Below are 288,358 nucleotides of genomic sequence, written 5' to 3'. Positions count from 1 at the left end.
CAAGCCCGCCATAGTAAGTTGCCTATAGGTCCATTGTTATATAAGCGACCGTACTATAGGCCTATATTTCCGCCGAGTAGAGACTGTCTACATGGAAAATGTTGTAACAGCCCTAATCTTTGCTGTAGCCTTATTGGCCTAGTTTAATTATTGCTCCGGTCTTTTGAATTGCAGTACACAATCTGAACTCGTGATGACGCTACTGCTGTCTCTGCTCAAATGTTAGACCCATAGCGGCCAGCGACTCACTTTGCTCACTTCTCAGTGAGCAAAGTGAGTATGTTCCCTTTCGCTTCTGTTCAAGATTTTTTTTGCTGTCATTCACTTTTGAACAAGACAAGAAATAAAGGCAAAAACAATAATGTTAACACAGCTCATAGTACTTTTCCATTAAAGTGTATTTATTCTAATTGGTTATAATGTTTAAAATATAGACCATTGCTGTAGGTCAAATCGGACCTAATGTTGTTTTTGCATTTGACCATAGATAGCCAAACGGTTTCATTGAATAGGCTACATTTCAACTGATTGAAATGATAAATAGCAATGCTTTGTACATATGCCTGCTAAATGTCAGTCAGACACGGAATAACATGCATATGTTAAAATCGTTTTTTAGTTATAGCATCAAAAAGAAGAAAGGCTCTAGGTTTATAGGCCTAAAATATTATTATTTGTTTATTTTAAATCTATTTTAAATAACTTTTACTCCTTGCGTGCATATTTCACATAAATATGAGTAACATTTTATTTTGGAAATGAATTCACGAATACAGATAGACCTATGTAAATGCCATAATAGAATGGAGAGAAAAACATTGTAGACTAGGCATATACTGTCAATTTATTTGTGTGAATTGAAAAAGAGGAAACCTTCGTGATCATTTAAAATGGTGTGCTACGGCTAAACAAAATATGTTTTGTATTAAAAATTCGCGCATAACATAGATTTTGGTGCAAATCTCTATTCGACATCAATGCATGATTTATGCAACAGTTAGAGCTGCACGCACGCTAGTAAGTATTCCGGCCCTGCATTGATAGGCCTAATATCCCTTAAATTAACCTCTCTTATAAAATAATATGTTAGACATAATATGTTAGACATATTATTTTATGGCAACAGTTTCTGTCTTGTTTGTGGGTAATTTGTGGCCGTATTAAACCCATCAGTTAGGCATACAATAAGATGTATTTAATATAGGACATAGCCTATAACCTTCTCTTCATAGTTCATGCTTTGAGACGTTAGATGTGATAGGCCTATGACATGGAGTAATAATGAAAATAATTTACATCCGATAATATGCTATTGTGTCCTGTGTTACGTTTAATTTTGTTATTAAATGTATGTGAACATTAAACTAACAACTCTAGTCCATTGATTGATTTAAATCAAAACTAAACATTACCCTATTTACAATAGGCATACTAATATAATATGCTTAATTAATACAGTATAATATGCTACGGTGTTTTTGAATTTTGAATTTCAATATTTTCATTACCCATGCTCCTCGGGTTAAACATGCCAGGTGTTAACGACACACATTCACAGTTATCTTGGCAAAATAATAGATTAAATGATGAAACATGTTTTGTATAAATAGTCATAGTCATTTATTTATAATAACATCGAAAGCCTTTCACTCATTTTAAGATGTATAAATATAAAGTTAAACATTTCTCAGAACAAACAAACCAAGCCCTCAGGCTACATTAAATACATAAAACACTTTTTGTTATTTTTTTCTTCTTTTTTTTAACAAATCACCTCTTATTTACACATATACAAAAATGGTCCTCTATTGTCATAAACAATAAAAATGGCAAGGAAAGAACAAAAGATGACGATGACAACACACACACAAGTTTAAGAAAGTAGTCAAATATTTCATATACGATTACACTCAGGCCTACATAAATACGTCGTAAATTATATCTCATAAAACGTGATCAATGGGAAGCAAATGACTGATCTTCAAGGAATTGAAACCTTTCTATTAGAAGGAATGACAGCTTTGCCATCCTATTCTTCTACTACAGCAACATTCTGCAACTCTGTCCGTTTGTTGTTTTCTTCATTTATAGGAATCGATTCGTTTTCATGAATGTAGCCATACTATCACTGTGTTCATAGCACTTGGTAGATGGGGTCATGGGACGGCTGTGGGCAGTTGGTCGGTGACGGCACGGGTGCCCCCGTTTCGCTCAGGATAGATCCCTCTTGTGGAGAGTAGGGGCTACCCTCGGAACCCTCCTGGCCTGATAACACAGTGGACGCGGACGTGTCTGTAGAGATTCTCTCCACGATGTTGGAAAGACAATCCAGGCTGGAGATGACTGCTGCGTTCTTGTTGCTTCTGGCATCAGCTGTAACAGAGGTGAAGGAAACATCAGTCAGAGACAATATAAACTAATAACATTATCTACATTTGTGTCAAAAAATGTCTGTCTTGGGTCTTGTGCATTAGGCTACTGAAGGAGAGCTGCTGAATAAAACGTAACCGTATAATAAAGGTCTAGGCCTAACAAGTCACAATAATATAACACTTGAAAATAATAACTTACCATTTGGAGTTTCGGCGAAATAAGAGCTGTCATAGTTGCTTCGTGTTGCGGACGTGCACGTTGGGGTATTATAGTCCATCTGGATAAAACATTAATAAATGCAATCTAAGAATTCGATCAATAAAATAACACATTGTGTGTTTTGACAGCTTTTGGAATGATATTGAATGACATTAATATCTCAAACTATATACCTATATCCCACCTTTTTGTGTACTTAGTGTGTACATTTTTTTTGTTGTTGTACTATTTACCCCTTTTTCTCCACAATTTCGTGATATCCGATTGGTAGTTCCAAAATAATATAAGAAAATAAAATCGAATAGGCCTACTAAATGTATTTATATAAACTTGCAAATAGGTTTAATTGAATAAAAACGACCGAATTCCAGTGGGGTCATGCCCATACACTGATGTCAAGACTCACCATTCCATCAGAGCAGTTGGACTGTGGACTGGATGCGTCAGAGTCCCCGCTATAGTGTTCCAACACAGGGTAGTAGTTCTCGCCGCCCTGGCCCCTGAGCAGAGATTGCAGAGACTCGATGTAGCTGATGGCATTTCTCAAGATCTCCACCTTGGGAAGCCTCTGATTGGGGTTGTTCGACGTGCATCTCTTCAGGTTCTCGAAGGCGTCGTTGACCTTGCCCAGCCTCCTCCTCTCCCGCATGGTAGCAGCCTTCCTCCGGTCAGAGTTTGTGGTTTTCCTCTTGCAAGCTTTACATGCCCAGAGGAGGCACCTGCCGGCTTGATGGTGCCCGCTCGGTGCCCTGATGTGTTCGTCTTCGTTGTAATGGTGGTCGTCTGGCTTGAGGAGTCCCACGTGGACTAACCGGGGGTCCAGGTCCTCGAAGAAATGCATGTCGCTGGTGTTGAAGCACGGGTCGTCATAAAAGTCATCAGCAGAGGTGACAGGGAACGAAATATCCGACAACTCCATCTCACTGTCAAATTCTAAGACCAGCCCTGTAACGAGTGTAATCCTGGCTCTGTATTTGTCACAAACGTTAGAGGTTACCAGAAACTTTGGGCAAAAAGTTGAACTGTAAAGGTATCCTTAAAGCAACCAAAAACCTTGCAATTAGTATTAGTTTTTAGTGTAGGAATTTGGTTGTCTTTCCCAACCTGTATCCTAGTGCACCCCTTGGGTACCTGTTGCTGATGCTGTGGCTCAAACAAGCTTTTATCCCTGGCGTGAGAGTTAGGGGCGTGCTCTGCATTTCTGACAGCTCCCTGGATTGGCCAATGGTCGCGCGGAGTGTGTGCGCAGGGAGGGGTTTATAACTTCATGCTACTTAGTGTACAATTTCTCGTAACTGTCTCTATAATAACATGGAATAGGATTACTTTATTTTTCCAGAAGGAACTTCAGTAACAGCATAATATTCTAGTAATAGGACTACATCAAAGTATAATAATAATACTGCTATGCACCAACATATTAAAATTGAATCTGTAAATTACATTTATGAAAGTGAATTGATTGTAATTCATTGTTCATTAATATTAGAGCTTCTTAAAATATCCGTATGACTGTATTCCAAGGAATAATACGTCTCGAACTCTCTTTTAAAGTCATATAGCCCATAAACTGTCTTAATCTTTAATTATGTTATTCACAAGTTTATCTAGTGTCCCTATACAATTTGTTTCGAAGATGGAAGTTGGCCTAATGATATCACTAATTGTCGTCTCGCACACAGTATTATTATAATTTATAGCCCTCGAATATATTCATTATCCAATGTGCAGGCTGCTTTATAATTAATCAGACAGACCTGTTTGTTTTAAATAAAATATACTTTTCTAAATACGAAATGGTCTCATGGCTGTAACTTCTGTTATGATCTGAAGGGATTTTTTTATTTTTATAGACAGGCCTACTGGAGAATAATAGGCCACGATAAGCCTTCTACTTGAAAACCTCAATGTATTGGTATTTATTAGGATCCCCATTAGCATCTGCAAAAGCCTCATCTACTCTTCCTGGGTTCCACATGAAACATGACATAATACATAGGACATAACATGATCAGTGAAGGAGTGAAATACATACATTTAAAACGTCACACAAAGCCGACAGTACATATCAGTGCATACACACTATCTAGGTCTGGGTTAGGATCGCTAGATGGCGATAGTGAGTTGATTAAGCCAGTGTTGACATCCCTTGCAAAACTCCTGCAAAAATCCAGAATCCTTTGACAGTCAGGAAATTGAAGTCACTACGAACACTTATATTACATTAAACACTATATGAGCCATATAGAACAAAGAGAGCTTAGAATTTTTTTTCAAAACTTTATTTCAAAAGGAAGACATTGTTGTAACATTGTACTGTATGTGATGAAGAGGGATAGTGAATATTTCAACAGTATATTTAAAAGCAACGTTTTGTGGACACAAAGTGTATGGATGAGACCATTCCCAAACAATATCCCTTAATCATCAACCCAGAATTTCTAACGAATCAGTGATCTCTTTGTAACATAGTGAATACAGAAATACTTCACATTATAAGCCACTTAACATAGTATATTGTGAGGATTGTCAATGCAGGTGTCATCCTGAAAAAATACCAGATATTACAGTATTTGAAGTGCTTTGCCTTCAACTTTGATTGTCGCATTGGTACCTCTCAATTCATCCAACAGTGCCTTTAAGACATCAAGGCTCAACTTTGCTTATGGAATACATACATGATACACTGAGGCTGTGCCCTTTTAAAAGCCCAGATCAAGTACATAATACATGTATTCTTCCTTTTTGGTAGTCTCTAGAACTTAAAATACTGGATTCAAGACCTTCCACCCTCTGTAACATAACGCAACACCCCCATCAATATGTTGAACCAAACATTTACAAAATAGGGCAGATATTCAAGCTTAGGAATTTGGAAGAAGTGCTATAGCTTGGTTCAGTTTACATTCAAGAATGTAGCAAGTTGTAACTAAGCCATCCCCCCTTGTTTGCTCGGTTCAGAAATCATTTCCATAGAGGACTTTGGAGTGTCTTCTACAATACATTGGTCTTACTGACTAGCAATAACACAATATAGGTGCCCAGACAAAAAAAAAACACAGACATGACAGGAAAGGCTTGTTTTGTGAGTCTAAGTCACCAAGTAGGCTTCTTTAATGAAACACACACTAGTGAGTGGTTCATCCACTGGAGACGTTGGTCAACTCCTCCTGCAGCTGGTTGATTAGGTACTCCCCAAAGCCCCCCGAGCGGTCAATGGTGCAGCCCACTCTACGGGCGTTGGTCAGGAGGTCTCCCAGCAGTTTGACGCGGGGCACCAGTGGCCCCAGGAAGCGGCTCTTGACCACGCTGGCGGAGTGCGGGTCGCTGTGCTCATTGGACAGCTGGCTGAGCTCCACCATCACAGACATCTCCTCCTTCCACTGGCCCAGCATTAGCTCGAGGGCTGGGATCACCGCACACACCTCCTCACAGCCTGGCCTCTGGGGGAAAATGACAGCACACACACATACAGAGACGGCCATTAGAATGGGCTAAATCAGGGTTTCCCAAAGCCGGTCCTGGTGCCCCACCGGGTGCACATTCTGTTTTTTGCCCTAGCACTACACAGCTGATTCAAATAATCAAAGCTTGATGATGAGTTGGTTATTTGAATCAGCTGTGTAGTGCTAGGGCAAAAACTAAAACGTGCACCCAGGGGGGGCCCCAGGACCGACTTTGGGAAACCTTGTGCTAATAACCAAAATGTAGATGTTAGAACAGAACAGCTCACTTAATTGTCCCCCTTACTGAAGGATAACTATATATTTTTACTTTAATTCATTATTACACTACTTTAGTTTCTTAAAATCTGAAAACACTTGTATTTATCTCTCCTACTTTAACTATGATGTTTATGAAAATGAATCCATCCAAACTGTTTTATAAACAAAACAACAAAAAGCCTTTCAGACAACTTCTTTCCAAACTTCAACCAAAGTTGAAGAATTGGTTGCAGAATTGAATACAAATTGTAATAATATCAGAACTGATGAATAGACTTATTCAGGACACATCATTTGCCCTCACAGATCAATGGCTAACAAGGTGTCCCAAATTGCTGATGATGGACCCCTTAGCGGTCCCACTTGGGATCGATTTGACATGACTCGTAAAACTGGAGGAGGCAGAAAGAGGACACGGCACTAAAGTGTCAACGCCACCCCGTACATCTGGAAACACAATTAATGCCTCGTCCTTCCGCCTGCACATTAATCTCCCCAATTTTCCGGAACTCAGGGGAAATGTACACCCTGACAGGCAATAGGCCTGAGCCCCAGGAAAAGCTCCAGGGTTAGGGTTTAACCCCCCATCCCCCTTGGCCTCAGACGTCCCTATTCTGTCCACTCACAACCCCTTATCCCTAGCACCAAGCATAGACAGTAACCAGATTTCCACACAACCATTTAATGCAAAATAATTGCCTTACGCATAAAAAACAGTCACGACAGGGCTTATGGAAACAGCAAATGTTGGTACAATTTCATAAATGTCCACAGACAATTTGTTCGTTCGACATGGTGGGACCTTTTTGTGTCTGTAAAATTAATTATGCAAGAAATGGCGGTGGAAATGCCTTTATGCGCAAATATCGATATAATAAAGTAAACTTGGAGTCACATGATGATATGGGCCTACCACCACGACGTGGAAAAGCATGAGACGTTTATAGGAGGTTAAATAAATTATGATGAACTTCACATGGTGGGTAAATGCACTGTGATCATGCAAATTTCCAATAGTCCAAATATTGAGGGTAAGCTATTAGTGGAATGCTGGTGACCGGTGCTTGGCTGCCAATGATCAAATAAAATGATCTTGCCCTTATTCATATCTCATCATATAACTAACCCCCTGTCCACTATCAGTGAGGGATATCTTGTCTTGACAGCATGTGTCAAAACAAGATTGTGCAAGTTTGCTATTTATCACAACAGTTTGTTGTGAAAACCATCGGTAAAGTTGAAATTGAGATGACCATCGAACTTATGTTTTTTATTCCGTACATGGGAACTTAACCGCAAAAGTAATTTATGTGCACTACTTCATCACGCACAGCCTTTTATCTGCAACAAGTCAGTTTGATGGAAACTCACATCTGGTGGGAAAATGCGCTTATTGTTTTTATGCAGATTTTAGAATATCCGCATGAAAATCTGTGGCCAATTGAATGGAAACCGAGCTAGTGTGCCAATTTATTTAGCCAGAAGGAAGACAGCATGCATGCATGACCCATGCCCTACTTCACTGCCTAAAGTTAGGAGGAACCCATCCCCTCTCCCCCGGTAGTGGGCACACAGAATTAGAATGAGTAGAACAGGCATCGTTTACAGTACCATTTTCCTTACTGTAAAAATTATTACAGCATTCTTGCTGTAAATTTACAGCAAGGATGCTGTAATACAGTATGTCACATATTACAGCATCCATGCAGTACATTTACAGCAGGGATGATGTAATATGTTTTACAGTAAGGAAAATCATACTGTAAACTATATTACAGCATCACTGCTGTAAAGCAAAATTACAGTATTAAACTGGCAACTGTGGTGCCAGTATAATGCTGTAAATTTACAGGGAAATACCTACAGTAATATACAATTATTTTACAGTACTAAGCAGCATTGCAGGTTGTCTTTAGAAGACAGCTCCCTGAAATGTAATATTGTAAGAAAAACAATGTGTACAAATATATATATTTATTCAAATTCAAAACATGAATTTCACATTAATTGCACTTTAACCACAAAGAACAACATTTGAAAAGAGCAACATTACAACTCCAGATAGTAGGGGAGAGAAAGACAGAGAGATACAGTGATAAGAACATTGACAAATACTGGCCAATAATGTACTTCACCATACACAAACCAAGACATCAGAATAGGTCATTCTTGAAAATACAGGATTATGTAAGAAACATTTTTTTTCTAAAAAAACTTTTAAAAAATAGGAAAACAGTTGAACATGGAGAAATTTTTACAAAAAACTATAACAAGAATGGCTTGCCTGCCTGTCTTTGAGAGAGAAATGAGAGAGAGAGCGAGAGAGAAAGGGGCTGAGAGAGGATGATAGAGAGGAGGGAGCAGAGCTAGACTGGAGCCAGAGAAGCATGCTACCGCAAGCCAACACAGGCTCCGGGATGGCGCAAGCAGATCATTTGCTGACCCAACCCGGATGGCAGGATTTCTGAGAGAATGAGAGATGCAAACAAGTCTCAAATAAATCTCGTTGGCGTGCAGATTATCACCCCAATCTTTGAAACTCTGATCCTCCTGAACTCTTATACATCAACTAGGACAAACATGGAAATAGAAAGAGAGAGATTGCTATTACTATCACTACTACTATTACTATCACTATCACCACTATTACTATCACTACTACTATTACTATCACTACTACTATCACCACTACTACTATTACTATCACCACTACTACTATTACTATCACCACTACTATCTCTACTACTATTACTATTACTATCACTATCACCACTACTACTATCACTACTACTATTACTATCACTACTACTACTATTACTATCACCACTACTACTATTACTATCATCACGACTACTATTACTATCATCACTACTACTACTACTACTACTACTACTACTACTACTATCACTACTACTATTACCACTACTATCACCACTACTACTACTATCACTACTACTACTACTATTACTATCACTACTACTACTACTACTACTACTATTACTATCACTAGTATTACTATCACTACTATCACTACTACTACTACTATCACTAGCTGGGTAAAAAAGCAGATGACAACTGAAAAATAAAGTTTGTGTTCATCAGGTGTATGTGTTTGTGTACTTACATGTTGGAGTTTTTCCACTCAAACTTCTTCAGGTCTGCGAGAAAGTGTGTAACATGTGGGTCAATTGGCAATGGCTTCCTCTGAACGACCTTTCCGGTCTTGCAGCTCACTCTTTCTTTCGCGGTGCATTTGGTTCCTTCAGGGTTTATTCGAACCAGGAACCTGCACAACCCAACATAAACTATATTAAATCAGTTGAGGCATTGAAAAAATAACAATAAGAAATATCATTGCAATGTAACTAACAAATGCTAAATGTAAGTGTTGGATCAATGAATGTTCAATGCTCACCTCTGTATTAGCTCCAAGGTTGCAGAGGCCGACCCCTGGTATTCTATGTTAAAAACATAGAACATGCTGAAGAGCACAGAGAGGGCAGCAGCAAAGTTGGACTCACTGTCCAAAACACAGACCACTCTCCTCTCGATCGACACCATCCATTTTGAGGAACCCAATAGAGTATTTCCTGAAATACACAAAAGTAAGGGTGTTAGTGTATACTTACTAGACATCTCCAGATAGCTACCAGAATACTATATACACACATATATATATATATATATATATATATATATATATATATATATATATATATTTATTTATATTCCACCTTAAATCAAATAAATGTATTACCAAGCATGATCAGCCTTCATGTGTCTGGCAAAGAAATATGCGCCTTGACATCAACCCAAGTTGCAGTGACCTAAAAATCACAAAACATACATATAAAAATATTAAAATCATGTATAATAGTACAGTATAAACACCATTAACCAGATACACTTTCTAGGTCTAAAAACACTACTCCTTACATCTGCCAAGAGGAACAGAGATTCGTCCTTCTCTTTGAAGTGTGTCATCAACAAAAGAATGGCAGCGGTGGCTGTTAGATGTAACCGTCAATTTCATTCAGCAGGCACAGGTTCTGTCTCCTCAACTTGGTCGCTTGGCTTTTAAAAAAGTTGACAATTCTCTTACCCTTGTTCAGGAGAGCTTGAGTCAGGCAACTGTCAATCACGATGCCATTGAGGGTATTGAAGTGGTCACAGAGCCATAACTTGGTGAAAAAGGAAAGGCCACTGATGCTTGGAGGAGGACAAGTGTCCTATCCATTGTTACAGATCCTATCCATTCTTCATTTTCTTCTTCTTCTTCAAAAAAAGAAAAAGCTCTGTTAGGCTATGCTCTGCACTCCATACCAGCACAAGAGGACAAACAAACAATTTACAGAAACATTTGTATATTTTTGTACTTTATATGTATTTTTGTCATTTCCATCCCTTTTATTGCATATGCTTCGCATCATCTTAGCATAAACCATTTATTTTGAGGGCAAACATATTAACTATTTACAGAACCTTTTTAACCTTGTGTGCGTTTACACTCTTAGAAAAAGGGGTTCCGAAAGGGTTCTTTGGCTGTCCCCATAGGAGAACCCTTTGAAGATCCCTTTTTGATTCCAGGTACATGTATAACCTTTTTTTGGTTCCAGGTAGAACCCCTTTGGGTACCATGTAGAACCATCTGTGGAATGGGTGTTCTACATGGAACCCAGAAGAGTTCTACCTGGAACCAAACGGGTTATACATGAACCTGGAATCAAAAAGGGATCTTCAAAGGGTTCTCTTATGGGGACAGCCAAATAACCATTTTAGGTTCTAGATAGCACCTTTTTTCATAACAATTACATAAATATGTTACATTTATCAAATCAAGAGCTCACCTCTTTGGTTGAAGAACTGAAGCAATTCCCGGCACTATATTGGCGTCAAATCAAGATCATTAATATTCTCCATTAATATGCTCCAACAAAGAGCTCACCATCTCGGTCTCCAACTCGGTCAATTGGTGTTTAATTGCATCTTGAAGACCCTCCATGCCTACACTGGTTTAAGGAGAACACACTAAATGATGCAGGGAAACAACTGCGAAACCTGACACTTTATAAACTGGTAGTGGGTAATAATTACTCAGACGATCTTCACACACATATACAGTTGAAGTCGGAAGTTTACATACACCTTAACCAGATACATTTAAACTCATTTTTTCACAATTCCTTACATTTAATCCAAGTTAAAATTCCCTGTCTTAGGTCAGTTAGGATCAACACTTTATTTTAAGAATGTGAAATGTCAGAATAATAGCTGAGAGAATAAATTATTTCAGCTTTAATTTCTTTCATCACATTCCCAGTGGGTCAGAAGTTTACATACACTCAATTAGTATTTGGTAGTATTGCCTTTAAATTGTTTAACTTGGGTCAAACGTTTTGTGCAGCCTTCCACAAGCTTCCCACAATAAGTTGGGTGAATTTTGGCCCATTCCTCCAGACAGAGCTGGTGTAACTGAGTCAGGTTTGTAGGCCTTCTTGCTTGCGCACACTTTTTCAGTTCTGCCCACAAATTTTCTATAGGATTGAGGTCAGGGCCTTGTGATTGCCACTCCAATACCTTGACTTTGTTGTCCTTAAGCCATTTTGCCACAACTTTGGAAGTATGCTTGGGGTCACTGTCCATTTGGAAGACCCATTTGCGACCAAGCTTTAACTTCCTGACTGATGTCTTGAGATGTTGCTTTAATATATCCACATCATTTTCCTTCCTCATGATGTTAACTATTTTGTGAAGTGCACCAGTCCTTCCTGCAGCAAAATACCCCCACAACATGATGCTGCCACCCCTGTGCTTCATGGTTGGGATGGTGTTCTTTGGCTTGCAAGCCTCCCCCTTTTTCCTCCAAACATAACGATGGTCATTATGGCCAAACAGTTATATTTTTGTTTCATCAGACCAGAGGACATTTCTCCAAAAAGTACAATCTTTGTCCCCATGTGCAGTTGCAAACCATAGTCGGCCTTTTTTATGGTGGTTTTGGAGCAGTGACTTCTTCCTTGCTGAGCAGCCTTTCAGGTTATGTCGATATAGGACTCGTTTTATTGTGGATATAGATACTTTTGTACCCGTTTCCTCCAGCATCTTCACAAGGTCCTTTGCTGTTGTTCTGGGATTGATTTGCACTTTTCGCACCAAAGTATGTTCATCTCTAGGAGACAGAATGCGTCTCCTTCTTGAGCAGTATGACGGCTACGTCATCCCATGGTGTTTATACTTGCGTACTATTGTTTGTACAGATGAACATGGTACCTTCAGGCATTTGGAAATTGCTCCCAAGGATGAACCAGACTTGTGGAGGTCTACAATCTTTTTTCTGAGGTCTTGGCTGATTTCTTTTGATTTTCCCATGATGTCAAGCAAAGAGGCAAACTGTCAACTTAGTGTATGTAAACTTCTGACCCACTGGAATTGTAATACAGTGAATTATAAGTGAAAAAATCTGTCTGTAAACAATTGTTGGAAAAATTACTTGTGTCATGCACATAGTAGATGCCCTAACCGACTTGCCAAAACTATAGTTTGTTAACAAGAAATTTGTGGAGTGGTTGAAAAAACAGTTTTAATGACTCCAAACTAAGTGTATGTAAACTTCCGACTTCAACTGTAATTAATCAGAGAATCTGGTATAAAATGAACCCTGAGGTCGACCAGTGACACAGACTGATACACCCCAACAATTAAATGGACCTGTGATTCTGTGACCAGAATCAGTGAGATCTTTCCAAATGTGTATCCGTCATCATATTTTCCCATTACAACAAGGCCTTTAGTGTATGTTTTTACTTTGTATACAATTTTAGACCTCTGCAATGCTTTGCTTTGTGAACCCTTTTGACTGTCCAGGACCCTGAATGGTGTTGTTACATAATCGCTCCTCAAATTAATTCATGACACCAACAATGTTAATGCTATGTGGAAACAATTGGCCACTGCATAAGTAATATTGGAGAAACTTGTGGCTCTCAGACACGTTTCTGGCACACTCCTTGAAGTAGGAGTGCTTGCTCTCAAACCTCAGTGTCCACAAACGAATGAGTCACCCAAATTGCAGGATGAGGTCAGGGTAGCGTAACAAGTAGTGATGCTTCGGTGCAAGGGCACCCCACAAGCAAAACTGTAGTTCACAACATTTCTATGTTTTTTTTTTGTTGCATGCGTTACGAATGCTTTAAAATTTAGGAAACAGAAATTACAGGATTTACACCTGTACATTCCCAATAAAGCTACTTCCAGCTATGAGCCATCCTGCAATATGAAAATTACACTACCCCCAGCCATCAAATGCCATTCACACACCAAGAGCTATCAAGCTATACGTTACTATGTAACTCATGCCAACCACACAATCTAAACAAAATAATTATACACTACAAGGCTAAATAAAATATCAGTCTGTGCCTGATGTTTCAGATATCATTAATTTAATGTTGCCTAATTAATGGTTGGATAAGGATCACTTCTGAAAGATTAGCAAAAGCACAAGGAAAATTCAACTCAAGCAGAAAATGACACTACCATCGCCCTGAATAATTCTAGCAAGCTAACCACACAATCTGAAGGAAATGAAAATAAAAGCTAACTTTAATATCCTGCAGGGTAAAATTTCAGTCTGTGCCTGTTGTTGCTGAATTTATTAATTTAATGGACTAATAAGGATAACAAAAGCATAGGGGGAATATTCGACTACACTTTTGCTAAATCACATGCACCCCGAGACTGAAAAGAGCTAACATTAAGCAGAGATATTTAGAGAAAGGTGTCCAATGGAGTTCGCTATAGCTAACATTAGCAAGCACCATTCCCCTTTCATCTGAGAGCTTCCATTCTTCTCATTCCAACTGCAGAATCACCCAAAAAGTATACATCCCAAGGCAAAATGTCAGTCCGTGCCTGTTGACAAACTAAAGGTGTATTCGACATAGCTAAACTCTCGCTCCCTCCCTAGACGAACTGTATTTTTGCCTGGTGAAGCCTATGAACACTTTCCCACTAATAATACCATAGCGTTAGCACCATGTCATGCACCCACAGGTTAAGTAGCCTATCCAAAGAAACACACATATGGATTTCTGCACGTTGTTAATACTAAAATGATTTGCTCTATAGCTACAATATCACTGATTATTTTACCAGCAAGAAAGATCAACGCAACAGACCGACATGTCAACTTGGCTATACTGTTAGCTAACACAATCCAAACAAGCTAACGTTAGCTAGATAGTTAGTAGCTTAGTTAAGAAAACCTTCAGGTATATAGAAATATATAGTACAGTCGTGGCCAAAAGTTTTGAGAATGACACAAATATTAATTTCCACAAAGTTTGCTGCTTCAGTGTCTTTAGATATTATTGTCAGATGTTACTATGGAATACTGAAGTATAATTACAAGCATTTAATAAGTGTCAAATGCTTTTATTGACAATTACATGAAGTTGATGCAAAGAGTCAATATTTGCAGTGTTGACCCTTCTTTTTCAAGACCTCTGCAATCCGCCCTGGCATGCTGTCAATTAACTTCTGGGCCACATCCTGACTGATGGCAGCCCATTCTTGCATAATCAATGCTTGGAGTTTGTCAGAATCTGTGGGTTTTTGTTTGTCCACCCGCCTCTTGAGGATTGACCACAAGTTCTCAATGGGATTAAGGTCTGGGGAGTTTCCTGGCCATGGACCCAAAATATCTATGTTTTGTTCCCCCGAGCCACTTAGTTATCACTTTTTCCTTATGGCAAGGTGCTCCATCATGCTGGAAAAGGCATTGTTCATCACCAAACTGTTCCTGTATGGTTGGGAGAAGTTGCTCTCAGAGGATGTGTTGGTACCATTCTTTATTCATGGCTGTGTTCTTAGGCAAAATTGTGAGTGAGCCCACTCCCTTGGCTGAGAAGCAACCCCACACATGAATGGTCTCAGGATGCTTTACTGTTGGCATGACACAGGACTGATGGTAGTGCTCATCTTGTCTTCTCCGGACAAGATTTTTTCCGGATTCCCCAAACAATTGGAAAGGGGATTCATCAGAGAAAATGACTTTACCCCAGTCCTCAGCAGTCCAATCCCTGTACCTTTTGCAGAATATCAGTCTGTCCCTGATGTTTCTCCTGGAGAGAAGTGGCTTCTTCGCTGCCCTTCTTGACACCAGACCATCCTCCAAATGTGTTCGCCTCACTGTGCGTGCAGATGCACTCACACCTGCCTGAGCAAGCTCTGTACTGGTGGTGCCCCGATCCCACAGCTGAATCAACTTTAGGAGCGCCAGCGGCCCTGGCGCTTGCTGGACTTTCTTGGGCGCCCTGAAGCCTTCTTCACAACAATTGAACCGCTCTCCTTGAAGTTCTTGATGATCCGATAAATGGTTGATTTAGGTGCAATCATACTGGCAGCAATATCCTTGCCTGTGAAGCCCTTTTTGGGCAAAGCAATGATGACGGCACGTGTTTCCTTGCAGGTAACCATGGTTGACAGAGGAAGAACAATGATTCCAAGCACCACCCTCCTTTTGAAGCTTCCAGTCTGTTATTCGAACTCAGTCAGCATGACAGAGTGATCTCCAGCCTTGTCCTCGTCCACACTCACACCCGTGTTAACGAGAGAATCACTGACATGATGTCAGCTGGTCCTTTTGTGGCAGGGCTGAAATGCGGTGGAAATGTTTTTGGGGGATTCAGTTCATTTGCATTGCAAAGAGGGACTTTGCAATTAATTCCAATTCATCTGATCACTCTTCATAACATTCTGGAGTATATGCAAATTGCCATCATACAAACTGAGGCAGCAGACTTTGTGAAAATTAATATTTGTGTAATTCTCAAAACTTTTGGCCACAACTGTATATGGAATTAGTACATACGTAGCAGCTGCTCAAAAATATTTAGGCGACTTTTCCACGAAAATACAAAATAAAATAGCTTGAGTAGAACAGAAAGCTAATTTTCTCATGAGTCTTCCCTCACAGACCGTTTGGCGCAGAGCATCGCATTAGTGGAAATCAAGTCTGTTCTCAGGGCAGGCCTGATTGTAGAAAGGTTTGAGTCGCGTCCAGGACATTGATAGCATTTTAGCTTTCCTAACCTTTACCTAATTATCATAACATGCTGCATTAATTCTCGTAACCTGCTAAGAAAAGTAACTTATGCTAGTCAAAACCGGCAGACCTGCCCTGAGAACAGTCTTGGTTTCAAATATGAGATTACAGCTCTCTTTCTCTCTCTCTCACACACCGCAGACAGTTTGGCACCGCCAACTACAGCAGTGTTCAGGTACTACTGTAAAGAAATACAGTAAGTTAGAGTAATTTTTACAGGAGGCTTACACTTACAGTTAATAACAGTATTTTTCAGCATTTTACCCATGATGTAGTACAATCTACAGCATTAATGCTGTAAAACACATTTAAGGTATTTTACTGTGCATTCTACAGTGTTTTACTGTTGAAATGACAGAAAAGTCTTACAGTGTACCTGTATGTCTTTATTACAGTACTGTCCCCCTCTGTCTGACAGGTAGTCCAGCATGGCCTCAGCCTGCGCCCGTTCCTGCTCAGAGTGCTCATGGAAGAACGCTGCCACTCTTGGCAAGGAAATGTCATCCTGCTCAAATATCTTGGCCTGGAAGAGTGAATCATATAGAGTAACTCCAGTGAGAATGATCCATTTACAAGTGGGTTATTGACATATATTGCTGTATTGGATGGCATACAGCTTAATTCATATTTTGACTAACTTTCATCAACTCATCAAAGGCCTGTGCAAATATGACTAAGTATGGAAATGGGAATAAATTATAAGATGAAGACTTGTAAGATTCATTGCTTATACACATTAGTTATGCAATGTTGTGGAATGACAGTCACGATTAGCTCTAAATTAAGCAAAAAGGCACGCATTCAGGGCTCGAACCACTCAGTTTATAATTAAGCAATAAGGCCCGAGGAGATGTGGTATATGGCAAATATACCACGGCTAAGGGCTGTTCTCAGGCGACTCAACACGAAGTGGTATATTGGCCATATATCACAAACCCCCGAGGTGCCTTACTGCTATTATAAACTGGTTACCAACGTAATTAGAGCAGTAAAAATACATGTTTTGTCATACCCGTGGTATGGTGTCAGCCAATCAGCATTCAGGGATCGAACCACCTAATATAGTTCATAATGTAGACCACACTTCCTCGTGCCTTATTGATAAATATATGACAGAGGGTTGAAAACCTTCTTTCAGTGATTCAGGCCATAAATTATTTTATAAAAAAATGCATGCAATTTCAAATAGCCTTTATTTATAAACATCCAATTTTCCCATAGAACATTTTGTAAACAAGTAACTTGCACTTATTGCTGGATGGTTAGGTCGCCCTTACCAGTGAATCAAGTCTGTAAGCAAACTCCATAAGCATTGTAGATACTCCGCACAAACTCTCCTCAACGACCGCCGGGAGGTTCTGTTTCACCCTGCTCCCGACAAATGGTCGGTGAATTTTACAGATAGGCAGGTTGGTCTTTAATCTCTTGACACTTGGTTCAGCCATGTTTAAAAATTCCCGACGGTGGTTAGATTGTAACAACAACCGTTATTACACAACTGATGAAGTCTAAAGTGGGCCAGCTCACAACTGATCTCGATTGAACGACACTATCTCCTTCCCATAAACTTGTGATAATATTTATCCTTTAATACTAAATGATTAGCCTAATATAAACAACTACATACACTATAAGTTTTGTTTGCAGTCTTTGGTTGCGAGAGTGTAGGATAATTTAGAAATGGAGAAATCGTTTCCAGTTCAGATTCTCAAGTTCATCCGGTGCGTGTGCTCGACACTGCCCTAAATGAGAGTGAAGCGCGACGTCAATTACAAATAGTAAAATTAAACAACGATTAGTGAAAATTGTGTAATTAAAAAGTGAGCATGAACAGTGGCTAAAGCATGCGAATTATGCTGGGATGGGATGTTGCGCGTCAGAAAATAAGTTCGGTTAGTGAAAATAAAATAGAATAGAATCACTTTATTTTTGAAAGCGGGGTATTTGCTTGAATAAGCACAGTTCTTGTATATTTTATTTTAAGTGCTGAATGTAACGTCTGCTTCCAACTCCCACTCTCAAACACGTAGATCCCCTGAACGCAGCCCACTTTCCAGCTCAAACTCTCAAACACATAGATCCCCTGAACGCAGCTCACTCTCCAGATCCCAATCACCTGAATTCTGATCACCTGTTCACACACCTGTATGTCATTATCACACACTATTTAGTTCAGGTTTTGCACCCCATCATTGTGATGTATTGTTTGTTTTGTGACACACTGTGATTAGGAGCTCTGGATTTCCCCATAATTTGCACCTCCCGTGCCTATTCCCTGCCTGTATTTTAGCCTATCGGATTTCCTGTTATCAATTTATTACCTGGTCTCTCGGATGACGTTACTAGCCTTTTCCCTGCGTGTACTGTTGGCTTTTTGGACCCCCTGTGTATGACCTTCTGCCTACCCCTGGACCCAGCTACCTGCCTCCTCCTGTGGCCCTTTACAATAAACACCTGCTGTGCCCTGTGCTTGAAACCAGCTCTCTGTCTCCCATCGTGTTCATTACAAGGTATTGTTCCTGGCTTTTAGAACAATGGCATACGCATCCCATAATCAGCCAGACATGTCAGGAACACTTTTAGACCAACAGTGCAGAATTGGACTTCCCCATAGGTCAGTGGTCCCTACCCCCTGGACCCTGGCCAAATTGTAATTTTATCATCATACTAAACAGGATGCTATCATGTGAACTCAGGAAAAAAAATGTCCCTTTTTCAGGACACTGTCTTTCAAAGATAATCTGTAAAAATCCTAATAACTTCACAGATCTTCATTGTAAAGGGTTTAAACACTGTTTCTATGCTTGTTCAATGAACCATAAACAATTAATGAACATGCACCTGTGGAACGATCGTTAAGACACTAACAGCTTACAGACAGTAGGCAATTAAGGTCACACATGAAAACGTAGGACACTAAAGAGGGCTTTCTACTGACTCTGAAAAACACCAAAAGAAAGATGCCCAGGGTCCTAGCTCATCTGCGTGAACGTGCCTTAGGCATGCTGCAAGGAGTTATGAGGAAGGCAGATGTGGCCAGGGCAATAAATTGCAATGTCGGTACTGTGAGACGCCTAAGACAAAGCTACAGGGAGACAGGACAGACAGCTGATCATCCTCGCAGTGGCAAACCACATGTAACAACACCTGCACAGGATTGGTACATCCGAACATCACACCAGCGGGACAGGTACTGCCCGAGTTACACCAGGAACGCACAATCCTTCCATCAGTGCTCAGACTGTCTGCAATAGGCTGAGAGAGGCTGGACTGAGGGCTTGTAGGCAGGTCCTCACCAGACATCACTGGCAACAATGTCACCTATGGGCACAAACCCACTGTTGCTGGACCATACAGGACTGGCAAAAGTGCTCTTCACTGACGAGTGTGGAGGGTACGTCATGGTCTGGGGCGGTGTGTCACAGCATCATCGGACTGAGCTTCTTTTCATTGCAGGCAATCTCAACGCTGTGCGTTACAGGGAAGACATCCTCCTCACTCATGTGGTACCCTTCCTGCAGGCTCATCCTGACATGACCCTCCAGCATGACAATACCACCAGCCATACTGCTCGTTCTGTGCATGATTTCCTGCAAGACAGGAATGTCAGTGTTCTGCCATGGCCAGCGAAGAGCCCGTATCTCAATCCCATTGAGCACGTCTGGGACCTGTTGGATCGGAAGATGAGGGCTAGGGCCATTCCCCCCAGAAATGTCCGGGAACTTGCAGGTGCCTTGGTGGAAGAGTGGGTAACCTCTCACAGCAAGAACTGGCAAATCTGGTGCAGTCCATGAGGAGGAGATGCACTGCAGTACTTTATGCAGCTGGTGGCCACACCAGATACTGACTGTTACTTTTGATTTTGACCCCCCCCCCCCCTTTGTTCAGGGATACATTATTCAATTTCTGTTAGTCACATGTCTGTGGAACTTGTTCAGTTTATGTCTCAGTTGTTGAATCTTGTTATGTTCATCCAAATATTTACACATGTTAAGTTTGCTGAAAATAAACGTAGTTGACAGTGAAAGGACGTTTCTTTTTTTGCTGAGTTTATGTTCGTCCACAAGTAGTGTCAGTGACGGCATTCATATCTTCCGGTGTTAGAGACTATTTTCTGTCTTGGACCTCCCCTGCCCCGCGCCACTCCTCTCTAACACCCCTCACTCTCCTCTCCTTCCCTCTTCTCTCCCTTTCTCAATTTCAATTTAAGGGTCTTTATTAGCATGGGAAACATATGTTTACATTGCCAAACCAAGTGAAATAGATAATAAGCAAAAGTGAAATAAACTATATTTTTTACAGTAAACATAACACCCACAAAAGTTCCAAAGATTAAAGTCATGTCAAATGTCATATTATGTTCACTAGTTTAAGTACAAAAGGGAAAATAAATAAACATAAATATGGGTTGTATTTACAATGGTGTTTGTTCTTCACTGGTTGCCCTTGTGGCAATAGGTCACAAATCCTGCTGCTGTGATAGCACGCTGGTATTTCACCCAATAGTTATGGGAGTTTATCAAAATTGGGTTTCTTTTCTAATTATTTGTGGTTCTGTGTAATCTTACTGAAATATTTGTCTCTAATATGGTTATACATTTGGCAGGAGGTTAGGAAGTGCAGCTAACTTTCCACCTCATTTTGTGGGCAGTGTGCACATAGCCTGTTTTCTCTTGAGAGGCAGGTCTGCCTACTGCGGCCTTTCTCAATAGCAAGGCTGTGCTCACTGAGACTGTACATAGTCAAAGCTTTCCTTAATTTTGGGTCAGTCACAGTGGTCAGGTATTCTGCCACTGTGTACTCTCTGTTTAGGACTAAATAGCATTATAATTTGCTGTTTTGTTTGTTAATTCTTTCAATGTGTCAAGTAATTAGGGCTCATAATTGCGCAGCTGTCATTGGCACTGCATCTCAGTGCAAGAGGCGTCACTACAGTCCATGGTTTGAATCCAGGCTGTATTACATCTGGCTGTGATTGGGAGTCCAATAGGGTGGCGCACAATTGGTCCAGTGTCACCGGGGTAGGCCGTCATTGATAAATAAGAATTTGTTCTTAACTGACTTGCCTAGTTAAATTAAAGTGTATCTTTTTGTTTTCTCATGATTTGGTTGGGTCTAATTATGTTGCTGTCCTGGGGCTCTGTGGGGTCTTGTTTGCATTTGTGAACAGAGCCCCAGGACCAGCTTGCTTAGGTGTCACACTCTTCTTCGTCTGAAGATATAGAGAAATCATCGTCGGAGAAAGTGGACCAATACGCAGCGGGGTTATGTGTACTCATCTTTTTATTATGGATAAGAAGGTAAACCGAAAACAAAACACGTACACAGGAAAAAAAACACCACCACCACCACCACCACCAGGCTTGTAAGGCACAAAGCTATACACAGCAATTAATCTCCCACAACTCACAAACCCAAACCTAAACATAGAAAACTAAACTAGACAGAACGTAGAAATACAAACCTAGAACATACCCAAAACCCAGAACTAACAAATCAAACACCCTAATACACAACCAACCACCCCAAACCACATAAAACAAATACCCTCTGCCACGTCCTGACCAAACTACAATTACAAATAATCCCTAACACTGGTCAGGACGTGACATTAGGGGACTCTTCTCCAGGTTAATCTCTCTGTAGGTGATGGCTTTGTTATGGCATATTTGGGAATCGTTTCCTTTTAGGCGGTTGAAGAATTTTACTCCTCTTTTCTGGATTGTGATAATTAGTGGGTATCGGCCTAATTCTGTTCTGCATGCATTATTTGGTGTTTTACGTTGTACAAGGAGGATGTACACACAGGTTGTACATGGAGGTTGTACACAGAGGATGTACCCTTTATTTCTTCTCCTCTCTGACTACTCCTTCTCTCCCCTCCCCCTCGTCAACTTCCCCTCTTCTCCTCCCCCCTCTTCTCCTCCCCCCTCTCGTGTTTCAGCAGGTCCCCGTGCCACCGCTGCCTCTCGGGGGCAGATGAGTGACGTGTGGGGCTGGCCGCTCCTCAGGGGCCTGCTCGGCCAGTAGGGAAGAAAGAAATGGCACTATGGAATTAGATCTTCTTTTGTTTGCTCAAACAGTTGGTTGTCAAGGAGGGCGGTCACGTGTGTTAGCGAGCAGAGGATCACAGGTTCGAGCCCGATATGGATACAGGGACACTGGGACAGTGGAGGAAACTGTTAGCAGCATACCGACGTCCGTTATCAAATAGAGTGACATTTTGGACATATCCAAGGCCTCCAGGAAACACTTTCAATCAGTGTAAATGATATCAGTCTGACAAGATTAGCATGATTTGGATTAAAGGGTACATTATGCTTCACAGTATGTCCTGATATACTGACTTATAATGAGAAAACAACATCAAATAAACTGTTTTAATTGCTGCTTTAATCATGCCTGTGGAAATGTGCTATTGTTACAGACCCCCCTGGGGATTGTCCTAGGAACTCAACCCAGGCAGGGTCCCCCTACCCCCTTTGTTACTTTTAGTTTGGTCTGCTCACACACAGTGGCTTGGAACACAGCTGTGGACAGACACTCAAGGGCACTACGTGGACACACGTGTCATCACTCATGTCCAGCTGAACTCTGTGTACAAACACAAGGCGGTACTCAAACATAGTGACACATCTCATACGTGACCAGATTGACTATTTGTAGTTATCTATCTATTAGCTGTTTGGGTATTCTGATTCATCATTCTATTTGTAATCTGTCATTCATCTCTGCTTGTTCTAATTTAAATGTTTCTTATTGATTGTTTTAAGTTGGTAACTCTAAGATCAAAGTATTGTTACAAAAATAGTAATATTGTACATTGTTTTTGTGCACATTGTCGTAGTTATGTAGCCACACACACACACACACACACACACACACACACACACCCCCCCTATAAACAGTCACACTATAAACAGTGTTTGGCTAGACTGACAGTCAAGGTGTCTGTCCTCACACCTGCTGCCTGCCGTAAACACTGCTGGGTGAGGGGCGGGGTTACCCTGTCAGGCCACCACTACAACAGCAGCATTGTGCCTGGACAGCCCTGGCCACAGATTACATTACACACAGATTACCATTAGGTTACAGACAGGGCACCCAACCCAGGACCCCCCCAGCTTGGACAATGCTGGTGTGGGGGATGCACACACACACACACACACACACACACACACACACACACACACACACACACACACACACACACACACACACACACACGGGCACAAAGTATGTGAGGATGGCTGCAGTGTCGTTCTTAAATATGCTTCTCTCTTATTCAGTACATTTCCTTTTTGCTTGCTTTTCTAAAGTCTACCAACCTTGCCAGAAGGCATGCCAGCTAAGATAGTTAGACAAGCTACTCTAACTAGCCTGAAAATAGCTTATTGGCAGCTAGTTGGGAGATTAGGAACCTATCTGGGCTAGCTAAAGCCTATTCCATAAAATTGCTAGGTGGCATAGTAAAATTGAAGAGAAACAAACAAACAAAAAATGTATGGGGGGACGTGCCCCCTCCCCTGTGCCCCCTATGGGCATGACAATTCTGACACGTCCCAGACTAAGGTAAGTAAGGACAAACCAGTTATTCTTTGTGAAGGATGCTTCAAAGACCAGGGATGGGACACTAATACATAAGCATTGTGTGGAGCAAGTCACCCAAACCAAACAATGGACGGAGGTAAAAGAAAATGTTCAAAGAATTTCAGTGACTTTGAAAAAACCCTCTTGAAGCGAATTGTGTCAAACTAGCCAATTATTGAGAACAAACAGCATGATTCCTCAACAGAAACAAGAAAGAGAATGCCTGGATACCATTTCTGATGAATTCAACTCAAATGAAAAAGTAAACAAAAGGACGATACAACAACTTCATGTAAGATACTGTATTTATTGTTGGCCCACTTTTACAAATCAGAGTCACTTTTAAATGTTAGTTTTCTTGTGTAACACAACACAGTGGGGCCTAAATGTATTTGTGTGACAGAAATGCAACACAAACAATATCATACATACTTATTAATATCATTTATATATTGTCTTGTCTTTCTAAGGTCCTGTGGAAAAACATAAAAACCTACTTAAAGAAGACAAATGCTGTTGCTGGTAGGGAGCATTTCAAGACTGGTGGAGGACCCCCAGTAAGACCACAGACAGATGAGCTGGGGTACTTTTAGCCGGAATCATTAATAGCCAGCAACCCCTGGAAGATATCCCAGATGTTGACCATTTGGACAGTTCAGATGGGGGACTGTTCCAATCCTCATTAGATAGGACACATTCATTCAACATGTGTCATCCCTGGACTGCAGGGAATAAGTCATGTTGTCAGTTATCTCTTGCACTCCCTTAATAACAATTATATAATGAACTCTTGAACTCTAAGGAGTTCTCTAATGCAGCAATGTAATAATTTTCTAGAGGCAGATGATCACCATAGCTTGGTGGGGATAAGACAGGATGAAGGTCAGCCTGCTACATCTGCAGCAGCCAGGAGGGAAGATTGTGTCACTAACCCGAGCCAGAGGATAAAGAGAAAGAGTCTGAGCATGCATGACAAACTGGCCATGGAATTTCATGAGCGGAAAATAATGTATTTAAAAAAAGAGCATGATATGAAGATGTGAATCCTTCCTGTTGAGTTGGCTATTATTAAAACCTCTTACATCTAGACGTTCCGCTAGTGGAACGCCTCACCAATATCCAATGGTATAGCGTGGCGCGAATTACAAATACCTCAAAAATGCAAAAACGTCAATTTTTCAAACATATGACTATTTTACACCATTTTAAAGACAAGACTCTCCTTTATCTAACCACATTGTCCGATTTCAAAAAGGCTTTACAACGAAAGCAAAACATTAGATTATGTCAGGAGAGTACCCTCCCAAAAATAATCACACAATATTCTGAGTAGATAGCCCGGCTATCATGGCTAGCTAATTTGACACCCACCAAGTTTGGCCCTCACCAAACTCAGATTTACTATAAGAAACATTGGATTACTTTTGCTGTTCTTCGTCAGAATGCACTCCCGGGACTTCTACTTCAACAACAAATGTTGTTTTGGTTCGAAATAATCCATAGTTATATCCAAATAGCTCCGTTTTGTTCGTGCGTTCAAGTCACTATCCGAATGGTGACGCGCCGGCGCATTTTGTGACAAAAAATGTCAAAATATTCCATTACCGTACTTCGAAGCATGTCAAACGCTGTTTAAAATAAATGTTTATGCTATTTTTCTCGTAAAATAGCAATAATATTCCAACCGGGCGACGTTGTATTCGTTCAAACACTGAAAGAAAAAAATGGAGTCGTCTCGTGGACGCGCGCTCTCAGAAGGACCACTCACAAAAACCCCTGCTGTTTTTCGCCCAGAGACTGGAGAGCTCTCATTCCACTTTCTGGCGCCTTCCTAGAGCCAATGAAAGCCTTAGAAAATGTCACGTTACAGCAGAGATGCTGTATTTTTGATAAAGATGCCCTAGAAGGAGAACAAATTGTCAGACAGGGCACTTCCTGTATAGAATCTTCTCAGGTTTTGGCCTGCCATATGAGTTCTGTTATACTCACAGACACCATTCAAACAGTTTTAGAAACTTTAGAGTGTTTTCTATCCAAATCTACTAATTATATGCATATTCTAGTTTCTGGGCAGGAGTAGTAACTAGATTAAATCGGGTATGTTTTTTTATCCAGACGTGAAAATACTGCCCCCTATCCCAAACAGGTTAAGGGCTTGTAAGTAAGCATTTCATGGTAAGGTCTACACCTGTTGTATTCGGCGCATGTGACAAATATTTGATTTGATTTGAGATTGCACAGAACTGCACCATTTGGTCTATCCCTATTAGTAATAAAGGAAGGAGTAGAGATTGTAATTACCTTTCCAAGGTTAGCACCATAGGGCATGAGGCCGCAGCCAACATCAATATGAGGAACTCCAGAGTAACCAATGATGGAATGTTATAAATTGACTTACATGGGCTTTGGTTGCTATTGTGCAACAGCCGAAACCCTCTACGTGATTTGAAAACCGAGGGGGTATTCAAGTTTAGGAAATTCAAACTAAAAAGCACTGGGTGATCAGACCACAGTTGGATTCTCTTTTGAGCTAACAATAGCAGATCTAAGAGTGGAGTTCAAACTAATGGGTACAAAGATTATAACTGACTACACCCCTGTCCACATAGGCAACATTACAACAATCATTTTCATTTAACTAGGCAAGTCAGTTAAGAACAAATTCTTATTTACAATGATGGCCTACCGCAGCCAAACCCTAACCCGGACGAAGCTGGGCCAATTGTGTGTCGCCCTATGGGACTCCCAATCACGGCTGGTTGTGATACAGCCTGGAATCGAATCAGGGTCTGTAGTCATGCCTCCAGCACTGAGATGCAGTGCTTTAGACCGCTGCGCCACTCAGGAGCGCATTAATGATGGGATGGGAGGTATCACCTGAGCGGGGCTTGGTCTTTCTCTGAGTTAATATCTTAACGCGGCCTTGAAATGTGAAGAGAGGGTCCAGGTATTAACCTTGCTGTCTGTCTCTCCGACATTTGCAACATTGTTTCCAGCCTGCCCCATAGTAATGAACGTGTCGGGAGTCGGGGCCAGACAAACAGCCTGAAAACATTTTCTCAGACAGTCGAAATCATGAATCAGCATAATTTTTATGGATATATACAAAGAAATGTCGATAGAAAAACACAAAATGCAGCTAGCGTGTTATTCCAGCTTCAGTTTGAAGTGATTGTGTTAGCTGTGTAGTTGGCTAAATTCTCTGAACAGTGTCCTGGCGAGAGAGCAAATGTTTTATGCCAGGTGAAATCGCACATCATTATCTCATTGTTATGAATTTATCCCCCAAAACATCACTAGAAAACAACTTAAACAAACTCAAATGCAGCCCTTTTTCTGTTATTCTGGCTGCACTGTTTAAAGTGACTGTGACTCGGTCTGTAAAAAAGTGGTCAGATGAAGCAGATGCTAAGCTACAGGACTGTTTTGCTAGCACAGACAGGAATATGTTCCGGGATTCTTCCGATGGCATTGAGGAGTACACCACATCAGTCATTGGCTTTATCAATCAGTGCATCGAGGACGCCCTCAAAGCTCATCACTAATCTAAGGACCCTGGGACTAAACATCTCCCAGGACAACAACCTCTCCCTCAACGTGATCAAGACAAAGGAGATGATTGTGGACTACATGGAAAGGAGGACTGAGCACACACCCATTTTCATCGACGGGGCTGCAGTGGAGCAGGTTGAGAGCTTCAAGATCCTTGGCGTCCACATCACCAACAAACTAACATGGTCCAAGCACACCAAGACATTCATGAAGAGGGCACAAAAAAACCTATTCACCCACAGGAGACTGAAAAGATTTGGCATGGGTTCTCAGATCCTCAAAAGGTTTTACAGCTGCACCTACGAGAGCATCCTGACTGGTTGCATCACTGTCTGGTATGGCAACTGCTCGGCCTCCGACCGCAAGGCACTACAGAGGGTAGTGCGTACAGCCCAGTACATCACTTGGGCCAAGCTTCCTGCCATCCAGGACCTCTATACAAGGCCGTGTCAGAGGAAGGCCCTAAAAATGGTCAAAGACTCCAGCCACCTTAGTCATGGACTGTTTTCTCTGCGACAGCACAGAAAACGGTACCAGAGCGCCAAGTCTAGGTCCAAGAGGCTCCTAAATAGCTTCTAACCCCAAGCCATAAGACTCCTGAACAGCTAATCATTGCCCCTCTCCCCCCCTCTCTGGAACGCTGCTGCTACTCTCTGTTATTATCTATGCATAGTCACTTTAATAACTCTACCTACATGTACATATTACCTCAATTGCCCTCACACATTGACATTGACCCTGTACCGGTACCCCCTGTATATAACCCCACTATTGTTATTTACTGCTGCTCTTTAATTATTTGTTACTCTTATCTCTTACTTTTTTGTTGTTGTTGGTATTTTCTTAAAACTGCATTGTTGGTTAAGGTCTTGTAAGTAAGCATTTCACTGTAAGGTCTACACCTGTTGTATTCGGTGCATGTGTCAAATAACATTTGATTTGATTTGATTTGAAGTTGGCTAGCTAGCAAGCAAGGGATAAGAAAGTTGCCAACCATCATGGCAACGGAATATTTAGAACGAACGACTGGGGTTTAGATTTAGAACAAAAAGACAACAACCGAAAAAACGTACAAGTTTAAGCTTGTTCCACCTGATTGAGTCCGACCACAAGTCAGAGAACACTATGATGACACACCAAATGAGTTTGATGGATCCTTTTAGTCTTCTTAAAACGTATGACTGCAATTCTCTTTGGATAAAAGCTCCAGCTAAACGGCATTATATTATATATTCTTCTTATGCCTCTTAAGGGAAAAGTAATCCAAAAGTAACTGAAAGTAGTAAGATTATATTATTGAATTGGGGTAATCCATAAGTGACATACTGATTACAATTTTGGATAGATAACTAGTAACTGTAACAGATTACATTCAGAAAGTAACCTACCCAACCCTGTCGACATGAGTGGCCAAATGATCAGGAGATGCCTACTTGATCAAAGGAGACATATCAAGAACCCTCCTTTAGCCATTTGTTGTAACGATGTGCATGATCATCACCTGATGAGGCCTGAAGTAAGCTTTAAAGTGATGGTATTTTATTTGGCAGACCCCATCTGTAGATCAAAGTAGATTGGTGGCACCTTAATTGGGGAGGACGGGGTCGTGGTAATGGCTGGAGCGGAATGAGTGTAATGGTATCAAATACATCAAACACATGGTTTCCATGTTTTTGATTCCATTCCATTTACTCCGTTCCAGACATTATTATGAGCCATCCTCCCCTCAGCAGCCTCCACTGCTGTAAATTGTTTCATGTCTCTCTCTCTAACAATTCAATTCAAAGGGCTTTATAAGCATGGGAAACATATGTTGACATTGCCTAAGCAAGTTAAATAGATAATAAACAAAAGTGAAATAAACAATAAAAAATGAACAGTAAACATAATACTCACAAGCTTCAAAGGAATAGACACATTTCAAATGTCATATTATGGCTATATACAGTGTTATAATGATGTGCAAATAGTTTAAGTACAAAAAGGCAAATAAATAAACATAAATATGGGTTGTATTTACAATGGTGTTTGTTCTTCACTGGTTGCCTTTTTCTTGTAGCAATAGACCACAAATCTTGCTGCTGTGATGGCACACTTGTCACGAGCGGAATGAACAGTTTAAGGAGTGAGTCAAGCGCAGGAGACTGAGGTCCGTTGGAACAAACTTAATTTAATAAATCCACCGGCAAGATTCATATACGGCTGAGAGCATAACAGTCAAAAACAATGACTAAAAGAAGCTCCGCTCAAAAGGCAGATGGGGCGCAGCCCGGCAACCCTAATGCCTAATAGAAGTAACACCACACGTAACAACGAACAATCCCGCACAAATCCTAGCTAAACACAGACAGACTAAATACCCCCCCACTAATGACAAACACAAAACAGGTGCAATCAAAAAAACAGACATAACTAACAGACACTGAAACACAGATCGGTGGCAGCTAGTAGGCCGGCGACGACGACCGCCGAGCGCCGCTCGACCGAGGAGAGGCGCCACCTTCTGTGGATGTTGTGACAACACTGGCATTTCACCCAGTAGATATGGCAGTTTATCAAAATTTGATTTGTTTTGGAATTCTTTGTGGGTCTGTGTAATCTGAGGGAAATATGTGTCTCTAACATGGTCATACATTTGGCAGGAGGTTAGGAAGTGCACATAACCTGTCTTCTCTTGAGAGCTAGGTGTGCCTACATAGGCCTCTCTCAATAGCAAGGCCATACTCTCTGAGTCTGTACATAGTCAAAGCTTTCCTTAATTTTGGGTCAGTCACAGGGGTCAGGTATTCTGCCACTGTGTACTCTCTATTTAGGGCCAAATAGCATTCCAATTTGCTCTGCTTTTTGGTAAATTCTTTCCAATGTGTCAAGTAATTATTTTGTTGTTTTCTCATTATTTGGTTGGGTCTAATTACAGTTGAAGTCGAAAGATGACATACAGTTAGGTTGGAGTCATTAAAACTCATTTTTCAACCACTCCACACATTTCTTGTTAACAAACTATAGTTTTGGCAAGTCGGTTAGGACATCTACTTTGTGCATGACACAAGTAATTTTTCCAACAATTGTTTACAGACAGATTATTTCACTTATAATTCACTGTATTACAATTCCAGTGGGTCAGAAGTTTACATACACTAAGTTTACATAGACTAAGTACATACACTAAGTGCCTTTAAACAGCTTGGAAAATTCCAGGAAATTATGTCATGGCTTTAGAAGCTTCTGATAGGCTAATTGACATAATTTGACCCTGTGGATGTATTTCAAGGCCTACCTTCAAACTCAGTGCCTCTTTGCTTGACATCATGGGAAAATCAAAAGAAATCAGCCAAAACCTCCACAAGTCTGGTTCATCCTTGGGATGAACAATTTCCAAATGCCTGAAGGTACCATGTTCATCTGTACAAACAATAGTACGCAAATATAAACACCATGGGACCACGCAGCAGTCATACCGCTCAGGAAGGAGACACATTCTGTCTCCTAGAGATGAATGTACTTTGGAGTGAAAAGTGCAAATCAATCCCAGAACAACAGCAAAGGACTTTGTGAAGATGCTGGAGGAAACAGGTACAAAATGATTTATATCCACAGTAAAACGAGTTCTATATCGACATAACCTGAAAGGCCACTCAGCAAGGAAGAAGCCACTGCTCCAAAACCGCCATAAAAAAGCCAGACTACGGTTAGCAACCGCACATGGGGACAAAGATCGTACTTTTTGGAGAAATGTCCTCGGGTCTGATGAAACAAAAATAGAACTGTTTGGCCAGAATGACCATCGTTATGTTTGGAGGGAAAAGGGGGAGGCTTGCAAGCCAAAGAACACCAACCCAACCGTGAAGCACGGGGTGGCATCATCATGTTGTGGGGGTGCTTTGCTGCAGGAGGTACTGGTGCACTTCACAAAATAGATGGCATCATGGGGAAGGAAAATGATGTGGATATATTGAAGCAACATCTCAAGACATCAGTCAGGAAGTTAAAGCTTGGTCGCAGGAAGTTAAAGCTTGGTTGTCCCCGAGCTGACAAGGTACAAATCTGTCGTTCTGCCCCTGAACAAGGCAGTTAACCCACTGTTCCTAGACAATGATCCCAAGCATACTTCCAAAGTTGTGGCAAAATGGCATAAGGACAACAAAGTCAAGGTATTGGAGTGGCCAGTACAAAGCCCTGACCTCAATCCCATAGAAAATTTGTGGGCAGAACTGAAAAAGCGTGTGCAAGCAAGGAGGCCTACAAACCTGACTCAGTTACACCAGCTCTGTCAGGAGAAATGGGCCAAAATTCACCCAACTTATTGTGGGAAGCTTGTGGAAGGCTACCCGAAACGTTTGACCGAAGTTAAACAATTTAAAGGCAATGCTACCAAATACTAATTGAGTGTATGTAAACTTCTGACCCACTGGGAATGTGATGAAAGAAATTAAAGCTGAAATAAATCATTCTCTCTACTATTATTCTGATATTTCACATTCTTAAAATAAAGTGGTGATCCTAACTGACCTAAAACAGAATTTTTAATCCAAGAATTTTACTTGGATTAAATGTCAGGAATTGTGAAAAACTGAGTTTAAATGTATTTGGCTAAGGTATATGTAAACATCCGACTTCAACTGTATGTTGCTTTTGGTGTCTCTCTTTCTCTCTCTCTCGCTCTTTTTCACTCGCTCTCTCCGCCTCTCTTGCAGTGTCTCTCTCGCTTTCTCTCTCTCTTGCTTTCTCGCTGTCTTGCTTTCTCGCTCTCTTGCTCTCGCTCTTTCTCTCACTCTCTCTTACTTTCTCTTTCTTTCAATCTCTCTCACTTTCTCTCACTCTTTCTTTCACTTTCTCTCTCGCTCTCTCTCTTTCTCTCTAACTATTTATTTCTCTCTCTCGCTCTCTTTCTCTCTCATTCTCTCGCTCTCTCTCTCTTTCAACCTCTTTCTCTCGTTCTCTCTCTGTCTCTGTCTCTCTCTCTCTCTCACACAAACATTCTGTGGATAGTGATAATGATCTAGGTGTCTTGTGTGAAGGTTATCAGATGGCCTGCGTCGCTCCGTGTACCAGTGATTTATTAGGTCTTCTACATCCACACCCTTCATCACTGGTACATCAAAGGACTGTTTGATTCATACCTGCCATCGAATGATAAGGGGTTCGATCATATATCAACCAGGGGGGACTTTTCCAAAAATACAAAGATCGTCTTTAGCATTAAGATCAATGTGCCTTCAAATAGCCTTCCAATAGACTCAACCCAAAATCAATGATCTTAGTGCTGACGATGATATTTATGTTTTGGGGAATACACACCAGGTCTCTACTGTGGCTTGAGACACATAGACACAATTTGTGAGGAACACATCATTGATTTGTCCTAGAGGGGAATTGTGTATTTTCAAACCTTGCCAAAGCTCAGAAAGGACATGAATATGTCCTGTGAGACAAGGGAACCACAGTGACAACATGTGATATTGGGATAGCTCACCGTATCCTGGCTCGTGTCTGTGGGAGTGGTGTCAGTGGAGTCAGGGGGTGGGCATTTAGCCATTTAAAGGACAGTGTAACTCTATGAGATACCATGGTGAAACCAAACCCTCCTCTCTCAGTGGTGGGCGGCTGTCTCATTGGACTCTGAGCACCGTCCAAACCCCCAGCTTGACTGTCTGTGTGTGTGTGTGCAGGTGTGTGAGTATGTGTGTGTGTGTGTGTGTGTGTGTCTGTGTGTGTTTGCGTGTGAGTGCACGTGCACGTGCACGACTGTGTGTGTTCTCTAGGCCCTGGGGTGTCATGTGCCACACCCACTGTAAACACCTTCTTTGAAGAGGAGCCCTCTAAAAACAGGACGTTACGACAGTTTACCTTTTGTAGCAGCAGCCCACACAGACATGACCTCCAGAGGCTGCTACTGTCTCTCTCTCTCTCTCTGTGTGTGTGTGTGTGTGTGTGTGTGTGTGTGTGTGTGTGTGTGTGGTGTGTGTGTGTGTGTGTGTGTGTGTGTGTGTGTGTGTGTGTGTGTGTGTGTGTGTGTGTGTGCTTGCAGTTAATGACATGGTAATATGACCACATTCTGTACATTAACTCATAAACACTCAGAACTCATTCCCTACCAGCCCTAAAGTTCTCTGTGTGACTGACTGCATCATCAGTCCTAATGAGGGTCATATTACCCCACAGCTCAGGGACATGGTCATGTAAGTGTGTGTGTGTGTGTGTGTGTGTGTGTGTGTGTGTGTGTGTGTGTGTGTGTGTGTGTGTGTGTGTGTGTGTGTGTGTGTGTGTGTGTGTGCGTGCATGTTTGTGCCTGTGTGAGTGTGTGTGTGTGTGTGTGTGTGTGTGATGATAATGATGAGCTGTGTGTGGTCCTACCGTGCTAACCCCTTTAGCCAGAGAATCAGGGTAGCCCCAACACCAACACCCTCCTTCACCACAACGGGTGAGTCAACAGTTCCTAAAGCTCTGATGGAACAGAACAGAAGATGTACGCTAACTGTTATTCTCTAACAGTGGTGGCCCTGTTCTCATCAGGCCCTGGGTGAGCAGACGGAGAGGTAGACACAGGCAGACAGACAGACAGACAGATATATAGACAGACAGACAGGCAGACAGCTAGACTGACAGACAGGCAGACAGGTAAACAGACAAGCAGACAGGCAGGCAGGCAGACCTCAGCTAAGATCACAGCATTAGAATATTTACCCAAGACGCTCTGGTGTTTGATCCTCCTGTGTCACAATTCATCCTCGTCAGGGCTCTGATGGGGAAACACACAGAGCAGAGGGACGCACCAGCCGGAGTGACAAGACAAGAGGACACTTAAAACGGCCCAGTGGCACCCGGTGCCTCGTCGGGCTGACAAGGCCGGCAGGTGAGAACAGCACTACAAGGACACAAACCCATAACCCCAAACCTCTAGAGCCAAATATAGTCTAAGAGACATACATTTTTTGTTTGGGAAAGCCGGCGGCTACTAACGATATGCATGGTAGTGGGTGGTAGTGGCAGTTACTGTCCCTTTTTGTCTCTCTCCTTGCTTTATTTTTCTGTCCTTGTGGTCCACTCCACTTTGCTACATTTCTGTTTAATGAAAATAGTGAAATCATCCAATAGGTTGGTTTTCAGTGCCAAGAAAATTGCCTCTCTGTACCAACACATAAATGGGTTCCATTTGACACAAAGTTCTCGTTCTTCGTCAATATTGTGAAAGAGAGGCTCATGGGATAACATGCCATGACCTCTTTACTTTTCCTGAAGACATTCATTCTGTCCACGGTATCCCATCAGAGAAATTTGCATATGTTGGATCTTAATTTGAGCTAGTTTGCTACAGCAGGGTATGAATCCTGGAGCAATAGGATATGTGAATTATTATGTGGATTATAATTAACGGATATTGTTGTAGGGGTTGATACACTTTTCATAAGGGAAAATCAAGTTTGACATTTCGAAATGGAAATTATAATTACAAGCCTTTTTAAACCTCCAAATTCACTACTGCATTGCAACTGGTAATCAAAGTAAGAGCCTACATCTCTATGATAATCGTGTAGAGTACTGTGGCTTGCGAAAGTATTCACCCCCCTTGGCATTTTTCCTCTTTTATTGCCCTACAACCTGGAATTAAAATACATTTTTTGGGGGGGGTTGTATCATTTGATTTACACAACATGCCTATCACTTTGAAGATGCAAAATCTTTTTTATTGTGAAATAAACAAGAAATAAGACAAAAAAACAGAAAACCTGAACGTGGTGAAGTCAATACTTTTGTAGATGTCACGTCCTGACCAGTAAAAGAGGTTGTTTGTTATTGTAGTTTGGTCAGGGCGTGGCAGGGGGTGTTTGTTTAGAGTGTTTCGGGGTTTGTTGGGCTATGTTCTTGTTAGTCTATTTCTATGTTAGTTCTAGTATGTCTATTTCTATGTGGTGTTTATTGGGTTGACCTTCAATTGGAAGCAGCTGCTCCTCGTTGCTTCTAATTGAAGGTCCTATTTAAGAGGGGTGTTTTTTCTGTGGGATTTGTGGGTAGTTGTTTCCTGTTTAGTGTTTGTTGCACCTGACAGGACTGTTTCTCGTCGATGTTTGTTGTTTTGTTAAGTGTTTACGTTTTCCTTCATTAAAGAAGATGAGTATTCACATTCCCGCTGCGTTTTGGTCCAATCCTTACGACACCCGTGACAGAACTACCAAGCAGCGGAGGACGGAGCAGCAGCAGAGCTATAAGGAGTTTTGGACTTGGGAGAAGGATCATGGAGGAAGGCTGGAGAGGACAGAGAATGCTATGCTGGGACACGGCTAGCAAGGAAGCCTGAGAGGCACCCCCAATAAAAAGAATTGGGGGGCACACGGGTAGTTTGGCTGGGCCAAGGGTGAGCCCTAAGCCAACTCCCCGTGCTTATTATGGGGAGCGTGTGGAGAGGAGAGCGCCGGTGTATGCGGAAGTGCGTACGATCTCGCCCATGCGCACGCACAGTCCGGTGCGAGCGATCCCAGCCCCTCGCAAGTGCCGTGCTAGAGTGGGCACCCAGCCTGGAAGGAGGATGCCTGCGCAGCACATCTGGCCACCAGTGCGCCTCCTAGGCCCAGGCTACCCTACGCCTGCTCTACGCACGGCAGCCATCAGGCCTCTGCACAGCCCAGTTCGCCCTGTGCCAGCACTCCGCTCATGCAGGACTACTATTACCATCCAGCCAGGACGGGTTGTGCAGGCGGTGCGCTCCAGACCTCCAATGCCTACTCATGGCCCGGTGTATCCAGTTCCTGCTCCTCGCACTAGCCCTGAGGTGCGTATCTGTAGTCTGGCGCCTCCAAAGCCAGCACCACGCACCAGGCCTCCAGTGCGTCAGCCCAGTCTAGTACGTCCTGTTCCCGTTCCTCGCACTAGCCTTGGGGTGCGTGTCTCCAGCCTGGTACCTCCAGTACCAGCCCCACGCACCAGGCCTCCAGTGCGTCAGCCCAGTCCAGCTCGTCCTGCTCCTGCTCCTCGCACTAGCCCTGTGGTGCTTGTCCCTGGTCTGGCGCCTCCTAAGCCAGCCCCACGCATCAGGCCTTCAGTGCACAGTCCCCGTCCAGAGCTTCCGACGACAGTGCCCCGTCCAGAGTGTCCGGCAACAGTGCCCCGTCCAGAGTGTCCGGCAACAGTGCCCCGTCCAGAGTGTCCGGCAACAGTGCCCCGTCCAAAGTGTCCGGCGACAGTGCCCCGTCCAGAGTGTCCGGCGACAGTGCCCCGTCCAGAGCGTCCAGCGACAGTGCCCCGTCCAGAGCTTCCGGCGACAGTGCCCCGTCCAGAGATGGCCCACAGTTCGGAGCTTGCAGAGACGGCCCACAGTTCAGAGCTTGCAGAGACGGCCCACAGTTCGGAACTTGCAGAGACGGCCCACAGTCCGGAACCGTCAGAGACGGCCCACAGTCCGGAACCGGCGCAGCCAGAGTCGCCCTACAGTCCGGAACCGGCGCAGCCAGAGTGGCCCTCCAGTCCGGAGCTCCCAGAGTGGCCCTCCAGTCCGGAGCTCCCAGAGTGGCCCTCCAGTCCGGAGCTCCCAGAGTGGCCCTCCAGTCCGGAGCTCCCAGAGTGGCCCTCCAGTCCGGAGCTCCCAGAGTGGCCCTCCAGTCTGAGGTCTCTAGCGACGCGCATCAGCCCGAGGTCTCTAGCGACGCGCATCAGCCCGAGGTCTCCAGCGACGCGCATCAGCCCGAGGTCTCCAGCGACGCGCATCAGCCCGAGGTCTCCAGGGACGCGCATCAGCCCGAGGTCTCCAGCGACGCGCATCAGCCCGAGGTCTCCAGCGACGCGCATCAGCCCGAGGTCTCCAGCGACGCGCATCAGCCCGAGGTCTCCAGCGACGCGCATCAGCCCGAGGTCTTCAGCGATGCGCCTTAGTCCAGAGACTTCGGGAGGGGTAAAATATAATAAGCAGTTAGCGGGGGTGGACAGGTTAGGTTGGGGAGTAAGGCCGGAGCCTGAGCCACCTCCGTAGTAGGAGGTTGGGGAGGGGGGGTGTAGCACAAGAACCGTCTGTGACGGTGGCCACCCTCCCTTCCCTCCCTTTAGTTAGGATACTTATTTGTTTTGGGGTTTATTTTTTTTGTGTTTATTTTTGTGTGAGGTGCTTCCGGGGTCTGCACCTTTGGGGGGGGGGTACTGTCACGTCCTGACCAGTAAGAGAGGTTTTTTGTTATTGTAGTTTGGTCAGGGCGTGGCAGGAGGTGTTTAAGAGTGTTTCGGGGTTTGTTGGGCTATGTTCTTGTTAGTCTTTCTATGTTAGTTCTAGTATGTCTATTTCTATGTGGTGTTTATTGGGTTGACCTTCAATTGGAAGCAGCTGCTCCTCGTTGCTTCTAATTGAAGGTCCTATTTAAGAGGGGTGTTTTTTCTATGGGATTTGTGGGTAGTTGTTTCCTGTTTAGTGTTTGTTGCACCTGACAGGACTGTTTCTTGTCGATGTTTGTTGTTTTGTTAAGTGTTTACGTTTTCCTTCATTAAAGAAGATGAGTATTCACATTCCCGCTGCGTTTTGGTCCAATCCTTACGACACCCGTGACAGTAGAGCCACCTTTTGCAGAAATTACAGCTGCAAGTCTCTTTGGGTATGTCTCTATAAGCTTGGCAAATCTACCCACTGGGATCTTTGCCCATTCTTCAAGGCAAAACTGCTCCAGCTCCTTCAAGATGGATGGGTTCCACTGGTGTACAGCAATCTTTAAGTTATACCACAAATTCTCAATTGGATTGAGGTCTGGGCTTTGACTAGGCCATTCCAAGATATTTAAATGTTTCCCCTTAAACCACTCGAGTGTGTTGCTTCAGCAGTATGCTTACGGTCATTGTCCTGCTGGAAGGTAAACCACTGTCCTAGTCTCAAATCTCTTGAAGACTGAAACAGGTTTCCTTTAAGAATTTTCCTGTATTTAGCGCCATCCATCATTCCTTCAATTATGACCTGTTTCCCAATCCCTGCCAATGGAAAAACATCCCCACGGTGAAGCATGGTAGTGGCAGCATTATGCTGTGGGATGGTGTTTTCGGGGTGATGAGAGGTGTTGGGTTTGCGCCAGACATAGCGTTTTCCTTGATGGCCAAAAAGCTTAATTTTAGTCTCATCTAACCAGAGTACCTTCTTTCATATGTTTGGGGAGTCTCCCACATGCCTTTTGGTGAACACCAAACGTGTTTGCTTATTGTTTTCTTTAAGCAATGGCTTTTATCTGGCCACTCTTCCGTAAAGCCCAGCTCTGTGGAATGTACGGCTTCAAGTGGTCCTATGCACAGGTACTCCAATCTCCGCTGTGGAGCTTTGCAGCTCCTTCAGGGTTGTCTTTGGTCTCTTTGTTGCCTCTCTGATTAATGCCCTCCTTGCCTGGTCTGTGAGTTTTGGTGGGCGGCCCTCTCTTGGCACGTCTGTTGTGGTGCCATATTCTTTCAATTTTTTATAATGGATTCAACGGTGCTCCGTGGGATGTTCAAATATTTTTTCATAACCCAACACTGATCTGTACTTCTACACAACTTTGTCCCTGACCTGTTTGGAGAGCTCCTTGGTCTTCATGGTGCCGCTTGCTTGGTGGTGCCCCTTGCTTAGTGATGTTGCAGACTCTGGGGCCTTTCAGAACAGGTGTATATATACTGAGATCATGTGACAGATCATGTGATACTTAGATTGCACACAGGTGGACTTTATTTACCTAATTATGTGACTTCTGAAGGTAATTGGTTGCACCAGATCTTATTTAGGGGCTTCAAAGCAAAGGGGGTGAATACATATGCACTCACCACTTTTCCGTTTAAAATTTTGTTGAATTTTTTTAAACAAGTTCTTTTTTTCATTTCACTTCACCAATTTGGACTATTTTGTGTTTGTCCATTACATGAAATCCAAATAAAAATCTATTTTAATTACAGGTTGTAATGCAACAAAATAGGAAAAATGCCAAGGGGGTGAATACTTAAAAAATTTTTTTTATTTATTTTACCTTTTATTTAACTAGGCAAGTCAGTTAAGAACAAATTCTTGTTTTCAATGACGGCCTAGGAATAGTGGGTCAACTGCCTTGTTCAGGGGCAGAACGAAAATGTTTACCTTTGTCAGCTCAGGGATTCAATCTTGCAACCTTTTGGTTACTAGTCCAACGCTCTAACCACTAGGTTACTTGCCGTTTAAGGCACTGTAGGTGCAAGGCACTGTAGGTACTGTATTGACACAGAATTGTGAACAAGTTACTTCACTTGACCACAACCTAACAGCACCGCCAGTGTGCTAATGTGGTGGTAATGAAGAAAGGAGAGTTGGTGAAGGAGGTATGTGGTGTTGATTATTCTCGATTGTAGCAATTAGCGTTGGTAGAAAAGACCTCCTCCCTTGGCCAATGTAGAGGTATGTTTGGAGACAGCAGGGCTGTACATGTGTTGGTAGTTCAGTGAAGACTTTGAGGGCAACAACCGAAATGATCTGGTTTAAAAAGCAAGCAGATGGTGTGTGTGTCTTCCACATTAGGATGACCATTTGGTTATGCATATCACATGATGTAGTTTGTTATGCATATCACATGTTGTAGTTTGTTATGCACGTCACATGCTGTAGTTTGTTATGCATGTCACATGTTGTAGTTTGTTAAGCATGTCACATGTTGTAGTTTGTTATGCATATCACATGTTGTAGTTTGTTATGCACGTCACATGTTGTAGTTTGTTACGCATGTCACATGTTGTAGTTTGTTATGCACTTCACATGTTGTAGTTTGTTATGCATGTCACATGTTGTAGTTTGTTATACATGTCACATGTTGTAGTTTGTTATGCATGTCACATGTTGTAGTTTGTTATGCATGTCACATGTTGTAGTTTGTTATGCATGTCACATGTTGTAGTTTGTTATGCATGTCACATGTTGTAGTTTGTTATGCATGTCACATGTTGTAGTTTGTTATGCATGTCACATGTTGTAGTTTGTTATGCATGTCACATGTTGTAGTTTGTTATGCATGTCACATGTTGTAGTTTGTTATGCATGTCACGTGTTGTAGTTTGTTACGCACTTCACATGTTGTAGTTTGTTATGCACGTCACATGTAGTTTGTTATGCTCTTCACATCTTGTAGTGAAGCATGTGAGAGTGTTTATTACCTTTAATTTAAAATATATGTATATATATTCTGTCATGGAAACCTAAACAACATCTTCTTTATCTCTGCATTTCTCCAGTTCCTGCTTTAGCCTTTTCTTACCCTCTTTTCTCTCAATTACTACCCAGAGTTCCTAAAAGTAATATCAAGCATGGCTGTGACGAAATCAGTGGAATGCACTTGCTGTCGACAGTAAAGAGCCTTACCTTGGAGTAACAGTGGAATTGTAGCACCCTGGCTATAAACACGGGGTGCCAGGGGCCCCTGTAACTCCCAAGGATTGGGTTACCTGGATGACCAGGACGAATTATACATCCTGTCTGTCTCTCCGGGTGTGAGGACTGAGTAGAGGCACCCCATAATAATCACTGACTGGATAGATTTGTTTGCAACCAAAGAGAGTAACGTTATGTTGGCTTAACACAACGGCACAAACATGTTGTGAATCTTTCACAGTAACATTTTAGCGATATGGCAATACAGTTGATGACTAAGAGACTTATGAGAGCATTACATGGTGCTGAAAAATGCCATCTCACTATAATCACGGGCATATGTAGCACAACCAGTTTTTATACAATGATCATATTCCCCAGAAAAGCCACTGTTCATCATTCTTCCTCAGAAAAATATCACATCCTTGAGGTCTTTCCTCCTGGCAAACTCAACAGAAGTGAAGCAACTTCTCCTCTCTCTCTCTTTCTCTCTTTCTCTTTTTCTCTCTGTGTTTTCAGGCTGCCATTAGTGCAGTCTTTCGCATGCATGCTCAACATTATGGACTATGTCCCTATCAGCACCTGCCAAAGCTGCCAAATGTCCCTCAGCCCGCAGCAGTCAAACAACAGTCTTTAAGTAGCAGTAGCCTGAAACTCTCCACACACATACATGTAGACAGTGGACTTTAAAAGCACTGGTGGTACACGGAGAGGGGAAATACGATCCATTGTTTTTCAAAACAAAATTATGGAAGAAAAAGAGAATAAAAATGACGTGATTAGGCCCCAGTGTTCTCTGACTGGGAACATTCAACAGTAGATGGGGAAGGTGTGTGTGTGTGTGTGTGTGTGTATGTGTGTGTGTGTGTGTGTGTGTGTGTGTGTGTGTGTGTGTGTGTGTGTGTGTGTGTGTGTGTGTGTGTGTGTGTGTGTGTGTGTGTGTGTGTGTGTAAGAACACATCCCTGTTTGGTCCTAAGTAGTAGAGGAGGAAGTGAGGGCCCTTGGCTGACCCATGGCTCCCCATGACAGCCCCATTTGGGCTGTGTCACGCTCTCTCTATTTCTCATTCAGGTCCATACGAAAGGCTTCATCAGACTTTTTCACACACAGGGACTTCCCAGAGCTCCACTGATTCCCAATACCTAGAGCTAGACTGGACTCAGTGTCCTCTTTTACTATCCCTCCACCAAAGTGATGGATCAAATGTCCCCATGATACATAGAGGTATGAGCCCTCTCTGGTTTGCAGTGGTCATTTGATGCTTGTCAGGTGTGGAGTTGTATAGTGAGCCAGCAGGTCAGGGTTAATGTATATTTTATTGTGTTTCACCCTGTAATCGGCCATGCCAGTGGGCCGCTTCAGAAAACCCACAGGCTGAGCTTTTTTCCTTCTCCAGGCAGATTTAGTGATGTGAAACATAAAAATGTTGACCCTAAGTACCGGAGGCGCCGTCCTGCCCCACTCCACACTTAGCATGGGCACACTGCCAGGGCGGCCAGGTGGGTGGGTATGGGGGGTCTCTGTTGGTACCAACCTTGGAACATAGGGAACATGCCCATTGAGAGAGAAAGAGAGCAAGAGAGAGAGGGGGGGGGGGACTGGATCAGTCTGGGGTCCTCATGATGAAAGACACAGAGGAGCTGTGACTGTAGGAACACTAACCACCTCCCCCCACTGTCCTAAAATTCCCCTCCCAAGGGGGGACAAGAACAGGAGTCACCTCATTCACTATCATCATCATCTTCCTCATCATCATCTTCTTCTTCCTCATCAACATCACAATATACCTCATCAACATCATCTTCCTCATTTTTTATATATCCTTTTTTTTAACTAGGCAAGTCAGTTAAGAACAAATTCTTATTTACAATGACGGCCTAGGAACAGTGGGTTAACTGCCTTGTTCAGGGGCAGAACGACAGATTTTTACCTTGTTAGCTCAGGGATTCGATCTAGCAACCTTTCGGTTACTAGCCTAATGCTCGAACCACTAGGCTACCTGCTGCCTCGTTAACATCATCATCTCCCTAATCATTTTCCGCATCATCATCTTTCCTCATTATTATCATCATCGTCCTCATTATTATTATCATCATCATCATAATCCTCATCACCATCATCTTCCTCATCAATATCATCTTCCTCATCATCATCTTCCTCATCCTCATCTTCCTCATTATTATCATAATCTTTCTCATATCATCATCATCTTCCTCATCAACATCATCATCTTCATAATCTTCCTCATCATCATCTTCCTCATTATTGTCATCATCTTCCTCATTATTATCATAATCTTTCTCACCATTGTCATCATCTTCCTCATCAACATTATCTTCCTCATCATAATCTTCCTCCCCAACATAATCATCTTCTTCATCATCATCATCATCTTCTTCCTCATCAACATAATCATCTTCCTCCTCATCATCATCTTCCTCATCAACATCATCATCTTCCTCATCATCCACCTCATCATCATCTTCCTCCTCAACATAATCATCTTCCTCGTCATCATCTCCCTCATCATCTTCAAATAAAATCAAAATGAAATCAAATGAAATCAAATGTTATTTGTCACATCCGCCGAATACAACAGGTGTAGACCTTACAGTGCAACACTTACTTACAAGCCCTTAATTAAAAAAATAAAACAACTAAGAAATAAAAGTAACAAATAATTAAAGAGCAGCAGCAAAATAACAATAGCGAGGCTATATACAGGGGGTATCGGTACAGAGTCAATATGCTGGGGTACCAGTTAGTCGAGGTAATTGAGGTAATATGTACATGTACAGTTGAAGTTGGAAGTTTACATACACTTAGGTTGGAGTCATTAAAACTAGTTTTTCAACCAATCCACACATTTCTTGTTAACAAACTATAGTTTTGGCAAGTCGGTTTGTGCATGACACAAGTCATTTTTCCAACAATTTTTTGCAGACAGATTACTTCACTTATAATTCACTGTATCATAATTCCAGTGGGTCAGAAGTTTACATACACTAAGTTGACTGTGCCTTTAAACAGCTTGGAAAATTCCAGAAAATTATGTCATGGCTTTAGAAGCTTTTGATAGGCTAATTGACATCATTTGAGTCAATTGGAGGTGTCTCTGTTGATGTATTTCAACGCCTACCTTCAAACTCAGTGCCTCTTTGCTTGACATCATGGGAAAATCAAAAGAAATCAGCCAAGATCTCAGAAAATCAATCCCAGAACAACAGCAAAGGACCTTGTGAAGATGCTGGAGGAAACAGGTACAAAGTATCTATATCCACAGTAAAATGAGTCATATATCTACTTTGGGCATGACACAAGTAATTTTTCCAACAATTGTTTACAGACAGATTATTTCACTTATAATTCACTGTATCGTCATAACCTGAAAGGCCGCTCAGCAAGGAAGAAGCCACTGCTCCAAAACCACCATAAAAAAGCCAGACTACGGTTTACAACTGCACATGGGGTCTGATGAAACAAACCTAGAACTGTTTGGCCATAATGACCATAGTTATGTTTGGAGGAAAACGGGGGAGGCTTGCAATTTGAAGAACACCATCCCAACCGTGAAGCATGAGGGTGGCAGCATCATGTTGTGGGGGTGCTTTGCTGCAGGAGGGACTGGTGCACTTCACAAAATAGATGGCATATTGAGGAAGGAAAACTATGTGGATATATTGAAGCAACATCTCAAGACATCAGTCAGGAAGTTAAAGCTTGGTCGCAAATGGGTCTTCCAAATGGACAATGACCCCAAGCATACTTCCAAAGTTGTGGCAAAATGGCGTAAGGACAACAAAGTCAAGGTATTGGAGTGGCCATCACAAAGCCCTGACATCAATCCTATAGACAATTTGTGGGCAGAACTGAAAAAGTGTATGCGAGCAAGGAGGCCTACAAACCTGACTCATTTAAATCAATGCTACCAAATACTAATTGAGTGTATGTAAACTTCTGACCCACTGGGAATGTGATGAAAGAAATAAAAGCTGAAATAAATCATACTCTCTACTATTATTTTGACATTTCACATTCTTAAAATAAAGTGGTGATCCTAACTGACCTAAAACAGGGAATTTTTACTTGGATTAAATGTCAGGAATTGTGAAAACTGAGTTTAAATGTATTTGACTAAGGTGTATGTAAACTTCTGACTTCAACTGTAGGTAGAGTTATTAGTGACTATGCATAGATAATAGAGAGTAGCAGCAGCGTAAAAGAGGGGGGTAGCCATTTGATTAGATTAAGCTGTTTAGAAGCCTACTGGACCTAGATTTGGCGCTCCGGTACCGCTTGCCATGCGGTAGCAGAGAGAACAGTCTATGACTGGTGCAACTGAAGAACCTTTTGAGGATCTGAGGACCCATGCCAAATCTTTTCAGTCTCCTGAGAAGGAATAGGTTTGGTTGTGGCCTCTTTACGACTGTCTTGGTGTGCTTGGACCATGTTAGTTTGTTGGTGATGTGGATGTAAAGGAACTTGAAGCTCTCAACCTGCTCCACTACAGCCCCGTCGATGAGAATGGGTGTGTGCTCAGTCCTCCTTTTCCTGTAGTCCACAATCATCTTGTTTGTCTTGATCATGTTGAGGGAGAGGTTGTTGTCCTGGCACAACACTGTCAGGTCTCTGACCTCCTCCCTATAGGCTGTTTCATCGCTGTCGGTGATCAGGCCTACCATTGTTGTGTCATTGGCAAACTTAATGATGCTGTTGGAGTCCTGCCTGGCTGTGAAGTCATGAGTGAACAGGGAGTACAGGAGGGGACTGAGCACGCACCCCTGAGGGGCCCCCGTGTTGAAGATTAGCATGGTGGATGTGCTGTTGCCTACCCTTAACACCTGGGGGCGGCCGTAAGGAAGTCCAGGATCCAGCTGCAGAGGGAGGTGTTTAGTCCCAGGGTCCTTAGCTTAGTGATGAGCTTTGAGTGCACTATGGTGTTGAATGCTGAACTGTAGTCAATGAATAGCATTCTCACATAGGTGTTCCTTTTGTCCAGGTAGGAAAGGGCAGTGTGGAATGCAATAGAGATTGCATCATCTGTGGATCTGTTGGGGCAGTACACAAATTGAAGTAGGTTTAGGGATTCTGGAATAATGGTGTTGATGTGAGCCATGACCAGCCTTTCAAAGCACTTCATGGCTACAGACGTGAGTGCTATAGGTTGGTAGTCATTTAGGCAGGTTACCTTAGTGTTCTTGGGCACAGGGACTATGGTGGTCTGCTTGAAACATGTTGGTATTACAGACTCAGACAGGGAGAGGTGGAAAATGTCAGTGAAGACACTTGCCAGTTGGTCAGTGCATGCTCGGAGTACACGTCCTGGTAATCTGTCTGGCCTTGCGACCTTGTGAATGTTGACCTGTTTAAAGGTCTTACTCACATCGGCTGCAGAGCGCGTGATCACACAGTCATCCGGAACAGCTGATGCTCTCATGCATGTTTCAGTGTTACTTGCCTCGAAGCGAGCATAGAAGTAGTTTAGCTCATCTGGTAGGCTTGTGTCACTGGGCAGCTCTCGGGTGTGCTTCCCTTTGTAGTCTGTAATAGTTTGCAAGCCCTGCCATATCTGACGTGCGTCGGAGCCGATGTAGTACGATTCGATCTTAGTCCTGTATTGATGGTTTGCCTGTTTGATGGTTCGTCGGAGGGCATAGCAGAATTTCTTATAAGCTTCTGGGTTAGAGTCCCGCTCCTTGAAAGCAGTAGCTCTAGCCTTTAGCTCAGTGCGAGTGTTGTCTGTAATCCATGGCTTCTGGTTGGGGTATGTACGTACAGTCACTGTGGGGCCAATGTCATCGATGCAATTATTGATGAAGCCAATGACTGATGTGGTGTACTCCTCAATGCCATCAGAGGAATCCCGGAACATATTCCACTCTGTGCTAGCAAAACAGTCCTGTAGCTTAGCATCTGCTTCATCTGACCACTTTTTTATTGATCTAGTCACTGGTGCTTCCTGCTTTAATTTTTGCTTGTAAGCAGGAATCAGGAGGATAGAATTATGGTCAGATTTGCCAAATGGAGGGCGAGGGAGAGCTTTGTACACGTCTCTGTGTGTGGAGTAAAGGTGGTCTAGAGTTTTTTTTCCCTCTGATTGCACATTTAACATGCTATTGGAAATTTGGTAAAACGGATTTAAGTTTCCCTGTATTAAAGTCCACGGCCACTAGGAGTGTTGCCTCTGGATGAGCGTTTTCCTGTTTGCTTATGGCAGTATACAGCTCATTGAGTGCGGTCTTAGTGCCAGCATCGGTCTGTGGTGGTATGTAGACAGCTATGAAAAATACAGATAAAAACTCTCTAAGTAGATAGTGTGGTCTACAGCTTATCATGAGATACTCTACCTTAGACGAGCAAAACCTTGAGACTTCCTTAGATATCGTGCACCAGCTGTTGTTTACAAATATACATAGACCCTCACCCCTTGTCTTACCAGAGGCTGCTGTTCTATCCTGCCTATACAGTGTAAAACCCGCCAGCTGTATGTTATTCATGGTGTCGTTCAGACACGACATGGTGAAACATAAGATATTACAGTTTTTAATGTCCAGTTGGTAGTTTAATCTTGCTTGTAGGTCATCTATTTTATTTTCCAATGATTGCACAATGGCCAATAGAACAGATGGCAGTGGGGGTTTACTCGCTCACCTACAAATTAACAGAAGGCAGCCCGAACTCCACCCCCTTTTTCTCCATCTTCTCTTCACTCAAATTACAGGGATTTGGGCCTGTTCCCGGGAAAGCAGTATATCCTTCACGTCAGACTCATTAAAAGAAAAAGCTTTTACCAGTTCGTGGTGAGTAATTGCTGTTCTGATGTCCAGAAGTTATTTTCGGTCATAATAGATGGTAGCAGCATCATTATAAACAAAATAATAATAAAAAATAAGTCACAAACAACACAAAAAACCAACTAAATAACACAGTTGGTTAGGAATACGCAAAACATCAGCCATCCTCTTCGGCGCCATTCTACACATCTTCCTCATCATCACCATCATCTTCCTCATCTTCCTCATCATCATCTTCCTCAACATGATCTTCATCATCATCTCCATTTCCATCATCACTGTCATCACTATAATCACCATTGTGATCATTCGGTATGAATGGCTGCATTACCCCACATTAATGTCCCCTCTACTATAGAAACATTGGGCTTATGGCTGGAGGTGTGGGTCAGTGGTGTGTCTCCCTGTGTGGGGTCGATTGGAAGGGTGGTGGAGAGCAGGGAGTGTTACGGTTAGGGTCTCCCTGTGAGGGATACTCTTAGGGTTAGGGTCTCCCTGTAAGGGGTGGAGGGGATACTGTTAGGGGCTGCCTGTGAGGGGTGGAGGGGATACTGTTAGGGTCTCCCTGTAAGGGGTGGAGGGGATACTGTTAGGGTCTCCCTGTAAGGGGTGGAGGGGATACTGTTAGGGTCTCCCTGTAAGGGGTGGAGGGGATACTGTTAGGGTCTCCCTGTAAGGGGTGGAGGGGATACTGTTAGGGTCTCCCTGTGAGGGGTGGAGGGGATACTGTTAGGGTCTCCCTGTAAGGGGTGGAGGGGATACTGTTAGGGGTCTCCCTGTGAGGGGTGGAGGGGATACTGTTAGGGTCTCCCTGTGAGGGGTGGAGGGGATACTGTTAGGGTCTCCCTGTGAGGGGTGGAGGGGATACTGTTAGGGTCTCCCTGTGAGGGGTGGAGGGGATAGTGTTAGGGTCTCCCTGTGAGGGGTGGAGGGGATACTGTTAGGGTCTCCCTGTGAGGGGTGGAGGGGATACTGTTAGGGGCTCCCTGTGAGGGGTGGAGGGGATACTGTTAGGGTCTCCCTGTGAGGGGTGGAGGGGATAGTGTTAGGGGCTCCCTGTGAGGGGTGGAGGGGATAGTGTTAGGGGCTCCCTGTGAGGGGTGGAGGGGATAGTGTTAGGGGCTCCCTGTGAGGGGTGGAGGGGATACTGTTAGGGTCTCCCTGTGAGGGGTGGAGGGGATACTGTTAGGGTCTCCCTGCGAGGGGTGGAGGGGATACTGTTAGGGTCTCCCTGTGAGGGGTGGAGGGGATAGTGTTAGGGGCTCCCTGTGAGGGGTGGAGGGGATAGTGTTAGGGGCTCCCTGTGAGGGGTGGAGGGGATACTGTTAGGGTCTCCCTGTGAGGGGTGGAGGGGATACTGTTAGGGTCTCCCTGTGAGGGGTGGAGGGGATACTGTTAGGGGCTCCCTGTGAGGGGTGGAGGGGATACTGTTAGGGGCTCCCTGTGAGGGGTGGAGGGGATACTGTTAGGGTCTCCCTGTAAGGGGTGGAGGGGATACTGTTAGGGTCTCCCTGTGAGGGGTGGAGGGGATACTGTTAGGGTCTCCCTGTGAGGGCGGGAGGGGATACTGTTAGGGTCTCCCTGTGAGGGGTGGAGGGGATACTGTTCGGGTTAGAGTCTCCCTGTAAGGGGTGGAGGGGATACTGTTCGGGTTAGAGTCTCCCTGTAAGGGGTGGAGGGGATACTGTTCGGGTTAGAGTCTCCCTGTAAGGGGTGGAGGGGATACTGTTCGGGTTCGAGTCTCCTGGTGAGGGGTGGAGGGGATAGTGTTAGGGGCTCCCTGTGAGGGGTGGAGGGGATACTGTTAGGTGCTCTCTGTGAGGGGTGGAGGGGATACTGTTAGGGTTAGGGTCTCCCTTTGCAGTATGAGGGAGAGGATATTTTGGTATTTTATTAGTAATCCCCATTAGCTGTTGCAAAAGCAGAAGCTACTCTTCCTGGGGTCCACACAAAACATGAAACATGACAAAATACAGAACATTAATATACAGAACAGCTCAAGGACAGAACTACATTTAAAAAAAAAGTAAAGTCACATGTAGCCTACGTATCAATGCATACACACAAACTATCTAGGTCAAATAGGAGAGGCGTTGTGCCGTGAGGTGTTGCTTTATCTGTTTTTTTAAACCAGGTTTGTTTTATTTTACCAATATGAGATGGAACGGAGTTCCATGCAATAATGGTCTATATAATATTGTACGCTTACTTGAATTTGTTCTGTATTTGGGGACTGTGAAAAGACCCCTGGTGGCATGTCTGGTGGGGTAAGTGTGTGTGTCAGAGCTGTGTGTAAGTTGACTATGCAAACAATTTGGGATTTTCAACACATTCATGTTTCTTATAAAAAGAAGAAGTGATGCAGTCAGTCACTCCTCAACTCTTAGCCAAGAGAGACTGGCATGCATAGTATTTATATCAGCTCTCTGATTACAATGAAGAGCAAGACATGCTGTTCTATTCTGGGCCAGCTGCTGCTTAACTTTGATACAAATCATTAAAATCCAGACGGAAAATATTTACACAAGAAGCAACCTAATATCACACAGTCTCAAACTCAGTCATTTAGTAAGTTCACCATTCTGCCATTCTCACTGTTTCCTTGCAGCACTGGACCGAACAGCTGGACAATATTCAAGATTAGACAAAACTAGAGCGTGGTGTCAAAAAATCAGATCATCTCTTTATTACGGTTAGACCTCTCCCCAAATTTACAACCATTGAATCTATATGTTTTGATCATGGCAGTTTACAATCTAAGGAAATGCCAAGTAATTTAGTCTCCTCAACTTGTTCAATAGCCACAACATTCATTACCAGATTCAGTTGAGGTCTAGAACTTAGAGAATTATATGTACCAAATACAATTCTCTTAGTTTTAGAGCTGGTCAGGACCAGTTTATTGCTGGCCACCCTTTCCAAAACAGACTGCAACTCTTTGTTAAGGGTTTCAGTGACTTCATTAGCTGTGGTTGCGGATGCATATATGGTTGAATCACTAGCATACATGGACACACATGCTTTGTTTAAACTCTGTAACTGTTTTAAAGTCACAATTGGCCTCATGCTGAAATTCCTGAACTGTTTCCTTCCTCTCTGGCAACTGAGTTAGGAAGGATACCTGTATCTTTGTAGTGATTGGGTGTATTGATACACCATCCAAAGTGTAATTAATAACTTCACCATGCTCAAAGAAATATTCAATGTTTAGGTTTTAGATTTTTACCCATCTACCAATAGGTGCCCTTTGCAAGTCTTTGGAAAACCTCCCTGGTCTTTGTGGTTGAATCTGTTTGAAATTCACTGCTCAACTGAGGGACCTTACAGATACACTAATTATAGTCATTCAAAACGATGAGGTAGTTATTCAAAAATCATGTTAGAAACTATTATTGCACAGAGAGTGAGTCCATCCAATTTATTATGTAACTTGTTAAAACCTGTTTGGGATAGGGGTTCCGCTAGCGGAACGTTTCGACAACATCCAGTGAAACTGCAGAGCGCGAAATTCAAAATAAATTATTAAAAATATTTAACTTTCATACATTCACAAGTGCAATACACCAAAATAAAGCTGAACTTCTTGTTAATCTAGCCACCGTGTCAGATTTCAAAAAGGCTTTACGGCGAAAGCAAACCATGCGATTTATCTGAGGACAGTACCCCATCAAACAAGCGTCCCACCTAGCCCATAGAGGTTAATGCCAGTGGCAGGTCAATGGTAAAAATCTAAAAGAGTAGAGGGCCTAGAGAGCTGCCCTGCGATACACCACACTTGACATGTTTTACACTAGAGAAGCTTCCATTAAAGAAAACCCTTTGAGTTATATTAGATATATACTGTAGCTCTGAATCAACAATATGGCAGAGGTTGAAAAGCCATAATACATAAATTTTTTTCAACAACAGGTTTTGGTCAATAATATCAAAGGCTGCACTGAAATCTAACAGTACAGCTCCCACAATCTTCTTATTATCAATTTCTTTCAACCAATCATCAGTAATTTGTGTCAGTGTAGTACATGTTGAGTGCTCTTCTCTATAAGCATGCTGAAAGTCTGTCGTTAATTTGTTTACAGAGAAATAGCATTGTATTTGGTCACGCAACATTTTTTTCAGCAGTTTGCTAAGAGCTGGCAGCAAGCTTATAGGTCTGCTGTTAGAACTAGTAAAGGCTGCTTTACCACTCTTGGGTAGAGGAATTACTTTGGCTTCCCTCCAGGCCTAAGGACAAAGACTTTCCTCTAGGCTCAGATTAACCCTTTGACGCATACGATAACGTATTTGGGATCATTGTTGAGTCATCCCTGCACCGCACAATCTCATATGTGATTGGAACAGAAGCAACAGAACGTATGTGACAACAAACACGTCTAAACAGCATTGTTGACTGAACAGCCTGAACAGCCTCATACTGATGGAAAATAAAGGTCTTAAACTTTATTCCTCAATTTTAACTTTTATTGTAAAAGATAAATGCAAACTTCATGATCCAAGCATCACACGGAACACATCCACAGCCAACTCATTCCATAAACCAGTCTAAATAACAGGTTGCGCAGACAAAAAAACAAAACAGTTTGTTTTGGAAAAGTGAATGACGTAATAGCTAGACTAGTTTATAATGTACCACATCTCTGGTGAGCACAAGAGACTAATGTAATGTTGTTTAGTAAATAAAGGTGTGTCAGCTAAGACAACAGCAGCAAAACATTTTGTGATGGCAGCTATATTTGTTAATGTTTTACTTGGCGAAAACTCCCTTATCCCAAAATGCCATTCACTGTAAGACTGCAAATAAACCGTAGTGCATAAGCTAAACAGGGATGAATCCATTTTAGGTGGGTTTGTGGGGGGTTCATTTCATTTGTGGGGGGTTTTCAAGTCCATGGGGGGTAGAAATGGGGGAAGGTATCGTGGGGGGATATGATGCAGGAAATATTACTATGATGGGGGATTTATCAATAAATGGGGAGAAAACAGAAGGGAAGTTTATATGCTAAATACAAATAAAACCCCTGGAAAGGGGGGTCTGAGCTGGCAACCCTACCAAAGTTCAAAACAACTGGGAACTGGGAAGTCTCGACTTCCAACTTCAGTGAGTTCAAGACAACTGCAAACTCCGACTGGGAAAATTTGTTTTGAACAGTCATCCAACTTGGATTTCCAACTCATGAACTCGGGCCTCTTTCTAGAGCTCCGACTTTCCGACCTGAAGATCATTGACGCCATGATTTTACCTAGTGTTTTTCCGAATTCACAGTTGTCTTGAAAGCACCATAAGTCAGTCAAGTGAACTATCCCTTGTTATAACATCTTTGGTCTGACAGACGCTTACATGACAACCAGAATGCATTGTATGATGTCAACAAACATGGCACCACACATTGCCAGCAAATAGCTTAGCATTAGCTCATCATAATCAGTACAACATTCAAATAAGTATTTTACACACATCATATGTGTACTTTACAATCTATGCAAGAATCGGGAATGCATGATTTGTCACCAGTACTTGAAAACATGTGAATAAAACAGTAACTACATTATGATCCATACATACATATGGTGTGCTACAGCAGAACCAACAACATGATATACAGAAAATAAGCCACTTACTTTGATAGGAATGCACACATGTCCAAAGTCCAATTTGTAAGGAAAACAACCATGAAGGCAATTAGGGTGCCAGCCAGAAAATGAGCTGTGAGAAAACTTTTGTGAAATGGGCAACTGCTTATGTGAATTAACAAGGAGGCAGAACACACCTCAATTCAAACTGTTGTTAGAAAAAAAAACTTATTAGAAAATAATTTGAAATTGACAAGTCAAAACATAGCCTATAGATAATTAGCAGGCAGTGTGCCTTGGTTTGAGGGCAGTGCGGGTAACTGTCCTGTTGTGTAACAATCACATTTTGGAACAGTGAGAGCATTCTGACATCAAGCACATGAAAAAACTCACACAGGGGCAACAGTTGGAAATATTTGGAACCCACACATAAAAAGGTTAAAGATATGACAGATAGGAGTTGCAATAGAGTCAATTACCATCCTCAGTAGCTTTCCATCTAAGTTGTCAATGCCAGGAGGTTTGTCATTATTGATCAATAACAATAATTTTTCTACCTCTCCCACACTAACTTTACAAAATTCTAACTTGCAATTATTTTCTTTCATTATTTGTTTTTTTATGCACGATGGCTCACTGTTAGTTGTTGGCATTTCCTGCCTAAGTTTGCCCACTTTGCCAATGAAGTAATCATTAAAATAATTGGCAACACCAAATGTTTTTTTTAATGAATAAGCCATCTGATTCGATAAAAAATGCAGGTGAATTTGTCTTTCTGCCCATAATTTAATTTAAAGTACTCCAAAGTTTTTTCCATCATTCTTTATATCATTGATCTTGGGTTCATAATATAGTTTCTTCTTATTTTTGTTGAGCTTAATCACATAATTTCTCAATTTGCAGTAAGTCAGCCAGTCAGATGTGCAGCCAGACGTATTAGCCACTCCTTTTGCCCCATCTCTTTCAACCATACAGTTTTTCAATTCCTCATCAATCCATGGAGCCTTAACAGTTCTAACAGTCAGTTTCTTAACAGGTGCACGTTTATCAATAATTGGAAGAAGCAATTTCATACATCCATCAAGTGCAGTGTCTGTATGCTCCTCATTAATCACATCAGACCAACAAATATTTTTTAATATCATCCACATAAGAGTCACAGCAAAATATTTTGTATGATCTCTTATATGCTATTTTAGGCCCAGCTGTTGGAACTTTGGCTTTGCTGAATATAGCCACTATATTGGGATCACTGCATCCAATGGGTAAGGTAACAGCTTTAGAACAAAGTTCTACGGTACTAGTAAAAATGTGATCGATACATGTGGATGATCTTGTTCCTCTTGGTGTCTTGGAGACACCAATAGGAGCTGTGAGGCGTTGACAGTGGAAGTAGTCCTCAGAGGGCCCTGTCCAACGTGTCCATGCCAAATCCCATCGGCCACGCTGCCTTCACATGCTCCATTAACATGTGTGATCATCACCACACTCCACTGTGGAGGCACCACCCAACTATGATCTGCTGTCTTTCTGGGGTCTTTCTGGGTACTGCTGACGGAAGTTATGGTATCACTTACTCACTTAATCATCCCCATTGCATAGAGCAGCAAAAAAAACTCTCCACTTCTGTTAGTCTCTGTCTTCTCCCCTATGAATGGTTGCGTTATAGTATGCATTGTGTTAACTTGTGAATGTCCAGTGTTATTCTGATACATTGTGCACACACACATTTCCATGTAGACGATGGTGGTAAAAGTACAGCTAAAGTTCAACAGTGTCAACAGTGGATTGGCTGGAGGAATGGAAAGATAGATGGCAAAGTACTGTACTACAAACACACACATTTCAAAGATACCCATGTAAACAGGTGGATGTTGGAAAACAATGGATACTCGTATTTAAACCCCACAATGGATTTTTCAGGTCTGGATAGCCTTGTCATGCTTGGTAAACACTGTTTGTCCATCCAGTGGGTATCATGTTTAATATCGACCTGCAGAAGTGCACGTTCATAGCACCTAGGGGGCTTAGTAAGCCAGCCTTCAGACCAGGCCAGAGGGAACCTGAGTGACTGTGAATAATCGCCTCACACCCAGGCATGTTTAGTCTGGGTGGCAGGCTGGGCTAGGCAGGGTCGTAAATATGGCTGCTTGAAGAGGTTTGGCTTTACAATTCTGTGGCCACGTAGTGTACTGTTGGCACCAGTAATTTCCGACTGTTGGGATAATCTTGATTAGGTAAAGTTAAATAGCATAAACAAGCTAAACATCTGCGTATTCTTTTTTTCTTGTAATATTTTTTTTTAGCAACACGTATCTCACATTTGTAATGTTTTCTTGAAGGAATTCTATTATTTTGTACTGAATAATTACCTCGATACCGGTGCCACCGCACATTGACTCAGTACCGGTACCCCCTGTATATAGCCCCGCTATTGTTATTTACTGCTGCTCTTTAATCATTTGTTATTCTTATCTCTTACTTTTTGGGGGGTATTTTCCTAAAACTGCATTGTTGGTTAATGGCTTGTAAGTAAGCATTTACACCTGTTGTATTCGGCGCATGTGACAAATACAATTTGATTTGATTTGAGTGTGGTTTGAAGTGTGAATTGAGTCAAATGTATTAAGTACTTTCCAGATTTTTCTAAAAGATTATCATGTCTCTGTTTATTTTCTTATGTTTCGTAACATCTCAGTCAAAATTGCTTCTCCTTACTGAACCAACACTCTAAGAGCCCTTTTTCTAGTCTTATTTTCCCATGAAATCACACAGAAAGGTTTGACTGAATTTAGTCTAACCTACAGTGGCTTGTGAAAGTATTCACCCCCTTGGCATTTTTCATAATTTGTTGCCTTACAACCTGGAATTAAAATACATTTTTGGGGGGGTTGTATAATTAGATTTAAACAACATGCCTACCACTTTGAAGATGCAAAATATTTTTTATTGTGAAACAAACAAGATATAAGACAAAAAACAGAACTTGAGCTTACATAACTATTCACCCCACCAAAGTCAATACTTTGTAGAGCCACCTTTTGCAGCAATTACAGCTGCAAGTCTCTTGGGGTATGTCTCTATAAGCTTGGCACATCTAGCCCATTCTTCAAGGCAAAACTGATCCAGCTCCTTCAAGTTGGATGGGTTCCACTGGTGTACAGCAATCTTTAAGTCATACCACAGATTCTCAATTGGATTGAGGTCTGGCCTTTGACTAGGCCATTCCAAGACATTTAAATGTTTCCCCTTAAACCACTCGAGTGTTGCTTGAGCAGTATGCTTAGGGTCATTGTCCTGCTGGAAGGTGAACCTCCGACCCAGTCTTAAATCTCTTGAAGACTGAAACAGGTTTCCCTCAAGAATTTCCCTGTATTTAGTGCCATCCCTCATTCCTTCAATTCTGACCAGTTTCCCAGTCCCTGCCGATGGAAAAACATCCCCACAGCATGATACGTTTTGGTGGGGGGCCCTCTCTTGGCAGGTTTGTTGTGGTGCCATATTCTTTCAATTTTTTTAATAATGCATTTAATGGTGCTCCGTGGGATGTTCAAAGTTTCTGATATTTTTTATAACTCAACCCTGATCTGTACTTCTGCACAACTTTGTCCCTGACCTGTTTGGAGTGCTCCTTGGTCTTCATAGTGCCGCTTGCTTGGTGGTGCCCCTTGCTTATTGGTGTTGCAGACTCTGGGGCCTTTCAGAACAGGTGTATTTATACTGAGATCATGTGACAGATCATGTGACACTTAGATTGTACACGGATGGACTTTATTTAACTAATTATGTGACTTCTGAAGGTAATTGGTTGCATCAGATCTTATTTAGGGGCTTCATAGCAAAGGGGGTGAATACATATGCACGCACCACTTTTCCGTGTTGATTTATTTTATTTTTTTCTGAAACAAGTTTCATTTCACTTCACCAATTTGGACTATTTTATGTATGTCCATTACATGAAATCCAAATAAAAATCTCTTTAAATTACAGGTTGTAATGAAACAAAATAGGAAAAACGCCAAGGGGGTGAATACTTTTGCAAACCACCCATCCAGGCCACCTCCAGGTGGTAGCATGGTGGCTCATTTAAGCTGTCAGTAGCTTCTTCCCAATGACAACAGTAGGGAAGGGACAGAGGAGCGGAGCGGGTATGTACTGACATGCTGTTCTCGATCGTACTGACTGTCCCACCCTGGCCATTCACACCAATAGGTAGTGGGTTAGGGGAGGGTGTGGTGGGTTAGGGGAGGGGGCAGGGGGTAGGGGAGGGGGTAGTGGGTTAGGAGTTAGTGGTGGGGTTAGTGGGTTAGGGGAGGGGGTTTAGGGGTGGTATAGTAGTGGATGTGGTTTCCAGATGAGTTTGGGGATACCCCCCTCTCTTTCCTTCTTTCCCTCTCTCTCTCTCTCTCTCTCTCTCTCGCCATCGCTTTTCAACGTGTGTTGACACTGTCGTAATATACATTTTTATTCAGGGTTTTTTCATATTTCGGATTAGTTTAGATTTTTCTTCGGATGGATTCTCACAATGCCTCACAGTCCATTACGGCTAATCGTTTCACCCTTGACCTGCTGACAGTGGTCTTTGTCCCAGTTAGCCCGGTAGCACAGTGACCTTCCTGGACAGGCCTTTCCAAGGCCAGGGGAGAGAGACAAGACAGGTGTCCGCCCTGCTGATGGCCCATCTGGGAAGCTCATACTGCATGAGCAGTGATGGTACACTGTAGTGGAATGGAGAGAGGCCAACCCACAGAAGACCTTTTATTAATGGGATAAGAACGGGAAGGGGTCCCCTAGAGGTTAAAGGGCTAGTTCACTCTCAAATAACAAAATTACACTGAACAAAAATATAAACACAACGTGCAACAATTTCAAAGATTTCACTGAGTTACAGTTCATATAAGGACATCAGTAAATTGAAATCAATTCATTAGGCCATGATCTACTGATTTCACAAGACTGGGAATACAGATATGCATCTGTTGGTCACAACCCACAACTGCAGTGTATTTCATGTGACTAACAGCTGTAATTCCCCAATTATCACGCTGCCCCATCCAACTGCACCACAGGTTTTGTTACCAGGGCTCTGTTCAGGGGGGTGAACCATTCAGACAGAAATACATTTTATAGAACAGGTATGATTTTCTGTCATGTAGAATTGGGCATTGTGTCAGCTCTATTCATTACATTTCTATCTATAACGTTCGGAAGGTTTCACCTCACTGAATACAAGCCAGGGGACCCTGAAGCTCTACCACTCTTACAGTAGCTCCATGTTGAGGTCCTAACACTAGAGTTTATGTACAATGACTCTTACCCACAGAAATTATATTTTGCACTAGCTTTAGTCTTATGGTGTAACAGCCCCCTCCATAATGATGTAACAGCCCCCTCCATAATGTTGTAACAGCCCCCTCCATAACGATGTAACAGCCCCCTCCATAACGATGTAACAGCCCCCTCCCTAACGATGTAACAGCCCCCTCCCTAATGATGTAACAGCCCCCTCCATAATGATGTAACTGCCCCCTCCATAATGTTGTAACAGCCCCCTCCATAATGATGTAACAGCCCCCTCCATAATGTTGTAACAGCCCCCTCCATAATGTTGTAACAGCCCCCTCCATAATGTTGTAACAGCCCCCTCCATAATGTTGTAACAGCCCCCTCCATAACGATGTAACAGCCCACTCCATAACGATGTAACAGCCCCCTCCATAATGTTGTAACAGCCCCCTCCATAATGTTGTAACAGCCCCCTCCATAATGTTGTAACAGCCCCCTCCATAATGTTGTAACAGCCCCCTCCATAATGTTGTAACAACCCCCTCCATAATGTTGTAACAGCCCCGTTCATAATGTTGAACAGCCCCCTCCATAACGATGTAACAGCCCCCTCCATAATGTTGTAACAGCCCCCTCCATAATGTTGTAACAGCCCCCTCCATAATGTTGTAACAGCCCCCTCCATAATGTTGTAACAGCCCCCTCCATAATGTTGTAACAGCCCCCTCCATAATGTTGTAACAGCCCCCTCCATAACGATGTAACAGCCCCCTCCATAACGATGTAACAGCCCCCTCCATAACGATGTAACAGCCCCCTCCATAACGATGTAACAGCCCCCTCCATAATGTTGTAACAGCCCCCTCCATAATGTTGTAACAGCCCCCTCCATAATGTTGTAACAGCCCCGTTCATAATGTTGAACAGCCCCCTCCATAACGATGTAACAGCCCCCTCCATAATGTTGTAACAGCCCCCTCCATAATGTTGTAACAGCCCCCTCCATAATGTTGTAACAGCCCCCTCCATAATGTTGTAACAGCCCCCTCCATAATGTTGTAACAGCCCCCTCCATAACGATGTAACAGCCCCCTCCATAACGATGTAACAGCCCCCTCCATAACGATGTAACAGCCCCCTCCATAACGATGTAACAGCCCCCTCCATAATGTTGTAACAGCCCCCTCCATAATGTTGTAACAGCCCCCTCCATAATGTTGTAACAGCCCCCTCCATAATGTTGTAACAGCCCCCTCCATAACGTTGTTACAGCCTCCTCCATAACGTTGTAACAGCCCCCTCCATAACGATGTAACAGCCCCCTCCATAACGATGTAACAGCCCCCTCCATAACGTTGTAACAGCCCCCTCCATAACGATGTAACAGCCCCCTCCATAACGTTGTAACAGCCCCCTCCATAACGTTGTAACAGCCCCCTCCATAATGTTGTAACAGCCCCCTCCATAATGTTGTAACAGCCCCCTCCCTAATGTTGTAACAGCCCCCTCCCTCATGATGTAACAGCCCCCTCAATAATGTTGTAACAGCCCCCTCCATAATATTGTAACAGCCCCCTCCATAATGTTGTATCAGCCCCCTCCATAATGATGTAACAGCCCCCTCCATAATGTTGTAACAGCCCCCTCCATAATGTTGTAACAGCCCCCTCCATAATGATGTAACAGCCCCCTCCATAATGATGTAACAGCCCCCTCCATAATGATGTAACAGCCCCCTCCATAATGTTGTAACAGCCCCCTCCATAATGTTGTAACAGCCCCCTCCATAATGTTGTAACAGCCCCCTCCATAACGATGTAACAGCCCCGTTCATAATATTGTAACAGCCCCCTCCATAATGTTGTAACAGCCCACTCCATAATGATGTAACAGCCCCCTCCATAATGATGTAACAGCCCCCTCCATAATGATGTAACAGCCCCCTCCATAATGTTGTAACAGCCCCCTCCATAATGATGTAACAGCCCCCTCCATAATGTTGTAACAGCCCCCTCCATAACGATGTAACAGCCCCCTCCATAACGTTGTAACAGCCCCCTCCATAACGATGTAACAGCCCCCTCCATAACGATGTAACAGCCCCCTCCATAATGATGTAACAGCCCCCTCCATAATGTTGTAACAGCCCCCTCCATAATGTTGTAACAGCCCCCTCCATAACGTTGTAACAGCCCCCTCCATAACGTTGTAACAGCCTCCTCCATAACGTTGTAACAGCCCCCTCCATAACGATGTAACAGCCCCCTCCATAACGATGTAACAGCCCCCTCCATAACGATGTAACAGCCCCCTCCATAACGTTGTAACAGCCCCCTCCATAACGTTGTAACAGCCCCCTCCATAATGTTGTAACAGCCCCGTTCATAATGCTTTCGTAATGTGTTCACCATGTCAGGAAAGATGAGTCATTCTCTTCGGCTGTGCTCTCATGAAGTAGTCATGCTATTGTCATCATAGAAATAGATTATAGACAATTAATAAACAAATACTGATATATACTAGTCTAATATACTATTTTATTTGATTATATTTCTATGATCTTAATGAACCTGCACATGATACAGTGATAGGTGATCATGGATCCGCTGTGAATTAAAACACACCTGAGATTAGAGCTCTCCTCTCTAGATACTAGGGCCGGGACAATGCCAGTATGAAATAAATTAAAAGAAAATTGGTCACGTTAGTATCGTGGCAAGAAAACAAAACACGAAGCAGATTAAACTTCTTTAGTCACATGTATTTATTTTCCAAGCTATAGCACCCAATATTTTACATACAGCAGGTTTTTATGGGACCCAAGAGTTCTGCTTCGTGTTTTCTCTTTTTGCTATGGAGAAAATATTGTGATACTGGTATTGTCCCGGCCCTATTAGATACCAACCGGAGCTTAGACCTTTCAGCAGCTTCTCTCTTAGCCTGGCTCCCTATTTTGGACTACGTATTGTTTATGATGTGTCCATAGCAGAGACCCCCAACAGTGTCTCTGGCATTTAAGTCTTTAGTTGAGGGATTTTGGACCCGGCTCTGGTGGACCTGTGGCTGACATCCCAAAGGGTTAGATCATACCTAACTAAACCAAAGCAGTGGGTAAATCAAATCAAGACAACATATTTGTGAAATCATTTTGAAATGTACACCCTTAGAAAAATGTGCTACTTAGTATCAAGAACAGGTTGTCCCTGCTGTTTCACCAAACACACTGCTGCTTAGGACAAGACAACACTAGAATTTGTATTTATTTAACTAGGAAAGTCATTTAAGAACAAATACTTATTTACAATGACAGCCTACCGGGGAACAGTGAGTTAACTGCCTTGTTCAGGGGAAGAACGACAGATTTTTACCTTGTCAGCTGTCACAACTTCCGCCGAAGTCGGTCCCTCTCCTAGTTCGGGTGGCGTTAAGCAGTCAACGTCACCGGCCTTCTAGCCATCGCCAATCCACCTTTCATTTTCCATTGGTTTTGTCTTGTCTTCCCTCACACCTGGTTTCAATTCCATGTTGTGTATTTAACCCTCTGTTCTCCCCCATGTCCTTGTCCAGAATTGTTTCTTGTAGTGATTGTGTACATTATGCTGGTGGATACCGGGTTTTGTTTGACCCATTCATTGATTGTTCTGTTTAAGGTGGTTTTTATGTTTATTAAACGACACCATTTTTGCTCTCCTGCACCTGACTTCTCTGCCGCCAGTATGCACCCTGTTACATCAGCACGGGATTTGATCCAGCAACCTTTCAATTACTGGCCCAATGCTCTAACCACTAGGCTACCTGCGTCCCCAAGAATTGGGTCACACCTCTTCACCTTTGTCCAACATCCTCTCCTGTCCGGACACTAACTATGGTTTATGGTTTATGAGTGTGTTCAGGGGATAGTTGGCATTGGCCTCATAAGTAGAACATGGGGTTGGGTTCATATTAGGTACAGCCTTTTAGCTGGTGAAGATCAAAGGATGACAGTAGAGAGAAAGAAAATCAGCAGTAATCTGTAATAATATGACCAGTTAATACAGAAACAGAATAAAAGTCCACATGACTGAATGCCTGATTAATTCTCATCCAGTACATATTGAAATTAGATCATTAGCATTATTGATAAGCTTTGAAGAAGCACTTTTATTTTCAAGTATGTATGTATATACCAGATTACCTCTACACCAGATGAATCCATGAACCCTGTTACCTTCAGCATCCGCCCAACCCCCAACACATGGCCCATCAGATCATCCTCTCTTTCTTTAAGTGCTCCTAGGTCTGTGATATTACCCCGCCTTCAGTCTAATTTACCAGACTTTCCCCAGCCAGAACATTCCTCCAAGTCCTCTCAACCTCCAAACCCACTAAAACACTTCCCCAAAGATGGCAGAGCTTTCAACAGAGGACCTGTCCTTGGTTCTGAGTGTGCCCTGGCTGTAAGAGGAGTAAAATACACTGGCACTTGATGGAAAGCCCATTTGAAACCGCCAGCCCGGTACATATGGCAACTCCCATTTTGAAGATGCACTCTTTTAACACTTGGGGCAGAGAGGTGTCAAAGAAACGTTACCTTCAGAGTGTAGGCGACATGTTCTAAATAGGTCCCAAGGGCACACTCAGGGGTGATTAAGTCCAAACTGGAACTACCAAAAGGGATCGGGCCCCTATGGGGGTAAACCCAGGGGGTAAGTAAGAGTGTGAGTCACAGGATACAGGTTCTCTAGAGGGTGGAAGGGGGAGCTGTAACCCAATCATCATTGCACATTTTATCAGCCACACAGCAAGTCACAATTGTTTGAGAAAGCATAGCTAAGTTTCCAACTGTTAACTACACTCTTAGAAAAAGGGTTCCAAAAGGGGTTTTCAGCTGTCCCCATAGGAGAACCCTAGGAGAACCCTATTGGTTCCTTTTTGGTTACAGGTAGAACTCTTTTGGGTTCCATGTAGAAACCTCTGTGGAAAGGGTTTTACATGAAAGCCAAAAGGGTTCTACCTGGAACAAAAAGGGTTCTACCTGCAACCAAAAATAGTCATTCAAAGGGTTCTCCTTTGGGAACAGCTGAAGAACTGTTTTAGGTTCTAGACAGAACCTTTTTTTTGTAAGAGTGTAGCCTACGGTCAGTATCATTGTCTTGGTTTGGTTTATTCCCCATTTCATCTTATAATCTTTAAGTCACTCACTTTGAGATAGCTAGGTCAAATCTAAATATACATCCATAGCACACGTTTGATCGAACCTACATTCAGCCAACTAAGATATTGGAGAGCCTCCTTAGATCTGAGTTCTGACCAGCCATCATCACTGTTAAGTAAAATGATCTCTTTAGATTTGGAGGAACTGAGCAGGGAGCCTAGAAGAAAAAACATTCCAGTTGTTCACCAGTATCTCCTAGAGACCAGTTCATGATCATCTCAGTGCATGTGTGTGTTTTCAGTTGGTTAGAGATGGTGGAGGTAATATGACTTCAGGTTACTTGTCCTGCCACGCTGCAAGGTTCAGGTCAACCCTCCCATCCATAGGTTTGATTAATAGTGATGCGCTAAAAAAACAATGGTACCTAACAGTCATCCTGAGAGTCCTCACATAACACAGATATCAGTAAGCAGAGGAGCGTTTGACTGTGAAGGCTGAGATCAAGGAGGTGAGATCAGGGATCCACTGAGAGGTCAGGTTGTCCATCAGGCTGGAGACAGGGGTGAAGGCCGACTATCCCCATAATCTGTCGGTAAATAGCTCCGTATCAAAAACCTCCCAAGTCCAAGGTCGGCCAGGGTATGCCTGCACTGAGAGAAGGAATAGGATAGGACAGCATTATTAACCCAGTGTGAAGGGAGAAAGAGGACCAGGGCATCCCTGACCTATCAATGCATTAGGATTCCCTGCTGTTCAAATGCATCAGCTTGTCACTCTCACAGCACAATACATGTACTAGGTATATACTTCATAAGTATGATCCAGGGGCGGACCCAGTAGAAATGAGAATGGCCGGTCTGACACCTGAGTGTCTGTCTGGTCTGTATGTGGACACTGAATGTTTACCCTGAGGTAAGGGTAGTAGCCCGCCCGGTGACTTAAGCATGAAACCGATACCCCAGGAGGATTGGGACCACTATTTACTCAACTGCTGTGCCCTAACCTTAGTACCTATTGGTGGCTCTCTACATGATCCAAGTTAATACTGACAAATGACTTTCTGACCAGGAAGTGGGAGACACAGCAGGGAGGCCTCTGGGGGCAGAGGGATGTGTGTAATCGTACCGTGAAGGAAAGAAAAGCCTGCTGTCCGTGGGTGAAGAAAATATGAAGACATTTATGATCAGTTCTTAAGTTGGGCAGGTGCTCACCAGCAGTGAGAAACGACACCTCAAATGTTCTACTGCTTGAGAACATTTCTGTCCACTTTGAACACTGTGTATGATAGACGTTGGGGCTGGGTTTTTTGCAACGTATGAGTATAGGTACAGGTAGGTTAATCTGTCAGTAGTCGACTTCCTCAAATTTTTCAAATGTTTGGTTTTTGCTGAGTCTATCAATACAAATCTAACCCTCAGCTAGTTAAAATTCCACTGCTTCAGAAAAATAAAATCTCAGATCTGCCAAAGAGGTGTTTTGACAAATGCTTTCTAAACATTTCATTCACATGTTAGTGTTATGCTCAATCATCATTCTCCACTTTAGTAAAACTCATACGCTAAAAGGATTTGTTTTCTAATGTTTTGAAGTAAATATCCTTAGCCAAGGGCTACTATCCATCAGTAGATTTGTCTGAGACACAACTATGGCTGGCATTATGGAAAAAGCATATGATTTCTATTGTGGAAAATCACATGGTTTCACATATCACATTTCCACGTTTTGCACATGTGACATAATGTGAAACCAAGTGTTTTTGGAACACTTCCCATGTGATTATATTTCCCGTGATCGCGTAACCTTTCACATGTGGATTCAGATATTCACCTGATAATTCACATGTGATGCCCTGCAAAAAAAAAATGTGTCTCCATAATATACACACAGTGCATTTAACATAATGTTCTCAACTTACATATCTAACACACCTGACTACATTGTGTGTTTATACAGTAATTATTATTCAACATGTCATTACCTGGGATTTGAAATCACAACCTCTTGATTCACTGCATTCCAGTCATCCTGCTACACCACCACTGATTACACTTGTACATCTACACTTTGGATGTCAAAGTAAATTTCAGCTTTGTTAGAAAAACACTCAAGAAAAATGATTATATTCATCATAGTGATTCAGGAGTAACATTCAAACAGAATAATATGCTGCAAAAATATTAGACAACTACACTTTAGTTGATATGGGCAGGTATAAGTCAAGGACAATGAACATAATTGCATATTAGCGATGGCAATCTGAATGCACAGAAACACCATGATGAGATCCAGAGACCCATTGTGAGACCCATTGTGAGAACCATTGTGAGGCCCATTGTGAGGACCATTGTGAGGACCATTTTCTATAATGTATCTGGACTCCTGGACTCTATCCACGCATTTCAAGGCTGCATTGAGACAATGACTTATCAATGGCCCAAGACCAGCTCAGTTAATCCCTACAATTGTGATGCTGAGTTGTCATAATGCTGCATCAAATGTACATTATCACATGGGAGTTGGGAGACACAATGTAATTAACTTAATGTATGTCCCCCTAACTGCCCTGAATACCTCTGCTGATCCTACAGCTATTGTGTGCAGTAATCATGTGATTATGAACCTGAGTTATACTGTTAGTACTGAGGCGGTGTAACGTAGTAGGAAGTCCACTGTGTGCAGTTCACTATTATCTCCAATATAAATAACATGAGAAAGTCTACTTCTGATAGGTTTCCCAGTAAAGCATTTAAAACAATCAAGCAACCCAGAAAATGCTAAAAATTGCCCATATTAACATATGCAACATAAGAAACAAGGTTCATGAAGTCAATAACTTGCTTGTAACAGATGTCATTCATATTCTGACTATCTCTGAAACTCACTTAGATAATACCTTTGATAATACAGTGGTAGCAATACGTGGTTATAACATCCACCAAAAATACAGAAATGCCAATGTGGCCAGTGTTGCAGTCTATATTCAGAACCACATTCCTGTAAAGCTTAGAGAGTAGCTCATGTTAAATACTGTTGAAGTGATATGGCTACAGGTTCATTAGCCTCACCTAAAGCCCTTCTTGTGGGAAGCTGCTATAGACCACCAAGTGATAACAGTCAGTATCTGGATAATATGTGTGAAATGCTTGATAATGTATGTGATAACAACAGAGAACTATATTTTCTGGGTGATTTAACTATTAACTGGCTTTCATCAAGCTGCCCACTCAAGAAAAAACTTCAAACTGTAACCAGTGCCCGCAACCTGGTTCAGATTGTCAGTCAACCTACCAGGGTAGTTACAAACAGCACAGGAATGAAATCATCAACATGTATTGATCACATCTTTCCTAAAGCTGCAGAAATATGCTTTAAAGCAGTATCCAAATCCATAAGATGTAGTGATCGCAATATAGAAGCCATATCTAGGAAACCAAAGTTCCAAAGGCTGGGCTTAATATAGTGTATAAGAGGTCATACAGGAAGTTTTATAGTGATTCTTATGTTGATGATGTAAATAATATTTGCTGGTCTGTGGTGTGTAATGAGGAGCAACCAGACGCTGCAGTTGACAAATTTATGAAATTGCTTATTCCAATTACTAATAAGCATGCAGCCATTAAGAAAATGACTGCAAAAACTGTTAAATCCCCTTGAATTGAAACATTTTATGGTTGAGAGGGATGAGGCAAAAGGAATGGCAAATAAGTCGCTGCACAACCGATTGACAAACGTACTGCAAATTGAGAAATCATGTGAATAAACTGAATAAGAAGAAGAAGAAACTATAATATGAAACAAAAATAAATGATATAAAGAGTGATAGTGAAAAGTTTTGGAGCACCTTAAATACAATTTTTGTGCAAAAAGGCAAATTCGGCACCATCATTTATTGATCAGATGGCTCATTCATCACAAAGCCCACTGATATTGCCACATACTTTAATACTTTTTTATTGGTAAGATTAGCAAACTTAGGCATGACATGCCAGCAACAAAGTCTGACAGTACACATTCAAGTATATCTGACCAAATTATGAAAGACAAGCATTGTACTTTTGAATTCTGTAAAGTGAGTGTGGAAGAGGTGAAATGTTTTGTTGTTGTCTATCAACAATGACAAACCACTGGGGTCTGACAACCTGGATGGAAAATGACTGAGGATAATAGCGGATGATATTGCCACTCTTATTTGCCATATCTTCAATTTAAGCCTACTTGAAAGTGTGTGCCCTCAGACCTGGAAGCTGTTTTGTTAGACTTCAGTGTGGCTTTTGACATTATCGATCATATACTGCTGCTGGAAAAGCGTATGTGTTATGGCTTTACACCCACTGCTATATTGTGGATAAAGAGTTACCTGTCTAACAGAACACAGAGGGTGTTCTTTAATGGAAGCCTCTCCAAAGTAATCCAGGTAGAATCAGGAATTCCCCAGGGCAGCAGTTTTAGGTCCTTTACTTTTTTCAATCATTACTAACGACATGCCAATGGTTGGAGTAAAGCCAGTGTGTCTACGTATGCGGATGACTCAACACTATACATGTCAGCTACTACAGTAACTGAAATGACTGCAACACTTAACAAAGAGCTGCAGTTAGTTTCAGAATGGGTGGCAAGGAATAAGTTAGTCCTAAATATTTCAAAAACTAAAAGCATTATATTTGGGACAAATCATTCACTAAATCCTTAACCTCAACTAAATCTTGTAATGAATAATGTGGAAATTGAACATGTTGAGGTGACTAAACTGCTTGAAGTAACCCTGGATTGTAAACTGTCATGGTATTGTAACGCTTGGGCGTAGTGGGTGTGGAGTCAGGAGCAGGAAGCAGAGAATGCAGGGTAGTGTTTTTAATAACACAAAATGGCAAAACACAAGCCGCCCCAACAGAGAACGAGGGCGCACACAAAACTAAAGTGCCCAAACACATGGGACAGAACAGGTCGGCGCAAAATACGCACTCGCACCTCAAAATACAAATGAGCGTGCAATCCCAAGCTACACACAGATCAAATAATCCCGCACACAGAGCAGGCGGGCCTCCTGGCTAAAATAACCCGGCTAATCAGCCCAAACCAAAAACAGGTGCACACAATAAACGGAAAGGGGGGAAAGGGAATCAGTGGCAGCTAGTAGGCCGGCGACGACGACTGCCGACCGCCACCCGAACAGGAGGGGGAGCTACCTACGGTAGGAGTCGTGACAGGTATAAACATATTGATACAACAGTAGCTAAGATGGTGAGAAGTCTGTCTGTAAGAAAGTGCTGCTCTGCCTTCTCAACAACACTATCAACAAGGCAGGTCCTACAGGCCCTAGTATTGTCGCACCTGGACTACTGTTCACAAAGATGGACTTGGCTCAGAACAGGACAGCACGGCTGGCCCTTAAAAGTACATGGGGAGCTAACATTAATGATATGCATGTCAATCTCTCATGGCTCAAAGTAGAGGAGAGATTGACTTCATCACTACTTTTTTTGTAAGATGTGTTGACAAACTGAATGTACCGAGCTGTCTGTTTAAACTACTAGCACACAGCCCAGAGACATGCCACAAGACATGCCACCAGCATACCCCATAAGACATGCCACCAGAGGTCTCTTTACAATCCCCAGAACAGACTATGGGAGGTGCACAGTACTACATAGAGCAATGATTACATAGAACTCTATTCCACATCAGGTAACTGATGCAAGCAGTAGAATCATGTTTAATACACAGGTAAAAATGCTACTTATGGAACAGCGTGGATTGTGAAGAGACAGACACACGCATGCCCACACAAGAACTAGCACACGCACTCTGCACACATGTGAAATGTCTGTGTACCTGTGAGTTCAAATCACATATTGGGTTATAGTTTAGCTGAACTGTGGTAACACATGCAATTGCACATGTGAAAATATGTTCACATGGGAAATTTCAAAACACATGTTTTCACATGTGAAATGTCACAGGTGTATTGTGTATTTACATGATTTCGTGTTCCAAAAACACTTTTTCACGTTGTGTGAAATCATGTTCTTTTTCCCATGTGAAATCATGTGGTTCAAGATGTGATAACATGAAACTACACTGTTAGTCATTGCTGTTCATTTAGCAGTATGTTTTTTTTCTTCAGTTTACGGTACATTTCCACATCCAGCAATTTAACTTGGCATGCCTCACTTGCAATTTCATTTCAACTTATATGATACTTGTTTAGATGTGCTTATGAAACAAACACTTTTTTTCATCCTGTCATATTGTCGCCCGTAAATTGTCGGCTACTGAGTTGAGGTGAAAATAGTGGAAACAACTTTTTAATGTAATGCTACAGCTGAACTATATTTTTACATTAAATATACAGTACAGTATATATTCAGGCAGTACACAAAAATTCCAATTATTTTCAATACTGGAAAATGTGGAATTAGGTTCACTTTTTGAATTGCCTAGAACTTAAATGGAATTAACTCAACATTGGTCAGTACACTTGAGACACAACCACACCTAGGATTTGAACTCACAGCCTTTTAGATGCCAGCAACCTGAATTTCCTGCTTCACCACTAGGTCTGTGACCATGATAGAGATCGGTGACAGATTTATTTGCAATAATACATTTCTGCACTTTTCTAAAAGTTGCCCGGAATCAAGTAAACAATTGTGCAGTTATCAGTCAACACTGACAAAAAAAATCAGCTATGCTCAGGGACACTTGACATTAAGCCTAATATTCAATCAGATCAAGCATAAACAAGTGATTGCCGACACCCGGATAGCTGGTGCAGATCCAACAGAATTTTGCCCTAAGTGTGCATAAATGTTCTAGGGATTTGAACTTGCAACCTTTTGGTCTGGAGTGCATTAATGTCTCAGCCGTGCCACAAGATGGTTATTTATTACCAAGAACATACAGTAACACACTTTGAAATATAAGAGTACAGTTACAGTACAGTGTTGTTCCCTGGTGTACAAGAAGGTCAAAGGTGCACATGGTGAGGTACAGAGGCCTTCAGAGGTACAAATAGGAACTCACATGGTTCTGGTCCGTAACTTTTAGGATACTTGTGTGGATTGTTAGTACAGTGGTTCTCAAACTTTTTATAGTCCAGTACCCCTTCAAACGTTCAACCTCCAGCTGCGTACACCCTTTAGCACCAGGGTCAGCGCACTCTCAAATGTTGTTTTCTGCCATCATTGTAAGCCTGCCACACACACTATACGATACATTTATTAAACATAAGAATGTGAATAACTCACCACAGGTTAATGAGAAGGGTGTGCTTGAAAGGATGCACATAACTCTGCAATGTCGGGTTGTATTGGAGAGAGTCTCAGTCTTAAATCATTTTCCACACACAGTCTGTGCTTGTTCAGATAACGGTAAGGGGACTGGAGGCAGGGCATGAAACGGATAATGAATCCAGTTGTTTGTGTCATTGGTTTCGGGAAAGTACCTGTGTAATTGCGCACCCAACTCACTCAGGTGCTTCGCTATATTGTAAGCTTGAGTTCATTTCCACACAAAAAAATCATACAGTGATGGAAAGACCTGTGTGTTGTCCTTGTTAATGCAGACAGAGAAGAGCTCCAACTTCTTAATCATTGAATATAGTTGCGGAGAGTCCCTGTAATCCTAGATTCAGATCATTCAGGCGAGAAATAACATCACTCAGATAGGCCAGTCGTGTGAGAAACTCGTCATCATGCAAGCGGTCAGACAAATTATGGTCAGTAAAGAAAACTTTAAGCTCGTCTCTCAATTAAAAGAAATGTGTCAATTCTTGGCCCCTTGATTACCAGCTCACTTCAGTATGTTGTAAAAGCGTTACATGGTCGCTGCCCATATCATTGCATATGGCAGAAAATACACGAGAGTTCAGGGGCCTTGCTTTAAAAAAGTTAACCATTTTTACTGTAGTGCCCAAAACATCTTTCAAGCTGTCAGGCATTCCCTTGGCAGCAAGAGCCTCTCGGTGGATGCTGCAGTGTACCCAAGTGGCGTCGGGAGCAACTGCTTGCACGAGCGTTACCACTCCACTATGTCTCCCTGTCATGGCTTTTGCGCCATCAGTACAGATACCAACACATCTTGACCTCCAAAGTCCATTTGATGTCACAAAGCTGTCCAGTACTTTAAAAATATCTTCTCATGTTGTCCTGGTTTCCAGTAGTTTGCAGAATAGGATGTCTTCCTTAATTGACCCCCCCATAATCGCAACAGACATATTCTAGGAACTGTGCCAGGCCGGCCACGTCTGTTGACTCATCCAGCTGTAACGCATAGTATTCACTGGCTTGTATGCGAAGCAGTAATTGTTTCAAACATCTCCAGCCATGTCCCTGGTGAAACAGTGTTGTTTGATGAGGAGATTTTCTGTATAGTTTTTTCTTCCTTTTCCCCCAGCATTGTCCCAGCCGTATTCGCGGCAGCAGGAAAAATTAAGTCCTCCGCAATATTATGAGGCTTGCCTGTCCTAGCCACTTGGTAGCTCACCATATAAGACACTTCTAGCCCCTTCTTATTAATGGTATCTGTTGCTTTTATACATGTCTTACTAGTCAAAAGTTGTCTTAATTCTTGCTCCAAAAACTCCCGTGGCTTATTTTTCAAATTGGCATGTTTTGTTTCTAAATGTCTGCACAAGAGTGAAGGATTCATCGAGTTGTGAGATATATGTGCAAAAGTACTAACACACTGTGGCTGAGGAAAGGCACTACTCCCCATATACGTGAACCCCAAATTAATGTAGTTCTCATCATATTTGCGCCTCTTCGATGGTCCGACGTCCCTGTCTGTTATTCGGTGCTTTCCCAGGTAAGGGGGCAGTAGCTCTTCGGCAGCATCAGATTCACAACTGTCAGTGTCCATGCTAGCTGGGCTAACAACAAATGTAGAATTACTGATGCTAGCATTGGATGTGCTCGTGGAAGCACAACAACTTGTGTCATCGACAGGTGTAGGTGTAGTACTGCTGGTAGTAGCAGTACTACCAGTAGAGCTGGTATGTGTCTCTATCGACGCAGGCCTTACTTTTTTAACCATTTATCAATTTTCAAGCAAACGGAATGAGCAGCAGCTACGTTTGGCTACATACGGACTGTTAGTGGAATTCCCGCGAGAGAGTAACGGTTAATGTAATTGGACGTTAATTATTTGACTAGGCCATTTGTGTTGTTTTTTCAATGAACACTAGATGATTTAATTTAATTTTTGCCAGTGAAACGAGGCTACTCAGCGAGAAACAAAACTCACCCAAATGTATAGCCCCGTTGGAAAATATAAATGAACTGTTTGAAAATGTGAAGAAAAAAATAAATATATATACATATATTTACATTTTTTATCTTTACCCAGTTTGGGAATACCTGCTCGAGTGGAAAGCCTTCCCAGAAGAGTGGAGGCTGTTTTGGCAGCAAAGGGGGGACCATCTCCATATTAATGCCTATGATTTTTGGAATGAGATGTTACACGAGCAGGTGTCCACATACTTTTGGTTATGTAGGCAGGTCCAATATCTTGCTGATGTACACGAAACAACTTAAGACTTCTTTGGCAACCAAAAGTCTCCTTCTTGCCGTCTTACTTCTTGCTCAGTGATGATGATGATGGTATATTGTTAGACATTCATAGGACAGCTTTTACATTGTTGGCCTCTGCTCCTCGTAGTAGTCCTTATAGTTTCTGACAGTGACAACACAATGGCAGCTTCCTGTGTAATCCTAGCCCAGATTGAAACAACCCCATGGCGATTGCTTGTTGATCTGTCTTGGCAAAGGTCAGTTAGAGTTGTGAATTTATGGGACAACAGTTTGAAGGTGACTGGCACAGGGAGATATGCTGCTGTCGGAGGCCCAAGTTGTTCAGCTGCCCATCGTATAACACCTAACAACCTGATTTAAGGAGCTTGTCAATTCAAACCAGTGTCCAAAACAGTATTCCTCTCAAGTATCCATTATGTGAAGAAAACTAAGAATACTAGTGTTCTTTGGGTTAGTAGTGTGCTTGCACTCTTAGAGAAACACAGAAATAGGGCAGCATCAGGATTGTTCATTCTCAGTCCCATCGGTTTGGTGGTGCATTTTCCAGTGGCAGTAGTATATGATACTTATTTCTGCCGGGTCATGCACTTATCCTACAACACCTCTTTGACGGTGATCATTTGTTTCTGGTGTATTTGGACATTGGCCTTGACCTATGCCTAGACTTCTCTTCCTGGTTCGTGGGTTTTTAGTGTTGGGTTTCTGTGTTTGGCTCCTGTAATGGAGGTGTGATGTCACAATGGATGCTGGGATGGTGGAGGAGTACCAGCTGTTTACAGGGTTAGAGTATGTCCCAAATGGCACCCTATTCCTCCACAGGGCACTGGTCAAAAGTAGTGCACTATATAGGGAATAGGGTGCCATTTGGGACACATTCTTTTTAGAGGTTTAGAGGACATCAGAGGGAAGTTTCTCAGCTCCTTGCTCCCTCCACATCCAGCTAGCACTGACAGACTCTTTCATAGGCCCGCCAGACTGAGGTCTGGATTCAGGTTGGGGTCCTCCAGTCCTCCGGGTTGCACTGAAAGTGGTCTAATTGCACACATCATCAGACATCAGAGAGAGAATTGTGTTTCGGGGAGGGGGGCACAATATGCATATTTGACAACCCTCAAATACTAGTACGATTAATATTTTCAACATATCAATGTAGCGTCATATGATGATCCAGTACTGATACGAGACAATCCAGGACTGTCACCGTCATATGACAATCCAGGACTGTCACCGTCATATGACAATCCAGAACAGTCAGTCCTGAATCTCTATATCAGGGATCATCAGCTAGATTCAGGAGCGTGTTGTTTTTTTCTTGAGCGGATGGTAAGGGGGTTGAAACATAATCACAAATCATTTGTACACTGCAAATTGAATCCCAAACATCTATAATATAAAAAAAACACAATAATTTCAAACCTTGCTTACATTTGTATACGATCACATATCTCTCTATTATCTGTGGGAATACTTGGGAACAGATTTCCAGAATTAAAATCACTTGGAACTGATTTGCTGGTGTTTTTACAGTCTTTATTGTGAAACAGTAAAAATGAAAAATTACATATTTCTTGGGCTCAGAAAACTTGGGGGGGAGGTGAGTAAATAAAATTGGGAACCTTGCCAGCCGCCAGTTGGGAACCCTGCTCTATTTGGTTCAAAATAAACATGGCCATTTCTGTATCCATGACAACCAGTGAATTTATTGCATTTATCCTCCCACCAATTTCAAAGTCAGAGGCCTGTAAGGGATCTTGAGAACACTATCAGATCATTATCTGTTCTCCGCACACTTGTAGCAGAGATCAGCGTTTTCCCGCTGTCCCAGCGTACAGTGGTTAAGTTGAGGAGAACCGGCCAAAACAAAGGATCTTGTTCTCCTAATTGCTTGATACAAGCTGTCGCTATACTGTAGGTCTCACCCTGTAATGGTGGGCAGGGGACAAATGTAACACACTTTCTCACTGATATGATGTCACATGGCCAGTCACTTTGTTGCTGCCACCCTGCGTCAATGACAAACACACTCATGCTGACTCACATTCTCACACACACACACACACACACACACACACACACACACACACACACACACACACACACACACACACACACCCCAGGAGGACGGCTCATAATAAATGGTCGGAACGGAGCGAGGGGAATGGCATGGAAGCCATGTGTTTGATGTATTTGAGCCCATTCCATTTGTTCCGCTCCAGTCATTACCATGAACCCGTTCTCCCCAGTTAAGGTGCCACCAACTTCCTGTGATGTACACACACGTACACACACACGTACACACACACGTACACACAAACGTACACAAACATACTCTCAGTGGTTCCTGACGTAGTTAAAGTCTGAGGTCGTCATATGTTTACATCATTAGGATGGTTTCCCACACTTTGACCACCACCATCTTCTTCCAGATGTAAATTACACCGATCAGCCGTTCTAAGGTTTACAAACAAGGTTGTGACAGTTGGGTTGTAGTTGATGTGCCTCTGTTGTGAATGTTTGAAAGAGTAACTAATTAAGATTGTTGCAATAATATTATGGGATGGCTAAACTACAGTGTAGATATACACTGAACAAAAATATAAATGCAACATGCAATAATTTCAAAGATTTTACTAAATGACAGTTCATATAAAGAAATCAGTCAATTGAAATAAATTCATCAGGCCCTAATCTATGGATTTCACATGACTGGGAATACAGATATGCATCTGTTGGTCACACCTAGATACCTAGATAGGGGTGCATGGATCAGAAAACCAGTCAGTATCTGGTGTGACCACGATTTGCCTCATGCAGCGTGACACATCTCCTTCGCAATTGTGTTTGTTGTCCGTAGCTTATGCCTGCCCATACCACAACCCCACAGCCACCATGGGGCTCTCTGTTCACAACGTTGACATCAGAAAACCACTCGCCCACACACCGCCATACATACGCCTGCCATCTGCCCGGTACAGTTGAAACCGGGATTAATCCGTGAAGAGCACACCTCTCCAGCGATGTGGCCATCGAAGGTGAGCATTTGCCCACTGAAGTCGGTTACGACACCAAACTGCAGTCAGGTCAAGACCCTTGTGAGGACGACGGCCACGCAGATGAGCTTCCCTGAGAAGGTTTCTGACAGTTTGTGCAGAAAAACTTGCAAACCCACAGTTTCATCAGTTGTCCGGGTGGCTGGTCTCAGACGATCCTGCAGGTGAAAAAGCTGGATGTGGAGGTCCTGGGCTGGCGTGGTTACATGTGGTCTGCGGTTGTGAGGCCGGTTGGACGTACTGACAAATTCTTTAAAACAATGTTGGAGGCAGCTCATGGTAGAGAAAATAACATTAAATTATCTGGCAACAGCTCTGGTGGACATTCCTGCAGTCAGCATGCCAATTGAATGCTCCCTCAAAACTTGAGACGTCTGTACCATTATGACAAAATTGCACATTTTAGAGTGGCCTTTTATTATCCCCAGCACAATGTACACCTGCGTAATGTTCATGCTGTTTAATCAGCTTCTTGATATGCCACATCTGCCGGATGGATGGATTGTTTTGGCAAAGGAGAACTTCTCACTGACAGGAATGTAAACAAATTTATGCACATCATTTTATAGAAATAAACTTTTTGTGCATATAGATTTCTGGGATCTTTTATATTTTATGTTACATTTATATTTTTGCTCAGTGTACATGTGATCTTAGCCTTAATTGATGTGCAGTCAGGCTTATTTTTATTTTGATCATAATACAGTAAGCATTCAATCAGTACTATTGATTTTTTTCATAAAATACTCTTTCAAGAAAAAACTTTGAAAAAGTGAAATGTCTCTACCCCTAGCAAACAGACAGTAGGATATTGTTGTGTTAGTTAGTTAGGTAGGTATATTAGTAGATGGGCCCTGTTCTTGGTGCTGATAAGATTTATGGGTGTTTTAGTGGCAGCAGGCCTGTTCCAGCTGCCTCGGGAGTCACGGGAATCAGGGCCAGACCAGAGCTCTCCTCAGCCCTGAACAATGTGGCTCTGAGAGCCAGGGAGAGAAGAAGAGCACCACCATGGGGGAGCAGAGCACTGGGGGTGAGCCTGGCTGGGTGGTGGTAGGGGGCTGGGGTGGTCTAAGGATCTGCAGACTGCATCAGGTCCAGGGGTCCTGGGTTCCAGCTCACTACACAATGGGGCTCATTGATGTGAGCCATGCCGTGCCCTCCTCCTCATACAGGTGCGGACCTTGACATTTGTGGAAATGTCTTTCAGAAATGCTTAATCTAAATGTATCTGAAGTAATCAAGGCCTTAGCCTTATTCCAAGAAAATAAAATACCCTCCAAGGACATTAGATTTATTTCCATTTTGAACTGTCCAAATTGTTTAAGCCTATTAAGAATAAATGGCCTACAGAGCTGTCCTCACAGCTCTTGTAAGTGAAAGGTGAGTGTCTATGGAGCTCTGTAACTGCCCTCCTCACCACCTTTAGTTAACATCACCTGTCCATGGTTGTGCCTCCATCTCCGACCAACTGACATCCATGGAATAATTAATTCATCACCAGAAACGATCTGTCATTAACAGCTGTCCTCAGGACTGTCAATGGGCAAAAATATCATGCTGCTTTCTTCCTCTGACCTCTCTTTACACACAGAGTAAAAGCCTGAATACCCCTTTTCACTTCCACCTTCTGCCTCCTGTCGTGGCTTTTTGAGTTTTTCCTTGTTAGGGGTAAATGCTGTATGTGCAAGTGTTGTCAAAGTCATTAGCACTGAGTTGCTTACAGTGTCTGTATAAAGCTTGCATACTAGTATATTTCTAGTATAGCAGATTGGTCTAAATAATTAATGGTTTCCATCTAGACAACAGCTGAAGTGGTATCTTTGCATTATCTTCAGATCAGGTTGTGCAGGATGAACAGTGAAAACAGGCCTACACTCCACACAGTGTGTGTTCCTGTGAGGTGGAGGTGTCACAATGTATAACGTGTTATTGTTTGAACACCAGGCTGCCTTTCTCCCTCCACAGCTAGCCGGGCTGTAGTACAGGAATGGTGTTTACTGTCCCAAGCCAACTGGACCCAGTAACACTGCTGGTGCCCGGCCTCGCAAACTCTCGCCACACACACACACGTACGCCACCCCCGCCCCCGTATCTTCGGCCTCGCTCCCCATTGGCTGCTCGTGTCGTCACGGAGACAACAGCTGTGTTCAGGATGAAGAAGCTTCTTTTGGGGTGCCAGCCAGTCTGCTGGCCTGCAACTGGAGAGTCCCAGAGTCCCTCATGGCCTTCAAAACACACATACACAGACGGACAGACGGATACATAAAGAGCCAGCACACACACACACATGGACGGATAGATGGATACATGAAGAGCCAGCACACTCACACACGGACGAACAGACAAATACATGAAGAGCAGGCACACACACGGACGGACAGACGGATACATGAAAAGCCAGCACACACACACACACAGCCGGGACAGGGCCCTCTAGAGGCTGTTAGGACATTCTCTCCAATTCACCCTTGACTTAATACAAGCAATAAGCTTGTAGATTTGCCTTTTACATTGCCCTTGAGCGGAATCTTTTTCCTAATAAAGGAATGGGATTGAGGTAGAGAAGATGATGATGAATTTGAATTAACATAGCATCATTAATCTGCATACCAACCATATTATAATTTCCCCCACTGTTGTCATGACCTATTGACCAGGAACAAAAACAGTTTGTCTTATCGATAGCACACATTAGATATTCATCCTGCCTGAGATTGCTGATTCACTGACGTGTGTATACACAGTGAGGGTTTGTGTGTGTGTGTATGTGGTGTGTGTGTGTGTGTTGTGGTGGACAGTGGAGACATTTCCAACTGTGGCAGACCGTCCTCCTGTCAGGACCCCACTAATCTGCACCTGCTGCTTACACACACACACACACACACACACACACACACACACACACACACACACACACACGCACGCACGCACACGCACACGCACATGTGCGCACACACACACAAACACACTCAGCAGCCGACATGGAGATCTGAGCGGCTTCTTAAGAGCCGGAGCCGCTGCGACTGAACGCCACACTGACCGCATGACTACCAAAGGCTCACCCCCAGAGTGGCCTTGAGCCCCTGTAGCACGCTCCTATTCTGTAGCACGCTCCTGTTCTGTAGCACGCTCCTGTTCTGTAGCACGCTCCTGTTCTGTAGCACGCTCCTGTCCTGTAGCACGCTCCTGTCCTGTAGCACGCTCCTGTACTGTAGCACGCTCCTGTTCTGTAGTACGCTCCTGTACTGTAGCACACTCTTTACTGTAGCACACTCTTTACTGTAGCACGCTCCTGTTCTGTAGCACGCTCCTGTTCTGTAGCACGCTCCTGTACTGTAGCACGCTCCTGTACTGTAGCACGCTCCTTTACTGTAGCACACTCTTTACTGTAGCACGCTCCTGTTCTGTAGCACGCTCCTGTACTGTAGCACGCTCCTGTTCTGAAGCACGCTCCTGTTCTGTAGCACGCTCCTGTTCTGTAGCACGCTCCTGTACTGTAGCACGCTACCGTTCTGTAGTACGCTCCTGTCCTGTAGCACGCTCCTGTTCTGTAGCACGCTCCTGTTCTGTAGCACGCTCCTGTTCTGTAGCACGCTCTTTACTGTAGCACGCTCTTGTCCTGTAGCACGTTTCTGTTCTGTAGCACGCTTCTGTCCTGTAGCACGCTCCTGTTCTGTAGCACGCTCCTGTACTGTAGCACGCTCCTGTTCTGTAGCACGCTCCTGTACTGTAGCACGCTCCTGTTCTGTAGCACGCTCCTGTTCTGTAGCACGCTCCTGTCCTGTAGCACGCTCCTGTTCTGTAGCACGCTCCTGTTCTGTAGCACGCTCCTGTCCTGTAGCACGCTCCTGTCCTGTAGCACGCTCCTGTTCTGTAGCACGCTCCTGTTCTGTAGCACACTCTTTACTGTAGCACGCTCCTGTTCTGTAGCACGCTCCTGTCCTGTAGCACGCTCCTGTCCTGTAGCACGCTCCTGTTCTGTAGCAGGCTCTTGTACTGTAGCACGCTCCTGTCCTGTAGCACGCTCCTGTTCTGTAGCACGCTCCTGTTCTGTAGCACGCGCCTGTTCTGTAGCACGCTCCTGTTCTGTAGCACGCTCCTGTTCTGTAGCACGCGCCTGTTCTGTAGCACGCTCCTGTTCTGTAGCATGCGCCTGTACTGTAGCACGCTCCCGTTCTGTAGCACGCTCCCGTTCTGTAGCACGCTCCCGTTCTGTAGCACGCTCCTGTCCTGTAGCACGCTCCTGTCCTGTAGCACGCTCCTGTACTGTAGCACGCTCCTGTTCTGTAGTACGCTCCTGTACTGTAGCACACTCTTTACTGTAGCACACTCTTTACTGTAGCACGCTCCTGTTCTGTAGCACGCTCCTGTTCTGTAGCACGCTCCTGTACTGTAGCACGCTCCTGTACTGTAGCACGCTCCTGTACTGTAGCACACTCTTTACTGTAGCACGCTCCTGTTCTGTAGCACGCTCCTGTACTGTAGCACGCTCCTGTTCTGAAGCACGCTCCTGTTCTGTAGCACGCTCCTGTTCTGTAGCACTCTCCTGTACTGTAGCACGCTACCGTTCTGTAGTACGCTCCTGTCCTGTAGCACGCTCCTGTCCTGTAGCACGCTCCTGTTCTGTAGCACGCTCCTGTTCTGTAGCACGCTCTTTACTGTAGCACGCTCTTGTCCTGTAGCACGTTTCTGTTCTGTAGCACGCTTCTGTCCTGTAGCACGCTCCTGTTCTGTAGCACGCTCCTGTACTGTAGCACGCTCCTGTTCTGTAGCACGCTCCTGTACTGTAGCACGCTCCTGTTCTGTAGCACGCTCCTGTACTGTAGCACGCTCCTGTACTGTAGCACGCTCCTGTTCTGTAGCACGCTCCTGTCCTGTAGCACGCTCCTGTTCTGTAGCACGCTCCTGTCCTGTAGCACGCTCCTGTTCTGTAGCACGCTCCTGTCCTGTAGCACGCTCCTGTCCTGTAGCACGCTCCTGTTCTGTAGCACGCTCTTGTACTGTAGCACACTCTTTACTGTAGCACGCTCCTGTTCTGTAGCACGCTCCTGTTCTGTAGCACGCTCTTGTACTGTAGCACGCTCTTGTACTGTAGCACGCTCCTGTTCTGTAGCACGCTCCTGTTCTGTAGCACGCTCCTGTTCTGTAGCATGCTCCTGTACTGTAGCACGCTCCTGTCCTGTAGCCCGCTCCTGTTCTGTAGCACGCTCCTGTACTGTATCACGCTCCTGTTCTGTAGCACGCTCCTGTGAGTTTTAATAGTTACTGGGGACGGTCCACTGACAGATGGACAGGCAGACAATTGGAAGGACACCTCGTTTTTCTCTGTCTGTCTCATTCCATCTCTGTGTCCCTCTATCTAATGTGTTTCTCTCTGTCTGTCTCATTCTGTCTCTGTGTCCCTCTATCTAATGTGTCCCTACTGACTCACAGACCTCTGTAGACGAACACGAGGGGCTGTGTGTTGATTGACGGGCTGGGCAGGTGTGGCCAGTTTCCAGAAGCCCCCGCACAGCCCACCTGTTCTTTCAGCGCTCCCCTCGGCCCTTGACCCCATGACCAGCTTCTCTATCCCCCTGGGTACTGCAAAGACTCTGTCGTCCCAGACAACCACTGCGACCCAGGGAGCCACGGCACAGCACGGCTGCTATTCATAAATAAGCCCTCGTCCAAACACAGCTTGTTTCTAGCCTATAGTCAGCCTACCTAAATTTGGGCTGATTTGTCTACAACCTTCCATCCCCTTTAACCTTTCCCCTCTATTCCCCAGGTCCTGGCCAGAGTGCTGTGAGTCAGAGACACTGATACATCGCCACTAGTCATTCAGTTGCTTACTTACAGTGAGGGAATAAAGTATTTGATCCCCTGCTGATTTTGTACATTTGCCCACTGACAAAGAAATGATCAGTCTATAATGTTAATGGTAGATTTATTTGAACAGTGAGAGACAGAAGAACAACAAAAAAATCCAGAAAAACGCATGTCAAAAATGTTAGAAATTGATTTGCATTTTAATGAGGGAAATAAGTATTTGACCCCTCTGCAAAACATTACTTAGTACTTGGTGGCAAAACCCTTGTTGGCAATAACAGAGGTCAGACGTTTCTTGTAGTTGGCTGTGTGTTTTGGGTCATTGTCATGCTGGAATACCCATCCACGACTAATTTTCAATGCCCTGGCTGAGGGAAGAAGGTTCTCACCCAAGATTTGACGGTACATGGCCCCGTCCATTGTCCCTTTGATGAGGTGAAGTTGTCCTGTCCCCTTAGCAGAAAAATACCCCCAAAGCATAATGTTTCCACCTCCATGTTTGACGATGGGGATGGTGTTCTTGGGGTCATAGGCAGCATTCCTCATCCTCCAAACACGGCGAGTTGAGTTGATGCCAAATAGCTCCATTTTGGTCTCATCTGACCACAACACTTTCACCCAGTTGTCCTCTGAATCATTCAGATGTTCATTGGCAAACTTCAGACGGGCATGTATATGTGCTTTCTTGAGCAGGGGGATCTTGCGGGCGCTGCAGGATTTCAGTCCTTCACGGCGTAGTGAGTTACCAATTGTTTTCTTGGTGACTATGGTCCCAGCTGCCTTGAGATCATTGACAAGATCCTCCCGTATAGTTCTGGGCTGATTCCTCACTGTCCTCATGATCATTGCAACTCCACGAGGTGAGATCTTGCATGGAGCCCCAGGCCGAGGGAGAATGACAGTTCTTTTGTGTTTCTTCCATTTGCGAATAATCGCACCAACTGTTGTCACCTTCTCACCAAGCTGCTTGGCAATGGTCTTGTTGCCCATTCCAGCCTTGTGTAGGTCTACAATCTTGTCCCTGACATCCTTGGAGAGCTCTTTCGTCTTGGCTATGGTGGAGAGTTTGAAATATGATTGATTGATTGCTTCTGTGGACAGATGTCTTTTATACATGTCACGTCCTGACCATAGAAAGATGTTATTTTCTATGGTAGAGTAGGTCAGGGCGTCACAGGGTTTTTTTCTTCTATGTTTTCTATTTCTATGTTCAGGTTTTAGTTTTGTATTTCTATGTTGGGGTTTTGTTTGGGATGATCTCCAATTAGAGGCAGCTGGTCCTCGTTGTCTCTAATTGGAGATCATACTTAAGTATTTTTTTTCCACCTACGTTTGTGGGAGATTATCTTTGAGTCAGTGTATGTTTCACCTCTGCATCACGGTTTGTTGTTTTTGTCATTCAGTTTATTTATGTATTGCATAGTTTCACAATGTAAATAAAATGTCGAACGACACACACGCTGCACTTTGGTCCGCTCCTCCTTACGACAGCCGTGACAATACAGGTAACAAGCTGAGAATAGGAGCACTTCCTTTAAGAGTGTGCTCCTAATCTCAGCTCATTACCTGTATAAAAGACACCTGGGAGCCAGGAATCTTTCTGATTGAGAGTGGGTGAAATACTTATTTCCCTCATTAAAATGCAAATCAATTTATAACATTTTTGTGTTTTTCTGGATTTTTTTGTTATTTTGTCTCTCACTGTTCAAATAAACCTACCATTAAAATTATAGACTGATCATTTCTTTGTCAGTGGGCAAATGTACAAAATCAGCAGGGGATCAAATACTTTGTTCCCTCACTGTACAGTAACGGCAGTCATCTAAAAACATGTTTTTCCCAGCATCTCAGTCCCATCATAAGAAATCTGGGAATCATGTCATGATGATACAGTATCTATAAGCCAGGAATCAGGATTACTGTGGTGTCAGTCCCAGGACACTGCTCTACAATTCCCAGCTAATATTGACTCTGAGTCTGTTAACAGCTATATCATAGGGTTTGTCATGTTGTGGTTTAGTAGTCTGTGAATGAGAGTGAGGGAGTGAGTGAGTGAGTAAGAAAGAGTAAGAAAGAGAGGAGGTGTGAAGAAAGTGTTCCCATCTGGAGCTAGGCTGGACTGTTTGGTTGCTCATGGTGGCCTAATTACCATCTTCCAGAGAGGAAAGAATGTCTCTCCCTGTGGAGCAGGCCATTCGCCTCTCCTCTCTCCATCTCTCTCCTCTCTCCTCTCACCTCTCCCCTTTCCTCACCATCCGTGGATAATGGGGTGGGGTAATCACTGCTTCAACAAGCTATGACTCTACTCTCAAAGTATGACAACGTCATCGTGATGGCTGCTGGAGATAAAACAGCAAGTAGAAATGCAGTACATGACCAAAAGTATGTGGACATATGCTCATCAAACATCTCATTCCAAAATCATGGGCAATAATATGGAGTTGGTCCCCCGCTTGCTGCTATAACAGCCAACACTCTTCTTTGATGTTGGAACATAAACTACATGGCTAAGTTAGTGGATTCGGCTATTTCAGCCACACCCGTTGCTGACAGGTGTATACAATTGAACACACAGCCATGCAATATTCATAGACAAACATTGGCAGTTTAGTGGCCTGTACTGAAGAGCTCAGTGACTTTCAACGTGGCACCGTCATAGGATTCCACCTTTCCAACAAGTCAGTTTGTCAAATTCCTGCCCTGCTAGAGCTGCCCCGGTCAACTGTAAGTGCTGTTATTGTGAAGTGGAAACGTCTAAGAGCAACAACGGCTCAGTCGAGAAGTGGTAGGTAACACAAGCTCACAGAACGGTACCGCCGAAGCGCGTAAAAATCGTCAGTCCTCAGTTACAACACTCACTACTGAGTTCCAAACTGCCTCTGGAAGCAACTTCAGCACAATAACGTCTCATCTGGAGCTTGATGAAATGGGTTTCCATGACTGAGCAGCCGCACAAAAGCCTAAGATCACCATGCGCAATACCAAGCGTCAGCTGGAGTGGTGTAAAGCTCGTCGCCATTGGACTCTGGAGCAGTGGAAACGCGTTCTCTGGTGTGATGAATCACGCTTCACTGTCTGGCAGTCCGACTGACAAATCTGGGTTTGGCGGATGCCAGGAGAGCGATATCAGTCCGAATTCATAGTGCCAACTGTAAAATTTGGTGGAGGAGGAATAATGGTCTAGGGCTGTTTTTCAAGGTTCGGACTATGCCCCTTGGTTACAATGAAAGGAAATCTTAACTCTACAGCATACAATGACATTCTATACGATTCAGTGCTACCAACATTGTGGCAACAGTTTGGGGAAGGCTCTTTCCTGTTACAGTATGACAATGCCCCTGTGCTCAAAGCGAGGTCCATATAGAAATGTTTTGTCGAGAATGGTGTGGAAGAACTTGACTGGCCTGCACAGAGCCCTAACCTCAACCCCATCGAACACCTTTGGGATGAATTGGAATGCTGACTGCGAGCCAGGCCTAATCGCCCAACATCCGTGCCTGACCTCACTAATGCTCTTGTGGCTGAATGGAAGCATGTCCCCGCAGCAATGTTCCAACATCTAGTGGAATGCCTTCCCAGAAGAGTAGAGGTTGTTATAGCAGTAAAGGGGGGACCAATTTTGATGAGAGCAGGTGACCACATACTTTGTAGTATAGCTGCGGGGACTTGCTTCCATTCAGCCACAAGAGCATTAGTGAGGTTGGGCACTGATGTTGGTAGATTAGGCCTGGTTTGCAGTCGGCGTTTCAATTCATCCCAAAGGTGTTTTTTGGGCTTATACTGTGGGTTGCATTCATAAATTTCATCCCGTGTGTCAGTGTGCTCTGCGAGAGTGTTGTCAGATTGGCCATTTGTAAATTCAGAGTGTTTCGCTCTCGGAGGGTTCAGAGCCCACACTGGACACTCTGGTCTGACCTCACAACGGCAGTCAAGTACCCAAGCTAACTGGTTAAAGTTGGCTAGCTTGCTAGCTACTTCCAGGCACAAGTGAGGGAACACCACACTCTGACCATTTAACTGACTGTTTTAAATATCATCAAGAGGGTTAGTGACTAACTGTGTCACTGACATCAATTTAATATTTTTTTATAGCCAATGTTTACTGACACCTGTCATAATAACTGGGTTTAGGGCGTTCGTAAATTCATCAATTATTCTGCACTCTGGCACTCGCAAATCGGAGTAGATTGCCTGTGTGAATTTCACGCACACAACCTGTATGACAATGTAACGGGCATCGTAAGGATTGGACCAAGGTGCAGCGGGAACGTGTATACTCATCTTCTTTATTAAATCAAAAGAAGGAAAAAAAATATATAAATCACGTATACAAAACAACGAACGACACTAAAACAGTCCTGTCAGGTGCACAGACACAAAACAGGAAACAACTACCCACAAATCCCATTACAAAAACACCCCTATACATAGGACCTTCAATCAGAGGCAACGAGGAACAGCTGCCTCCAATTGAAGGTCAATCCAATGAACTAAACATAGAAATACACTAACATAGAACATAGAACATAGACCAAAAACCCCGGAACACTCTAAACAAACACCCCTCATAAGCACATAGCCCAACAAACCCCGAACCACATAACACAAACACCCCCTGCCACGTCCTGACCAAACTACAATAACAAATAACCCCTTTACTGGTCAGGACGTGACAGTACCACCCCCCCCCCCCCCCCCTCCCCCAAAGGTGCAGACCCCGGATGAACCTAAAACAACAAAAAAACTTAATCCAATAACTCTAAACACAAACAAAAAATAATCCCCAACTAAAGGGAGGGAAGGGAGGGTGGCCACCGTCACCGACGGTTCTTGTGCTACACCCCCCCTCCCCAACCCACCTACTATGGAGGTGGATCAGGCTCCGGCCTTACTCCCCAACCTAACCTGTCCACCCCCGCTAAATACTTATTAAACTTTACCCCTCCCGAAGTCTCTGGGCTGTGGCGCATCGCTGAAGACCTCGGGCTGAAGGGCGACTCTCGCTGCGCCGATTCCGGACTGTAGGGCGACTCTCGCTGCGCCGGCTCCGGACTGTAGGGCCGTCTCTCTCTCTACGAGGCACTGTCGCCGGAAGCTCTGGACGAGGCACTGTCGCCGGAAGCTCTGGACGAGGCACTGTCGCCGGAAGCTCTGGACGAGGCACTGTCGCCGGAAGCTCTGGACGGGGACTGCGCACTGAAGACCTGATGCGTGGAGCTGGCTTAGGACGTGCCAGACTAAGGACATGCACCACAGGGCTAGTGCGAGGAGCAGGAGTAGGACGAGCTGGACTGGGCTGACGCACTGGAGGCCTGGTGCGTGGGGCTGGTAGTGGAGGTACCAGACTGGAGACACGCACCCCAAGGCTAGTGCGAGGAGCGGGAACAGGACATCCTGGACTGGGCTGATGCACTGGAGGCCTGGTGCGTGGTGCTGGCTTAGGAGATGCCAGACTGGAGACGCACCTCAGGGCTAGTGCGGGGAGCGGGAACAGGATACACTGGGCCGTGAAGGCGCACTGGCGGTCTCGAGTGCAGGACTGGCACCACCCTTACTGGCTGGGTGCCCGCTTCCCCCCGGCAAATGCGGGACGCTGGCACCGAGCATACCGGCCTGTGGATGCTTGGCCTCAACGCCGTGCGCATCACCCCATAGCACGGGGCCTGACCAGTACCACGCTGCCTCTGGTAAGCACGGGGAGTTGGCTTAGGGCTCAACCCTGGCCCAGCCAAACTACCCGTGGGCCCCCTCCCAATTTTTTGGGGGGGGGCTGCCTCTCAGGTTTCCATGCCAACCGTGTTCCAACAAAACACTCCCGGTCATCTCCAGCCTTCCTCCATGGTCCCTCTCCGGCTAGGACCTCTTCCCAGGTCCACAACTCCCGATAGCTCCTCTCCAGCTCCTTACCCCGCTGCTTGGTCCGTTGGTGGTGAGTAGTTCTGTAACGGGCGTCGTAAGGATTGGACCAAGGTGCAGCGGGAATGTGTATACTCATCTTCTTTATTAAATCAAGAAAAGGAAAAACAAACAAATCACGTATACAAAACAACGAACACCACTAAAACAGTCCTGTCAGGTGCACAGACACAAAACAGGAAACAACTACCCACAAATCCCATTACAAAAACACCCCTATACATAGGACCTTCAATCAGAGGCAACGAGGAACAGCTGCCTCCAATTGAAGGTCAATCCAATGAACTAAACATAGAAATGGATATACTAGACTGAACATAGAAATACACTAACATAGAACATAGACCAAAAACCCCGGAACACTCTAAACAAACACCCCTCTTACATAAGCACATAGCCCAACAAACCCCGAACCACATAAAACAAACACCCCCTGCCACGTCCTGACCAAACTACAATAACAAATAACCCCTTTACTGGTCAGGACGTGACACACAATGGTAATGAATGTGTCACAAATAACAATATAATCCACACAGTCTGTGAAAACATATTCCTTTTCTCAACTTGAGTACTAGATACAATACCATTTAGAGACTTGTTCTTAGCCTCGTTCTGTGTTGATTTGTATCACATAGTAAGACTCATGTTCCTTTTCTGAGAGAAGCACTCCTAGAATCCAGATGAAGTCATGTCAGAGTCCGAGCAGATAGAACTCAACAACATGCCGACTGTTCCACACCTCTGCTCCCAGGTCCTAGTTTGGGTCTATGAGTAGTGCTGCCGGTACGTTGAAGCTTTGCCAGCCCACAGACACTCACCCTCCTGGATTAGCCGCCGGCCACGCCGGAAAAGATGTGTGAAATTTTGACGGGCATGAAAATAAAATGACAAACTTTGTGAGGGTGTGTGTGGAAGAGCGTGTTAGGCGTTGGCATACACAGCGGCCTGTAAGCTGATATATAGGCGTGTGTGTGGGATGTCGGTGTCTCAGGCTCATGTGTTGAAATCAGCTTGCCTGTTGTCCAATGCTGGCCACTATGAGTCAGTAAGTCAGGGCCAGTCAGAGCCGGGAGGACAATAAAACTTTGATCAGTCACAGATTGGCAGGTGCTGTAAAGGGAAATGTCATCACTCCCACAGACAAGTGCTGTATTTATGCTTTAATTGATTAGACTTTAGTTTTATCACAGCGAGTCCTCTCAATACATTATTACATAATGAGATATCCCTCTCATCTGCCCTTCTCTCTCTCTTTCTCTCTCTCTATTCTTTCTTTCTTTATTTCTTAAAACCCCTTACACTCGTGGCAATTGGCCTATATGGATAGGGCTAAATTGAAATGTTTCTTACAGAAGAAAATGGAAAGCATATGCATAACCATGATAGCAATTTAAAGGGAACCGTTCACCTGACACAAGACTGAATCCAAATATTACACTGTTGATTTTATGTGGATTTTACATTTACTGTACTTTTCACCGCATTTGTTGATAACAAAATATGGAAATGTTCTGAATACATTCAGTAACATGATAAGAATATTCATGGAAAATGTTTGAGTGAGAGGACTAACTGGTGACTCCAAGTGGACACACACCTCTACAAAGTGTACACAGTTCCTAAGTCATTTCAATGTACTTTTATGACTCAAAGAAGAGTCTTCAACTATAAGGTGTTTTTTTGCTATCTTACCTGTTCATTTGAGGAACTAGAGCAAGCACACTTGTAGTTGTTTTCTTTAGAACACAACCCTGCATCACCGCTTACTCACACAATTACTGTTGTTGTTTACGCATTCCAAAAATAGTCCATTAGAATTCGCAATCTGTGTCAGGTGGGCATAACTTCAAAGCTTGTTCTATTGCCAACATGACTTGCTAAATTATAAAATACGACCTTACAGTGTTAGACTTTCACTAGGCAATTCAGAGAAACAGATGGTCATTTTGGTGCGCATAGAATGGAGTCACGAGGGGATTCAGATGCGTGGTCCCCAGCAAACTTTCTTCTCAATACAACAAACATAGGCTCAGTCTGTTCAGGAAAACCGAGCTTATAACGCCATGTCATCGACGTTTTCCGCATTCTTCCCTCCGGTGTTAGCTATGGTGATGGTGATGCTGGTTGTAGTTTAGCGAAAGGTCTCCCACCTCAGGGTATGAAGGGAATCATCTGCTGTAATCACGACCCCTCATGTCAGAGCCAATGACCTGGAGGCGTCTGATGTATCACCATGACAAGCTTAAAGTGGCCTTTGAGCTCCGAATCGTCTTCATCACCTCCTCATCACTGTTTCCTTACCGTCACCTCAGTATCCTGACTGGGAGGCCTGAACAGGGGTTGGTTATTCCCCTATGCCTTCATCTCACCTCTCCTGGCTCCTGTCCTGAGCATGTTTAAAGTGTCTCCATTGAAACCATGGCCTCTTTTGATGTGACACTAAAGTGTGTCTGAAATGGCACCCTATTCCCTTTGTAGTGTACTACTTTTGACCAGAGACCATGGGCCCTAGTCAAAAGTAGTGTACTTCATAAGGAAAAGGGTGCCATTTCAGACGTACCGTATTCACATAGTTCTAGAAGCGAGAAAGTGCTCCCGTACTGCTGTAGCAGGACCTTAGCAGTACTCTCTCATGTCAGTAACGCTAACCAGGGCTCAACCTCACCAGTGAAATGCAAATAGCATAAATGGACGCCATTGCTTTTAGCCACCAACTGTGGTGTCATTGCAGTGGCAGCAGCATCCCAAGGGAAATAGGAATCACAGAAATTACAGACCTCAACTAGTGACAGATTTTGACCTAGTTTTGTTATGGTACATAATGACTGTTTTACTGTTCAAACTGTGTGCGTGTGTCCGAATGTGTGTGTGCGTGCGTTGTGTGCATGTTTGAAGGTAGTGTCTGTGGAGTTGACAGGTGACCCTGCTGCCCAACACATCTCTGACCTCTGACCTCCACTCAGCAATCTTGACTGTGTTTAGTCCTGCGTAATGAAACCCTACTGGTCAGGGTCAACTACATTCATTACAAATAAACATAGGCCTGTGGGTTAGTCGGTTCTGTCAATGTGAGATATGCTTTCAACATCCTCTCTCCATTAATATCCATATGACAAGTTGCCAATTTAAGGAACACCTTGCGGTAAACGTGGAAATACGTGAACAAGTGTTTTGGTTTTGTGAACTTGTCAACAGGACTGTTTTGATCAGGGGATGAGGAAGTCTTGCCTGGTGAGATTAAAGGATTGGTCAAGAATGTCAATTATCCCCGGCTGGCCGGCAGCACTGGTGTGGTGTTAGTGAGGAAAGAGGGGGCAGGGAGAAGGAAGGAAGGAAGGGTCTTGGGTTACTGAGGAGAAATACATAGCAGAATAAGGCGCAGGGCATTGTGAATGGTGACACTTATACCTATACTAGTTGAAATGATAAATCAATGTTCCAGAAAAGCAAGACATTAATTCACATGCACGTACACACACACACACACACACACACACACACACACACACACACACACACACACACATACACACACACACATACACACAGCCTCACCGACCACCAGAGTATCTGTTGCTTATCAAACATGGTAGTTCTACTGTCTTTGTCTTTCCTCCCCCTCCTCTCTTAGCCTTTCTCAACTTTGCTCAACATTGGCTGACTAGCTAGCTGGCCTAAGCTGTATGGCTGACTAGCTAGCTGGCTTAGGCCTGTGTGGCTGACTAGCAGACCTAGGCCTGTATGGCTGACTAGCAGACCTAGGCCTGTATGGCTGACTAGCAGACCTAGGCCTGTATGGCTGACTAGCAGACCTAGGCCTGTATGGCTGACTAGCTGGCCTAGGCCTGTATGGCTGACTAGCAGACCTAGGCCTGTATGGCTGACTAGCAGACCTAGGCCTGTATGGCTGACTAGCAGACCTAGGCCTGTATGGCTGACTAGCTGGCCTAGGCCTGTATGGCTGACTAGCTGGCCTAGGCCTGTATGGCTGACTAGCTGGCCTAGGCCTGTATGGCTGACTAGCTGGCCTAGGCCTGTATGGCTGACTAGCTGGCCTAGGCCTGTATGGCTGACTAGCTGGCCTAGGCCTGTATGGCTGACTAGCAGACCTAGGCCTGTATGGCTGACTAGCTGGCCTAGGCCTGTATGGCTGACTAGCTGGCCTAGGCCTGTATGGCTGACTAGCTGGCCTAGGCCTGTATGGCTGACTAGCTGGCCTAGGCCTGTATGGCTGACTAGCTGGCCTAGGCCTGTATGGCTGACTAGCAGACCTAGGCCTGTATGGCTGACTAGCTGGCCTAGGCCTGTATGGCTGACTAGCTGGCCTAGGCCTGTATGGCTGACTAGCTGGCCTAGGCCTGTATGACTGACTAGCTGGCCTAGGCCTGTATGGCTGACTAGCTGGCCTTGGCCTGTATGACTGACTAGCTGGCCTAGGCCTGTATGGCTGACTAGCTGGCCTTGGCCTGTATGACTGACTAGCTGGCCTAGGCCTGTATGGCTGACTAGCTGGCCTAGGCCTGTATGGCTGACTAGCTGGCCTAGGCCTGTATGACTGACTAGCTGGCCTAGGCCTGTATGGCTGACTAGCTGGCCTTGGCCTGTATGACTGACTAGCTGGCCTAGGCCTGTATGACTGGCAGCTTTCATTTCAAAACCCTCCACAGCATTAGATTGTGAGAAATGTGACTTGGTATACAGCTGGTGGCTGAGGACTTGACTTTGAAATGGGATACGGCTACAGAGTTGTTTGCATACCGTTTGCGAGCAGCGAGTGGGTTCCGAGGGACAAGCTTAATTAATGGACAGCACTGTGTCCCTGGAGACCATACTTCCCATTTCATCTGGCTTCGCCACTCTTATGAACATTTTAAGAGAACTTTCAAAGTGACTCGTAATTGGCCTTCGGTCTTCTTTGTTGCAAGACACGTGTGTCAAACCAAACGACCTCTGTGTCACTAGTATCATCATTCATGTGTTGTGTGACTGTATACTGATGAAAAGTACCCCCTTAAATGTGTATTATTCCACCAATTGAAAATAACGTTTGTCGATTGTTGTCATTTAGGTGTTTTTTCCCAATCTAAACGCATGGCCTCGTGGTCGAGACCATGCCTGACTGCCTGATCGTGTCTACTCTAGTAGCTACTGTTGATGTTTTGTGCTGTCATGTGTGCGTGGCAGTTTCTGCCGTACAGTGACAGAGTGGATGTTAATGACACACAGCTGCTGTTGCTGGGGCCGTGGTGATTGGGCCACGGCTCTCAGTTACGAGAGAGAGAGCAGGAGAGAGCGGGAGAGAGAGAGAGAGAGAGAGAGAGAGAGCAGGAGAGAGAGAGAGAGCAGGAGAGAGAGAGAGAGCAGGAGAGAGAGAGAGAGCAGGAGAGAGAGAGAGAGCGAGAGAGCAGGAGAGAGAGAGAGAGAGAGAGCGGGAGAGAGAGAGAGCAGGAGAGAGCGAGAGAGAGACAGAGAGAGAGAGAGAGAGAGAGAGAGAGAGAGAGAGAGAGAGAGAGAGAGAGAGAGCGGGAGAGAGAGAGAAACCCTCATATTTCTATGTCTTCTATCAGTTTTCAGTAAACGTATGGCAATGTATGGGATTTCATTTTAGAGATGTTTCTAGCTAGGCTGTTGCTTTCTCTGTCTTTGTAGTTCATCCTGCCCCAAGCAGTTAGTGAGATTGGGGGTGTTGGTGGATTGGAGGAGAGGAGGGGGTTGGCACAGAGTGAGGTGACACAGCGAGCAGCGCCGGGCTGGGCCGCTCTCTCATTATCCAGGGCAGATGTTCACCGCGGCCCGACGGTATCAGGTGGCCTCAAATCTAATCGATATCAAAACTTCAGCAGGGGAACCGTAAGCCCCTCTGACGGCTCGGGTTACTCCCTGTTATAAGACCAGGCGACTTCTGACCAGCATCGCGGGATGCAACACACACACTGTCTTCTCATCAAAGCAGGTGGGCATCAGAGAGAATGTCTCGATCCTCCCCAGCCCATCACCACCTAGGAAGATCCACCGTTCCTGTTTTCTCTGTTTCATCTGTATTAGATCCCTCTAGTTATACGACTGACTTGTGACTTAACCACATAATCACATTAATCATGCTGGGGCTTTCATCTCCTTGGTGGGGGCATTTGTTTTGGCACGGCTGAAACACAAGCATTAATTAAGTCCCCTATTGGCACAATACTAACAGTGAGTTTAATATGGAAAAGTGATCCCTGTCTGGTGTTACAATGGGTCTGGGAGAGGGGAATTGAAAGCTTAAGGAGAGGATGTGAGCGTAATGACTTTAAGGCAGATAATCCACCCCATCTGGGGCCGATCACAGTTTGATGTGTATGGTTGACCATCAGACACTAATAGGGTTGTTATTCTTATTATGAGCAGAATATCAATAGGTTGGGGCCCGATTTGATTTGTTTTCATTTGGGTGCTTTGTGTAAGCCTTGGTGATCAGTTTCAGAATGAGGATTGCCAGCTTTTCTTTTCTCTGTGTTTTGTGGTGTGAATGGAACATGGAGGTACCACTGAGAGACCAGAGTGAAGAGAGGCAGGCCCTTAAACTGAAGGAAAAGCACCAGACCCTATTCTCCATGTCTGAGACTAAAATAAGATTAGAGAGATTGAGGTTGTGGGAGTTTCTCACACCAATCATAACTATACTGAACAAAAATATAAACGCAACATGCAGCAATTTCGAAGATTTTACAGTTCATAAGGAAATCAGTCAATTGAAATAAATAAATTAGGATCTAATTTATGGATTTCACATGACTGGGAAAACAGATATGCCTTAAAAAAAAAGTAGGGGCGTAGATCAGAAAAGCAGTCAGTATCTGGTGTGAGCCCCCTTTGCCTTATGCAACGCAACACATCTCCTTTGCATAGAGTTGATCAGGCTGTTGATTGTTGCCTGTGGAATGTTGTCCCACTCCTCTTCAATGGCTGTGCGAAGTCACTGGATATTGGCAGGAACTGGAACACGCTGTCATACACGTCGATCCACTGCATCCCAAACATGCTCAGTGGGTGACGTCTGGTGAGTATGCAGGCCATGGAAGAACTAGGAAATTGTATACAGAACCTTGCGACATGGGGCCGTGCATTATAATGCTAAGACATGAGGTGATGGCGGTGGATGAATGGCACGACAATGGGCCTCAGGACCTCGTCACGGTAACTCTGTGCATTCAAATTGCCGTCAATAAAATGATATTATTTTCGTTGTCCGTAGCTTGTGCCTGCCCATACCATAACCCCACCACCACCATGGGGCACTCCGCTCGCCCACACAACGCCATACACGTGGTCTGCAGTTGTGAGGCCGGTTGTACGTACTGCCAAATTCTCTAAAAAGATGTTGGAGGCGGCTTATGGTAGAGAAATTAACATTCGATTCTCTGGCAACAACTCTGGTGGACATTCCTGCAGTCAATTAGTGCATAAAACTTGAGCTAAATAACTTTTTGTGCTTATGGAACATTTCTGTGATCTTTTATTTCAGCTCATGAAACATGGGACCAACACTTTACACTTTGTTGTGTTTATATTTTTGTTCAGTGTAGAAGCAGATGGTGCTTTGTTTTTTTCTTTCTATAATGTTTTTAGCTTCGTCTGTGTTTTCACATCAGTTACTATCTATTAGACAACAGTTAGAGGCCTATTATGTCTAAATTGTAAGAGTGTATAGTTATGGATGCTGTTGACTTGTCAACTACCTCAACTTACAAAGCATTTATACAGATGACATAAGACACATTACATTATCATGACAAACAGTGGAGCCTTAACGTCAGCAACATAGCAGATAGGGTAACAGGGCAGATAGGGTTACCTGTCAATATTATCTATGCTTGTATTGGATGCATCATTTTACCCTCTACTTTTATGATCTCTCCATACATTTGCCCATTGTACACTCTTACATTGACATTTATTTGGGGACTTTATAGGGACATTTGTTAGTTAAGTGTAGTGATTCAATATGTCTGACAGTGTGTAGGGTTCCAAGATGGCTGCCCTGTCCCAAGGTTCAACTGCCTGTGTGTGCCTGACCCTTGACCTTTTCGTTTGATGGATGACTTTATGACACTATTTTGGTACTCCGCGTCACAGCGTGCCCAACCACAGAGAGAGACCTTTCTCTTGCTGCATCTTTCCTGGATACGATGACAGCAGAGGACGAGTTAGTGCTTAGTGAATCACGTTGAGCATGCCTGGCACCATAGGGAGTTCCACTAGAAAGTTCCACTCTTCAGCCCGGAAAAATTCCACTCCACTATGGCCGCCCATGAAGGTTGAAACGGGAGAAACCTGGGAGTAGAGTTTTCACATGAATTCAGATCCCCTTAGACATGGCTTTCATGATTTGGCTTCACTTAAAAGCAGTTGGGGGAAAAAAATACTTGAAGAACTTTGAAGATAAACATTTTAGACATACATTTGTGTAGGAGACATTCTTTTTTATTTTTACCTGAACAAGAGGGATATTTTGTGCACATTCTCCATCTATCTCTGAAATCCTTATTACTTTGTACCACTAGATGGCACACCTCCTTATTTAGAAACTATGAATGAATTAGTGTAAGCGCCCCCATTCTCTGTTGCCTCAAAGACCTCATAATAACAGTGGAATTAACATTACCATGAAATTCAATGTTCTATTTAACTTTCCAATAGATTTCCATTTGAGCTAATATATTATGGTTGTGAATCTTATCTCTAGTATATTAAATGTCATGCAACAGACTATGCTGAATGACTTAAACTCTACATCTAGCTGCTGATGAAATCCCCACCAGGAAACATGTTAGGCTGCAGTCCTATGGAGTGACAGACAGACAGACAGACAGACAGACAGACAGACAGACAGACAGACAGACAGACAGACAGACAGACAGACAGACAGACAGACAGACAGACAGACAGACAGACAGACAGACAGACAGACAGACAGACAGACAGACAGACAGACAGACAGACAGACAGGTCCTTGTCCTTCAACAGACATGTGTTTCCCCCATGAGGCTGGTGACGGCCACTGCAGTGTGTTTGTCGGGTGTGGCCTCTGACTGGCATGGCATCAGTGGCATGTCTCTAAATGTGCCCATTTAATACCCTCTGAGAATGGAATGTCTGGTGGAGGAGCGCCAAAATGCCACCTTACAAACAGACTCATGCCTCTCGGTCCACTCTCTGATGTACGAAAAAAATTATGCACTCTCTACTGCAGGGTTCCCCAACTGACGGGCCATGGGTGATTTTATTTGGCCCCCAAATAAATACAAAAATTGGGGTGGGGAGACATTGAAGGCTGTAACACCAGATAATCAGCTCCAAGTGATTTTAGTTTGGGAAATCTGTTCTAAAGTATTCCCATGCATAATAGAGAGATTGCATTTGGAAAGTATTCAGACCCCTTGACTTTTTCCACATTTTGTTACATTACAGCCTTATTCTAAAATGGATGAAAACTGTTTTTTTCTCATCAATCCAAATACAATACCCCATAATATATTATATATTTTTTTTGTTTTGCTAATTTATTACAAATTAAAAACTGAAATAACAAATTTAAATAAGTATTCAGACACGTTACTCTGTACTTTGATGAAGCGCCTATGGCAGTGATTACAGCCTCGGGTCTTCTTAGGTATGACGCTACAAGCTTGGCACACCTGTATTTGGGGAGTTTCTCCTAGTCTTCTCTGCAGATCCTCTCAAGCTCTGTCATGTTGGATGGGGAGCATTGCTGCACAGCTATTTTCAGATCTCTCCAGAGATGTTTGATTGGATTAAAGTCTGGGCTCTGGCTGGGCCACTCAAGGTAATTCAGAGACTTGTCCCGAGGCAACTCCTGCATCGTCTTGGCTGTGTGCTTAGGGTCGTTGTCCTGATGGAAGGTGAACCTTCGCCCCCGCTCTGGAGCAGGTTTTCATCAAGGAACTCTCTGTACTTTGCTCCATTCATCTTTCTCCCATTCCCTGCTGCCGAAAAACATCCCCACAGCATGATGCTTCACCGTAGGGATGGTGCCAGGTTTCTTCCAGATGCGACACTTGGCATTCAGGCCAAATAGTTCAATCTTGGTTTCATCAGACCAGAGAATCTTCTTTCTCATGGTCTGAGTCCTTTAAGTGCCTTTTGCTAAACTTCAAGCTAGTTGTCATGAGACTTTTACTGAGGAGTGCCTTCCATCTGACCACTCTACCATAATGGCCTGATTGGTGGAGTGCTGCAGAGACAGTTGTCCTTCTGGAAGGATGTCCCATCTCCACAGAGGAACTATGGAGCTCTGCCAGAGTGACCATCGGGTTCTTGGTCACCTCCCTGAACAAGGCCCTTCTCCCCCGATTGCTCAGATTGGCTGGGAAGCCAGCTCTAGGAAGAGTCTTGGTGGTTCCTAACTTCTTCCATTTAAGAACTATGGACCCCAACGTGTTCTTGGGGACCTTCAATGATGCAGAAATGTTTTGGTACCCTTCGCCAGATCTGTGCCTCAACACAATCCTGTCTCGGAGCTCTACGGACAATTTCTTTGACCTCATGGCTTGGTTTTTGTTCTGACATGCACTGTCAACTGTGGGATGTTATATAGACAGGTGCGTGCCTTCCCAAATCATGTCCAATTAATTGAATTTACCACAGGTGGACTCCAATCACGTTGTAGAAACATCTCAAGGATGATAAATGGAAACAGGCTGCACTTGAACTCAATGTCGAGTCTCATAGCAAAGGGTCTGAATACTTATGTAAATAATGTATTTCAGATGTATTTATTTTTTACACTTGCAAAACAATCTGAACATCGGTTTTTGATTTGTCATTATGGGGTATTGTTTGTAGGTTGATGAGGAAAAAAATGATTTAATCAATTTTAGAATAAGGCTGTAACGTAACAAAATGTGGAAAAAGTCAAGGGATCTGAATACTTTCTGAATGCACTGTATGTGATCATATACAAACGTAAGCAAGGTTTGAATTTATTATGATTTAGTCAAATATTGTTGTTTGTTATTTGTTTTGGCTTCTTGCGGTCAAATTATTTGTAGTTATGTTCCGGCCCTGTGACCATCCGTTCAATAAAAAAATTGTCCCACGGCTGAATCTAGTTGACGATAACTGATCTACTATAAGTCTGCAAAATGACTAAAATGTCAATGTAAATGATGTGGTCTCCCCCGTCATGTGTTGACTGGTCAAACCTCAACAAAGACAACAAACTTTGTTTTTACATTTTGATGAGAGACAGTTGGACAAAACAGTCAGACATGAATATGTAATCTGGACAAGATTCTACTTTATGATGTGGACTGGAGTTGTTATCATTCATAAAAGACAATAAAGGGGATATCAACTCAAGAGATTTATATTTAATTTACACCTATACATGAAGTCAGTACATGTCATTCACTTGAAATTGTTATATCGTTTCCGAATTTAGAGTAGAGAAAATAATGTATTATCTTAACGATGCCACTGTTGTGCATTGCAGCAGACGGCAGGTGAATGAACAGTGTTATGCTTCGTTTGATCCATATTGAGGAAGTATGGAAGTTGTGAATTGTGATGGAGTTTGATCCTGTCACATTTAGGCTCTGCCATGTCTAGGGAAACTCTCGTGGGATTTGGCCTGTGGTTGGGTGGGAGTGCAGCATGTAATTCTGCTCAAACATGGCCCGGCACCCTGCTGGGTGCTACGCAGCATTAGGTTCTCCATGCATGTTTGGTTCCTGCTACAGCCTTTCATGGAACAGATCTTGAGTTCAGGGTGAGGAATATCGTGTCTCCCCCTCCCTCATTCTCTCTCCCCCTCCTTCCCTCCAGCTCTCCCTCTCACCCTCTGTGCCTCCCTCCCTCCCTCTCTCTCTCTCCCTCCCTCCCTCTCTCTCTCCCTTTCCTTCTCTCTTCCCCTCCCTCCCTCCCAGCCTCCCTCCCTCCCTCTCTCCCTCTCTCTCCCCCTCCCTCCCTCTATCCCTCTCTCCCTCCCTGTCTCCTCATGCCAAGTGGCTGAGTGCAGTGATTCGCTTGCACACTGAGCAGATTCATTGCGGGCTTTAGACCCACATTGTAGAAAATGTTTTCTTTGACACAGCTGCTCTGTAGCTGCCTTACTTTACAATATTTGGGAGAGCTAGGCTACTCACTTTTACTCTCCATCGTCAAGAAGACATGGAGAGTAGTTCCAATGGGAGCAGTTCCAACAACATGGTGCAAGTCACGAGTAACAAATTTCTAGATGGATTAAAGAAAGGATTTCGGCAGTCATTATAAAACCAAACTGAGTAAGGAAATGAGCTAAAATAGATATCCTCAAATACTCATGTGCTCAATTTTAGAATAAGGGATAATTTGAGCCTCATTCATGACCTGAACACGAAAATGCCATCAACCTCAGGGCAGTTAGGAGAATTTCTCTCCCTATCAACACCAGATGTACAGAAACAAGCTGTTAGGGTTTATATCGTACAATGTACAATCCCTTTACTCCTTTACACTCTGTACTGATGTATAAAAGCTATCCTAGAATATCAAATCTAAAGTTTTAGAACTGAACTGTGGTCAAATATAACTTTGGTCAAACAGAACTGTTGGCAGTTACATGAATCAAAGGTTTATAATCAGTAATTCACGTCAAGGCATGTGAATTAGGATGGATATACATTATATTGCTTTCATCTCAGCTTGCTTTTATCTTGCTTTTAACTTTTAATTAGCGTTTAATGCTTAGAGAGGCATTCCCAGAGCCTCAGTGTGCCAACGTTCTGATGATGCGTGACCTGGCTGGCGATAAGCGTGCCAACTCTTCGTCTCGTTTTCATTCTGTCTGCTTTCAGCACCTGTAGCCCCTCTATCCCCCCAGGACAGATGAGGAGGCTAAAGATGGTTTAGTCTGCCTCTCTCTCTCTCTATCCCTCTCCATCTATCAGAAGGGCACACTGCACTGTCTGCAGTCCACCACTAACCCCTCTAACTCCTCTAGCCCTCATGTCTCCTGCCTCCCTCCTGATCTCCTGCCTCTACTTGGCGGTAATCCTTCACTGTCAAGTCACTTGACTTAGACCATTCACACAAGCCCAGACAGCTGCGGCACAAATTACACTAAAGCCGTTGCTTTGGGGGGATTAGGGTGGTGCAATGTGTGCATGTGTAAGCATGCAGGGGTCCAGGGAGCACCCCCATGATGCCCGTTAACCCTGTGCTGCCAAAGGTCCTCCTGTCCTCATGTGTAATGTACTGTACTGTTCATCACACTGCCTCTGTATAGAGATAGAGCCCTGATGTAGGCTGCTGGTGATACGTAGATGTAGCTGTAAGGTATGTAGCCTATTCTCATTGTAACAGAGGATGTATGCTCCTTGTTTTTTTAGACCTGCTGGACTCTATGTTGAAATTGGATTGGGTTGGAGCCAATTCCATTTGAATTCAGTCTGTTCGAGGGATGAATTTGAATTAATTTAATGAATTGAAAATTGCTCACTATGAGGCTTCTTGAACATATAATACAGATCAGGGGCGGAAATCCCGGGGGGGACGGGGGGACACGACCCCCCCATCCTGGGAAAAATATGATTTGTCCCCCCCAATATATCACTGAAACATAACTATGTGATTTAAATAATATTAATAATACGCAATGAAAGCAATTGTGCTGATTATAGACACTTAATAGCTCGTTTTTACGTTTCAAAAGATTGCGACCCCCCCACCCTTTGCCTCACAATGGTTTGATCCACTGCCAGTTCCTTAGCTTGCGAGGTAACGTAGAGGTCGTATCTACTGTCTGAAAGGCACTCAATGCACGTAACTGACGTGAGGTTAATCCAGTCAATCGCGCACACACACTAGCTGAATATGTAGAGCTAGCGCGCAAATATTAACTATTAAGCTAGCTAGTACCTATTCCATTTATGTGGCGTCGTCAAAGATGGAATCTTTGCTATCGTCAATTTATTCCAAGATCAGCATGCATGTAAGTTAGTGCTTCAAAGTCCCTGTGATAAGGTTAGCGATAAACTGAACAGAACTACACTCTCTTCTACCATTGTTTTAAATATATTTGGTCTCGTTGCAAAAGCTAAATTGTCGCAAGGGAACTTTTATTTATATATTTTATTTCACCTTTATTTAACCCGGGTAGCAAAGATTATAGCAAACACCACTGAATTGGTGCTCGCTAGCTTTGCAAATTCAGCTATTGTTAGAAGCCAGCCAATATGAAACAAACGATTAAAATTACAAAAGGTTGCAGCATATGTTGTGTAAATGGTGAACTCATACAGCTGTCAACTCTTGTCACTGCAATCCGTTTCACATTTGCTAGCTACCTTTTAGATCGAAGCCCATATAGAATGATAGAAGATAAGATGATAGAAGCCCATCTCCTACTGTAAATAACCTACATACTGTGTGTGTGTAGCCAACCAGGTAGAAAAATGGCAGAAAAATGGCAGAAAAAAGACGGACATCAGAGTATTTTTCAGTACACCAAAACGCAAAGTAAGAACCCTAGGAGCCTAATATCTCAAAGACTAGTTGATAAAATGTTCATAAGAAAGAAATGAAATTCTAATGGAAATGTTTCACAATGATGTCATTAGGCAGAGCTGGCAACAGATGGCACACAGACAGCAGAGTTGGGGACAGATATGCAGGGACAGACTGGCAGAGACAGGGAGTCTCAGGTAAGTTTGTTGAGTCTTTGTTTGGCAACATTATGAAAGGTTCTCATTTTTTTTAACTTGTAAAATAGGAACATAATTGGAAAATGCCATGGATACCCCCACTCTCAACTTAAACTGGTGACTGAACTAAGATTTGTTAAAGGCAATGGTATTGCTGTTGTGATTAGTTGTGTAGTTTTGGGTACCGGTAGTTAGGAGTACGGCAAACACCTTATTTCTTTGGTTCCTCAATATACATTTACCATATTAAACGTAGGCTATGTGTTACAGCACTACTTTTGGTGTCCCCCTCAGGAATTGCTCTTGAGAAAATGTAATGTAATTGTCCCCTCCAAAGTTGATATCAGATTTTCGCCCCTGATACAGATTTGTTGGATTCATATACTTTTCAACCAACTGAGGTACTCAAAGCACTTTACATAGTAGGGGGAAACTCACCTCATCCACCACCAATCTGTGTCACATACCTGGGTGATACACGGTGACCAACGCTCACCACACATCAGCTATAGAGGTGAGGAGTGATATATGCAAATTAGGAATGAGATTAGGTGGCCATGATGGGAATTTATCCATGGGTTAACACCCCTAATCTTATGATAAATGCCATGGTATTTTAAAGTGGAACTGGCAGCGTTTTAACTACTTTACAGATATGAAACAAACAGACAATCATAATATCAGTAAAAAATATCAAAGTCCCAGTTTATGCTACAAAACCAACTTTTTAAGAGGTTGTCAAAATATGTTCTATTTGACTCAACATTCCATGACGTATGCTAAGGCATGGTTGGTAGAATAGATGGATTCAGCGCAATGCATGATTCATATAATTCACCAAAACATTTATTGGTAGTTCAAAAAGTATTGCTATCAGGTTGTAAGTCACAGCTGGCCTGGTACATTCCCTGCTGCCTCCATTCAAGATGTACTGTTTCAGTTTCAATGACTTAATATTTTGTACAAAAACTGACACATGTAATTAAGGCTGGGAATGTCAATACAGTCAAACTAGCAAAGGCAATGATCACAAGTCAGTCATAACGTGCGTGGCTAATATGATAGCGTATCAGTTTATGTAGCAAGCTAAAAGCACAGAGCCTAAAGTTAGCTAGCTAGCTAGCTGCTAGGTCGTCATGTCATTATTATTGGAGTGGGTGAGTGACTGGCTGACTTCCCCTCGTATCATTTTTCAGTGGCCACACAGCTAGAGATGCATGTGTCATTTGGTAAACTAGCAAGAAATGTGAATCGCTTTGCTAGCTAGTGAGCTATGCTGAACGACTGTTATCTTGTTAGCATATCACTGGCGTTCGCAAATTCACTCTGGCTAGCTATCCACTCAGTTTTTTATTGTCTGAGTGTGCCAAATCGCATGCAGTGGCAGGCAAGCTGCAGAAGAACGAGCAGGCTATTCCCCTTCATTTATCAGTGAAATTTTGACTGCCAACTAGCTGAAAACGTTTGAGAGGCTTTATCTAATCTTCCTTCGTTAGATGTTTGCTCATCTTGCTCTGGCTAGCATTAGTTGTTGATGTTGTTGTTGTTGATGATGTACATATAGGGAAAGAAAGCCTTTTAACGTTGTTTGATCAATAGGACTGTAAAGTTCCCAAAGGACTCTGGCGGTATTTATCTACATATTTACAGGAATCTATTCAAGTGTATTTTGTGGCTTTTGCCGAATGCATTCTAATGATCTAAAGTTGCGCTGTTGCATCTGCCTATAAACACACAGTCCAATTCAAAGTGAATGATGGCAGGCCCTTTTGGCAAATGGCTGGTTTGCATATACAGTAGACCTACTGTACCTCTGATTGGCTATGGCTTAACAGTCTGTGTAGACTCCGGTCCTGGACGAGACACTCCGGTCCTGGACGAGACAGATGTTTTTATTCGGTTTTATTTACTGCAGTGTCCATTAACTGTCCAAACACATGGCCGACTTCCCACTCTATATTGCTATAGAATTTTCACAAATGCCTTAGTGTACGTAATTCCCAAACATTCTAAGAATTTCTGAAAATGACCATATCTGTGCTCACTTGTCAGAAAATGAAAAAGTGTCATATTCTTCCTGGGGGTGTATATGAACAGATTTGAATAAGATTTCATGTTGCTAAAATGCTGTCAGTTCCACATAAGAACAAATTATTACTTACAATGACGGCCTACCCGGGATTCACTTCCAGGAAATGACCCCAACCAAGAATATGATAATTCCCTCAAAGGGTGGCACTATAAATTTCAAAAAAGTATTAGAAAAATAACATTAAAACACAGCAAACCATTTAAAACTTTGACACAAAAAGTAACTGAGTGAGACAAGTGTGACAAGTTCTGTTCCCAAAGGCTGTTCTCTATGCTTAAGCCGAATGTCAGAGAAGGATGAGCACTTTGAAGTATGGACATTCAGCGGCAACAGGCTGCAGCCCCGCCAGGGAGGTAAGCATTTGCTTTGGTCAATCTTTCGACGTGAATCATTTTACCACAGAGAATATATTGATTTCCACAGGAAGTCGTTAAACCCCCTGAAAATTGTCAGAGTAACTGGACACCGTGTGGCAGAACAGGGGATTTCTGCAGCACTGTGGGCCTCTTGTGTGTGTTAATAGTCCTCTCAATCTTCAGAATCTGTACATCTTGCCAAGTTGGAAATCTTTTATTGATAGCTTTTTGGGGGCGAGGGAGAGAGAGGTTGATGCTGTGCCAGGGGTATAAAGCGTGAGTTTGTCTGATGCTGAGTTGAGTTCACCGCGCTCCTACTGACCCCTGACTATCAGAAGGGAGGAGGGGTGGTAGGCTATGGCCCTCTAGGTTGGGGTTTCTTACCCCTCTGTGTGAGTGCTCTTCTGCTTTCACCAGTTTATTATGGCCAGCTTATGGTTAGTGCTTATAGATGATAGCATAAACGTAATAAATATGTCCTGTATATTATATACCTTTACATATGGTTTATATGGCCTTTATCAACATAAAAAAAATCTATATTGAACCATTATCATTGATTGACTCATTTACTGGTACAGTACAGTAGAGTGCATTCGGAAAGTATTCAGACCGCTTGACTTTTTCCACATTTTGTTACGTTACAGTCTTATTCTAAAATTGATGAAATCGTTTTGTCCCTCATCAATCTACACACAATACTCCATAGTAACAAAGCAAAAACAGTTTATATTTTTATTTGATCAAATTTATATAAAAAAAAACTGAAATATCACATTTACATAAGTATTCAGACCCTTTACTCAGTACTTTGTTGAAGCACCTTTGACTGTGATTACAGCCTTGAGTCTTCTTGGGTATGACGCTACAAGCTTGGCACACCTGTATTTGGGGAGTTTCTCCCATTCTTCTCTGCAGATCTTGTCAAGCTCTGTTAGGTTGGACGGGGAGCTTAGCTGCACATCTATTTTCAGGTCTCTGCAGAGATGTTTGATCAGGTTCAAGTCCGGGCTCTAGCTGGGCCACTCAAGGACATTCAGAGACTTGTCCCGAAGCCACTCCTGTTGAACCTTCGCCCCAGTCTGAGTTCCTGAGCGCTCTGGAGCAGGTTTTCATCAATGATCTCTCTGTGCTTTGCTCTGTTCATATATCCCTCAATCCTGACTAGTCTCCCAGTCCCTGCCGTCCACAGCATGATGCTGCCACCACCATGCTTCACCGTAGGGATGGTGCCGGGTTTCCTCCAGATGTGACGCTTGGCATTCAGGCCAAATACTTCAATATTGGTTTCATTAGACCAGAGAATCTTGTTTCTCATGGTCTGAGAGTCCTTTAAGTGCCTTTTGGCAAACTCCAAGTTGGCTCTCATGTGCCTTTTACTGAGGAGTGTCTTCTGTCTGGCCACTCTTCCATTAAGGCCTGATTGGTGGAGTGCTGCAGAGATGGTTGTCCTTCTGGAAGGTTCTCTCATCTCCACAGAGGAACGCTGGTGCTCTGTCTGAGTGAGCATCAGGTTCATGGTCACCACCCTGACCAAGGCCCTTCTCCCCCGATTGCTCAGGTTTGGCCGGGGAGCCAGCTCTAGGAATAGTCTTGGTGGTTCCAATCTTCTTCCATTTAAAAAATTATGGAGGCCACTGTGTTCTTGGGGACCAATCAAGCCAATCAAGTTGTAGAAACACCTCAAGGATGATCAATGGAAACAGGATGCACCTGAGCTCAATTTCGAGTCTCATAACAAGGGTCTGAATACATATGTAAATAAGGTATTTTATGTTTTTATGTTTAATCCATTTGCAAAAGTTTCTAAAAACCTGTTTTCGCTTTGTCATTATGGGGTATTGTGTGTAACAAAATGTGGAAAAAGTCAAGAGATCTGAATACTTTCAGAATGCTCTGTATATTGGAGGAACATTCTTGCCATCTAGTTAACTCCATTTGATAACATTCAGTAAATCTGATTTAAACATCCAGGGAGTTTTACACAGTAAGTCCAGAAGTATTCTAACAGTGAAACTATATCATTTGGGGTTTTTAACTTACATGTAGTGAAAACCATAAACCCAGAGGTTAGAGGTCAAAGTGCCCATAGTTTGTGGTGGGCTAAATGGATGGACACCATGTGGCCAGAGCAGCACTCTCACTGAGGCAGCATAACATTTAATCCTGGAGGGATTAAAGGGATACTTCAGGATTTTGGCAATGGAGCCCTTTATCTACTTCTCCAGAGTCTCTCTATAGAGATGACCTCATGGATACCATTTTTATTTCCGCATCCAGTATGAAGGAAATTAGAGATAGTTACGCATGCCACTGCTAACTAGCGTTACCGCAATGGCTGGAAGTCTATGGTATCTACTAACATACTAGCTGTTACCATAGACTTTCAGTCATTGTGCTAACGCTAGTTAGCAATTGCACTTATGCTAGTTAGCAACTTTAAGCAGAGACATAAAAATGTATCCTCGAGTTCATCTGACTCTGGGGAACTAGATAAAGGGCTTCATTGCCAAAATCTCGAAGTATCACTATCTCTTTTGACTCCACACTCCACAAAGCAAGTCCTGCAGACTCTAGGTTTATCTTATCTTGATTATTGTCCAGTCATGTGGTCAAGTGCTGCAAAGAATGACCTAGTTAATTAAGCTGCCCAGGCTCAAAACAGAGCGGCACGTTCTGCTCTTCATTGTAATCAGAGGGCTGATATAAATACTATGCATGCCAGTCTCTCTTGGCTAAGAGTTGAGGAGAGATTGACTGCATCTCTTCTTCTTTTTATAAGAAACATTAATGTGTTGAAAATCCCAAATTGTTTGCATAGTCAACGTACACACAGCTCTGACAAACACACTTACCCCACCAGACATGCCACCAGGGGTCTTTTCACAGTTCCCAGGTCCAGAACAATTCAAGGAAGCGTACAGTATTATACACAGCCATGAGTGCATGGAACTCTCTTCCATCTTATATAGCACAAGTGAACAGCAAACCTGGTTTCAAAGATAAATAAAGGAACACCTCTCCTCCATGTGACCTAGTGGTTGTATGTGTGTACTGACATGTGTCACTACACACACACACACACACACACATACACACACACACACACACACACCACACACACACACACACACACACACACTACATGTTAATGTTTTTAAATGTATGGAAATTGTGAAGTCTTTTATCTGTAATGTCTTTTCATTATTTGTCGGACTCCAGTAAGACTAGGTTTCGCCATTGGTGTCGGCTAATGGGGATCCTAATAAATCAAATCTCTACAGAAGGAGGTCTCTACTCTCTACAGACCAGGATTCTCTTCTGTCTACAGGAGGTCTCCGCTCTCACAGACCAGGAGTCTCTTCTCTCTACAGAAGGAGGTCTGTACTCTCTATAGACTAGGGGTCTCTACAGAAGGAGGTCTCTACTCTCTATAGACTAGTGGTCTTTACAGAAGGAGGTCTCTACTCTCTATAGACTAGTGGTCTCTACAGAAGGAGGTCTCTTCTCGCTACAGAAGGAGGTCTCTTCTCTCTATAGAAGGAGGTCTCTACTCTCTATAGACTAGTGGTCTCTACAGAAGGAGGTCTCTACTCTCTATAGACTAGGGGTCTCTACAGAAGGAGGTCTCTACTCTCTATAGAACGGGGTCTCTACTCTCTACAGAAGGAGGTGTCTACTCTATAGACTAGGTGTCTCTACAGAAGGAGGTCACTTCTCTACTCTCTATAGACTAGTGGTCTTTACAGAAGGAGGTCTGTACTCTCTATAGACTAGGGGTCTCTACAGAAGGAGGTCTCTTCTCGCTACAGAAGGAGGTCTCTTCTCTCTATAGACTAGGTGTCTCTACAGAAGTAGGTCTCTACTCTCTATAGAACGGGGTCTCTACTCTCTACAGAAGGAGGTGTCTACTCTATAGACTAGGTGTCTCTACAGAAGGAGGTCACTTCTCTACTCTCTATAGACTAGGGGTCTCTACAGGAGGAGGTCTTTACCCTCTACACAAGGAGAGCTCTACTCTCTATAGACTAGGGGTCTCTCCAGAATGAGGTCTCTACTCTCTATAGACTAGGGGTCTCTCCAGAATGAGGTCTCTACTCTCTATAGACTAGGGGTCTCTACAGAAGGAGGTCTTTACTCTCTACACAAGGAGAGATCTACTCTCTATAGACTAGGGGTCTCTCCAGAATGAGGTCTCTACTCTCTATAGACTAGGGCTCTCTACAGAAGGTCTCTACTCTCTATAGACTAGGGGTCTCTCCAGAATGAGGTCTCTACTCTCTATAGACTAGGGGTCTCTACAGAAGGAGGTCTCTACTCTCTATAGACTAGGGGTCTCTCCAGAAGGAGGTCTCTACTCTCTATAGACTAGGGGTCTCTACAGAAGGTCTCTACTCTCTATAGACTAGGGCTCTCTACAGAATGAGGTCTCTACTCTCTATAGACTAGGGGTCTCTACAGAAGGAGGTCTCTACTCTCTATAGACTAGGGTTCTCTACAGAAGGAGGTCTTTACTCTCTACACAAGGAGAGCTCTACTCTCTATAGACTAGGGGTCTCTCCAGAATGAGGTCTCTACTCTCTATAGACTAGGGGTCTCTCCAGAAGGAGGTCTCTACTCTCTATAGACTAGGGGTCTCTACAGAAGGTCTCTACTCTCTATAGACTAGGGGTCTCTACAGAAGGAGGTCTCTACTCTCTATAGACTAGGGGTCTCTCCAGAAGGAGGTCTCTACTCTCTATAGACTAGGGGTCTCTACAGAAGGTCTCTACTCTCTATAGACTAGGGCTCTCTACAGAATGAGGTCTCTACTCTCTATAGACTAGGGGTCTCTACAGAAGGAGGTCTTTACTCTCTACACAAGGAGAGCTCTACTCTCTATAGACTAGGGGTCTCTACAGAAGGAGGTCTTTACTCTCTACAGAAGGAGAGCTCTACTCTCTATAGAAGTAGGTCTGTACTCTCTATAGACTAGGGGTCTCTCCAGAAGGAGGTCTCTACTCTCTATAGACTAGGGCTCTCTACAGAAGGTCTCTACTCTCTATAGAAGTAGGTCTCTACTCTCTATAGACTAGGGGTCTCTACAGAAGGAGGTCTCTACTCTCTATAGACTAGGGGTCTCTCCAGAAGGAGGTCTCTTCTCTCTATAGAAGTAGGTCTCTACTCTCTATAGACTAGGGCTCTCTACAGAAGGAGGTCTCTACTCTCTATAGACTAGGGCTCTCTACAGAAGGAGGTCTCTACTCTCTATAGACTAGGGGTCTCTACAGAAGGAGGTCTCTACTCTCTATAGACTAGGGCTCTCTACAGAAGGAGGTCTCTACTCTCTACAGACTAGGGGTCTCTACAGAAGGAGGTCTCTACTCTCTATAGACTAGGGCTCTCTACAGAAGGAGGTCTCTACTCTCTATAGAAGTAGGTCTCTACTCTCTATAGACTAGGGCTCTCTACAGAAGTAGGTCTCTACTCTCTATAGACTAGGGGTCTCTCCAGAAGGAGGTCTCTACTCTATAGACTAGGGCTCTCTACAGAAGGAGGTCTCTACTCTCTATAGACTAGGGCTCTCTACAGAAGGAGGTCTCTACTCTCTATAGACTAGGGCTCTCTACAGAAGGAGGTCTCTACTCTCTATAGACTAGGGCTCTCTACAGAAGGAGGTCTCTACTCTCTATAGACTAGGGCTCTCTACAGAAGGAGGTCTCTACTCTCTATAGACTAGGGCTCTCTACAGAAGGAGGTCTCTACTCTCTATAGAAGTAGGTCTCTACTCTCTATAGACTAGGGGTCTCTACAGAAGTAGGTCTCTACTCTCTATAGACTAGGGTTCTCTACAGAAGGAGGTCTTTACTCTCTACACAAGGAGAGCTCTACTCTCTATAGACTAGGGGTCTCTCCAGAAGGAGGTCTCTACTCTCTATAGACTAGGGGTCTCTCCAGAAGGAGGTCTCTACTCTCTATAGACTAGGGCTCTCTCCAGAAGGAGGTCTCTACTCTCTATAGACTAGGGCTCTCTCCAGAAGGAGGTCTCTACTCTCTATAGACTAGGGCTCTCTCCAGAAGGAGGTCTCTACTCTCTATAGACTAGGGGTCTCTCCAGAAGGAGGTCTCTACTCTCTACACAAGGAGAGCTCTACTCTCTATAGACTATGGGTCTCTCCAGAAGGAGGTCTCTACTCTCTATAGACTAGGGCTCTCTACAGAAGGAGGTCTCTACTCTCTATAGACTAGGGCTCTCTCCAGAAGGAGGTCTCTACTCTCTATAGACTAGGGCTCTCTACAGAATGAGGTCTCTACTCTCTATAGACTAGGGGTCTCTACAGAAGGAGGTCTCTACTCTCTATAGACTAGGGCTCTCTCCAGAAGGAGGTCTCTACTCTCTATGGACTAGGGCTCTCTACAGAATGAGGTCTCTACTCTCTATAGACTAGGGGTCTCTACAGAAGGAGGTCTCTACTCTCTATAGACTAGGGCTCTCTACAGAAGGTCTTTACCCTCTACACAAGGAGAGCTCTACTCTCTATAGACTAGGGCTCTCTACAGAAGGAGGTCTCTGCTCTCTATAGAAGTAGGTCTGTACTCTCTATAGACTAGGGGTCTCTACAGAAGGAGGTCTCTACTCTCTATAGACTAGGGGTCTCTCCAGAAGGAGGTCTCTAATCTCTATAGACTAGGGGTCTCTACAGAAGGAGGTCTCTACTCTCTATAGACTAGGGGTCTCTCCAGAAGGAGGTCTCTACTCTCTATAGACTAGGGGTCTCTACAGAAGGTCTCTACTCTCTATAGACTAGGGCTCTCTACAGAATGAGGTCTCTACTCTCTATAGACTAGGGGTCTCTACAGAAGGAGGTCTCTACTCTCTATAGACTAGGGTTCTCTACAGAAGGAGGTCTTTACTCTCTACACAAGGAGAGCTCTACTCTCTATAGACTAGGGGTCTCTCCAGAATGAGGTCTCTACTCTCTATAGACTAGGGGTCTCTCCAGAAGGAGGTCTCTACACTCTATAGACTAGGGGTCTCTACAGAAGGTCTCTACTCTCTATAGACTAGGGGTCTCTACAGAAGGAGGTCTCTACTCTCTATAGACTAGGGGTCTCTCCAGAAGGAGGTCTCTACTCTCTATAGACTAGGGCTCTCTACAGAATGAGGTCTCTACTCTCTATAGACTAGGGGTCTCTACAGAAGGAGGTCTTTACTCTCTACACAAGGAGAGCTCTACTCTCTATAGACTAGGGGTCTCTACAGAAGGAGGTCTTTACTCTCTACAGAAGGAGAGCTCTACTCTCTATAGAAGTAGGTCTGTACTCTCTATAGACTAGGGGTCTCTCCAGAAGGAGGTCTCTACTCTCTATAGACTAGGGCTCTCTACAGAAGGTCTCTACTCTCTATAGAAGTAGGTCTCTACTCTCTATAGACTAGGGGTCTCTACAGAAGGAGGTCTCTACTCTCTATAGACTAGGGGTCTCTCCAGAAGGAGGTCTCTTCTCTCTATAGAAGTAGGTCTCTACTCTCTATAGACTAGGGCTCTCTACAGAAGGAGGTCTCTACTCTCTATAGACTAGGGCTCTCTACAGAAGGAGGTCTCTACTCTCTATAGACTAGGGGTCTCTACAGAAGGAGGTCTCTACTCTCTATAGACTAGGGCTCTCTACAGAAGGAGGTCTCTACTCTCTACAGACTAGGGGTCTCTACAGAAGGAGGTCTCTACTCTCTATAGACTAGGGCTCTCTACAGAAGGAGGTCTCTACTCTCTATAGAAGTAGGTCTCTACTCTCTATAGACTAGGGCTCTCTACAGAAGTAGGTCTCTACTCTCTATAGACTAGGGGTCTCTCCAGAAGGAGGTCTCTACTCTATAGACTAGGGCTCTCTACAGAAGGAGGTCTCTACTCTCTATAGACTAGGGCTCTCTACAGAAGGAGGTCTCTACTCTCTATAGACTAGGGCTCTCTACAGAAGGAGGTCTCTACTCTCTATAGACTAGGGCTCTCTACAGAAGGAGGTCTCTACTCTCTATAGACTAGGGCTCTCTACAGAAGGAGGTCTCTACTCTCTATAGACTAGGGCTCTCTACAGAAGGAGGTCTCTACTCTCTATAGAAGTAGGTCTCTACTCTCTATAGACTAGGGGTCTCTACAGAAGTAGGTCTCTACTCTCTATAGACTAGGGTTCTCTACAGAAGGAGGTCTTTACTCTCTACACAAGGAGAGCTCTACTCTCTATAGACTAGGGGTCTCTCCAGAAGGAGGTCTCTACTCTCTATAGACTAGGGGTCTCTCCAGAAGGAGGTCTCTACTCTCTATAGACTAGGGCTCTCTCCAGAAGGAGGTCTCTACTCTCTATAGACTAGGGGTCTCTCCAGAAGGAGGTCTCTACTCTCTACACAAGGAGAGCTCTACTCTCTATAGACTATGGGTCTCTCCAGAAGGAGGTCTCTACTCTCTATAGACTAGGGCTCTCTACAGAAGGAGGTCTCTACTCTCTATAGACTAGGGCTCTCTCCAGAAGGAGGTCTCTACTCTCTATAGACTAGGGCTCTCTACAGAATGAGGTCTCTACTCTCTATAGACTAGGGGTCTCTACAGAAGGAGGTCTCTACTCTCTATAGACTAGGGCTCTCTCCAGAAGGAGGTCTCTACTCTCTATGGACTAGGGCTCTCTACAGAATGAGGTCTCTACTCTCTATAGACTAGGGGTCTCTACAGAAGGAGGTCTCTACTCTCTATAGACTAGGGCTCTCTACAGAAGGTCTTTACCCTCTACACAAGGAGAGCTCTACTCTCTATAGACTAGGGCTCTCTACAGAAGGAGGTCTCTGCTCTCTATAGAAGTAGGTCTGTACTCTCTATAGACTAGGGGTCTCTACAGAAGGAGGTCTCTACTCTCTATAGACTAGGGGTCTCTCCAGAAGGAGGTCTCTAATCTCTATAGACTAGGGGTCTCTACAGAAGGAGGTCTCTACTCTCTATAGACTAGGGGTCTCTCCAGAAGGAGGTCTCTACTCTCTATAGACTAGGGGTCTCTACAGAAGGTCTCTACTCTCTATAGACTAGGGGTCTCTACAGAAGGAGGTCTCTACTCTCTATAGACTAGTGGTCTCTACAGAAGGAGGTCTCTACTCTCTATAGACTAGGGGTCTCTACAGAAGGAGGTCTCTACTCTCTATAGACTAGGGGTCTCCACTAGGGGTCTTGGCTGACGGCTGGCGTAGAGGGAGGGGGTAGAGTGTGCTGCAGTAACCGTGGCGATAGCAGGCAGAAGTGACAGCTGCAGGTGTGGACAGACATAGGGCTGGAGAGAGGGAGCAACAGGCAGAACGAACGGCAACTGTTGGCCTAATGCCTGGGGATAAATAATAAACCAACTGTGAGATAAGCACTGTTCTTCAGCAGGGGGAGAAAAGGCTGCTAGAAAGGGGGGGAAATGCATGACTTTTAAATCCCGGCACCCGCAGTTTGGCACAGAAGATTAGGCTCTGAAGTTTAATTAAGCAGATGTCGCCATTAATATTTCAACTTCTGAGCAACCTGATATTGGACTGCGTGGTGATGTCATATGCACAGGCATCAGTACATAAGCTGGAGAGCAAAATGGTTTCTCTGGTTGGATCAGTGTCTGCTCATCTGGAGGTACGGAGTTGGTGGACTGTGGAGAGGAACCCATTCAGAGGGCATCACGATGGACTCCTCCAGAGGGGGACCCCTCCAAGATGAGCCAAAGACTCATAGAAGTGTCGTAGTGTCATACCACTTTGTATTGAACATATCCCCACAGTGGCATTCATGAAATAGAGTATCATAAATACTCATACTTGCTCAAACATGGTTTCAGAATGTAACACAGTGATGTCTAGAGTTGGGGTTAAAGTTACAGCAAATGGCTGTCCTGTCTACTACACATCCCATATCAGCACCCTCTGCTGTTGTCACTGTGGGAGCTACATGTTCAAACAGTACATGCCACCAAAATTCCATCAGCATGCAACATTCAAACTTATCATCATTTTTCTGCAGTGTCGCCGGAATATTTGAGGCTCCGTGTCCCTGTTGCTACCCTAGACCCTTTGGGCGGCCCTTCTCAGAGCCTTTTCCTGGGCTGTAATGCCAGGCATCCTGCTCTGTCAGCAGGGTAACCCTATCTACCGCTGTGTGTGTGTGTGTGTGTGTGTGTGTGTGTGTGTGTGTGTGTGTGTGTGTGTGTGTGTGTGTGTGTGTGTGTGTGTGTGTGTGTGTGTGTGTGTGTGTGTGTGTGTGTGTGTGTGTGTGTGTGTGTGTGTGTGTGTGTGTGTGTGTGTGTGTGTGTGTGTGTGCGCTGTAGCAGCATGGCCACTAACTCCAACACATGCTGCAGTATTTTAGTATCTGTAATTACCCACATCTCAGCACCCCTCAGCTCTGGGAAGAGTGGATCCCTGCTTACTGTGGCAAACACTATAGTGAATTTACTACAAAGCTGGTAGACTTACTCAACTCTAAGGAAGGCCTAGTCTTCTCCCCTCTCCTCCAGCCAGACCACTCTGCTCAACTCTCACATAGACCTAGTCTTCTCCCCTATCCTCCAGCCAGACCACTCTGCTCAACTCTCACATAGACCTAGTCTTCTCCCCTATCCTCCAGCCAGACCACTCTGGCTGGAGGACAGACAAGGTGAAGATGTTGATGAGGGGTGGATCATGGGTGGGTGGTTGGGTGCATACCGCCCTGTGCAGTCTGGCCTTGCAACTACGACACCATTCATCTATCCAACCGTCTTATCTGTCTGTCCATCCATCCTCCATCTCCACTCCCCCTGTTTCCATGCACCCACGATGAAAGAGCTGCACCAGGCAGTACCCTACCACCCCCTCCACAGCAGCAGGCCACTTGGCACTAACATAAGCTGTCGTGTCTCCCTGAGGCCGGAGTGTGCCAGGCGACAGCTGCATGGATCGGGCCCCGTGCCCCGCCTGCCTATTAGCCGCCTGTTAGACCCCACTGGTTGGCCCTGGCTGGTCTCTGAGGGCCGGGGCCACGCGGGGGCCACTCTGTTCTCCTCAATGGGAGCATTGTTCTGGGGAGCGCTGGATAAGCCCCCATATCAGAGCTAGAAGAGTCGTGGAGCTTGATCAGATGAGCTTGATATGATGGTTGGGTGAATGTGGGTCCATATGAAACTACTCTCTCTTGACGGCCTAAATGGACTAACTGATTTGGCTCTGTGTGTGAGGTCAATATGACATGAAATTGACCTTGCTGCAGACTCATGGGGAGAAAAATACAATCATTACCTGGCTTCCCAGGCAAGGTGCATGAAGAAATATTAAGCTACTCTTTTGGAGAGGAGAATGGAATGTGATGAATTGCATGCTGCTGGGCCGATATTCACACATCATCTCCAAGTAGAAGTGCTAATCTAGGCTGAGTTCTCTGCACCTTTTACTGTGGAGTTGTCCAGCGTGGGCGTAGATTAGAATCCATGTAATTGGGGGTGATTTACTCTGTCACGCTGTGCATTGGCCAAAGAGCACGGTTCTGGTTGCTGCAGTGGCCAACCTGACACCCAGGCCACTGTGAGTTACTACAGGGATGCCACTAAACCTGACCTCTGCACAGGGACCCACAATGGTCTTGACTCCCAAAAGCACTGGACAAAAATAAGTCTTCTGAGAAAGTTAACTGGAATAATATTCTCTTCTCTTGTGGGTGGCATTCTTTCCCCCCTGTCTCATCACCCCAGAATGAACACCATGTTAGGAGAAATTAGTACCATTTGCTTCAACTAAGTTGCAGTAACGTTACTGCTTTCCCTCTGTTGTATCCCTTCCCAGAGATCAACACCTGCGTGTTTCCTCACATGCCAGCAGAGGGAGCTCTTGTCTTGACTTCAGTCTCTGCCAAGGACAGCTATGGGTTGATAGGTTTAGCTCAAAGTGTCATTTTAGAAATGGACTGTTTTTGATTAGTGCCAAATGCTCCAAACCGTTATGGAGTCTAAACCCTATTCTCTATTGAAGGTCATGGATAAGACACTCTGAATATGAGAGACCATTAGATCCCTTAGGTCAGGAGAGTAGCAGCTTAGTGCTCTTCTCCTCTAATAGATTTTTTTTAAAGGAGATTAGTCTTAAAGTACCTCTAGTTGATGTCCCACTTGTACATCCCTTACCACTTAGCCTCACTGCAGCACTGTTTCCAAAGTTGTATCAAGACAAAAATATTTAAGATGTGTGTGTGGTGCATGCGTGCGTGAGTGTGTTCACTCAGTAGTGCTCCATCAGCTGCTTACCGGTGCTCCTGTACCAGAGTACCGGAGGGCCAGAGTGGCCGGGCGGGAGCTGGCTTGGCTAGCGTGTTTTTGTTGATGTTGGAGGGGAGTATCAGGCTCTGCTAGATGTCCCAGACAGTCCAGCACTGCCTTCGCTAAAAACAAACTGTTGGGGCTTCTATTCATCCACTGATTGGATGGACAAGAGCCTGTCTCCAGAAATCACTATAATCCTCTTAGATAAAACAAACCCCTCATCCAATCCTCCGCTTCGATCCCTCCCTCCCTCCTCCTCTCTACTCCCCTCCCTCTATCCACCCCTCCCTTCCTCTCTCTCTCCTATCCCCTTGTCGGTTGGGGTGGGGAGTTTTAATCCAAGTAGATTATGCCCTAAATTGGGTGACTGTCAGAGAAGGCAGCGTCGGCAAATCAATGGCTGCTACATGCGTCCCTCCTGCCTCTATCTCTGGATATTTTCATCCGGCCGTTGATGTTGTCAGTGTGACGGCACAACTGTCTGGTCTGGTCTCTGCGTAACCTTTTCATCTGCTCTGGGCTACCAGGGACCAGGAGGGGATCCTTCACCGGCAGGACGCAGGGGCACTACAGCACTCTAGATCCATGTGAATGACCACTGCATGCTGAACTTCTGATGAATACTTGTTAGAATGTCTTGGTCATGGTTGATGGACAGGTCACAGTGATCTAAATACTGCCTCTTCACTGTGTGTTATTGGAGTGTTTTATAACTTCTGATCTTCCAACACCAGAAGGCAACAGGAGCAGGTTGTGGTGCTTTAGGATTGTAAAGAGGAGAGGTTGACCTGTGGTTTTGAGAGGATGAGAAAATAAGGAGAGAAAGGGTTGGAGGATGACAGGATCCAGACACCGGATATTCACGCACACTGAGGAGAAGAGCAGACTGGGTCACACATTCAACACAGTCAAAAATAACGTCAGAGTCTTCCACTTCCTTTAGTTGACATGAGGAAACTTAACCCTAACCCTGCAGATTCATTGGGATGTTCCTCAATAATTTCCTGAGGTTTGCTGATCCTGAAGTGTGTTGTTGTTGTTTTGTTGTGTGCTGACTGAGATATTGGAGAGGAGCCATAGCCAGCGGACCCGTACGGATGTCCTCCTCAGGCGACACAGTGGACCCGGGCAGGATGGGACTACAACCCAGAGCCAGATCAGGTGGAGAAACCAACAGGCTGGGACCCAGAGGGACCCCCACAGGGTTGAGGCTGGGACCCAGAGGAACCCCCACAGGGTTGAGGCTGGGACCCAGAGGAACCCCCACAGGGTTGAGGCTGGGACCCAGAGGAACCCCCACAGGGTTGAGGCTGGGACCCAGAGGAACGCCCACAGGGCTGAGACTGGGACCCAGAGGAACGCCCACAGGGCTGAGGCTGGGACCCAGAGGAACCCCCACAGGGCTGAGGCTGGGCCTGTGGATCCTGTGTTTCAGCTGGTTCTGCTTCACTGCTCACGCTCAGATGAAGATACCGCCTGAGACGTGAGTAGACCCTTAAAACTATGTATTACTGCTCACCTCCAACAGTCTCTCCTTTAACGTTTCATATAGCCTACTGATGTTTTGTGTGTCAAATCCAAATAAAATACAAAGTTATTTGTCACATCCTTGGTAAACAACAGGTGTAGGTAGCCTAACAGTGAAATGCTTACTTATAGGCCCTTCCCATCAATGCAGAGAGAGAGAAATGAGTGAAAAACAAGGAATAAATCCACAATGAGTAACGTTAACTTGGCTATATACACGGGTACCAGTACCCAGTTCATGTGTAGGGGTATGAGGAAATTGAGGTAGATACAGTGCATTCGGAAAGTATTCAGACCCCTTGACTTTTTCCACATTTTGTTACGTTACAGCCTTATTCTAAAACGGATGAAATTATATTTTTCATCATCAATCTACACACAATACCCCAGATTGATGAGGAAAAAACTATTTCATCCATTTTAGAATAAGGCTGTAAGGTGACAAAATGTGGAAAAAGTCAAAGGGTCTGAATACTTTCCAAAGGCACTGTATGTACATATACTTTAACCCTGTAGGTAGAGGTAAAGTGACTAGGCAACAGGATAGATAGATAATAACCAGTCACAGCAGCATATGTAATGACTCAAAAGAGTTTGTGCAAAAAAGGTCAATGCAGATAGTCCGTGTAACTATTGGTTAACTATTTAACTGACTATTTATCAGTTATGGCTCGGGGGTAGAAGCTGTTCAGGGTCCTGTTGGTTCCAGACTTTGTGCATCAGTACCGCTTGCCGTGCGGTAGCAGAGAGAACAGTCTGTGACTTGAGAGGCTGGAGTCTTTGACAATTATTAGTGCCTTCCTCTGACACCGCCTGGTATAGAGATCCTGGATTGCAGGGAGCTGGGCCCCAGTGATGTGCTGGGCCGTATGCGCTACCCTCTGTAGTGCCATGCGGTCAGAGGCCGAGCAGTTGCCATACCAGGCGGTGATGCAACCAGTCAGGATGCTCTACATGGTGCAGCTGTATAACCTTCTGAGGATCTGAGGGCTCATGCCAAATGTAGAGGCACAAGTGGCACAAGTCTATGCTGAGCAATTCACTCAGCTCAGTGGTATTCACATTATACTATCTCCTATATCTATGTGGTCTGTCGCAATCCTCTAGTTGATGTTGATGGGTCTCCATAGTTTTCTCAGCATCTTGTCACCCTGACTACGGTTCAGCAGCAGTAAAAGAGGATGGATGCAAATGACTGACTTTCTCATTTCTAACAAATGCAAAATGCAAAATGTTTGAGGACCAAATGTCTGACCAGTCGAATCCAGCCCAGTTATAGAAGAGGAGGATTAAACTGTCTGATAAATGGCATATAAGGAGGAGATTGAATCTCTGTTCTGATACGTTCGGTCTGATAGACTGGCTGACTGGCTGACTGCCTGACTGCCTGACTGCCTGACTGGCTGACTGCCTGACTGGCTGACTGCCTGACTGGCTGACTGCCTGACTGCCTGACTGGCTGACTGGCTGACTGCCTGACTGGCTGACTGCCTGACTGGCTGACTGCCTGACTGCCTGACTGGCTGGTGCTTGTTGTTTATCTGCAGTCAGCTGCTGTTGGGTGCGTTTTTATGGCCTGATTACACATTGACCCTGATTCCTCTCTCCTCTCCCTCCGCTTCTCTCCCTCTGCTATAATATAACCCCATCCAACTGTCACCAAAACCACAACCCTCAGAAAGGTCAAATGAGCCTGGGAGATTAATCACGGTTGAGTCCCACACTTTGCCCTCTGCTCTCTGCCCGCCTGGTCCTGTGTCCACACTCATCTCTCATCCCACCACATTAGGGGACAGAGCCAGCGGGCATCCAGGCCAGTCGCACAACATGATTTGATTGTGACAAAGCCCCGAATTTATTTATTTATTTTTTATTTTATTTTTTTCCTCTTGCTTTCAAAATCCAGATTTTCTCCTCTTGTGGAAATCAGCCACTGTTTTACTCAGCTGGAAGAGAACAAACCTCATCATCAGGTCACTTAGTGTGCTGATGTGATGGAGTGTTTGTCCAGTGGTTCACTACATTACATTTCCCATGTGGGAATAGTCTAGACTTGTCTTTGTGGTAAAGTGCATCACTATTTCACCTAGGCACAATGGGGAGAGCTGGCTGTTCTGTGCTTGTCTGGGTTTCTGTAGATTGTATTTGTAGGCTATTACAGGACTGGCACTGGACAAACGGGATATTCTCCTGATCTTACATACATTTCAATACTTGAGTCAGGTCGAAAACCATACTGATTGACCCAAAGCTATCGCGCTCTTCAAAGTTGCCTACAGCTCAAATAAAATCAAATACAATTTTATTTGTCACGTGCGCCAAATACAACAGGTGTTGTAGACCTTTAACCAACAATGCAGTTTCAAGAAAATAGAGTTAAGAAAATATTTACGAAACTAAACTCAAGTAAAAAATATGTAACACAATAAAATAACAATAATGAGACTCCACTGGTTTTTACACTAGTGTGTCACAGATAAAAGATACTTGACCAGCTACTTTTGAACTGTTTATGTCTGAGAATTTGATAACTTTACTAATCTTAGTTCCCATCAGGCAAAATTTGGCATACGACGTCATTGTCTTTTGCACAGAGAATCGTGTTTTTTTTTTTGTCTACCACCGGATCGCGGTGGTCAGTCATTCAGCAGTGGTCAGTCAGTCAGCGGTGGTCAGTCATTCAGCAGTGGTCAGTCAGTCAGCAGTGGTCAGTCAGTCAGCGGTGGTCAGTCATTCAGCAGTGGTCAGTCATTCAGCGGTAGTCAGTCAGTCAGCGGTAGTCAGTCAGTCAGTCAGCGGTGGTCAGTCAGTCAGCAGTGGTCAGTCAGTCAGCGGTGGTCAGTCAGTCAGCGGTGGTCAGTCAGTCAGCGGTGGTCAGTCATTCAGCAGTGGTCAGTCATTCAGCGGTGGTCAGTCAGTCAGCGGTGGTCAGTCAGTCAGCGGTGGTCAGTCATTCAGCAGTGGTCAGTCAGTCAGCGGTGGTCAGTCAGTCAGCAGTGGTCAGTCATTCAGCAGTGGTCAGTCATTCAGCGGTAGTCAGTCAGTCAGCGGTGGTCAGTCAGTCAGTCAGCGGTGGTCAGTCAGTCAGCGGTGGTCAGTCATTCAGCAGTGGTCAGTCAGTCAGCGGTGGTCAGTCAGTCAGTCAGCGGTGGTCAGTCAGTCAGCGGTGGTCAGTCAGTCAGCGGTGGTCAGTCATTCAGCAGTGGTCAGTCATTCAGCAGTGGTCAGTCAGTCAGCAGTGGTCAGTCAGTCAGCGGTGGTCAGTCAGTCAGCGGTGGTCAGTCATTCAGCAGTGGTCAGTCAGTCAGCGGTGGTCAGTCAGTCAGCAGTGGTCAGTCAGTCAGCAGTGGTCAGTCAGTCAGCGGTGGTCAGTCAGTCAGCGGTGGTCAGTCAGTCAGCGGTGGTCAGTCAGTCAGCAGTGGTCAGTCATTCAGCAGTGGTCAGTCAGTCAGCGGTGGTCAGTCAGTCAGTCAGCGGTGGTCAGTCATTCAGCGGTGGTCAGTCATTCAGCAGTGGTCAGTCAGTCAGCAGTGGTCAGTCAGTCAGCGGTGGTCAGTCAGTCAGCGGTGGTCAGTCAGTCAGCAGTGGTCAGTCAGTCAGCAGTGGTCAGTCAGTCAGTCAGCGGTGGTCCGTCAGTCAGCGGTGGTCAGTCAGTCATTCAGCGGTAGTCAGTCATTCAGCAGTGGTCAGTCAGTCAGCGGTAGTCAGTCATTCAGCAGTGGTCAGTCATTCAGCAGTGGTCAGTCAGTCAGCAGTGGTCAGTCAGTCAGCGGTAGTCAGTCATTCAGCAGTGGTCAGTCATTCAGCAGTGGTCAGTCAGTCAGCAGTGGTCAGTCAGTCAGCGGCGGTCAGTCAGTCAGTCAGCGGCGGTCAGTCAGTCAGCGGTGGTCAGTCATTCAGTGGCGGTCAGTCAGCGGCGGTCAGTCAGTCAGTCAGCGGTGGTCAGTCAGTCAGCAGGAAGTGGTCCAAATATAAAAGTGCATAAGATCAGTTGACCACTGTTATCTGCAAGACACTGCAGGATTACATGTTGGCTGGGCTGGTGGCTCTGATATACACACACACACACACACACACAGAGGCCCACACAGATGCTTGTGCAGATTGGAGTGTGTAGTCAGAGGAACCTCCTGTGTGTTAACCTGCACCCCACTGGGTCCATCACCGCCTGAAGCCTCAGCACGACTGTAGTAGTCTGAATGAGCGTTGCTTGATTTGGGACAGAATGATAACAATATGTTATGTCTTTGGTTAAACAAATCTGCTTTGATATTGCTCACTCAGCCAGACACACACAGATGCACACAAACGCACAGTCACACACACAAAATAATACACAATACTGCTGTGTAATGGCAATGTGCAGTGTGTATGTGTCCTGCTGGGACCCTTTAAGCCCATCAGTTGATCCTATATCTGATCCTATATCTGATCCTATATACAGCATTATCCTGAGCTGAGCCATAGTGCCATAATCCTGACTGTGTCTGTTTGGGCTCTATAGCCTGCAGGCTGCACCACCTGCAGCTCCCAGCCCACTTTGTAGTGAGGGAATATTTATCATATGTATATTATATACCGTATATACCTCACCTGTAGCCCGTGATAAGACTATGTAATTATTCTATACAAATGTTTATCTGACTCCATAAAGAGAATTCGAATATGCAAGCAAGCATTAGGCAATGAGTTGACGCTGACTAGCAATAATTGGTCTGTGATTGGAATAACATTGTAAAATGAATAAAATCACATACAAGGCATGAAGCTTAAATTACAAAACATTAACAAGCATTACAATGCATTACTCTAGGCATGATCAGAGAGGGAGAAAGAGAGAGAGAAGTCCTAGCCCGAAAGGCCATGCTCAGAGAGAGAGAGAGAGAGAGAGAGAGAGAGAGAGAGAGAGAGAGAGAGAGAGGTAAGTAGGTATCTCACCAGCACAGATCAGGGACAAAGAAGAGAGAGACATGGAGGGGGTCAGGGAGAGATGGAGGAGAGAGAGAAAGTTAGTGATTGATTTTCAGTGGATGCTGGCAGCCTTTGTTTCACAACTGAATCTAGACTAACCCAGACCCAGGCTCTCCTGAAGTATGCATGCCTTGGCCTTGGTAGTGAATAGGTAAAAGCAGTGATGAGTTGTTGACCAATAGTATTACTGTTGAGTTAACCTCCAATCAGATATCAGACCTACGGGATGTAAAGACGACAGAACCTCTGCATCACAGCGGTGTGACAGAATGGGAGTTGGTGAGATAATGCAGCATTCCTAAGACAACACAAAGGCATCCCTGCATACAGTTGATAAGAGTAACTTCGGGGGATGGGCCGCCCCACAGGTTCCTACAACACCCAGCTCCTAGCCCAGGCTGCACAGATCCAGTCTGCTCTAATGTCTGACTGCTGGCCTTCATATTCTAATGAGATCAAGCTAGCTCTCCCAGGCCAGCCCAACTTCTAACTCCTCTGCCAGTCTGGCCCAGTCTGCTGGCTCCAGTGCCCCAGGGCCCCGTTAGACCAGAGTGGGCCAGCAAGTTCATCCACTACACAATGTCAGTTATCATGGTCAAGTCATATTGACAAAGTTGTTGTGAAGAATGTCTTTTATAAAAAATGTGTTTTGCGTTTTTGACACGAAGATCAACTGTACTAGTTGTTCAGGCTCTGGTCTTGTTCCATGTTGATTACTGTCCGGTATAACGGTCAGGTGAAGCAAAGAAACACAAGACGGCGCCGGAGAAGATGGCAGACGTTTTACGTGCCCCCAGCCGATTGTTTTTTTTGTTTGCTTATTTGCGTTGTTTGTAATTTATTTTTGCACCTATTTTGTACATAATGTTGCCGCTACCATCTCTTATGACCGAAAATAACTTCTAGACATCAGGACTGTGATTACTCACCACGGACTGGCAGAATCCTTTTTCTTTCACGACTCTGACGAGCCCAACGTGAAGGATACGCTGCTTCCTCGGGAACAGGCCCAGATCCCCGTGATCTGCGTGAAGAGGAGGCGGAGAAAGAGGGGCCGAAGTTCCGACTGCTATATGAGAATTCACAGGCGATCAAATAAACCCCCACTTCCCTCCATTCTGCTAGCATACATGCAATCTTTGGACAATAAAATCATTGAGTTACGCGGAAGATTAAACTACCAACGGGACACTTAAAACTGTAATAGCTTATGTTTCACCGACTCGTGGTTGAACGACAACATCAACATACAGCTGGCTGGTTATACGATGTATCGGCAGGATAGAACAGCGGCGTCTGGTAAGACAATTGGCAGCGGTCAACAGCTGCTGCACGATATCTAAGGAAGTCTCGAGCTATTGCTCGCCTGAGGAAGAGAATCTCATGACAAGCTGTAGACCACACTACCTACCGAGAGAGTTTTCATCTGTATTCTTTGTAGCTGTTTACATACCAACACAGTCAGAGGCTGGCACTAAGACAGCATTGAATAAGCTGTATTCCGCCATAAGCAAACAAGAAAACGCTCACCCAGAGGCGGCACTCCTACAAGCCGGGGACTTTAATGCAGGAAAACTTAAATCTGTTTTACCAAATTTCTATCAGCATGTTAAATTAGCAACCAGAGGGAAAAGAACTCTGGACCACCTATACTCCACACATAGAGAAGCATACAAAGCTCTCCCTCACCCTCCATTTGGCAGATCTGACCATAATTCTATCCTCCTGATACCTGCTTACAAGCAAAAATTAAAGCAGAAAGCACCAGTGACTAGATCAATAAAAAAGTTAGATGAAGCTAAGCTACAGGACTGTTTTGCTAGCACAGAGTGGAATATGTTCCGGGATTCCTCCGATGGCATTGAGGAGTACACCACATCAGTCATTGGCTTCATCAATAAGTGCATCGATGACATCGTCCCAACAGTGACCGTACGTACAAACCCCAACCAGAAGCCATGGATTACAGGCAGCATCCTCACTGAGCTAAAGGCTAAAGCTGCCACTTTCAAGGAGCGAGGACAATAACCTCTCCCTCAACGTGATCAAGACAAAGGAGATGATTGTGGACATGATCGGGTCACCTTGGGGTCATGATAGGGGCTGCACCAAATGATTGATGTATTTTAATAATTGATTTTGCTTATGTTGTATTAATAGAAGGGGAAGGGCTATAAGACCCCTCTCCCACTACATTTATATGGTCCTGGACTACAGATTAGCAATATATATATATATATATACATACAGTGGGGGGGGGAAGTATTTGATCCCCTGCTGATTTTGTACGTTTGCCCACTTACAAAGAAATGATCAGTCTATAATTTTAATGGTAGGTTTATTTGAACAGTGAGAGACAGAAGAACAACAAAATAATCCATAAAAAAACGCATGTCAAAAATGTTAGAAAATGATTTGCATTTTAATGAGGGAAATAAGTATTTGACCCCTCTGCAAAACATGACTTAGTACTTGGTGGCAAAACCCTTGTTGGCAATCACAGAGGTCAGATGTTTCTTGTAGTTGGCCACCAGGTTTGCACACATCTCAGGAGGGATTTTGTCCCACTCCTCTTTGCAGATCTTCTCCAAGTCATTAAGGTTTCAAGGCTGATGTTTGGCAACTCGAACCTTCAGCTCCCTCCACAGATTTTCTATGGGATTAAGGTCTGGAGACTGGCTAGGTCACTCCAGGACCTTAATGTGCTTCTTCTTGAGCCACTTCTTTGTTGCCTTGGCCGTGTGTTTTGGGTCATTGTCATGCTGGAATACCCATCCACGACCCATTTTCAATGCCCTGGCTGAGGGAAGGATGTTCTCATCCAAGATTTGACGGTACATGGCCCCCGTCCATCGTCCCTTTGATGCGGTGAAGTTGTCCTGTCCCCTTAGCAGAAAAACACCCGCAAAGCATAATGTTTTCACCTCCATGTTTGACGGTGGAGATGGTGTTCTTGGGGTCATAGGCAGCATTCCTCCTCCTCCAAACACAGCAAGTTGAGTTGATGCCAAAGAGCTCCATTTTGGTCTCATCTGACCACAACACTTCCACCAGTTGTCCTCTGAATCATTCAGATGTTCATTGGCAAACTTCAGATGGGCATGTATATGTATTATTGAGCAGGAAGACCTTGCGGGCGCTGCAGGATTTCAGTCCTTCATGGCGTAGTGTGTTACCAATTGTTTTCTTGGTGACTATGGTCCCAGCTGTCTTGAGATCATTGACAAGATCCTCCCGTGTAGTTCTGGGCTGATTCCTCACCGTTCTCATGATCATTGCAACCCCACGAGGTGAGCTCTTACATGGAGCCCCAGGCCGAGGGATATTGACAGTTCTTTTGTGTTTCTTCCATTTGCGAATAATCACACCAAATGTTGTCACCTTCTCACCAAGCTGCTTGGCGATGGTCTTGTAGCCCATTCCAGCCTTGTGTAGGTCTACAATCATGTCCCTGACATCCTTGGAGAGCTCTTTGGTCTTGGCCATGGTGGAGAGTTTGAAATCTGATTGATTGATTGCTTCTGTGGACAGGTGTCTTTTTTACAGGTAACAAGCTGCGGTTAGGAGCACACCCTTTAAGAGTGTGCTCCTAATCTCAGCTCATTACCTGTATAAAAGACACCTGGGAGCCAGAAATCTTTCTGATTGAGAGGGGGTCAAATACTTATTTCCCTCATTTAAAATGTAAATCAATTTATAACATTTTTGACATGCGTTTTTCTGGATATTTTTGTTGTTATTCTGTCCCTCGCTGTTCAAATAAACCTACCATTAAAATTATAGACTGATCCTTTCTTTATCAGTGGGCAAACGTACAAAATCAGCAGGGGATCAAATACTTTTCCCCCCCACTGTGTGTGTGTGTGTGTGTGTGTGTGTGTATGTATGTATATATATATGCATTATAAGGTTTAATATTGTTCCACAGTTCTTTTCTAGTTTCTGCCTCTTATAAGAAACGGTCTGAGAGATGTGTGAGTTATTGCAGTCAACACAGGGTGTCTGATTGCTGATTTCACCAATAAACCAATGATTGACAAGGAACAAGGAACCTACCCCAACAGACTACAGGAAAAAGAGGACCGAGCAGGCCCCCATCCTCATTGATGGGGCTGCAGTGGAGCAGGTTGAGAGCTTCCTTGGTGTCCACATCACCAACAAACTAACATGGTACAAGCATACCAAGACAGTCGTGAAGAGAAAACCTATTCCCACCCAGGAGACTGAAAAGATTTGGCATGGGTCCTCAGATCCTCAGAAGGTTTTACAGCTGCACCATCGAGAGCATCCTGACTGGTTGCATCACTGCCTGGTATGGCAACTGCTCGGCCTCCGACCGCAAGGCACTACAAAGGGTAGTGTGAACGGCCCAGTACATCACTGGGGCCAAGTTTCCTGCCATCCAGGACGTCTATACCAGGCGGTGTCAGAGGAAGGCCCTAAACATTGTCAAGGATTCCAGCCACCTTGGTCATAGACTGTTCTCTCTGCTACCACACGGCAAGCGGTACCAGACCACCAAGTCCAGGTCCAAGAGGCTTCTATATAGCTTCTACCCCCAAGTCATAAGACTCCTGAACATCTAGTCAAATGGCTACCCAGACTATTTGCAGTGCTCCCTCCACCCCCTTTTTACACCAGTGCTTCACTCTGTTGTCATCTATGCATAGTCACTTTAATAACTCTACCTACATGTTTATACTACCTCAGTTAACCGGTGCCCCCGCACATTGACTCTGTATCGGTACCCACCTGTATATAGTCTCGCTATTGTTATTTCACTGCTGCTCTTTAATTACCTGTTACTTTTATCTCTTCTTCTTATCTGTATTTTTTGAGACTGCATTGTTGGTTAGGGACTCGTAAGTAAGCATTTCACTGTAAGGTCTACACCTGTTGTATTCGGCGCATGTGACTAATAAAATGTGATTTGATTTGAAATACCTAGCAAAGCTGCAGCTGGCTGAAAACAAAGCAGCAATCCTTGCCCTTAACTGCACACACAGAACTAACTTCAACAACATGCATATTCTTTCATGGTTGAGGGTTAAAGAGAAATTGACTACTTCTCTTCTAGTCTTGTTTAGAAACATGTGTGTGTTGAAAACCACTTGTATAATCTATTTGCATACACTTCAAACAGACATACATACCCCACCAGACATGTCACTTTGGGTTTCTTCACGGTACCGAAACCAAAAACAGATTGAATGCTTTGCTCAGTTATGTATAGAGCCATGTCATCGTGGAATGCTCTGCCACAGATAAACAGAGAAGAAACATCCTGTATCACAGCGTCTCTCCTCTCTGTAAAGCTCTAATTTAACTCTACTGTATATATGTATGTATGTATGTATGTATGTATGTATGTATGTATGTATGTATGTATGTATGTATGTATGTATGTATGTATGTATATGTGTGTGTGTGAGTAGTGTGTAAATAGTATTTTTTGTTGTCTCTTGCTATATTTCTTATTTTGAATTTAAAGTAATATCTTATGTTGCTCTTGTCTTTAACTGTTCTGTACTTTGTAATGTATGTGTATGTTTTACGTGGACCCCAGGAAGATGTGTAGTACCTAATGGGAATCCTAATGAACTTAACCTCTAAAGCCACTGCTGTTCATCACTAAGCTTTATACTATACAGTAGGTGGTCCTTGACTCCAATTCAAACGGTACAGTACCTGCCATTGCACCCATGTCCTATACTTCTTTACGTTGTATTATCATTAGCTGATGCTATTGTGTGGTTTCCAATACAGGTTACCACAGAGGCCTGAATTGATGCGATAACGATAAATTATAACAACCTGCACCACAGTTTTTATTATTATTCTTTAACCTACTACTACTAGTGTGATGGTTGTAGCCATCAATTGTCCCATGACTATCACCCATTTTAGCAAACTGATTTCATTTCAAACTTCACATTTCTCTAGTATAGGCTACTTATCGTAATGAACGATATCAGCAAAATGCCTGCGATAAATGATCGGCAATGATGGTGTTGATCATTTTCAGTTTGTCATCCGAGCTCTAGTACACAGTTCATGGATAATATTCACCTACCTGTACAGTGCATTCAGAAAGCATTCAGACCACTTCCCTTTTTCCACATTTTGTTACGTTACAGCCTTATTATAAAATGGATGAGGATTTTTTTCTATTTAACCAATCTACACACAATACCCCATAATGACAAAGTGGAAACAGGTTTTTTGAAATTTGCAAATGTCTTCAAAATAAAAACAGAAATACCTTATTTACATAAGTATTCAGACCCTTTGCATCCTGTTTCCATTTATCATCCTTGAGATGTTTTCTACAACTTCATTAGAGTCCACCTGTGGTAAATTCAATTGATTGGACATGATTTGGAAAGGCACACACCTGTCTCTATAAGGTCCCACAGTTGACAGTGCATGTCAGAGCAAAAACCAAGCCATGATGTCGAAGGAATTGTCTGTAGAGCTCCGAGACAGGATTGTGTTGAGGCACAGATCTGTGGAAGGGTACCAAAAACTATCTGCAGAATTGAAGGTCCCCAAGAACACAGTGGCCTCTATCATTCTTAAATGGAAGAAGTTTGGATCGAGGGAAATATGAACAGAGCAAAGTACAGAGAGATCCTTGATGAAAACCTGCTCCAGAGCGCTCAGGACCACAGACTGGGGCGAAGGTTCACCTTCCAACAGGACAACGACCCTAACCACACAGCCAAGACAAAGCAGCAGTGGCTTCGGGGCTTCTGAGTGTCCTTGAGTGGCCCAGCCAGAGCCCGGACTTCAACCCGATCGAACATCTCTGGAGAGACCTAAAAATAACTGTGCAGCGACGCTCCCCATCCAACCTGACAGCGCTTGAGAGGATCTGCAGAGAAGAATGGGACAAACTCCCCAAATACAGGTGTGCCACGCTTGTAGCGTCATACCCAAGAAGACTTGAGGCTGTAATCGCTCCCAAAGGTGCTTCCACAAGGTACTGAGTAAAGCGTCTGAATACTTATGTAAATGTGATATTTCTGTTTTTTTTATTTTGTTATACATTTGCAAAAATTTCTAAAGATCTGTTTTTGCTTTGTCATAACAGGGTATTGTGTGTAGAATGATGAAGGGAAAAACAATTGATTAATTTTTAGAATACGGCTGTAACATAACAAAGTGTGGAAAAAGTCAAGGGGTCTGAATATTTTCCGAATTCAGTTCCATCCTGTTTAATTGAGTGCCGCATTGCATTATGGATTGCACATCATTATTGTAGTAGACTGAGCCCTGTTTAATTTATGAGTGACAGTAATACAATGGCTTCTGTAGCATCCTTCATAAAGGTACATGGTACGATCAGATATTCCTATCTCAGGATTCTACACAACATCCAGACAAAAGAGCAACAAAGAGTTCTAAAGCAATCTCAGATGAGGTTATGAGGAGCAAACCAATAACGTTCCACAGCATTCTATTTCATTTCGGTACAACACAACTTTTATGTCTGTCTGTTGATATACAGAGAGGTGCCTTAAAATCCCATCATGTGCTTAAAGGACACCTGGAACCTTCTTCTGTCTATTTGGATGAATAAACAAATTGTTATTACGGTTGTGATATTCATGGACTTTTTTGGCACTTGGATCCTGTCTGGGTTTTGAACACCACGTAGACAGCAAGGCCAAAAAATCTTGGTGATTATATTCTGTCATGGACGGGATGATAGATTATCTAGTATCCCTCATCACCAATCTCTCTCTCTCTCTCTCTTGCTCTTGCTCTGTGTCTATTTCAGGGTCCAGTTTTGGGCCAATATCCTTTCAGTGCAACTACGCGAGACTACCACAAGATACTCTGGAGCTAACATTCTACAAAAGGTAAAATATGTGGCTTTTTGTTAGACAAACTACAATCACAATTTGCAACATAGTCTTTTCACCGAAAGACGAACCACTCATTATTTCCCATTTCCATCTGAGATGCTCCATAGCGTTACACTGATGACCATCCGCCCCATTCGTTCCTTGTCTCACCACGTGTCTTAACCTCCTGTGGCGCCCCATATTCTCCTCTATCACCACCTGCTACCTGTAATCTCATTATGTCCACCAAGTCAGTAAGTGTGTTGTTGGTGCCAGAGCCAGGTGTTCACACTCTATCTAAAGGGCTTCCTCACCCCTTAGGTTGCATTGGTCAGATCAGGTCAGGGAGAGACTTGGCACAGCTAGTGGCCATGGGCAGCAGACAGAGACACACAGGCCACAGGGCAGCTAGGCTACTAACAGGATCAGGAACCAGGAACACTGTACCATAATGATCATCAGGATGGTATGTCCTATACTTGTTTCATATAGTAATGTTCCAATCCTCTTTTAAGAATGTTTGTTTGTTTTCTTTGTCTCTACACGAATTATTCCATTACTATGACTACTATTTAATGGTATGCTGATGTAGTCTATGTTACATGTCTACCTCAATATCTGATATTGCTGACATAATGATGACCATTGTGGACTCATCCCACTGGGGAAAAAAACTGGTTGAATCAACGTTGTTTCCACCCCCAAAAATCTATGTGATGACATTGAATCAACGTGGGAAATTAATTGGATTTGCAAAAATTAATCAACGTAAGGGTATTTTGTATTTTTTTTTCACCCAACTTTTAACCTAAATCCAGTGTCCTCGTGACATATTTTGTTGAATTCACATTGCATTCACGTTAGTTGACAACTCAACCAAATCTAAATCAAAACTAGACGTTGAACTGAAGTCTGTGCCCAGTATAATTGTGCCTGTGAATTGCCTGAGTAAAAACACCGGTTTCCAGCATGGTTGAACTCTCTCCCCACCAGAGCTATTCACACAAGACTGCTCTATTAACCTCAGTATACACCGTAGGAAGACTTCAGCCTTCAGTAAATGGGTTTCTTGGATTAATTGGGATTAGTGAATGGCTTAATCGAGTAATTAAGACCTAAAATTAAACTAAATCCAGAGGACTCCACTAGCTTTGTTTGGACTCCCGCCCTCTACTTATTTACAGGTACCACAAACGGCTTGAACTAATGGCTCACACTTAATTTATCTCAATCTTAATCTCTCTTATCTCTTATCTCAATCAGTTCTAAGATTAAAAAAAATGATACATGTAGTATGACAATAAAACATTAGCTTTATTTTATTTCCTGTACAAAAATGGAAAGCAGATGATCGAAGGTATTGCATCAATCATAGTAGAAGGTGTTGTTGAATATCCCCTCCCATGCTCTTTTCAGAAACTGAAAGATGTGGAGTCCATTATTAAGATAGTGGACATCGATGGGAGAGATCAAGTGAGGGACTTTGCAGAGGACATGGAGAGAATGCTGGGGTCCAAGATGAAGTCAGTTAAGGTGAGTACAGAGGTTAGAGGTCAGAGGTCTCTCTCAGGCCAAGTGTTTTTTTTTCGTACTTTTAACTAAGACAACCTAAAACGCATCAGATTACCTTGCGGACCAGGTTTGGCCATCGGGCCGCCAGTTGATGTCGCCTGCTACAGCATACCATCTTTGAGTTACCACCCACAGAACTGTTACCGTGTGTGTTGTGGTTAGGCTGGCGATTTAAGAAACATCTTTAAATAAATATCTTTATTTTCTCCTTAGAGGTTGGCTGAGTCTGCGGAGGATGCAGATTTGTACCACGACTTCAACAAAACGCTAGAGGTTTGTCATTCTATCTGTCTGTGGGAATATGAGATCTCAGATTTATCAAAGTATTGCTAATATGATTATCACAAACCTTTGCCACAGTACCACAATAGAGAAAATGAAATGCCTAACCGTCATGCACATTTTGATGACAACAAAAACACACAATACCATGAGCAGAAGCCTTTTTCAGATAGAATATAGGCTGTATACTTCTAATGTTACACGACTTACAACAATTCTCCAATGATAGTTGATGAATATGAATCTAACTTTTCCACCGTTCCAATGCTGTCCTTCTCCAGTTTGACTACTATAACTCCATGCTGGTGAACACAGCAGATGAAGATGGTAACTTCATAGAGCTAGGTGGTGAGTTTCCTCTGGAGAAGAATGAGCATTTCAACAACCTGCCAGTCAACACAATGCAGAGTGACGTACAGGTTCCAACCAACGTCTACAACAAAGGTGTGTGTGATGAAGTTCAAACAATAATTGTTTTCAGGCCCTTGGGTCCAGATCCTAACTTATCTATGCATGAAATACAGATTTTGAATTCAATGAGAGATTAGCATGAAAATTGAGTTAGGTGTGGCTTAGTCATCCTTTAACTGTCACCTGTTTCACTTTACTATATGTGATGTCACACTTTCCATCCCACTCATTTGCTGCTCTCTCTTTCTCCTCTGTGTAAAGATGCCTACATCCTCAATGGAATCTACTGGTCGGAGGCTCTGAATGACGTGTTCATGAACAACTTCCAGAAAGACCCCACCCTCACCTGGCAGTACTTTGGCAGCTCCTCGGGATTCTTCAGAATCTACCCTGGTAAAAGACCTGAGGAGACTGGTGGGAAGAGCTATAGAAGGACAGGGTCATTGTATTGGCTGGAATGTAATCATTGGAATGGTATCAAACACATTAAACATATGAAAGCCACGTTTGACTCCGTTCCATTTATTCCATTCCAGGCATTACAATGAGCCTGTCCTCCTATAGCTCCTTCCACCAGCCTCCACTGTAAAGGGCGGCAGGTAGCCTAGTGGTTAGAATCCCTGAGCTGACAAGGTAAAAATCTGTTGTTCTGCCCCTGAACAAGGCAGTTAACCCACTGTTCCTAGGCTGCCAGTGTAAATAAGAGTTTGTTCTTAACTGACATGCCTAGATAAAAATAAATAAAAGGACTAAGCAAAGAACTATCATGTTTGGAGCCCTCAGTCAGCTTCATACAACTGATAGCAGCACAGAATTGTATATTGAAAAGTTTGGTTAATAAGGGATAATCAACGATGGGCTATGCCTTCTCTGGAAGATATTGCATGATGTGGAAGGTGTGCTCCACGATTCCTTAGCGTCGTGAAAGTAACCTTCCACGGAGTTCAGTTATTTTCCAGAGAATACAGAGCCCTGAGTTTATTATTCCTTTCATACTATGGCTATAAATTAACATATTTGCTGCTAGAAATGTATTAATTTGCCAGTAGAAATGTGACAAGTTTACTAGCTAGCTAGATAGCTACAGTAGTTGCTATGATAACCAAGAAAACAGACTTTCTAGCTTAGCTAACCAAACCATCATCCTAGCTTGCTATTTTGAAAATCTAATTCAACAATGCAAATAATATTTTCATTTCGGGTTTTGCTTTCAAAAGCAGGACAAACATAGAATATGTAAGAATGAACTTCATAGTCATTCAATTACACCATGCGTTATAGGGAAATAATTTACGCTCTAGAATGCCCTTCAAGCCAGTATTCAACAGTGCTATGGTATAATAGTGTATAAATCCAAAGTATAGCATAACAGAAAATATAGCACAGCTAAACAAAAGCATACTATCTGTCACGGCCGTCGTATGAATTGGACCAAGGCGCAGTGGGTTGAGTGCTCATTTTGACGTTTATTTTAAATAACCACGAACACTTCACAAAAACAAGAAAACGGATGACAACATAACAGTTTGCAGGCTAACCCTAGCAGTGTAAAACAACCTCCCACAATTCCCAAAACAAACATACTCCTAAATATAGGACCTTCAATCAGAGGCAACGATAACCAGCTGCCTCCAATTGAAGGCCCCAATCCCAATGACTAAACATAGAAATAAACACCCTAGAAACAGACATAGAACTATACAACATAGAACTAAACCAAAAACCCCGGAAACATAAATCAAACGCCCCTCTACATAAACACACACTCAAAACCATATAAAACAAATACCCCCTGCCACGTCCTGACCAAACTATAATAACAAATAACCCCTTTACTGGTCAGGACATGACACTATCAAAAAGAAACCATAGAATACCATTTGTTTTTACCCCCAATTGGTAGTTACAGTCTTGTCCCATCACTGCAACTCCCGTACGGACTCGGGAGAGGCAAAGGTCGAGAGCCGTGCATCCTCCCAAACATGACCCTACCAAGCCGCACTGCTTCTTGACACACTGGTCGCTTAACCCAGGAAGCCAGCCGCACCAATGTGTTGGAGGAAACACCATACAACTGGAAACCGTGCCAGCATGCATGCGCCCGGGCTGCACAGGAGTTGCTAGAGCGTGATGGGACAAGGACATCCCAGCCGGCCAAACCCTACCCTAACGACGCTGGGACAATTGTGCACCACCTCATGGGTCTCCCGGTCGCGGCTGGCTGCAACACAGCCTGGGATCAAACCTGGGTCTGTAGTGACACCTCATGCAGTGCCTTAGACCGCTATGCCACTCGGGAGGCTATAAGATGTCGACTTCAATATAATGTTGTAGGATTTTAATGGATGCCATGATGTTTACTCACTGTAAAGATGGTGTGACTGTATTTTTTATACAGGTATCAAATGGACTCCAGATTCGAATGGTGTGGCTGCGTTTGACTGCAGGAACCGTAACTGGTAAGCTATTAGTAAATCTACTAGTAGCCTCTGGGTGGCATCGACCTTGACCAGAGTAAGACACTTCCTGATATCAATGTGATAAGGGAGGAGCTAGACATTAAGACATCAATCAATCAAATGTATTTATAAAGCCCTTCTTACATCAGCTGATGTCACAAAGTGCTGTACAGAAACCCAGCTTAAAACCCCAAACAGAAAGCAATGCAGGTGTAGATGCACTGTGGCTAGGAAAAACTCCCTAGAAAGGCCAGAACCTAGGAAGAAACCTAGAGAGCAAACTGGCTCTGAGGGGTGGCCAGTCCTCTTCTGGCTGTGCCGGGTGGAGATTATAACAGAACATGGCCAAGATGTTCAAACTTTCATAGATGACCAGCAGGGTCAAATAATAATAATCACAGTGGTTGTAGAGGGTGCAACAGGTCAGCACCTCAGGAATAAATGTCAGTTGGCTTTTCATAGCTGATCATTCAGAGTATCTCTACTTCAGCTGCTGTCTCTAGAGAGTCATTAGGCCAGGTATTCCTGAGACTGTATAGGCTTATAGGCTTATGTGACATCTATACACAAGCTTTTACCTATTTTAGTGGTGTCATTTATTTACTTTTTGGCTTTCTAAATTGAACAGAACTTCACTACAGCATTCACCCTACTGTACTTTACTTAGCCAGTGGTAAGAGAGTGTACACGGCCTGTCCTAGGACTTGGCTTGTATTGCAACCACACGACACTTGAGCTGGCAGTTTAAAGAATGGGATGGAAATTGTGATTATCAACCCTGCTCCAACAACAAGTACCATGATATAATTACTGACAACTGAGAGTCAGGACCTTGATTTACCATCTCATGCAGTCCAGTATGAGTCCAGTATGAGTCTCCTATCACTGCTGTTAGGCCGTGGGGTTTCCCTAGGCCCGAGGGAGGATATCCTCCTAACTAGCCAATCAGTAGCATTTCCAGCTTCCAGGTATTCAACAAGCCATGTTGATGAGCTTTAGGTATTATATGGATGCCCTCCCTATCTCTCCACTCAGTTAGAGAGTATCCTGGGACCTGGGCTGCCCCTGACTTTCAGATTAGTGGCAAGGATAGCACCCAAGGCTCTGAACACAGCAGCACAGGGAGACACAGACAGGCCAGACCAGAACAGTCTAATCTGATCCCCTAGAAATACTTTAAGCTGCTCCTTAAGTGGTTCATCAACAGCTCAATACCCAGGTCAGTGGGGTTCACATGGATGCCATATGTCCCTATTTATAAACATGTACATATAAAAAATACCAAAAGAGTGTGTGTGTGTGCGTGCGTTTGCATCTGTCATGTTTTGAAACTAAGTTGATAGGGAGGGACAGTGTGGTTGGGATGTTATACAGTGCCATATGCTGTAGGCCTACACTGCTTTTTTAATTGAAGGTGGATCGTTATGTCAAGGGGTTGTGAATTATATGGGGAACGTTTTTTCATGAAGCGGCATGAGAAAGTGAGAGAACCGTTGACTGGGGCCTCCATCCTATGGTCCTGCGGTGCCCCGTGCTCCTATCTCTCTCTCCCCCTGTCCCCCAGGTATATCCAGGCTGCCACCTCACCAAAGGACATTATTATCGTGGTGGACATCAGTGGCAGTATGAAGGGTCTAAAGATGACCATCGCCAAGCACACTATCAACACCATCCTGGACACACTGGGGGAGAACGACTTTGTCAACGTCATCGCTGTGAGTCAACCCTCCTCCTGCCTCTAAGCACCAACGGAACAAGACATCTCAAACATAGGGTCTTGTGATTTCCATGTGTTGAAATGTGGTGTTCAGTTGGTGTTCAGTTGACTAAGCCATCCCCATTACATTATCTCACCTTCACACATGACCTGTTACACTACTACACTGTTACAACACAACAGTGTCACACTGTTGACAGGACTACAGCCCTGCCTTGTGGTCTTTTCTCCCCACAGTACACTGACTATGTGCGCTACGTAGAGCCATGCTTCAAAGGCACCCTGGTGCAGGCTGACTTGGACAACCGCGAGGTAAATCCATTATCTTCTTCAGGTAATCTGTGGCCACTAAGCCACAGAGCTCTTACCTCTCAGCAGGGCTCTAGCAACTCAAAGTGTTCTGTTATGACATTACACCCCTGTGGAGGTGGAGCGTGAAGGGCCACCTTGGCTGTCAGTCATGCTGCTAAGCTAGGTGTGGAGAAGTTGGCTCCACCTATTGGCTTAGTTCCTACTTCATGTATTGGCCCAGTGTGGATCAGAGAGCAGGCCAGGTCAGCCATCATTCACAACCATCAGCCTACTGTGGAGAGGGACTCTAATGGATTGTGACTGACAGGGATGGAATCATTTAAAAATATGTATACTATAATAGTACGGGGAAAAATGTATGAAATGTATGCATTCACTACTGTAAGTTGCTCTGGATAAGCGCGTCTGCTAAATGACTAAAATGTAAATGTATGTAAATGTAATATGTAGAACACAAATTTACATATATGATATTTTTTATTTTACCTTTATTTAACTAGGCAACTCAGTTAAGAACAAATTCTTATTTTCAATGATGGCCTAGGAACAGTGGGTTAACTGTCTTGTTCAGGGGCAGAATGACAGATTTTTACCTTGTCAGCTCAGGGATTCGATCTTGCAACCTTTCAGTTACTAGTCCAAAACTCTAACCACTAGGCTACCTGCCGCCCCAATATAGAAATGTAATGTATGCATGAAATGTATTGATAAGTAAATCAATATGATTTTAGCGTGCAAAATGTGTACGTAGACTACATGTATGTTTGTCAGGCAGTGCAATGTATGAGAGAGAACAAAAGGGTTCTTCAGTTGTTGCCATAGGAGAACCCTTTTGGTTCCAGGTTTAACACTTTTGGGTTCCAAGTAGAATCCTTTCCACAGAGGGTTCTACATGGAACCCACAAGGGTTCTACCTGGAACCAAAAAGGGTTCTCCTATGGCAACAACTGAAGAACCCTTTTGGAACCCTTTTTTCTAGCATTGAAAAAAACTCTCTCCCTAATTTCTGAATCACGCTTGTAGCTACAGTAGACTATGCTTCTTGTAGCTACAGTAGACTATGCTTCTTGTAGCTACAGTAGACTATGCTTCTTGTAGCTACAGTAGACTATGCTTCTTGTAGCTACAGTAGACTATGCTTCTTGTAGCTACAGTAGACTATGCTTCGGGGGGAGGGGCAGATACCCTACACATGCACAGACACTGGAATAGGTTTCTGAGTGAGGGCTTTGCATTCACGCTTTGTTGCATTTTTTTGTGCGAGAAAAATGCCCAAAACATAAATGAACGTTATTAACCGGTTTCCATGCTTTTAAAATAACGGTTTCGTTCTGGAACAGTGTGGATCACTTTTGTTCTGATTCTGTTCCTCAAAAATGTTCAATATTTTCTGGTTTTCGGTTCTGTTCTTTTTCACCGGTTCCATCCCCTGCTGAAAAGTGATGTTAAATCAGTCAATCAATCACTCTCTGTCCATATACTGTACCGTAGCAGTAATCAGTCAATCAATCACTCTCTGTCCATATACTGTACCGTAGCAGTAATCAGTCAATCAATCACTCTCTGTCCATATACTGTACCATAGCAGTAATCAGTCAATCAATCACTCTCTGTCCATATACTGTACCGTAGCAGTAATCAGTCAATCAATCACTCTCTGTCCATATACTGTACCGTAGCAGTAATCAGTCAATCAATCACTCTCTGTCCATATACTGTACCGTAGCAGTAATCAGTCAACTAAGTGATGGCTGGGCAGACTGACTGGCAGGTAGGTAGGTAGGCAGACAGGTAGGTAGGTAGGTAGGCAGGCAGACAGGGAGGGAGTAAGGGAGGGTCACAGACAGACAGGCAGAGAGACAAGCATACTGGCTGGTAAACTTTGCGCTGGGTGATTTATGAGCTACTAATGTTTTCCTGTTTGGTTTTAGCCACCTGGCATCTGCTCCTACAGTATATCCTACAACCAGATCCTCTCACGAACATTCTGTATGCCTCTAGCACCATGATGGGTATAACCTCAGGAATGAGGTTCACACTGGTTACCCTTAGGACCTTTTGTTAAGATAATTAGTGCCTGTGTACTTGCCAGGTGTGTTGAATAAACAAACTTGGAACATTACACACTTTTTTGCATTATAGTTTTCAGTCAATCAAATACCATTGGAATAGTGTGTTTAATACAATTGTCACAAAGAGCTTTATAGCCAGCAACCAGAGACTGCAACCAGGTCAGAGTGGCCATGAAAAACTCTCTTGGTATTCAGTCAACTGGACTGGTGTATTTGACCTTACACTGTCATGTCCTGTGCTAGGCTGTGCTGCATTACTGTACTTACATTTTTTTTAATAAAAAGCACCTTTATTTAACCAGGTAGGCCAGTTGAGAACAAGTTCTCATTTACAACTGCGACCTGGCCAAGATAAAGCAAAGCAGTGCGACAAAAACAACAACACAAAGTTACACATAAACAAACGTAATGTCAATAGCACAATAGAAAAATGTATGTACAGTGTGTGCAAATGTAGAAGAGTAGGGAGATAAGGCAATAAAGGGACCATAGAGGCAAAATAATTACAATTTAGCATTAACACTGGAGTGATAGATGTGCAGATGATGATGTGCAAGTAGAGATACTGGGGTGCAAAAGAGCAAGAGGGTGGTCACATTGTTTTCTCACCGTAAAAGGTGCTGACCTCTCCCTCAACTCAATTCAATTTTCAATTTAAGGGTTTATTGGCATGGGAAACATATGTTTACATTGCCAAAGCAAGTGAAATAGATAATAAACAAAAGTTAAATAAACAATACAAAAATTTACAGTAAACATTACACTCACAAAAGTTCCAAAAGAATAAAGACATTTCAAACGTCATATTATGTGCAAATAGTTAAAGCACAAAAGGGAAAATAAATAAACATAAATATGGATTGTATTTACAATGGTGTTTGTTCTTCACTGGTTGACCTTTTCCCTCTCTCTCTCTCTCTCTCTCTCTCTCTCTCTCTCTCTGTCTCTCTGTCTCTCTCTCTCTCTCTGTCTCTCTCTCTCTCTCTCTCTCTCTCTCTGTCTCTCTGTCTCTCTCTCTCTCTCTCTCTCTCTCTCTCTCTCTGTCTCTGTCTCTGTCTCTGTCTCTGTATCTGTCTCTCTCTCTCTCTCTCTCTCTCTCTAGCATTTTAAGGTGCTAGTGGATGAGCTTCACGTGAAGGGAGAGGGAAAAGTTGCAAAGGCCATGAAAGAATCCTTCAAAATCTTGAACGAGGTTTGCTACACACACACACACACACACACACACACACACACACACACACACACACACACACACACACACACACACACACACACACACACACACACACACACAGGTATACTTTCACACACTTGCTGTTGGCCCAGTCTCAGTTCTTCACTGTGTGGTGCTTCCTCCCAGGCTGCGACTAATGGCCAGGGCAGCCTGTGTAACCAGGCCATCATGCTGATCACAGATGGAGCCATGGAGGACTTCAAAGACGTGTTTGAAGAGTTCAACTGGCCTGATCGCAGGGTACTGTAGGGTATATCCAATATTTTCTTCAAATGAATAACTACATACACACTTGACCTACAGTAATACCTATTTACGGTACATTAAAATGTAATACAATTGAATTGGTCGCATACACATATTTAGCAGATGTTATTGCCGGTGCAGCGAAGTGCTTGTGTTCCTCGCTCCAACAGTGCATCAAACAATACACAACAAGTAAATTCTTCTGTTATTCTGTTTTCTGTTTCCCTACTTCCCCTGAACAGCAAGGTATTTTGAGGACATCACTTTAACAGCCGTATCAGTTTAATATGTTCAGTATTTAATTAATGAACTGACTGAATTGTATATCAGTTTCCTATACTGTCTCTTTCAGGTGCGCCTCTTCACTTACCTTATTGGCAGAGAGATGACCTTTGCAGACAACACCAAGTGGATCGCCTGCAACAACAAGGGTTACTACACACACATCTCCACTCTGGCTGACGTGCAGGAGAATGTCATGGAGTACCTTCACGTCCTGAGCCGACCAATGGTCATCAATCACAATCATGACATCATCTGGACCGAGGCTTACATGGACACTGTGGTGAGTACAGCAGCTATACTTACCCAGTGTGCTTTGCCTAATAACTGCAGTACATTCTGCCTTTTCTTCCAGGATCCAAATCTGAACTTTCTTTGGCTTCAAAGGCAACATGTTGTTGTTGCATTTAACCACGTTTGTCACCTCACACTGCCCTGTTTGAAAGTCAACTATCTACTGTAGTATCATGGTGTGCTGTCAGTTACATTAGTTCATTCATTCTGTGTGTCTGTGTAGTTTATGACTCCTCCCTGTATTTGTCTTCTGTCCTGCTACTGTGCTCATTCTCTCATCTCACCTCACCTCTATCACCGGACCTGACCCTCACTCACTCACACTGACAGCTACCCAATACGAAGGAGGTAAAAAGAGACTGTGGGAAATACATCTTGTCTGATAGGGAAGCCCTTTTACTGTAGTCCTCTTCTGTTTAGGCCTTGTGGTAATCGTGAACGCAGTCTCCCAAGCTTTCGATTGGCTATCACCAATTGCAGTTGTATGGCACCCTCTAGCGTAACGAGTCTTAATTGCAGGTATTAGAAGTTAACACGTAGGAGTAGTACCAGAACCAACAGCTTTTTGATTTGGTTTAGGATAAACAAAACGTTATTTCTGATGCATAAATATGTACTAATGCTGCAATTATTCCTCCAGCTCTTTGCCACAAAGGCTCAAAGTTTACTTCTCATGACCACGGTGGCAATGCCTGTCTTCAGCAAGAAGAAAGAGACGGTCAGTGGACTAAAAGCCTTTGTTAGATTTAAATGTATATTTAACATGAGAATGGTGGTAATCAAAGTAATAACAGTTAGAAGTTGTAATTTAGTAGTCCCTTTGAGGCACCAGACTATTCTTCCCCAATAGCCTGTTACAACTGTAGTAATCTAGAGCTATAAAAGGTGTGTGAAGTACAGTACCAGTCAAAAGTTTGGACACACCTACTCATTCAGGGTTTTTCTTTATTTTTACTATTTTCTACATTGTATAATAATAGTGAAGATTTCAAAACTATGAAATAACACATATGGAATCATGTCGTAACCAAAAAAGTGTTTAACAAATCAAAATATATTTTTAATTTCAGATTCTTCAAAGTAGCCACAGATTTCCACCGGTCTAATGTCCATTTCTAGTGTTTCTTGGCCCAAGCAGGTCTCTTATTCTTATTGGTGTCCTTTAGTAGTGGTTTCTTTGCAGCAATTCGAGCATGAAGGCCTGATTCAGGTAGTCTCCTCTGAACAGTTGATGTTGAGATGTGTCTGTTACTTGTGAAGCATTTATTTGGGCTGCAATCTGAGGTGCAGTTAACTCTAATGAACGTATCCTTACTTTAAGACCTTCATGTCTTAAAGTAATGATGGACTGTCGTTTCTCTTTGCTTATTTGAGCTGTTCTTGCCATAATATGGACTTGGTATTTTACCAAATAGGGCTCTCTTCTGTTCACCAACCCTACCTTGTTACAACACAACTGAATGGCTCGAACGCATTAAGAAAGAAAGGAATTCCACAAATTAACTTTTAACAAGACACACCTGTTAATTGAATTTGTTCTTAACTGGCTTGCCTAGTTAAAGGTTAAATAAAAATAAAAATACAATTTAATTGAAATGCATTCCTGGTGACTACCTCATGAAGCTGGTTGAGAAAATGCCAAGAGTGTGCAAAGCTGTCATCAAGGCAAAGGGTGACTACTTTGAAGAATCTCAAATATAAAATATATTTTGATTTGTTGAACACTTTTTTGGTTACTACATGATTCCATATGTGTCATTTCATAGTTTTGATGTCTTCCCTATTATTCTACAACATAGAAAATAGTCAAAAATAAGGAAACACCCTTGAATGAGTATGTATCCATACTTTTGACTGGTGCTGTATATTTCAACCTGGTCAAGCAGTTCACTGTGTGCACAGTGCATCTGTGTTGCAGTGAAATGTTACTGTAGTTGTTGTGCCATTAGAAGTCTTATAAACCCTCCTCTCCCCTTCTCCTCCAGCTGAGCCATGGGATCCTGCTGGGGGTGGTGGGTTCTGACATCCCCCTGTTGGAGGTAATGAAGCTGGCTCCCAGATATAGGCTGGGTCCCCATGGTTACGCTTTCCTCATCACCAACAATGGATACATCCTGGCACACCCTGACCTACGACCTCTGGTGAGTACAACCGCTGTAGAGCTTACGCTTGCTTCCGACTATAGTAACTGGTAGGGTTTCATTATTCCGGGAACTTTCAATAAATTCTGTGGTTTTCCCGAAATCCCAGTTGGTGGATTCCCGGAATCTGGAGGGAATAAGCAGGAATTCCGTAATCCTCCAACCAGGATTTCTGGAAAACTAGGGAATTTATTGAAAGATCCCAAAATGTTGCAACCCTCATCACTTCTAATACTACTACAGTCCATATTTCTAATACTATAGTCACGACTGCAGTCACCAGTACTACTACCGCAGTAAAAACTACTATTAATACTACTACTACTCTGACCTGGTTTCAAATCCCATTTGAAATCTTTTGTTTTAGGCTGCCTGTACTATTACATTCAACTAATAAACAATAATTATCACACTTCTACACTGTTGCTTTATTTCCATTTTTATTTATAGAGTAAATAATATAGATTTGATGTTGTAGAATTCTGAGACAAAAACAGAAAATATAAAAACAGTGGAATGAGAACAATCACAACGAAAGACACTTCACTGAGCAGTGTAAGACGAGAGAAGCAACTCTGCAACATCCTAAAACATCAGATGCAATCACTTGAACACGCACTTCAAACATGTAACCTTATTAGAAGCACAAATAGGATGTTTGTCCCACAATATATCCAGTGGACTGTAGCACTCACATGAACACACACTTCAAACATGTAACCTTATTAGAAGCACATATAGGATGCTTGTCCCAAAACATATCCTGCGGACTGTAGCACTCACATGAACACTTATACCTGTAATAAGTTGAGGACAGTTGAGGACTTGTGAGGCATCTGTTTCTCAAACTAGACACTCTAATGTACTTGTCCTCTTGCTCAGTTGTGCACTGGGGCCTCCCACTCCTCTTTCTATTCTGGTTAGAGACAGTTTGAGCTGTTCTTTGAAGGGAGTAGTACACATCGTTGTACGAGATCTTCAGTTTCTTGGCAATTTCTCGCATGGACTAGCCTGACGAGTTTCAGAAGAAAGTTATTTGTTTCTGGCCATTTTGAGCCTGTAATCGAACCCACAAATGCTGATGCTCCAGATACTCAACTAAAGAAGGACAGTTTTATTGCTTCTTTAATCAGAACAATCGTTTTCAGCTGTGCTAACATAATTGCAGAAGCGTTTTCTAATGATCAATTAGCCTTTTAAAATGATAAACTTGGATTAGCTAACACAACGTGCCATTGGAACACAGGAGTGATGGTTCATGATAATGGGCCTCTGTACGCCTATATAGATATTTCATTAAAATCAGCCACTTCCAGCTACAATAACATTTACTACATTCACAATGTCTACACTGTATTTCTGATCAATTTGATGTTATTTTAATGGACAAAAAATGAGCTTTTCTTTCAAAAACAAGGACATTTCTAAATGACCCCAAACTTTTGAATGGTAGTGTATATACCCACAATTCTAGACTTACAAAGCAGCTCTGCAGTGGCTCTGTTAAAGGTACTCTGTCACAGGTTGAGCTGGACTAGGTGATGATTACTACCAACAGTGGAACTCAGCACCCAGATTAGCCCCAAAGCAAGTGGCACATTCCTGGAAGTTATTATTCTCAGCTAGTGGATGTTGTGGCAAATAAACACATATATTTCTATGGCTATGAGGGCCAGAGTCACCTAAGAATTTAAAAACACAATAGCCATAAAAACACAATATGCCTTGCAAAATCACACTACATCAGAACAGAAGATTGTACAATAAAGGGAACGCTGAGTGTAGTAGTACAATAAAGGGAACGCTGAGTGTAGCAGATCGACAGGGAACGCCAAGTGTAGCAGATCGACAGGGAACGCCGAGTGTAACAGATCGACAGGGAACGCCAAGTGTAGCAGATCGACAGGGAACGCCAAGTGTAGCAGATCGACAGGGAACGCCGAGTGTAGCAGATCAACAGGGAACGCCGAGTGTAGCAGATCGACGGGGAACGCCGAGTGTAGCAGATCGACGGGGAACGCCGAGTGTAGCAGATCGACGGGGAACGCCGAGTGTAGCAGATCGACGGGGAACGCCGAGTGTAGCAGATTGACGGGGAACGCCGAGTGTAGCAGATCGACAGGGAACGCCGAGTGTAGCAGATTGTTTAGTAAGGTGTAGGACAGCTGCCAGAAGTTTAAGTCTCATCAATCCCATGAGAAGTTAGCTGTTCATCGCCAGAGTTAGGAGGAAAATAATGAAAAGAATCAGGCAGAAACATGTTTTCCCTGCAGCAATATGCCACAAAAAACAGGCAGATAGATCAAGCTCCTATTGGACAGTCGTCATGTTGAGATGGTGTGAGATGTAGGAAGAGCATGCAGTATTGTCAAGCTTAGGATGTTGGAGGGTGGTGCAAGGCACATTGTGTTTTTAAATTCTTCGTCCTTGTCAGTGACCACACTCAAACAGTCAGTAGCCACGCTCAAACAGTCAGTAGCCACGCTCTAACAGTCCAAAGAGTCTAACCTAAAGACCATCTCAATGTTCAATTTGCAGATTTTGTGTGGGGTCACTGATTGGTTATTGAACAGAGCATGAAAAATGTCATTAAATGGTTAAAGAGTCTCAGATGACAGCCTCATGCTCAACACCTAGAGCAGCACAGTGGAGGGTTGTATTCATTAGTGTACACCGTAGACAAAATGTTTTGCAACAGATAATGAAAACAAGCCTTTCTTATCGGGCAACTTCAGCTTGTCCCTCCCAGGCAACCATAAAATGTGATTCTGGGTGCCAAGGTTATTTTCTGTTTTATTTAACCTTTATTTTGACAGGGGGTCATGCTGAGACCAAGGTCTCTTTCACAGATAAGCCCTTTATACACATGAATACACATCAATTACACATGGAAATACACATCAATTACTCTTCAATATATACTATACACATCAATTACATTTCAATATACATTATACATATCAATTACACTTCAATATACACTATACACATCAATTGCACATCGATCACCACTTTATTTTAAGAATGTGAAATGTCAGAATAATAGTAGAGAGAATTATTTATTTCAGCATTTATTTCTTTCATCACATTCCCAGTGGGTCAGAAGTTTACATACACTCAATTAGTATTTGGTAGCATTGCCTTTAAATAGTTTAACTTGGGTCAAACGTTTCGGGTAGCCTTCCACAAGCCACAATAAGTTGGGTGAATTTTTGGCCAACTTTTTTTTCAGTTCTGCCACAAATGTTCTATAGGATTGCTGAGCAGCCTTTCAGGTTATGTCGATATAGGACTTGTTTTACTGTGGAAATAGATACTTTTGTACCTGTTTCCTCCAGCATCTTTACAAGGTCCTTTGCTGTTGTTCTGGGATTGATTTCCACTTTTCGCATCAAAGTACGTTCATCTCTAGAAGACCGAACGCGTCTCCTTCCTGAGCGGTATGACGGCTGCGTGGTCCCATGGTATTTATACTTGCATACTATTGTTTGTGCAGATGAACGTGGTACCTTTAGGCATTTGGAAATTACTCCCAAGGATGAACCAGACTTGTGGAGGTCTACAATTTTTTTCTGAGGTCTTGGCTGATTTCTTTAGATTTTCCCATGATGTCAAGCAAAGAGGCACTGAGTTTGAAGGTAGGCCTTGAAATACATCCACAGGTACAGTGAGGGAAAAAAGTATTTGATCCCCTGCTGATTTTGTACGTTTGCCCACTGACAAAGAAATGATCAGCCTATAATTTTAATGGTAGGTTTATTTGAACAGTGAGAGACAGAATAACAACAAATAAATCCAGAAAAACGCATGTCAAAAATGTTATAAATTGATTTGCATTTTAATGAGGGAAATAAGTATTTGACCCCCTCTCAATCAGAAAGATTCCTGGCTCCCAGGTGTCTTTTATACAGGTAACGAGCTGAGATTAGGAGCACACTCTTAAAGTGAGTGCTCCTAATCTCAGTTTGTTACCTGTATAAAAGACACCTGTCCACAGAAGCAATCAATCAATCACATTCCAAACTCTCCACTATGGCCAAGACCAAAGAGCTCTCCAAGGATGTCAGGGACAAGATTGTAGACCTACACAAGGCTGGAATGGGCTACAACACCATCGCCAAGCAGCTTGGTGAGAAGGTGCAACAGTTGGTGCGATTATTCGCAAATGGAAGAAACACAAAAGAACTGTCAATCTCCCTCAGCCTGGGGCTCCATGCAAGATCTCACCTCGTGGAGTTGCAATGATCATGAGAACGGTGAGAAATCAGCCCAGAACTACACGGGAGGATCTTGTCAATGATCTCAAGGCAGCTGGGACCATAGTCACCAAGAAGACAATTGGTAACACACTACACCTTGAAGGACTGAAATCCTGCAGCGCCCGCAAGGTCCCCCTGCTCAAGAAAGCACATATACATGCCCGTCTGAAGTTTGCCAATGAACATCTAAATGATTCAGAGGACAACTGGTGAAAGTGTTGTGGTCAGATGAGACCAAAATGGAGCTCTTTGGCATCAACTCAACTCGCCGTGTTTGGAGGAGGAGGAATGCTGCCTATGACCCCAAGAACACCATCCCCACCGTCAAACATGGAGGTGGAAACAAGAAGCACATTAAGGTCATGGAGAGGCCTAGCCAGTCTCCAGACCTTAATCCCATAGAAAATCTGTGGAGGGAGCTGAAGGTTCGAGTTGCCAAACGTCAGCCTCGAAACCTTAATGACTTGGAGAAGATCTGCAAAGAGGAGTGGGACAAAATCCCTCCTGAGATGTGTGCAAACCTGGTGGCCAACTACAAGAAACGTCTGACCTCTGTTATTAAAATGCAAATCAATTTCTAACATTTTTTACATGCCTTTTTCTGGATTTTTTTGTTGTTATTCTGTCTCTCACTGTTCAAATAAACCTACCATTAAAATTATAAACTGATAATTTCTTTGTCAGTGGGCAAACGTACAAAATCAGCAGGGGATCAAATACTTTTTTCCCTCACTCTATACCTCCAATTGACTCAAATAATGTCAATTAGCCTATCAGAAGCTTCTAAAGCCATGACATCATTTTCTGGAATTTTCCAAGCTGTTTAAAGGCACAGTCAACTTAGTGTTTGTAAACTTCTGACCCACTAGAATTGTGATACAGTGAATTATAAGTGAAATAATCTGTCTGTAATCAATTGTTGGAAAAATTACTTGTGTCATGCACAAAGTAGATGTCCTAACCGACTTGCCAAAACTATAGTTTGTTAACAATTAATTTGTGGAGTGGTTGAAAAACAAGTTTTAATGACTCCAACCTAAGTGTATGTAAACTTCCGACTTCAACTGTACACATCAATATTCACATCAATGTAAAAAAAGCAAAAACACAATCATAGAAAAGAAACATGTTATGTGGTCAATAATAAGCCTACTTGTTCCTTTTGGAGCCAGTTGCTATGGCGATGGAGCCTTTGACGTCAGGATACCATGTCATGGAGATGTCCATCAAACACAGTTGTCCTAAGTGATTGGCTCAGCCTAGAGAATAAACACATATTACAGACAGACAGACAGCAGACAGCTGAGGTTCTATATAAAACTTGTATTCGTCCTCTTCCTGATTCTTTTTACCCATGTCGTCTTCCTCATCTTCTCCTCTCCTGTCCCACAGTACAAAGAAGGTAAGACGCTGAAGCCCAAGCCTAACTACAACAGTGTGGACCTGGCTGAGGTGGAGTGGGAGGACATAGATGAGACAGTGAGTAGTATAGTAGCAACAGTAATACTACTACATAGATGAGACAGTAAGTAGTATAGTAGTAACAGTAATATTAATACATAGATGAGATGGTGAGTAGTATATTAGTAATATTAATACATAGATGAGACAGTGAGTAGTATATTAGTAACAGTAATATTAATACATAGATGAGATAGTGAGTAGTGTAATAGTAATACATAGATGAGACAGTGGGTAGTATACAGTAGTAGTATAGTAGTAGTATTAATACATAGATGAGACAGTGGGTTGTATACAGTAGTAGTAACAGTAATATTAATACATAGTGAGTAGTAGTAACAGTAATATTAATACATAGATGAGATAGTATAGTATAAATATTAATACATAGATGAGACAGTGAGTTGTATAGTAGTAATATTAATACATATTAATACAGCACTTTACAATAAACCCCCAAAAAATGAGTAAGTGAGCCCGGATATAAAATCAGGAAGAAAACTCTGAATACACATGTACAGTCAGGGGTGGACTTAAGTGGTTTGACGGACGGTTTCAAAATGCTGTTGAGGGGCCCCCCCAAAATTGACATTTTCCAACAGACATTACATGCTATGATTATTGCACATATACTGTACATACCATATCACATAACCCACTGACAAAACACTGAACATCTTCAATAGAGCTTGCCAGCTTGTAATCTGTAATCGGCCTGTGTGTAGCTGGTGTAGAGAGTCAGGCGCAGGACAGCAGAAATGAGTAATCAACGTATTTACTCAAGTATTTACTCAAGTATTCACAAATACAAAACAATATACCGAGCCCACAATAACGGACCGTATACAAGACAAACAATTACTCACAAACAAACATGGGGGAACAGAGGGTTGAATAATGAACACGTAATTGGGGGATTGAAACCAGGTGTGTAAGACAAAGACAAAACAAATGGAAAATGAAAAGTGGATCGGCGATGGCTAGAAGTCCGGTGACGTCGACCGCCGAACGCCGCCCAAACAAGGAGAGAGACCGACTTCGGCAGAAGTCGTGACAGTATGCCGCGCGCCGACACCGACCTCGGGGACGACCCGGAGGACGAGGCGCAGGGCGATCCAGATGGAGACGGTGGAACTCCCGCAACAACGAAGGGTCCAAGACGTCCTCCACTGGCACCCAGCATCTCTCCTCCGGACCGTACCCCTCCCACTCCACGAGGTACTGAAGGCCCCTCGCCCGACGCCTCGAGTCCAGGATGGCTTGAACAGCATATGCCGGGGCCCCCTCGATGTCCAGAGGGGGCGGAGGAACCTCCCGCACCTCAGACTCCTGGAGTGGACCAGCCACCACCGGCCTGAGGAGAGACACATGGAACGAGGGATTAATACGGTAATCTGGGGGAAGCTGTAACCTGTAGCATACCTCGTTCAGTCTCCTCAGGACTTTGAATGGCCCCACAAACCGTGGACCCAGCTTCCGACAGGGCAGGCGGAGGGGCAGGTTTCGGGTCGAGAGCCAGACCCGGTCCCCCGGTGCGAACACCGGGGCCTCACTGAGGTGGCGATCGGCGCTCGCCTTCTGCCGCCTCACGGCCCATTGCAGGTGCACATGGGAGGCATCCCAGGTCTCCTCTGAGCGCTTAAACCGTTTGTCCACCGCAGGAGCTTCGATCTGGCTCTGATGCCAAGGTGCCAGAACCGGCTGATACCCCAGTACGCACTGGAAGTGAGAGAGGTTAGTGGCGGAGTGAGTTTTGGGCCATCTCTGCCCAGGGGATGAACGCCGCCCACTCCCCCGGCCGGTCCTGGCAATATGACTGCAGAAACCTACCCACATCCTGGTTTACTCTCTCCACCTGCCCGTTACTCTCGGGGTGAAAACCTGAGGTGAGGCTGACCGAGAACCCCAGACAATCCATGAACGCTCTCCAGACCTTGGACGTGAACTGGGGACCCCGATCAGGCACCCCGTAGTCCTCAGGCACCCCGTAGTTCCAGAAGACTTGAGTGAACAGGGCCTCCGCAGTCTGTAGGGCTGTAGGGAGACCGGGCAAAGGGAGGAGACGGCAGGACTTAGAAAATCGATCCACAACAACCAGGATCGTGGTGTTGCCCTGTGAGATAGGAAGATCCGTCAAGAAGTCCACCGACAGGTGCGACCACGGCCGTTGTGGAACGGGTAGGGGTTGTAACTTCCCTCTGGGCAGGTGCCTGGGAGCCTTGCACTGGGCGTACACCGAACTGGAGGAAACATAAACCCTCACGTCCTTGGCCAAGGTGGACCACCAGTACTTCCCACTAAGCCAACGCACCATCCGACCGATGCCAGGATGACCAGAGGAGGGTGACGTGTGGGCCCAATAGATCAAACTGTTGCGGACAGCAGACGGAACGTACAGGCGACCAGCTGGATACTGGGGGGAGTGGGCTCTGTGCGTAACGCCTGCTCGATGTCCGCGTCCAGCTCCCACACCACTGGTGCCACCAGGCAAGAGGCCGGAAGTATGGGAGTGTGATCCATGGACCACTCCTCTGTATCATACGTTCGGGACAGTGCGTCTGCCTTAGCGTTCTGGGAACCTGGTCTGTAGGACAGAGTGAAAACAAAATGGGTAAAGAACATGGCCCACCTTGCCTGGCGAGGGTTCAGTCTCCTCGCCGCCTGGATGTACTCCAGATTGCGGTGGTCAGTCCAGATGAGGGAAGGGTGTTTACCCCCCTCAAGCCAATGTCTCCACGCCTTCAGAGCCTTGACAACAGCCAACAGCTCCCGGTACCCCACATCATAGTTTTGCTCCGCCTGGCTGAGCTTCTTCAAAAAGAAAGCACAGGGGCGGAGCTTTCTAGTGGAGTGGAGCGGTGGTCTCCCTAATCAGCCCTGACCCTAATGGTCGACTATCTAGGGCGTGCACAGGGAAGGGCATATCCACAGGAACAAGAGGGATCCCTAAACTATGGGCAAATGAACGTTCAATAAAATTCCCAGCTGCGCCTGAATCTACGAGCACCTTATGCGGGGAAAACTCAGGAAATCTAATAAACACATACAGTGGGGGAAAAAAGTATTTGATCCCCTGCTGATTTTGTACGTTTGCCCACTTACAAAGAAATGATCAGTCTATAATATTAATGGTAGGTTTACTTGAACAGTGAGAGACAGAATAACAACATGTATTCTTGAGCAGGGGGACCATGCGGGCGCCGCAGGATTTCAGTCCTTCTCGGCGTAGTGTGTTACCAATTGTTTTCTTGGTGACTATGGTCCCAGCTGCCTTGAGATCATTGACAAGATCCTCCCGTGTAGTTCTCGGCTGATTCCTCACCGTTCTCATGATCATTGCAACCCCACGAGGTGAGATCTTGCATGGAGCCCCAGGCCGAGGGATATTGACAGTTCTTTTGTGTTTCTTCCATTTGCGAATAATCGCACCAACTGTTGTCACCTTCTCACCAAGCTGCTTGGCGATGGTCTTGTAGCCCATTCCAGCCTTGTGTAGGTCTACAATCTTGTCCCTGACATCCTTGGAGAGCTCTTTGGTCTTGGCCATGGTGGAGAGTTTGGAATCTGGTTGATTGATTGCTTCTGTGGACAGGTGTCTTTTTTTACAGGTAACAAGCTGCGGTTAGGAGCACTCCCTTTAAGAGTGTGCTCCTAATCTCAGCTCGTTACCTGTATAAAAGACACCTGGGAGCCAGAAAATCTTTCTGATTGATAGGGGGTCAAATACTTATTTCCCTCATTAAAATGCAAATCAATTTATAACATTTTTGACATGCATTCTTCTGGATATTTTTCTTGTTATTCTGTCTCTCACTGTTCAAATAAACCTACCATTAAAATTATAGACTGATCCTTTCTTTATCAGTGGGCAAACGTACAAAATCAGCAGGGGATCAAATACTTTTTTCCCCCACTGTACATGTGAGCAACAGGGGGCTCTGGGTGAGCCTGGTGCCGACTCACCTGGGGTGACACGATAGTGCCCTGCCTGCTGCCTCGACTCCCTGAGGAACCCTCCCAGCACCGACCAGCAGTGTGCTCTCTGCGGCCACAGAATGGCCCCTCCTCCGGTCGCCCAAAGCGCAGCACCTCCCAGCTCCATGGGCGTCGGAGCGGAGGTGCTGGGGGATGGAACTGACAGGCCCCGATCCGGACGTCCACTGGTAGCCAGCAGGTTGTCCAGCTGGATGGACAGGTCCACCAGCTGGTCCAACGTGTGGGTGGTGTCTAGGCAGGCCAACTCCCGACGGATGTCCTCGCGCAGACTGCACCAGTAGTGATCGATCAGGGCCCTGTCGTTCCATCCCGCGCTGGCAGCCAGGGTCCGGAAGTCCAATGCGAAATCCTGCGCGCTCCTCGTCCCCTGCCTCAGTGGAACAGACGTTCACCCGCCGCTCGACCCTCAGGCGGGTGGTCGAAAACTGCCGAAAGCGGCGGGTGAACTCTGTGTAATGGTCCAACACCACGTCTCCTTCACTCCATACGGCGTTGGCCCACTCCAGGACTTTGCTTGAGAGGCAGGAGACGAGGGCGGACACGCTCTCACGTTCCGAAGGAGCCGGGTCGACGGTCGCCAGGTAGAGTTCCAGCTGGAGTAGGAACCCCTGGCATCCCGCAGCCGTCCCATCATACTCCCTCGGGAGCGCGAGTCGAATCCCGCTGGGACCGGGTGAAGGAGGGGTGGACAGTGGGGCCTGCTGAAGTGGGGCTGGTGGAGGCGCTGGACAACCTCCTCTCTCCCAACGATCCATCGTCTGCAGCACGCGATCCATGGCGGTGCCCAGACGTTGCAACATGGTCGCGTGCTGCTAGACGCACTCCTCTACCGCCACAGGGACTCCATTTGACTGGTGAGTAATTCTGTAATCGGCCTGTGTGTAGCTGGTGTAGAGAGTCAGGCACAGGACAGCAGAGATGAGTAATCAACGTATTTACTCAAGTATTCACAAATACAACACAATATACCGAGCCCACAATAACAAACCGTATACAAGACAAACAATTACTCACAAACAAACATGGGGGAACAGAGGGTTAAATAATGAAGAAGGAATTGAAACCAGGTGTGTAAGACAAAGACAAAACAAATGGAAAATGAAAAGTGGATCGGCGATGGCTCGAAGGCCGGTGACGTCGACCACCAAATGCCGCCCGAACAAGGAGAGGGACCGACTTCGGGGGAGTCATGACATAATCCGGGGGGAAAAAATATCCTTCTGGTTCATTCAGCTATTCCTATGGGGGAAATTAATGGGGAAAGAATGGGGGTTTTGCATAAAAGCCGAAAATAAGGTCTGAGGTTAATACAGGCTTAGGAGATCTTATACATTTTGTTCTATGAGATAATATCAGTCAGTTAACATGACCTTTATGAAGTATGAAGCCTTTATGTGCTTATTTTGATTACATAAATGCATAAAAAATCTGAAAAAGTGATGTTAGCATCTCAGAACAAAACATAGAAGATCTCCTAAGCCTTTGTTTATCACAGACCTTATTGTCGCCGTTTATCCAAAAACCCTCCAAAAAACCCATTCATTTCCCCATAGGCTTTGTCCAATGAGCCATGGCAGAGTTATTGCCTACCAAAAGACGCCATTACTATTTCTCGCAATACAGTAGAACTCCTATTCTACGTATGAATATATATTCATGTATGTTCTGGGCTCTAAAAGTGCTGGTTGGGTAATTGTGCTGGTAAGGTAACTGAATCTGCTAAATAACTTAAATGTAAATGTAAATGAATACAAGGTCAACAGTGATTGTGTGCATTATTGTGTGTGTTTTTCTCAGCTAAGGACAGCCATGGTGAAAGGGGAGATGGGCACTCTGTCTTTAAACGTGAGAGCATCTGTGGACAAAGCGGTGAGTGGGACCTTGTGTGTGGTGGGGATTAGATGTGGCTCAATGCCTTATGCCAAATGGAACATTAATAGTAGTCTCGTACACCCAACCCTAGGCAACAGCAGTGACTAGGTTCTGCTTTCAATGACGGACTCTTTTGGCAAATTCAATAAGTGAAGAAAAATTGTTCCGGGGCGGGTGCTCTTCAGACGGACAAGTCTCCTAACAAATCATGAGGCAATCATGACAGAACGTCACGATATGAAACTAGGCAAGCAAAACTTTTGCAGTGGTTTAAGGGAAGGTAGTTGATGCAAATTAGACACTTGCAAAATACATTCATTAAAAATACCCTCCGTGATCGCCATCTTGCTAGCAATTCTTTTGTAATGTATTCAAGCGGATAAGGTAGTAGGCATTGTTGTAGTTCCTCTATGCCAAACTGATGTTCTGTTATGTACAGACGTGTTAAGCCGGAACATTTGAAAATTGTGGGAGTCAACCCGGAGGTCTAGAGACACTATATTGATTCTAACAACTGTCTCATAACACAATTCAAATTTTTTCTTCACAACAGAAAAGGCCTTTGTTCTTAACAAATGACTATTTCTACACAACCATCAACGACACCCCATTCAGGTAAGTGTGATGCTATGATAGCGAGTGTGGTATGTAGTCATAGGCCTGTTGGATTGAATAAAGTCAATGAACATCTCACTCACTCCTTTATTGTATGTATTTCCCTCTGCAGTTTTGGTATGGTTCTGACAAGGGGTCACGGACAGCTGATGTTCATGGGGACAGTCTCTGTGGAAGAGGGTAAGTTTCCCCGCTCTACCGCTGCTGGCCACTCTCTCTGCCTCTCATCTGCCCCGCTCTACCGCTGCTGGCCACTCTCTCTGCCTCTCATCTGCCCCACTCTACCGCTACTGGCCACTCTCTCTGCCTCTCATCTGCCCCGCTCTACCGCTACTGGCCACACTCTCTGCCTCTTATCTGTCCCGCTCTACCACTGCTGGCCACTCTCTCTGCCTCTCATCTGCCCCTCTCCACCGCTACTGGCCAGTCTCTCTGCCTCTCATCTGCCCCACTCTACCGCTGCTGGCCACTCTCTCTGCCTCTCATCTGTCCCGCTCTACCACTGCTGGCCACTCTCTCTGCCTCTCATTTGCCCCGCTCTACCACTGCTGGCCACTCTCTCTGCCTCTCATCTGCCCCGCTCTACCGCTACTGGCCACTCTCTCTGCCTCTCATCTGTCCCGCTCTACCACTGCTGGCCACTCTCTCTGCCTCTCATCTGACCCGCTCTACCGCTGCTGGCCACTCTCTCTGCCTCTCATCTGTCCCGCTCTACCGCTGCTGGCCACTCTCTCTGCCTCTCATCTGCCCCGCTCTACCGCTGCTGGCCACTCTCTCTGCCTCTCATCTGTCCCGCTCTACCGCTGCTGGCCACTCTCTCTGCCTCTCATCTGTCCCGCTCTACCACTGCTGGCCACTCTCTCTGCCTCTCATCTGCCCCGCTCTACCGCTGCTGGCCACTCTCTCTGCCTCTCATCTGCCCCACTCTACCGCTACTGGCCACTCTCTCTGCCTCTCATCTGCCCCGCTCTACCACTGCTGGCCACTCTCTCTGCCTCTCATCTGTCCCGCTCTACCACTGCTGGCCACTCTCTCTGCCTCTCATCTGCCCCGCTCTACCACTGCTGGCCACTCTCTCTGCCTCTCATCTGCCCCGCTCTACCACTACTGGCCACTCTCTCTGCCTCTCATCTGCCCCGCTCTACCGCTACTGGCCACTCTCTCTGCCTCTCATCTGCCCCTCTCTACCGCTACTGGCCACTCTCTCTGCCTCTCATCTGCCCCTCTCTACCGCTACTGGCCACTCTCTCTGCCTCTCATCTGCCCCGCTCTACCGCTACTGGCCACTCTCTCTGCCTCTCATCTGCCCCTCTCTACCGCTACTGGCCACTCTCTCTGCCTCTCATCTGCCCCGCTCTACCGCTACTGGCCACTCTCTCTGCCTCTCATCTGCCCCGCTCCACCGCTACTAGCCACTCTCTCTGCCTCTCATCTGCCCTGCTCTACCGCTACTGGCCACTCTCTCTGCCTCTCATCTGCCCCGCTCTACCGCTACTGGCCACTCTCTCTGCCTCCTATCTGCCCCGCTCTACTGCTACTGGCCACTCTCTCTGCCACTCATTTACTGCAGAACAATCTGATGTATTTACTGGTTGCATCCAATCTCCACTCAGGGCTGCATGACCTGACGTCCCCTGATTTATCCATATCCAATGAGTGGTAAGCATGGATAAATACTAACAAATGAAGTATTGACTGTAATATTATAAATGATATATTATTGGACTGAAATCCTCTAAATAAATTTACTGAAATGTAACACTCTAAATGATAGAGTTAGGACTGTAATACTTTATTGGCCCACTAGCGGGACACAGCCAGTGAAATATCACACCATTTTAAATATACACTTGTCCTTAATCCAACCACATTGTCCGATTTCAAAAAGGCTTTACGGCGAAAGCATAAAGTTAGATTATGTTAGGACAATGCCAACACAAGAAAAACCACACAGCCATTTTCCAAGCAGGAGAGGGGTCACAAAAACCAGAAATACAGCTAAAATTAAGCACTAACCTTTGACGATCTTCATCAGATGACACTCCTAGGACTCAATGTTACACAATACATGTATGTTTTGTTCGATAAAGTTCATATTTATATCCAAAAACCCCATTTTACATTGGCGCGTGATGCTCAGAAAATATTTCGCCTCCAAAACTGCCGGTGAATCAGCACAACAATTTACAAAAATACTCATCATAAACGTTGATAAAATATTAAACTGTTATTCAAAGAATTATAGATAAACATCTTTTTAATGCAACCGCTGTGACAGATTTCAAAAAAGCTTCACGGGGAAAGCACACTTTGCAATAATCTGAGTACGGCGCTCAGAAAAATACATCAGGCAATACAGATACCCGCCATTTTGGAGTCATCTAAAATCATAAATAGCATTATAAATATTCACTTACCTTTGATGATCTTCATCAGAAGGCACTTCCAGGAATCCCAGGTCCACAATAAATGTTGTTTTGTTCGATAAAGTCCATAATTTATGCCCAAATGCCTTCTTGTTGTTTGTGCTTTCAGGAAGCTACTCCAAAAGTAGGAAGCGCGACGAAAGTTTCACGACGAAAAGTCAAAAAAGTTCTATTTACGTTCGTAGAAACATGTCAAACGTTGTATAGCATCAATTTGAGGGCCTTTTTAACATAAAACTTCAATAATATTCCAACCGGACGATTCCAATGTCTTGAAAAACGTTATGGAACACAGCTACCTCATCATGTGAACGCGCGCCAATGAACTCATGTCATTTCCCGGCATTCTTGTTCGCTGCAAAAGCCTGAAAAAAGGTTCTAAAGACTGCTGACATCTAATGGAAGCCTGAGGAAGTGCAAAATGAACCCTAAGTCACTGTGTGTTAGATAGGCAATGACTTGAAAAGACTACAAGCATCAGATTTCCCTGCCATATGAGTTCTGTTATACTCACAGACATCATTCAAACAATTTTAGAAACTATTAATATGCAAATATTTGACTCTGGGCCCGAGTATTAGGCAGTTTACTCTGGGCACGCTTTTCATCCTAAATCGAAAATACTGCCCCCTATACCTTAAAAAGTTAAATGGCCCTTCATGGAGTGAAAACCCCATTGTCTTCCCGTTCAGGACGTATTGTGAGACAGACATTGATCCTCACCACCGCAAATACTCTCAGCTTCAGGCTGTCATTCGCTACCTGCAGGGGAAGGAGCCTGACCTGGAGTGTGAGTACTGTCTCTACAGCCTGCTCCATAGATATATACTTATTCAACCCCAGTGCCATTTATTCAAAGCCAAGCCCCAATGCTGATCTTACCCTAACCCCAACACTGTAGTTACCCTAGCCCCAACGCTGTTGTTACCCCAACCCCAATACTGATGTTACCCTAACCCCAACGCTGATATTACCCTAACTCCAACACTGATATTACCCTAACTCCAACGCTGATGTTACCCTAACCCCAATGCTGATGTTACCCTAACCCCAACGCTGATGCTACCCTAACCCCAACGCTGATGCTAACCTAACCCCAACACTGATGCTACCATAACCCTAACGCTGCTGTTACCCTAAAAGTAATGCTGATGTTACCCTAACCCTAACCCCAACGCTGATGTTACCCTAACCCCAACGCTGATGTTACCCTAACCCCAACGCTGATGTTACCCTAACCCCAACGTTGATGTTACCCTGACCCCAATGCTGATGTTACCCCAACGTTGATGCTACCCTAACCCCAACGCTGATGTTACCCTAACCCCAACGCTGATGTTACCCTAACCCCAATGCTGATGTTACCCTGACCCTGACGCTGATGTTACCCTAACCCTAACCCTGATGCTGATGTTACCCTAACCCTAACCCCAACCCTGATGTTACCCTAATGCTGATGTTACCCTAACCCTAACGCTGGTGTTGCCCTAACCCCAACGCTGATGTTACCCTAACCCCAACGCTGATGTTACCCTGACCCTAACCCCAACGCTGATGTTACCCTGACCCTAACCCCAACGCTGATGTTACCCTGACCCTAACCCCAACGCTGATGTTACCCTAACCCTAACGCTGATGTTGCCCTAACCCTAACACTGATGTTACCCTGACCCCAACGCTGATGTTACCTTAACTCCAACGCGGATGTTACCCTAACCCCAACGTGGATGTTACCCTGACCCCAACGCTGATGTTACCCTGACCCCAAAGCTGATGTTACCCTGACCCCAACGCTGATGTTACCCTAACCCTGATGTTACCCTGACCCCAAAGCTAATGTTACCCTGACCCCAATGCTGATGTTACCCTAACCCTGATGTTACCCTAAACCTAATATTACCCTAACCCTAACGCAGATGTTACCCTAACCCTGACCCCAACGCTGATGTTACCCTAACCCCAACGCTGATGTTACCCTAACTCTATCCCCAGTGCGGATGTTACCCTAACCCCAACGCTGATGTTACCCTAACCCTATCCCCAGTGCGGATGTTACCCTAACGCTGGTTTTACCCTAACGCTGATGTTACCCTAACCCCAACGCTGATGTTACCCCACCGCTGATGATACCCTAACCCCAATTTATTAATTAAAAAATATATATATATTTCACCTTTATTTAACCAGGTAGGCTAGTTGAGAACAAGTTCTCATTTACAACTGCGACCTGGCCAAGATAAAGCAATGCAGTTCGACACATACAACAACACAGAGTTGCACATGGAATAAACAAACATACAGTCAATAATACAGTAGAAAAAGTCTATATACAGTGAGTGCAAATGAGGTATGATAAGGGAGACAAGGCAATAAATAGGCCATGGTGGCGAAGTAATTACAATATAGAAATTAAACACTGGAATGGTAGATATGTAGAGATGAATGTGCAAGTAGATATACTGGGGTGCAAAGGAGCAAGATGAATAAATAAATACAGTATGGGGATGTGGTAGCTGGATGTGCTATTTACAGATGGGCTATGTACAGGTGCAGTGATCTGTGAGCTGCTCTGTCAGCTGGCGCTTAAAGTTAGTGAGGGAGATATGAGTCTCCAGCTTCAGTGATTTTTGCAGTTCGTTCCAGTCATTGGCAGCAGAGAACTGGAAGGAAAGGCGGCCTGTGGTGGCTAATTTCTGCATTACCAAATGAGGAGAGTTACAAACTTCACACACCAGTCAGAGTTGTACTTAAACTACATCTTTAATAATAAGAGCTTTGCAATAGCACTTGACTTTCAATGATCCTCTGTCAGTGCTATCTCATAGAGGGCCATCCTCAGTAAAACACACACACAATAGTTAACAGAATACTCTATTCTGTCGAATAAAACAACCATTATAATACAATACAAGCATTATAATATAATCTTGCAATTTTCCACGACAGTCCAAAGGGAGAATTAGCTTTGGGGGTGACCAGTGAGATATACCTGCTGGAGCTTGTGCTACGGGTGGGTGCTGCTATGGTGACCAGTGAGCTGAGATAAGGCGGGGCTTTACCTAGCAGAGACTTCTAGATGACCTGGAGCCAGTGGGTGTGGCGTCGAGTATGAAGTGAGGGCCAGCCAACGAGAGCATACTGGTCGCAGTGGTGGGTAGTATATGGGGCTTTGGTGACGAAACGGATGGCACTGTGAGAAACTGCATCCAATTTGTAGTGTTGGAGGCTATTTTGTAAATGATATCACCGAAGTCAAGGATCGGTAGGATGGTCAGTTTTACGAGGGTATGTTTGGCAGCATGAGTGAAGGATGCTTTGTTGCGATATAGGAAGCCGATTCTACATTTAATTTTGGATTGGAGATGCTTAATGTGAGTCTGGGAGGAGAGTTTACAGTCTAACCAGACACCTAGTTGTCCACATATTCTAAGTCAGAACTGTCCAGAGTAGTGATGCTGGAACGGGCGGGCAAGTGCTGGCAGCGATCGGTTGAAGAGCATGCATTTAGTTTTACTTGCATTTAAGAGCAGTTGGAGGCCACGGAAGGAGAGTTGTATGGCATTGAAGCTCGTCTGGAGGTTCGTTAACACAGTGTCCAAAGAAGGGCCAGAGGTATACAGAATGGTGTCGTCTGCGTAGAGGTGGATCAGGGAATCACCAGCAGCAAGAGCGGCATCAGCGTTGGGGTTACCCAAAGCTGATGTTACCCTGACCCCAACACTGATGTTACCCTAACTTTAACCCTAATGGTACCCAAACCCTACGCTGATATTACCCTAACCCTAACGCTGATGTTGCTCTAACCCTAACCCTGATGTTACCCTCACCCTAACGCTGATGTTATCCTAACCCTAACGCTGATGTTACCCTAACCCTAACGCTGATGTTACCCTAACCCTAACGCTGATGTTACCCTAACTCTAACAATCATTTTACCCTAACCCCAACGCTGATGTTACCCTAACCCCAACGCTGATGTGACCCTAACCCCAACACTGATGTTACCCTAACCCAAACGCTGATGTTACCCTAACCCCAATGCTGATGTTACCCTAACCCCAACCCTGATTTTACCCTAATGCTGATGTTACCCTAACCCTAACGCTGATATTACCCTAACCCTAACGCTGATGTTACCCTAACCCTAACGCTAATGTTACCCTAACCCTAACGCTGATGTTAACTTACCCTAACGCTGATGTTACCCTGACCCTAACCCTAGCGCTGATGTTACCCTAACTCCAACACTGATGTTACTCTATCCCCATAGCTAATGTAAACCTAACCCTAACGGTGATGTAACCCTAACCCTGATGTAACCCTAACCCTAACGCTGATGTTACCCTAACCGTAACACTGATGTTACCCTAACGCTGATGATAACTTACCCTAACGCTGATGTTACCCTGACCCTAACCCTAGCACTGATGTTACCCTGACCCTAACCCTAACGCTGATGTTACCCTAACTCCAACACTGATGTTACTCTATCCCCATAGCTGATGTTAACCTAACCCTAACGCTGATGTAACCCTAACCCTGATGTAACCCTAACCCTAACGCTGATGTTACCCTAACCCTAACGCTGATGTTACCCTAACCCTAACGCTGATGTTACCCTAACCCCAATGCTGATGTTACCCTAACCCCAACGCTGATGTTACCCTATCCCCGACGCTGATGTTACCCTAACCCCAACGCTGATGTTACCCTAACCCCAATGCTGATGTTACCCTAACCCCAACACTGATGTTACCCTGATCCCAAAGCTGATGTTACCCTGACCCCAACGCTGATGTTACCCTGACCCCAATGCTGTTGTTACCCTGACCCCAACGCTGATGTTACCCTAACACCAACACTGCTGTTACCCTAACTCTATCCCGGATGTTACCCAAACCCTAACGCTGATATTACCCTAACCGCAATGCTGATGTTACCCTAACCCCAACCCTGATTTTATCCTAATGCTGATGTTACCCTAACCCCAACGCTGATGTTACCCTAACCCCAACGCTGATGTGACCCTAACCCCAACGCTGATGTTACCCTAACCCAAACGCTGATGTTACCCTAACCCCAATGCTGATGTTACCCTAACCCCAACCCTGATTTTACCCTAATGCTGATGTTACCCTAACCCTAACGCTGATGTTACCCTAACCCTAACGCTGATGTTATCCTAACCCTAACGCTGATGTTAACTTACCCTAACGCTGATGTTACCCTGACCCTAACCCTAGCGCTGATGTTACCCTAACTCCAACACTGATGTTACTCTATCCCCATAGCTAATGTAAACCTAACCCTAATGCTGATGTAACCCTAACCCTAACGCTGATGTAACCCTAACCCTGATGTAACCCTAACCCTAACGCTGATGTTACCCTAACCGTAACACTGATGTTACCCTAACGCTGATGATAACTTACCCTAACGCTGATGTTACCCTGACCCTAACCCTAGCACTGATGTTACCCTGACCCTAACCCTAACGCTGATGTTACCCTAACTCCAACACTGATGTTACTCTATCCCCATAGCTGATGTTAACCTAACCCTAACGCTGATGTAACCCTAACCCTGATGTAACCCTAACCCTAACGCTGATGTTACCCTAACCCTAACGCTGATGTTACCCTAACCCTAATGCTGATGTTACCCTAACCCCAATGCTGATGTTACCCTAACCCCAACGCTGATGTTACCCTATCCCCGACGCTGATGTTACCCTAACCCCAATGCTGATGTTACCCTAACCCCAACGCTGATGTTACCCTAACCCCAACACTGATGTTACCCTGATCCCAAAGCTGATGTTACCCTGACCCCAACGCTGATGTTACCCTGACCCCAATGCTGTTGTTACCCTGACCCCAACGCTGATGTTACCCTAACACCAACACTGCTGTTACCCTAACTCTATCCCGGATGTTACCCAAACCCTAACGCTGATATTACCCTAACCCCAATGCTGATGTTTCCCTAACCCCAACCCTGATTTTATCCTAATGCTGATGTTACCCTAACCCTAATGCTGATGTTACCCTAACCCTAGCTCTGATGTACCTTACCCTAACGCTGATCTTACCCTAACCCTAACCCTAGCGCTGATGTTACCCTGACCCTAACCTTAGCGCTGATGTTACCCTAACCCCAACGCTGATGTTACCCTAACCCATCGCTGATGCTACCCTAACCCCATCGCTGATGCTACCCTAACCCCATCGCTGATGTTACCCTAACCCCAATGCTGATGTTACCCAAACCCTAACGCTGATATTACCCTAACACTAATGCTGAGGTTACCCTAACCCTGACCCCAACGCTGATGTTGCTCTAACCCCAATGCTCATGTTACCCTGACCCTAACGCTGATGTTACCCCAACCCCAATGCTGATGTTACCCTAACCCCAACGCTGATGTTACCCTAACCCCAAAGCTGATGTTACACTAACACTAATGCTGATGTTACCATAACCCCATTGCTGATGTAACCCTAACACTAACGCTGATGTTACCCTAACCCTGACGCTGATGTTACCCTAATCCTAACACCAATGCTGATGTTACCCTAACCCTAACGCTGATGTTACACCAACGCAAATGTTACCCTAACCCTAATGCTGATTTTACCCTAACCCTAATGCTGATGTTAACGTAACCCCAACGCAGATGTTAACGTAACCCCAACGCAGATGTTAACGTAACCCAAATGCTGATGTTTCCTTAACCCCAACGCTCATGTTACCCTGACCCTAACGCTGATGTTACCCTAACCCCAACGCTGATGTTACCCTAACCCCAACGCTGATGTTACCCTAACCCCAAAGCTGATTTTACACAATCACTTACGCTGATATTACCCTAACCCCAATGCTGATGTTACCCTAACCCCAATGCTGATGTTACCCTAACCCTGACGCTGATATTACCCTAACCCTAACATCAACGCTGATGTTACTCTGACCCTAACGCTGATGTTACCCTAACACTAATGCTTATGTTATGCTAACCCTGACCCCAATGCTGATGTTACCCAAACCCTGACACCAATGATGATTTTTCCCTAATCCCAACGATGATGTTACCCTAACCGCAATCCTGATGTTACCCTAACCCCAACGCTGATGTTACCTTAACACCAACGCTGATGTTACCCTAAACCCAAAGCTGATGTTACCCTAACCCTTACCCTAATGCTAATGTTACCCTAACACCATTGTTGATGTTACCCTAACACTAACGCTGATGTTACCCATACCCTAAAGCTGGTGTTACCCTAACCCTAACGCTGATGTTACCGCAACGCTGATGTTACCCTGACCTCAACGCAGATGTTGCCATAATCCTAAACCTAACGCTGATGTTATGCTAACCCTAAAGCTGATGTTACCCTGACCCTAATGCTGATGTTACCCTAACCCTAATCCCAATCCTGATGTTTCCCTAAACCCAACGCTGTTGTTACCCTAACCCCAACACTGATGTTACACCAACCCTAATGCTGATTTTACCCGAACCCTAACCCCAATGCTGATGTTACCCTAACACTAACGCTGATGTTACCCTAACCCTGACGCTGATGTTACCCTAATCCTAACACCAATGCTGATGTTACCCTAACCCTAACGCTGATGTTACACCAACGCAAATGTTACCCTAACCCTAATGCTGATTTTACCCTAACCCTAATGCTGATGTTAACGTAACCCCAACGCAGATGTTAACGTAACCCCAACGCAGATGTTAACGTAACCCAAATGCTGATGTTTCCTTAACCCCAACGCTCATGTTACCCTGACCCTAACGCTGATGTTACCCTAACCCCAACGCTGATGTTACCCTAACCCCAACGCTGATGTTACCCTAACCCCAAAGCTGATTTTACACAATCACTTACGCTGATATTACCCTAACCCCAATGCTGATGTTACCCTAACCCCAATGCTGATGTTACCCTAACGCTGATGATAACTTACCCTAACGCTGATGTTACCCTGACCCTAACCCTAGCACTGATGTTACCCTGACCCTAACCCTAACGCTGATGTTACCCTAACTCCAACACTGATGTTACTCTATCCCCATAGCTGATGTTAACCTAACCCTAACGCTGATGTAACCCTAACCCTGATGTAACCCTAACCCTAACGCTGATGTTACCCTAACCCTAACGCTGATGTTACCCTAACCCTAATGCTGATGTTACCCTAACCCCAATGCTGATGTTACCCTAACCCCAACGCTGATGTTACCCTATCCCCGACGCTGATGTTACCCTAACCCCAATGCTGATGTTACCCTAACCCCAACGCTGATGTTACCCTAACCCCAACACTGATGTTACCCTGATCCCAAAGCTGATGTTACCCTGACCCCAACGCTGATGTTACCCTGACCCCAATGCTGTTGTTACCCTGACCCCAACGCTGATGTTACCCTAACACCAACACTGCTGTTACCCTAACTCTATCCCGGATGTTACCCAAACCCTAACGCTGATATTACCCTAACCCCAATGCTGATGTTTCCCTAACCCCAACCCTGATTTTATCCTAATGCTGATGTTACCCTAACCCTAATGCTGATGTTACCCTAACCCTAGCTCTGATGTACCTTACCCTAACGCTGATCTTACCCTAACCCTAACCCTAGCGCTGATGTTACCCTGACCCTAACCTTAGCGCTGATGTTACCCTAACCCCAACGCTGATGTTACCCTAACCCATCGCTGATGCTACCCTAACCCCATCGCTGATGCTACCCTAACCCCATCGCTGATGTTACCCTAACCCCAATGCTGATGTTACCCAAACCCTAACGCTGATATTACCCTAACACTAATGCTGAGGTTACCCTAACCCTGACCCCAACGCTGATGTTGCTCTAACCCCAATGCTCATGTTACCCTGACCCTAACGCTGATGTTACCCCAACCCCAATGCTGATGTTACCCTAACCCCAACGCTGATGTTACCCTAACCCCAAAGCTGATGTTACACTAACACTAATGCTGATGTTACCATAACCCCATTGCTGATGTAACCCTAACACTAACGCTGATGTTACCCTAACCCTGACGCTGATGTTACCCTAATCCTAACACCAATGCTGATGTTACCCTAACCCTAACGCTGATGTTACACCAACGCAAATGTTACCCTAACCCTAATGCTGATTTTACCCTAACCCTAATGCTGATGTTAACGTAACCCCAACGCAGATGTTAACGTAACCCCAACGCAGATGTTAACGTAACCCAAATGCTGATGTTTCCTTAACCCCAACGCTCATGTTACCCTGACCCTAACGCTGATGTTACCCTAACCCCAACGCTGATGTTACCCTAACCCCAACGCTGATGTTACCCTAACCCCAAAGCTGATTTTACACAATCACTTACGCTGATATTACCCTAACCCCAATGCTGATGTTACCCTAACCCCAATGCTGATGTTACCCTAACCCTGACGCTGATATTACCCTAACCCTAACATCAACGCTGATGTTACTCTGACCCTAACGCTGATGTTACCCTAACACTAATGCTTATGTTATGCTAACCCTGACCCCAATGCTGATGTTACCCAAACCCTGACACCAATGATGATTTTTCCCTAATCCCAACGATGATGTTACCCTAACCGCAATCCTGATGTTACCCTAACCCCAACGCTGATGTTACCTTAACACCAACGCTGATGTTACCCTAAACCCAAAGCTGATGTTACCCTAACCCTTACCCTAATGCTAATGTTACCCTAACACCATTGTTGATGTTACCCTAACACTAACGCTGATGTTACCCATACCCTAAAGCTGGTGTTACCCTAACCCTAACGCTGATGTTACCGCAACGCTGATGTTACCCTGACCTCAACGCAGATGTTGCCATAATCCTAAACCTAACGCTGATGTTATGCTAACCCTAAAGCTGATGTTACCCTGACCCTAATGCTGATGTTACCCTAACCCTAATCCCAATCCTGATGTTTCCCTAAACCCAACGCTGTTGTTACCCTAACCCCAACACTGATGTTACACCAACCCTAATGCTGATTTTACCCGAACCCTAACCCCAATGCTGATGTTACCCTAACACTAATGCTGATGTTACCCTAACCCTAACGCTGATGTTACTCTAACCCTAACACCAACGCTGATGTTGCCCTGACCCCAACACAGATGTTACCCTGACCCTAAACCTAACGCTGATGTTACGCTAACCCTGAACCCAATGCTGATGTTACCCTAACCCTAAACCCACTAACGCTGATGTTACGCTAACCCTGACCCCAATGCTGATGTTACCCTAACCCTAATGATGATGTTACCATAACCCCAATACTCATGTTACCCCGACCCCAATGCTGATGTTACCATGAACGCAATCCTGATGTTTCCCTAACCCCAACACTGATGTTAACCTTACCCCTACGCTGATGTTACCCTAACCCTAACGCTGATGTTACCCTAACCCTAATGCTGATGATGCCCTAACCCCAAAGCTGATGTTACCCTAACCCTAAACCCAACGCTGATGTTACCCTAACCCTAATGCTGATGTTACCCTAACCCTAATGCTGATGATGCCCTAACCCCAAAGCTGATGTTACCCTAACCCTAACGCTGATGTTACCCTAACCCTAACCCCATTGCAGATGTTACCCTAACACTAACGCTGATGTTCCCCTGACCCCAACGCTGATGTTACCCTAACCCCAATGCTGATGTTACCATAACGCCAATGCAGATGTTACCATAACACTGATGTTACCCTAACCCCAACGCTTATGTTACCCTAACCCCAATGCTGATGTTACCCTAACACTAACACTGATGTTACCCTAACTCTGATGTTACCCTAACCCTAACGCTGATGTTACCCTAACCCTAACCCCAATGCTGATGTTACCCTAACTCTATCCCTGATGTTACCCAAACCCTAACAATGATATTACCCTAACCCTAACGCTGATGTTACCCTAACCCTGACCCCAATGCTGATGTTGCTCTAATCCTAACCCTGATGTTACCCTGACCCCAACGCTGATGTTACCCTAACCCTGACCCCAATGCTGATGTTGCTCTAATCCTAACCCTGATGTTACCCTAAACCCAACGCTGATGTTACCCTAACCCCAGTGCTGATCTTACCCTAACCCCTACCCCAACGCTGATGTTACCCTAACCCCAACGCTGATGTTACCCTAACCCCAAAGCTGATTTTACCCTAACCCTAACCCCAGTGCTGATCTTACCCTAACCCTAACCCTAATGCTGATGTTACCCTAACACTAACGCTGATGTTATCCTAACCCTAACGCTGATGTTCCTCTAACCCTAACACCAACACTGATGTTGCCCTGACCCCAACGCAGATGTTACCCTAACCCTGAACCTAACGCTGATGTTACGCTGACCCTGAAGCTGATGTTACCCTAACCCTAACGCTGATGTTACCCCAACCCCAACGCTGATGTTACCCTTACCCCAACTCTGATTTTACCCTAACGCTTATGTTACCCTAACCCAAACGCTGATGTTACCGTAACCCGAACGCTGATGTTACCCTAACCCTAACGCTGATTTTACCCTAACCCTAACCCCAACGCTGATTTTACCCTGACCCTAACCCCAACGCTGGTGTTAACGTAACCCCAACGCTGATGTTACCCTAACCCTAACGCTGGTGTTAATGTAACCCCAAAGCTGATGTTTCCCTAACCCTAACGCTGATGTTACTCTAACACTAATGCTGATGTTACCCTAACCCTAACGACCACGCTGATGTTACCCTAAGCCTAAATCTGATGTTACTCTAACCCTAACGATGACGTTACCCTGACCCTAATCACAACGCTGATGTTACCCTAACCCCAACGCTGAAGTTACCCTTACCCCAACGCTCATGTTACCATAACCCCAATGCTGATGTTACCATAACACTAACGCTGATGTTACCCTAACCCTTTACGCTAGTGTTACCCTAATGCTGATGTTACCCTAACCCTAACCCCAACGCTGATGTTACCCTAACTCTATCCCTGATGTTACCCTGACCCTAACGCTGATATTACCCTAACCCTAACGCTTTACTCTGACGTTACCCTAACCCTAACGCTGATGTAACCCTAACGCTGATGTAACCCTAACGCTGACATTACCCTAACCCCAATGCTGATGTTACCCTAACCCCAATGCTGATGTTACCCTAACCCCAATGCTGATGTTACCCTAACCCCAACACTGATATTACCCTGATCCCAAAGCTGATGTTACCCTTACCCAATGCTGATGTTACCCTGACCCCAAAACACTGATGTTACCCTAACTCCATCCCTGATGTTACCCAAACCCTAACGCTGATATTACCCTTACCCTAACGCTGCTGTTAACCTAACCCTGACCCCAATGCTGATGTTGCTCTAACTCTATCCCTGATGTTACCCTGACCCTAATGCTGATATTACCCTAACCCTAACGCTGATGTTACCCTAACCCTGACCCCAATGCTGATGTTGCTCTAACCCTAACCCTGATGTTACCCTGACCCCAACGCTGATGTTACCCTAACCCTAATGCTGATGTTACCCTAACACTGATGGTACCATAACCCTAATGCTAATTTTACCCTAACCCTAACCCCAACGCTGATGTTAACCTAACCCTAATCCCAATCCTGATGCTTCCCTCAAACCAACGCTGATGTTACTCTATCCCCAATGCTTATGTTACCCTAACCCCAACGCTGATGTTACCCTAACCCCAAAGCTGATGTTACGCCAACCCCAACGCTGATGTTACCCTTACCCCGACCCTGATTTTACCCTAACGCTGATGTTACCCCTAACCCTAACGCTGATGTTACCGTAACCCTAACGTTGATGTTACCCTAACCCTAACGCTGATGTTACCCTAACCCCAATGCTGATTCTACCCTAACCCCAACCCTGATGTTACCCTATCCCCATAGCTGATGTTAACCTAACCCTAACGCTGATGTTACCCTAACCCTAATGCTGACGTTATCCTAACCCTAACGCTGATGTAACCCTAACGCTGATGTAACCCTAACGCTGACATTACCCTAACCCCAATGCTGATGTTATCCTAACCCCAATGCTGATGTTACCCTAACCCCAATGCTGATGTTACCCTAACCCCAACACTGATATTACCCTCATCCCAAAGCTGATGTTACCCTTACCCAATGCTGATGTTACCCTGACCCCAAAACACTGATGTTACCCTAACTCCATCCCTGATGTTACCCAAACCCTAACGCTGATATTACCCTTACCCTAACGCTGATGTTAACCTATCCCTGACCCCAATGCTGATGTTGCTCTAACCCTAACCCTGATGTTACCCTGACCCTAACGCTGATTTTACCCTAACCCCAACGCTGATTTTACCCTGACCCTAACCCCAACGCTGGTGTTAACGTAACCCCAATGCTGATGTTAGCCTAACCCCAATGCTGATGTTAGCCTAACCCCAATGCTGATGTTACCCTAACCCCAATGCTGATGTTACCCTAACCCCGAGGCTGATGTTACCCTGACCCCAACACTGATATTACCCTGATCCCAAAGCTGATGTTATCCTTACCCCAACGCTAATGTTACCCTGACCCCAACACTGATGTTACCCTAACTCCATCCCTGATGTTACCCTAACCCTTTACGCTAGTGTTACCCTAACCCCAATGCTGATGTTACCCTGACCCTAATACTGATGTTACCCTAACTCCATCCCTGTTGTTACCCAAACCCTAACGCTGATATTACCCTTACCCTAACGCTGATGTTACCCTAACCCTGACCCCAATGCTGATGTTGCTCTAACCCTAACCCTGATGTTACCCTAAGCCTAACGCTGATGTTACCCTAACCCTAACCCCAATGCTGATTTTACCCTGACCCTAACCCCAACGCTGGTGTTAACGTAACCCCAACGCTGATGTTACCCTAACCCCAACGCTGATGTTACCCTATCCCCAATGCTGATGTTACCCTAACCCCAGCGCTGATATTACCCTATCCCCAACCCTGATTTTACCCTAACGCTGATGTTACCCTAACGCTGATGTTACCCTAAACCCAAAGCTGATGTTACTCTGACCCTAACGCTGATGTTACCCTAACCCCTTTGTGGATGTTACCCTGACCCCAACGCTGATGTTACCCTAACCCCAAGCCTAATTTTACCCTTACCCTAACGCTGATGTTACCCTAACACTGATGTTACATTAACCCTGACCCCAATGCTAATGTTACCCTAATGCTGATGTTACCCTAACCCCAACGCTGATGTTACCCTAACCCTAACGCTGAATTTACCCTAACCCCAATGCTGATGTTACCCTAACCTTAACTCTGATGTTACCCAAACCCCAATGCTGATGTTACCCTTACCCCAATTCTGATGTTACCCTAACCCCAATGTTGATGTTACCCTAACACTGATGTTTCCTTAACCCCAACGCTGATGTTACCCTGACCCCCAATGCTGATTTTACCTTAACCCTAACGCTGATGTTACCCTAACCCCAACGCTGATGTTACCCTAACGCTGGTTTTACCCTAACCCCAACGGTGATGTTACCCTAACTCTGATGTTACCCTAACCCCAACGCTGATGTTACCATAACGCTGATGTTACCCTAACCCAACGCTGATGTTACCCTAACCCCGACGCTGATGTTACCCTGACCCCAACACTGATGTTACCCTAACTTCATCCCTGATGTTACCCAAACCCTAACGCTGACATTACCCTTACCCTAACGCTGATGTTACCCTAACCCTGACCCCAATGCTGATGTTGCTCTAACCCTAACCCTGATGTTACCCTGACCCCAACGATTATATTACCCTAACCCTAACTCTGATGTTACCCTAACCCTAACGCTGATGTTACCCTAAGCCTAACGCTGATGTTACCCTAACCCTAACCCCAACGCTGGTGTTAATGTAACCCCAACACTGATGTTACCCTAACCCCAGCGCTGATATTACCCTATCCCCAACCCTGATTTTACCCTAACGCTGATGTTACCCTAACGCTGATGTTACCCTAACCCTGACCCCAACGCTGATGTTACCCTAACGCTGATGTTTCCCTAACCCTGACCCCAACGCTGATGTTACCCTAACACTGATGTTACATTAACCCTGACCCCAATGCTAATGTTACCCTAATGCTGATGTTACCCTAACCCCAATGCTGATGTTACCCTAACCCCAATGCTGATGTTACGCTAACCCCAACGCTGATGTTACCATAACCCCAATGCTTATGTTACCATAACACTAACGCTGATGCTACCCTAACCCTTTACGCTAGTGTTACCCTAACCCTAATGCTGATGTTACCCTAACCCTAACCTCAACGCTGATGTTACCCTAACTCTATCCCTGATGTTACCCTGACCCTAATGGTGATATTACCCTAACCCTAACGCGGATGTTACCCTAACCCTGACCCCAATGCTGATGTTACCCTAACCCTAACGCTGATGTTACCCTAACACTGACCCCAACGCTGATGTTAATGTAACCCCAACACTGATGTTACCCTAACCCCAACGCTCATGTTACCCTGACCCTAATGCTGATGTTACCCTAACCCTAATCCCAATCCTGATTCTTCCCTAAACCCAACGCTGATGTTACCCTATCCCCAACGCTGATGCCACCCTAACCCCAACGCTGATGTTACCCTAACCCCAAAGCTGATGTTACCCTAACCCTAACGCTGATGTTACCCTAACCCTAATGCTGATGTTACTCTAACCCTAACACCAACACTGATGTTGCCCTGACCCCAACGCAGATGTTACCCTAACCCTAAACCTAACGCTGATGTTACAATCACCCTAAAGCTGATGTTACCCTAACCCTAAACCTAATGCTGATGTTACAATCACCCTAAAGCTGATGTTACCCTAACCATAACGCTGATGTTACCCCAACGCTGATGTTACCCTTACCCCAATCCTGATTTTACCCTAACGCTTATGTTACCCTAACCCTAACGCTGATGTTACCGTAACCCTAACGCTGATGTTACCCTAACCCTAACGCTGATGTTACCCTAACCCCAATGCTGATGTTACCCTAACCCCAATGCTGATGCTACCCTATCCCCATAGCTGATGTTAACCTAATCCTAACGCTGATGTTAACCTAATCCTAACGCTGATGTTACCCTAACCCTAACGCTGACTTTACCCTAACCCTAACGCTGATGTAACCCTAACGCTGATGTAACCCTAACGCTGACGTTAACCTAACCCCAATGCTGATGTTACCCTAACCCCAATGCTGATGTTACCCTAACCCTAACGCTGATGTTACCCTAACCCCGACGCTGATGTTACCCTGACCCCAACACTGATGTTACCCTAACTCCATCCCTGATGTTACCCAATCCCTAACGCTGATATTACCCTTACCCTAATGCTGATGTTACCCTAATTCTGACCCCAATGCTGATGTTGCTCTAACCCTAACCCTGAAGTTACCCTGGCCCCAACGCTGATATTACCCTAACCCTAACTCTGATGTTACCCTAACCCTAACGCTGATGTTACCCTAAGCCTAACGCTGATGTTACCCTAACCCTAACCCCAACGCTGATTTTACCCTGACCCTAACCCCAACGCTGGTGTTAACGTAACCCCAACGCTGATGTTACCCTAACCCCAACGCTGATGTTACCCTATCCCCAATGCTGATGTTACCCTAACCCCAGCGCTGATATTACCCTATCCCCAACCCTGATGTTACCCTAACGCTGATGTTACCCTAACGCTGATGTTACCCTAAACCCAAAGCTGATGTTACTCTGACCCTAACGCTGATGTTACCCTAACCCCTTTGCGGATGTTACCCTGACCCCAACGCTGATGTTACCCTAACCCCAAGCCTGATTTTACCCTTACCCTAACGCTGATGTTACCCTAACACTGATGTTACATTAACCCTAACCCCAATGCTAATGTTACCCTAATGCTGATGTTACCCTAACCCCAACGCTGATGTTACCCTAACCCTAACGCTGAATTTACCCTAACCCCAATGCTGATGTTACCCTAGCCTTAACTCGGATGTTACCCAAACCCCAATGCTGATGTTACCCTTACCCCAATTCTGATGTTACCCTAACCCCAATGTTGATGTTACCCTGACCCCTAACGCTGGTTTTACCCTAACCCCAACGGTGATGTTACCCTAACTCTGATGTTACCCTAACCCCAACGCTGATGTTACCATAACGCTGATGTTACCCTAACCCAATCTCTGATGTTACCCTGACCCCAACGCTGATGTTACCCTAACGCTGATGTTACCCTGACCCCTAACGCTGGTTTTACTCTAACCCCAACGGTTATGTTACCCTAACTCTGATGTTACCCTAACCCCAACGCTGATGTTACCCTAACGCTGATGTTACCCTAACCCAATCTCTGATGTTACCCTAACCCCAACGCTGATGTTACCTTAACGCTGATGTTACCCTAACCCAATCTCTGATGTTACCCTAACCCCAACGCTGATGTTACCCTAACTCTGACGTTACCCTAACCCTATCCCCAATGCTGTTGTTACCCTGACCCCAACGCTGATGTTATCCTAACCCCAACACTGTTACCCTAACCCTGACCCTAACATCTATTTTGTGGATCCCCAGGAAGATTTGCCTGTGCGAGGTCATCAGCTAATGGGGATAATAAAGATTATTATTAAGACAAAAAACAAGTATAATATCTGGCAAATTTCAAGTTTGACTGAGTGTTTGTGACTCCCAGGTGATGAGGTGCTGCTGCAGCAGACACTGTTTGATGCCGTAGTGACAGCCCCCTTAGAATCCTACTGGCAGGCCATCATGCTCAATGCATCTGGGTAAGACTACAAAATTATACGTTTTTCACTCCTTTCCTTTTACGTTAGCTAGTGTATGTGTGTGTGCTTTGTGCACGCGTATGTGTGTGGATGTGTATTTGAGTGCATTAAATACCAATCTGTGTATTTGTTTGTGTTCAGGATGGAGGTGGGTGTGGAGACAGCCTTTCTGGGAACTCGCTCTGGCCTTATCCGGCTCACCAGATACACTGGCATAGAGACCAGGGTCGCCAAGTGAGTCACACTACCCCAGAGTTATCCCATTACAGACTACATTTGCCCTGCAGAGTTAGCCCATTACAGACTACATTAGCTCTACAGAGTTAACCCATTACAGACTACATTAGCCCTACAGAGTTAGCCCATTCCAGACTACATTAGCCCTACAGATTTAGCCCATTACAGCCTACATTAGCCCTACAGAGTTAGCCCCTATTACAGCCTCCATTAGTCCTACAGAGTTAGCCCATATTACAGCCTACATTAGTCCTACAGAGTTAGCCCATATTACATCCTACATTAGTCCTACAGAGTTAGCCCATATTACAGCCTACATTAGCCCTACAGAGTTAGCCCATATTACAGCCTGTGTCCTTTGAGCAGGAAAGTATTCACTAGGAACCAAATGAAAGAAACAGGCAGTCAGTATCTGAACTTGTACAATATGAAACACTTGTTTTTCCTTTGCAAAACGTTTTGCTACAGTGTGCGCTAATGAATAGGTCTCAGGAGTTTGCTCTAAACTCTCTCTTAACTACTTCCTGCTCTACAGAAAGTTCCTGACTCCAGCTGATAAGGACAACCTGTTTACCGTGGACCATTTCCCCCTGTGGTACCGCTTGGCCATGGAGAACCCCCCTGGACGCTTCGTCTACTACATCCCTGTGGAGGACAAAGACAACAGAGACAAGACAGGTACCATCCCTATCATCCCTAGCCTAGTCCCAGATCAGTTTGAACTGTCTTGACAATCCTTGCTGTGACAATGACACTAGGAGTTGGCAAGACAACACAAACAGACCTAGCATCAGTCTAGTGAATTACATCTTCTACGAAGTCAATTTAGGAATTGACTCCAACTGGCTGATATTGACCCCAACTCTGCTAATATTTGATTATTCCTATTGACATGACATTATAACAGAACAGCGGTGAGTTTCCCCAAAACATAATGATAATCTTTAGCACTAAGATAATCTGAAGTCTACTGGTAACTTCGGCAACGGACCAACGATGCTCTTATTGATAAAGACAATCATTATGTTTTGGGGGAAATCAACCCAGACCTACAGAAGCTCAAAGGTTGTGTTAGACTGATTGTTGATTGGTTGATCGTCTTGTGACAGGGGCGTCAAAGTATGTCATAGCCGCCACAGCTGTGACTGTGTCATCGGGAGGCAAGATGGCCATGGCTGGAGGTAAGCTTCTGACTTTTACTTTCTCTGAAATGTCAGGCTGCTTAACACCAATCCTGGAGGCGTTAATGCATCTTGTGGCTTCTACGTGTATTGAAGTGTCCATAACGGTAGTAGCATTCTCTGTGGTGCTACTGCTAAATGTTTGACACACTTTTGGCTTGTGGAGAGGGAAGCGCTCCATGTGTCTTTTGAAGGTCCCTAGAAGAGGGGGGGTTACTGTTAAAACCTCTTACATCTAGATGTTCCGCTAGCGGAACGCTTCACCAATATCCAATGGTAGCGCCTGGCGCGAAATACGAAAAACCTTAAAAATGCTATAATTTCAATTTCTCAAACATATGACTATTTTACACCATTTTAAAGACAAGACTCTCCTTCATCTAACCACATGGTCCGATTTCAAAAAGCCTTTACAGCGAAAGCAAAACATTAGATTATGTTAGGAGAGTACATAGACACAAATAATCACACAGCCATTTTCCAAGCAAGCATATATGTCACAAAAACCAAAACCACAGCTAAATGCAGCACTAACCTTTGATGATCTTCATCAGATGACACTCCTAGGACATTATGTTATACAATACATGCATGTTTTGTTCAATCAAGTTCATATTTATATCAAAAAACAGCTTTTTACATTAGCATGTTTTGTTCAGAACTAGCATACCCACCGAAAACTTCCGGTGAATTTACTAAATTACTCACGATAAACGTTCACAAAAAACAAAACAATTATTTTAAGAATTATAGATACAGAACCCCTTTATGCAATCGCGGTGTCCGATTTTAAAATAGCTTTTCGGTGAAAGCACATTTTGCAATATTCTGAGTAGATAGCCATCACGGCTAGCTATTTTGACACCCACCAAGTTTGGCACTCACCAAACTCAGATTTACTATAAGAAAAATTGGATTACCTTTGCTGTTCTTCGTCAGAATGCACTCCCAGGACTTCTACTTCAACACCCAATGTTGTTTTGGTTCCAAATAATCCATAGTTATATCCAAATAGCTCCGTTTTGTTGTGCGTTCAAATCACTATCCGAAGGGTGACATGCCGGCGCGTATCGTGACAAAAAAATTCAAAATATTCCATTACCGTACTTCGAAGCATGTCAAACGCTGTTTAAAATCAATTTTTATGCGATTTTTCTCGTAAAATAGCGATAATATTCCAACCGGGAAAATAGAAAATGGAGTCGTCGCATGCACGCGTGCGCCAGTATCATTGTTCTCAGAACGACCACTTTCCAAAACCCCTACTGTTTTTCGCCCAGGGACTGCAGAGTTATCATTCCACGTTCTGGTGCCTTCTGAGAGCCTATGGGAGCCTTATACAATTTCACGTTACAGCAGAGATCCTCTATTTTCGATAAAGAGGCTACAGAAGGCCAAGAAATGGTCAGACAGGGCACTTCCCATATAGAATCTTCTCAGGTTTTGGCCTGCCATATGAGTTCTGTTATACTCACAGACACTATTCAAACAGTTTTAGAAACTTAAGGGTGTTTTCTATCCAAATCAAATAATTATATGCATATTCTAGTTTCTGGGCAGGAGTAATAACCAGATTAAATTGAGTACGTTTTTTATCCGGCCGTGAAAATACTGTCCCCTATCCTAAACAGGTTAAGTGTATGTGACAGTTTTCACATCATCATGAGCTTTATCTTCATGGCCTTTTTTCATATCCTGTCACAAAAATATAGGGGATGCTTACATCAGCTGGAATAAATTGTGATGGGCAAGGTTAGATAAATAAATGCTTTATTGTCATCAGCATGATTAACAGAATATCACATTATCGTTATTTCTTGAGCAAAACTTAAGAGCAAATTTGTAATGTGCTTAACACAGAGACAGAAATAACGATTAAAGGACTAATGAGATACTGATATATGTACATGTTTTTAGGTCAGTGCTGATCTCTTTGACAGTTCAAAATGGAAATAGTTGCCAACTAGATTCAGTTCGCAATGAATATGGCTGCTAGCCATGGAACTGACTCTCTTCAGCTGCTGTTATCATAACATCCTCTAGAGGTCAGTAGTTTGCTGTTGAATTGTATGGCTTTACAGCATTGAAAGCAGGCTTACTCTGTACAGATATGAACATTGATATGACTTGGAATATTCATTTAGTAGAGAGAGGTTTGAGTCATTGCACGTGAGCACAGATCTGATACACAAGACTGCATCTGTCTAATACTGATTCCACAGAACATTGTGTACTATATTCTTGTACATTCATGTGTACTATAACTATTTGAGCGACAACCACTACTGGGATTGTTAACCTGGGCTTTTATAGCAAAACGTTAGGAGCAGTTACATTACATTAGACAGGGACTTGATCTATTGGCATTTTTTGCTTGAAACACAAAGAACTTTGATGGAAGGTCAGATCAAGGAATAAGCATACAATAATAATGGATTTCAAAGACGATTTCTAGGAAAGTCTTTGAACCAAGGTACAGAGGTACCAGAACCTCCACCACACAGTTGGAGAGCTGACTAAGGAACCAATCACGTAGCATCCACACGTCTTGAAGCAATGCAGCGTTTCAGTTTTCCATTTGACGATCAACTGTACGATCATGTCGGTATGCCTCGAACACCAGCAAAGTGCAGCAGAGATACGCTTTCTCAGCTCTATACATTCCCTAGTCTAGAATGCCCTGGAGCACTGAGTAGTAAGACACACAGTTAGGGAATGCAGCCCCCCCTGAATCCTTGCAACAGGAATGTCAGCCAGTCAGAGAAACAAAGGTCAAAAGCCTGTTATTCTGTATGTGTGGACTATGGGACTGGACTCTGGTTCTGGCTCTGGCTCAGCTGGGGATGTTGGGGAGGAAGGAAAGACGCCGTCCTCGATGTCTGTCTCCCCCCCTCCCTCCCCAGCCATCAATGGCTGCCATGTGTTCTTCAGCTCCCTCTGGTACTTGGCCATGAGAGAGGCATAGATACAGCCGTAGGTGGCCGCCACCACCATCATCACACACACCACGCCACACACACACGCCGCCACGATCTGAGTCCCCCAGGCCCTGCGCACGCTAATGGGCCGGTAGCGCTGGCGTACACAGTCCTCTTGGTTGGCCTGGGGCCCATTCATGGGCCCGTTGATCCGACCGACACAGGGTGGGCTCCCCCCACGGGGCCCGTCGTAGCCAGGGACCCTGGCCTGGTTCTCCAACTGCAGGCAGTAGTTGAACATCTCTATGGGGATGCTGCGGATGTCCCGCCCTCTCAGCTCCTTGGGTAGGTTGCACTTCACAGCATCCACCTGCCCGTCTGAAACACACATAGGGATCTAGTGGATCACTAGCAAGATCAATAGATAATCAAGCTCATTTACAGATCAATAACAGACATGACACAGTATCAGACTAGTACATGACATGGAACAAAGGCCAAACTGACTTGACTGTACATGAAACACTGTAAGCTTGAAGCAATACACAACATAACACTGACGTCTGTACAGCAGCCACTCCATCCAGTGCTTGAAGTCCCTCAGGTTGCAGTCACACTCCCAAGGGTTGCCTGCCAGTTGGAGGCTCAGCAGGCTGCCCAGGGGCTGGAAGGTGGCTCTGTCCAGGCTCCGCAGCTTGTTCCCAGTCAGAGACAGCCAGGCCAGGCCCTGGAGCCCGTCCAGCAGCCCATTGGGAAAAACTACCAGGCCGTTCAGGGACAAGTCCAGCCCTTTCAGTATCCAAAGACCCTGGAACAGCTCTCGGCTCAACCCCCAGCGACTACCGTTACACTGGGTAACCTCCGTCTGGTTACTGGGGTCTGTAGGGGTATGTAGGGGGCAGTCACCCAGGTAGTTCCCTGAGAGGTTGAGCCACTGCAGGCCGCTGAGGCCGGAGAAAGACCCTGGTTGCAGGCTGGAGAGGTGGTTGTCAGAGAGGTCCAGGAGCTCCAGAGCGCTGAGGTTGGACAGGTCCCCGTCGCCCAGGGAGGAGAGGTTGTTGTGGGGCAGGCGGAGGGTGCGGGTGTCCTGGGGCAGCAGGGGCAGGACGGTGGTTAGGGAGAGCAGAGCCAGGCCTGTACAGTCTGTGCCATTGCTGTTGCAGATGCACACAGTGGGACAACCGCTAGCTGCCTCTAGCAGACCCAGCAGTACTAGCAGCAGACTGGGCAGGGCTGCAAAGACTGGGGAGAGAGAAGAAGAGGGCTTTAGGAAGAGGACTTTGATAAACCTAAGCAATCTAAATCAAATATATTGTACGCACAGGAAGTTCTGGAGTAGATTAGATTAGACATTTAATAGTCACATATACAGGGTTGAAGGCATAATTACAGTGTACAGTAAAAAATAATCATAAGCTCCGAGCTCCAACAATGCAGGTCAAAGTGAAATAAATCAATAGAATAAAACAAAATAATATAAATACATTTAAATAAAATCTATACATGTTAACACTTTAATAATGGTAAATGTTCATTGGGGTAGGGGAAGGGTAAATGTCAGTTGGGGGAGGGGCAGGAGGGGGACAAGGGGAGCAGGTTGCTGCCTAGTGGTGTCTATTCAGCAGCCTGATAGTCTAGGCGTAGAAGCTGTCGGACAGTCTTCCAGTTTTTCCAATGATGCTCCTGCACTACCTGCGTATTCGTGATGGAAGCCGGAAGAACAGGCCATGGCTCGGGTGATGAGTAACTAAACACTGTTGTCTGTCAATCAGCCCACTGTGGCAGTCACTCACCCAGGCTCTCCAGGTGGGTACTCCTAGGCAGGTCGAGGGGCTGCATGTCTGCTGCCACCCTAGACTGGCACTGGCATCGGGCTGTCTCAGTAGGTGCCCTCCTTGTGCCACCCACCAGCTAGAGGGAGAGAGAGAGATGGTAGTACATGGGGTTAATGTGGATTTGTAGGAGAGCGATTGTTGGCCGTTTTGACTCTCATCTTATATAATACTGACTATGACTATGTGTACAGATTAGTAAAGACAATATAATCTGTTCCATCTGAGTTGGAAAAGCATCATTATATTCTTCCCTCTCGGACTGTTTAAGAGTTTGTTTCCCTTTTCATCCCTTTCAATTAAATCCTGGACGTTTTTATAGGGGTTGATAGATTTTTTTTGTTTGGGTAAATCAAGTTGACATCTTTAAGTGGAAATTGCAAACTTAAGGAGACTTTTTAAATCCCCTATACATGTATGTTGTTTCCTGCAACAACATTGTGATCAAATTAAGATCACGGTTGGTGATGTTTAAGATGAGGGAGGACGATTTTTTTAAAACATTTTTATGAGTGTGGCTTTATTTCTATTACAGTATGTTGGATGACTGTCATTCATATTCCGTTCACCCAGCTCAATGTATTAAGTCGATAGGTTTAGGCTACTACATACCCATGAGGTTGCTACAACCTATGAATGAAAGTTTACAACATAGGTGCACAGGTCGAGAGAAAAATGTGAGTAATCAAGGTGACAGACAGTGACACATTCAATACTGCCTTGCACAATTTTGCCTGATCTAGGGTGTAATCATTAGTCCAACAGTTGCAAATGAGAGTTTCTATTGGACAAATTCAGGTATATTTATCTCCGTTTCGTTCTGTTTGCTTCCGTTTAAACTCTCTTGGGTAGGGGGCAGTATTTTGACATCCGGATGAAAAGCGTGCCCGTAGTAAACTGCCTGCTACTCAGGCCCAGAAGGTAGGATATGCATATTATTAGTAGATTTGGATAGAAAACACTCTGAAGTTTCTAAAACCGTTTGAATGATGTCTGTGATTATAACAGAACTCATATGGCAGGCAAAAACCTGAAGAAAATCCAACCAGGAAGTGTGGAAATCTGAGGTTTGTAGTTTTTCAAGTGATTCCCAATCCAATATACAGTGTCTGTGGGGTCATTTTGCACTTCCTAAGGCTTCCACTAGATGTCAACAGTCTTTAGAACGTTGTTTCATGCTTCTACTGTGAATGGGGAGAGAATAAGAGCATATGGAGTCAGATGACTGAGAAAATGACATGAGCTCAATCGTGCACACTCCCGTGAGAGTTAGGTGTGTTCCTTTTCATTTCTGAAGACATTGGAATTGTCCGGTTGGAATATTACTGATTTATGTTAAAAACATCCTAAAGATTGATTCTATACATCGTTTGACATGTTTCTACGAACTATAATATAACTTTTTGACTTTTCGTCTGAACTTACTGCGCGAGCACAGTGCATTTGGATTACTCGACTGAACGCGCAAACAAAATGGAGGTATTTGGACATAAAGATGAACTTTATCGAACAAAACGAACATTTATTGTGGAACTGGGATTCCTGGGAGTGCATTCCGATGAAGATCATCAAAGGTAAGTGAATATTTATAATGTTATTTGTGACTTCTGTTGACTCCAAAATGGCGGGTATCTGTATGGCTTGTTTTGATGTCTGAGTGCTGTACTCAGATTATTGCAAAGTTTGCTTTCGCCGTAAAGCTTTTTTGAAATCTGAAAAGTGGTTGCATTAAGGAGAAGTGTATCTATAATTCTTTGAATAGCAGTTGTATATTTTATCAACGTTTATGATGAGTATTTCTGTAAATTGATGTGCTCATTCACCGGAAGTTTGGGAGGCAAAACATTTCTGAACATTACACGCCAATGTAAAATGGGAGTTTTGGATATAAATATGAACTTTATCGAGCAAAATATACATGTATTGTGTAACATGAAGTCCTATGAGTGCCATCTGATGAAGATCATCAAAGGTTAGTGATTCATTTTAGCTGTATTTCTGGTTTTTGTGATGCCTCTCCTTGCTTGGAAAATGGCTGTGTGGTTTTTCTTGTCTAGGCGCTGTCCTAACATAATCTAATGTTATGCTTTCGCCGTAAAGCCTTTTTGAAATCGGACACTGTGGTTGGATTAACGAGAAGTGTATCTTTAAAATGGGATATAATAGTTGTATGTTTGAGAAATTTGAATTATGAGATTTTTGTTGTTTTTAATTTGGCGCTCTGTTATTTCACTGGCTGATGGCGAGTGTGTCCCGCATAGCAGCCACGTATAAACAGCAAGATTATTTTGCTCATTGTATATTTCCTTCTTGCATCTATGCGATCTCCTCCTCTCATATTTTCCCGTCGCTTGTGGACTTCAGTGCACAATACATCAGCTGTCTGTGACCAAACCTTCATATCATAACTGATAACTGCTACACACAGCCTACATCATTGTCACCATATTAGCTAACGTCATAGTCAACATAGCTACTAGAACTAATGTGTTAGCAAACCCCCTACAATCATGCAGTACAGTGTATAGTCAGCAAGCAGTTTAGCAGTTACACCGGCAGGCCCCTGTGGCAATAAATCAATAAAACCAAAAGCTTACCTTGACTTGGAAGAGTTATAGCATCCCTCTCTGTTTGAGCTGGGTGTTTGAGTGGGGTACACTAGCGATCTGCATTCGCTAGCTAAGTGAAAGTGAATGTTTAAAGAAAATACAACAAAATCTCTCTCTCCTTCATTTTTTTCTAAACTGTTCAACTATTGTTTGAGTCAACTACTCACTACAATAGTTTTAGATATATGAAGTGTGCTTGGTTCTGAATCTCGAAATGAAGTTTACTTGCTTCTGTTTCTCAATTCTCAATATGAAGTGTGCTTGGTTCTGATTCTGGATATGAAGTGTGCTTGGTTCTGATTCTCTATATGAAGTGTGCTTGGTTCTGATTCTCGATATGAAGTGTGCTTGGTTCTGATTCTCTATATGAAGTGTGCTTGGTTCTGATTCTCAATATGAAGTGTGCTTGGTTCTGATTCTCGATATGAAGTGTGCTTGGTTCTGATTCTCGATATGAAGTGTGCTTGGTTCTGATTCTCAATTCTCAATATGAAGTGTGCTTGGTTCTGATTCTCGATATGAAGTGTGCTTGGTTCTGATTCTCAATATGAAGTGTGCTTGGTTCTGTTTCTCAATTCTCGATATGAAGTGTGCTTGGTTCTGATTCTCGATATGAAGTGTGCTTGCTTCTGTTTCTCAATTCTCGATATGAAGTGTGCTTGGTTCTGATTCTCGATATGAAGTGTGCTTGCTTCTGATTCTCGATATGAAGTGTGCTTGCTTCTGATTCTCGATATGAAGTGTGCTTGCTTCTGTTTCTCAATTCTCGATATGAAGTGTGCTTGGTTCTGATTCTCGATATGAAGTGTGCTTGGTTCTGATTCTCGATATGAAGTGTGCTTGCTTCTGATTCTCGATATGAAGTGTGCTTGCTTCTGATTCTCAGTTTTAGGTGCGCTTGGTTATATTAGTGTATAGTGGAGGGTGTTTTTCGGTTTCTCTGTGTGAGCTGTGAGGTGTGCTGTCCTTGTCCTGTTTAATCAGGGCCATGATGAGTACATCTGATCTGGAGTCAGTTGATCCACAACATTCTGTCACTGTCTGGTCTGGAGCCAGTGCAGCAGCAGCTTAATTAACCAGCCTTAAGAGGATGAGGTAATCCTCATTCCTCAATTAGTGCTGGGGTCCTGAGAAGATTACCCTGACCTGTCTGTCAGAGGTCCAGCACCAAGGAAGTTACAGAAGACATAGATGAAGTGGGGATATCTGATATAAGGCCTTTTGAGAGCTTTCATTTAATTTCCATGGCTACAAAGGAATTTGTGGAAATGTAACATCTTGACACCAAGTGAAATGTCAGTATGAATATGCATGCACGTGTGCAATAGAATCAAATCAACTGCAATATTTTAACCTAAACTGAGAGTATTACATTTAGGTCAGACTCTTGTGTAGTAGGGAACACAAATACACACACATACATACACACATACACACACTGCCCTAAGCCAAGGACATGTATAGAAGAGGGAACACTCAGATTTAGGGGAGGTACCTAATTTTCTATGGATATGGCTTTGAACAGAAGCCTCTGGCCACACTCCTGCCATTTACGTATCACACACACACACACACACACACACACACACACACACTCACACAAACACTTACACACAAACTCACTCACACTCACGCACACTCACACACACACACACACACACACACTCACACACAAACTCACACACGCACTCACAAACTCGCACACACACTCACACACAAACTCACACACACGCTTACACACACGCACGCACGCACGCGCGCACACACACACACACACACACACTCTCTCTTTCCCTCCCACATCAGAGCACTTCTCATTCTGTCCCTCAGTCAGCCTCTACTTCTCCTTGTCTCTGCCCTACTTTTTTAGGTCCAGTACAGTAGTCAAATCGAAGTGATTGAAGCACTTGGGAGTCCATTACAGTGGGGGGCTGCCTCATTGAATTACACTTCCAGCTGATGAGAGAAGCTTTTGGGGGAGGGGGATGACAATAAAAAGCTAGCATACATAATTTAGTACATACTTGCCACAAAAGGAGGATAGATAGACACGTAAGTGTTGGGACAAATATGGTAGTCTATACAGACATAATTAAGTGTTTTGGCACCCTTACATGATTCACTATTTCTTCTAAAATAAGTTGAAATTGAAACCTTTGGGGTGTACACATATGTATTTGTTTGATTTACAGGATAAAAAAAGAAATACATCTGAATTGATTTTTCACTTGAAGGGCAAAAAATGGCCTGGACTAAATTAAACAAAATTCAAATTAATTTGGTTGGAGGCAGGTAATTCTCGTGTATGTCTAATTTACCTCACCTGTGGTAAGTTGCAGGTGCCTACAAGGTACAAATAGCCATTCAACCAGTTCTGAAAAGAGAAACGTGAACATTTTACTCCATTGCACTCCAATGTAAAATGCAATGGTGCCATTTAACCGCGTCTGCATATGCAACAGCTCCAACTGGAGGTGCAGTGTATCAAAGTATCCCACATTATACCAAGTGTTTAATTACAAACGATGGCGTTGCGAGCTGCGTTGACAGCTTGGTACCATCAAGTGCACCATCACACAGATCACAATGGATTAGGCCTCCCTCCGCCTCCCACTCATTGATGGTAAATGTGCAGTTATTCCTGCCCCAGATTAGGACACAGGTCTCAATCCTCCCCGACAGCAGGGTTTAGACTGCAGGACAGATGCTTGTTATGATTCCAGATGGCTGTTCGTGTGGCGGTGGAACACATAGAACACATTCAGAGCCTTGCAAAAGTATTCATCCCCCTTGGTGTTTTTCCTATTTTGTTGAATTACAACCTCTAATTTAAATGGATTCTTATTTGGATTTCATGTAAGGGACATACACAAAATAGTCAAAATTGGTGAAGTGAAATTAAAAAAATAACTTGTTTCAAAAAAGTATTAAAAAAAGTAAAAGTGGTGTGTACATATTTAGTCACCCCCCTTTGCTATGAAGCCCCTAAATAAGATCTGGTGCAACCAATTACCTTCAGAAGTCACATAATTACTCCCCTGTGTGAAATCTAAGTGTCACATGACCTGTCACATGATCTCAGTATATATACACCTGTTCTGAAAGGCCCTGGAGTCTGCAACACCACTAAACAAGGGGCACCACCAAGCAAGCAGCACCATGAAGACCAAGGAGCACTCCAAACAGGTCAGGGACAACGTTGTGGAGAAGTACAGATCAGGGTTGGGTTCAAAAAAAATATCAGAAACTTTGAACATCCCATGGAGCACAATTAAATCCATTATTAAAAAGTGGAAAGAATATGGCACCACAACGAACCTGCCAAGAGGCGGCCGCCCACCAAAACTCACAGATCAGTCAAGGAGGGCATTAATCAGAGGCAACAAAGAGACCAAAGATAACCCTGAAGGAGCTGCAAAGCGCCACAGCGGAGATTGGAGTATCTGTCCATAGGACCACTTTAAGCCGTACACTCCACAGAGCTGGGCTTTACAGAAGAGTGGCCAGAAAAAAGCCATTGCTTAAAGAAGAAAATAAACAAACACGTTTGGTGTTCGCCAAAAGGCATGTGGGAGACTCCCCTAACATATGGAAGAAGGTACTCTGGTCAGATGAGACTAAAATTGAGCTTTTTGGCCATCAAGGAAAACGGTATGTCTGGCGCAAACCCAACACCTCTCATCACCCCGAGAACACCATCCCCACAGTGAAGCATGGTGGTGGCAGCATCATGCTGTGGGGATGTTTTTCCATCGGCAGTGACTGGGAAACTGGTCAGAATTGAAGGAATGATGGATGGCACTAAATACAGGGAAATTCTTGAGGGAAACCTGTTTGTCTTCCACAGATTTGAGATGGCGGTTCACCTTCCAGCAGGACAATGACCCTAAGCATACTGCTAAAGCAACACTTGAGTGATTTAAGGGGAAACATTTAAATGTCTTGGGATGGCCTCGTCAAAGCCCAGACCTCAATCCAAATGAGAATCTGTGGTATGACTTAAAGATTGCTGTACACCAGTGGAACCCATCCAACTTGAAGGAGCTGGAGCAGTTTTGCCTTGAAGAATGGGCAAAAATCCCAGTGGCTAGATGTGCCAAGCTTATAGAGACATACCCCAAGAGACTTGCAGCTGTAATTGCTGCATAAGGTGGCTCTACAAAGTATTGATTTCGGGGGGTGAATAGTTATGCACGCTCAAGTTTTCCGTTTTTTTGTGTTGTTTCTTGTTTGTTTCACAATAAAAAATATTTTGCATCTTCAAAATGGTAGGCATGTTGTGTAAATCAAATGATATAAACCCCCCAAAAATACATTTTAATTCCAGGTTGTAGGGCAACAAAATAGGAAAAATGCCAAGGGGTGTGAATACTTTCGCAAAGCCCCTGTAGAGCAACATGTAAAACACATAGAACAACACGTACACTACTGGTCAAAAGTTTTAGAACACCTACTCATTCAAGGATTTTTCTTTATTTTTACTATTTTCTACATCGTAGAAAGTAGTGAAGACATCAAAACTATGAAATAACACATATGGAATCATGTTGAACCTAAAAAGTGTTAAACAAATTAATATATTTGAGATTCTTCAAATAGCAACCCTTTGCCTTAATAACAGCTTTGCAATTTCTCAACCAGCTTCACCTGGAATGCTTTTCCAACAGTCTGGAAGGAGTTCCCACATATGCTGAGCACTTGTTGGCTGCTTTTCCTTCACTCTGAGGTCCGACTCATCCCAAACCATCTCAATTTGGTTGAGGTCAGGGGATTGTGGAGGCCAGGTCATCTGACGCAGCACTCATCACTCTCCTTCTTGGTAAAATAGCCCTTACACAGCCTGAAGGTGTGTTGGGTCATTGTCCTGTTGAAAAACAAATTATAGTCCCACTAAGCCCAAACCAGATGGGATGGCGTATCGCTGCAGAATACTGTGGTAGCCATCACAGACAGTGTCACGAGCAAAGCACCCCCACACCATAACACCTCCTCCTCCATGCTTTACGGTGGGAAATACACATGCAGAGATCATCCGTTCACCCATACCGCATTGGGGCGGCAGATAGCCTAGTGATTAGAGCATTGGGCCAGTAACCAAACGGTTGCTAGATCAAATCCCCAATGCTCAAACGCATTAAGAAGGAAAGAAATTCCACAAATAATAGTCTCTTCTTCTTGTTGGTGTCCTTTAGTAGTGGTTTCTTTGCAGGAATTTGACCGCAAAGCACACCTGTTAATTGAAATGCATTCCAGGTGACTACCTCATGAAGCTGGTTGAGAGAATGCCAAGAGTGTGCAAAGCTGTCATCAAGGCAAAGGGTGGCTACTTTGAAGAGTCTAAAATACTAAATATATTTTGATTTGTTTAACACTTTTTTGCTTACTACATGATTTCATATGTGTTATTTCATAGGTTTGATGTATTCACTATTAGTTTAAAAAAATTGAATGAGTTGGTGTTCTAAAACTTTTCACCGGTAGTGTAGAACACGTAGAACACATAGAACAACACATTGAACACATACACTACATGACCAAAGGTATGTGGACACTGTCAAACATCTCCAAAATCATGGGCATTAAAGTTTTTTCTGAATGCTTAAACACTAACAGGAATTCTTGAAGCACTATAGTCTGAAACTATTAACACTTGTGGCCAATTCATTCATCAAGTGTGCCAAACTGAATGCACGTTCTTTTTTTTACACTCAGTTTGTAATTTTATAACACACTTTTTGCAAAACTGTAAATACAACTCACTGCTTTACACTCAATTTGCAATTTAATAACACACTTCTAGCAAAACTGTTAACATTGGTCTCTACATTTCTACACTATTTCACCAATTTCCTTTCCACATTGACACATGTGAAAACACTTTTAGATAATGAGTTCACTTACAAATCAGAGCTTGAGCACTATAAATAGGCCACAGGTAAACAATTGGTTTGGACAACAATGGAGGCCAATATTGGACAGAGAGTAAGAGGGGTGAAAACTAGAGGAGGAGAAGGAAGTGGTGAAGTAGGACGGGGGGAAGGAGAGGACGGGGAAGAGGAAGAGGAAGGGTAGTCAGGAACACAATAAACTGATGAAATCAGAGCGACTGTGGTTGACCATGTTGTCCACCATGGGATGAGCATGAGGGAGGCTGGGCAACGGGTTCAACCAAATCTGAGCCGCTATACTGTTGCAGGTATCATCTGGATAATTCGAAATTAGAACCTGTAAGTAACTGTTAATGCTGTAGTCTTACTGGTACTGTAATATGTACTATACTTTTATAATGAGAAGGATCGATCACTAAAACCATTCAAATGTTTTTACAGAACTGCAAGAAAACCAGTATCTGGTGGAAGAGGTCGACTGTTCTAAATATGGTCATTGCAAATAATCGCATCAGACTCAGAACTGCAGGACCAGATAATAGCAGATAACACCATATTCCAAAACATCAACAGAGTGAGTCTCTCTGCACTGTCTCGTCTACTGAAACGCAATAGAATTAGGATGAAGCAGCTGTACAGAGTCCCTTTTGAAAGATACTCAGACTGTGTAAAACAACTGAGATATGAATATGTGCAGGTAAGCTATACTATCCTATCATTGGTACTGGATCTGGAAGTGTATGGTGCTACATCATATTGACTGATCCCTGTCTTTTCCTACTGTGCGACATTGTTTTCTCTTGTCTCTTTCAAAGAGTCATGGAGCTAGAAACAGATGCAGTGCATCATGAGCTTATATATGTGGACGAGGCAGGTTTCAACCTTGCAAAAACAAGGGGCCGCGGCAGAAATATCGTCAGACACCGTGCCATCATTAACGTCCCAGGACAAAGTGGTGGCAACATAACAATGTGTGTGGCTATTACTCAAAACGGCGTCCTTCACTATCATGCCCATACAACAGGTCCATACAACACTGCACACATTATCACATTTCTGGATACCCTCCACAACAGACTCATCCCTAACGACCAGGGGCCAGAGCAGCCCAGGTATGTTATCATCTGGGACAATGTTAGTTTCCACCGGGCTGCTGGGTGTCGCAATTGGTTCACAGGTCACCCACTTTTCATCGCACTCAAATCTTCCCTATACTCTCCGTTCTGGAATCCTATTGAAGAATTCTTCTCTGCATGGCGTTGGAAGGTGTATGATCGCCAGCCCCACCAATCCCCTTCTACAGGCAATGGAGGAGGCTTGTGGAGACATCGATCAGGGGTCATGCCAGGCCTGGATACGGCACCCCATGCGATACTTTCCACGCTGCCTTCGTCAAGACAACATCGCATGTGATGTGGATGAAGTCTTATGGCCAGACCCACGAAGAAGGACGAGATGTAGCCTCATTTCTTTTCTCTTCTTTTTTTTCTACCACAAACGTTTTTGTTTTCTTCTACTGCGCTTTTGTTGTTTGAGGAGTGTTAGAACATTTTGAAAAATATATATATACGTTTTCCTCTTATTTGTATTGATGTTGTGTTATGTTCGGAAAACACTTCCATACTTTACACATTTGGATACCTGTGTGTATGTGTGTTTACTACATGTATGACAACATTTTGTTTTCAAACTGCTATGCCCTGCACACAGAAAAAGCAAAAGCCACAAGTGTTTTTCATTTTTACTATCAGTGCCTAGTTGGTGCTTTGTGTACTTATTGAAATGATGGTTTGTGTGTACTGTATTGACGCAAAAACACAATTTGTTTTAAGAGTTTGAAGAGTTTTGAAAGAATTGTTTGCTTTTGCAAGAGATGTATAATGTTTTGCTGGTTTGGTGTAAGGTTTTGTGGTGAGTGTGTAGAGTTTTGCAAAAATAGCCTATAGTTTCAAAGATAGTGCCTAAGCAATCAGAAAAAACTGTAATAAGGAGTTGGTCCCCCTTTACTGCTATAACAGCCTCTACTCTTCTGGGAAGGCTTTCCACTAGATGATGGAACATTGCTGCGGGGACTTGCTTCCATTCAGCCACGAGCATTAGTGAGGTCGAGCACTGATGTTTGGCGAGTAGGCCTGGCTCGCAGTCGGCGTTCCACTACTTCCCAAAGGTGTTCGATGGGGTTGAGGTCAGGGCTCTGTGCAGGCAAGTCAAGTTCTCGACAAACCATTTCTGTATGGACCTCGCTTTGTGCGCAGGGGCATTGTCATGCTGAAACAGGAAAGGGCCTTCACAAAGTTGGAAGCACAGAATCATCTAGAATGTCATTGTATGCTGTAGAGTTAAGATTTCCCTTCAATGGAACCAAGAGACCTAGCCCGAACCATGAAAAACTGCCCCAGATCATTATTCCTCCTCCACCAAACTTTACAGTTGGCACTATGCACTATGCTTCCGCCAAACCAAGATTCGTCCGTCGGACTGCTAGATGGTGAATCGTGATTCATCACTCCAGAGAACGAATTTCCACTGCTCCAGAGTCCAATGACGGTGAACTTTACACCACTTCAGCTGATGCTTGGCATTGCACATGGTGATCTTAGGCTTGTGGGCGGCTGCTCGGCCATGGAAATGAATTTCATGAAGTTCCTGACGAACAGTTATTGTGCTGACGTTGCTTCCAGAGGCAGTTTGGAACTCGGTAGTGAGTGTTGCAACTGAGGACAGGCGATTTTTACACACTACGGGCTTCAGCACTCGGCGGCCCCTTTCTGTGAGCTTGTGTGGCCTACCACTTTGCGGCTGAGCCGTTGGTGCTCCTAGATGTTTCCACTTCACAATAACAGCACTTGACAGGGATAGCTCTAGCAGGGCAGAAATTTGACGAACTGACTTGTTGAAAAGGTGTCATGACGGTGCCGCGTTGAAAGTCTCTGAGTTCTTCAGTAAGGCCATTCCACTGCAAATGTTTATCTATGGAGATAGCATGGCGGTGTGCTCGATTTTATACACCTGTCAGCAACGGGTGTGGCTGAAATAGTCGAATCCACTAATTTGATGTGGTGTCCACATACGTTTGTATATATGGTGTAGAACAACACATAGAAAACGTAAAATAACACATAGAACACATAGAATAACACATAGAACACATAAAACCACACATAAAAGAACACATAGAACACATAGAACACATAAAACCACACATAGAACACAAAAACCACACATAGAACACATAAAAACCACACATAGAACACAGAACCACACATAGAACACATAAAATCCCACATAGAACACATAAAACACAAAAACCACACATAGAACACAGAACACATAAAATCACACATAGAACACAGAAAACCACACATAGAACACATAGAACCACACAGAACACAAAAAACACACATAGAACACAAAAACCACACATAGAACACAGAAAACCACACATAGAACATAAAAACCACACATAGAACACATAGAACCACACATAGAACACATAGAACACATAAATCACACATAGAACACATAAAATCACACAGAACACATAAAATCACACAGAACACATAAAACCACACATAAATCACACATAGAACACAAAAACCACACATAGAACCACACATAGAACACATAAAACCACACATAGAACACAACAACCACACATCGAACACATAGAACCACACATAGAACATAGAACACATAAAATCACACATAGAACACATAAAATCACACATAGAACACAGAAAACCACACATAGAACACATAGAACCACACATAGAACACAGAAACCACACATAGAACACAAAAACCACACATAGAACACATAAAACCACACATAGAACACAAAACCACACACAGAACACACAAAACCACACACAGAACACACAAAACCACACAGAACACAAAAAACACACATAGAACACAAAAAAACACACATAGAACACAAAAACCACACATAGAACACATAGAACCACACATAGAACACATAGAACCACACATAGAATACACAGAACACATAAAATCACACAGAACACATAAAATCACACAGAACACATAAAACCACACATAGAACACAAAAACCACACATAGAACACATAAATCACACATAGAACACATAAAATCACACAGAACACATAAAATCACACAGAACACATAAAACCACACATAAATCACACATAGAACACAAAAACCACACATAGAACCACACATAGAACACATAAAACCACACATAGAACACAACAACCACACATCGAACACATAGAACCACACATAGAACATAGAACACATAAAATCACACATAGAACACATAAAATCACACATAGAACACAGAAAACCACACATAGAACACATAGAACCACACATAGAACACAGAAACCACACATAGAACACAAAAACCACACATAGAACACAAAAACCACACATAGAACACATAAAACCACACATAGAACACAAAACCACACACAGAACACACAAAACCACACACAGAACACACAAAACCACACAGAACACAAAAAACACACATAGAACACAAAAAACCACACATAGAACACAAAAACCACACATAGAACACATAGAACCACACATAGAACACATAGAACCACACATAGAACACACAGAACACATAAAATCACACAGAACACATAAAATCACACAGAACACAGAAAACCACACATAGAACACAAAAACCACACATAGAACCACACAGAACACAACAACCACACATAGAACCACACATAGAACCACACATAGAACACAGAACACAGAAAACCACACATAAAACACATAAAACCACACATAGAACACATAAAACCACACATAGAACACAAAAACCACACAGAACACTTAAAACCACACATAGAACACAACAACCACACATAGAACACATTAAACCACACATAGAACACAAAAAAACACACATAGAACACAAAAACCACACATAGAACACACAGAACACATAACATCACACATAGAACACATAACATCACACATAGAACACATAAAACCACACATAGAACACATAAAACCACACATAGAACACATAAAACCACACATAGAACACATAGAACACAAAAACCACACATAGAACACATCGAACACATAGAACCACACATAGAACACAGAACACATAAAATCACACATAGAACACATAAAACCACACATCGAACACATAGAACCACACATCAAACACATAGAACCACACATAGAACACAGAAAACCACACATAGAACACAGAAAACCACACATAGAACACAGAAAACCACACATAGAACACAGAAAACCACACATAACACACAAAAACCACACATAGAACACAAAAACCACACATAGAACACAAAAACCACATAAAACCACACATAGAACACAAAAAACACACATAGAAAACAAAAACCACACATAGAACACATAAAACCACACATAGAACACAACAACCACACATCGAACACATAGAACCACACATAGAACACAGAACACATAAAACCACACATAGAACACATAAAACCACACATAGAACACATAGAACACAAAAACCACACATAGAACACAAAAACCACACATAAAACACATAAAACCACACATAGAACACAACAACCACACATCGAACACATAGAAGCACACATAGAACACATAAAATCACACATAGAACACATAAAACCACACACAGAACACATAGAACACATAAAATCACACATAGAACACATAAAACCACACATAGAACACAGAACCACACATAGAACACCGAACCACACATAGAACACATAAAATCACACATAGAACACATAAAATCACACATAGAACACATAAAACCACACATAGAACACAGAACCACACATAGAACACAAAAACCACACATAGAACACAACAACCACACATCGAACACATAGAATCACACATATAATACATAGAACACTTAAAACCACACATAGAACACAACAACCACACATCGAACACATAGAACCACACATAGAACACAGAACACATAAAACCACACATAGAACACCTAAAACCACACATAGAACACATAGAACACAAAAACCACACATAGAACACAAAAACCACACATAGAACACATAAAACCACACATAGAACACAACAACCACACATCGAACACATAGAAGCACACATAGAACACAGAACACATAAAATCACACATAGAACACATAAAACCACACACAGAACACATAGAACACATAGAACACATAAAATCACACATAGAACACATAAAACCACACATAGAACACAGAACCACACATAGAACACAGAACCACACATAGAACACATAAAATCACACATAGAACACATAAAATCACACATAGAACACATAAAACCACACATAGAACACAGAACCACACATAGAACACAGAACCACACATAGAACACATAAAATCACACATAGAACACATAAAATCACACATAGAACACATAAAACCACACATAGAACACAGAACCACACATAGAACACAACAACCACACATCGAACACATAGAACCACACGTAGAATACATAGAACACTTAAAACCACACAGAACACTTAAAACCACACAGAACACTTAAAACCACACATAGAACACTTAAACCCACACATAGAACACTTAAAACCACACATAGAACACTTAAAACCACACATAGAACACTTAAACCCACACATAGAACACTTAAAACCACACATAGAACACTTAAACCCACACATAGAACACTTAAAACCACACATAGAACACTTAAAACCACACATAAAACACATAAAACCACACATAGCCCCCAGTGTGAACTCACGCTCTAAATCTATAATACATCATTTATTCTACATTATTTCTCATCCTAAACTGTGTTGTTGTTAGACCGCAAAACCAAAAGTGTCGATGTACTGTAAAGAAGGCTACACAGTGTGTATCTATCCATTTATGTTATATTATTTTACTACCTTATAGTAAACAGTATTATTTTAATATCCACCCCGATATTAGATGTCTGTATTCAGAGTTTACAGATAAGGTTATTCTACTACTAACTCTACTTTATGTCTGTAGTCTTTTACATTTTATAAAGCCCTACATTTCCTCTTTTCATCCCAGTACACACTACCTGCATTGCAATGCTACTGTACCTCACTGCAGCTTGGACAAGGACAATTTCCCTTGGTTGTGTTTTGCTCCCACAAGTTTATGGATTAGTTCATTCTGATAATTGCACTGGAATGAGGGGGAAAACAGTCCCGGTAAAAAATATAAAAAAATGTCTTACCTGCAATAAGACTCAATGCATTAGCCTAGTAGCTGGAATATTATTTCACAAGAAGCATAGAGAAAGGGAAAACCTCCCTAACAACAGATACTTCTACACACACAGAGCAGCAGCTCTCTTTCTCTCTCTCTCTCTCTCTCTCTCTCTCTCTCACAGCCAGTGCATTACTCACCATCTGGTGATGTCTCAGTCTCCAATGTGCTATAGCTCTTAAATAAGAAAAGTGCTTCAGTAGTATCTTTTATCCTCCCTGTGTGGAAAAAACAATATGCTGCATGTGATGTTGCTGCTAACGGAGGTGTTTGGAGAAAGGTCCTGGATCCTGCTGTATCTTTGTGTATCCTGGATGCTGGGGTCCCAAGGGAACAAACACATGCTCTTAAACTCCTGTCTTCTCTTCCACTTGCTCCTTCTCTCTGCCTCTCAGAGTGGTCTCTCTCTCTCTCTCTCTCTCTCTCTCTCTCTCTCTCTCTCTCCCCCCTCTCCTCTCCTCTCCGGTCCTCTTACCGACTGTGCTTTCCTGGTAGTTGGAGTACACTACTGTCCAGAGGTTCAGTCTAGCTGTGTGTGTGTGTGTGTGTGTGTGTGTGTGTGTGTGTGTGTGTGTGTGTGTGTGTGTGTGTGTGTGTGTGTGTGTGTTGTGTGTGTGTGTGTGTGTGTGTGTGTGTGTGTGTGTGTGTGTGTGTGTGTGTGTGTGAAGCTTGGTTTGACAAAAAGAGTAACCGAGTGTGGTGCAGCTGTGTAAGCTCTCACACTGAATGAGAGAGAGAGAGCGAAAGGGAGAAGGAGAGAGAGAGTGAGGGGGAGGGAGAGAGAACGAGGGGGAGAGAGAGAAAGGGGAAGAGTGGGGAGAGAGTGAGAGGGAGAGCAGGAGAGAGAGAATGGGGAGAGGGAGAGCAGGAGGGAGAGAGAGAGAGAGAATGGGGAAGATAAAATGGGGAGAGAGAGGGGGGATGGGGAGAGATAAAGGGGAAGAGGGGGGGAAAGAGAGGGGGGAGGGAGAGAGCGAGGGGGAGAGGGAGAGCAGGAGAGAGAGAGAGAATGGGGGAGAGGGAGAGCAGGAGGGAGAGAGAGAAAGGGGAGGGAGATATGGGGAGAGAGAGAGAGAAAGGGAGAGAGCGTGGAACAGGGGGGAGGGAGAGAGGGAGAGCAGGAGAGAGAGAGAGAGAGAGAAAGAATGGGGGAGAGAGAAAGGGGGAGAGGGAAGGGGAGAGAGAGGGAAAGGGGAGAGGGAAAGGGGGAGAGAGAGAGGGAAAAGTTGAGAGGAAGAGAGAGAGTGAAATGGGGAGAGAGAGAAAGGTGGGGAGTAAGAGAGAGAGGGGAGAGAGAAAGGGAGAGAGAGAATGGGGGAGAGGGGGAGAGAGAATGGGGGAGAGGGGGAGAGAGAAGGTGGGAGAGAGGGGGAGAGAGAGTGGAAGAGGGGGGAGAGAAAGGGGGAGGGAGAAGGGGGAGAGAGAGAGAGAGAGAGAGAGAGAGAGAGAGAGAGGGGGGAAGATCAGAGTGTCTCTATAGGCTGTTGTAAATCCTGGACCCTGAGCTGCATTTGTCCCAAAATGCCTAGTGATGGTCAGTGTGTGTGTGCCTCTTTTTCCATTACTTTCAGCTTTGCATCTGCTGGAAGACTATTGACTGCAGAAAAACTGCAAAACAATAAAAGCACCTCTGCTGCACCAGTGGCTCGTGCCAGGCAGCCAGGCAGCCTGACTTCCACTGATAAGGATCATGTCATTATGAGATAGACAGAATCTGTTCTTGACTCATTCTGCTGTGTCATTGGTCTTGCTGGAAAGGTAGGCAATGTCTGACAGGGAGGTATAGGTCTTCTGATTGGCTCCACCTCTGTTCTGTCCAATTAGAGGTCACCAACAACTTACTCTACTCCAAGAGGAGGCTTAAAGATGTATCTTTGTTATCAACCTGTCATTGGTGTTGAATATCACCTTGCCATACATTCAGTGAATCAGTCATTCAGTCAGTCAATCAGTCAGTGTGTGTGGTCCTCCTTACTTCTCCGGACTGCAGATGACATGGTTTTGGTCAGAAGGACTCATTAGTAGAGTGATCAGACTGGGTGTGTTTGAGTGTGCATCGTACCGACACCACATGACCAAAAGACACTACACACCTGCTCGTCAAACATCTAATTTCAAAATCCTGGGCATTAATATAGAGTTGGTCCCCCCTTTACTGCTATAACAGCCTCCACTCTTTCTGGGAAGGCTTTCCACTAATTGTTGGAACATTGCTGCGGGGACTTGCTTACATTCAGCCACAAGAGCATTAGTGAGGTGGAGCACTGATGTTGGGCGTTTAGACCTGGCTCGCAGTCGGCGTTCCAATTCATCCCAAAGGTGCCAGTTAAGTTCTTATTCTCTACCAACCATTTCTGTATGGACTTCGCTTTGTGCACTGGGGCATTGTCATGCTGAAACAGGAAAGGGCCTTCCCCAAACTGTTGCCACAAAGTTGGAAGCACAGAATGCTCCAGAATGTCATTGTATGCTGTAGCATTACGATTTCCCTTCACTGGAACTAAGGGACCAAGCCCGAATCATGAAAAACAGCCACAGACCAGTATTCCTCATCCACCAAACTTTACCGTTGGCACTATGTATTGGGGCAGGTACCATTCTCCTGGCATCCGCCGAACCCAGATTCATCCGTCAGACTGCCAGATGGTGACTCCAGAGAACGCATTTCCACTGCAATGGCGGCTAGCTTTACACCCCTCCAGCTGATGCTTGGTATTGCGCATAGTGATCTTAGGCTTGTGTGCAGCTGCTCAGTCATGGACACCCATTTCATGAAGCTCCCGACAAACATTTATTTTGCTGAAGTTGCTTCCAGAGGCAGTTTTGAACTCGGTAGAAAGTGTTATAACCGAGGACGGATGATTTTTATGCACTACACGCTTCAGCACTTGGCGGTCCCGTTCTGTGAGCTTGTGTGGCCTAGCACTTTGCAGCTGAGCCGTTGTTGCTCCTAGACGTTTCCACTACACAATAACAGCACTTACAGTTGACCAGGGGAGCTCTAACAGGGCAGAAATTTGACGAACTGACTTGTTGGAAAGATGGCACCCTATGACGGTGCCACGTTGAAAGTCACTGAGCTCTTCAGTAAGGCCATTCTACTGCCAATGTTTGTCTATGGAGATTGCATGGCGGTGCTCGATTTTATACACCTGTCAGCAACGAGTGTTGCTGAAATACTCGAATCCGCTAATTTGAAGGGATGTCCACATACTTTTGTGTATATATAGTATACTTGTCTGCATGTGTGTGTGAGCCATCATAAAATTTGAGTAAATTGCATAATTACTAGATTAGATGATATTAGATGAGGTTAGATGATGTTAGATGACGTTAGATAGTACTTTTATTGTCTGTTATTCACAGAAATTGCATTGCATCAAAAGAGATCCACAACAAAAAGAGAGACATGATATAGGCATAACATCAGACAATCAATAGCTAATTACCATTTTAACAAGACAATTAAGTAACCATCTGGTGAAATTAAGCATTGGTATCTCATAACACAGAACTCTGCAGAAGTATCAACAAGCACAGAGCTACCGTGAAAGCCTGGTAGGTGTGTTCATAGTCTCACCCTTCCCAGACACAATTTACCTGTAACGCACGCCTCAAATCAAATCAAATCCAATTTGATTTGTCATGTGCTGAATACGACAAGTGTAGACCTTACAGTGAAATGCTTACTTACAAGCCCTTAACCAACAATGCAGTTAAAGAAATAGAGTTAAGAAAATATTTACTAAATTAACGAAAGTTAAAAAAAAATATCAAAAAGTACCTCAAGAAAATGACTTAACAATAACGAGGCTACATACAGGGGTTACCGGTACCGAGTCAATGTGCAGGGGTAGAAGTTAGTCGAGGTCATTTGTAAAGTGACTATGCATTTGTGGTGTAAAGTACTCAAGTAAAAATACTTTAAAGTACTTCTGAAGTATTTTTTTGGGGTATCTGTAATTTACTTGACTATTTATATTTTTGACTACTTTCACTTTTACTTCACTACATTCAGAAAGAAAATAATGTACTTTTTACTCCGTACATTTTCCTTGACATCAAAGTACACGTTACATTGTGAATGCTTAGCAGGACAGAACATCCCTGGTCATCCCTACTGCCTCTGATCTGGTGGACTCACTAAACACACATGCTTCGTTTGTAAATTATGTTGGAATGTTGGAGAGTGTGCCTCTGGCTATCGGTATATTTAAAAAAATAAGAAAATGGTGCCGTCTGGTTAGCTTAATAAAAGGATTTTAAAATGATTTTACTTTTGATACTTAAGTAAATTTGAGTAATTACATTTACTTTTGATACTTAAGTATATTTTAAACTAAATACTTTTAGACTTTTACTCAAGTAGTATTTTACTAGGTGACTTTTACTTTTACTTCAGTCATTTTCTATTTTAAGGTATCTTTACTTTTACTCAAGTATGACAATTGGGTACCTTTTCCACCACTGCTATGCTTAGATAATAAACACGCTAGCCCGTCAGTGGTACCACAGTGACCATTTGCATGCAAACAGCAGCAGCCTGATGCTAACTGTGCAAACTGCATAGAGGTGAACTGAAGGCCTGATTGATTTCCTGTCACACTATAATGCCCAACGCCACACCCACCCTGCCTCTCAATAGTCTCTCACAGACGGACACAGTAAATTAGGCTTCAGGGTTTTTGCAGAGTCCATGTTTTCCTCTCTCAACTGACCTGTGTGTGTGTTCTATTTTTAGCCATTGGGGTGCAGATGTCCTTGGAGATGCTGGAGAAGAGGCTATGGACCATTGCCTTTCAGGTGAGGGAGCAACACACACACACACACACACACACACACACACACACACACACACACACACACACACACACACACACACACACACACACACACACACACACACACACACACACAGCTCCCCAACAACATACCACACTACTGACACAAATCCATCTCTGGTAAGAGCATGGCAAAGTCAAGGTCACAGGATCAGTTCCTGTGCAGGGATCACATACACACAATGTGTGACATCACTACAGATGTAGGATCTTCATTTGAGCCAGTATGCTACAGCAGGAAAATAATCCTGCAGCAACAGGTAATGTGAACTATCATGTGGATTATAATTAATGGACATTTTTGTAAAGTAACGTCTGAAATGACCAGCAGCAAAAGATCCTACATATGTATATTTAGGATTATCTGCTAAAACCTCTCTGGGGTATGTGGGACGTGACCGTCCCACCTGCGGGACACAGTATTCAACAGCCAGTGAAATAGCAGGGCGCCAAATTCAAAACAACAAAAATCTCATAATTCAAATTTCTCAAACATACAACTATTATATCCCATTTTAAAGATATACTTCTCATTAATCCAACCACATTGTCCGATTTCAAAAAGGCTTTACGGCGAAAGCATAGCATTAGATTATGTTAGGACATCACCTTGACAAGAAAAACCACAGCCATTTTCCAAGCAAGGAGAGGCGTCACAAAAACCAGAAATACAGCTAAAATTAATCACTAACCTTTGATGATCTTCATCAGATGGCACTCATAGGACTTCATGTTACACAATACATGTATGTTTTGCTCGATAAAGTTCATATTTATATCCAAAAACCCCATTTTACATTGGCGTGTAATGTTCAGAAATGTTTTGCCTCCCAAAACCTCCGGTGAATGAGCACATCAATTTACAGAAATACTCATCATAAACGTTGATAAAATATTAAACTGTAATTCAAAGAATTATAGATACACTTCTCCTTAATGCAACCGCTGTGTCAGATTTAAAAAAAACTTTACAGCGAAAGCACACTTTGCAGTAATCTGAGTACAGCGTTCAGACATGAAACCAAACCCGCCATTTTGTGGAGTCAATAAAACTCAGAAATAATATTATAAATATTCACTTACCTTTGATGATCTTCATCAGAATGCACTCCCAGGAATCCAAGGTCCACAAAAAAAGTTTTGTTTTGTTCGATAAAGTCCATCGTTTATGTCCAAATACCTCCTTTTTGTTCGCGCGTTCAGTCCACTACTCCAAATGTAGAAAGCGCGCAAAAATGTCACGACGAAAAGTCAAAAGAAGTTCTATTTACGTTCGTAGAAATATGTCAAACGATGTATAGCATCAATCTTTAGGATGTTTTTAACATAAATCAGTAATATTCCAACCGGACAATTCCAATGTCTTCAAAAAAGAAAAGGAACACAGCTCACACTCACGTGAGTGCCCGCCTCTGAGATCATGTCATTTCCTCACTCATCTGACTCCAGGCCCTCTTGTACGCTCCATATTCACAGTAGGAGCATGAAACAACGTTCTAAAGACTGTTGACATCTAGTGGAAGCCTTAGGAAGTGCAAAATGAACCCTAAGTCACTGTATACTGTATAGGGAATCACTTGGAAAAACTACAATCCTCAGATTTCCACACTTCCTGGTTGGATTTTTCTCAGGCTTTTGCCTGCCATATGAGTTCTGTTATACTCACAGACATCATTCAAACAGTTTTAGAAACTTCAGAGTGTTTCCTATCCAAATCTATTAATAATATGCATATCCTACCTTCTGAGCCTGAGTAGTAGGCAGTTAAATTTGGGCACACCTTTCATCCGGACGTCAAAATACTGCCCCCTACCCTAGAGAAGCTAAGTGCTAATAGTTTATCATCTCTCTGTCTCTTTGTCTTTCTCCTGATCTACCTCTGTCTCTCACGTCCACTCACAGCCTGCTGACACAGACGTACGTAAACAGTGACCTTTTATTTTCTGTTGATACAGTACATGAACTCCTCTCTAGAGTGTAGAAGTTATCACACCATATTGACTGGCTGTAGAACCAGTCATGTTTATGTTGTTGTTACGGTGGTTAATATGTTCCAAATCCGTATACAGCTATCAGTCACATGATTCATGTGAATCTGAGTGGTGGTCGACCTTATTCAATACCTTGACCTTTATATCGTGTCTGTCTGTCTGTCTGTCTGTCTGTCTGTCTGTCTGTCTGTCTGTCTGTCTGTCTGTCTGTCTGTCTGTCTGTCTGTCTGTCTGTCTGTCTGTCTGTCTGTCTGTCTGTCTGTCTGTCTCGCTCTCTTCTCTCTCTCCAGTGTACTGAAGTGGAAGGTGTCTGCCCTCTCAGCTGTCAGAGCACTGTAAGTACTGAGTCTGTTCTGCAGTCTTTGAGTCAGTTCCCATTCAATTCATGAATGTCAATATCATCATTGAATAAGTGCCAATACTGTTTAACTAATGTCCTGTCTCTTATTCCTCCAGGATGTCAACTGTTTCCTTGTGGACAGCAACGGCTTCATCATAGTCTCTAAAGAGAGGTCAGAGGTAAGGGTCTGACAGCATGACCACCCAGTGACCCGAACAGATCAAACCAATCCATTCAGCTAACACCACCACCATGATAGACCAGTTGACAACTCTTATGTAACCCACATCTAGTCTAGTACATCATACATGCTTTGTTATGTAATGAATGATAACTGTGGTTAATGAACACGTTGAACCATTTGATAAGCAGATCAGCAGACCAAGGGGGGAATCATTTATATAATCACAATCTGGTCGGCATATATAATTACTATCTGGTCGGCTTGACCATGTAAATACACGTAAGGTCAGGTGGTCGCATCTTAACACATATCTTAGAGGGCATGTTCAGCGCAGCTGTCTCCTGAACAACGATAGATAGATAGATAGATAGATAGATAGATAGATAGATAGATAGATAGATAGATAGATAGATAGATAGATAGATAGATAGATAGATAGATAGATAGATAGATAGATAGATAGATAGATAGATAGATAGATAGATAGAGTGCCTTGCGAAAGTATTCGGCCCCCTTGAACTTTTCGACCTTTTGCCACATTTCAGGCTTCAAACATAAAGATATAAAACTGTAATTTTTTGTGAAGAATCAACAACAAGTGGGACACAATTATGAAGTGGAACGAAATTTATTGGATATTTCAAACTTTTTTAACAAATAAAAAACTGAAAAATTGGCCGTGCAAAATTATTCAGCCCCTTTACTTTCAGTGCAGCAAACTCTCTCCAGAAGTTCAGTGAGGATCTCTGAATGATCCAATGTTGACCTAAATGACTAATGATGATAAATAGAATCCACCTGTGTGTAATCAAGTCTCCGTATAAATGCACCTGCTCTGTGATAGTCTCAGAGGTCCGTTTAAAGCACAGAGAGCATCATGAAGAACAAGGAACACACCAGGCAGGTCCGAGATACTGTTGTGGAGAAGTTTAAAGCCGGATTTGGATACAAAAACATTTCCCAAGCTTTAAACATCCCAAGGAGCACTGTGCAAGCGATAATATTGAAATGGAAGGAGTATCAGACCACTGCAAATCTACGAAGACCCGGCCGTCCCTCTAAACTTTCAGCTCATACAAGGAGAAGACTGATCAGAGATGCAGCCAAGAGGCCCATGATCACTCTGGATGAACTGCAGAGATCTACAGCTGAGGTGGGAGACTCTGTCCATAGGACAACAATCAGTCGTATACAGCACAAATCTGGCCTTTATGGAAGAGTGGCAAGAAGAAAGCCATTTCTTAAAGATATCCATAAAAAGTGTTGTTTAAAGTTTGCCACTAGCCACCTGGGAGACACACCAAACATGTGGAAGAAGGTGCTCTGGTCAGATGAAACCAAAATCAAACTTTTTGGCAACAATGCAAAACGTTATGTTTGGCGTAAAAGCAACACAGCTCATCACCCTGAACACACCATCCCCACTGTCAAACATGGTGGTGGCAGCATCATGGTTTGGGCCTGCTTTTCTTCAGCAGGGACAGGGAAGATGGTTAAAATTGATGGGAAGATGGATGGAGCCAAATACAGGACCATTCTGGAAGAAAACCTGATGGAGTCTGCAAAAGACCTGAGACTGGGACGGAGATTTGTCTTCCAACAAGACAATGATCCAAAACATAAAGCAACATCTACAATGGAATGGTTCACAAATAAACATATCCAGGTGTTAGAATGGCTAAGTCAAAGTCCAGACCTGAATCCAATCGAGAATCTGTGGAAAGAACTGAAAACTGCTGTTCACAAACGCTCTCCATCCAACCTCACTGAGCTCGAGCTGTTTTGCAAGGAGGATGGGCAAAAATTTCAGTCTCTCGATGTGCAAAACTAATAGAGACATACCCCAAGCAACTTACAGCTGTAATCGCAGCAAAAGGTGGCGCTACAAAGTATTAACTTAAGGGGGCTGAATAATTTTGCACGCCCAATTTTTCAGTTTTTAATTTGTTAAAAAAGTTTGAAATATCCAATAAATTTCATCCACTTCATGATTGTGTCCCACTTGTTGTTGATTCTTCACAAAAAATTACAGTTTTATATCTTTATGTTTGAAGCCTGAAATGTGGCAAAAGGTCGAAAAGTTCAAGGGGGCCGAATACTTTCGCAAGGCAGTGTAGATAGATAGATAGATAGATAGATAGATAGATAGATAGATAGATAGATAGATAGATAGATAGATAGATAGATAGATAGATAGATAGATAGATAGATAGATAGATAGATAGATAGATAGATAGATAGATAGATAGATAGATGGGGTGGCAGAGAGAGGGGGGGAAGAAAAAGAAAGAACAGCCTCCGTGAGCACAGCCTGCCCATAGAGTCCAGTCGACACAGGCAAACCTGGCTGCCCAGAGAGGACGGGTTGTGGTCACTCTGCCCCCGGGGAGAGGTAGAGACAGAGCTGCATTTCCTATTACACTGTGTCAAAGACTCAGACCTCAAAGCTCATCAATAAGCTAAGGACCCTGGGACTAAACCCCTCCCTCTGCAACTGGATCCTGGACGGGCCACCCCCAGGTGGTAAGGGTAGGTAACAACACATCCGCCACGCTGATCCTCAACACCGGGGCCCCTCAGGGGTGCGTGCTCAGCCCCCTCTTGTACTACCTGTTCACTCATGACTGCATGGCCAGGCACGACTCCAACACCATCCTTAAATTTGCCAAAGACAACACCTACAACGACGAGACAGCCTATAGGAAGGAGGTCAAAGACCTGGCTATGTGGTGCCAGGACAACAACCTCTCCCTCAACGTGATCAAGACAAAGGTGATGATTGTGGAATACAGGAAAAAGAGGACCGAGCATGCCCCCATTCTCATCAATGGGGCTGCAGTGGAGCAGGTTGAGAGCTTCAAGTTCCTTGGTGTCCACATCATCAACAAACTAACATGGTCCAAGCACACCATGACAGTCGTGAAGCGGGCACGATAAAACCTATTCCCCCTCAAGAGACTGAAAAGATTTGGCATGGTTCCTCAGATCCTCAAAAGGTTCTACAGCTGCACCATCGAGAGCATCCTGACTGGTTGCATCACTGCCTGGTATGGCAACTGCTCGGCCTCCGACCGCAAGGCATTACAGAGGGTAATGCGAACAGCCCAGTACTGTGGACAAGCTTCCTGCCATCCAGGACCTCTATACCAAGTGGTGTCAGAGGAAGGCCCTGAAAATTGTCAAGGATTCCAGCCACCCAAGTCATAGACTGTTCTCTCTGCTACCACACGGCAAGCGGTACCATAGCGCCAAGTCTAGGTCCAAGAGGCTCTAAACAGCTTCTACCCCCAAGCCGTAAGACTCCTGAACATCTAATCAAATGGCTACCCAGACTATTTTCAGCCAAAATGTGCAGTTTTGTCAGCCAAATGTGTGTAATCCAGCCACAACCTGAGGCACAGCCAGTGAAAAGTACAATGTAACAATAGTATTTGGCGTTGTGTTTTTTCTTTCATACCATGCCATGTGGCTTCTCAGCCATGTTACAATTAGCCTACTGCCATTACTTTCATTTAATATTATTCTCATGACTATTGTTGTAGTTGCTGTTAATGTTAATATCATTTCCACTGCTACTACGCCTGTTATTAGTATTACTTTATAACTGTTAGTCCAAACATTTTTTTTACCTTTATTTTGACAGGGAGTCATGCTGAGACCAAGGTCTCTTTTACAGATGAGCCCTGTAATTACAAAAATATATATATCAATACACTACGAAAAGCAAAACAGAGAAACAAAACACAATCGTAGAAAACAAACATTCTTCAGTTAAAACGTCCTCAATCAGCCATCTGAATTGCCATAGAGGCACTTCATACAGTATGTGTACTTTGACAATGTAATTCATTTAACTTGCCATGTCAATAAAGTCTGTTGAATTGAACTGAATTGAGAGAGAAGAGCACAATGTGAGGCAGTAAGTAACAGGCCAAAACAACACCTGGAGCACTCATAGGATTTCAGGACACTTATGGTCCTAATCCCTTTTACAGGAATTAGCAGAGAACTGACTGATTAACTGGGGCTAAAGACAGTAAGCAGCCACCTTATCACTAACTGGAGCTAAAGGTACCAAGCAGCCCACGCCACCTTAACTTGACTTCACTGTAGAGGGAGGACTGGACTAACCGTATTACTGAGAATTAGTGGGGTGGAATGGACAAGGGCCATAGCAGTGTTCATAACATAAGTGTTCATAGCATAACAGTGTGGTGGGTATTGGGCCCTTAAATCTTAGAATGCACTTGAAGACTATGACCGTCGGGGGCTATTAGACCCTATTATACTACACATTATAGTAGGTAGTCAGTGTGGTACCTTATATCATGCGTGTACCCTGGGATTACCATGGCCTACTAAAACCCCTTTGATAAAAACGAATGCAGATTAAAGTAATAATTTCCTGCAGTCAAAGACCAAATCACAGTATGTTGGCCTCATAGGTGGAATGTTATTAATATTTGTCATAATTTCATAATGAAAAAATATATCTTTGGGGTTAAGGAGGAGTGTGAGCTGGAGGTGAGTGAAACAAACACACACACACACACACACACACACACACCATCTTGTTCAGCCTGTCAGTGTATACGTATTCCTACTGCATCACTGCCAGTCCCGATTAAATTAAGACTACTCAGTTCAAACCAAGGATGCACGTATTTACATTTTCCCCTCTTAATTCAATATGTTTATGTCTCAGTAAGGCACTAAAGCAAACCTTAGTAAGCAGATATTATGATGAAGTGCTACCCCCGTAACATTTTGCTGAGGTTAGAACTTCAACAAAGTTTTGTGGGAACACCAAGTGCTCCCCCTTTTTATTCAGAAAGAGGGATTGGGCTAAGGCAGAGCTCTGTAAATATTTAATCATTCAAGATACGGAAGGAGTACAGTGCTGCCTTCAAGAAATGGGTCATAACCAACTTCCTTAGAATTTCTGATGTACATAGCTCGTACTAGTGTGTGACTAAGCAGAAACAAAGTCTAGATGCTGACAACACAACATGTAGTATGTTGGTAATAGATTTGATGGAGGACACACTGCTGTTTTGGTTCTGCATTAGATTCCTGTCCTAGGATGGATGCATTGTTTTCCAAGTTTTGCACCGAAACGTTGTTGCGTTTTTATTTCACTGCATTTCTTTCAGGTAAATAGAGCATCAAGTTCCATTCCGAGCTCTGGCTTCAGGGACCGGAGCTCTCACACACACACACACACACACACACACACACACACACACACACACACACACACACACACACACACACACACACACACCCAGACGCAGAGACACACACACACACACACACACACACACACACACACACACACACAGAGACAGACACACACACACACACACACAGAGACACAGACGCAGAGACACACACACACACATAGAGAGACAGACACAGACACACATACTCACACACACACAGAGAGAGACAGACACAGAGAGACACACACACAGAGAGAGACAGACACAGACACACATACTCACACACACACACACACACATACTCACACAGAGACAGACACAGACACACATACTCACACACACACACACACACACACACACACACACACACACACACACACACACACACACACACAGAGACAGACACACATACTCACACAGACACACAGACACACATACTCACACAGACACACATACTCACACAGACACACAGACACTCGGGAAACACTGCATCTCTTAAAAAGCCACAGGGAAATTTGTCTCCTTCCCTTCTCCCTGAGATTGAAATAAAGTGTCAGCCGCAGTTAGAGAGAAACGGGAAGAGGAGGGAGGATGACTTGGAAACTTGGACAGTGTGGCTTAAACAAAGTGACCTTGAATAATTCAGAGTACAGGGATGTGCTACAGTAAGAGAAGACAGATAGAGGGGAGTGTATACTGTACTGTATAGGAGGTTAACCTTTCTGTCATGTTAAATAAGCTGTGACACTCATTCACAGACAACACTATCACCCTGTGAAGTGTAAAACGACTAACATACAGTACATGATAGTAACAGGTAAATACATAGACGTACAGAATACTGTAAGGAGCAAGAGGGCATATTAAGTTTAGCCTCTTGTGGCTGTGTCTAATTGATGGTGTTGCTATGGGAGTTTGTGCTAGGTCATGCAGATTTGAAGCAATAAGGTACTGAAGGCTATTCTTGGTGTTACGCAATCTCCCTCTGGCTCCATCTCTCTGACGCTAAAGAGATCCCTTGTATAGTCAGAAGTCTCTGTAGACCTAGATGATGTCATCTCTGAATATAACCCCCTCCTGTCATTGTCTCTACAGGTCGGACGTTTCTTTGGGGAAGTGGACGGGTCTGTGATGGCAGCGTTGATTAAGTCGGGCATGTACAAGAAGTAAGAGGAGCTACATTACGATGGATATATATATTATACCATTGATTGATCCTTTTGTGCAAGGTTATGTAACCCCTAACTTCGTAGACCCTTTCCTGCAGTCAAATGTATTAATATTCTTCATCATTTCATAATTAATCAACTTTTTTTTACCGCCGAAAATCTGGTGTTTCTACGTCAAACAGTTTGCTATATTTCAGTCTTCTGTGATGTATATAAAGTGTAATATTGGGATGCAAACTCAACATTGAACACATTTCAACTCTATATCTGACATGGTACTGGTTTCTTCTTTTCTTTTAGTCCATAACCATGTGTGTGAGGTGTATACTTTTGTTTCAAAATATATTTGTTTAAAACTACCAAGAAACACTCTGAGTGACCCTGATTTAGCCCACTGCAGTAAAAGGCTAATCGTTGTGTGTCCAACAGGGTGTCGTTGTATGACTACCAGGGAATGTGCAGATCAGGACACAGTCATTCCAGTAGTGCTCGCCCTCTGCTCAGCGTGAGTCATGTTTTTCAATATTTCTTAACCATGAAGAAGGCACTATTTGCTGAAACGTTTGCTATGTGCTGCCTGCTGGTTGTATAATATAATTACTTAACAGATGCTCTCTTCTTGTTCTCTTTCACTTGGGTTACCTATGTTTTATTCTCGTTCATCTTTCTCTCTCTCTCTCTCTCGCTTCCTCTTTCTCTGTATCTCTCTCTCTCGCTCCCTCTTTCTCTCTCTCTCTCTGTATCTCTCTCTCGCTCCCTCTTTCTCTCTCTCTCTGTATCTCTCTCGCTCCCTCTTTCTCTCTCACTCGCTCTCTCTCTCTGTATCTCTCTTTCTCTCGCTGTATCTCTCTCTCTCTCTCTCTCCCTCTCTCTCTATCTCACTCTGTATCTCAATCTCTCCTTCCTGTAGCCTTTCTATGGTCTTGCTGCAGTGATTAAATGGTTCTTCTCTCACATGTTGATGTAAGTGTGAGATGCACTTTTCATGCTGAGTTTATGAAAAATGGTCTGTATATGCTGTTTATCATCACTCTAGTGTAATGTTGTTTTGAACTGAACTGAATTGTTTTTGACACTTCATTTTCTCTCCCAACAACTCTGCTTCTGTACAGGTTCTTACTGGAGTTCAACTTCTGTGGGCTATGGCACTCGGATTACGTTGTAGACGGTAAATGCTCCCAATACTTTATGTGACAAAGGCCATTGCAAAGAGGTTTGGATACATACTTGTGGAGGTAGAGTCCTACACCAACTTCAAATCAAATCTAAATTGATTGGTCGCGTACACAGATTTACAGATGTTATCGCAGGTGCAGCAAAATGCTCCACCAGTGCAGCAACACCTGGTAATATAAAATAAAACAATACACACATAATCCAGAAAAATAAGAAAGTTAGAAATATCAGAAGGAGCAATGTCAGAGACTGGAATATAAATATATATACAAATAATGGTGTGAATAGACAGTATGGACAGTATATGAATAGAGAAGGTGTGTACAGCAGTAGTTATATAGGATGCGCCTTGAATAGAATACAGTATATACATATAAAGTGGGTAAAACAGTATGTCAACATTATTCATGTGACCAGTGTTCAATGACTATGTCCATGGGGCAGCAGTCTCTAAGGTGCAGGGGAGAGTACCAGGTGGTAGCCGGCTAGTGACTAAGGCTAGTGGTGACTGTATAACAGTCTGAATACATGTTTGTGCTTTCATATACATTTGATGAATCATCCTGCAGTTTTCATACCATATCTCATGGTTCACAATTCATTTTCTCTTCATCCAATTGCTTTCTCCCAACCATTTCTCTCATCCAATTGCTTTCTCCCAACCATTTTGTCCCCCATGGCTATCATGTGACTGTATGCCGATCCCATTGACATGTTCATCTCCATGGTGAATGGTGCCCCTCCATCTCCTATCCTCTCCACCGGGATTCCTAACACAGCCAAGGCTGGCTACCATACATGTGAGTAGAGCTCCACAGCTCTCGGATGGGTGCCTACTTCTGGGTAGAAGGTGTGCGTGTGTGTGTGCGTGTGCGTGTGCGTGTGTGCGCATGTGTGTGTGTGTGTGTGTGTGTGCGCGTGCGCATGTCTTTGAAACAAACAACTTTATCCTCATTAGCCCATAAAGCAAAGAGGATGGACGCGTTGCAGCCGTGTGACACAGAGTACCCTGGCTTCATGTTAGACAACTCCATCAAAGAGACCAACAGCCTCCTCAAATGTGGACGCTGTCAGAAGTAAGAAACCTCCTCAGTCAACTCCACAGTGGTGGCGCCATCTTGTGGCCATTATACCTACCTGCAATTATCTGAACTGCATTAGACTACATTTTTTTCAATGTATCCACAATGTATTGATAGCTGAATGTGTTGTGTTCCAGAATGTTTGGAGTGATGTTACACAGAGATACTAAAAATAAAATAAAGTGTTACCTTAAATTAATATATAATTCTATGTAATGTTGACTTAATATTTTGTGTGGCAGGATGTTTGTGGTGCAGGCAGTCCCTGACAGTAACCTGGTGTTGATGGTGGTTCAGGCGGACTGTGACTGCTCCCGGCAGTACTCCTCCATCACCCTGGAGCCCAAAGAGGTCAAATACAACGCATCAGTCAAGTGTAACAGGATGAAATCTCAGAAAGTCCGGCGGCGCCCAAAGTCCTGCCATGCCTACCATCCTAAAGTCAGCCATCCTCCTCTCTTTTTAACTGGTTGTATAATGGCATAATATTGACTTAATTACAGTTGCTGGTTACTATGTTTGTATTGCAGGCATGTTGAAATTGAAAGAGAGAAGTGTTTGTTCAATTTAAATTTAATTCAAGTCCTACAGATGAATAGTTGAAGTAGAATATTGTGTCAATCAATATAAAGCAGTAGCAGTAAAGTCACAGCAGTTTCCATAACGTTTTGTGTTAATATTGAAATGGTCTTCTTGCTGATTGTAGGAAAATGCCAAGGACTGTGGAGGAGCTTCAGAGATCAGCCTATCGGTGGCCCTCTTCTTGACTTCTCTGGCCACCTCATTGGCCCTGCGCAGATGGACTTAACCAGGCTCCATCTCTCTTATGGCCTGTGGTTCTCAGATGGACATGAGAATGCAGACTAAACAATCTTAACATTCCGTTTTTGTACATTTTCTCAAAGACCTATAACTACGTAAATAACCCACTAGCACAGTAGTTCAAGTCAACTCTGGAGTAACAATAAAAGGGCTATTTTCTTGTAAGACTCATTTTCCCACACCGATAGAGAAAGAAACTAACCAGTCCTAACAAATGCCTCAATTTATTTTGTACGAGCCATGGGATATGAGTTTGTGGACATGTGAATCGAAGGGAGAGACTGTTATTTTTATGGAGACACTGATATGGTAGAACGATTTCAGCCCTCTACTGGGCAATCCATCTTAGTGCAGACTGAAGGACAACCACCCTGACAACCTCACTCAGCTGGAGAACTGTTGCCATAATATGCCCATCAACAGGAAAATAGGAACATTTTCTCATATTTATCTCATTTTTATACACAGTAACATTAAGATGTACTGTATTGATACTGTTGTTTTTTTGTATGTTGGAATGAACTACCGTACCAAAACTTTGTGCTACAAAAGAGGAAGGAATATTCATTTGTAATTTATAAGCAATAATGTATGTCATGACACTGGTGATTTGAATTGAACATGCTGGTGACTATTCCCTCAGAACTGAGAGGTGAGATCTAGTATAGTTTATGATTACTGGTACGCATGAAGCTTTACCAAATCATTGTCAGGGGGAGGAGACTGTTAAACAACAATAACCTATTGTCAAATGTGAATCAGAACATTTCATTTTTTTCTGTCTTATTCCCTACCCCACTGGACACAGGGCTCAATAAAATCCGTATCGCCGTAGTCCAGCGCAGTAGCTCCAATTGAGCTGACATATGCAGCGTTTACTGTGAATGCAGTCTCCTCAAAAGCGGGAACATTGCCTTTAAATTGAAATTGCGCTGTAGCGACGAATTACGGCGATACGGATTGAATTGAGCCCATACTTACATGAGAAGCTGAGAGCAGCACAGGATCATCCACAGAGCAGCATTATCAAATCAATCACATTTTATTGGTCACATACAAGTGTTTAGCAGATGTTATTGCGGGTGTAGCGAAATGCTTGTGTTTCTTGCGCCGAAATTAGGGGTTAAGTGCCTTGCTCAAGGGCACAACGGCAGTAGGTGGCACCTGAGATGTTGATGCCAGCAACCCTCTGGCCCAGTTCTTCCCTGTAAAATTATTACAAGCTCACTGTTGGTAAACATGATGTATTTCAATATGTGAATCATCAAAACGATCTGCATATAGTAGCTAGGACTACATATAAATGAGATGCCATAGGTGCTTTGAGATATTGAGGACTATTACAATATATTGAATATTTAAAATATGGTATGTTGTATCTTATTCATTGTTGTCCCCTATAAGAGCTAGACCAATAAGAAACTGATACCTGAAGGACATTTTCTGTGACGTGTGCAAATGGTTGGTGGCAGTTGGTACTGGAAACACACTGATACTGAGGAAATTCACCACTGCATTTATTTATCAAACAAAAACATGTTTTATACATTGTAGTATAGCCATTGCTTTCATACACAGAATCTTTTTCTTTTTAATACAAATGGAAAAGCCCTTTCTGTCCATCCCCAGTAACTGGAGAACAAGAGGTTGACTGTATAGTAACAGGCAGACTTACCATCAGTGCACAATCCAAAATACCAACTACACACATTTTAAACTAAATGTATTATAGGTTATTACATCAGTAATTCTAAACTGTTTGACATCTTCAGTGGTGATCAGTAGTAATGACAGAACTACAGAATACTGGAAATATCTAGGGGGACAATTTTCACAAACCTATGAGAGAAATTTAGTTGAATATATTGCTTTAATGTGAGGTAGCAACTTCCTGATTCACACAGATCACCCAATAAAATAATTTGTTTACAATTCTGTAGGGATGTATGCTACTAGCGATACTGTACATCAGCAGCAGCAGATTACTGGAGCAGCAGAACATCTAAAGCTCCGTTTATACATGATTCTAACTTGCGTCCTTTGTCCTGCTCTTGTCCACATTCTGATTGTGCTCACATTTTTAGACACATGTAGACAATCAAAAGACACATTGTGATCAGATCATCCTGCCCACGCATTGTGTCTGAATATCTTACAAGTGTGGACAGATCTGGACAGAGAATCCATTTAAATAATTATTCTGCCCTCTAAGTGGCACCATTGACTGAGTACATCAATAAGTCTTACAATAAATATTATTTAGAAAGGATAGCTGTGAAATCATTTGCATAAAAGTAGGAACAGGACATCTGGTCACAATCCAGAAACAGTTGATGGATAATAGACACATTTCTGGAAATACAGGCACAATCAGAATGTAGACAAGATCAGGAAAAGGAACCATGTTAGCACCAGGTATAAACTGGGCTTAACACCACACTATATAGTTGTAGTGTGAGGGCTTAATCACAAATGACCAGTGCAAGGCTGGGAGATGGTAGAGGCAGTGCACATTTCAACACATCTAGGGTAGTATATGTGTATCTTTCTGCCAGTAGCATTTTGATGAACTAGGATATTAACATTGTTCATAACCAGTACCTTTATGTCATTGGTATATAGAGATGAACGACACGGTTTGAAATGTAGCATTCATTTGAGGGAGGGAAAGAAATACAGTTGGGAAGAAGCCCCTTTTATTGAAATAAATAGCTGAAGATATCAAAACACGAGGCAAATGTACATGACTCAGTTGACAAACGTATTTATATGGAGAAAAAGAAAACATGCAACTCATAAAAAGATCAAATCTCTCAAACACAATGTGTCCACTGTCCATTAAATTAGCCTTTGAGTACCATGAGGCTCACCTCCAATATGGCCAATAATAAGGCATTGAAAGATTTGCATTCTGATTGAAAGTTTGTTTTGCACTCAGATAAATATGTCCGAGGGCAGTGTACTATGCTAAGTCACCCAACCCTCCTCTCTGCCTAGGCTACATGACTGGTGTGTGCTAAGACAGAGGTTGGGTTAAGAGGTTGCCTGTCACCGTTTGTCCTGCCTATTGAGCCTGTTTCTCCTTGGCTGTGTCCAGCTCCTCAGCTAGGTCCCCTCTCTCCTGGTTCCAGTCCTTCAGGCCCTCTGGCAGACTGGTGTCCTCTTCAAAGCTGCCTGTCCCCTCCACAAACTCCTCATAGGTTGACTTTTCCTCAAATGGCCGTGGCCCCAGCAGCTCCAGCATGTCTGCCTTGCCCAGGACCTCCTTCTCCAGGAGACGCTTCCCCACCTGGGGTGAAGAGAGAGGAACGGTGGGGTCCCAGAGACAGTCATGACACAGGGTGGACATGAGAAAGAGCCAGACAGCAGCTCTAGGGACTACTACATTTCTGTTTGATCTTAAAGCCGCCATCCTTAATGGTGAAACGGTCACGTACGTTTTGAGATATTACAACAAAAGAAGTTACTGCAAACCATCAACACAGTTTTTTCCCCATCAGACATCATTGCACGCGCAATATGTACTGCCATAATTTTTTTACCATGCTGCACAACGCTCCTCAGCTCTGCTACAATAACAACAGTGGTGGGGTTGTTAGTGGTGCCGTTTCCCCATCTTTAAGCCCAGCAAGAAAACTAAATCTAGAAGGGTGTGCCCTTGACAATCGAGCATGACATGACAGAGTAATCTGAAAACCTTAGAACTACGTGATGTTCACGTAGGTCAATGCAATTCTCACCATGTCCACACACTCTCTCTTGTCCACAATCAGCTCCATGGTCCTCTGGTAGGCGCTGTCCACCAGGTCTCTGACCTCCTGGTCTATGAGCTCTGCAGTGGCCTCGCTGTAAGGCTTCTCCATCACCATCTCCCCTTGCCGAGGAAGGTCAAAAGACACCTGGCCTACCTTCTCACTCATCCCAAACTGCACTATCTGGAGACAGGAAGAGATGTGGGGATCAGAAATACAACAGGTACTGTGAGATAATTAAGCAGTAAGGCCCGAGGGAGTGTGGTATATGGCCAATATACCACGGCTAAGGGCTGTTCTTATCCATGACGCAACGCGGAGTGCCTGGACACAGCCCTTAGCCATGGTATATTAGCCATATAACACAAACCCCTGAGGTGCCTTATTGCTTAATTGTAAACTGTTTACCAACGTAATTTGAGCAGTAAAAATAAACTTTGTCATACCTGTAGTATACAGTCTGATATACCACAACTATCAGCCAATCACCATTCAGGGACTCGAAACACCCAGTTTATAATAGACAGTAACATTTCCCAAGACAAATTCCTTTCAACACTGTTGAATTGTAACCATAGCTTTTTTAACCATCGCTTTGTTTTTTAATTGTAACTGGATTTCATTTTAAAAGCTCTGGGGATTCATTCTGAAATCTCTGACGAAGGCTGTGAGGCTGAAACGTTAGCTTAGCTATCAATTAAAGTGCAGCGCTTGAACTTTCCTCTGAATGCCATATAGTAGGGTACCTGTGCGTAGGCTGACTGGGTGACCTTCTTCAGGTCATCCTGGGCTCCAGTGGTGATCTTCCCAAAGAAGACATGTTCAGCCACACGTCCTCCCAGCATCATACACATCCTGTCAAACAGCTGCTCCCGCGTGTACAAGTACTGCTCCTTGGGGAGGTACTGGGCATACCCCAAACCCTTCCCTCTGGGGATGATGGACACCTAGGGGAAGAGAAAAGGGACACATGGCATTAGAATAGTGAAAGAAAAGCAACTTTACAAATCCCGCTCCTTCTAGATCACACATGCCACATCTTTTAATTTCATTGTATCAACACGTGTGGTTGAATTGTGTTTTTAAATGATCAAATCATAGCCCAACATTTCCATCAGACTCACTCTGGAAGAGACCCTCAACGCAGAGAGAACAATATGGAGCTGAACCTGCAGAACGGACGTTTGATTGAATTGGGCCATAAAGCACCTCATGACGTAAGCCTTCATGTCCACACAAAGAGACCACTATGCCTGCAGACTGCTACCCGTCATGGGGACCTAGTTCGCTCGCGTGACTCATGGTTATACAGCATAATGAACTCTAACAAGTCTTCTATTGATTCCAGTTGTTTCTTCATTTCTTTATTTTGGGGATTTGTGTGTATTGTTTGCTATAGTGCACTGTTGGAGCAAAAAATATAAGCATTTCCCTGCACCTTCGATAACATCTGCAAAATACACTATATACACAAAAGTATGTGGACATCCCTTCAAATTAGTGGATTTGACTATTTCAGCCACAAGCGTTGCTGACAGGTGAATAAAATAGAGCACACAGCCATGCAATCTCCACAGACAAACATTGGCAGTTGAATGGTCTTAGTGAAGAGCTCAGTGACTTTCGACATGACACCGTCATAGGATGCCAACTTTCCAGTCAGTCAAATTCCTGCCCTGCTAGAGCAGCCCCGGTCAACTGTAAGTGCTGTTATTGTAAAGTGGAAACGTCTAGGAGCAACAACGACTCAGCCAGAAGTGGTAGGCCACACAAGCTCACAGAATGAGACTGGCCAAGTACTGAACCGCGTAAAAATTGTCTGTCCTTTGTTTCAAAACTCACCACCGAGTTCCAAACTGCCTCTGGAAGCAACGTCAGCACAATAACTGTTCATCCGGAGCTTCATGAAATGGGTTTCCATGGCCGAGCATCCGCAAACAAGCCTAAGATTACATTGCGCAATGCCAAGCATCGGCTGGAGTGGTGTAAAGCTCGTCGCCATTGGACTCTGGAGCAGTGGAAACGCTTTCTCTGAAGTGATGAATCACACTTCACCATCTGGCAGTCCGACAGATGAATCTGTGTTTGCTGGATGCCAGGAGAACGCTACCTGCCCCAATGCATAGTGCCAACTGGAAAGTCTGGTGGATGAGGAATACTGGTCTGGGGCTGTTTTTCATGGTTCGGGCTAGGCCCCTTAGTTCCAGTGAAGGGAAATCTTAATGCTACAGCATACAATGACATTCTAGAGAATTCTGTGCTTCCAACTTTGTGGCAACAATTTGGGGAAGGCCCTTTCTTGTTTCAGCATAACAATGCTCCGGTGCACAAAGCGAGGTCCATACAGAAATGGTTTGTCGAGATCGGTGTGGAAGAACTTGACTAGCCTGCACAGATCCCATCAACCCCATCGAAAACCTTTGGGATGAATTGGAATGCCGACTGAAAGCCAGGCCTAATCGCCCAGCATCAGTGCCTGACCTCACTAATGCGCGTGACTGAATGGAAGCAAGACCCGGCAGCAATGCTCCAACATCTAGTGGAAAGCCTTCCCAAAAGAGTGGAGGCTGTTAAAGCCGCAAAAGGGGGGACCAACTCTATATTAACGCCCATGATTTTGAAATGAGATGTTCGACGAGCAGGTGTCCACCTACTTTTGGTCATGTAATGTATGTGTACTCGACCAATAACTGATTTATGCAATTAAGACAAACGTACTCATTTTGGGCCATGTCAATTTTGAAACCTAAATGTGTGTTAAACCCATGCAGGAGAATCAAAGTTATTATTTTAGAACCCCACTCAAATCCATTCAATATCCCCATATTCCAACCTGTGATCCAGTTGTGTGACAGACACTGTCATTGACCCGTCTGCAAGCCAATGTCAGAAACTGTTCAGTATGACAATGTGAACAGTACTGCAGTGGGACTTGGTTCATTCGTACACTATTTCACACCTGGGATGTATAAGATGCGTTTTGAGACTGGACAGTATTGGGAGAGTTTGTTTTTGCCCTAGCACTACACAGCTGATTCAAATAACCAACTCATCATCAAGCTTTGAATATTTGAATCAGCTGTGTTGTGCTATGGCAAAAGACAAAATGTGCACACGGGGGGGGTGGGGGGGTCAAGACAGAGTTTGGGAAACCCTGCTCTATTCACACCAACACACAGTGGAAGGTGCTGCTGGGCTGTTTGTTTTGAGCAGTGTCAAAACTGCACTATGAAAGTCACATGCAAATGTGCTAGTAAAATAATATATATATTTCTCTGGTTAGCAACCCCCAACCAAACAGCCAGGTAAACAAAACCGGGCCTTTAAAAGAGGGAGTTACTGTACCTTCAGCAGTGGGTCAGCATGTTGCAGGAACCAACCCACTATGGCGTGGCCAGCCTCATGGTACGCTACAGTCTTCTTCTCATTGGGCTGCAGAACCTGGGTCTTCTTCTCAAGACCTACAGACAGAGACAGACAGACAGCAGCAGTGTTATATCTTCACCATTCTATTACCATCCACACCTCACCTCATCCTAAAGATGGGACATTCACAACAGTGTTCATTTTGTCAGCTATTTTAGATTTTTTATTTTTTTTTGTCTTAGTGTCTATGACTAAAACACCTTTAAGTCCCATTTTAGTCATTTCATCCTTCTTATGTTTACTTATAATCAGTTGACTAAAACTCCAGGACAATTTGTCTAGTTTTAGTCACATATTAGTCAGTGCATTTGTTTTACTTTCATAGCCTACATGAAAGCAAGAGATGGTAAAAAATGATTGTTTCTAGTTTAAGCTAGTTACAATTGAAGTGTCCTGGCTGCCCATCAGTTCAAAAGATTGACAAGTGACTGAATGACTGCCTGGGAGCTGTGTGGGAGAGCCGGGTAGATAGGCTCAATCGGATCACGCAACTGAAAGACGTTAATTCTGCCAATGAGAGGATTGCATTAAATACTTGGCATGCATGCTTATGATTGGACTAAACAGATGAAAAGAAGCTTCCTATTGGGCACACACTGGTTGAATAAACGTTGTTTCCACGTTGACTCAATGTGGAATAGACATCTGTTTATGTCAAATTGAATGTCCAATAGTGAAGTGGATTTCTCATCTCGTCACATTTTCATAAAATGAAAACGAATGTCAGTTTTTTTCCATGGCATCTCGTCTCGTTATCGTCATTAGTTTTCTCAGGGAAAATAAGTTGTTGACAAATATTTATTTTCATAGCTATTGTTGATTTAATTAACACTGATTCACAAAGCTGAGATAACATAATAATACAAGGACATGGAAGACATGACAACCCACCTCCAATGACCCTGTCGATGGCCTGCTCAAAGTGTTTCCCTTCCACATGTGGGTTGAGATGTCTAGCAGCAATGAGGGCAGACTCGTTACACACGTTAGCTATGTCGGCTCCTGGTGAAGACAGGAAGACAGAGAGGATGTTTCAAAAACATTGACATGATAATCAACATGGCATCTTCTAACACAGAGCAGCTCAACTTGCCTGTGAAGCCTGGTGTGGCGGCAGCCATCTTCCTGGCCAGTCCGTCTTTGTCCATAGCAGGGTCCAGTTTGATGGGCCGTAAGTGCACTTTGAAGATGGACGCCCTGCCTTTGATGTCAGGTGGGCCTGAGACATGGACATGTATTGTATTTCATGAAAGACTAATTTAGTCTGCTGATTAGGAAATTGTTATGTATGGATTATAAATGTGTTATGAAGTCCTTAGATTTACATAAAGTCTTACCGAATGGGTAGTACTTCTCAATATGAATATCAATATGCTGTATGTTGACAATTCGCTGAAATTACCACCGCACAGCCTGAGCTCCAGTTCAATTGAAAGACTCCATACCTATGTAAATCTGCCTGTCAAATCTGCCAGGCCTCATGAGTGCAGGATCCAAGATGTCTGGTCTGTTGGTGCCGGCCAGGACGACGACGTTAGTGCTGGTGTTGAATCCTAGAAGAAAAACACTAGGGAATTACCCTCACAGTATATGCATTACAGTTCATTAAGTAAACATTTTAGAGTAATGGCAGAAAATAACAGCTTTATAACAGATGACATCATAGAGCGCCAATGTCACATAATAATAGTTATTATTTCATAAATAGGGGACACCTATGAGATTAACCAGCAATATGATAGAGAGTGTGAGTTTGCGATCTCATTTCACCCATACTCACCATCCATCTCCACTAGCAGCTGGTTGAGAGTGTTCTCCTGCTCGCTCTGGCCACCAAAATTTCCCCCGCCCCTCTTGCGACCCACGGCGTCTATCTCATCTATAAACAGAATACAGGGGGCGTTCTTCCGGGCCATGGCAAACATGTCTCTCACCTACAGGGGGGAAACAGTCAATACTAAGTCTCTAAAACATTTTCATTCACATCCTCACAGTAAGCGATGCATTTCAAGTCAAATGGATTGAAATGTATCTATGTGGTTAGCAAGCTAGTAGATACAGCTATTTGCAGCTATGATCTAAAATGCACATCATGTGACTTGAAAACGGATGGTATGGAGTCAGGTGCAAGTGTTCCCTCTGGTTCTAGTGTGAACTCACCCTGGCAGGCCCAACACCCACAAACATCTCCAGGAACTCAGAGCCGTTGACAGTGATGAAGGGGACGTTGGCCTCTCCTGCTGTGGCCTTGGCCAGCAGGGTCTTGCCTGTGCCTGGAGGTCCAGAGAGCACAGCACCCTGAGAAAACACAGCACAACACATGAGATTTAAAATACCAGTATAATGGAATGTTCATTTCTCATGGGCTGTGAAAAGACAGCAAACTACATCTAAAATTAAAAGGCATTTTCTTCCTACATTGAAAGGTGTTTCTTGACTACTATGACTGCTGGGCTGTTGTCACATCCCTTAACTTTGGAATCTTGGTCCCCAGTAGGGTTGAGCGGTATCCAGATTTTCATATCGAATACCGTCCTTCTCTCATCCCGGGATTTACGGTATTAACGGTTTAGTACAGAAGTGTGTGCAATTTTTTTTAAATAAATGAAGCCCATTGGGAGTCTATTACCAGAATGCTAACAAAATCTATCGCAAGTAATAGCGAATAGCGCAAACGAAAAAACCGAGGCACAACCAAATGTCATTTTTGGTGAGTTTGGACATTAACAAGCGAATGTGAACGAGTGACATTGTGTAACTGAACAAAGTTGATGCATAATTGTCTGAAGCAAGAACAGTACTGGCTCTGGAGCAGCATGTGTACAGTGGTGTCTGTGTGGAGTCGCTAGGGCAATGGCCTTCCGATAAGAGGGGGGAAGAGCAGACAGGCCGAGAACGGAGAGGAGAAGAAAAAAAACGCAAGGAAATCAAACCTACAGATAACTCATCCAAAGGGATTTGACTTCTCAAACACAGCAGAAACCTAACAATATGGATGCCCAGTCATCCTTATTAATTCAGCTACTTACTTAGATAACTAGCAAGTTAAACTTAGGGGTCACATTAACGCACAATTCTATGATAAACATCGGAAATATGATGGCCATGCATAGTTTTAGCAAAAAATACCTTGCTTTTTCACAGTAAGCTAATTTACTTATAGCGTTGCAATTCTGTTGTCATCTTATTAAAATTCAGCTATTTTCTACTGAATGTGTTGCACTAATGTATTTTCTATAGTTGCACATCTCTGATCACTCTATTGAAGCAAAAAAACAACAACACTTGGCTTCAAAATAAAATGCGACCCCTGTCAATACACAGCTGGACTCACCTGCTCCTGCTTTCACTCGTTGTGCTATTTACAAACAAGCATGTGACTGGCTTAACTGTTCAGGGAACTATGGTAAGCTTCATAATGGAAAATAATGAGACGTGTGAAATGTAGAACACAAATCTGCTTTTTCTCTTAACATATTGCACAAGTTGACTGCAGGTATTTACTTAAAAAGTAGATATACAAATTTTACAATTTATTGAAAAACGTAAAATAGTTTCAACGGTATTGAAAAACCATCCCATGGCTATTTCCAAATACCCCAGTATACAATATACTGCCCAAGCCTAGCCCCCAGGTCCAGGTACTAATGTTGTCCAATCCTTCACCTTTGGGATCTTTGCCACCAGGTCCAGGTACTAATGTTGTCCCTAGAGCTGGATGATATGGACAAAATATCATATCACGATACTTTCGAAATTTTAAGACACTATGATTGTATTTGAAGGGATTGTATGTTTTAGAATAATAAAAGTTCTCAATATGCTTTATGAGTAGTTCATGACCGTAGGGTGGCAAATAAGTGATTTTAAATGGGGCTTTCTTGATTTATACTGTTCAATCCAACTCCAAACAACAACAAAAAACGAACAAATGATTAGCATTTTGATCAATTTCTACATTTCCCGCACTTGTATTATCATTTCTGCACTGTGCAACGCAGCATGATACGAGAAAGAAAATATAGGCCTAGTTAATTGGTGAACTGTTGGAATCATGGAAATAAAATAATTATTCTAATACTATAGTTATAATTTAGTGGGCAGCACCTTGAATACATTATTGTTTCACATGACAACGAATTAATATACCAGGGAGGAATTATTGTCATGGTAGGAACCAAAGTGTTGGTCAGTGTTTCCAGGTGACTTTCATTAGATGTTACATTACATGTTTTCTTACTTCATGTCGCTAGCTAGCCAACATACTCATGCCTAGCCTATTCCTCTCTGATAAGAAACCGTTGCACAAACATGCTTATGTACTGTAGGCCTACACCAGCACTGATATCAGGCAGTATTAGATAGCTACATTTGCTCTGACACATAGTACAAAATATTTTTTAAACTAACCCAAGATAGACCAGAGCCTGTTGTTTCCAATGGGAGCAAATTAATCATAATGGGCAGAATAAGCAAGGAGGTGGGCAGAGCCAAGCATGAGCTAGTGAGATCCTATTGGCGCATTCTACAATTTATTTGCATATTTCCGTTAAGGAACGCCTACTCTGTGAAGTGCGGGTGTGCAATAACTCAATTCGCACTTGCACTCCTCCTAAACAACGTATTTTTTAGAAACTTTGGTGGACTGTAAAGTAAAGTCTACAAAACGCAGTCCACTCTGTTACAGATTCTAGTTTTAGAAACAGAAAACTGTAAGGCGATCAAATGTTTCATAGAATTTGCTGAATGTCAGCGAATGTACATCTCACTTCATCTTCTCCCACTGCCGTCCACTGGGCTTTCTCTCATCACCATATTTGGTAGTGAGTGGAAACGCCACTCAGATGCTTCACATTTATACATCCGGTGAAAGATCTGGCTCATTGTTCTATCTGTGTTAGCACATTTAGCAAGCTAGCTAGCCATCTAACTAGCGATTAGCTAATTATTTTAGCAACACCTTGCTAAGAAAACACAAACTAGCAGATAGTAGTTTGCAGACAGTAAGATACACAAACTAAGTGTATAGAACGCTTGTGGAACTCAGCATGTCCCCAACATTGTTGCATCCATCTGACCATGAACTGCAAGAAAGTGCTCGTGACTCCGTGGTCGAGCAACTGCTCTCTCCTTAAGTGACAGGGGGCATGGTTTGGTGTGCTTAGCGGCATGCAGCAGCAGGAGTAGAGGGAGAGAGACAACTCAAGAAGCAAATGGAGTAAACTATAAAAACTGACAGTACACGTGCCAGAGTTGTGTATCACATTTAACAAACCAAACATTGAAATACCATTATAGAAGGTAAAGTAAAAAAACTGGTCCGTGCATCAATACCGGTATATAGTAACATACGGTATACCGCCCAGCCCGAGGTGTCCCATCCCTTACCTTTGGGATCTTAGCCCCCAGGTCCAGGTACTGCTGGGGGTTCTTCAGGAAGTTAACAAACTCCAGAATCTCCAGCTTGGCCTCCTCACAGCCGGCCACATCCTTGAACTTGGTGTTGATGTTGTCCTTCATCATTTTTGCTGTTGATTCGCTCATGCTGAAGGGACCACCTCTTCCACCCCCAGCGCCTCCTCCCATTGGTCCCCGCCGCAGGGTGAAAAGCAGGAAACCAATCAACAGCAAGGTGGGGATCATGCTCATCATAAATGACCTGTAGGAGGAAGGAAAGTTGTAAAATGATGATGACAGTCATAGTTAAAATGTTAGCTTGTACATGAAATTGGACATATGAGTGTGCTTCAAAACAAATCTCAGAGTGAGAAATAGTCTAGCCCTATTGAGGCATGAATACGTGTGTGTGTGTCTGCATTAACTCACCCATCACTCTCGGAGTTGTACATGACAGCTGCCCGATGAGAGGGCTCCAAGCCCAGCTCGTGATGAGCCGCCTCCAAGTTCCTCTCGAAGGTGTCCACACTACCGATGTTAAACCACACATAGCTCTGGGGAAAGACCACCAACACAACAAGTCAATGGATACTCTTTACCACTAGAACCTTTCAGCCTATCAGTACCGGCTAGAGAATGTTGCCGAGTGTCCCCTTTTAGCATATGCATCAGATGCATATTAACCTGCAAGGGGCGCAAACATAACCACCAACGCTTGATAAAGAGTGCATAAACTATTGTAAAGGATTAATTGCATGACAAAATATTTGTGGAAATATATCAATAAAAAAAAATAACAATAGTTATTTGTTTAGATAGTCAAGGATATGTTTTGTATAATATAATAAGTCCTAGAAAAAAAACATAGGCCTGTAGCCTATTTTAGTTTCTCTTACAATAAAAACATTAGTGTAATCCATTTAATAAACTTTCTTTGTAGATTCGATTAGTAATAAGAGTTACAGTAATTATTTACGTTCAGTTACAAAGAATGGTATCAACGTGCAAGGTCAAATGATTTGCTGCTGACAAATAGGCATAACACAAACGCATCATAACACTTGATTTTCTAAATTAAATCAACCTCTTCACACTGCTTATCATTCAGTTAGGCCTCATTTAAATTACATTGTGAAGTAAGGTTCACAATTATCACCCATTCATCCATTTGTCATTCATTCAGTGAGGAGAGAGAGACACATTAGCGCCTGGCTGGGTACCAACGTCCTACAGCACATTGGTGGGTTAAGAAAAAAAATGTATGGGTAAAAAGGCTCCACAAACACAAAAGTTTCTAATTTCCAAATTCTGACAAATGAACAGTAAACTACAAACACTTAGAAAAAGTCAGGGAAGGACAAAATAATCAAATGTCAGCGGCCGTTGGCTATGGCGGTTCAAGTGTTGTACTCTCAAAACACTAACTTCCTCATTTAATCTAGTTTGATCAAACCTACTGAAAGCCCTTATTCACACCGGCATGAATATGAACTCATCAAGTGATTCATCACGCTAAGTGAGTCACTGTTCTGATTCCAGAGAATGGAATTTTCACCTACCGCATCAGCCTCTGCTCCTGGTACTAGAATGACTCGGACATACTGTTTGTTGACAACCTCTAAACGGTCGACCTGTGTAGAGAACAGACACAGACAGCGACATACAAAAAATTTAAATATAACAAAATAATGGAAACAAAAAAATTCTGTGTCTGAGCAGTTACATCACCTTGGCATTATGATTGTACTAATAACAACATGTATTTCTATAAACAGTATCTCTCTATTCTTCACTGAATTGTTGTACTTTGTTCTCACCATTCCTCTGCCAAGGTAGCGTTGGACAAAGTCCTTCCAAGTGATCTCCTTGCCAGTGTCTCTGAATTGATAGTAGAGCGTGGCAGAGGATATCCCAGCAAGTACCACTGCCAGGGCACGGAAGTCTTTCTCATCCCATGGGATGTCACCCTAGAAAGGCAGAGGAAAGGTCAACATGTTGAGGTATCTGCATCCAGTGCCATAGAACGTCACACCATATATACCTACTTACCTCAATCACTCCAGTACCCCTGCACATTGAGTATGTTTCTGACCTGTATATACACTGAGTGTACAAAACATTAGGAACACCTGCCCTTTCCATGACAGACTGAGCAGGTGAATCCAGGTGAAGTCTATGATCCCTTATTGATGTCATTTGTTAAATCCACTTCAATCAGTGTAGATGAAGGGGATGAGACAGGTTAAAGAATGATTTTTATGCCTTGAGACAACTGAGACACGGATTGTGTATGTGTGCCATTCAGAGGGTGAATGGGCAAGACAAAAGATTTAAGTGCCTTTGAATGGGGTATGGTAGTAGGTGCCAGGCGCACTGGTATGAGTGTGTCAAGAACTGCAATGCTGCCGGGTTTTTCACATTCAACAGTGTCCCATGTGCATGAAGAATAGATAAGAGCGGATAATGGATAAGAGCGTCTGCTAAATGACTTAAATGTAAAATGTAAGAATAGTCCACCACCCAAAGGACATCCAGCCAACTTGACACAACTGTGGGAAGCATTGGAGTCAACATGGGCCAGCTTCCCTGTGGAACACTTGACACCTTGTAGAGTCCATGCCCCGACAAATTGAGGCTGTTCTGAAGGCAAAAGTGGATGTAACTCAAAATTAGGAAAGTACCGTAATGTTTTGTAAACTCAGTGTACTTGCATTCTCGTGTTTCTTCATCTCATCTCGAATTTCTTGTGTTTTATTCTATTTTTTTATAATCTATATTATTACTGCACTGTTGGGAAAGTTACACCTGTTGCATCCTGTGCAAGTGGCAAATAAACTTTTAACCCACACACAAACAATACCACCCGCTCCTTGATTTGACATGTAAATACCAACATGTACATATTACCTCAATTGCCTCAACTAACCTGTGGCCCCGCACATTGACTGTACCGGTAGTCCCTGTGTATAGCCTTGCTACTGTTATTTTATTGTTACTCTATAATTATTTGTTATTTTTCTATTTTCTTATTTTTTTACTCTATAACTTATTTTTCTTAAAACTGCATTGTTGGTTAAGGGCTTAAGGGCTTGTAAGTAAGCATTTCACTGTAAGGTTGTATAACTGTTGTGTGCCATTCAGAGGGTGAATGGTATGAGTGTGTAATAATACCTGTTGTATTCGGTGCATCTGACAAATACAAATTGATTTGAAATATCCCTCATAGAATTGGGTGTAATACTATATAGACAGACCATTCACATCACACACACCTTCTGCATGCGGCTCCACCAATCTTTCCCTCCTCCTCCTCTTTTCCCTCCGCCTCCACTGCCACCTGATTCCTTCCCTTTACCATCTGCCAATCAAAAGTGAATGACAGCATTAGGTCGGTCCACTCCAGGCAGACACAGTTAGAGCCAAGGAACATCATCCTGGTTGGCAGATCTAGTCAGGGTAACCTAGGTTGACCCCTTAGACCAATATTCCCCTTGAGGAGATATCACTCAGATAAAAAATATTTTCATTCGACTGCATACCACTAACATTAGGCTCTATAGCACTGCAGTTCATGATTTTATGTAACAGACACTTCTAGACATGTCTCTCGTGGCTTACCTTTTGGCGGCTCAGTGGAGTACTGTAGTCCATGAGATGTAAAGATTCCATCAGGTGACAATAACTTACTTTGAGCAAGCCTCTGAGGAGGAAAGCATAACATCCGGATTATGGGAAAGAGTTTGATTTATAACTGGTTGTGTAGCTAGCTAGCTAGCTAATAGCTAACTTGGCTAACTAGTCTGTTGACCTAACGTTACTGCACTGCCTAGTAGTAGCTAGGCTAGCTAGCTAACTAATATAGGCACACAGTTCTGACAGCACAATAACAGTTCTAGCCATTGTTTGTGTTGTATAGAACTAGCTAGAATGGCTAATTAGTTTGTGCCTAATTTCAGTTGGCTTAACGAACACAAAACAACCTTACCCTGACCGTGGAGCCACGATAGCCGGGCAGCACAGAGAAGTTCCTTGACACTGCACTGCGTACACATGCTCTCACTGCGATCCGTAGAGGCAAAGCAGCCGTCGAGAGAAGCCCCAACATTTGAGCCATTCTCCCGCTGGCACTTGCCCTCCACTCGTTAAAAAAATATCAAATGTTCTAGATATTCTGGCTTCTTACAGTTCATCCGTGTGACAGTGTTGGATAACAGCCACAGTCATTACATACTGCAAGAGCAAGAATGTCAGAGCAAGACCACTAAGGACCCCAATAAATTGACCAAAATGATGCCTGACAATCTGGGTTGGAATGGAAATGTTTTTCCATTGATTCTTAGGGTATGGTCAACAATTGCATGGAAAATATAACCATGTTTAAAATACAGTATATCAAGGATGATATGTGTTCAATAATTACAAGTTTACAGCTTTAATTAACTTTATTTCATTTATGCGCGAATAGGACGACTTTGAGTTTTTCTGCGGAGCTCGGTCTTGGTCTGTGATTGGCTGAGAAACACACACGCACATTGCATCATGGATGAGCAATTTGACAGGTGATTACAAAATGTGTACGTTCACGATGAACAGACAACAAGCTAAATATTCAGCACGTGATAGCCATTTGACTTCAGTTCATCATCATGACTATTTCAAACTACAGTAACTCGACCACTTAGGTATCAACTGGACATGTAAGCATTTTAGGTCGATTAACCACATCCATGGTATAGTGCGGGCAGAGGCTCAGACGAGAGATGGCTCTAACTTCCCCTGTACGTGCTATAGGAGAAGCGGCTCAGGAGCAGGGGCAAGTGGAATCTCTCGTTGGGGTTTGTTATAGTGAAGACAATCTGTTGAAGAAAAAAAAGAGAAAGAAACAGAACATAATAAGGGTTTGTTGGTTTTAATCTTTCAAAAATGCCGGAAATTCTTCCAGGCAAATGTATTGGTAGGTGTATTGATACGTCCATGGCTGATACCCACTTACCTCAACATATGGGTAGAAGGAGTTGTGACCCAAACTCTCCCAATATTGTCCAGTCTCAAAACGCATCTTATACATCCCAGGCGTGAACGCTTTTGTAGTGATGAGTCCAGGACAGCGACCATCATCGTCGGTGGTTCTAAAATAATGAGAACGTTGATGATTCTGCATGGGTTTTTGTCACATATTCAAGTTTCAAAATTGACATGGCCCAAAATGAGTATGTTTGTATCTTTTCAATTGCATAAATCAATAATTGGCCGTGTACACATATATTGCAGATGTTATCGCAGGTGCAGTAAAATGCTTATGTTTGACTAGAATACAGTATATACAGTGCATTTGGAAAGTATTCAGACCCCTTGACTTTTTCCACATTTTGTTAAGTTACAGCCTTATTCTAAAATTGATTAAATATTTATTTCCCTCATCAATCTACATACAATACTTCATAATAACAAAGCGAAAACAGGTTTTGAGATGTTTTAATTTTTTTGCAAATGTATTAAACATAAGTATTCAGAACCTTTGCTATGAGACTCGAAATTGAGCTCAGGTGCGTCCTGTTTCCATTGATCATCCTTGAGATGTTTCTACAACTTGGAGTCCACCTGTGGTAAATTCAATTGATTGGACATGATTTGGAAAACCACACACCTGTCTATAAGGTCCCACAGTTGACAATGCATGTCAGAGCAAAAACCAAGCCATGAGGTCGAAGGAATTGTCCGTTGAGCTTCGAGACAGTATTGTGTCAAGGCACAGATCTGGAGGAGAGTAACAAAACATTTATGCAGCATTGAAGATCCCCAAGAACACAGTGGCCTCCATCATTCTTAAATGGAAGAAGTTTAGACCCACCAAGACTCTTCCTAGAGCTGGCCACCCAGACAAACTGAGCCATCAGGGGATAAGGGCATTGGTCAGGGAGGTGACCAAGAACCCGATGGTCACTCTGACAGAGTTTCAGAGTTCTTCTGTTGAGATGGGAGAAACTTCCAGATGGACAACCATCTCTTCAGCACTCCACCAATCAGGCCTTTATGGTAGTGGCCAGACAGAAGCCATTTCTCAGTAAAAGGCATATGACAGCCCACTTGGAGTTTGGCAAAAGGCACCTAAAGGACTCTCAGACCATGACCAGCAAGATTCTCCGGTCTGATGAAACCAATATTGAACTCTTTGGCTTGAATGCCAAGCGTCACGTCTGGAGGAAACCTGGCACCATCCCTATGGTGAAGCATGGTGGTGGCAGCATCATGCTGTGGGAATGTTTTTCAGCGGCAGGGACTGGGAGACTAGTCAGGATCAAGGGAGAGATCCTTGATGAAAACCTGCTCCAGAGCGCTCAGGACCTCAGACTGTGGCTAAGGTTCACCATCCAACAGGACAATGACCTTAACCATACAGCCAAGACAATGCAGGATTGGCTTCGGGACAAGTCTCTGAATGTCCTAGAGTGGCCCAGCCAGAGCCCGGACTTGAACCCAATCGAACATCTCTGGAGAGACCTGAAAATAGCTGTGTAGCAACGCTCCCCATCCAACCTGACAGCGCTTGAGAGGATCGGCAGAGAAGAATGGGAGAAACTCCACAAATACAGGTGTGCCAAGCTTGTAGCGCCATACCCAAGAAGACTCAAGGCTGTAATCACTACCAAAGGTGCTTCAACAATGTACTGAGTACAGGGTCTGAATACTTATGTAAATGAAATATTTCCGTTTTTTATTTTCAATACATTTGCAAAAATTTCAAAACTGTTTTTGCTTTGTCATTATTGTGTGTAGATTGATGAGGAACAAAATTATTTTAATCAATTTTGGAATAAGGTTGTAACGTAACAAAATGTGGAAGAAGTGAAGGGGTCTGAATACTTCCCGAACGTACCGTACATATGAAGTGGGTAAAGCAGTATGTGAACATTAAAGTGACCAGTTTTCAATGACTATGTACATAGGGCAGCAGTCTCTATGTTGGGGGGTAGAGTTCCAGGTGGTAGGCGGCTAGAACAGTGACTAAGGTTCAAGGTAGGGGACTGGGAGAAGGTCAGCTAGTGGTGACTATTTGTCTGATGGCTTGGAGATGTTTTTAGTCTCTCGGCCCCAGCTTTGATGCACCTGTACCATCTCCGCCTTCTAGATGGTAGCAGGGTGAACAGGCCGTGGCTCAGGTGTCTGAGGTCATTGATGATCTTCATGACCTTCCTGTGACACAGGGTGCTGTAGATGTCCTGGAGGCAAGGCAGTGTGCCCCCAGTAATGCGTTGGGCTGACCGCACCACCCTCTGGAGAAACAGGATGCTCTTAATGGTGCGTCAGTAGAAGTTTGTGAGGGTCTAAAGGTAGTGCATCTCCATGCATTATCAGTCGATCACTATTAATAATACCAGTGAACATTTCGCAAATAGGCCTAAACCTAGGCTAACTAGATCCCAAAGGTATATGCAACACATAAAGGGAGAAGAGAGTGAGACAGTAGTAGGCCTATATCAGGCAGCTGTTCACCCTACCCCACAGTCACTAGGTAGTAGGACTATATCAGGCAGCTGTTCACCCTACCCCACAGTCACTAGGTAGTAGGACTATATCAGGCAGCTGTTCACCCTACCCCACAGTCACTAGGTAGTAACACTATATCAGGCAGCTGTTCACCCTACCCAACAGTCACTAGGTAGTAGGACTATATCAGGCAGCTGTTCACCCTACCCCACAGTCACTAGGTAGTAGGACTATATCAGGCAGCTGTTCACCCTACCCCACAGTCACTAGGTAGTAACACTATATCAGGCAGCTGTTCACCCTACCCCACAGTCACTCAGTCACTAGGTAGTAGGTCTATATCAGGCAGCTGTTCATCCTACCCCACAGTCACTAGGTAGTAACACTATATCAGGCAGCTGTTCACCCTACCCCACAGTCACTAGGTAGTAGGACTATATCAGGCAGCTGTTCACCCTACCCCACAGTCACTAGGTAGTAGGACTATATCAGGCAGCTGTTCACCCTACCCCACAGTCACTAGGTAGTAGGACTACATCAGGCAGCTGTTCACCCTACCCCACAGTCACTAGATAGTAGGACTATATCAGGCAGCTGTTCACTCTACCCAACAGTCACTAGGTAGTAGGACTATATCAGGCAGCTGTTCACCCTACCCCACAGTCACTAGGTAGTAGGTCTATATCAGGCAGCTGTTCACCCTACCCCACAGTCACTAGGTAGTAGGACTATATCAGGCATCTGTTCACCCTACCCCACAGTCACTAGGTAGTAGGACTATATCAGGCAGCTGTTCACCCTACCCCACAGTCACTAGATAGTAGGACTATATCAGGCAGCTGTTCACCCTACCCCACAGTCACTAGGTAGTAGGACTATATCAGGCAGCTGTTCACCCTACCCCACAGTCACTAGGTAGTAGGACTATATCAGGCAGCTGTTCACCCTACCCCACAGTCACTAGGTAGTAGGACTATATCAGGCAGCTGTTCACCCTACCCCACAGTCACTAGGTAGTAGGACTATATCAGGCAGCTGTTCACCCTACCCCACAGTCACTAGGTAGTAGGTCTATATCAGGCAGCTGTTCACCCTACCCCACAGTCACTAGGTAGTAGGACTATATCAGGCAGCTGTTCACCCTACCCCACAGTCACTAGGTAGTAGGACTATATCAGGCAGCTGTTCACCCTACCCCACAGTCACTAGGTAGTAGGACTATATCAGGCAGCTGTTCATCCTACCCCACAGTCACTAGATAGTAGGACTATATCAGGCAGCTGTTCATCCTACCCCACAGTCACTAGGTAGTAACACTATATCAGGCAGCTGTTCACCCTACCCCACAGTCACTCAGTCACTAGGTCGTAGGACTATATCAGGCAGCTGTTCACCCTACCCCACAGTCACTAGGTAGTAGGCCTATATCAGGCAGCTGTTCACCCTACCCCACAGTCACTAGGTAGTAGGACTATATCAGGCAGCTGTTCACCCTACCCCACAGTCACTAGGTAGTAACACTATATCAGGCAGCTGTTCACCCTACCCCACAGTCACTAGGTAGTAGGACTATATCAGGCAGCTGTTCACCCTACCCCACAGTCACTAGGTAGTAGGACTATATCAGGCAGCTGTTCACCCTACCCCACAGTCACTAGGTAGTAGGACTATATCAGGCAGCTGTTCACCCTACCCCACAGTCACTAGGTAGTAGGACTATATCAGGCAGCTGTTCACCCTACCCCACAGTCACTAGGTAGTAGGACTATATCAGGCAGCTGTTCACCCTACCCCACAGTCACTAGGTAGTAGGACTATATCAGGCAGCTGTTCACCCTACCCCACAGCCACTAGGTAATAACACTATATCAGGCAGCTGTTCACCCTACCCCACAGTCACTAGGTAGTAGGACTATATCAGGCAGCTGTTCACCCTACCCCACAGTCACTAGGTAGTAACACTATATCAGGCAGCTGTTCACCCTACCCCACAGTCACTCAGTCACTAGGTAGTAGGACTATATCAGGCAGCTGTTCACCCTACCCCACAGTCACTAGGTAGTAACACTATATCAGGCAGCTGTTCACCCTACCCCACAGTCACTCAGTCACTAGGTCGTAGGACTATATCAGGCAGCTGTTCACCCTACCCCACAGTCACTAGGTAGTAGGCCTATATCAGGCAGCTGTTCACCCTACCCCACAGTCACTAGGTAGTAACACTATATCAGGCAGCTGTTCACCCTACCCCACAGTCACTCAGTCACTAGGTAGTAGGTCTATATCAGGCAGCTGTTCATCCTACCCCACAGTCACTAGGTAGTAACACTATATCAGGCAGCTGTTCACCCTACCCCACAGTCACTAGGTAGTAGGACTATATCAGGCAGCTGTTCACCCTACCCCACAGTCACTAGGTAGTAGGACTATATCAGGCAGCTGTTCACCCTACCCCACAGTCACTAGGTAGTAGGACTACATCAGGCAGCTGTTCACCCTACCCCACAGTCACTAGATAGTAGGACTATATCAGGCAGCTGTTCACTCTACCCAACAGTCACTAGGTAGTAGGACTATATCAGGCAGCTGTTCACCCTACCCCACAGTCACTAGGTAGTAGGTCTATATCAGGCAGCTGTTCACCCTACCCCACAGTCACTAGGTAGTAGGACTATATCAGGCATCTGTTCACCCTACCCCACAGTCACTAGGTAGTAGGACTATATCAGGCAGCTGTTCACCCTACCCCACAGTCACTAGATAGTAGGACTATATCAGGCAGCTGTTCACCCTACCCCACAGTCACTAGGTAGTAGGACTATATCAGGCAGCTGTTCACCCTACCCCACAGTCACTAGGTAGTAGGACTATATCAGGCAGCTGTTCACCCTACCCCACAGTCACTAGGTAGTAGGACTATATCAGGCAGCTGTTCACCCTACCCCACAGTCACTAGGTAGTAGGACTATATCAGGCAGCTGTTCACCCTACCCCACAGTCACTAGGTAGTAGGTCTATATCAGGCAGCTGTTCACCCTACCCCACAGTCACTAGGTAGTAGGACTATATCAGGCAGCTGTTCACCCTACCCCACAGTCACTAGGTAGTAGGACTATATCAGGCAGCTGTTCACCCTACCCCACAGTCACTAGGTAGTAGGACTATATCAGGCAGCTGTTCATCCTACCCCACAGTCACTAGATAGTAGGACTATATCAGGCAGCTGTTCATCCTACCCCACAGTCACTAGGTAGTAACACTATATCAGGCAGCTGTTCACCCTACCCCACAGTCACTCAGTCACTAGGTCGTAGGACTATATCAGGCAGCTGTTCACCCTACCCCACAGTCACTAGGTAGTAGGCCTATATCAGGCAGCTGTTCACCCTACCCCACAGTCACTAGGTAGTAGGACTATATCAGGCAGCTGTTCACCCTACCCCACAGTCACTAGGTAGTAACACTATATCAGGCAGCTGTTCACCCTACCCCACAGTCACTAGGTAGTAGGACTATATCAGGCAGCTGTTCACCCTACCCCACAGTCACTAGGTAGTAGGACTATATCAGGCAGCTGTTCACCCTACCCCACAGTCACTAGGTAGTAGGACTATATCAGGCAGCTGTTCACCCTACCCCACAGTCACTAGGTAGTAGGACTATATCAGGCAGCTGTTCACCCTACCCCACAGTCACTAGGTAGTAGGACTATATCAGGCAGCTGTTCACCCTACCCCACAGCCACTAGGTAATAACACTATATCAGGCAGCTGTTCACCCTACCCCACAGTCACTAGGTAGTAGGACTATATCAGGCAGCTGTTCACCCTACCCCACAGTCACTAGGTAGTAACACTATATCAGGCAGCTGTTCACCCTACCCCACAGTCACTCAGTCACTAGGTAGTAGGACTATATCAGGCAGCTGTTCACCCTACCCCACAGTCACTAGGTAGTAACACTATATCAGGCAGCTGTTCACCCTACCCCACAGTCACTCAGTCACTAGGTCGTAGGACTATATCAGGCAGCTGTTCACCCTACCCCACAGTCACTAGGTAGTAGGCCTATATCAGGCAGCTGTTCACCCTACCCCACAGTCACTAGGTAGTAACACTATATCAGGCAGCTGTTCACCCTACCCCACAGTCACTAGGTAGTAGGACTATATCAGGCAGCTGTTCACCCTACCCCACAGTCACTAGGTAGTAGGACTATATCAGGCAGCTGTTCACCCTACCCCACAGTCACTAGATAGTAGGACTATATCAGGCAGCTGTTCACCCTACCCCACAGTCACTAGGTAGTAGGACTATATCAGGCAGCTGTTCACCCTACCCCACAGTCACTAGGTAGTAGGACTATATCAGGCAGCTGTTCACCCTACCCCACAGTCACTAGGTAGTAGGACTATATCAGGCAGCTGTTCACCCTACCCCACAGTCACTAGGTAGTAGGACTATATCAGGCAGCTGTTCACCCTACCCCACAGTCACTAGGTAGTAGGTCTATATCAGGCAGCTGTTCACCCTACCCCACAGTCACTAGGTAGTAGGACTATATCAGGCAGCTGTTCACCCTACCCCACAGTCACTAGGTAGTAGGACTATATCAGGCAGCTGTTCACCCTACCCCACAGTCACTAGGTAGTAGGACTATATCAGGCAGCTGTTCACCCTACCCCACAGTCACTAGGTAGTAGGACTATATCAGGCAGCTGTTCACCCTACCCCACAGTCACTAGGTAGTAGGACTATATCAGGCAGCTGTTCACCCTACCCCACAGTCACTAGGTAGTAGGACTATATCAGGCAGCTGTTCATCCTACCCCACAGTCACTAGATAGTAGGACTATATCAGGCAGCTGTTCATCCTACCCCACAGTCACTAGGTAGTAACACTATATCAGGCAGCTGTTCACCCTACCCCACAGTCACTCAGTCACTAGGTCGTAGGACTATATCAGGCAGCTGTTCACCCTACCCCACAGTCACTAGGTAGTAGGCCTATATCAGGCAGCTGTTCACCCTACCCCACAGTCACTAGGTAGTAGGACTATATCAGGCAGCTGTTCACCCTACCCCACAGTCACTAGGTAGTAACACTATATCAGGCAGCTGTTCACCCTACCCCACAGTCACTAGGTAGTAGGACTATATCAGGCAGCTGTTCACCCTACCCCACAGTCACTAGGTAGTAGGACTATATCAGGCAGCTGTTCACCCTACCCCACAGTCACTAGGTAGTAGGACTATATCAGGCAGCTGTTCACCCTACCCCACAGTCACTAGGTAGTAGGACTATATCAGGCAGCTGTTCACCCTACCCCACAGTCACTAGGTAGTAGGACTATATCAGGCAGCTGTTCACCCTACCCCACAGCCACTAGGTAATAACACTATATCAGGCAGCTGTTCACCCTACCCCACAGTCACTAGGTAGTAGGACTATATCAGGCAGCTGTTCACCCTACCCCACAGTCACTAGGTAGTAACACTATATCAGGCAGCTGTTCACCCTACCCCACAGTCACTCAGTCACTAGGTAGTAGGACTATATCAGGCAGCTGTTCACCCTACCCCACAGTCACTAGGTAGTAACACTATATCAGGCAGCTGTTCACCCTACCCCACAGTCACTCAGTCACTAGGTCGTAGGACTATATCAGGCAGCTGTTCACCCTACCCCACAGTCACTAGGTAGTAGGCCTATATCAGGCAGCTGTTCACCCTACCCCACAGTCACTAGGTAGTAACACTATATCAGGCAGCTGTTCACCCTACCCCACAGTCACTAGGTAGTAGGACTATATCAGGCAGCTGTTCACCCTACCCCACAGTCACTAGGTAGTAGGCCTATATCAGGCAGCTGTTCACCCTACCCCACAGTCACTAGGTAGTAGGACTATATCAGGCAGCTGTTCACCCTACCCCACAGTCACTAGGTAGTAGGACTATATCAGGCAGCTGTTCACCCTACCCCACAGTCACTAGGTAGTAGGACTATATCAGGCAGCTGTTCACCCTACCCCACAGTCACTAGGTAGTAGGTCTATATCAGGCAGCTGTTCACCCTACCCCACAGTCACTAGGTAGTAGGACTATATCAGGCAGCTGTTCACCCTACCCCACAGTCACTAGGTAGTAGGACTATATCAGGCAGCTGTTCACCCTACCCCACAGTCACTAGGTAGTAGGACTATATCAGGCAGCTGTTCACCCTACCCCACAGTCACTAGGTAGTAGGACTATATCAGGCAGCTGTTCACCCTACCCCACAGTCACTAGGTAGTAGGACTATATCAGGCAGCTGTTCACCCTACCCCACAGTCACTAGGTAGTAGGACTATATCAGGCAGCTGTTCATCCTACCCCACAGTCACTAGATAGTAGGACTATATCAGGCAGCTGTTCATCCTACCCCACAGTCACTAGGTAGTAACACTATATCAGGCAGCTGTTCACCCTACCCCACAGTCACTCAGTCACTAGGTCGTAGGACTATATCAGGCAGCTGTTCACCCTACCCCACAGTCACTAGGTAGTAGGCCTATATCAGGCAGCTGTTCACCCTACCCCACAGTCACTAGGTAGTAGGACTATATCAGGCAGCTGTTCACCCTACCCCACAGTCACTAGGTAGTAACACTATATCAGGCAGCTGTTCACCCTACCCCACAGTCACTAGGTAGTAGGACTATATCAGGCAGCTGTTCACCCTACCCCACAGTCACTAGGTAGTAGGACTATATCAGGCAGCTGTTCACCCTACCCCACAGTCACTAGGTAGTAGGACTATATCAGGCAGCTGTTCACCCTACCCCACAGTCACTAGGTAGTAGGACTATATCAGGCAGCTGTTCACCCTACCCCACAGTCACTAGGTAGTAGGACTATATCAGGCAGCTGTTCACCCTACCCCACAGCCACTAGGTAATAACACTATATCAGGCAGCTGTTCACCCTACCCCACAGTCACTAGGTAGTAGGACTATATCAGGCAGCTGTTCACCCTACCCCACAGTCACTAGGTAGTAACACTATATCAGGCAGCTGTTCACCCTACCCCACAGTCACTCAGTCACTAGGTAGTAGGACTATATCAGGCAGCTGTTCACCCTACCCCACAGTCACTAGGTAGTAACACTATATCAGGCAGCTGTTCACCCTACCCCACAGTCACTCAGTCACTAGGTCGTAGGACTATATCAGGCAGCTGTTCACCCTACCCCACAGTCACTAGGTAGTAGGCCTATATCAGGCAGCTGTTCACCCTACCCCACAGTCACTAGGTAGTAACACTATATCAGGCAGCTGTTCACCCTACCCCACAGTCACTAGGTAGTAGGACTATATCAGGCAGCTGTTCACCCTACCCCACAGTCACTAGGTAGTAGGACTATATCAGGCAGCTGTTCACCCTACCCCACAGTCACTAGGTAGTAGGACTATATCAGGCAGCTGTTCACCCTACCCCACAGCCACTAGGTAATAACACTATATCAGGCAGCTGTTCACCCTACCCCACAGTCACTAGGTAGTAGGACTATATCAGGCAGCTGTTCACCCTACCCCACAGTCACTAGGTAGTAACACTATATCAGGCAGCTGTTCACCCTACCCCACAGTCACTCAGTCACTAGGTAGTAGGACTATATCAGGCAGCTGTTCACCCTACCCCACAGTCACTAGGTAGTAACACTATATCAGGCAGCTGTTCACCCTACCCCACAGTCACTAGGTAGTAGGACTATATCAGGCAGCTGTTCACCCTACCCCACAGTCACTAGGTAGTAGGACTATATCAGGCAGCTGTTCACCCTACCCCACAGTCACTAGGTAGTAGGACTATATCAGGCAGCTGTTCACCCTACCCCACAGTCACTAGGTAGTAGGACTATATCAGGCAGCTGTTCACCCTACCCCACAGTCACTAGGTAGTAGGACTATATCAGGCAGCTGTTCACCCTACCCCACAGTCACTAGGTAGTAGGACTATATCAGGCAGCTGTTCACCCTACCCCACAGTCACTAGGTAGTAGGACTATATCAGGCAGCTGTTCACCCTACCCCACAGTCACTAGGTAGTAGGACTATATCAGGCAGCTGTTCACCCTACCCCACAGTCACTAGGTAGTAGGACTATATCAGGCAGCTGTTCACCCTACCCCACAGTCACTAGGTAGTAGGACTATATCAGGCAGCTGTTCACCCTACCCCACAGTCACTAGGTAGTAGGACTATATCAGGCAGCTGTTCACCCTACCCCACAGTCACTAGGTAGTAGGACTATATCAGGCAGCTGTTCACCCTACCCCACAGTCACTAGGTAGTAGGACTATATCAGGCAGCTGTTCACCCTACCCCACAGTCACTAGGTAGTAGGACTATATCAGGCAGCTGTTCACCCTACCCCACAGTCACTAGGTAGTAGGACTATATCAGGCAGCTGTTCACCCTACCCCACAGTCACTAGGTAGTAGGACTATATCAGGCAGCTGTTCACCCTACCCCACAGTCACTAGATAGTAGGACTATATCAGGCAGCTGTTCATCCTACCCCACAGTCACTAGGTAGTAACACTATATCAGGCAGCTGTTCACCCTACCCCACAGTCACTCAGTCACTAGGTAGTAGGACTATATCAGGCAGCTGTTCACCCTACCCCACAGTCACTAGGTAGTAGGCCTATATCAGGCAGCTGTTCACCCTACCCCACAGTCACTAGGTAGTAACACTATATCAGGCAGCTGTTCACCCTACCCCACAGTCACTAGGTAGTAGGACTATATCAGGCAGCTGTTCACCCTACCCCACAGTCACTAGGTAGTAGGCCTATATCAGGCAGCTGTTCACCCTACCCCACAGTCACTAGGTAGTAGGACTATATCAGGCAGCTGTTCACCCTACCCCACAGTCACTAGGTAGTAGGACTATATCAGGCAGCTGTTCACCCTACCCCACAGTCACTAGGTAGTAGGACTATATCAGGCAGCTGTTCACCCTACCCCACAGTCACTAGGTAGTAGGTCTATATCAGGCAGCTGTTCACCCTACCCCACAGTCACTAGGTAGTAGGACTATATCAGGCAGCTGTTCACCCTACCCCACAGTCACTAGGTAGTAGGACTATATCAGGCAGCTGTTCACCCTACCCCACAGTCACTAGATAGTAGGACTATATCAGGCAGCTGTTCATCCTACCCCACAGTCACTAGGTAGTAACACTATATCAGGCAGCTGTTCACCCTACCCCACAGTCACTCAGTCACTAGGTAGTAGGACTATATCAGGCAGCTGTTCACCCTACCCCACAGTCACTAGGTAGTAGGCCTATATCAGGCAGCTGTTCACCCTACCCCACAGTCACTAGGTAGTAACACTATATCAGGCAGCTGTTCACCCTACCCCACAGTCACTAGGTAGTAGGACTATATCAGGCAGCTGTTCACCCTACCCCACAGTCACTAGGTAGTAGGCCTATATCAGGCAGCTGTTCACCCTACCCCACAGTCACTAGGTAGTAGGACTATATCAGGCAGCTGTTCACCCTACCCCACAGTCACTAGGTAGTAGGACTATATCAGGCAGCTGTTCACCCTACCCCACAGTCACTAGGTAGTAGGACTATATCAGGCAGCTGTTCACCCTACCCCACAGTCACTAGGTAGTAGGACTATATCAGGCAGCTGTTCACCCTACCCCACAGTCACTAGGTAGTAGGACTATATCAGGCAGCTGTTCACCCTACCCCACAGTCACTAGGTAGTAGGACTATATCAGGCAGCTGTTCACCCTACCCCACAGTCACTAGGTAGTAGGACTATATCAGGCAGCTGTTCACCCTACCCCACAGTCACTAGGTAGTAGGACTATATCAGGCAGCTGTTCACCCTACCCCACAGTCACTAGGTAGTAGGACTATATCAGGCAGCTGTTCACCCTACCCCACAGTCACTAGGTAGTAGGACTATATCAGGCAGCTGTTCACCCTACCCCACAGTCACTAGGTAGTAGGACTATATCAGGCAGCTGTTCACCCTACCCCACAGTCACTAGGTAGTAGGACTATATCAGGCAGCTGTTCACCCTACCCAACAGTCACTAGGTAGTAGGTCTATATCAGGCAGCTGTTCACCCTACCCCACAGTCACTAGGTAGTAGGACTATATCAGGCAGCTGTTCATCCTACCCCACAGTCACTAGGTAGTAGGACTATATCAGGCAGCTGTTCACCCTACCCCACAGTCACTAGGTAGTAACACTATATCAGGCAGCTGTTCACCCTACCCCACAGTCACTAGGTAGTAGGACTATATCAGGCAGCTGTTCACCCTACCCCACAGTCACTAGGTAGTAGGCCTATATCAGGCAGCTGTTCACCCTACCCCACAGTCACTAGGTAGTAGGACTATATCAGGCAGCTGTTCACCCTACCCCACAGTCACTAGGTAGTAGGACTATATCAGGCAGCTGTTCACCTTACCCCACAGTCACTAGGTAGTAGGACTATATCAGGCAGCTGTTCACCCTACCCCACAGTCACTAGGTAGTAGGACTATATCAGGCAGCTGTTCACCATACCCCACAGTCACTAGGTAGTAGGACTATATCAGGCAGCTGTTCATCCTACCCCACAGTCACTAGATAGTAGGACTATATCAGGCAGCTGTTCACCCTACCCCACAGTCACTAGGTAGTATGACTATATCAGGCAGCTGTTCACCCTACCACACAGTCACTAGGTAGTAACACTATATCAGGCAGCTGTTCACCCTACCCCACAGTCACTAGGTAGTAGGACTATATCAGGCAGCTGTTCACCCTACCCCACAGTCACTAGGTAGTAACACTATATCAGGCAGCTGTTCACCCTACCCAACAGTCACTAGGTAGTAGGACTATATCAGGCAGCTGTTCACCCTACCCCACAGTCACTAGGTAGTAGGACTATATCAGGCAGCTGTTCACCCTACCCCACAGTCACTAGGTAGTAGGACTATATCAGGCAGCTGTTCACCCTACCCCACAGTCACTAGGTAGTAGGACTATATCAGGCAGCTGTTCACCCTACCCCACAGTCACTAGGTAGTAGGACTATATCAGGCAGCTGTTCACCCTACCCCACAGTAACTAGGTAGTAGGACTATATCAGGCAGCTGTTCTCCCTACCCCACAGTCACTAGGTAGTAGGACTATATCAGGCAGCTGTTCACCCTACCCCACAGTCACTAGGTAGTAGGACTATATCAGGCAGCTGTTCACCCTACCCAACAGTCACTAGGTAGTAGGACTATATCAGGCAGCTGTTTACCCTACCCCACAGTCACTAGGTAGTAGGACTATATCAGGCAGCTGTTCATCCTACCCCACAGTCACTAGATAGTAGGACTATATCAGGCAGCTGTTCATCCTACCCCACAGTCACTAGGTAGTAACACTATATCAGGCAGCTGTTCACCCTACCCCACAGTCACTCAGTCACTAGGTAGTAGGACTATATCAGGCAGCTGTTCACCCTACCCCACAGTCACTAGGTAGTAGGCCTATATCAGGCAGCTGTTCACCCTACCCCACAGTCACTAGGTAGTAACACTATATCAGGCAGCTGTTCACCCTACCCCACAGTCACTAGGTAGTAGGACTATATCAGGCAGCTGTTCACCCTACCCCACAGTCACTAGGTAGTAGGCCTATATCAGGCAGCTGTTCACCCTACCCCACAGTCACTAGGTAGTAGGACTATATCAGGCAGCTGTTCACCCTACCCCACAGTCACTAGGTAGTAGGACTATATCAGGCAGCTGTTCACCTTACCCCACAGTCACTAGGTAGTAGGACTATATCAGGCAGCTGTTCACCCTACCCCACAGTCACTAGGTAGTAGGACTATATCAGGCAGCTGTTCACCCTACCCCACAGTCACTAGGTAGTAGGACTATATCAGGCAGCTGTTCATCCTACCCCACAGTCACTAGATAGTAGGACTATATCAGGCAGCTGTTCACCCTACCCCACAGTCACTAGGTAGTAGGACTATATCAGGCAGCTGTTCACCCTACCCCACAGTCACTAGGTAGTAACACTATATCAGGCAGCTGTTCACCCTACCCCACAGTCACTAGGTAGTAGGACTATATCAGGCAGCTGTTCACCCTACCCCACAGTCACTAGGTAGTAACACTATATCAGGCAGCTGTTCACCCTACCCAACAGTCACTAGGTAGTAGGACTATATCAGGCAGCTGTTCACCCTACCCCACAGTCACTAGGTAGTAGGACTATATCAGGCAGCTGTTCACCCTACCCCACAGTCACTAGGTAGTAGGACTATATCAGGCAGCTGTTCACCCTACCCCACAGTCACTAGGTAGTAGGACTATATCAGGCAGCTGTTCACCCTACCCCACAGTCACTAGGTAGTAGGACTATATCAGGCAGCTGTTCACCCTACCCCACAGTCACTAGGTAGTAGGACTATATCAGGCAGCTGTTCATCCTACCCCACAGTCACTAGATAGTAGGACTATATCAGGCAGCTGTTCATCCTACCCCACAGTCACTAGGTAGTAACACTATATCAGGCAGCTGTTCACCCTACCCCACAGTCACTCAGTCACTAGGTAGTAGGACTATATCAGGCAGCTGTTCAACCTACCCCACAGTCACTAGGTAGTAGGCCTATATCAGGCAGCTGTTCACCCTACCCCACAGTCACTAGGTAGTAACACTATATCAGGCAGCTGTTCACCCTACCCCACAGTCACTAGGTAGTAGGACTATATCAGGCAGCTGTTCACCCTACCCCACAGTCACTAGGTAGTAGGCCTATATCAGGCAGCTGTTCACCCTACCCCACAGTCACTAGGTAGTAGGACTATATCAGGCAGCTGTTCACCCTACCCCACAGTCACTAGGTAGTAGGACTATATCAGGCAGCTGTTCACCCTACCCCACAGTCACTAGGTAGTAGGACTATATCAGGCAGCTGTTCACCCTACCCCACAGTCACTAGGTAGTAGGACTATATCAGGCAGCTGTTCACCCTACCCCACAGTCACTAGGTAGTAGGACTATATCAGGCAGCTGTTCACCCTACCCCACAGTCACTAGGTAGTAGGACTATATCAGGCAGCTGTTCACCCTACCCCACAGTCACTAGGTAGTAGGACTATATCAGGCAGCTGTTCACCCTACCCCACAGTCACTAGGTAGTAGGACTATATCAGGCAGCTGTTCACCCTACCCCACAGTCACTAGGTAGTAGGACTATATCAGGCAGCTGTTCATCCTACCCCACAGTCACTAGATAGTAGGACTATATCAGGCAGCTGTTCACCCTACCCCACAGTCACGAGGTAGTAGGACTATATCAGGCAGCTGTTCACCCTACCCCACAGTCACTAGGTAGTAACACTATATCAGGCAGCTGTTCACCCTACCCCACAGTCACTAGATAGTAGGACTATATCAGGCAGCTGTTCACCCTACCCCACAGTAACTAGGTAGTAGGACTATATCAGGCAGCTGTTCTCCCTACCCCACAGTCACTAGGTAGTAGGACTATATCAGGCAGCTGTTCACCCTACCCCACAGTCACTAGGTAGTAGGACTATATCAGGCAGCTGTTCACCCTACCCAACAGTCACTAGGTAGTAGGACTATATCAGGCAGCTGTTTACCCTACCCCACAGTCACTAGGTAGTAGGACTATATCAGGCAGCTGTTCATCCTACCCCACAGTCACTAGATAGTAGGACTATATCAGGCAGCTGTTCATCCTACCCCACAGTCACTAGGTAGTAACACTATATCAGGCAGCTGTTCACCCTACCCCACAGTCACTCAGTCACTAGGTAGTAGGACTATATCAGGCAGCTGTTCACCCTACCCCACAGTCACTAGGTAGTAGGCCTATATCAGGCAGCTGTTCACCCTACCCCACAGTCACTAGGTAGTAACACTATATCAGGCAGCTGTTCACCCTACCCCACAGTCACTAGGTAGTAGGACTATATCAGGCAGCTGTTCACCCTACCCCACAGTCACTAGGTAGTAGGCCTATATCAGGCAGCTGTTCACCCTACCCCACAGTCACTAGGTAGTAGGACTATATCAGGCAGCTGTTCACCCTACCCCACAGTCACTAGGTAGTAGGACTATATCAGGCAGCTGTTCACCTTAACCCACAGTCACTAGGTAGTAGGACTATATCAGGCAGCTGTTCACCCTACCCCACAGTCACTAGGTAGTAGGACTATATCAGGCAGCTGTTCACCCTACCCCACAGTCACTAGGTAGTAGGACTATATCAGGCAGCTGTTCATCCTACCCCACAGTCACTAGATAGTAGGACTATATCAGGCAGCTGTTCACCCTACCCCACAGTCACTAGGTAGTAGGACTATATCAGGCAGCTGTTCACCCTACCCCACAGTCACTAGGTAGTAACACTATATCAGGCAGCTGTTCACCCTACCCCACAGTCACTAGGTAGTAGGACTATATCAGGCAGCTGTTCACCCTACCCCACAGTCACTAGGTAGTAACACTATATCAGGCAGCTGTTCACCCTACCCAACAGTCACTAGGTAGTAGGACTATATCAGGCAGCTGTTCACCCTACCCCACAGTCACTAGGTAGTAGGACTATATCAGGCAGCTGTTCACCCTACCCCACAGTCACTAGGTAGTAGGACTATATCAGGCAGCTGTTCACCCTACCCCACAGTCACTAGGTAGTAGGACTATATCAGGCAGCTGTTCACCCTACCCCACAGTCACTAGGTAGTAGGACTATATCAGGCAGCTGTTCACCCTACCCCACAGTCACTAGGTAGTAGGACTATATCAGGCAGCTGTTCATCCTACCCCACAGTCACTAGATAGTAGGACTATATCAGGCAGCTGTTCATCCTACCCCACAGTCACTAGGTAGTAACACTATATCAGGCAGCTGTTCACCCTACCCCACAGTCACTCAGTCACTAGGTAGTAGGACTATATCAGGCAGCTGTTCAACCTACCCCACAGTCACTAGGTAGTAGGCCTATATCAGGCAGCTGTTCACCCTACCCCACAGTCACTAGGTAGTAACACTATATCAGGCAGCTGTTCACCCTACCCCACAGTCACTAGGTAGTAGGACTATATCAGGCAGCTGTTCACCCTACCCCACAGTCACTAGGTAGTAGGCCTATATCAGGCAGCTGTTCACCCTACCCCACAGTCACTAGGTAGTAGGACTATATCAGGCAGCTGTTCACCCTACCCCACAGTCACTAGGTAGTAGGACTATATCAGGCAGCTGTTCACCCTACCCCACAGGCACTAGGTAGTAGGACTATATCAGGCAGCTGTTCATCCTACCCCACAGTCACTAGATAGTAGGACTATATCAGGCAGCTGTTCACCCTACCCCACAGTCACGAGGTAGTAGGACTATATCAGGCAGCTGTTCACCCTACCCCACAGTCACTAGGTAGTAACACTATATCAGGCAGCTGTTCACCCTACCCCACAGTCACTAGGTAGTAACACTATATCAGGCAGCTGTTCACCCTACCCCACAGTCACTAGGTAGTAGGACTATATCAGGCAGCTGTTCACCCTACCCCACAGTCACTAGGTAGTAGGACTATATCAGGCAGCTGTTCATCCTACCCCACAGTCACTAGATAGTAGGACTATATCAGGCAGCTGTTCACCCTACCCCACAGTCACGAGGTAGTAGGACTATATCAGGCAGCTGTTCACCCTACCCCACAGTCACTAGGTAGTAACACTATATCAGGCAGCTGTTCACCCTACCCCACAGTCACTAGATAGTAGGACTATATCAGGCAGCTGTTCACCCTACCCCACAGTCACTAGGTAGTAGGACTATATCAGGCAGCTGTTCACCCTACCCCACAGTCACTAGGTAGTAGGACTATATCAGGCAGCTCTTCACCCTACCCCACAGTCACTAGGTAGTAGGACTATATCAGGCAGCTGTTCACCCTACCCCACAGTCACTAGGTAGTAGGACTATATCAGGCAGCTGTTCACCCTACCCCACAGTCACTAGGTAGGAGGACTATATCAGGCAGCTGTTCACCCTACCCCACAGTCACTAGGTAGTAGGACTATATCAGGCAGCTGTTAATCCTACCCCACAGTCACTAGATAGTAGGACTATATCAGGCAGCTGTTCATCCTACCCCACAGTCACTAGGTAGTAACACTATATCAGGCAGCTGTTCACCCTACCCCACAGTCACTCAGTCACTAGGTAGTAGGACTATATCAGGCAGCTGTTCACCCTACCCCACAGTCACTAGGTAGTAGGCCTATATCAGGCAGCTGTTCACCCTACCCCACAGTCACTAGGTAGTAACACTATATCAGGCAGCTGTTCACCCTACCCCACAGTCACTAGGTAGTAGGACTATATCAGGCAGCTGTTCACCCTACCCCACAGTCACTAGGTAGTAGGCCTATATCAGGCAGCTGTTCACCCTACCCCACAGTCACTAGGTAGTAGGACTATATCAGGCAGCTGTTCACCCTACCCCACAGTCACTAGATAGTAGGACTATATCAGGCAGCTGTTCACCCTACCCCACAGTCACGAGGTAGTAACACTATATCAGGCAGCTGTTCACCCTACCCCACAGTCACTCAGTCACTAGGTAGTAGGACTATATCAGGCAGCTGTTCAACCTACCCCACAGTCACTAGGTAGTAGGCCTATATCAGGCAGCTGTTCACCCTACCCCACAGTCACTAGGTAGTAACACTATATCAGGCAGCTGTTCACCCTACCCCACAGTCACTAGGTAGTAGGACTATATCAGGCAGCTGTTCACCCTACCCCACAGTCACTAGGTAGTAGGCCTATATCAGGCAGCTGTTCACCCTACCCCACAGTCACTAGGTAGTAGGACTATATCAGGCAGCTGTTCACCCTACCCCACAGTCACTAGGTAGTAGGACTATATCAGGCAGCTGTTCACCCTACCCCACAGGCACTAGGTAGTAGGACTATATCAGGCAGCTGTTCATCCTACCCCACAGTCACTAGATAGTAGGACTATATCAGGCAGCTGTTCACCCTACCCCACAGTCACGAGGTAGTAGGACTATATCAGGCAGCTGTTCACCCTACCCCACAGTCACTAGGTAGTAACACTATATCAGGCAGCTGTTCACCCTACCCCACAGTCACTAGGTAGTAACACTATATCAGGCAGCTGTTCACCCTACCCCACAGTCACTAGGTAGTAGGACTATATCAGGCAGCTGTTCACCCTACCCCACAGTCACTAGGTAGTAGGACTATATCAGGCAGCTGTTCATCCTACCCCACAGTCACTAGATAGTAGGACTATATCAGGCAGCTGTTCACCCTACCCCACAGTCACGAGGTAGTAGGACTATATCAGGCAGCTGTTCACCCTACCCCACAGTCACTAGGTAGTAACACTATATCAGGCAGCTGTTCACCCTACCCCACAGTCACTAGATAGTAGGACTATATCAGGCAGCTGTTCACCCTACCCCACAGTCACTAGGTAGTAGGACTATATCAGGCAGCTGTTCACCCTACCCCACAGTCACTAGGTAGTAGGACTATATCAGGCAGCTCTTCACCCTACCCCACAGTCACTAGGTAGTAGGACTATATCAGGCAGCTGTTCACCCTACCCCACAGTCACTAGGTAGTAGGACTATATCAGGCAGCTGTTCACCCTACCCCACAGTCACTAGGTAGGAGGACTATATCAGGCAGCTGTTCACCCTACCCCACAGTCACTAGGTAGTAGGACTATATCAGGCAGCTGTTAATCCTACCCCACAGTCACTAGATAGTAGGACTATATCAGGCAGCTGTTCATCCTACCCCACAGTCACTAGGTAGTAACACTATATCAGGCAGCTGTTCACCCTACCCCACAGTCACTCAGTCACTAGGTAGTAGGACTATATCAGGCAGCTGTTCACCCTACCCCACAGTCACTAGGTAGTAGGCCTATATCAGGCAGCTGTTCACCCTACCCCACAGTCACTAGGTAGTAACACTATATCAGGCAGCTGTTCACCCTACCCCACAGTCACTAGGTAGTAGGACTATATCAGGCAGCTGTTCACCCTACCCCACAGTCACTAGGTAGTAGGCCTATATCAGGCAGCTGTTCACCCTACCCCACAGTCACTAGGTAGTAGGACTATATCAGGCAGCTGTTCACCCTACCCCACAGTCACTAGATAGTAGGACTATATCAGGCAGCTGTTCACCCTACCCCACAGTCACGAGGTAGTAGGACTATATCAGGCAGCTGTTCACCCTACCCCACAGTCACTAGGTAGTAGGACTATATCAGGCAGCTGTTCACCCTACCCCACAGTCACTAGGTAGTAGGACTATATCAGGCAGCTGTTCACCCTACCCCACAGTCACTAGGTAGTAGCACTATATCAGGCAGCTGTTCACCCTACCCCACAGTCACTAGGTAGTAGCACTATATCAGGCAGCTGTTCACCCTACCCCACAGTCACTAGGTAGTAGGACTATATCAGGCAGCTGTTCACCCTACCCCACAGTCACTAGGTAGTAGGACTATATCAGGCAGCTGTTCACCCTACCCCACAGTCACTAGGTAGTAGGACTATATCAGGCAGCTGTTCACCCTACCCCACAGTCACTAGGTAGTAGGACTATATCAGGCAGCTGTTCACCCTACCCCACAGTCACTAGGTAGTAGGACTATATCAGGCAGCTGTTCATCCTACCCCACAGTCACTAGATAGTAGGACTATATCAGGCAGCTGTTCACCCTACCCCACAGTCACTAGGTAGTAGGACTATATCAGGCAGCTGTTCACCCTACCCCACAGTCACTAGGTAGTAGGACTATATCAGGCAGCTGTTCACCCTACCCCACAGTCACTAGGTAGTAGGACTATATCAGGCAGCTGTTCACCCTACCCCACAGTCACTAGGTAGTAACACTATATCAGGCAGCTGTTCACCCTACCCCACAGTCACTAGATAGTAGGACTATATCAGGCAGCTGTTCACCCTACCCCACAGTCACTAGGTAGTAGGACTATATCAGGCAGCTGTTCACCCTACCCCACAGTCACTAGGTAGTAGGACTATATCAGGCAGCTGTTCACCCTACCCCACAGTCACTAGGTAGTAGGACTATATCAGGCAGCTGTTCACCCTACCCCACAGTCACTAGGTAGTAGGACTATATCAGGCAGCTGTTCACCCTACCCCACAGTCACTAGGTAGGAGGACTATATCAGGCAGCTGTTCACCCTACCCCACAGTCACTAGGTAGTAGGACTATATCAGGCAGCTGTTCACCCTACCCCACAGTCACTAGGTAGTAGGACTATATCAGGCAGCTGTTCACCCTACCCCACAGTCACTAGGTAGTAGGACTATATCAGGCAGCTGTTCACCCTACCCCACAGTCACTAGGTAGTAACACTATATCAGGCAGCTGTTCACCCTACCCCACAGTCACTAGGTAGTAGGACTATATCAGGCAGCTGTTCACCCTACCCCACAGTCACTAGGTAGTAGGACTATATCAGGCAGCTGTTCACCCTACCCCACAGTCACTAGGTAGTAGGACTATATCAGGCAGCTGTTCACCCTACCCCACAGTCACTAGGTAGTAGGACTATATCAGGCAGCTGTTCACCCTACCCCACAGTCACTAGGTAGTAGGACTATATCAGGCAGCTGTTCACCCTACCCCACAGTCACTAGGTAGTAGGACTATATCAGGCAGCTGTTCACCCTACCCCACAGTCACTAGGTAGTAGGACTATATCAGGCAGCTGTTCACCCTACCCCACAGTCACTAGGTAGTAGGACTATATCAGGCAGCTGTTCACCCTACCCCACAGTCACTAGGTAGTAGGACTATATCAGGCAGCTGTTCACCCTACCCCACAGTCACTAGGTAGTAGGACTATATCAGGCAGCTGTTCACCCTACCCCACAGTCACTAGGTAGTAGGACTATATCAGGCAGCTGTTCACCCTACCCCACAGTCACTAGGTAGTAGGACTATATCAGGCAGCTGTTCACCCTACCCCACAGTCACTAGGTAGTAGGACTATATCAGGCAGCTGTTCACCCTACCCCACAGTCACTAGGTAGTAGGACTATATCAGGCAGCTGTTCACCCTACCCCACAGTCACTAGGTAGTAGGACTATATCAGGCAGCTGTTCACCCTACCCCACAGTCACTAGGTAGTAGGACTATATCAGGCAGCTGTTCACCCTACCCCACAGTCACTAGGTAGTAGGACTATATCAGGCAGCTGTTCACCCTACCCCACAGTCACTAGGTAGTAGGACTATATCAGGCAGCTGTTCACCCTACCCCACAGTCACTAGGTAGTAGGACTATATCAGGCAGCTGTTCACCCTACCCCACAGTCACTAGGTAGTAGGACTATATCAGGCAGCTGTTCACCCTACCCCACAGTCACTAGGTAGTAGGACTATATCAGGCAGCTGTTCACCCTACCCCACAGTCACTAGGTAGTAGGACTATATCAGGCAGCTGTTCACCCTACCCCACAGTCACTAGGTAGTAGGACTATATCAGGCAGCTGTTCACCCTACCCCACAGTCACTAGGTAGTAGGACTATATCAGGCAGCTGTTCACCCTACCCCACAGTCACTAGGTAGTAGGACTATATCAGGCAGCTGTTCACCCTACCCCACAGTCACTAGGTAGTAGGACTATATCAGGCAGCTGTTCACCCTACCCCACAGTCACTAGGTAGTAGGACTATATCAGGCAGCTGTTCACCCTACCCCACAGTCACTAGGTAGTAGGACTATATCAGGCAGCTGTTCACCCTACCCCACAGTCACTAGGTAGTAGGACTATATCAGGCAGCTGTTCACCCTACCCCACAGTCACTAGGTAGTAGGACTATATCAGGCAGCTGTTCACCCTACCCCACAGTCACTAGGTAGTAGGACTATATCAGGCAGCTGTTCACCCTACCCCACAGTCACTAGGTAGTAGGACTATATCAGGCAGCTGTTCACCCTACCCCACAGTCACTAGGTAGTAGGACTATATCAGGCAGCTGTTCACCCTACCCCACAGTCACTAGGTAGTAGGACTATATCAGGCAGCTGTTCACCCTACCCCACAGTCACTAGGTAGTAGGACTATATCAGGCAGCTGTTCACCCTACCCCACAGTCACTAGGTAGTAGGACTATATCAGGCAGCTGTTCACCCTACCCCACAGTCACTAGGTAGTAGGACTATATCAGGCAGCTGTTCACCCTACCCCACAGTCACTAGGTAGTAGGACTATATCAGGCAGCTGTTCACCCTACCCCACAGTCACTAGGTAGTAGGACTATATCAGGCAGCTGTTCACCCTACCCCACAGTCACTAGGTAGTAGGACTATATCAGGCAGCTGTTCACCCTACCCCACAGTCACTAGGTAGTAGGACTATATCAGGCAGCTGTTCACCCTACCCCACAGTCACTAGGTAGTAGGACTATATCAGGCAGCTGTTCACCCTACCCCACAGTCACTAGGTAGTAGGACTATATCAGGCAGCTGTTCACCCTACCCCACAGTCACTAGGTAGTAGGACTATATCAGGCAGCTGTTCACCCTACCCCACAGTCACTAGGTAGTAGGACTATATCAGGCAGCTGTTCACCCTACCCCACAGTCACTAGGTAGTAGGACTATATCAGGCAGCTGTTCACCCTACCCCACAGTCACTAGGTAGTAGGACTATATCAGGCAGCTGTTCACCCTACCCCACAGTCACTAGGTAGTAGGACTATATCAGGCAGCTGTTCACCCTACCCCACAGTCACTAGGTAGTAGGACTATATCAGGCAGCTGTTCACCCTACCCCACAGTCACTAGGTAGTAGGACTATATCAGGCAGCTGTTCACCCTACCCCACAGTCACTAGGTAGTAGGACTATATCAGGCAGCTGTTCACCCTACCCCACAGTCACTAGGTAGTAGGACTATATCAGGCAGCTGTTCACCCTACCCCACAGTCACTAGGTAGTAGGACTATATCAGGCAGCTGTTCACCCTACCCCACAGTCACTAGGTAGTAGGACTATATCAGGCAGCTGTTCACCCTACCCCACAGTCACTAGGTAGTAGGACTATATCAGGCAGCTGTTCACCCTACCCCACAGTCACTAGGTAGTAGGACTATATCAGGCAGCTGTTCACCCTACCCCACAGTCACTAGGTAGTAGGACTATATCAGGCAGCTGTTCACCCTACCCCACAGTCACTAGGTAGTAGGACTATATCAGGCAGCTGTTCACCCTACCCCACAGTCACTAGGTAGTAGGACTATATCAGGCAGCTGTTCACCCTACCCCACAGTCACTAGGTAGTAGGACTATATCAGGCAGCTGTTCACCCTACCCCACAGTCACTAGGTAGTAGGACTATATCAGGCAGCTGTTCACCCTACCCCACAGTCACTAGGTAGTAGGACTATATCAGGCAGCTGTTCACCCTACCCCACAGTCACTAGGTAGTAGGACTATATCAGGCAGCTGTTCACCCTACCCCACAGTCACTAGGTAGTAGGACTATATCAGGCAGCTGTTCACCCTACCCCACAGTCACTAGGTAGTAACACTATATCAGGCAGCTGTTCACCCTACCCCACAGTCACTAGGTAGTAGGACTATATCAGGCAGCTGTTCACCCTACCCCACAGTCACTAGGTAGTAGGACTATATCAGGCAGCTGTTCATCCTACCCCACAGTCACTAGATAGTAGGACTATATCAGGCAGCTGTTCACCCTACCCCACAGTCACTAGGTAGTAGGACTATATCAGGCAGCTGTTCACCCTACCCCACAGTCACTAGGTAGTAACACTATATCAGGCAGCTGTTCACCCTACCCCACAGTCACTAGATAGTAGGACTATATCAGGCAGCTGTTCACCCTACCCCACAGTCACTAGGTAGTAGGACTATATCAGGCAGCTGTTCACCCTACCCCACAGTCACTAGGTAGTAGGACTATATCAGGCAGCTGTTCACCCTACCCCACAGTCACTAGGTAGTAGGACTATATCAGGCAGCTGTTCACCCTACCCCACAGTCACTAGGTAGTAGGACTATATCAGGCAGCTGTTCACCCTACCCCACAGTCACTAGGTAGTAGGACTATATCAGGCAGCTGTTCACCCTACCCCACAGTCACTAGGTAGTAGGACTATATCAGGCAGCTGTTCACCCTACCCCACAGTCACTAGGTAGTAGGACTATATCAGGCAGCTGTTCACCCTACCCCACAGTCACTAGGTAGTAGGACTATATCAGGCAGCTGTTCACCCTACCCCACAGTCACTAGGTAGTAGGACTATATCAGGCAGCTGTTCACCCTACCCCACAGTCACTAGGTAGTAGGACTATATCAGGCAGCTGTTCATCCTACCCCACAGTCACTAGGTAGTAGGACTATATCAGGCAGCTGTTCACCCTACCCCACAGTCACTAGGTAGTAGGACTATATCAGGCAGCTGTTCACCCTACCCCACAGTCACTAGGTAGTAACACTATATCAGGCAGCTGTTCACCCTACCCCACAGTCACTAGGTAGTAGGACTATATCAGGCAGCTGTTCACCCTACCCCACAGTCACTAGGTAGTAACACTATATCAGGCAGCTGTTCACTCTACCCCACAGTCACTAGGTAGTAGGACTATATCAGGCAGCTGTTCACCCTACCCCACAGTCACTAGGTAGTAGGACTATATCAGGCAGCTGTTCACCCTACCCCACAGTCACTAGGTAGTAGGACTATATCAGGCAGCTGTTCACCCTACCCCACAGTCACTAGGTAGTAGGACTATATCAGGCAGCTGTTCACCCTACCCCACAGTCACTAGGTAGTAACACTATATCAGGCAGCTGTTCACCCTACCCCACAGTCACTAGGTAGTAGGACTATATCAGGCAGCTGTTCACCCTACCCCACAGTCACTAGGTAGTAGGACTATATCAGGCAGCTGTTCATCCTACCCCACAGTCACTAGATAGTAGGACTATATCAGGCAGCTGTTCACCCTACCCCACAGTCACTAGGTAGTAGGACTATATCAGGCAGCTGTTCACCCTACCCCACAGTCACTAGGTAGTAACACTATATCAGGCAGCTGTTCACCCTACCCCACAGTCACTAGATAGTAGGACTATATCAGGCAGCTGTTCACCCTACCCCACAGTCACTAGGTAGTAGGACTATATCAGGCAGCTGTTCACCCTACCCCACAGTCACTAGGTAGTAGGACTATATCAGGCAGCTGTTCACCCTACCCCACAGTCACTAGGTAGTAGGACTATATCAGGCAGCTGTTCACCCTACCCCACAGTCACTAGGTAGTAGGACTATATCAGGCAGCTGTTCATCCTACCCCACAGTCACTAGATAGTAGGACTATATCAGGCAGCTGTTCATCCTACCCCACAGTCACTAGGTAGTAGGACTATATCAGGCAGCTGTTCACCCTACCCCACAGTCACTAGGTAGTATGCCTATATCACGCAGCTGTTCACCCTACCCCACAGTCACTAGGTAGTAACACTATATCAGGCAGCTGTTCACCCTACCCCACAGTCACTAGGTAGTAGGACTATATCAGGCAGCTGTTCACCCTACCCCACAGTCACTAGGTAGTAGGACTATATCAGGCAGCTGTTCACCCTACCCCACAGTCACTAGGTAGTAGGACTATATCAGGCAGCTGTTCATCCTACCCCACAGTCACTAGATAGTAGGACTATATCAGGCAGCTGTTCACCCTACCCCATAGTCACTAGGTAGTAGGACTATATCAGGCAGCTGTTCACCCTACCCCACAGTCACTAGGTAGTAACACTATATCAGGCAGCTGTTCACCCTACCCCACAGTCACTAGATAGTAGGACTATATCAGGCAGCTGTTCACCCTACCCCACAGTCACTAGGTAGTAGGACTATATCAGGCAGCTGTTCACCCTACCCCACAGTCACTAGGTAGTAGGACTATATCAGGCAGCTGTTTACCCTACCCCACAGTCACTAGGTAGTAGGACTATATCAGGCAGCTGTTCACCCTACCCCACAGTCACTAGGTAGTAGGACTATATCAGGCAGCTGTTCATCCTACCCCACAGTCACTAGATAGTAGGACTATATCAGGCAGCTGTTCATCCTACCCCACAGTCACTAGGTAGTAGGACTATATCAGGCAGCTTTTCACCCTACCCCACAGTCACTAGGTAGTAGGCCTATATCACGCAGCTGTTCACCCTACCCCACAATCACTAGGTAGTAACACTATATCAGGCAGCTGTTCACCCTACCCCACAGTCACTAGGTAGTAGGACTATATCAGGCAGCTGTTCACCCTACCCCGCAGTCACTAGGTAGTAGGCCTATATCAGGCGGCTGTTCACCCTACCCCACAGTCACTAGGTAGTAGGACTATATCAGGCAGCTGTTCACCCTACCCCACAGTCACTAGGTAGTAGGACTATATCAGGCAGCTGTTCACCCTACCCCACAGTCACTAGGTAGTAGGACTATATCAGGCAGCTGTTCACCCTACCCCACAGTCACTAGGTAGTAACACTATATCAGGCAGCTGTTCACCCTACCCAACAGTCACTAGGTAGTAGGACTATATCAGGCAGCTGTTCACCCTACCCCACAGTCACTAGGTAGTAGGACTATATCAGGCAGCTGTTCACCCTACCCCACAGTCACTAGGTAGTAGGACTATATCAGGCAGCTGTTCACCCTACCCCACAGTCACTAGGTAGTAGGACTATATCAGGCAGCTGTTCACCCTACCCCACAGTCACTAGGTAGTAGGACTATATCAGGCAGCTGTTCACCCTACCCCACAGTCACTAGGTAGTAGGACTATATCAGGCAGCTGTTCATCCTACCCCACAGTCACTAGATAGTAGGACTATATCAGGCAGCTGTTCATCCTACCCCACAGTCACTAGGTAGTAACACTATATCAGGCAGCTGTTCACCCTACCCCACAGTCACTCAGTCACTAGGTAGTAGGACTATATCAGGCAGCTGTTCAACCTACCCCACAGTCACTAGGTAGTAGGCCTATATCAGGCAGCTGTTCACCCTACCCCACAGTCACTAGGTAGTAACACTATATCAGGCAGCTGTTCACCCTACCCCACAGTCACTAGATAGTAGGACTATATCAGGCAGCTGTTCACCCTACCCCACAGTCACTAGGTAGTAGGACTATATCAGGCAGCTGTTCACCCTACCCCACAGTCACTAGGTAGTAGGACTATATCAGGCAGCTGTTCACCCTACCCCACAGTCACTAGGTAGTAGGACTATATCAGGCAGCTGTTCACCCTACCCCACAGTCACTAGGTAGTAGGACTATATCAGGCAGCTGTTCACCCTACCCCACAGTCACTAGGTAGTAGGACTATATCAGGCAGCTGTTCACCCTACCCCACAGTCACTAGGTAGTAGGACTATATCAGGCAGCTGTTCACCCTACCCCACAGTCACTAGGTAGTAGGACTATATCAGGTAGCTGTTCACCCTACCCCACAGTCACTAGGTAGTAGGACTATATCAGGCAGCTGTTCACCCTACCCCACAGTCACTAGGTAGTAGGACTATATCAGGCAGCTGTTCACCCTACCCCACAGTCACTAGGTAGTAGGACTATATCAGGCAGCTGTTCATCCTACCCCACAGTCACTAGATAGTAGGACTATATCAGGCAGCTGTTCACCCTACCCCACAGTCACTAGGTAGTAGGACTATATCAGGCAGCTGTTCAACCTACCCCACAGTCACTAGGTAGTAACACTATATCAGGCAGCTGTTCACCCTACCCCACAGTCACTAGGTAGTAGGACTATATCAGGCAGCTGTTCACCCTACCCCACAGTCACTAGGTAGTAACACTATATCAGGCAGCTGTTCACTCTACCCAACAGTCACTAGGTAGTAGGACTATATCAGGCAGCTGTTCACCCTACCCCACAGGCACTAGGTAGTAGGACTATATCAGGCAGCTGTTCACCCTACCCCACAGTCACTAGGTAGTAGGACTATATCAGGCAGCTGTTCACCCTACCCCACAGTCACTAGGTAGTAACACTATATCAGGCAGCTGTTCACCCTACCCCACAGTCACTAGGTAGTAGGACTATATCAGGCAGCTGTTCACCCTACCCCACAGTCACTAGGTAGTAGGACTATATCAGGCAGCTGTTCATCCTACCCCACAGTCACTAGATAGTAGGACTATATCAGGCAACTGTTCACCCTACCCCATAGTCACTAGGTAGTAGGACTATATCAGGCAGCTGTTCACCCTACCCCACAGTCACTAGGTAGTAACACTATATCAGGCAGCTGTTCACCCTACCCCACAGTCACTAGATAGTAGGACTATATCAGGCAGCTGTTCACCCTACCCCACAGTCACTAGGTAGTAGGACTATATCAGGCAGCTGTTCACCCTACCCCACAGTCACTAGGTAGTAGGACTATATCAGGCAGCTGTTCACCCTACCCCACAGTCACTAGGTAGTAGGACTATATCAGGCAGCTGTTCACCCTACCCCACAGTCACTAGGTAGTAGGACTATATCAGGCAGCTGTTCATCCTACCCCACAGTCACTAGATAGTAGGACTATATCAGGCAGCTGTTCATCCTACCCCACAGTCACTAGGTAGTAGGACTATATCAGGCAGCTGTTCACCCTACCCCACAGTCACTAGGTAGTATGCCTATATCACGCAGCTGTTCACCCTACCCCACAGTCACTAGGTAGTAACACTATATCAGGCAGCTGTTCACCCTACCCCACAGTCACTAGGTAGTAGGACTATATCAGGCAGCTGTTCACCCTACCCCACAGTCACTAGGTAGTAGGACTATATCAGGCAGCTGTTCACCCTACCCCACAGTCACTAGGTAGTAGGACTATATCAGGCAGCTGTTCATCCTACCCCACAGTCACTAGATAGTAGGACTATATCAGGCAGCTGTTCACCCTACCCCATAGTCACTAGGTAGTAGGACTATATCAGGCAGCTGTTCACCCTACCCCACAGTCACTAGGTAGTAACACTATATCAGGCAGCTGTTCACCCTACCCCACAGTCACTAGATAGTAGGACTATATCAGGCAGCTGTTCACCCTACCCCACAGTCACTAGGTAGTAGGACTATATCAGGCAGCTGTTCACCCTACCCCACAGTCACTAGGTATTCACCCTACCCCACAGTCACTAGGTAGTAGGACTATATCAGGCAGCTGTTCACCCTACCCCACAGTCACTAGGTAGTAGGACTATATCAGGCAGCTGTTTACCCTACCCCACAGTCACTAGGTAGTAGGACTATATCAGGCAGCTGTTCACCCTACCCCACAGTCACTAGGTAGTAGGACTATATCAGGCAGCTGTTCATCCTACCCCACAGTCACTAGATAGTAGGACTATATCAGGCAGCTGTTCATCCTACCCCACAGTCACTAGGTAGTAGGACTATATCAGGCAGCTTTTCACCCTACCCCACAGTCACTAGGTAGTAGGCCTATATCACGCAGCTGTTCACCCTACCCCACAATCACTAGGTAGTAACACTATATCAGGCAGCTGTTCACCCTACCCCACAGTCACTAGGTAGTAGGACTATATCAGGCAGCTGTTCACCCTACCCCGCAGTCACTAGGTAGTAGGCCTATATCAGGCGGCTGTTCACCCTACCCCACAGTCACTAGGTAGTAGGACTATATCAGGCAGCTGTTCACCCTACCCCACAGTCACTAGGTAGTAGGACTATATCAGGCAGCTGTTCACCCTACCCCACAGTCACTAGGTAGTAGGACTATATCAGGCAGCTGTTCACCCTACCCCACAGTCACTAGGTAGTAACACTATATCAGGCAGCTGTTCACCCTACCCAACAGTCACTAGGTAGTAGGACTATATCAGGCAGCTGTTCACCCTACCCCACAGTCACTAGGTAGTAGGACTATATCAGGCAGCTGTTCACCCTACCCCACAGTCACTAGGTAGTAGGACTATATCAGGCAGCTGTTCACCCTACCCCACAGTCACTAGGTAGTAGGACTATATCAGGCAGCTGTTCACCCTACCCCACAGTCACTAGGTAGTAGGACTATATCAGGCAGCTGTTCACCCTACCCCACAGTCACTAGGTAGTAGGACTATATCATGCAGCTGTTCATCCTACCCCACAGTCACTAGATAGTAGGACTATATCAGGCAGCTGTTCATCCTACCCCACAGTCACTAGGTAGTAACACTATATCAGGCAGCTGTTCACCCTACCCCACAGTCACTCAGTCACTAGGTAGTAGGACTATATCAGGCAGCTGTTCAACCTACCCCACAGTCACTAGGTAGTAGGCCTATATCAGGCAGCTGTTCACCCTACCCCACAGTCACTAGGTAGTAACACTATATCAGGCAGCTGTTCACCCTACCCCACAGTCACTAGGTAGTAGGACTATATCAGGCAGCTGTTCACCCTACCCCACAGTCACTAGGTAGTAGGCCTATATCAGGCAGCTGTTCACCCTACCCCACAGTCACTAGGTAGTAGGACTATATCAGGCAGCTGTTCACCCTACCCCACAGTCACTAGGTAGTAGGACTATATCAGGCAGCTGTTCACCCTACCCCACAGTCACTAGGTAGTAGGACTATATCAAGCAGCTGTTCACCCTACCCCACAGTCACTAGGTAGTAGGACTATATCAGGCAGCTGTTCATCCTACCCCACAGTCACTAGATAGTAGGACTATATCAGGCAGCTGTTCATCCTACCCCACAGTCACTAGGTAGTAGGACTATATCAGGCAGCTGTTCACCCTACCCCACAGTCACTAGGTAGTAGGCCTATATCACGCAGCTGTTCACCCTACCCCACAGTCACTAGGTAGTAACACTATATCAGGCAGCTGTTCACCCTACCCCACAGTCACTAGGTAGTAGGACTATATCAGGCAGCTGTTCACCCTACCCCACAGTCACTAGGTAGTAGGACTATATCAGGCAGCTGTTCACCCTACCCCACAGTCACTAGGTAGTAGGACTATATCAGGCAGCTGTTCATCCTACCCCACAGTCACTAGATAGTAGGACTATATCAGGCAGCTGTTCACCCTACCCCATAGTCACTAGGTAGTAGGACTATATCAGGCAGCTGTTCACCCTACCCCACAGTCACTAGGTAGTAACACTATATCAGGCAGCTGTTCACCCTACCCCACAGTCACTAGATAGTAGGACTATATCAGGCAGCTGTTCACCCTACCCCACAGTCACAAGGTAGTAGGACTATATCAGGCAGCTGTTCACCCTACCCCACAGTCACTAGGTAGTAGGACTATATCAGGCAGCTGTTTACCCTACCCCACAGTCACTAGGTAGTAGGACTATATCAGGCAGCTGTTCACCCTACCCCACAGTCACTAGGTAGTAGGACTATATCAGGCAGCTGTTCATCCTACCCCACAGTCACTAGATAGTAGGACTATATCAGGCAGCTGTTCATCCTACCCCACAGTCACTAGGTAGTAGGACTATATCAGGCAGCTTTTCACCCTACCCCACAGTCACTAGGTAGTAGGCCTATATCACGCAGCTTTTCACCCTACCCCACAGTCACTAGGTAGTAACACTATATCAGGCAGCTGTTCACCCTACCCCACAGTCACTAGGTAGTAGGCCTATATCACGCAGCTGTTCACCCTACCCCACAATCACTAGGTAGTAACACTATATCAGGCAGCTGTTCACCCTACCCCACAGTCACTAGGTAGTAGGACTATATCAGGCAGCTGTTCACCCTACCCCGCAGTCACTAGGTAGTAGGCCTATATCAGGCGGCTGTTCACCCTACCCCACAGTCACTAGGTAGTAGGACTATATCAGGCAGCTGTTCACCCTACCCCACAGTCACTAGGTAGTAGGACTATATCAGGCAGCTGTTCACCCTACCCCACAGTCACTAGGTAGTAGGACTATATCAGGCAGCTGTTCACCCTACCCCACAGTCACTAGGTAGTAACACTATATCAGGCAGCTGTTCACCCTACCCAACAGTCACTAGGTAGTAGGACTATATCAGGCAGCTGTTCACCCTACCCCACAGTCACTAGGTAGTAGGACTATATCAGGCAGCTGTTCACCCTACCCCACAGTCACTAGGTAGTAGGACTATATCAGGCAGCTGTTCACCCTACCCCACAGTCACTAGGTAGTAGGACTATATCAGGCAGCTGTTCACCCTACCCCACAGTCACTAGGTAGTAGGACTATATCAGGCAGCTGTTCACCCTACCCCACAGTCACTAGGTAGTAGGACTATATCATGCAGCTGTTCATCCTACCCCACAGTCACTAGATAGTAGGACTATATCAGGCAGCTGTTCATCCTACCCCACAGTCACTAGGTAGTAACACTATATCAGGCAGCTGTTCACCCTACCCCACAGTCACTCAGTCACTAGGTAGTAGGACTATATCAGGCAGCTGTTCAACCTACCCCACAGTCACTAGGTAGTAGGCCTATATCAGGCAGCTGTTCACCCTACCCCACAGTCACTAGGTAGTAGGACTATATCAGGCAGCTGTTCACCCTACCCCACAGTCACTAGGTAGTAGGACTATATCAGGCAGCTGTTCACCCTACCCCACAGTCACTAGGTAGTAGGCCTATATCAGGCAGCTGTTCACCCTACCCCACAGTCACTAGGTAGTAGGACTATATCAGGCAGCTGTTCACCCTACCCCACAGTCACTAGGTAGTAGGACTATATCAGGCAGCTGTTCACCCTACCCCACAGTCACTAGGTAGTAGGACTATATCAAGCAGCTGTTCACCCTACCCCACAGTCACTAGGTAGTAGGACTATATCAGGCAGCTGTTCATCCTACCCCACAGTCACTAGATAGTAGGACTATATCAGGCAGCTGTTCATCCTACCCCACAGTCACTAGGTAGTAGGACTATATCAGGCAGCTGTTCACCCTACCCCACAGTCACTAGGTAGTAGGCCTATATCACGCAGCTGTTCACCCTACCCCACAGTCACTAGGTAGTAACACTATATCAGGCAGCTGTTCACCCTACCCCACAGTCACTAGGTAGTAGGACTATATCAGGCAGCTGTTCACCCTACCCCACAGTCACTAGGTAGTAGGACTATATCAGGCAGCTGTTCACCCTACCCCACAGTCACTAGGTAGTAGGACTATATCAGGCAGCTGTTCATCCTACCCCACAGTCACTAGATAGTAGGACTATATCAGGCAGCTGTTCACCCTACCCCATAGTCACTAGGTAGTAGGACTATATCAGGCAGCTGTTCACCCTACCCCACAGTCACTAGGTAGTAACACTATATCAGGCAGCTGTTCACCCTACCCCACAGTCACTAGATAGTAGGACTATATCAGGCAGCTGTTCACCCTACCCCACAGTCACAAGGTAGTAGGACTATATCAGGCAGCTGTTCACCCTACCCCACAGTCACTAGGTAGTAGGACTATATCAGGCAGCTGTTTACCCTACCCCACAGTCACTAGGTAGTAGGACTATATCAGGCAGCTGTTCACCCTACCCCACAGTCACTAGGTAGTAGGACTATATCAGGCAGCTGTTCATCCTACCCCACAGTCACTAGATAGTAGGACTATATCAGGCAGCTGTTCATCCTACCCCACAGTCACTAGGTAGTAGGACTATATCAGGCAGCTTTTCACCCTACCCCACAGTCACTAGGTAGTAGGCCTATATCACGCAGCTTTTCACCCTACCCCACAGTCACTAGGTAGTAACACTATATCAGGCAGCTGTTCACCCTACCCCACAGTCACTAGGTAGTAGGACTATATCAGGCAGCTGTTCACCCTACCCCACAGTCACTAGGTAGTAGGCCTATATCAGGCAGCTGTTCACCCTACCCCACAGTCACTAGGTAGTAGGACTATATCAGGCAGCTGTTCACCCTACCCCACAGTCACTAGGTAGTAGGACTATATCAGGCAGCTGTTCACCCTACCCCACAGTCACTAGGTAGTAGGACTATATCAGGCAGCTGTTCACCCTACCCCACAGTCACTAGGTAGTAGGACTATATCAGGCAGCTGTTCACCCTACCCCACAGTCACTAGGTAGTAGGACTATATCAGGCAGCTGTTCATCCTACCCCACAGTCACTAGATAGTAGGACTATATCAGGCAGCTGTTCACCCTACCCCACAGTCACTAGGTAGTAGGACTATATCAGGCAGCTGTTCACCCTACCCCACAGTCACTAGGTAGTAACACTATATCAGGCAGCTGTTCACCCTACCCCACAGTCACTAGGTAGTAGGACTATATCAGGCAGCTGTTCACCCTACCCCACAGTCACTAGGTAGTAACACTATATCAGGCAGCTGTTCACTCTACCCAACAGTCACTAGGTAGTAGGACTATATCAGGCAGCTGTTCACCCTACCCCACAGTCACTAGGTAGTAGGACTATATCAGGCAGCTGTTCACCCTACCCTACAGTCACTAGGTAGTAGGACTATATCAGGCAGCTGTTCACCCTACCCCACAGTCACTAGGTAGTAGGACTATATCAGGCAGCTGTTCACCCTACCCCACAGTCACTAGGTAGTAACACTATATCAGGCAGCTGTTCACCCTACCCCACAGTCACTAGGTAGTAGGTCTATATCAGGCAGCTGTTCACCCTACCCCACAGTCACTAGGTAGTAGGACTATATCAGGCAGCTGTTCACCCTACCCCACAGTCACTAGGTAGTAGGCCTATATCAGGCAGCTGTTCACCCTACCCCACAGTCACTAGGTAGTAGGACTATATCAGGCAGCTGTTCACCCTACCCCACAGTCACTAGGTAGTATGACTATATCAGGCAGCTGTTCACCCTACCCCACAGTCACTAGGTAGTAGGACTATATCAGGCAGCTGTTCACCCTACCCCACAGTCACTAGGTAGTAGGACTATATCAGGCAGCTGTTCACCCTACCCCACAGTCACTAGGTAGTAGGACTATATCAGGCAGCTGTTCACCCTACCCCACAGTCACTAGGTAGTAGGACTATATCAGGCAGCTGTTCACCCTACCCCACAGTCACTAGGTAGTAGGACTATATCAGGCAGCTGTTCATCCTACCCCACAGTCACTAGGTAGTAGGACTATATCAGGCAGCTGTTCACCCTACCCCACAGTCACTAGGTAGTAACACTATATCAGGCAGCTGTTCACCCTACCCCACAGTCACTAGGTAGTAGGACTATATCAGGCAGCTGTTCACCCTACCCCACAGTCACTAGGTAGTAGGACTATATCAGGCAGCTGTTCACCCTACCCCACAGTCACTAGGTAGTAGGACTATATCAGGCAGCTGTTCATCCTACCCCATAGTCACTAGATAGTAGGACTATATCAGGCAGCTGTTCATTCTACCCCACAGTCACTAGGTAGTAACACTATATCAGGCAGCTGTTCACCCTACCCCACAGTCACTAGGTAGTAGGACTATATCAGGCAGCTGTTCACCCTACCCCACAGTCACTAGGTAGTAGGACTATATCAGGCAGCTGTTCACCCTACCCCACAGTCACTAGGTAGTAGGACTATATCAGGCAGCTGTTCACCCTACCCCACAGTCACTCAGTCACTAGGTAGTAGGACTATATCAGGCAGCTGTTCACCCTACCCCACAGTCACTAGGTAGTAGGACTATATCAGGCAGCTGTTCATCCTACCCCACAGTCACTAGGTAGTAGGACTATATCAGGCAGCTGTTCACCCTACCCCACAGTCACTAGGTAGTAGGACTATATCAGGCAGCTGTTCAACCTACCCCACAGTCACTAGGTAGTAGGCCTATATCAGGCAGCTGTTCACCCTACCCCACAGTCACTAGGTAGTAGGACTATATCAGGCAGCTGTTCACCCTACCCCACAGTCACTAGGTAGTAGGCCTATATCAGGCAGCTGTTCACCCTACCCCACAGTCACTAGGTAGTAGGACTATATCAGGCAGCTGTTCACCCTACCCCACAGTCACTAGGTAGTAGGACTATATCAGGCAGCTGTTCACCCTACCCCACAGTCACTAGGTAGTAGGACTATATCAAGCAGCTGTTCACCCTACCCCACAGTCACTAGGTAGTAGGACTATATCAGGCAGCTGTTCATCCTACCCCACAGTCACTAGATAGTAGGACTATATCAGGCAGCTGTTCATCCTACCCCACAGTCACTAGGTAGTAGGACTATATCAGGCAGCTGGTCACCCTACCCCACAGTCACTAGGTAGTAGGCCTATATCACGCAGCTGTTCACCCTACCCCACAGTCACTAGGTAGTAACACTATATCAGGCAGCTGTTCACCCTACCCCACAGTCACTAGGTAGTAGGACTATATCAGGCAGCTGTTCACCCTACCCCACAGTCACTAGGTAGTAGGACTATATCAGGCAGCTGTTCACCCTACCCCACAGTCACTAGGTAGTAGGACTATATCAGGCAGCTGTTCATCCTACCCCACAGTCACTAGATAGTAGGACTATATCAGGCAGCTGTTCACCCTACCCCATAGTCACTAGGTAGTAGGACTATATCAGGCAGCTGTTCACCCTACCCCACAGTCACTAGGTAGTAACACTATATCAGGCAGCTGTTCACCCTACCCCACAGTCACTAGATAGTAGGACTATATCAGGCAGCTGTTCACCCTACCCCACAGTCACAAGGTAGTAGGACTATATCAGGCAGCTGTTCACCCTACCCCACAGTCACTAGGTAGTAGGACTATATCAGGCAGCTGTTTACCCTACCCCACAGTCACTAGGTAGTAGGACTATATCAGGCAGCTGTTCACCCTACCCCACAGTCACTAGGTAGTAGGACTATATCAGGCAGCTGTTCATCCTACCCCACAGTCACTAGATAGTAGGACTATATCAGGCAGCTGTTCATCCTACCCCACAGTCACTAGGTAGTAGGACTATATCAGGCAGCTTTTCACCCTACCCCACAGTCACTAGGTAGTAGGCCTATATCACGCAGCTTTTCACCCTACCCCACAGTCACTAGGTAGTAACACTATATCAGGCAGCTGTTTACCCTACCCCACAGTCACTAGGTAGTAGGACTATATCAGGCAGCTGTTCACCCTACCCCACAGTCACTAGGTAGTAGGCCTATATCAGGCAGCTGTTCACCCTACCCCACAGTCACTAGGTAGTAGGACTATATCAGGCAGCTGTTCACCCTACCCCACAGTCACTAGGTAGTAGGACTATATCAGGCAGCTGTTCACCCTACCCCACAGTCACTAGGTAGTAGGACTATATCAGGCAGCTGTTCACCCTACCCCACAGTCACTAGGTAGTAGGACTATATCAGGCAGCTGTTCACCCTACCCCACAGTCACTAGGTAGTAGGACTATATCAGGCAGCTGTTCACCCTACCCCACAGTCACTAGGTAGTAACACTATATCAGGCAGCTGTTCACCCTACCCCACAGTCACTAGGTAGTAGGACTATATCAGGCAGCTGTTCACCCTACCCCACAGTCACTAGGTAGTAACACTATATCAGGCAGCTGTTCACTCTACCCCACAGTCACTAGGTAGTAGGACTATATCAGGCAGCTGTTCACCCTACCCCACAGTCACTAGGTAGTAGGACTATATCAGGCAGCTGTTCACCCTACCCTACAGTCACTAGGTAGTAGGACTATATCAGGCAGCTGTTCACCCTACCCCACAGTCACTAGGTAGTAGGACTATATCAGGCAGCTGTTCACCCTACCCCACAGTCACTAGGTAGTAACACTATATCAGGCAGCTGTTCACCCTACCCCACAGTCACTAGGTAGTAGGTCTATATCAGGCAGCTGTTCACCCTACCCCACAGTCACTAGGTAGTAGGACTATATCAGGCAGCTGTTCACCCTACCCCACAGTCACTAGGTAGTAGGCCTATATCAGGCAGCTGTTCACCCTACCCCACAGTCACTAGGTAGTAGGACTATATCAGGCAGCTGTTCACCCTACCCCACAGTCACTAGGTAGTAGGACTATATCAGGCAGCTGTTCACCCTACCCCACAGTCACTAGGTAGTAGGACTATATCAGGCAGCTGTTCACCCTACCCCACAGTCACTAGGTAGTAGGACTATATCAGGCAGCTGTTCACCCTACCCCACAGTCACTAGGTAGTAGGACTATATCAGGCAGCTGTTCACCCTACCCCACAGTCACTAGGTAGTAGGACTATATCAGGCAGCTGTTCATCCTACCCCACAGTCACTAGGTAGTAGGACTATATCAGGCAGCTGTTCACCCTACCCCACAGTCACTAGGTAGTAACACTATATCAGGCAGCTGTTCACCCTACCCCACAGTCACTAGGTAGTAGGACTATATCAGGCAGCTGTTCACCCTACCCCACAGTCACTAGGTAGTAGGACTATATCAGGCAGCTGTTCACCCTACCCCACAGTCACTAGGTAGTAGGACTATATCAGGCAGCTGTTCATCCTACCCCACAGTCACTAGATAGTAGGACTATATCAGGCAGCTGTTCACCCTACCCCACAGTCACTAGGTAGTAGGCCTATATCACGCAGCTGTTCACCCTACCCCACAATCACTAGGTAGTAACACTATATCAGGCAGCTGTTCACCCTACCCCACAGTCACTAGGTAGTAGGACTATATCAGGCAGCTGTTCACCCTACCCCGCAGTCACTAGGTAGTAGGCCTATATCAGGCGGCTGTTCACCCTACCCCACAGTCACTAGGTAGTAGGACTATATCAGGCAGCTGTTCACCCTACCCCACAGTCACTAGGTAGTAGGACTATATCAGGCAGCTGTTCACCCTACCCCACAGTCACTAGGTAGTAGGACTATATCAGGCAGCTGTTCACCCTACCCCACAGTCACTAGGTAGTAACACTATATCAGGCAGCTGTTCACCCTACCCAACAGTCACTAGGTAGTAGGACTATATCAGGCAGCTGTTCACCCTACCCCACAGTCACTAGGTAGTAGGACTATATCAGGCAGCTGTTCACCCTACCCCACAGTCACTAGGTAGTAGGACTATATCAGGCAGCTGTTCACCCTACCCCACAGTCACTAGGTAGTAGGACTATATCAGGCAGCTGTTCACCCTACCCCACAGTCACTAGGTAGTAGGACTATATCAGGCAGCTGTTCACCCTACCCCACAGTCACTAGGTAGTAGGACTATATCATGCAGCTGTTCATCCTACCCCACAGTCACTAGATAGTAGGACTATATCAGGCAGCTGTTCATCCTACCCCACAGTCACTAGGTAGTAACACTATATCAGGCAGCTGTTCACCCTACCCCACAGTCACTCAGTCACTAGGTAGTAGGACTATATCAGGCAGCTGTTCAACCTACCCCACAGTCACTAGGTAGTAGGCCTATATCAGGCAGCTGTTCACCCTACCCCACAGTCACTAGGTAGTAACACTATATCAGGCAGCTGTTCACCCTACCCCACAGTCACTAGGTAGTAGGACTATATCAGGCAGCTGTTCACCCTACCCCACAGTCACTAGGTAGTAGGCCTATATCAGGCAGCTGTTCACCCTACCCCACAGTCACTAGGTAGTAGGACTATATCAGGCAGCTGTTCACCCTACCCCACAGTCACTAGGTAGTAGGACTATATCAGGCAGCTGTTCACCCTACCCCACAGTCACTAGGTAGTAGGACTATATCAAGCAGCTGTTCACCCTACCCCACAGTCACTAGGTAGTAGGACTATATCAGGCAGCTGTTCATCCTACCCCACAGTCACTAGATAGTAGGACTATATCAGGCAGCTGTTCATCCTACCCCACAGTCACTAGGTAGTAGGACTATATCAGGCAGCTGTTCACCCTACCCCACAGTCACTAGGTAGTAGGCCTATATCACGCAGCTGTTCACCCTACCCCACAGTCACTAGGTAGTAACACTATATCAGGCAGCTGTTCACCCTACCCCACAGTCACTAGGTAGTAGGACTATATCAGGCAGCTGTTCACCCTACCCCACAGTCACTAGGTAGTAGGACTATATCAGGCAGCTGTTCACCCTACCCCACAGTCACTAGGTAGTAGGACTATATCAGGCAGCTGTTCATCCTACCCCACAGTCACTAGATAGTAGGACTATATCAGGCAGCTGTTCACCCTACCCCATAGTCACTAGGTAGTAGGACTATATCAGGCAGCTGTTCACCCTACCCCACAGTCACTAGGTAGTAACACTATATCAGGCAGCTGTTCACCCTACCCCACAGTCACTAGATAGTAGGACTATATCAGGCAGCTGTTCACCCTACCCCACAGTCACAAGGTAGTAGGACTATATCAGGCAGCTGTTCACCCTACCCCACAGTCACTAGGTAGTAGGACTATATCAGGCAGCTGTTTACCCTACCCCACAGTCACTAGGTAGTAGGACTATATCAGGCAGCTGTTCACCCTACCCCACAGTCACTAGGTAGTAGGACTATATCAGGCAGCTGTTCATCCTACCCCACAGTCACTAGATAGTAGGACTATATCAGGCAGCTGTTCATCCTACCCCACAGTCACTAGGTAGTAGGACTATATCAGGCAGCTTTTCACCCTACCCCACAGTCACTAGGTAGTAGGCCTATATCACGCAGCTTTTCACCCTACCCCACAGTCACTAGGTAGTAACACTATATCAGGCAGCTGTTCACCCTACCCCACAGTCACTAGGTAGTAGGACTATATCAGGCAGCTGTTCACCCTACCCCACAGTCACTAGGTAGTAGGCCTATATCAGGCAGCTGTTCACCCTACCCCACAGTCACTAGGTAGTAGGACTATATCAGGCAGCTGTTCACCCTACCCCACAGTCACTAGGTAGTAGGACTATATCAGGCAGCTGTTCACCCTACCCCACAGTCACTAGGTAGTAGGACTATATCAGGCAGCTGTTCACCCTACCCCACAGTCACTAGGTAGTAGGACTATATCAGGCAGCTGTTCACCCTACCCCACAGTCACTAGGTAGTAGGACTATATCAGGCAGCTGTTCATCCTACCCCACAGTCACTAGATAGTAGGACTATATCAGGCAGCTGTTCACCCTACCCCACAGTCACTAGGTAGTAGGACTATATCAGGCAGCTGTTCACCCTACCCCACAGTCACTAGGTAGTAACACTATATCAGGCAGCTGTTCACCCTACCCCACAGTCACTAGGTAGTAGGACTATATCAGGCAGCTGTTCACCCTACCCCACAGTCACTAGGTAGTAACACTATATCAGGCAGCTGTTCACTCTACCCAACAGTCACTAGGTAGTAGGACTATATCAGGCAGCTGTTCACCCTACCCCACAGTCACTAGGTAGTAGGACTATATCAGGCAGCTGTTCACCCTACCCTACAGTCACTAGGTAGTAGGACTATATCAGGCAGCTGTTCACCCTACCCCACAGTCACTAGGTAGTAGGACTATATCAGGCAGCTGTTCACCCTACCCCACAGTCACTAGGTAGTAACACTATATCAGGCAGCTGTTCACCCTACCCCACAGTCACTAGGTAGTAGGTCTATATCAGGCAGCTGTTCACCCTACCCCACAGTCACTAGGTAGTAGGACTATATCAGGCAGCTGTTCACCCTACCCCACAGTCACTAGGTAGTAGGCCTATATCAGGCAGCTGTTCACCCTACCCCACAGTCACTAGGTAGTAGGACTATATCAGGCAGCTGTTCACCCTACCCCACAGTCACTAGGTAGTATGACTATATCAGGCAGCTGTTCACCCTACCCCACAGTCACTAGGTAGTAGGACTATATCAGGCAGCTGTTCACCCTACCCCACAGTCACTAGGTAGTAGGACTATATCAGGCAGCTGTTCACCCTACCCCACAGTCACTAGGTAGTAGGACTATATCAGGCAGCTGTTCACCCTACCCCACAGTCACTAGGTAGTAGGACTATATCAGGCAGCTGTTCACCCTACCCCACAGTCACTAGGTAGTAGGACTATATCAGGCAGCTGTTCATCCTACCCCACAGTCACTAGGTAGTAGGACTATATCAGGCAGCTGTTCACCCTACCCCACAGTCACTAGGTAGTAACACTATATCAGGCAGCTGTTCACCCTACCCCACAGTCACTAGGTAGTAGGACTATATCAGGCAGCTGTTCACCCTACCCCACAGTCACTAGGTAGTAGGACTATATCAGGCAGCTGTTCACCCTACCCCACAGTCACTAGGTAGTAGGACTATATCAGGCAGCTGTTCATCCTACCCCATAGTCACTAGATAGTAGGACTATATCAGGCAGCTGTTCATTCTACCCCACAGTCACTAGGTAGTAACACTATATCAGGCAGCTGTTCACCCTACCCCACAGTCACTAGGTAGTAGGACTATATCAGGCAGCTGTTCACCCTACCCCACAGTCACTAGGTAGTAGGACTATATCAGGCAGCTGTTCACCCTACCCCACAGTCACTAGGTAGTAGGACTATATCAGGCAGCTGTTCACCCTACCCCACAGTCACTCAGTCACTAGGTAGTAGGACTATATCAGGCAGCTGTTCACCCTACCCCACAGTCACTAGGTAGTAGGACTATATCAGGCAGCTGTTCATCCTACCCCACAGTCACTAGGTAGTAGGACTATATCAGGCAGCTGTTCACCCTACCCCACAGTCACTAGGTAGTAGGACTATATCAGGCAGCTGTTCAACCTACCCCACAGTCACTAGGTAGTAGGCCTATATCAGGCAGCTGTTCACCCTACCCCACAGTCACTAGGTAGTAGGACTATATCAGGCAGCTGTTCACCCTACCCCACAGTCACTAGGTAGTAGGCCTATATCAGGCAGCTGTTCACCCTACCCCACAGTCACTAGGTAGTAGGACTATATCAGGCAGCTGTTCACCCTACCCCACAGTCACTAGGTAGTAGGACTATATCAGGCAGCTGTTCACCCTACCCCACAGTCACTAGGTAGTAGGACTATATCAAGCAGCTGTTCACCCTACCCCACAGTCACTAGGTAGTAGGACTATATCAGGCAGCTGTTCATCCTACCCCACAGTCACTAGATAGTAGGACTATATCAGGCAGCTGTTCATCCTACCCCACAGTCACTAGGTAGTAGGACTATATCAGGCAGCTGGTCACCCTACCCCACAGTCACTAGGTAGTAGGCCTATATCACGCAGCTGTTCACCCTACCCCACAGTCACTAGGTAGTAACACTATATCAGGCAGCTGTTCACCCTACCCCACAGTCACTAGGTAGTAGGACTATATCAGGCAGCTGTTCACCCTACCCCACAGTCACTAGGTAGTAGGACTATATCAGGCAGCTGTTCACCCTACCCCACAGTCACTAGGTAGTAGGACTATATCAGGCAGCTGTTCATCCTACCCCACAGTCACTAGATAGTAGGACTATATCAGGCAGCTGTTCACCCTACCCCATAGTCACTAGGTAGTAGGACTATATCAGGCAGCTGTTCACCCTACCCCACAGTCACTAGGTAGTAACACTATATCAGGCAGCTGTTCACCCTACCCCACAGTCACTAGATAGTAGGACTATATCAGGCAGCTGTTCACCCTACCCCACAGTCACAAGGTAGTAGGACTATATCAGGCAGCTGTTCACCCTACCCCACAGTCACTAGGTAGTAGGACTATATCAGGCAGCTGTTTACCCTACCCCACAGTCACTAGGTAGTAGGACTATATCAGGCAGCTGTTCACCCTACCCCACAGTCACTAGGTAGTAGGACTATATCAGGCAGCTGTTCATCCTACCCCACAGTCACTAGATAGTAGGACTATATCAGGCAGCTGTTCATCCTACCCCACAGTCACTAGGTAGTAGGACTATATCAGGCAGCTTTTCACCCTACCCCACAGTCACTAGGTAGTAGGCCTATATCACGCAGCTTTTCACCCTACCCCACAGTCACTAGGTAGTAACACTATATCAGGCAGCTGTTTACCCTACCCCACAGTCACTAGGTAGTAGGACTATATCAGGCAGCTGTTCACCCTACCCCACAGTCACTAGGTAGTAGGCCTATATCAGGCAGCTGTTCACCCTACCCCACAGTCACTAGGTAGTAGGACTATATCAGGCAGCTGTTCACCCTACCCCACAGTCACTAGGTAGTAGGACTATATCAGGCAGCTGTTCACCCTACCCCACAGTCACTAGGTAGTAGGACTATATCAGGCAGCTGTTCACCCTACCCCACAGTCACTAGGTAGTAGGACTATATCAGGCAGCTGTTCACCCTACCCCACAGTCACTAGGTAGTAGGACTATATCAGGCAGCTGTTCATCCTACCCCACAGTCACTAGATAGTAGGACTATATCAGGCAGCTGTTCACCCTACCCCACAGTCACTAGGTAGTAGGACTATATCAGGCAGCTGTTCACCCTACCCCACAGTCACTAGGTAGTAACACTATATCAGGCAGCTGTTCACCCTACCCCACAGTCACTAGGTAGTAGGACTATATCAGGCAGCTGTTCACCCTACCCCACAGTCACTAGGTAGTAACACTATATCAGGCAGCTGTTCACTCTACCCAACAGTCACTAGGTAGTAGGACTATATCAGGCAGCTGTTCACCCTACCCCACAGTCACTAGGTAGTAGGACTATATCAGGCAGCTGTTCACCCTACCCTACAGTCACTAGGTAGTAGGACTATATCAGGCAGCTGTTCACCCTACCCCACAGTCACTAGGTAGTAGGACTATATCAGGCAGCTGTTCACCCTACCCCACAGTCACTAGGTAGTAACACTATATCAGGCAGCTGTTCACCCTACCCCACAGTCACTAGGTAGTAGGTCTATATCAGGCAGCTGTTCACCCTACCCCACAGTCACTAGGTAGTAGGACTATATCAGGCAGCTGTTCACCCTACCCCACAGTCACTAGGTAGTAGGCCTATATCAGGCAGCTGTTCACCCTACCCCACAGTCACTAGGTAGTAGGACTATATCAGGCAGCTGTTCACCCTACCCCACAGTCACTAGGTAGTAGGACTATATCAGGCAGCTGTTCACCCTACCCCACAGTCACTAGGTAGTAGGACTATATCAGGCAGCTGTTCACCCTACCCCACAGTCACTAGGTAGTAGGACTATATCAGGCAGCTGTTCACCCTACCCCACAGTCACTAGGTAGTAGGACTATATCAGGCAGCTGTTCACCCTACCCCACAGTCACTAGGTAGTAGGACTATATCAGGCAGCTGTTCACCCTACCCCACAGTCACTAGGTAGTAGGACTATATCAGGCAGCTGTTCATCCTACCCCACAGTCACTAGGTAGTAGGACTATATCAGGCAGCTGTTCACCCTACCCCACAGTCACTAGGTAGTAACACTATATCAGGCAGCTGTTCACCCTACCCCACAGTCACTAGGTAGTAGGACTATATCAGGCAGCTGTTCACCCTACCCCACAGTCACTAGGTAGTAGGACTATATCAGGCAGCTGTTCACCCTACCCCACAGTCACTAGGTAGTAGGACTATATCAGGCAGCTGTTCATCCTACCCCATAGTCACTAGATAGTAGGACTATATCAGGCAGCTGTTCATTCTACCCCACAGTCACTAGGTAGTAACACTATATCAGGCAGCTGTTCACCCTACCCCACAGTCACTAGGTAGTAGGACTATATCAGGCAGCTGTTCACCCTACCCCACAGTCACTAGGTAGTAGGACTATATCAGGCAGCTGTTCACCCTACCCCACAGTCACTAGGTAGTAGGACTATATCAGGCAGCTGTTCACCCTACCCCACAGTCACTCAGTCACTAGGTAGTAGGACTATATCAGGCAGCTGTTCACCCTACCCCACAGTCACTAGGTAGTAGGACTATATCAGGCAGCTGTTCATCCTACCCCACAGTCACTAGGTAGTAGGACTATATCAGGCAGCTGTTCACCCTACCCCACAGTCACTAGGTAGTAGGACTATATCAGGCAGCTGTTCACCCTACCCCACAGTCACTAGGTAGTAGGACTATATCAGGCAGCTGTTCACCCTACCCCACAGTCACTAGGTAGTAGGTCTATATCAGGCAGCTGTTCACCCTACCCCACAGTCACTAGGTAGTAGGTCTATATCAGGCAGCTGTTCATCCTACCCCACAGTCACTAGGTAGTAGGACTATATCAGGCAGCTGTTCACTCTACCCCACAGTCACTAGGTAGTAGGACTATATCAGGCAGCTGTTCACCCTACCCCACAGTCACTAGGTAGTAGGACTATATCAGGCAGCTGTTCACCCTACCCCACAGTCACTAGGTAGTAACACTATATCAGGCAGCTGTTCACCCTACCCCACAGTCACTAGGTAGTAGGACTATATCAGGCAGCTGTTCACCCTACCCCACAGTCACTAGGTAGTAGGACTATATCAGGCAGCTGTTCACCCTACCCCACAGTCACTAGATAGTAGGACTATATCAGGCAGCTGTTCATTCTACCCCACAGTCACTAGGTAGTAGGACTATATCAGGCAGCTGTTCATCCTACCCCACAGTCACTAGATAGTAGGACTATATCAGGCAGCTGTTCACCCTACCCCACAGTCACTAGGTAGTAGGACTATATCAGGCAGCTGTTCATCCTACCCCACAGTCACTAGGTAGTAACACTATATCAGGCAGCTGTTCACCCTACCCCACAGTCACTCAGTCACTAGGTAGTAGGACTATATCAGGCAGCTGTTCACCCTACCCCACAGTCACTAGGTAGTAGGCCTATATCAGGCAGCTGTTCACCCTACCCCACAGTCACTAGGTAGTAACACTATATCAGGCAGCTGTTCACCCTACCCCACAGTCACTAGGTAGTAGGACTATATCAGGCAGCTGTTCACCCTACCCCACAGTCACTAGGTAGTAGGCCTATATCAGGCAGCTGTTCACCCTACCCCACAGTCACTAGGTAGTAGGACTATATCAGGCAGCTGTTCACCCTACCCCACAGTCACTAGGTAGTAGGACTATATCAGGCAGCTGTTCACCCTACCCCACAGGCACTAGGTAGTAGGACTATATCAGGCAGCTGTTCACCCTACCCCACAGTCACTAGGTAGTAGGACTATATCAGGCAGCTGTTCACCCTACCCCACAGTCACTAGGTAGTAACACTATATCAGGCAGCTGTTCACCCTACCCCACAGTTACTAGGTAGTAGGCCTATATCAGGCAGCTGTTCACCCTACCCCACAGTCACTAGGTAGTAGGTCTATATCAGGCAGCTGTTCACCCTACCCCACAGTCACTAGGTAGTAGGACTATATCAGGCAGCTGTTCACCCTACCCCACAGTCACTAGGTAGTAACACTATATCAGGCAGCTGTTCACCCTACCCCACAGTCACTAGATAGTAGGACTATATCAGGCAGCTGTTCACCCTACCCCACAGTCACTAGGTAGTAACACTATATCAGGCAGCTGTTCACCCTACCCCACAGTCACTAGGTAGTAACACTATATCAGGCAGCTGTTCACCCTACCCCACAGTCACTAGGTAGTAGGACTATATCAGGCAGCTGTTCACCCTACCCCACAGTCACTAGGTAGTAGGTCTATATCAGGCAGCTGTTCACCCTACCCCACAGTCACTAGGTAGTAGGACTATATCAGGCAGCTGTTCACCCTACCCCACAGTCACTAGGTAGTAGGACTATATCAGGCAGCTGTTCACCCTACCCCACAGGCACTAGGTAGTAGGACTATATCAGGCAGCCGTTCACCCTACCCCACAGTCACTAGGTAGTAGGTCTATATCAGGCAGCTGTTCACCCTACCCCACAGTCACTAGGTAGTAGGACTATATCAGGCAGCTGTTCACCCTACCCCACAGTCACTAGGTAGTAGGACTATATCAGGCAGCTGTTCACCCTACCCCACAGTCACTAGGTAGTAGGACTATATCAGGCAGATGTTCACCCTACCCCACAGTCACTAGGTAGTAGGACTATATCAGGCAGCTGTTCACCCTACCCCACAGTCACTAGGTAGTAGGACTATATCAGGCAGCTGTTCACCCTACCCCACAGTCACTAGGTAGTAGGACTATATCAGGCAGCTGTTCACCCTACCCCACAGTCACTACGTAGTAGGACTATATCAGGCAGCTGTTCACCCTACCCCACAGTCACTAGGTAGTAGGACTATATCAGGCAGCTGTTCACCCTACCCCACAGTCACTAGGTAGTAGGACTATATCAGGCAGATGTTCACCCTACCCCACAGTCACTAGGTAGTAGGACTATATCAGGCAGCTGTTCACCCTACCCCACAGTCACTAGGTAGTAGGACTATATCAGGCAGCTGTTCACCCTACCCCACAGTCACTAGGTAGTAGGACTATATCAGGCAGCTGTTCACCCTACCCCACAGTCACTAGGTAGTAGGACTATATCAGGCAGCTGTTCACCCTACCCCACAGTCACTAGGTAGTAACACTATATCAGGCAGCTGTTCACCCTACCCCACAGTCACTAGATAGTAGGACTATATCAGGCAGCTGTTCATCCTACCCCACAGTCACTAGGTAGTAGGACTATATCAGGCAGCTGTTCACCCTACCCCACAGTCACTAGGTAGTAGGACTATATCAGGCAGATGTTCACCCTACCCCACAGTCACTAGATAGTAGGACTATATCAGGCAGCTGTTCACCCTACCCCACAGTCACTAGGTAGTAGGACTATATCAGGCAGATGTTCAACCTACCCCACAGTCACTAGGTAGTAGGACTATATCAGGCAGCTGTTCACCCTACCCCACAGTCACTAGATAGTAGGACTATATCAGGCAGCTGTTCACCCTACCCCACAGTCACTAGGTAGTAGGACTATATCAGGCAGCTGTTCACCCTACCCCACAGTCACTAGGTAGTAACACTATATCAGGCAGCTGTTCACCCTACCCCACAGTCACTAGGTAGTAGGACTATATCAGGCAGCTGTTCACCCTACCCCACAGTCACTAGGTAGTAACACTATATCAGGCAGCTGTTCACCCTACCCCACAGTCACTAGGTAGTAGGACTATATCAGGCAGCTGTTCACCCTACCCCACAGTCACTAGGTAGTAGGACTATATCAGGCAGCTGTTCACCCTACCCCACAGTCACTAGGTAGTAGGACTATATCAGGCAGCTGTTCACCCTACCCCACAGTCACTAGGTAGTAGGACTATATCAGGCAGCTGTTCACCCTACCCCACAGTCACTAGGTAGTAGGACTATATCAGGCAGCTGTTCACCCTACCCCACAGTCACTAGGTAGTAGGACTATATCAGGCAGCTGTTCACCCTACCCCACAGTCACTAGGTAGTAGGACTATATCAGGCAGCTGTTCACCCTACCCCACAGTCACTAGGTTCCAGATGACCAGGAGTGAGTCCAGTCGGTGCAGACTGAGGGCCATTCTTGCCCCTGGGACTCCGTCACCTGTGTTCAACACATAGGTGGTCAGGGGGCTGTTTGGAAGTGTGGAAGACATCTCTGAAGACTGTGGAGAAAGATACAACATGGGAATGGTGATGGTCCTACAGTCATATTTCAGTGTTAGATTCTGATGATGATAATACAAATAGGCCTACATTTTATTTATTTAGTTGCCTTTACTTTTTGTTCATATACATTGTTTATAATGGGAGAATTGCCAATACCTTTGTTTTTCATTTGAATGTTTTTAAAACTTTTAACAGGCTGAACCCCTACTTTCCCTGTGTTTCTTCTTCATAGTCTCTGCCACTATATGAATTGCTTCAGTGAAGCCTCCGTTTTACATAAAGAATAGCAGAGCACCGTTTAGTGTAAATGGAATAAGCTATTCATATGTGTATTTTAGTCTTTGAGAAGAAAAAAAAAATGTGTCCATCTATTCAATAGCAATCCTTCTGACAGACTGTTGAGACATTTTCCAGACACCCAAAGACACTACATGATCAATGACTTATTTTATGATTTTACCCAATTATCAGTACGTAGGCTATAGGCCTATGACAATGCAGACGGTCAATTGCTGAGACCTCATTTGATTTAATTATACACAATAGTCACAGAATAAGATCTTGCTTGGGCACAATAAATAGGCTAAACAAATAAGGCTACATTAATAGTGTAGTTGCTTCGTAAAAAATTATTGTTGTATGTTATTAATAAACTGTTTTATGAGTAATTACCTGGTTACAAAGCAGAATTGCGGCTTGACTTAGGGGACCTTGTCACGTAGAACAGAAGACTCCGGCGTGTAGTCCTCCTCGACGGGGATAACTTGTTTTACTTCTACAGCCTATATGAAACTAGAGTTTATTTGGTTCTCAACACTCACTCGTAGTGCAGTTGTATCAAACAAGACAGAATAGTAATAGTTCATTTTCATCCTTTGCGAGGGCAACTCACTCTGGATTCACTATGCGCAAACAAACGTCAGGTGCCAAAGGTTGACCAGACCTATCTCTAAAATAACCTAAGTTTACTGTGCGTAATCTTGTCAATATTGACAAAGTTTGGCCACATGGTTGATAAAGTGTTTATTGTGGTTGTGTGTCTGACTTAATTGCCCACCACAAGATAATAGACAATGCACAATCACATTGGAATAGTCCAGAGATAAAAAATATATATAATAATGTCCAAACCACTGGGCTAATTGTTAACAACTTGGTTTATGAATATACAAGTCAGGTGAATTAGTGAGCGGGGTACAGAGAACAATGGAAATCAATAAGCTACCACTTTTCTAGGCCTAGGCTACTCCTAATGTACGGTCAAATAAACTGAACCACTCAGTTATATGAAAATAGTTGTACATTTACTAAGCCTACTATCACAATGTATAGTTCACATTTAGTATTTATTAAACACAAAGAGCCATCTGACTTCATTAAACATAATAGGTCTGTCAAACGATTTTAAAAAATGCAATTGAGTTAACAGCAGGATTTGCAGCGATGAATCACAAACTCAAATTCAGAATTTGCTCAAATTGAGCTGTAATATAAGAATGTTCATACAAAAAGCATTTTAAGAATATTGGCGTCTTGATTTTGTCCGAAGTACTGTTAAGCAAAATCAGGTAAATTGATCAAGCATACTTTCTTTAACCTCAATGTCAACTTGTTTTGACATAACATTGTTGTTTTTATGTATGTTGGATATTTTCCATTTTTTTTCAATGCTTTCATTCAATGCGATGAATCGTGATTTTAAAAAGTGTGCACTAAAATTACAAAAAGTTAACTCGAGTTAACTGATTAACTCTGACAGCCCTACTATATAATAACGCAAAGTAAAAACAAAATGTTTCATATAATGAATGAATGGGAATATAACAAGAAAAATGTCAATTGTAAGTCAATTCATCAAGTTGTATAAGGGATCATCATATCTTCAACGTTCTTTCTTTTTTCAGAGTACATAAATACAGTCTTAAATCATTTTCTTGCTGCTCATTTAGAAAGTGAAATGTACTTTTTTCAACTGTTGTTTTCAAACAGTCACCATGGTAAAACCATAGAAACAGAATCAATTTCTATGAGTAGAACGTTATACAGTAACGTTAGCATTATTGACAATTGTTATGACTATTTACAATAAACAATAGTTTTCAGTTGTGACATTGAAGCACCCCCTAAGTTTGACACCAGCCGTAATGGTCCCCAAAATAACTCAATCAACAAAATCCCTCCTCAAGTCATTGACAATGACAAAACATGGTGGTTTGGTTTATACGGTGAGGGAAAAAAGTATTTGATCCCCTGCTGATTTTGTACATTTGCCCACTGACAAAGAAATGATCAGTCTATAATTTTAATGGTAGGTTTATTTGAACAGTGAGAGACAGAATAACAACAAAAAATCCAGAAAAACGCATGTCAAAAATGTTATAAATTGATTTGCATTTTAATGAGGGAAATAAGTATTTGACTCCTCTGTAAAACATGACTTAGTACTTGGTGGCAAAACCCTTGTTGGCAATCACAGAGGTCAGACGTTTCTTGTAGTTGGCCACCAGGTTTGCACACATCTCAGGAGGGATTTTGTCCCTCTCCTCTTTGCAGATCTTCTCCAAGTCATTAAGGTTTCGAGGCTGACGTTTGGCAACTCGAACCTTCAGCTCCCTCCACAGATTTTCTATGGGATTAAGGTCTGGAGACTGGCTAGGTTACTCCAGGACCTTAATGTGCTTCTTCTTGAGCCACTCCTTTGTTGCCTTGGCCGTGTGTTTTGGGTCATTGTCATGCTGGAATAGCCATCCACGACCCATTTTCAGTGCCCTGGCTGAGGGAAGGAGGTTCTCACCCAAGATTTGACAGTACATGGCCCCGTCCATCGTCCCTTTGATGCGGTGAAGTTGTCCTGTCCTCTTAGCAGAAAAACATCCCCATAGCATAATGTTTCCACCTCCATGTTTGACGGTGGGGATGGTGTTCTTGGGATCATAGGCAGCATTCCTCCTCCTCCAAACACGGCGAGTTGAGTTGATGCCAAAGAGCTCCATTTTGGTCTCATCTGACCACAACACTTTCACCCAGTTGTCCTCTGAATCATTCAGATGTTCATTGGCAAACTTCAGAAGGGCATGTATATGTGCTTTCTTGAGCAGGGGGACCTTGCGGGCGGTGCAGGATTTCAGTCCTTCACGGCGTAGTGTGTTACCAATTGTTTTCCTGGTGACTATGGTCCCAGCTGCCTTGAGGTCATTGACAAGATCCTCCCGTGTAGTTCTGGGCTGATTCCTCACCGTTCTCATGATCATTGCAATTCCACGAGGTGAGATCTTGCATGGAGCCCCAGGCCAAGGGAGATTGACAGTTCTTTTGTTTCTTCCATTTGCGAATAATCGCACCAACTGTTGTCACCTTCTCACCAAGCTGCTTGGCGATGGTTTTGTAGCCCATTCCAGCCTTGTGTAGGTCTACAATCTTGTCCCTGACATCCTTGGAGAGCTCTTTGGTCTTGGCCATGGTGGAGAGTTTGGAATGTGATTGATTGATTGCTTCTGTGGACAGGTGTCTTTTATACAGGTAACAAAC

At 44.8% G+C, this 288,358-nt stretch overlaps 6 protein-coding genes, 1 long non-coding RNA gene and 1 pseudogene across 9 annotated transcripts; 1 reads left to right on the top strand and 7 right to left on the bottom strand.

The window, feature by feature from the left end:
* Nucleotides 1–1,718: 1,718 nt before the first annotated feature.
* myod2 (myoblast determination protein 2) lies at nucleotides 1,719–3,583 on the bottom strand. Its single transcript, NM_001123554.1, is given in 3 exon segments — nucleotides 1,719–2,373; nucleotides 2,572–2,650; nucleotides 2,999–3,583. Coding segments are annotated over 3 exon segments (831 nt in total). The 5' UTR covers nucleotides 3,512–3,583; the 3' UTR covers nucleotides 1,719–2,134.
* A 1,269-nt stretch (nucleotides 3,584–4,852) lies between these two features.
* Nucleotides 4,853–18,155, bottom strand: LOC106584527 (ferritin, heavy subunit). The gene is made up of 3 exons (XM_014169928.3): nucleotides 17,700–18,155; nucleotides 16,799–16,945; nucleotides 4,853–6,035 (listed from the first exon to the last, which is right to left on the bottom strand). The coding sequence occupies exons 1-3, from the start codon at nucleotides 17,865–17,867 to the stop codon at nucleotides 5,733–5,735; spliced, it is 618 nt and encodes a 205-aa protein (XP_014025403.2). The 5' UTR covers nucleotides 17,868–18,155; the 3' UTR covers nucleotides 4,853–5,732.
* Nucleotides 8,277–16,792, bottom strand: LOC145863010 (uncharacterized). 3 transcript variants are annotated; one of them, XR_014382338.1, is made up of 4 exons: nucleotides 10,075–16,792; nucleotides 9,733–9,907; nucleotides 9,442–9,603; nucleotides 8,277–8,781 (listed from the first exon to the last, which is right to left on the bottom strand). It is a non-coding gene; the product is annotated as an uncharacterized LOC145863010 (long non-coding RNA). The 3 variants fall into 3 exon arrangements; XR_014382339.1 differs by having other exon boundaries at nucleotides 8,277–9,603; nucleotides 10,075–10,144; nucleotides 10,420–16,792; XR_014382337.1 differs by having other exon boundaries at nucleotides 8,277–9,603.
* A 96,508-nt stretch (nucleotides 18,156–114,663) lies between the features above and the next one.
* LOC106584529 (voltage-dependent calcium channel subunit alpha-2/delta-4) lies at nucleotides 114,664–217,427 on the top strand. The gene is made up of 35 exons (XM_082968251.1): nucleotides 114,664–118,869; nucleotides 131,668–131,749; nucleotides 133,151–133,267; nucleotides 133,520–133,579; nucleotides 133,870–134,032; nucleotides 134,261–134,392; nucleotides 136,398–136,458; nucleotides 138,023–138,173; nucleotides 138,413–138,487; nucleotides 141,662–141,751; nucleotides 141,920–142,033; nucleotides 142,392–142,604; nucleotides 143,256–143,333; nucleotides 144,601–144,756; nucleotides 150,408–150,494; nucleotides 156,270–156,341; nucleotides 156,898–156,959; nucleotides 157,072–157,139; nucleotides 158,573–158,618; nucleotides 160,078–160,175; nucleotides 177,208–177,301; nucleotides 177,443–177,535; nucleotides 178,074–178,216; nucleotides 178,648–178,719; nucleotides 203,973–204,034; nucleotides 206,354–206,398; nucleotides 206,520–206,582; nucleotides 212,905–212,975; nucleotides 213,408–213,483; nucleotides 213,889–213,941; nucleotides 214,091–214,146; nucleotides 214,934–214,954; nucleotides 215,113–215,230; nucleotides 215,479–215,677; nucleotides 215,943–217,427. Exons 1-35 carry the CDS (start codon nucleotides 118,484–118,486, stop codon nucleotides 216,042–216,044), a joined length of 3,579 nt encoding a protein of 1,192 aa, XP_082824377.1. The 5' UTR covers nucleotides 114,664–118,483; the 3' UTR covers nucleotides 216,045–217,427.
* Nucleotides 180,473–182,028, bottom strand: LOC106584531 (leucine-rich repeat and transmembrane domain-containing protein 2 pseudogene; annotated as a pseudogene).
* Nucleotides 182,035–183,476, bottom strand: LOC145863055 (leucine-rich repeat and transmembrane domain-containing protein 2-like). The gene is made up of 3 exons (XM_082968268.1): nucleotides 183,431–183,476; nucleotides 182,199–182,879; nucleotides 182,035–182,045 (listed from the first exon to the last, which is right to left on the bottom strand). Exons 1-3 carry the CDS (start codon nucleotides 183,474–183,476, stop codon nucleotides 182,035–182,037), a joined length of 738 nt encoding a protein of 245 aa, XP_082824394.1.
* A 1,305-nt stretch (nucleotides 217,428–218,732) lies between the features above and the next one.
* On the bottom strand, nucleotides 218,733–233,024 carry LOC106584530 (AFG3-like protein 1). Its single transcript, XM_014169930.3, has 16 exons — nucleotides 232,619–233,024; nucleotides 232,252–232,333; nucleotides 231,906–231,991; nucleotides 230,451–230,600; nucleotides 230,193–230,264; nucleotides 229,063–229,187; nucleotides 228,625–228,895; nucleotides 225,397–225,534; nucleotides 225,017–225,170; nucleotides 224,682–224,789; nucleotides 224,330–224,455; nucleotides 224,128–224,238; nucleotides 223,156–223,271; nucleotides 220,557–220,757; nucleotides 219,799–219,993; nucleotides 218,733–219,347 (listed from the first exon to the last, which is right to left on the bottom strand). Exons 1-16 carry the CDS (start codon nucleotides 232,745–232,747, stop codon nucleotides 219,123–219,125), a joined length of 2,289 nt encoding a protein of 762 aa, XP_014025405.2. The 5' UTR covers nucleotides 232,748–233,024; the 3' UTR covers nucleotides 218,733–219,122.
* A 36-nt stretch (nucleotides 233,025–233,060) lies between these two features.
* Nucleotides 233,061–285,748, bottom strand: urah (HIU hydrolase). Its single transcript, NM_001140724.1, is given in 4 exon segments — nucleotides 233,061–233,489; nucleotides 233,627–233,762; nucleotides 284,681–284,826; nucleotides 285,503–285,748. Coding segments are annotated over 3 exon segments (363 nt in total). The 5' UTR covers nucleotides 284,818–284,826; nucleotides 285,503–285,748; the 3' UTR covers nucleotides 233,061–233,399.
* Nucleotides 285,749–288,358: the final 2,610 nt, after the last annotated feature.

The sequence above is a fragment of the Salmo salar genome, chromosome 23 (assembly GCF_965601325.2).
Source record: "Salmo salar chromosome 23, fSalSal1, whole genome shotgun sequence".
NCBI lineage: Eukaryota > Metazoa > Chordata > Actinopteri > Salmoniformes > Salmonidae > Salmo > Salmo salar.
Note: the sequence above shows the minus strand (reverse complement) of the source record. Positions and strands in the feature narration are given on the sequence as shown.

What these genes read in the sequence shown, in the direction of transcription:
- LOC106584527 (XM_014169928.3), bottom strand. Translation starts at nt 17,867, where the DNA reads ATGGCTGAACCAAGTGTCAAGAGATTAAAGACCAACCTGCCTATCTGT. An exon ending in CTTACAGACTTGATTCACTG is followed by an intron (nt 16,946 to 17,699) that starts GTAAGGGCGACC and finishes TCACTCTTCCAG; the next exon opens with GCCAAGATATTTGAGCAGGA. An exon ending in ACTGTAATAAAGACATACAG is followed by an intron (nt 6,036 to 16,798) that starts GTACACTGTAAG and finishes ATTTTCCCCCAG; the next exon opens with AGGCCAGGCTGTGAGGAGGT.
- LOC106584530 (XM_014169930.3), bottom strand. Translation starts at nt 232,747, where the DNA reads ATGGCTCAAATGTTGGGGCTTCTCTCGACGGCTGCTTTGCCTCTACGG. An exon ending in ATCGTGGCTCCACGGTCAGG is followed by an intron (nt 232,334 to 232,618) that starts GTAAGGTTGTTT and finishes TTTCCTCCTCAG; the next exon opens with AGGCTTGCTCAAAGTAAGTT. An exon ending in GCTGCTAGTGGAGATGGATG is followed by an intron (nt 224,790 to 225,016) that starts GTGAGTATGGGT and finishes TTTTTCTTCTAG; the next exon opens with GATTCAACACCAGCACTAAC.
- LOC106584529 (XM_082968251.1), top strand. Translation starts at nt 118,484, where the DNA reads ATGTCCTCCTCAGGCGACACAGTGGACCCGGGCAGGATGGGACTACAA. An exon ending in ATTCTTCAGAATCTACCCTG is followed by an intron (nt 134,393 to 136,397) that starts GTAAAAGACCTG and finishes TTTTTTATACAG; the next exon opens with GTATCAAATGGACTCCAGAT. An exon ending in ATCATGCTCAATGCATCTGG is followed by an intron (nt 177,302 to 177,442) that starts GTAAGACTACAA and finishes GTTTGTGTTCAG; the next exon opens with GATGGAGGTGGGTGTGGAGA.
- LOC145863055 (XM_082968268.1), bottom strand. Translation starts at nt 183,476, where the DNA reads ATGCAGCCCCTCGACCTGCCTAGGAGTACCCACCTGGAGAGCCTGG. An exon ending in TACCCACCTGGAGAGCCTGG is followed by an intron (nt 182,880 to 183,430) that starts GTGAGTGACTGC and finishes CTCTCTCCCCAG; the next exon opens with TCTTTGCAGCCCTGCCCAGT.